General features: G+C 42.5%; 23 protein-coding genes and 2 long non-coding RNA genes across 37 annotated transcripts in view; 16 read left to right on the forward strand and 9 right to left on the reverse strand.

Moving 5' to 3' along the window:
- Nucleotides 1–2341: 2341 nt before the first annotated feature.
- On the forward strand, nt 2342–4174 carry ptgfr (prostaglandin F receptor (FP)). Its single transcript, XM_062452763.1, has 2 exons — nt 2342–3133; nt 3449–4174. The coding sequence occupies exons 1-2, from the start codon at nt 2342–2344 to the stop codon at nt 3761–3763; spliced, it is 1107 nt and encodes a 368-aa protein (XP_062308747.1). The 3' UTR covers nt 3764–4174.
- Nucleotides 4175–4706: 532 nt separating this feature from the next.
- Nucleotides 4707–7208, forward strand: btf3l4 (basic transcription factor 3-like 4). Its single transcript, XM_062452747.1, has 6 exons — nt 4707–4830; nt 5470–5531; nt 5940–6053; nt 6323–6524; nt 6689–6748; nt 6839–7208. The coding sequence occupies exons 2-6, from the start codon at nt 5478–5480 to the stop codon at nt 6883–6885; spliced, it is 477 nt and encodes a 158-aa protein (XP_062308731.1). The 5' UTR covers nt 4707–4830; nt 5470–5477; the 3' UTR covers nt 6886–7208.
- Nucleotides 7209–7519: 311 nt separating this feature from the next.
- Nucleotides 7520–14760, forward strand: zfyve9b (zinc finger, FYVE domain containing 9b). The gene is made up of 16 exons (XM_062452772.1): nt 7520–7682; nt 8722–9545; nt 9658–9757; nt 9850–10055; nt 10440–10563; nt 10867–10989; nt 11139–11294; nt 11423–11647; nt 11855–11937; nt 12029–12133; nt 12253–12403; nt 12742–12822; nt 13101–13263; nt 13381–13486; nt 13585–13761; nt 13899–14760. The coding sequence occupies exons 1-16, from the start codon at nt 7619–7621 to the stop codon at nt 14058–14060; spliced, it is 2850 nt and encodes a 949-aa protein (XP_062308756.1). The 5' UTR covers nt 7520–7618; the 3' UTR covers nt 14061–14760.
- Nucleotides 14761–17278: 2518 nt separating this feature from the next.
- Nucleotides 17279–19042, reverse strand: LOC134012779 (elongation of very long chain fatty acids protein 1-like). Its single transcript, XM_062452355.1, has 6 exons — nt 18756–19042; nt 18533–18625; nt 18336–18407; nt 18137–18242; nt 17849–17985; nt 17279–17664 (listed from the first exon to the last, which is right to left on the reverse strand). The coding sequence occupies exons 1-6, from the start codon at nt 18936–18938 to the stop codon at nt 17368–17370; spliced, it is 888 nt and encodes a 295-aa protein (XP_062308339.1). The 5' UTR covers nt 18939–19042; the 3' UTR covers nt 17279–17367.
- Nucleotides 19043–25445: 6403 nt separating this feature from the next.
- Nucleotides 25446–42092, reverse strand: LOC134012778 (elongation of very long chain fatty acids protein 1-like). Of its 3 annotated transcripts, none has more exons than XM_062452352.1 (9): nt 41935–42092; nt 35351–35453; nt 27924–28021; nt 27526–27716; nt 27290–27370; nt 27073–27129; nt 26879–26984; nt 26577–26713; nt 25446–26313 (listed from the first exon to the last, which is right to left on the reverse strand). In XM_062452352.1, the coding sequence occupies exons 3-9, from the start codon at nt 27982–27984 to the stop codon at nt 25975–25977; spliced, it is 972 nt and encodes a 323-aa protein (XP_062308336.1). In that variant the 5' UTR covers nt 27985–28021; nt 35351–35453; nt 41935–42092; the 3' UTR covers nt 25446–25974. The 3 variants fall into 3 exon arrangements, with proteins under 3 accessions (XP_062308336.1, XP_062308337.1, XP_062308338.1); XM_062452353.1 differs by having other exon boundaries at nt 35351–35456; nt 41935–42091; XM_062452354.1 differs by lacking the exon at nt 35351–35453.
- Nucleotides 42093–44036: 1944 nt separating this feature from the next.
- mob3c (MOB kinase activator 3C) lies at nt 44037–52928 on the forward strand. Of its 3 annotated transcripts, XM_062452404.1 has the most exons (5): nt 44049–44349; nt 45305–45433; nt 50268–50872; nt 51542–51744; nt 52442–52928. In XM_062452404.1, the coding sequence occupies exons 3-5, from the start codon at nt 50455–50457 to the stop codon at nt 52469–52471; spliced, it is 651 nt and encodes a 216-aa protein (XP_062308388.1). In that variant the 5' UTR covers nt 44049–44349; nt 45305–45433; nt 50268–50454; the 3' UTR covers nt 52472–52928. The 3 variants fall into 3 exon arrangements, with proteins under 3 accessions (XP_062308389.1, XP_062308388.1, XP_062308387.1); XM_062452403.1 differs by lacking the exon at nt 45305–45433; XM_062452405.1 differs by lacking the exons at nt 45305–45433; nt 52442–52928 and having other exon boundaries at nt 44037–44349; nt 50268–50868; nt 51542–51729.
- Nucleotides 52929–52998: 70 nt separating this feature from the next.
- mknk1 (MAPK interacting serine/threonine kinase 1) lies at nt 52999–61391 on the forward strand. The gene is made up of 14 exons (XM_062452402.1): nt 52999–53195; nt 53800–53862; nt 54449–54542; nt 54689–54787; nt 57602–57699; nt 57807–57886; nt 58011–58084; nt 58182–58286; nt 58388–58443; nt 58659–58754; nt 58992–59186; nt 59456–59620; nt 59714–59757; nt 59972–61391. The coding sequence occupies exons 1-14, from the start codon at nt 53145–53147 to the stop codon at nt 60189–60191; spliced, it is 1440 nt and encodes a 479-aa protein (XP_062308386.1). The 5' UTR covers nt 52999–53144; the 3' UTR covers nt 60192–61391.
- Nucleotides 61392–62892: 1501 nt separating this feature from the next.
- LOC134012909 (transmembrane protein 275-like) lies at nt 62893–65321 on the forward strand. Of its 3 annotated transcripts, none has more exons than XM_062452583.1 (2): nt 62893–63021; nt 63532–65321. In XM_062452583.1, exon 2 carries the CDS (start codon nt 63615–63617, stop codon nt 64170–64172), a length of 558 nt encoding a protein of 185 aa, XP_062308567.1. In that variant the 5' UTR covers nt 62893–63021; nt 63532–63614; the 3' UTR covers nt 64173–65321. The 3 variants fall into 3 exon arrangements, with proteins under 3 accessions (XP_062308567.1, XP_062308568.1, XP_062308569.1); XM_062452584.1 differs by having other exon boundaries at nt 62895–63021; nt 63553–65321; XM_062452585.1 differs by having other exon boundaries at nt 62905–63021; nt 63596–65321.
- A 31655-nt stretch (nt 65322–96976) lies between these two features.
- LOC134012880 (diencephalon/mesencephalon homeobox protein 1-A-like) lies at nt 96977–103273 on the forward strand. Its single transcript, XM_062452547.1, has 5 exons — nt 96977–97191; nt 99427–99592; nt 99801–99979; nt 100170–100587; nt 100737–103273. The coding sequence occupies exons 2-5, from the start codon at nt 99439–99441 to the stop codon at nt 101156–101158; spliced, it is 1173 nt and encodes a 390-aa protein (XP_062308531.1). The 5' UTR covers nt 96977–97191; nt 99427–99438; the 3' UTR covers nt 101159–103273.
- A 4390-nt stretch (nt 103274–107663) lies between these two features.
- Nucleotides 107664–122828, reverse strand: faah (fatty acid amide hydrolase). Its single transcript, XM_062452609.1, has 15 exons — nt 122524–122828; nt 115233–115346; nt 114722–114862; nt 114458–114591; nt 114064–114270; nt 113098–113138; nt 112868–112992; nt 111751–111876; nt 110789–110886; nt 110505–110604; nt 110270–110313; nt 109812–109851; nt 109530–109638; nt 109127–109272; nt 107664–108603 (listed from the first exon to the last, which is right to left on the reverse strand). The coding sequence occupies exons 1-15, from the start codon at nt 122707–122709 to the stop codon at nt 108484–108486; spliced, it is 1731 nt and encodes a 576-aa protein (XP_062308593.1). The 5' UTR covers nt 122710–122828; the 3' UTR covers nt 107664–108483.
- A 1782-nt stretch (nt 122829–124610) lies between these two features.
- LOC134013142 (cytochrome b-c1 complex subunit 6, mitochondrial) lies at nt 124611–128546 on the reverse strand. The gene is made up of 4 exons (XM_062452934.1): nt 128387–128546; nt 127932–127973; nt 127539–127700; nt 124611–124814 (listed from the first exon to the last, which is right to left on the reverse strand). Exons 1-4 carry the CDS (start codon nt 128429–128431, stop codon nt 124782–124784), a joined length of 282 nt encoding a protein of 93 aa, XP_062308918.1. The 5' UTR covers nt 128432–128546; the 3' UTR covers nt 124611–124781.
- A 612-nt stretch (nt 128547–129158) lies between these two features.
- uck2a (uridine-cytidine kinase 2a) lies at nt 129159–135238 on the forward strand. Its single transcript, XM_062452932.1, has 7 exons — nt 129159–129568; nt 132383–132542; nt 133003–133099; nt 133241–133383; nt 133476–133573; nt 133681–133729; nt 134200–135238. The coding sequence occupies exons 1-7, from the start codon at nt 129464–129466 to the stop codon at nt 134334–134336; spliced, it is 789 nt and encodes a 262-aa protein (XP_062308916.1). The 5' UTR covers nt 129159–129463; the 3' UTR covers nt 134337–135238.
- A 1039-nt stretch (nt 135239–136277) lies between these two features.
- magoh (mago homolog, exon junction complex subunit) lies at nt 136278–137922 on the forward strand. The gene is made up of 5 exons (XM_062452933.1): nt 136278–136493; nt 136992–137050; nt 137271–137381; nt 137532–137614; nt 137716–137922. The coding sequence occupies exons 1-5, from the start codon at nt 136403–136405 to the stop codon at nt 137813–137815; spliced, it is 444 nt and encodes a 147-aa protein (XP_062308917.1). The 5' UTR covers nt 136278–136402; the 3' UTR covers nt 137816–137922.
- Nucleotides 137923–138201: 279 nt separating this feature from the next.
- On the reverse strand, nt 138202–141792 carry cpt2 (carnitine palmitoyltransferase 2). The gene is made up of 6 exons (XM_062452931.1): nt 141626–141792; nt 141277–141500; nt 140925–141005; nt 140727–140833; nt 139196–140500; nt 138202–139054 (listed from the first exon to the last, which is right to left on the reverse strand). The coding sequence occupies exons 2-6, from the start codon at nt 141459–141461 to the stop codon at nt 138726–138728; spliced, it is 2007 nt and encodes a 668-aa protein (XP_062308915.1). The 5' UTR covers nt 141462–141500; nt 141626–141792; the 3' UTR covers nt 138202–138725.
- Nucleotides 141793–143187: 1395 nt separating this feature from the next.
- scp2b (sterol carrier protein 2b) lies at nt 143188–147054 on the forward strand. Of its 2 annotated transcripts, none has more exons than XM_062452710.1 (5): nt 143188–143347; nt 143727–143826; nt 144176–144308; nt 144553–144632; nt 146281–147054. In XM_062452710.1, exons 1-5 carry the CDS (start codon nt 143325–143327, stop codon nt 146374–146376), a joined length of 432 nt encoding a protein of 143 aa, XP_062308694.1. In that variant the 5' UTR covers nt 143188–143324; the 3' UTR covers nt 146377–147054. The 2 variants fall into 2 exon arrangements, with proteins under 2 accessions (XP_062308694.1, XP_062308695.1); XM_062452711.1 differs by having other exon boundaries at nt 144179–144308.
- A 3168-nt stretch (nt 147055–150222) lies between these two features.
- podn (podocan) lies at nt 150223–168505 on the forward strand. Its single transcript, XM_062452514.1, has 12 exons — nt 150223–150382; nt 151454–151565; nt 151730–152056; nt 152409–152502; nt 153017–153081; nt 154190–154299; nt 154497–154653; nt 154751–154866; nt 155206–155419; nt 155512–155955; nt 156255–156403; nt 167733–168505. The coding sequence occupies exons 3-12, from the start codon at nt 151772–151774 to the stop codon at nt 167896–167898; spliced, it is 1800 nt and encodes a 599-aa protein (XP_062308498.1). The 5' UTR covers nt 150223–150382; nt 151454–151565; nt 151730–151771; the 3' UTR covers nt 167899–168505.
- Nucleotides 168506–169739: 1234 nt separating this feature from the next.
- Nucleotides 169740–199304, reverse strand: slc1a7b (solute carrier family 1 member 7b). Its single transcript, XM_062452515.1, has 11 exons — nt 199051–199304; nt 189314–189393; nt 180826–181041; nt 177825–177867; nt 177489–177714; nt 177285–177384; nt 176949–177182; nt 176111–176305; nt 174634–174768; nt 173988–174087; nt 169740–171987 (listed from the first exon to the last, which is right to left on the reverse strand). The coding sequence occupies exons 1-11, from the start codon at nt 199189–199191 to the stop codon at nt 171721–171723; spliced, it is 1737 nt and encodes a 578-aa protein (XP_062308499.1). The 5' UTR covers nt 199192–199304; the 3' UTR covers nt 169740–171720.
- An 8299-nt stretch (nt 199305–207603) lies between these two features.
- LOC134012966 (protein shisa-like-2A) lies at nt 207604–210363 on the forward strand. Its single transcript, XM_062452658.1, has 3 exons — nt 207604–207906; nt 208522–208658; nt 209465–210363. Exons 1-3 carry the CDS (start codon nt 207725–207727, stop codon nt 209647–209649), a joined length of 504 nt encoding a protein of 167 aa, XP_062308642.1. The 5' UTR covers nt 207604–207724; the 3' UTR covers nt 209650–210363.
- A 4190-nt stretch (nt 210364–214553) lies between these two features.
- gpx7 (glutathione peroxidase 7) lies at nt 214554–217980 on the reverse strand. Of its 3 annotated transcripts, XM_062452198.1 has the most exons (4): nt 217690–217980; nt 217263–217327; nt 215220–215481; nt 214554–214906 (listed from the first exon to the last, which is right to left on the reverse strand). In XM_062452198.1, the coding sequence occupies exons 1-4, from the start codon at nt 217694–217696 to the stop codon at nt 214743–214745; spliced, it is 498 nt and encodes a 165-aa protein (XP_062308182.1). In that variant the 5' UTR covers nt 217697–217980; the 3' UTR covers nt 214554–214742. The 3 variants fall into 3 exon arrangements, with proteins under 3 accessions (XP_062308182.1, XP_062308181.1, XP_062308180.1); XM_062452197.1 differs by having other exon boundaries at nt 217263–217977; XM_062452196.1 differs by lacking the exons at nt 217263–217327; nt 217690–217980 and adding an exon at nt 216653–217013.
- On the forward strand, nt 217262–230273 carry tut4 (terminal uridylyl transferase 4). Of its 3 annotated transcripts, XM_062452192.1 has the most exons (30): nt 217262–217411; nt 218221–218752; nt 218885–219039; nt 219252–219368; nt 219501–219678; nt 220145–220233; nt 220497–220548; nt 220819–220888; nt 221101–221227; nt 221330–221449; nt 221558–221734; nt 222096–222270; nt 222434–223008; nt 223186–223336; nt 223850–223936; nt 224015–224118; nt 224237–224294; nt 224421–224524; nt 224972–225061; nt 225205–225318; nt 225437–225514; nt 225822–225999; nt 226106–226153; nt 226526–226608; nt 226741–226856; nt 226970–227121; nt 228018–228115; nt 228310–228856; nt 229417–229587; nt 229738–230273. In XM_062452192.1, the coding sequence occupies exons 2-30, from the start codon at nt 218314–218316 to the stop codon at nt 229824–229826; spliced, it is 4542 nt and encodes a 1513-aa protein (XP_062308176.1). In that variant the 5' UTR covers nt 217262–217411; nt 218221–218313; the 3' UTR covers nt 229827–230273. The 3 variants fall into 3 exon arrangements, with proteins under 3 accessions (XP_062308176.1, XP_062308177.1, XP_062308178.1); XM_062452193.1 differs by lacking the exon at nt 229738–230273 and having other exon boundaries at nt 228310–228447; nt 229417–229581; XM_062452194.1 differs by lacking the exons at nt 228018–228115; nt 228310–228856; nt 229417–229587; nt 229738–230273 and adding an exon at nt 227626–227805 and having other exon boundaries at nt 226970–227166.
- Nucleotides 230274–230589: 316 nt separating this feature from the next.
- On the forward strand, nt 230590–234210 carry LOC134012661 (cytochrome P450 2J2-like). Its single transcript, XM_062452195.1, has 9 exons — nt 230590–230803; nt 230960–231119; nt 231323–231475; nt 231635–231801; nt 231898–232071; nt 232212–232353; nt 232511–232698; nt 232783–232924; nt 233612–234210. The coding sequence occupies exons 1-9, from the start codon at nt 230612–230614 to the stop codon at nt 233800–233802; spliced, it is 1509 nt and encodes a 502-aa protein (XP_062308179.1). The 5' UTR covers nt 230590–230611; the 3' UTR covers nt 233803–234210.
- On the reverse strand, nt 234182–235685 carry LOC134012664 (uncharacterized). The gene is made up of 2 exons (XR_009928628.1): nt 234951–235685; nt 234182–234828 (listed from the first exon to the last, which is right to left on the reverse strand). It is a non-coding gene; the product is annotated as an uncharacterized LOC134012664 (long non-coding RNA).
- Nucleotides 235686–264744: 29059 nt separating this feature from the next.
- LOC134012807 (cytochrome P450 2J4-like) lies at nt 264745–268309 on the reverse strand. Its single transcript, XM_062452407.1, has 9 exons — nt 267815–268309; nt 267554–267713; nt 267297–267446; nt 266929–267089; nt 266402–266578; nt 266128–266269; nt 265719–265906; nt 265478–265619; nt 264745–265266 (listed from the first exon to the last, which is right to left on the reverse strand). The coding sequence occupies exons 1-9, from the start codon at nt 268013–268015 to the stop codon at nt 265085–265087; spliced, it is 1503 nt and encodes a 500-aa protein (XP_062308391.1). The 5' UTR covers nt 268016–268309; the 3' UTR covers nt 264745–265084.
- Nucleotides 268310–275531: 7222 nt separating this feature from the next.
- Nucleotides 275532–276451, forward strand: LOC134013084 (uncharacterized). Its single transcript, XR_009928674.1, has 3 exons — nt 275532–275709; nt 275810–275932; nt 276035–276451. It is a non-coding gene; the product is annotated as an uncharacterized LOC134013084 (long non-coding RNA).
- Nucleotides 276452–277588: 1137 nt separating this feature from the next.
- The window catches only part of gptl (glutamic--pyruvic transaminase-like), a 3637-nt gene continuing 651 nt past the window's right edge, over nt 277589–280574 (forward strand). The window contains exons 1-9 of one of the 2 annotated variants that reach the window (XM_062452563.1): nt 277589–277753; nt 277960–278049; nt 278251–278359; nt 278777–278910; nt 279047–279290; nt 279435–279514; nt 279746–279882; nt 280146–280320; nt 280525–280574. The exon at nt 280525–280574 is cut by the window's right edge and continues 106 nt beyond it. In XM_062452563.1, the coding sequence (XP_062308547.1) occupies nt 277667–277753; nt 277960–278049; nt 278251–278359; nt 278777–278910; nt 279047–279290; nt 279435–279514; nt 279746–279882; nt 280146–280320; nt 280525–280574 (1106 nt within the window). In that variant the 5' untranslated portion in view covers nt 277589–277666. The remainder of the gene's footprint in view (nt 277754–277959; nt 278050–278250; nt 278360–278776; nt 278911–279046; nt 279291–279434; nt 279515–279745; nt 279883–280145; nt 280321–280524) is intronic. The other variant, XM_062452562.1, reaches the window with a different exon arrangement.

A 280574-nucleotide genomic window follows, 5' to 3' on the forward strand; every position in this document is an offset into this window, starting at 1 on the left:
GGATCTCATTACCGTGAACCTCATAATCTATCCAGGTGTAATGTCACTTTACTGTGGTGTTTTGTAAAGTCTCTGCTGGGAAAGGAGCCTAATTGGCTCGCACCATCGCACAAGTAGTGCTACATGAGGCTATGAGGTTTACTTTTGCAGCCCAGTAATGACTGTCAGGAAAAACTGTCTGGAATGCTTTCTATGATTGTAGTAGTAAGCCTTTCTATGGACTGCTGGGTGTCTTCATAAGACGTTTTTGCATCAAATGCCATGTTCTCAGTGTACTCATGTACTCGTGTAATTGTATTAGTGACTTTGTTGTTTTGTGAAATCTCTTCCCCGTAGTCCAACTCTTGAAACTTCCTGTAAAAATGCCAGACAAAGCAGTCACTGCTGACCATACCATCACTATAGAAACAGGGATCTGTGTACAATCAAGAGCCCTTGAGTGCTTTAAATCAAACCGTTCAGCCAGAGACATGATAACAGCCCAAACAACCTTGTTGGTTTGAATTTGTAGCCTTCCTATCCAGGCATCTTTGTATGAATGAATCGAACATTTGAGATAAGAATGATGAAAAGTTAACAGAGGTGAGAAAAAGAAAACAATGAAAGTGTTGTAGTAAAAAGGGGGGAATTAGGCAGTCATATGCGTTACTGTTATAATACTGCTAGTTTATAATGCTAAATCAAATAATGTTAGAATAACAAAGCAAATTCTACAGAGAGCTTAAATATGAATTATGTATCGCTATTAGAGGAATTAGCAGTTTAGTCCAATGGTCCTCTGTTAATTTTATGATTTACATGCATGTTAGCTAAGGGAAATAACCACGAGAGGACATCCTTGTTGTTGCCTACTGCTTCATAATGGCTATAGGTTTATCTCAAAAGTAAAATTAATCCCTGAGTGAGTGTGAAATGTGAAATTATGAATGTATTCATGAAAATACATTCCCACATGGTATTACTAAACAAGAACGACAAGTTATCAGTTAGTGTCAGAGTTTTAAAACCCTCCAAATACACACATAAACAAGTCGGGGCAATCTCATTCAAACGAATGACTCAGTGACTGAAGTTTTTTATTTATTTGACCATCATGCTCAGGGGAAGAAAAGAAAAATGGTGGTTGACTTCAGGATGGAGAAGACACAACTGATTCAATTGTTAAAGAAGGGAGTGGATGTCGAGGTGGTTCAGTCAAATGTCTGGGAATTCACATAGACAACAGACTGGAATGGACTGGTAACATCCCAAATGTGTACAAGAAGGGTCAGAGTTGACCTTATTTCCTGAGGAGGTCTTTGAAGTTTGCCGGGCCAGGCTAAATATGTTCTACCAGTTGGTTGTGGCAGGTGTTATCTTCCATACGGCTGTCTACATAAATATATATTTATGAGAAATATATTTATTATGCTAGATTAGTTTATTATATTATTATTTTGTTATGCACCGTACATCCGTACATATCAAGGTATATATAGTCTATTAAAAGAGCGTTATTACCATCGTAAAAGGTTTTTGGAAAAGTTGGCAGCCCTGTACTTAATGATTTGGTTAGGCGCTATTCGTCGAGTGCTCCCTTCTCCTCACACCGCCATCACCTAATCTTGACAGAAGGATCAGAGACAGCCTGTTCAGTCTCTGGGAAGCCGAGTGCTCATATAACAGGTTAATTTCAAAATAGGTAGGCTACTTTGTGTGCATCATTTGACGGAATCAATGCCAGGTTCTAAAGGGAGACATAGAGCTCGAACAAATACAGGACGATGTTCGTGTTTTTCTCTCATGTGCAGTAAATAGCGTGAACGACTGAAATGGAACAGTTCGAGATTACTTAACTTTGCTCTCAGAAAATACATTTAATGAACTTTGCTTTCAGGGACAGAAGTTCAAGAGCTGAAGACCAGAGGTGAGGGGTAGACTGATAGTGTTTTATTTATTATTTACATTTTTTTGCTTTGTGAAGATAGCCTATTTACAATATACTGAATAGGTCAAGTTTATAACGTTAATTCTTAAAATGAAAGTGATTTAGGAAGGATGTGCAGAGATAGGGCAATCTAGACTTGTTACTCAATATTTACTTAAATATTTTATACTTACTGTAAGTTAATGTTTTTTTGTGTGTGTTTCTTTTATTTTATTTTACCAAAAAGTCATTATAAATTAAAATGGCAAAATCAATGTTTGTTTTTAAACTTTTCTATAGAGGACTATCTTCTCCATGTATTCGCCACCGTTTTACGAGGCAATATATCAATTTTATTTCATGTCTACCTTTTTACATTCAATTCTTGTAAGTCTGCAATGTTTTTCTGTCATAAGATTGGATCAAGCCTTGACAATGTCAACTAATGGGAGTGCAGAGACTAGCATGTCAGAAGTCAATGTCATCAACATCACCTGCAGTCAGATTGAGCTGTCCATTACCTCCTCTGCCATCTCCATGACTGTGGGTATCTTCTCCAATACCCTGGCACTGGTCATCCTGGTCAAAGCCTACCACCGTTTCCACCTAAAGTCCAAGACATCTTTCCTGTTATTTGCTAGTGGCCTGGTGGTCACAGATATCCTAGGCCATCTAATTAATGGCTCCCTGGTTCTCTATGTTTACAGCTCCCACAAGAGGTGGGAAACATTTGACCAACACCACATCCTATGCAGCCTTTTTGGGGCAAGTATGGTGTTCTTTGGCTTAAGTCCCCTCCTCTTTGGCAGTGTCATGGCGGTGGATCGCTGTCTCGGAGTTACCAGGCCTCTGTGTCACTCCACAGCCCTGGTGGCCCATGACATGAAGAGGCTACTTGGGTTCACTTGGCTCCTGGCTGCCTTTGTTGCCCTACTGCCGATTCTGCTGTGGAGACCCTACCAGGTACAGCGCTCCCAGAGCTGGTGCTTCTTCTACCTGGAGGGTCCTCGTGATTGGCTCGATGTGTTGCCGCCACTGCTGTTCTCCCTGCTGGGCCTGTTCTCATTGGTGGTGTCCATCGTGTGCAACACACTGACAAGCTGCACCCTGTTGCAGTCCAGGCTGTGGCAGGAGCATCACTGCAAAGTCCCTTCTCACCACTTTGAGATGGTCTACCAGCTCCTAGCCATCATGCTGGTGTCCTGTGTCTGCTGGGGCCCTTTATTGGTAAGGATCTTTTTTCTGGAAGGCTCTTGGAGCCTTATCTGTGGCGCAGTATTTCTGTTAGGAATTTAACTGTATTCCATGGTGAGTCTGCTGCCCGATTTTGGCCTTTTAGGTTGGTGATTTTCAATGAGAGCTGTTGATACCTTTTTAAGATTGAATTACATGAGTATCCTGTGAATGTGTACTGGTACTCTTAACCTCAAAATCAAGTATGCCATGTGAATACACCACATTGATTTTTAGAAATTATTTGGAAAATTATTTATTTAAAATAAGAATTTCATGTCACACAATCTTTGTCACATTCATCCCCAGGTTAATGTGATCTTCTTGAGCACAGCAGCCAGGAATGACCAAGCTTACTCTCGCCTGTTGTTGGTGGTTCGCATGGCCACCTGGAACCAGATCCTGGACCCCTGGGTCTACATCCTGCTGCGGAAAGCCGTTCTAAAAAAGCTCTTCCGGCTGCTCGACAACTGCTGTGGCTCAAGATCCTCTCCTGCCCTCCACCAATTTAAGTGTAAAGGTTCTGAAGAACCCAGCACCTCCTTCGTCAGTAGGCCTCACTCCTATTGTCTGGACAGTTTAGCACTGCCAGACACTAGGATCAAACATGGGACCTCATCTTAAGCCAGGGAGGCATCTAAACTGAGAGACTTTTCCCTGAATCTTGAATGTGGTGACGTGGAAGGTATTTGAAGGGTGTAGTATCCTATGGAAAAGACATCAGAAGAACATTATTTTAATTGTGGGATATGAAACAGCTTCATCACTGTGAGTCAAAAAGATACTGGACTTTCATCAGGATGTCCATGGTTTTGCAAGGTCAAATAAGTTGGTTATGGACCATACTTTCAGACTGACATGTTTGCTTATTTTTACTTTTTTTCATAAAGTAAAAACACCCCTGACTGTTCAGTGTTGTCTTGACTTGGATTCTTAGCAGTTTTGACTTATTAACTGTAGTGTAGTCAGAACTAACAATATTTTCTCTGGATTACCTCACAAGTTCAAACTACTGTATGGCAAAAAAAGATTTTCAGGATGCCTATTAATTTGTGTACCAGGATGGCTATTAATTTGTGTGACCAATTAAATGAATAAATCTGCATGTGTTATTCTGGTCACATTAATAGTTTTGTCATTGCGGAATTGTAGACTTTCAATATGGCAGTTATGCCATTTTAACCCTGCAAGGAAATTGGTTATTGACATATTTTGGAACCTAATGAATCTCATGACCGTTTCTGATTTCAGTTGTGCCTTGCAGATGGTAGACCAGTATATAAGTACAAGTATATTGTAAAAAAAAAAAAAATCCTGTGTCGGTGGTGGATTACAGTCGTAAGTATAACCAATATCTTCAGATGGTAAAACATGATGACATGCATGCAAGTCAAACCTGTATTTTTAATTTCAAAATGTTTACCTTTGCCATAAAATACAATAAAACATGTGAAACAAATGCCCAGTAGCATTTTGTTCCTCTCAGGGCCTCAATTCAAATAAATTACTAGCTTGTGTTTATGTTAAACCATTGGACCTTTCACTCCTGCACAGTAGATCTAAGTGAGGAGTAGTTGATATCTTGTTCATACCACCGAAGAAGAAATCAGCCATATGGTAATTGACGTCATTACATCCTCATATCCTCCATCTTTCGCTGCCGCATGCTCCTCTAGAAATCTGTGGATCAGGTATTGTAGATTTACATTTAGATACGAATTTAAATAGCATGTTTGATGCATTTGGAAGGATCAACATTTTCTGACCAGCATACATATTTTATATGTAAAGCCGGGCTGACTCTTGTTTTTATTCATTTTATTTTTTTAGGAGGCCCACTGTGTTGTCATTTTGATAGCTAGGCTAGCTAGCTATAGAGCTAGCTAGATGAGTTGAAGACAGCAGCTGCAAGCTGACCATAATTTCTGTCTTTTGTATCTGGCCTGCCCAGTTGGGAATCTGGGGCAGTTGACTGTTTTGCGTCAGCGCTTTAGCATGCTTCTCTGGGCAAAGTTACTGTCTTGATAGTGTATCTAACGGTAATTTACTAGCATTTCACTGAAGGGCAGGGCCATTTCCTGTTTAGTATGCTATATTAAAAGTTGTCTTTATAGCGTGTGATGGCAGAGCTCTTTAGTTAGGCACAATAGTCGATAAACGAGTTTGCTAGCTGGCTATCTTGGCTAGTTAGCAAGCTAGGTAGAGCTAGCTATGTAACCAGATAATGTCAAGCAGTAAGGCAGCCCTTCTCTAGCACGACCTGCTAACATATACTTCCCTGCCTGATCCCCATTCTTTGCTATCCTGTTCTTTCCTTCTGTCACTCGCAGATCTAAACATGAATCAAGAAAAACTAGCAAAACTCCAAGCCCAGGTCCGAATAGGAGGAAAGGTATGTTGAACAGTTGTTTTTATTGAAGAAGGGAAGACAAAACCGATCAAATCTCGTTGGTCTGATTACTGTACTTTTGCTACATTATAGCCATCAAGACTCCTACAGTATGACATTATTGTCAAAAGTCTTAACAGTACATGTAACTGAATATGTATTGTGGTCATGATTTGTGTTAAAGGAATGATGTACACAATTACTTGATTCTGTAGCTTGACATTAGTTTCATAAAGGCATTGCCATAACCATCAGTTCTCTCCCACTGACACCCATTAACAAACATGAATATGGGCTTGTCATAACAAGACTTTTGATGGACAAGACTTAAGTTCTAAAAGACTGAGTGTTTCAATGTTGAGCAATGCATGGACTGTGTCAACCTTCCCTTTACTCTGGGCAATCTGTCAGGGCTCAGCACGCAGAAAGAAGAAGGTTGTACACAGAACAGCAACAGCGGATGACAAAAAATTGCAGAGTTCTCTAAAGAAACTAGCTGTCAACAACATCGCTGGAATTGAGGAGGTAAGTCAGCAGTTACCACAATGCAAATTTTGCTCATGACTTTGTAACGTCCATAATAGACTCATTAAATAACTACTTAATGATGAAACGTTTACATAAATAACAACTAAGGGGATGGGGTTACAATTTGTTTATAAATGGATAGACGTTACTACCCCCCTGTACACTTTCACGAATGATAATCTTGATTGTTATAATGATGACATTTTACGAGGATTGCACATGTGAAACGCCGTACCCACTGAGCCTAACCCAGCCCCGCTCATCAGGTGAACATGATCAAAGATGACGGCACAGTGATCCACTTCAACAACCCCAAAGTGCAAGCGTCCCTTTCAGCCAACACCTTCGCCATCACTGGGCACGCGGAGACCAAGCAACTCACAGAAATGCTCCCCGGCATCCTCAGCCAGCTGGGAGCCGACAGCCTCACCAGTTTGCGCAAACTGGCAGAGCAGTTCCCCCGTCAAGGTGGGTGAGGTGTCTGGCCAGTTAGATTATACACACAGCGTGTAGGGGTTTGAGATCGTATAGAACCGCATTATGAATGTGTTTGTCTTGTCTTGTTTGCTTTCATATCAAATGAGTATTGTTATGTTTCTATGGTCTAATGATTTTTATCTAATCTATTGAAGTGCTTGACAACAAAGCTCCTAAAGCAGAAGATATTGAAGAAGAAGATGATGACGTTCCAGGTATGGATGAATGATTTAAACTTTAAATATTAGATAAGTATTTTTTATTTCACTTCAGCCTATAAAATTAGCCCATCTTTCTCTTTCAAGATCTCGTGGAGAATTTCGACGAAGCGTCAAAGAACGAGGCTAACTGATAATCCCCACCCGCAAGACTCAAGATACAAAGCTCGGAACTGCATTGAAGACGGCAATCTCTTCCGGTGTTTTAACTCTAGCTACAAAGACATAAATTCAAACACTATGCCCAGAGACTTTTGTATTTTCAAAATGGCCCAAGGATGTCCTTATCAGACTGGCTTGTGCATTTAAAACAAACACAAAAATAAACTCCCACGTCGGTCAACGGTTAATGAATTCCAACAGATTGTCAACATTGATCAGGGTTAAATGGTCATTAAAGCTAGTCTTAAGAAATTTGTTTTTTGTTAATGAAACAAAATAAAGCGGATAAACATTTTCTACATAGTGCTGTGGTCATTCAGTGATGGATTGTAGACTTCTTGTTGCCTGCCACCTACATATTAAGATTACAGTAATAATAACCATGCCACCCAGTTTCTGAATAGACTTTCAATATTTATAACATGTCCTCATACAGCCTCAAGTGATATGGTCTATATTTAAAATTTTGTGAAATAGAATACCGACATGGAATCCAGTGGGTGGAGTTATTGTTGTGGGCATGTTATAACAGATTTATGCAGCCTGTGCTTTCGGAGGAACGAAACGTTTACGCACACAGAGTTTATCCAAAGAACTGCAGTGAGGCAGGAGGTGGGGGGATAGAAGTGAGTAGAGGGAGGGAAAACATACCTCTTCAGTGAGCAAGGCAGTGCTTGGCTGTTTTTGCTCCACCAATGCTAAAAAATGCTGAAGTTCTTCACTACACGGGACGATGAGAATGAAAGCCTTTTAGGAGCACTGACAGAGGGTAAGATTTTATTTCGTTTGATTTGAAATGTTTGTGTATCTTTTGAGGCTCACTAAATTATGAAGATAATACGAACTGTTGTGTTTTTCTCATTGAAAAAATAGCTGATAATGCCTTTTAAAGCCTCCCATTCACTCGCATCAGAAACATGCGTGAAATGCGTCTACCAACATTAGTAAAATAACATGAAATTCACGGGCAATATGAATTGCTGTGCATATTATGCAGCTTGGAATAATGAAGCAGGATGGGGAGCAAATGTCGCATTGCCGTGGTAGATGGTCGCGAGCGGATTAAACATTTGCACGTGTACTGTATGCGTCACTGTCCCGGCAAGCAAGCGCGTAGTCAGCTGTATAGGTTGAGCCCCGTTGCCATTTATGCGCTGTCGAAGCCTGTTAACTAACCATTTGGCATGGTTAAGCAAGGCCGGTTTATTACAATGAAGCTGCAATGCAGTTTCATCCCGAATCCACGCCGTCGAAGGCTTGAATGAGTTGCTGCAGTAGCCATTGTTACCCCCCATGCCTATCATTTCTCGTAATTAATCTAATGTGTTTTTGTTATTCATTCCATGATTTAAATATTAGGCTAAACGTGCCAATAAAAACGACATGCACGTAGTCAGTAGTTGGCTTCTGACTCATGAATGTTGTCTTATTCAGAATAAAAACACCTCTGGTAAACTCTTGATTATTATAGGTATAACATTCAGCATGACATGAATATAATATCCAGCGTGAAACGATATGAACTCTTCTCGTTTCTCTCTATAGTTGACTGTTGCTACTCAAAATCACTCTGTTCTTCCATATAAGCTTGCTTTCCCAAGGCAGTGGCACGTCTGTTGATCAAGATGCAGCCTACCTTTCGCATTAGATGAATTCCCTTTTATCATATAATTGTAGCTACACTTTCGGAACACAATGTGTCTCCGCCTCTCAATACTTTCTGTGCGTATTAGAGCCTTGAGAGTCAATAACACGAATATTGTCAGTGTGAGGTTAGGGTATCTTATATTCCAATGTTCTCTGAATAGATGAAGGGGACAGCCCATCACTCATGGATGCCAAACATCACTGGCTGAGCAGACCCTGTCTCCTGATGCTTAAAGATGGGGACATGACCAAACCGGGACACATCAGATCAGAGGCTCCAACCAAAGCCCTTTCAGATGGTGTCCTGAGTCCAGGAGGGGCGAGGGATGAGAATCCACTGTATGGTGTTGAAACCTTGCGCGCTGTGAAGGAGAGTCCAACCTCCCACCTGGAGAGCCAGTCTCAGAAGCTTATGAGACAGCTGGAGGAAGGAACTTGCACTGTGACTACCATCTCCACCTGGGGGGCAAGGCAGTTTGAGGAGGCCTCCACCCCTCTAGTGCTGAGCCCCTCCAGGGCTTCCTGGTCAGAAGCGGAGGTGGAGGAGAGTAAGCCACAGACCGCTCCCTCTAAGGAGGAGTCTGTGATTGAAGAGAAGGAGCTGGAGGAGAGTGGACAGGACCAAACCTGTACTGACAAGGAACTAGAGGAAAAAGAGAGCGACTGTGGTGACCCTCAGAGCCAATCCAAAGCTAACCCGACACCCTGCACAAATGAACACGAAGAAGCAAACAAAAACACAGCCCAATACAACAGTGAAGGAGGAGCTGAAGGGGATTCCACACTGTCCCCGGTGTCTCCATTAGTAGATCCGGACAATGAGCTACTGCCAGGACCCGTCGGTATTTTATCCAGGGAGAGAGGCTTGGTTCTGGGGGACATTGCTCCCGTGTGGATCCCAGACGCCCAGGCACTGGTCTGTATGAAATGTGAGGTCAGATTTACCTTCACTAAGAGGAGGCATCACTGTCGTGCCTGTGGGAAGGTAAGGGACTTCAAAGGCTCCTGCTATACTTTACAAAAGAAAGCTCCTTCCTAAACTATATGAGGTGCGAATAATACTTGTATCTTGCGAATCTGTGTGTATCGGCCCATAGGTGTTCTGTTCAGTGTGTTCCAACCTGAAGTTCAGACTCACACACCTGGATGGGAAGGAGGGCCGTGTGTGCCGTTCCTGCCACTCAACACTTGTGAAGAGTGAGCATCTTAAACAATCCAGTGTCTTGTATACAGCCTTCTCTCAACATCATGGACATACACACTTATTCGAAACCTCTGCTTTTCCATAGGCACCCCTCCAAGGGGTAAGAGAAGGGTTTGGTTTGCCGACGAGATCTTGCCGTGTAAGCAGTCCGAGTCTGCCCCCACTACACCAATCAGAGGGCCGACTTTCTCCCCGTTGATGGGAAGAGCCATGGCAACACCAGTCATGAGCCCTACTTGCTCACCACAGACCAGGAGGAGGGGCCAAGCACCCCAGGAATCCGTGATCAATGTGGGTCATCCTTAACCCTTGTGTTATCTTCGGGTCGTTCTGACCCATCAGTCATTGTGACCCACCGTCGTATTGCGACAACTTTACCGCATACAAAAACAAAGTGAAGCATTTTCTTTTAACCGTTGGGCTGTCTCAGACCCCCCACATTGCGAAGGTTAAAAGAAAATTATTTTTATTTGTTTTTGTATTGGGTAAAATTGGGTAAACACAACGATGGTTCGTTATGAACCTTTGGGTCATGTGACCCGAAGGCAGCACGAGGGTTAAATCAACACATTTGATTAATACTGCACATCGTCAGTAATACAGTACGTTTGTGAGATATCTGAACATATTGCTCTGTAAGACAGCATTAGCTCTAACTTTCTCCTCCCCCCAAAGGAGGTGTGTGGTCCTTATGGCTGGAGCACTGCAGCCCTGGTGAACAGTCACATCAGCAGTTCCGCCAACCTGATCCCCCTGGATGGTCTGCCTCCAATCCTTACCTCCACTGGAGTCAAAGGAGGTAGGATTCATCGGGCACTGACACTTGGCCGAAAACTGTCACTCAGGATGCTAATTCTAGTCCTCAAAAAATAGAAATAATGTCTGCTCCCAGTTGGAATCTCTTGTCACTGTAGGCTTTGTGGTGGTACAATGATCAAACAAACAGTTTTATAAATATACAATATGTGGAGTTACCTTTCTCATTCATTCTTGCAAAGCTACCTGCTTGTAAATGACTTCTTAGCAACACATTTTAGTCTATGTTGTATTGGAGTCACCTAGCCCATTGGCCTCGGCCCACTGTCTCTGTTGTTGTCTTCAGACTACACCGTGGAGGAGAGACCGTCTGAGATGTTGCTGATTCAGGAGCTGGAAAGTGGCAGGCTCAAGCCTCTGGTCTTTGTCCTCAATGCTAACCTGCTAGCTATGGTCAAGCTTGTCAACTGTATGTACATTCCTTACCTGGCCATGACTGATCTGTGTATTTCAGTTATTGCACAAATATCCATCAGAGCAGATAGAACATTGCTGTGCACTGTTCAAAAACATCCTTTGCTTGCCATATGTTTACACATCTTCAATATGCCTCTGCAGACGTTAACAGGAAGTGCTGGTGCGTGACTTCGAAAGGCATGCACGCTGTGGGCCAGGTGGAGGTAGTTGTGCTGTTGCAGTGTGTTCCTGAGGAGAAGAGCTTCCCCAGGGACATTTTTAGCCACTTACTACAGCTCTATACGGACGCTCTCACAGGTTGGACTTGGTGTTCTGTAGTTTTACTGCTGTTTCTTAAATTATCTTGCAAATTGAGGTTCACCCATCTTGTTCTTTATACTTGTACTTTCTCCTCATTTCCTTATCTTCCCGTTTCCTCTCTGCAGGCAAGGTGCTAAGCAACTTGGGCCTGTCCTTGTTCAGCAGCAGTTTTCTGGGCAGTGAGGAGCATGCAGGCTTCTTGTATGTGCGCTCCACACTCCAGTCCCTGCAGGGTCTCCCCTTACCAAGCCAGCCTTATCTCTTTGGCCTACTGGTTCACAGAGCAGAGGTGGCCTGGGCGAAGGCTTTCCCCCTACGGCTCATGTTGCGGCTGGGAGCCGAGTATCGCTGTGAGTCATAGACTGTGTGTGTGTACTTGTGCGTTTTACGTATTTGGTGTATATTCTCAGTTCAAAGCCAGTGTCACTCTGTCTCTCGCCTCTCTCTCTTACTCTCCTGCTCTTTATTTCTTTCTCTTTTCTCTTTTTTTGTGTGTGTGTGTGTACATCATATGGCTTCCCCAGTCACACAGACCTTTTTGTCTCCTTCTTTTTCAGTTTATCCATGTCCTCTTTACAGTGTGCGCTTTAGAAAGGCTTTGTTTGGACAGACCGGGCACACAATCATGAAACTGCTGGTGGTGAGTGATATTCCTGTGATTACACTGTTCAAAAGGGGTTCATCAACACCAATCAGTAGATAAACACGTATTTTCATCTAATTAATTTCAGGACTTTAGGAATTACAGGTACACTCTACCTGTGGTGCCCGGACTAACTGTGGATCTGGAAGCCCAGAGAACATGCATTACAATCCCCACTAATGGCTATAGCGAGGTACAGAGTGAACAGGATATCCTATCTCAGCAACACTGACATTAGTGGTTTTCATCAATCATGTCTGTCTTTTACTCTATCTTTCCCTCACACTCTGTCTTCTCTCTCGTCTTAAATAGCTGATGAAGGTGTTGAATAAATCCAATGAGCATGTTCTGGCAATGGGGGCTTGCTTCAATGAGGCAGCAGACTCCCACCTAATCTGCGTACAGGGGGAAGATGGCCAGTATCAGACCCAGGCCATCAGCATCCACAATCAACCTCGCAAAGGTGAGCAGTGACCCGGATGCCTCTTGGAATCCCTCTACGTAGTGTAAAATTGTGAATGGGAACTTGAAATTCCTTCCCTGCCTTTAATCAAAGCGGGCGAGAGACAAAAGGAGAGACTGTACAGAGACGTGCTGTTGCCTGATCAAGATTGATGTGAAAAACTGATCTTGACTTGTCGACTATAAATATTTCTTTATCAAAGGTTAGAGTGATCAGTTTTACCGGTAGAGGTCATTGTCTGTTTGTTGTGGGTTAAATGCCTATTTGATACAAGTGGATAAATTATGTATTTTGTATGGCTGTGAGCAGTTGTTGTGCTTGTTCTGTTTGTGTTTCAGTTACTGGCTCCTGCTTTTTTGTGTTTAGTAGTGCACTAAAAGCATCATCAGGATACCTCGCTAAGTCCAGCATTGTGGAAGGTAGGAAGTCCCATTCAAAGCTTGCAACCATAAAAATGGGCAAGTGACTTTATATGAAATTATTTGTGTGTAGAAGACAACATGTGTTCTACACAACTAGTTTATGTAGTTCAGAAGAAGCACTCTTCAGAACTCGTCATTTAGAGCGTGTATCAATGTCTGTATGTGTGTGGGTCTATGTGCACTCTTTGTGCAGGTGTGTGTTTGTGCATCTGAGTGTGTATGTCTTTGTTTTCTGTGTGTGTGTGTTTTTCCTGTATTGCTGTCCCTCTCCCCAGATGGACTCATGGTGCAAATAACCGTGGAGACCATGGCGGAGCTTCGACGGTCGCTACGGGAGATGAAAGACTTCACCATTACGTGCGGACGGCTTGACCAATCAGAAAGCCAAGAGCTGGTCCAAGTTCAATGGCTGCAAGAGAAAAGCACTTTAAACAAGGGGTGAGAATGTACAGAGTACCTTATCTCACTTTACCCTTTTTTTAAACATTTCCCACTCTTCTGCAGACTCGACCAGACATTATTTTATATGTGTGTGTGTGTGTGTCTGTCTTGTAGCATTATCAGTCCTATTGATGGTAAATCAATGGAGTCCATCTGCAGTATGAAGATGTTCCAACGGTCAGAATATAAGGCCAATGGAAAGGTCATCCGCTGGACAGAGGTGGGCTTAGAGTGCCTGTAGCTTTGTATTTTGTGCTTCAAAGAATTGTAGTCTTATAAGTATAAAGTGTTTTTTCTTTCTGTGTGTGTGTTATACAGGTGTTTTTCCTCCAGAAAAAGGATCATCCTAAAGGTGTGACCGATACTGCCGATCACAATCGCCTAACAGAGAGGCTGGCGCGGGCATTCTGCCTGGCACTGTGCCCATACCTCAAACTGTTGAAGGAGGACGGCATGGCAAAGCTAGGGCTACGTATCACACTAGACTCCCAGCAGGTGAGAACTCCGTAACATTCAGATTGTGTTTGGCAGATTGTTCTGTTTATGCGATTGTATTATACTTAACTGTATTAAACTTAACTTTAACATTTGCTCTTTGTGTGATTACTTTGAACACTTGATCTATGTTGCAGGTTGGTTTCCTGGCTGGCAGTAATGGGCTTCCTCTTCCAGCTCAATACCTCAGTGCCCTGGACAGTGTGCTTGTCCCCGTCATCCACAGCAGGGGGCGCAAAAGGGGTGATGGACCCATGGTGATGGAGCTCATATTCTACATTCTGGAAAATGTTTCTTAGGAAGGTCACATACAAATAAAAATAGGCACCAACACAAACGCACCCACACACTCACCTCATCGCTCCATTCCCTCACTATACCTCCTCCTTCTGCACTGTCATGAGTTGAGAAGAGTTGCAAAATAATACTGGGACAATATAGGTCTACTGTATGTTCATCTTACATTGAGTCTGTGGTAGGATGAGTGGCCTGAGTCACCAAAAGCTGTTCTATCTGGTCACCCTTTCCTGACCCTTACATTGCAGACTGACACTGGTATCAGACACCCAAACCACACAAAAGGGGCATCAAATCAGGGTACAAGCGTGGTCTAATTCATTTCATGGCTTGATATCAGTCCATGTCTATATATTTTCAATACAAATACCCATATTTTGAGAATGCCTTTAAACATGGGGGCTGGATTCAGACCCATGACTTTGAAGCAATGAGAAAAGAGAATGACTTGAAAGTAATAAATCTATAGATGTTTAGCTATTTGATGCAAACTGAATGAATGCCTAAAGAATGTTTTCATGTCTGGATGTATTATAATTCTTATTGAATGCCTCTGAGATGCATTATTGTCAACATGGAATTGATTAATAAACATTATATTAACATTATCTAATCAAACAATTTTTGTATGATATTTCTCTTTTTACCTTTGTATTAACATCAAGGCTTTCATCTGGATGTTTTGATTGTGTTGATTTTACAGACAGAAAAGTAGTGTAGTGTTACACATGGAATGTATTTCAGAGAGAACGGTTGCTCGTTCTTCTACCTAAAATGTAGGAAAGGTACGTTTTGTTAACCTAGCCATTTTAGCTCACGTTTGAAATTATTCAAACCAAAATATATATACAATGGTATGAGTAATGAGTAAATCATGTAAATTGTGGCTACGTACCTGGCTAATACAACTTTTTGTATGAATCAAAACTATGTAGTATTCATGTTTTACTTATGATAAGTAATTGTAGAATTGCTTAGTGATGTATGGAGTACTTGTTACTGACTTGCAATGCAACTCTGACCTTGCCCAACCCTGAGCCCCTCTTCCAATGAGGCTGGTGGGCTGATCCAGCCCTCTATGTGCTTGGTGTGAGGGTCATCCAAAGCATCTCCTCAAACAAAGGAGAATGAGCCCTTTGTTTACTTCCTACATGGTTGACATACTTGAGATGGTGGTGACAACACTGCAAGATAGGGGGGTCTAAGCAGCCATTCATATCCAGTTTCCAGAGTACAGCTCACTGGCTTTGAGACCTGACTCCAGCTAATAGTTAGCCAGCCTTTAACCCTCGTGCTGCCTTCGGGTCACATGACCCAAAGGTTCATAACGAACCATCGTTGTGTTTACCCAATTTTACCCAATACAAAAACAAATTAAAATAATTTTCTTTTAACCTTTGCAATGTGGGGGGTCTGAGACAGCCCAACGGTTAAAAGAAAATGCTTCACTTTGTCTTTGTATGCGGTAAATCTGTCGCAATACGACGGTGGGTCACAATGACTGATGGGTCAGAATGACCCGAAGATAACACAAGGGTTAAACAGGCCCGGGTTACCCCTCTACTCAAAAAACCCTCCCTTCACCCTGCCGTCCTCCAGAACTACAGACCAGTATCACTGCTACCCTTCTTTTCAAAAACAATTGAATGTGCTGTATCTAATCAACTGTCTAACTTTCTCTCTCAGAACAACCTACTAGACCCCAACCAACCATCAGGCTTCAAGACTGGCCACTCCACAGAAACTACCCTCCTGTCAGTCACTACTGCCCTCCAGTCTGCCAGAGCTGCTTCAAGTTCATCCGTCATCATTCTGCTGGACCTATCTGCAGCATTTGACATGGTCAACCCCCAGATCCTGCTCGCTAGACTTTCTGAGATGGGCATCTCTGGCACTGCACTTCAGTGGATCTCATCCTACCTGTCGGTGAGATCCTACCAGGTCTCCTGGGGAGGTTAAGTGTCAGGACAACACCAGCTTTCCACTGGTGTCCCACAGGGCTCTGTCCTTGGACCCCTCCTCTTCTCCCTGTACACCACCTCACTTGAACCGATCATCGCCTCACATGGCTTCTCCTACCACTGCTACGCTGACGACACGCAGCTGTACCTGTCGTTCCCCCCAACTGATCCGGGGATCTCAGCTAGAATCGAGGCCTGCCTCACAGACATCTCCGCCTGGATGACCAAGCACCACCTCCAGCTGAACCTCGCCAAGACAGAACTTCTCATCTTCCCGGCCAAACCCTCCATCTCCCACAATCTCTCAATCACCCTGGGATCTGCGACGTTGACCCCTTCATCCTCTGCCAGGAACCTCGGGATTACCATGGATGACAAGCTCACCCTCACGGCCCACATTGCTGCAGTCTCCCGGTCGTGTAGATTCAGCCCGCCTGATCTTCCACCTTCAATAAAAGGCTAAAGACGCACTTGTTCTGGGAGTACAATGGTACTTTAACCCTTGTGTTATCTTCGGGTCATTCTGACCCATCAGTCATTGTGACCCACCGTTGTATTGCGACAACTTTACCGCATACAAAAACAAAGTGAAGCATTTTCTTTTAACCATTGGGCTGTCTCAGACCCCCCACATAATATATGGTTGTTTTATCACAGCTAAGTGGATGTCGATCCTTTGCAAACACCACTTAACTGTTATATAATACCACAGTCTGTGATCTGTTGGCTAAGAATACTGTGCGTCTGAAACAATAATCATGTAGAAATACACACATACTTTATGAATTAAGCACAACTTCACAGGGACATAAAATTGAAATAAGTGCATTTAATTTAACAAAGAAAAACTGAATTTCTTTAACATACCATTCTTTTATTATTCCCCCCCCCAAGATAAAACTATTTACTAAAAGGCATTTGCAAGTTTTATAATAGAAACTACAGTGTCATTTATCCACAGGGGGTTTAGGATGAATGCAGGTGCCAGCCAGGAGATAAATAAGGAAAACGGTGTGTGTGTGTTTGTATGTCTGCTCATATGTTTATAACTGAGGTACTTTTAAACCATGTAGTCCTGTGCAACATCTGTGATGTTGCATTACATGTTTCGAAACGTCTTTCATAATTAATTTTCACAAAACTGAATTATGGCCAACAAAATGTGTCCCCCCTACTGTGGAAGTCATTGACCATGTAATTTCCCCATGTTTTTTTATGCGTCATACATTTCATGGGAAAAGAAAAAAACGAAACTGTGGAATCCTTGGTAGCTTGGAGCAGGTTTCTGATATTCCTACATCATATGTGTTATTTCCGAGAACTCCTATGACTTTTTCATTTTACCCATCTACGCAATACCATTTTTGTTACTTGTGATGTGGGAGGTATCACTGCTGGTGTCATTCTTTGCGTGCTTGCTATTGCTGGCTACAGTAGATCCATTGGTTTTGTCATTGTGACTTTTAGTGTGCAACCTTTGCAGCCGTTTTCCTTTAATGTAGGCCTGGATCCAGAAGTTGGTGAACAGAACAAAGAAGAAGGTACCGTACATCCAAATGAGGAAGATTAAAAAAGGGACCTGGTATCCACAGTTGTCTATTAAGTAAAACTGGCTTTTGTGAAGATCCACTATGACAAACTGAACCTGTTGGATGGGAATGGATGCAGAGGTTAGTAAAAACGCACACATAAACACACACACATACGTGATATGAGCAGAGCCTTTTTTTTTTATTGATGGCAGGTAAGATTACACAATGAATGTGATTAGAGCAAATATCAAAGGCCTTTATGGAGGGCATATAGAACCAAGAAACAAATAATCCTACCAGCTGGATGGCAGTCATGTACTTCTTCCACCAGAGGAACTTCTGGAAGCGTGGTCCAGCAGCTGACAGACCATAGTAGAAGTACATGATGACGTGGACAACAGAATTCACCATGCCATGGAAGGAGCCCATTCCCCCTGGGGTAAACATTCACATAGAAGAAAGGTTAAGGCTGAGGGGTGACAAGGGAGTTCCTGGTCACTCACTGCAAACATGCCTTGGCAAAATATTTACTGAATACCAAATAAGTGATTTATGACTTTTAAGAGTTTGATATAGTGAACTCACCAGGAGCATAGCTGATACCCCACCAAGTGGTCCAGGGCATTATAGTGTGGCGGAAGATGTGCAAGAAGGTGACCTGGCTATGCTTCTTCCTCAGCACAAAGATTACCTTCACCAAGGAGAGAACGGTTCATACCCAACAGTTAGAAAGATTCAAAGCAACTACAAAGATTCAAAGAATTGGCAGGATTTGTTGCCTTACTGTGTCCATGAGCTCAATTAGTTTGGCTAAAAAGTCGCTCGAACCATCTAGTGAAAAAGGAAATAACATTATCTGTGTTGGTCTCTCATAAAAAGATAATATACTTTGGATATCGTTAATTGTATTAACCAGTCAAATAAACTATTTGAAAAAAAGAGTAGGTGAGAAGAAGAATCCCATTGTTTGTGACCAGGGACTCTGTGACTTACTCTTAGTCCTTGAGGACTGTCAGAATAATCACATGGGTCACATCTCCAAGTGTATGTGGTGGCCCAGCCAGACATTAGAAACTAAAGGACAAAAGGACAAACTCAGTCCATAAGTCTAGACAACATGCTCAAACCCTGTAGAGATGCCCTGGTATAATGAATCCAATCAGAATTCTAAATTAGAATCCTTCTCAGTGTCCTAGTATCCCACCTCATAGACGGTTAAGGCAGACAACCCCACTAGGGAGAAGTTGTAGATGACCATGACCTCCTTGAGTTGGAAAGGCTTGCTATTGGCCATGAGTCGCGGCCCAGCAAACAGCACAATGAACAGGTAGCTCAGCAATATGGCCGACATGTACACTGGACTCTGCATCATTGGATAAGCCTTCATTCGCGGGTCTAGTAAAGAAACTTTTGAATTATTAACCTCACAAATATAATGCTTCTGCTTAAAGAATGCACATTTACTGTATGTTGCATATACAGCAAGTAGGCAATTACAGTATCTAGTATAAATATTAAACACTCACCAGTTCTTGCCATGAGATTGAGATGATGTACTGCAACATTTTAAATTGCTTCCCCTTCTAGGTGCTGAAAAAACTCCTGTGGAGGAACACATTAATTAGTAAATGGCGATGCTGATGCAGTAACATCCACATATAGTAACTGACAAAGCTCTATCAAAAGCAACTAACAACTTTACTCTGGCTTGAGACTGCAAGACCACAGGTACATCTGCTCTGTGTTTATAGCAGGTGCCTGAAGTATGAACTCAAGAGAACTCATACATGTGAGAGGGTGTCCGCCTCTGAGGCCTCTAATTCAACAATAATGTTGCGTAATAATTAATCTGGTGTACTCTGTGGTCTCATATGTTGGGTTTGGGTCTCCAGGAATTTGGTCTTGGTTGAGATTCTACCTCTGGTCACCCAATGGGTACAGCAGTCAAGGCCATGTCTGCTTATCAATGATCCAATATTTGCCGAGGTGACCCCACCTCGGCAAATCCAAGCATGCTTTGAATTGGCTCCAAGTTGCTCGTCAGAAGTGGCCTGATACTGGAGCGAGGTCCAACAGTGTACTTCATCTCACAGACCAGAAGCAGCACTAGCCTCAGTTTGGTACTACAAAGAAGAGTAGCTAAGCCAACACAGGCCCAAAGCAAGAAACACTAACTCCTCCTCTCCCTGTTGTTCACAAATGACCTTAACAGAGCAAGGAGATCAATCCAAGAGTGAAAAAAGGTAAGTTGATCCTTGTGTGATCTCTGTGATCCGAGTCAGGTTTCACAGAATGTTCAGGGTAAAGTTCGCAGTTTAGCCGAGATGTTACTGGCCCCAACTGCAGAGGTCAAGCAATATACTCCTGTAGAAACAGGAGAAATTATGAAATGGAAACAGAGTCAGCGTGGCTTCTTACAATGACTGCTCACACATTATTCATTTAACACTCGCAAAATATGGTATTGTCAATATCCTCCTTTATCCATTTATATCAGTACTTCCAATAATTAAATGTAGGTTGCAGGGTCATAGCCAGAATCCAACATTTTGGGTGTCCCATATTAAAATGAGGGAGCCACTGAGGGGACCAAACATTATATATATATATATATATATATATGTACTTTTTTGGGTCATTTTGTAAAATACTTTTGTACTTTACAACATGGGGGGGGGGCTAAATATATATAAATGTATACAATTCCATAATTTAGTATTGTAAGCTTGGAGGGGAGGACATGTAAATGAGCGGGCCTAGCACAGACCCCCCCCCCCCCCTACATATATATGTATTCTACCTTATTTGCTATTTCAATGCGTGTAGTAGCAACGTTTCAGTAACCCTGCACTAACTCGTTCAGTTCAATAAGGGACATTCACATTTCCAAAATAACATTTTGGCAATTATAACCAAAACCCATTAACTGTAAAACTGGTTTCTTCTGACTAACAGACCTGTCGCAAATCTTGAAATGCATGACAATACAAAACCATTTACAGTTTTTCTCGATTGCTAACACACAAAAATGGTAAGTGTAAGACATCCTCACAAAACCATTTTGCCAATTCCCAGCAGAAAGACCCCAGTCTTTAAACACAATTGACCCTTTTTGACACATTACTCAAGTTCATTCACACTTTTTTGCAAAAGTCTAAACACACCTCTCACTTTAAGACATAATCGTCACCATTATGTCATTTAGAATACACTGCCGTTTGATAAGTATACTCAAACCAGCACAATTTAAACACCCTTAACAACCAATTATCCATGTGTAAGCACTACAGTAACAAGCAAAAATATTCAACAAGCAATCAGGGGTTTGGAATGAATACAAAGGTAAGCTTATCTGTACTTTGAAATCATGGATGCAAATATCAGAGGAAGAGGCAGAATTGTCAGAATGAGAGGAGGTGGACAAGGGAGAGGAAGAGGCAGAGGAAGAGGAAGGAGAACAACAATCTCAAATGAGATCCGTGCCACACTATGTACACTGAGACATTGTTCCAGTAGAGTACGTACAAGTACATGAATATGTTGAACCAACAAGACCAGTACTGCACACTGCTGAAAATATTTCCTGTATTTTTCCACATTGTCTATGTAAAGGTTGCATTTTGTCAAAGCTACATGTAGCTACATTTTACTGTACTGTAAAAGAGCACAAGAGGACAGGTGAAAACTACTATTCTGTACTGTCCAGAATAGTAGTTTTCACCTGTCGAAATGTCCAAATTACTGTTGCAACAGTATATCTGCTGAGGTTGGGCTGAACTCTCTGTCCAGCCTCTCTCAATGTTGCCCCATGGTTCACAACATGGTCAACCAATGTTCAATGTTGTTTGAATTTCATTAGATACTGTAAATTTGTCCCTATTCTTCCACGGCCACCAGGTCTAACTCTCCCTACCTTCCTCCACGGCCCCCCCTCTCATCCTACCTCTCCCTCTTCCTCTACCTGCAACATTGCCTTCCATTTTTGATGTGGACAGGTACACTGACCGTTTGCTTTTTTATAGTGCTTACACCTGATTGGTATGTTTACAGTTCAGCACTTTAGTGCTTGTACACCTGACGCCCGTGTTTGATCCATCTGTTCACATGTGGCATTTTACAAGGCAGTGTCTAAAAAAGGCAATGAAGTGACATAATCTTACATTTCTGTGTCTAATGTAGAAAAGTGTGTTTAGTGACTTGCAAAACACTGTGTATAGTATTTTGCAAATAGTGTGAGGATGAGAATGTGCTTATAGTTGTGCAGGTCTGGCCTTCTGTTGTGCTCCTTGAGTGTCAGATTTCACTAACTGTGTGTTATTTGACATTTTTGTGTCTAAGCAATTAGAAAAAACGTTTAAATTTTGCACTACAGTGCGTAACTGGTTCAAACAGAGTCCAATTTTATGAACCATGTGCCTGGCATACAGTGACAGAATTGGGTTTTTATAAATGATTGTATAGTTTTGAACAAAGTGTTTCATTTAGCAAAAGATCGGAGGTGTTCTGCTACTTGTGTGTCTGGTTGTGTAAAACGTGTGTAGTGTTTTGACAAAGTGAGACCTGTTTTCAAAATTGTGCTTAAGCAATCGGAAAAAACTGTAATATGGTTTTGACTAGTGTTTGATTTTGGGTCAAAAGTCAAGGGTTTGGCCAAACAGTGTAAGTATGAAAATGTGTGTTTAGAGTTTGGAGAAAACAGAGTACACATTCAAGAAATGTGTCTTAGCAATTGAGAAAAACTGTAATCTCAATACTTATATCATTCTGTCACAACATTTTCGTAAAGAGAACAAGAGATAAATAAAAATAAAAAATATAATATACATCATCAAAACATCTAAGTGTACAAACCACCTTGCCAGGCAGGAAGAATTATATGAATTATTGATAGAGCACAGTGCCCGAGATGCAGTTGGTGAGTAAGATGTTGGTGACACGCACAGATTTATGGCAATATAGATAGATATATGTGCAGTGCCCGTGATGCAGCTGGTGATAACAGTTCTTCTCAGTGGCTTTGGTACCTACATTTCTCAGATTAAATCACTTATGCACATCATGAAAGCAATTTATCATTCTTTAAAAAAAATTGCCAATGCTCTGGTACATACATGGAAATAATTATGTAGCCTACAATTATCAGATTTTTCCTATATTATCAATTGCTTATAACATGTTGATCAAAATGTATTATATTGGTTCTCTGTTAAATTGTCGTACCTTCACAAACATTTAGACATGTAGATCATTATATATGTCATTACATGCACAATGGTTGAGCCAGTTGTTTACTAGCCAAAAGCTAGTCATTTATATGATGGCGTATTAGGGCCATTGTACATTGTAATTTAGCAGACGCTCTAACGGTGCGTTTACACTGCAGCGACGCGATGCGAGCGACAACATGTTTTCCATTCATTTTCAATGGAGCCAGGCGAATCGCTTGCGTGGTGCATTGTGGGTAGCGACGCGACCGAGTTGAGATTTTCTCAACTTTATGCAAATGAGGAGCGATTTTCGCTAGCGATGGCCAATGGCAGTGTTTTCTTGTTTCTCGTAACGTAGCAACCATGGTAAACATTTCTAGCTTTCAGTTTTTAAGATGGAGGAGAAACTAGTCGCCTGTGTGGATGCATATCCAGTCCTGTACGATACGTCTCTGTATTTGTACAAAGACATTAATAAAAAGAATGAGGCCAGGCGCAGGTTTGCCGACGTTGTCGGTGCTCCTGGTGTTTTTTTTGTACTTTGTACTCTCGAACAAAGTTACGTTCCAGGGAGTTCCAGCCGGGCTACTGTACTACTATAAACCCGGCTGGAACTCCCTGGTCGTATCGACAGATTAGCAGAGACTTTGAGTACTATAATAAAACGTTTTTACACATGTCAACGTGTATGTCTATTAAACAGTTTTGTATTTTGTATACAAGTTGTATTTTGATCGATGTTGCGAGTACGTAAACCCAAGTCTGCACACTTGGCCATGACAACCACAACAGTGACTTTAGAGAACTACAATTCTACATTAATCTGTTTGATACGCCCCCGCGCGTGGTGAACTGTGGGAAGGCGAGCGATGGCAAGCGATTCGCGTCGCTGCAGTGTAAACGCACTGTTATCCAGATCGACTTACAGTAAGTACAGGGACATTCCCCCCGAGGCAAGTAGGGTGAAGTGTCTTGCCCGAGGACACAACGCCATTTTTCACGGCCAAGAATCGAACCGGCAACCTTCTGATTACTAGCCCGATTCCCTAACCGCTCAGCCATCTGACCCCCTATTGTAGGTTAAAAAAAGGAGCCTTGCTATGTACTATGCCTGCAGTAATGGATGACCTTATCAAATTACACTTTTCTATCGGATTTAGTTATAAGGAAATACTCGTGATTTTAGGCAAAAATTACTTGTGATTTTAGGCAAAAAAGAATTGGGCCTATTCAGAAGGAAACAACATAGGACTACTGATTTGGATGAGTATAGATTTTGTGCAAATTTGTGATCTTATGATCTGGGAAAATATCTGTCATTTTCTCGCAAATTTTTAAGGGGGGGATCTTCGAGGTTATGGGGGGTGAGCCCTGGAGCCTCATTGTATGTAGATCGGTCCTTGATCAAATCACACACAGACACACACAGATTCCTTGCATTATAGCAAGCTTGTCGCCTTATCACACACACCTCATCACTCCATTCCCTCACAGAAGAGTTGCAAAATAATACTGGGGCAAAGTCACCCTTTCCTGACCCTTACATTTAAGACTGGCACTGGTATCAGACACCCAAACCACACAAAAGGGGTATCACATCAGAGTAGCAGGATCTGATTCATTTAATTGCATAATACAATTATTTTGAAAATTAATTTCAAAATATGAGCTGGATTCAGACCCATGAAGCAATGAGAGAGAAGAGAAAAACAGAGACTTGAAATCTTGAGTCTATAGATGAACTATTTGATGCAAATTGAATGAATGCGTAAAGACTGTTTTAATGTCTGGATGTATTCTACCTCTTATTTAATGCTTCTAAGATGCATTATTAGTCTGCCATTTTTCTCCTGGTTTTAAGCTTCAATAGCAAAATTGTGAAGGTGACATTTTGGCACAGCACATTGATATGGTCATTTATGCAAATGACAAAAATGTATTTTGGGTGTGGAATGTGTTATTCTAACACATATATGAACCAAAACAATTAATACTAGATAAGTAGTATTAGTAGTATTGATAGTTCATTGTTTACTTACAATAAGTAATTGTAGAATTGTTTATTGATGTATTATATAGAGTACTTGTTACTGACTTGCAATGCGACTCAGTGACCTGGCCCAACCCTGAGCCCCTCTTCCAATGAGGCTGGTGGGCTGATCCAGCCCTCTAGGCGCTTGGTGTGAGGGTCGTCCAAAGCATCTCCTCAAACAAAGGAGAATGAGCCCTTTGTTTACCTCCTACATGGTTGACATACTTGAGATGGTGGTGACAACACTGCAAGAGAGGGGGGTCTAAACAGCCATTCATATCCAGTTTCCAGAGTATAGCTTGAGACAAGACTCAATTCTCTCTATTCAGCCAATATAGTTAGACGCAGAAACTTTTCTGTCCTGTTTGCCTATGTGTTTTTTTGCATGATTTGGAGTTCATCACTGTACTTAAAGACCAGTTTCAGTGATGTATTTCTTGCTTCAAGCATTTGTTCCATGGTTCAAGTATAATAACTTAATTCACATAACACTGCACACTCAGAACAAAACATTTTGTGAATACGAATATCACAATGGATCTCAGAGATTACAGTTGCCATACAATCATATTATTGTAGTGTACACTGTATGAAGCAACAATCATGTAGTAATGCACACTTGAATATCTTTAAGCACAGGTTCACAAGGACAACATACTTTAAATTTAATTTATTGCATTTAATTTAACAAAGATAAAGTAACAAACATTTTGAAACTCTAAAGCTTTCCATTAGTTTTTTTCTCATGATAAACTATTTACAAAGGAATATTCAAGTTTGGTGATAGAAACTGTACAGTGTCATCTATCCACAGGGGGTTCAGGAGGAATGCGAGTGCCAAAACTCTGTGTGTGTTTGTATGTGTGTATCACTGCGGTGCTTTAAACCATGCGGTCCTGGGCAACATCTGTGATGTTACATTAGGTCATTACATGTTTTTTTTATTAATTAAACATGTTCCATAATTAGTTGTCTGAGTTTGAAATGAAACAGGAAACTGAACAAAACAAAATATTGGCCCCCAACTGTGGAAATCATTGACCATGTAATTTCCCCATGTTTTTTATGCATCATACATCAAAAAACAATAGGAAAAAAAATAACCCAAACTTTCTTTGGAATCCTTGGTAGCTTAGTGCAGGTTTCTGATATTCTTACATCCTGTTTGTTATTTTCCAGAAATCCTATGCCTTTTTCATTTTACCTATCAGAGTACTACCATTCTCGTGATGAGTGACTCCATTGCTTGTGCCGTGGGAGGTACCATTGCTGGTGCCATTCTCTGCGTGCTTGCCATTGCTGGCCACAGTAGATCCATTGGTCTTGCCATTGTGACTTTGCTTGCTGTTCAGCTTTGGCAGACGTTTGCCTTTAATGTAGGCCTGGTACCAGAAGTTGGAGAACAGAACAAAGAAGAAGGTGCCGTACACCCAAATGAGGTGGATGAACAAAGGGACCTGGTAGTCACAGCTCTCCATAAAGTAATACTGCGTGACATGGAGGGAAACTAGGACAAACTGAACCTGTTGGATAGGAATGGATCCAAAGATTAGTAAACACACACATGGACACACACACACACACACACATACCTGATATGTAAATCAAAAGCTCCATATCTTGAATCCAAAGCAAATTTTGACTGAATTTAACAAAGAGCTGTTATTTTAAATTTCTGACAGATAGGATTATACAATGAATTGCCATAAGAACAGATATCAAAGGCCTTTATGGAGGACCTAAAGAAACAAGAAACAAATAGCAAACAGACACAGAAAAATCCTACCAGCTGGATGGCAGTCATGTACTTCTTCCACCAGAGGAACTTCTGGAAGCGTGGTCCAGCAGCTGACAGACCATAGTAAAAGTACATGATGACGTGTACAACAGAATTCACCATGGCATGGAAGGAGCCCATTCCCCCTGGGGTAAACATTCACATAGAAGAAAGGTTAAGGCTAAACAGTGATAAGGGTGTTCCTGGTCATTCATTGCAAACATCACATGGCAAATTATTTACTGAATACCAAATAAGTAAGTGATTCATGACCTTTAAGAGTTTGATATGGAGAACTATTGTGGACTCACCAGGAGCATAGCTGACACCCCACCACCAGGTCCAAGGCATGAAGGAATGGTGGAAGATGTGCAGGAAGGTGATCTGACCATGCTTTTTCCTCAGCACAAAGAAGACCTAAACCAAGGAGAGAACAGTTCATATCCAACAACTAGAAATATCTAATTATATTCTAACTATTCAACCTGAAAATCTGTTGCCTTACTGTGTCCATGAGTTCGATGAGTTTGGAGAAGAAGAACAGCCAAGCCACTCGGACCATCTAGTGAAAGAAGAAATAGTATTATCTGTGTTGGTCTCTCATTAAAAGATAATATACTTTGGATATCATTAATGGTATTAAAGGTCAAAAACACTATTTTGAAAAAAGAGTAGGTGAGAAGTGGAATGCCCTTGTGTGTGACCAGGGACTCTTGACTTACTCTTAGTCCTTGAGGGCTGTCAGAATAATCGCATGGGTCACATCTCCAAGTGTATGTGGTGGCCCAGCCAGACATCAGAAACTGAAGTACAAAAGGACAAACTCAGTACACACGTCTAGACAGACATGCTCCAACCCTGCAGAGATGCCCTGGAATAATGAATCAAATTTGATCTGCATTCTCCATCCAATTTGTCCTTCTAAATTTGAATCCTTTAAAGCGTCCTAGTATCCCACCTCATAAACAATAAAGACAGACAATGCCACAAGGGAGAAGTTGTAGATGATCATGGCCTCCTTGAGTTGGAAAGGCTTGCGATTGGCCATGAGGCGCGGCCCAGCAAACAGCACAAAGAACAGGTAGCTCAGCAATATGGCCGACATGTACACTGGATTCTGCATCATTGGATAAACCTTCAATCGCGGGTCTATGAAAGAAACAACCATGTAGAGACAGATATGACATGCCGTCGTGTAAATAAGATAAATAACATAAGGCCATTTAGATTGTTTAATAAAAGAGCAAGCTATAGCTGTTTTATAGGAAAGGTAACCTTAAATGACTTATTTTGTGATCTTGCGCCATTTTCTAATATAATGGTAGGGGAAACACTGTATGAATATTGAACACTCACCAGTTCCTGCCATGACGTAGTCGTATACCTCCATGATTTGAGAACCTATGTCCTGCAACATTTTGACTGGCTTCCCCTTCTATGTTCTGCTAAAAAACCTGTGGAGGAACACATTCATTAGTCAATGGTGAATGCTGATACAGTGTCCTCAATTTATATTAACTGACAAAGCTCTATCAACTGCAACTACTTTAATCTGGTTTGAGACTGTATTTATAGCAGGTGCCTGAAGTTTGAACTCAGACATGTGAGAAAGTGTTTGCTATTAAGGCCCCTCATTCAACAGTAACATGATGTAATGTTGAGTAATAAACCGAGATTAAGTCTTAATCTCACTCAGTCTCATGTGGTGTCTTATTGTTGGGTTTGTGTCTCCAGGGGTTGGGTCTGTCTCTGGTAACCAAAAGGGCACAGCAGTCAAAGCCATGGCTGCTTATCACTGATCCAATAAACCTCACCCCAGAAATCCCAGAATGCAATCAACCAGATCCAAGTTGCTCATCAGATGTGTCCTGGTGCTGGAGCGAGGTCCAACAGCGTACCTCGTCCCACAGACCAGAAGCAGCACTCCCCTCAGTTTGGTACTACAAATGATGGTACCAAAGCCAACACAGGCCCAGAGCAAAACACACTAACTCCTCCTTTTCTAGCTCTACCCAAATGACCCTGACAGAGCAAAGAGACCAATCCAAGATTGAAACAAAGGGAAGTTAATCTACGTCTGAACTATTTGTCTCCAGTCAGGTTTAACAGTATGTGGCTGGGTGTAGACATTCCTGACAGTAGACATGTTTTTACTGGAAAGGAACACTGTACTCTGGGGATGAACGTGGATATAGAATTGTGTGGTAGTGTGTCTAAGTGTGGTACCTGTCTTGACCAAATCCTGTATCAATTATTTCAACTTCAAACAGTACTAAAGCTGCAATTTTGGGGGACAAATTATGAAACATAGTGTCCATGAGTACACGCTACAGGGTTTCCCGCAGAAAAGGTGTTAGTTAAGGTGGTGGGGGGTGGTTTGCCATCCAACCGGGGGGCGTTCTGCAGAAAAGGGAGACTGGCATTGGTCACAATTTGGAATGGAAGGGAGAAACAGGATAACGGCGGATATGTCCTTTTTTTTTTTCAACGTAGTTAAGGCGGCAGGCGTGTGTTGCTTAGGTGGCCGCCTTAACTGAAAAGTGCTGCGGGAAACCCTGCACTATAGAGCAAGGTAAACAGATTATAAAAGCTACTATCTACTGTGTTAGAGGTTTCCCATCCCTAAGAGTACATTGCCACCAACCCTAAGCCAACACCATTGAAAGGTAATAATACAGTGGAATGTGTCAGAGGAGTAAAGGCAATTGGGACAAATAAAATGGTCACTTGGCTCAGTATGTAGAAAGCACAGTTAAGGAAACCACTAATCATGGATAAGACAATAGTCAAACCAAGCTCCAAAACGTCTAACAGTAGCTACATACAGCCCAGAAGTTGGTTTGGGCACCTAAATGCGATCAAATGAAAGCTACAACTAAATACTAGAAGTCTAGGTGGCATGCAAAGTCTTCAGGGATGTTGTTGAGACTTGTTGACTGGGAGACAGTACCCTCACCTCTTATGTGCTAGAGACTGGAGTTGCTGGACAAAGTCTTTGATAGATGTTTCTCATTTAGTTATTTAGCAGACGCTCTTATCCAGAGCTCTTCTTATACCTCATTGTGTGACATCCTGTTGCATTTGTACTCATGTATGTGAAGTTAAGGCCGATTTATACTACTCCGTTTTCACGGACACGGACACAGGGAACACTCTCTCCGATGTGGAACGCCCTCTCCGAGCCCCTCAGAGAGCTCTACGTGCACCTCCTGATTTTCCTGACTATCCGTCCGTCATTTTACGGATACCCCTTGGCTGTGATTGGTCCGTATTAAGAACCGCTTGCATCAGGGGCGGGGGCAGGGTTGCCATGACCAACAAGACGAACAGAATCCTTTGACCGGCATTGCTGTAAGTTTTTACAATTCATATTTCAGCTAAACAGTACATGTAAATCAGCATCTGAATTCAAATGTGACGAGAAATGGGCAGTGTAGTTGCTGAAAATGTGCTTATTTTATTGATGAAACGGCTAATTTGTCAATTTGCTCAGACTTTTCGATAACCTAGCTAGAATCGCAGTGCAGCGCCACCTACTCTTCTGGCGGTGAATTGTTTTCAGCACCCACAGCCTTCGGAGTACTATAAATTCAACGAATCCGTCCGACTCCGTCCGTCTGTTTGTCCGTAATGGAGTCGGAGTAGTATAATTCGGCCTAAGATGTGTTCTGATTGGCTTACAGAAGATGGTTGTGTTTAAAGGGGAAGGTGGACAATTTCTCTAGTTTCTCTTTTTCTGTCACCAATAGTAATGGTAGAGTAGGTAATATTTAAAACCTTTTGCCTTGAAATTGATTTAATTAATTTGCAATTTTATAAATATCACTTTCATTTCGCTTTATTACCATTCTTGCTCAAATGTAATCCAAAGTCAAATAACTGCAATCCCAACACATTTGGCTCACCCTGATTGTGAATGTTGTCTAGTTAGATTGCTATCCAAGCTGTCCAATGTGAAAGTGTTCCAGGGTAAATAGTGAGCATTATTCCTCATCTTCAATTCTCAACGCTAGCCGGTGCTACAGTATCATTGTTCTCGTATCGTATCAAGTGCGGCCTATATTCCAGTGCAGCTTATACTTCGTGCCCCAGCTGTCCGGTAGTCTCCAGCTGTGTAGACCTACTGATAACATTAGTGACATCAACTGCCAAACATTAGTGACATCAACTGCCAAACTGAAGTTGACACTGCTGATGCAGCTACTGTAGATAGCTAGCTAGCTCTACTACCAGAACCAGTGATGCCGGTAACGTGTTACTCTAATCTGACCACTTTTTTTCAGTAACGAGTAATCTAACGCGTTACTATTTCCAAACCAGTAATCAGATTAAAGTTACTTGTCCAATTCACTGTGCGTTACTATTTTGTCATTAATAGTAATATATACTTGATTTCTTCTTGCATCTCTGGGAGTGGCAGCAACTAAATTCATGTTTTTTCTTAAAGTAATGGTTCGCAAATGATCTCAGATTTACTGTACTCATGGCGTTTTTTATGGTTTGTTTTTTTTCCCCCCCAAGTAGGCCTACTACTTGAGTCGTTTTTCTAAATGCGTTCTTAGGTCAACATTTCAAAAGAAACTCTTGTCTATAAATCAACATGAACATCAACAAAATGTCAGGAGATACATTGTACATTGTTGTTGTGTACATTACTGTTAAAAATGCAATTCTAATACTTTAATAGTTACTTTTAAAATCAAGTAATCTGTAAAGTAACTAAATTACTTTTTAAAGGAGTAATCAGTAATCAGATTATTTTCAAAGTAACTGTGGCAACACTGACCAGAACACACACACAGCTAGCTAGCTAACTCCTATGTTCCCCAAGACTCAATGGTTGTTTTTGACACATTCCCCTCTTTAAGTCAATAACAGGAAATTAGATATAGTATAACCTAGATGAAGATATGTATACTATGCAGGGCTTGAAATTAACCTTTTTATTTGGTGGCACTGGTGCTCCCTCCAAAACTTTTAAAAGTTAGGAGCACCCGCAAACATTTAGGAGCACCCACCGAATATTACAGCACCACAACTACAATTTTCATGTTATTGATTTATTTTTTGCGCGCTAGTTAGCTCCTTGTCACGTGACAACGGTGCGCATTGACAAGGAGTAACTGATGGCTAATATTAACCAATCTAAAATCTGCATTAAAAGTTTAGAACGTAAAGATGAAGTTTAATTGGTTATGTAACGTTGGATAGAACGGTGGACCAGTCACTGCATCAGCTCACAGTAGGCACATGTGTAGTAGGCTAATTAGCGAGGTTGCACCATAACGATTAGGCCTATTTGCACATGTACAAATGCTCCCAAATTGATATAGCGGTAGCACAGACACAATCTCGGGAGCATATGCAACCAAAATGGTCGCAATTTCAAGCCCTGCTATATGTGAAATAAATACTGTAGCAGTGGTGGCAGTATTTAAAATGTGTGGCGATTAGACCTACCACCATGTTTAACTCCTCTAAATTCCATCCATTGATTTTAATGGGCCAAATTTTACCATAAAAACTTGAATATTTCATAAACCATACAAAGGATCATAAAACAATAGCAACACAATTGGCAATAAGACAAAGTTTTACACCTTGCTTGTCTACATAGTGCACAACTGGGAGAGGTGTAATTGTGGCTTTATTTTGGGTTAGACTAGCAGAGGGGTTATTGTGAATCAAATGCATCTAAAAAAACAAAGCCAAGAAGAAGTTAAGAGAAAGACAGGGGCATGGAGAAAGCATCCTCAGTCTTATCAGTCCTCAGATGATGTGTAAAATGGAGACAAAGCAATGGTCTAACTTCACTTTTCAAAGCAAAGCTATTTGAATTCAGAATTGAATGGAAAAAATATATATATTGGATCACACCATGACCCAAAGTAAATATCTACCAACACAAACAGAGATAACCCAATGGAACCATCGTTAAACCTTAATTTAGAGATAGCCAAGTCAAACATGCACAGAAAGATACAGGTTTTTTCCACACATAATTTCTCAGAGTGAGAACAGAAAGATCAAATAAGACAACCCAAAAGTCATGGTTAAAGCATCAAAAACGCACAATGATTTTATAATTTTATAAGATACACCTGGTCGAACTGATCCATAGACAATATACAGTTTTTGTGCACTGATAGGAACAAGGAGTCAAGACATTTATGGCCTCCCGCCAGTTATTTGCATAGCCTAATGAGTGCAAGGGGCATTTCCCAACAATGGCAACCTTTCCCCTAAATAAAGAAGTTCAAACAATAAATAATTCTTCAGAGCAATAGTATGAATTCAGAAGGCTCTAACCAATGCACTTGATTGCATTGTATTGCCCTGAATTCTTGTTTAGTTTTGGCCAAAAGTAGGGTAAGATCCAAAGTTAGTGTTGTTAGATGGGTCTAGGACGAGGCCGCATACTACATGGGCTGAGGCCTTACAGCAGCAGCCACAGGTATTTGCTGCATGTCTTTCCCTCTATTTCTCCCTTGCCATTCCCCTCTCTCTCCAATACTGTCCTAGGTATGAAACATTCTGAAGGTTTTGCAAAATACAATGAAATTGTAAAGTACTGCCAAATATTGTCAATCTCCAGTGATTTCTTAAATAACACCATTGGTCTACCTTCAGTATCTGTGTAAGACACTTCCTTTGCAAAAGCTTCCTTTTTGCCTTAAGAAATATCAGCCTATAAAAGTGGACCCTCAGGCTTCTTTTGATTTTGGTCACATGATCTTAGAGATTGGGACATTCCTCTACCTGTTGAGATGACTTTCAGTTCGGTGACCTCGAGTGGCACATATAACAACAGGAGGGGGTATCAAGTTCAGCTGCCATTGTTTCGATTCCATGTGTGATTGTGCAGACATTGCTGAGCAAATGCGAGTCGATACCCACAAACTTGTGTGTGCTAACAGACCCGACCTATCAAAATGGGTGGAATCTGTGAACAAAATTCAAAAAGTTGTTTTGTAATATTTATTTTAACATATATGAATGTATTTACATTGTAATTATTAATAATTCATCCTGAATGTAAGTGTAACATCAGAGAAGGTCAACGTAAACCCAAGCGAGGTAATTCGTAAGAGGGAAAGTTCTGAGGGTTCTTTAAGAGGACACTTTGATGCATGTCAGCATTTTGGGGGCACGTACATTTTTTGATTGTACTTATGGGACAAATAAGTTGTATTCTAAACTTAAGGTTATGCAAACTACATTTGTAAACTGAAAATGTACTTTGTCAAGGTCTTAATTGTGCACATAGAAGTTGCTTGTAGGGAAACGGTAGGTAGTGTGTGTGTGTCTCTGTCTGTGTCAGGAGGCTAGTCTTGTGACTAAGATAAGCCTAACCAGGGGAAGGAAAACACTGTATTGCACATCCTGTCATCCTCATCCCAATGCACCAGGGAAAGGGAGACCAGAGAGGAGAAAAAGAAAGCCAGGGACAGAGAACAGCTATCTGATGGAAGTCTCAGCTGCGTGATGAAACTAACTTATGTTAAACATCAAGGGAAAAAAAACCCTCTCTGGTTGTAATTATGGAAACGGTGGTCAAACTCAAAACAACCACAACTAAAAATAGAGTATGGAAAACAACATGGATGCCATCTCATTCAAACCCAACAAAATCATCCAACATGACTTAAAAGTATACATTCTAGGATAATGATTGTTTGTCATTGCATAAATTGTCTTCACACAAATAATCCATATTACCACAGTACTCAAGTTTGAGCTACGTAAACTATAATAAATGGCACACTTCCACAGAATTATCTTAAAAATATGTCAACTTATGAGTAAAATTCTGTCACAACATTTGGAAAGTCACTGGCAAGACAATCAGAGGAATTTCCTTATTGTGTTGTGACTACTAAGTCAGCAATAGTTGTTCGCGGGTAGACCCAGGAAGATGCCTCCTCTCATCATGTTGAGAATGTCACAATGTCCATAAACTGCTCTCCCTCAAATGTGTTCAAATGAAATAATATAGTGCAACTTGAGTAGTCATCTACTCAATCAATGAAGCCATCATTCGTTCATGTACATACAGTATTTCACAATACAGTTTCAAACTGTGCAGGAAAGGACTGAAAAGTTAACTCCCTACCCTTTGCCCTTCCCCCGCCCCATCGAAGCAACAGGCCACCCATGTGATCAACTACAGTATCTCTATTCATCCGCATCCTCCCTGTAAACGCTCCAGAAACTGAAAACCCTTTAGTATGTAAGATTGTGGGTCCGTTTGGTCTTGGGGAATTTGAATTTGGGTTCTTTCACCTATTTCTCAAGAAACCTCTAACAATCTTCTTGGCCACCCCCATGCACTAAACCAAAACACACCAGACACCATGATGACAAAGTCGCTCTATGAACCCTCCCAGGGTAAGGTTTCACAGAGGAAAGGGTGGGGAACATCTAAGAAGCGTTTGTTACGGAAGTCCTGTCAATGAATCATTGAATAAAAAAAGTGTGCCCTCGCTCACAAGGCTGGAGTTAATGATGAACGAACACGCGAGAGAAAAAGAAAAAAAAAAAACTGCCAAGATCCTACGAGACAAAGACAGACTGTCAAGCATCCATTTTTACCTGATAGTCTGCAGGGAACTTCCCCCTCCCTCTTACTTCCCAACATAAATATTGAGAACAGGACTAATTATATCCCTGTATCCACCAAGGGACAAACCAAGAAGATTAGAACCGCTAGCTCAACAAGTAGCAGGATGTGGCAGGGGGTGAGTTTCCTGAGAACTTGAGTTAGGTACAGTAGACTGACTTACCTTTCTGTCTCAGTTGCAGTTCTTCTTTCTTGTCAGCGCACGCCAATGGCTGCCAACCTCAATGCCAACTCCTTGTTCACAGCAGGGCAGAGCTCTGTGTAGCCTGCTAGGGGAACAGGCCAGGAAGGCAGCGGAGACAGAAGGAGAGAGAGATAGAGGAAGACAGAGGGAGTGAGAGAGAAAACTGACTGTGTGACTGGTACTGGTGCTCTCCAAGGCCCCTCCCTCCCTGACTCACACAGCGGATGAATAACTCGAGGGGGAGGGGGGGGGGGGGCGGTAGTGAGGGAGACAGGAAGACAGAAGCAGGGAGAGAGTAGTATGTGTCTGAGCATGCAAGAGTGCAAGTAGGTTGAATGCTTGTGAGAGAGAACTGGCTTCCTATTTCAAACTATTAGGTGTGGGTAAAATTGAGGAAGTGCTTGGTGACTTGTTGGTTTGTAAACCCTGCACTCGTCACACAGAAGGGAGTTGCTCCTGCTGCTCCACCAGGGTACATACACCAGACCACAGCATTGACCCTGTACATTTTCTCCGGGGGCTGGTCGATGATATTATTCATCCAGGCACCGGGCAAGAAATCAGTGGCGACACTGTTATCATGAAGGGGGACATTGTTAGGCCACCATTGTAAGGCCAACCGTCTCTCTACCAAGCCAACACCCATAAAGCAAAGCTAACATCTATTTATCCTCCTTCTGGATACAGACAATCCATGTCAATACAAGATAATATGCATGGAAATGGCCATCTAACACTGACAAAAACATCTGCAGAACACAAAAAATTAAGTGTCATCAAGTGACAAAACACTTCCCCAGGAAACTACCGCATTTGGAACAGCTGAAAAAGTCGATGGCAGTTGGTGTGATGCATGGTATCATTTACATATCATGTTATTGTTTACTTAAGGCTGGTTTGTTAAATGTAATAGCTGGTGGCAGCAGGACAATGAGTCCTGAGTAATACCTTATACTAATACCACTCTAGGTGCTGTTGTGCAAGTACATGCCCAAAATAGTTCATTCAGCCTTTTCTTTTTTGCATTTCCAACCCACAAAAAAAAAAAAACTCTTTAATTAAGGTGAGTGGAGTGACGTTTCATTGTTTACGTGTTTCTTATGTTTTGCCATTATTTCGGACCTAATAAGGGCCGGTTTTACCGGTTTCCACAGTATAGTCCAGGGGACAAGGGTGGAGAGGAGTGTGTGTGTTTATGGCAGGCAGTTCTCTCACTCTCCATCTCTCTCCAGCAGTACCAAAACATGCCTCCTGAAAATAGATCATGTTTATGCTGCCAGCTTTATATACATTTTTTAAGTAATCCCCAGGTGTGACAGCATTTTTCCTTCTCACAAACATCAAAAGCACAGGAGTCAAAGTGAGTACGGAAGGATGAGTCTGTTGAAGGGAACAATGCAGTGTAAATACATCTCCCCTCACTGAAACCAAGGAGAAAACTATTTGGCACTTCAAACTATTTGGCACTTTTGCAGATCAAACGTGATGTACAGTACAGGAGGGGGGATTTTAACATGCAACCTCTTGATATGCAGTCAAATGCTCTATCACTGACCGATCTTACCAAACCCTATATGATACAAGAATGGTTGAATAAAAAACGAAGTCAACCCTGGGACTGTCAACCACATGTACTGTCAACCAAGTTACAGTAATCATCAACACTGTTACTTTTTCAGGGTTGACAAATACTGTACAAATACTGTACATGTAAATGCATTACACAATCGGTCAACCCTGTTACTTGTAAATATTGTATTGAAATTCCTACAAGGTGACTCAAATTTGCCAAGTTTGGAACTTCATTGAATGAATGGCAGTCAAGGGGGCATTCAGGAGGTTAAGAAAAGTATGCAGTGAAAATATACTTAAGTGGTTTAACATGGCAGAACACAGCATCCTGTAAATCAGCATGGAATCCTTAACATGTAAAAAAAGCACGCTACTAGGAGGCTCAACATCTCAGAGGCTTTAGAAAAACACATTTTAAAAGTATGCAAGGTAAGCATGCCACATACTGAGATGTGATTGCTTCCAGCGTTTCCTGGTGACTGGAGCACGGAACTATCTGTTGTATGCCCTGGCCCTTGTCCTCCAGCGTGCTTCTGTGTCAGGGTGTGGGTGCTAATGGATACACAAGCACAGCACGCACATGTCTGTGGAAATCTTTACACGCATATGACACCAAAGTGTGAAGACTCGGACCAGAGCCTCCCAGTCTTTTTATCCATTCAATAGAACAGCCTGTAAATCAACTCTGGCCTCTCCAGTTCCAGCTCTCTTTCAGGGGTTTTTGCCTTCCATATCAGAATGGGAAAATTATTAGCTCAATTATTCATATTGGATGATTGACTTGGCCGGACAAAAAATGACCACTTATTGGCCATCAAAAAATGGTTACTCGGGCAATAGTAAGTTTGGAGGTGTTGTATTTGGTTTTGTCTGAGAAGATAAAATATTTCTGTTCACTTCAGCCTTTGATTTGTTGTTGCATCAGCAGTGATGTCATCCATAAAGAGAAGTGTGTCCATTACACAGGTAATGCTATGCAGCATAGCATGTGCACTTTTTTCTCAATCTCTACTTCCATAAAACTGTGTTCCAGATCTCCCAGGCTTTTGTAACCTATAAACTACCTTCATAATGTTTTTCCAAGTTTAATAGTGATTTGCATTGCACTGTGCAAAGTGAGGTTTGTCACTGTGTTTATCTAGACTTGGATAAATATATGCCTACAACCTGGAAGGTTTTCATCCCAACAGGAAGTATCCTTCGGTAATCCAACATAGGGGTCTTCCTTGGCCTACTGGTCATTTTTCATAGTTAAGCTCTGCAGTCTTTCCTGTTAATAGTAAACCACAATGTTTATTTAGGCATGCCCATGAGTTTTGCAATGTTGCTGATTGATTATTTCAATTTTCATGCCTGCCAAATTGTTTTACATTGACAACAGACTCCAAAGACAAATGCAAAACCTAAACTCACAACTAGACAGCGACAATGAAAATGCCCTAACATTTTAGCAAACTATTTGCACTTTATCCTCAGTCATTGGCCGCAATTGCTTAGGAAGTTGGTAAGACCGGCTTCACCATGTGGGTAGAATAATAGCATAATTGAGCAACCAATCAGGAGCACAACAATACGAATGAGAGTTGTGTGAAAAGAAGAGCAAAACTATACAGAGATTAAGACAACCTGAATTCACTCGGTTGAGATGGAAGTTCACCTACTCAAAAATAAAAAAGGTTTGGAGAGACACCCAGCATGGATTATTACGTCGAGAACAGCGTGCAGGGATTTAGCAGTGGCTGTCAGTGCATCCTAGTCTGGGGTCTCAAGTGTGCCTAAACAATGCAAGCCAGGTTCATTGACCTTATACAGAGGTTAGGGGGATAGAGGCAGGAGGTTGAGTCCCTCAGGTATGTACTGTATATGTTGGAGCCAAAAGCAACCCTTTTTTATGTTAGCGTTTACAGCACCCTCTACAGGTCTGCAGAGTAATGTCCCCAGAGAGGGGGATGAATAGAGGGGTCAGGTGTGGCTGATTGGAGGCAGCTTCTACTCAACTTTATACTTACTATAGCCTTTATCTTATCATTTATGTAAAGATTGATTTAACTTATTCCTATGTCCTTTTTTTATATGCAAACCCCATGGCTGAAATAAACCTAATATTATATTCACCTTCTACTTCTGGACAATCTTTTTTGGTTACATTTACATTACATTTAGTCATTTAGCAGACGCTCTTATCCAGAGCGACTTACAGAAAGTACAGGGACATTCCCCCGAGGCAAGTAGGGTGAAGTGCCTTGCCCAAGGACACAATGTCATTTAGCACGGCCAGGAATCGAACCGGCAACCTTCTGATTAATAGCCCGATTCCCTACCTGCTCAGCCATCTGACCCCTGGTTGCTGCATGGCAAGGATAGCAAGTAAAGGAACACGTACTCTTTGTCATTAAAGTGTGACAGAAGCTCAATACACTTCAAATAAAGTAACGTGCCACGGTCTCCAGCCACAGTGTCCAGCCAGCAAGGCCAGAGTCCCGTGGTACTGCAATCACTTCTGATGTGTTTGCTGGGGGAAGGCGATGCCATCATTAAAATTGTTTTATTGCTTTATCTTAATAATTTTGGGACATTATTTGCCTACATGCTGTTCTGCTAATGACATTTGGGGGTTCACTCACCAAGTATTTTGGCTAACGTCCCCATTTGCCCATGCTGTAGGTACAATGTCCAGGTCGTTTGCCACCGGTTCACTTCTCTCTCTCTGTCACTCCTTTGTAATATCCAAGTGGATTTTATTACGCATGGTAAAAGTGTGCAGATCACAACATTCCACAAAAAGAAGTTAGTGTATTGAAGTGCTCCCCATTTGGAAAGGCATTTTCATGCCCCAAATAGTCTTAATATTACAACTTGAGACGCTGACAGCAATAACTGAATGTATATTGTCTTAGAAGGGGGCTTAGTACATTATGGAGTTATGAGCCAAGTCTTTAATGGATAATCCCTGTCTCCTATGAGCGACCCATCCAGAGCTTCACTCTGGTTAGTTTCAAATGTTGCTATATAAAAGAATCCTCTGCTGAGCCTGAGTATAACAATAGACGAACCTCTCGGATCGCGAATCGCCTGAACAATTATGCAATGGAAGCCCTTGCAATTTACATGGATGGCATACCGTTCTATAAATTAATGTGTTTGATTGAAATGTTGAACTTTCTTCAAACTTTGGTTTTGGAAATAGTGTAAGAAATTGCTAATGAAGAAGACATTTTGGAGGAGCAGCACTGCTCTAATCCATCAATCTTTCTCCTCCTGCCCCACCCATGACTTGTAAAGTCTACTCCTTGGCAGACTTTGCAGAACGCACCAGAGGTAGCCTGAAAAAAAAATCTAATGCCCGGAACATGACCTATTTGACAGTTGCGTTACCCAAGGGCGGGATCACAATTTCAGGCATTGCATCATGTCAAATCTAAAGTGCTGAATACAGAACAAAAATTAAAAATATATATTGACTGTGGAGTCACACCACAACTCAAAGACATAGCATGTATGAGGTTTTTTTATAGACAAAAACTATTATTCACAATCCAAGCAAGCCAGCAAAACTTACAAGCAACTCGTTTCAGAACTGGTTTTAGCATCATGGGATAAGAATTTGTACAAACATCGCCCACTCTGCTTATTGAACTAAACAAACCATTTCCAGGAAACCCCTGGCATAGGCACATTCTCACAGTATATTTCCAAGAAATAAAATATGAAATAAAATACAAAAATTCTAAACAACTTCTAAATCAGCACTCGAATGTGGTGGGTCTAGCCTAAAACAACCAATGTGCTTATGCCTGACTGCACATTGGGGTGTTCTGGAGTACAGCTCTGACCTTTAGGAGCAGACAGACTACACAGGGCTGTCTGCATTCATCTTTACAGTAACACTCAACACTGGTCTCACTCTCTCCCAAACCTTTCAATATGGACTCCAAATCGAGAACTTTCCACCGAAATATGCAGTCGATTCTAACTTTGTTTTCCCAGGAATTTCTCCTGCATATCACGGGAGAATTTATAACACATGTCAGCTGATGTTTTAAGAGTTGCCTTGTCCATTCTCGATGGCTCTGCACTATCCTGCTGCTGGGTATGCCAGCAGATAAGGAAAACCCAAATGTAGTGACTCAAATTAAGCTAACGTCTAAGCTTTCCTGGGTGACAGGGCACAGAGTTAATGGATTGCCTGTCTCAGTGTTTCCCCTACCATTATATTAGAGGGGTACCCCGCCCCCCCAACAGCACTCCCCGCCCCCCCTGGAAGGTCAAGTTAATTTTGCAAAAAACATTTTACATTTTTAATATAGTGCCAGATCACAAAATAAGTCATTTAAGGTTACCTTTCCTATAAAACAGGTCTATAGCTGTTAGCCCCCCCCAGCCCGCCGACGATCTTAAGGCATTTATAATCAAACTAGCATCCATTCAAATGAAAATAAAGATATATTCAGTTAAAAGGAACCTCATTATGGATAGGCAATGGGAGAGGCGCCAAAGGCCCTGACTGAGGGCAGGTAGACCTGGATTGTCAGAATAGGGTATTGTTGGAAGGTCTTTGCAGCAGCCTTCTACACACTTCCCTCTACCTTGCAATGGACACCCAAACTAGCAAGAGTGCGAATTTCAGTACCAACACAAAAACAAATATACTGTAATATTTCAAAAGACTATCCACTTGTTCATTAAAAAAAACAAAAAAACAATAACGGTACGAGAACAATTGATGACAGTAACTTCTAGCGTCCGTGGGCAGAGCTTAAGTTGGTACTAATTGTGGGAGAACTCTGAGGTGCCAAATCAAGTTCAAGTGAAATAATAGTGCAGTATTCATGCATGTTTTGATCGACACTTTCAAACAAGCCCGTCTTAACTCCGTACCTACCGTTGATCACGCAAACTAAAAGCACGGCTTCAATCTTGTGCGCTCACTATAAAAAAAGGGCACAATGTCCCATCACTATAAATTTAGTAAATAGTCCACGTTTACCCACCTGTATCAAAACGTTTAAATGGAGAATGGTTCAAACGTGAACCTTTCCGTGCCTCTGTGTTCCTTTTCTCCAACCATGTGTTTTGCTGGCTCCTCCTGGTGAACCTGGATGATGGCGGTTAGGAAAAGGTGGAGTTGTCTTTCGGGGAAGAGCCTAACATTACGCAGCAGACATCCCAAGACTCCCGGAAGTTCCGGGAGTCTCCCGCATTTCAATAGCGGCTCCGTGACGCCCGCAAATGCTATACAATCTCCCGGAAATTGGGGATTTTGTATTTAGAGCGAGCGAGAGACTGTCCAATGGTAATTTCTGTAAGAGAAAGGTGCATATCGCGCGACCGCTCCGACTTGCCAAGCGCGACCACTACCAACTACGCCAAAGAAAAGCTAGCTCTTCTTTGACGCGGGTGGCCTCGAGGAAACTCACGGTTCTCACTCCGTTACATTGGCTTTGGGACATGTTCCAATCCTAACACAAAAACATGCAGAATAGGATAGATTGCTCTCTTTCCCTGTCCCTGACCAAGACATAGGCATGACCACTTGGAATTGGTCCCCTGGCGCAACTGAAAAGGGCGCCCACTGCTCATGGATGTGGAAAATGCAGATATTGAACTTCTTCATTGGACAATGTGGACAAAGTGTGTGTCATGCTCATAATCAGAAGGTTGCCAGTTCGATTCCCGGTCGTGCCAGATGACGTTGTGTCCTTGGGCAAGGCACTTCACCCTACTTGCCTCGGGGGAATGTCCTTGTACTTACTGTAAGTCGCTCTGGATAAGAGCGTCTGCTAAATGACTAAATGTAAATGTATTGACGTATTAGTGCCTTTTAGTTAGTACTTTTTATTAGTACTTTGAGGTATGAGTACGATTATTGACCGTGTTCATGTATCACTGAGTGTTTAAGGAAGCCCTTAAATGAACATTCATGAAAAATTCTCAGCCAAAACTGAGATTGGGATGTGTAGTTACCCTTTTAACGTTGAAGGGATAAAGGAATAAAGAAAACTAAGTTTGGTGTAGTAAGAATGTCTGTCCAGCAGATGGCATAACATTGGTAGATTCAAACCAGCCCTGAACCATTTTACTTCAGTTTGCACAATCAAGATCCCCCAAAGGGAATAGTGTAATGAGTATTATTATTACACATGGTGCCATTCTATTGTTGCTGCTTTAGGACACTAACGTTCATGAGAAGTTCTCATGGCTGTTAACCACACTCTTTTTCCAATGTTTTTTGTTAGTTTGTTTCATCTATTTTGGTTGTTTAATTAGCATTACTATGTACGTATTCCGGAGGTACTCATGTACTTTGAATGGTGCTTAAAACCTTATCTGTATTTATTTATTTAACTATAATAGAGGCGGTCCCATACCGGCGCACACGTTCCTGGGAATCTGTGGCCTGCTTTTGCCCCACCAGACTCCCTGTTTATCATCCTCCAGCCAGGGTCAGCACTGCTTTATCTCAAAGGTACAGATGGGATTTACTGCTATAATGTCAACTGGATGTCAGCTAACAGTCCAGGGTCAGTAGCCATAGAGAAGAATAGACAATATATTGACATAAACGTTATCCACATGGATGTTGGAGAACGAACAAGGACGTCCCTCATCACTGCAATAGATTCCATCTAATGTTTTATACCATGAATAATTTGATTAGTTGCATGCTGTTGTTTGTTTTCTGGAATTCAAAATGCTATATTGCCCTCACTTTTTGTTGGTTCAAAGTGATTCAATTTGCCATGTTTGTTGTGGAAATGCTATAATTAGCCTCACAATAGTTGGGCTGTACTCTTAAGATAAGTAACAAACCAAGGGGAAGACGTTGACAATTAGCCAGGGTTTTTTACAGTAACCAGTGTCTGTTCCTGCAATGGCTTTTTATGTGTAATATAAGGGGTTGTTCTGCTTAACACCATCCCAATGTCTACAATGCCTTGTTAATGAGGCAGTCGACACCCTTTCTTATAAAGAAAATTAGAGAAAAAGGAGTGGTAGTAAGGATCTGGGGGGAAATGTTCCCGCCCCTAGAGGAACCTCCTCTGTAGAATTATAGGTCCTTCAAGTACACACCCACCCACCGACATGCACATAGACAGTTACAGATAGACACACAGAGACTAGAGGGGCCTACCAGACAAAGTCAGGATATGACATCATTTACAGGAAGAGAAGCCAAACAACTTTTTTCCTTAACTTTTTGAGCCTATGCAGTGTTGGTTGGTGAAGTTGGAGCCTTTACGTCTGTCTGACTGGGAGGGAGCTTACAGAGGAACTAAGTGAACAGATCTGCTTTTATTGTAAACTTCAAGGATTTTAAAGTCAAGGGCAGCAAAAGAGAGATTCTCTTTGGCGTTCCCACAACTTTCCACAGAATTCCAAGCCCTCCACTCTGGGATCCTAGCCAGGTAATGGTGAATAAAACTATTTTCTTACTTTGTTGCACATTTCTGGTGCTGTTTTCTTTGTATAAGTACATTTTTTCCCCTCCTCCTCTTTTGTGTAGGATGCTTAAAGAGCTATTGTTACTCCCCAGTGAGGAAATTCCATAGTATGAAAGTATGCATGCTATGTAAAAAAAATACAAAAGTATGCTTTCCAGTTGGCCATGCCAGTGCGTGATCAGACATGCTTCAGATTGACATTGTGGGGACATGAAGTAGTGGGGACATGAGTCTAGTCATGAAAGGAAAAGTAATTTTGCCACATATGTGAGTTTTGCAAATGACCTCTGGATTTTGTAACACAGCAACATCAGATTTGACTGCTTAGTTTTCCTAAGATCTTGCTTTACATTAAGATTTTTTAAGTCACTCACCCACAACCCACGACACACACACATACATCCCAGCACTCGCAAACACAAACATACACAACCCTCCAGAGGTGAAAACTAGGATAAAACTGCTTATCCAATGTCTACGTCTCTTCACATCGGAACAGAAATCTGAAGGGTTTAACCACACATGCTTCAGAGAAACAAGTCCAGGAAGAGTTGAGAGTAGTTGGTTGAAATGGGACATGTGACACAAATGCGGATATACAGCAGTCTCACATCACCACCACCACTGAGAGTAACTTGGAAGTGATGGCAGCCGCAGTTTCCGATCCAGAAATTGCAGTGCCTCATTCTCTAGCTACTGTTTGTGTGGTAGGGCTATGTGTGACTGAGAATTTGTAGTTGTAACTCTTACAGAGCTTTAGAGACCCAGCTCCCTTCCCCATTTATCCCTTGAAGTTGTTCAACCTTTCCCACTGGTCTAGTCATATTTGAAACCATACTAAATAACCTTTCAGTTATAATAATTAGGCCTATACCCTTAAACATTTTCAGATTAGTGTTGATTTGCTTTTGTTTTTCAGAAGCCAGAAATGCACTTGTATGTTTGTGTGGAACATTTATTACTCAAGAGAGAATGTCAAACCCATTCCAAGGGTTTAAATCCCTAATTAAATTCAGGACGCTGCAATGATATTCGCTTTATCTAGCAGGTGGCTAATCGCTAATGTCATTTATCCACTGTGTTCCCTGTGTCAATCACATAAACAATAAAAGCCTGCACCTTGGTCCATGAGGGCTGATGTTATGGTTACTCTTATGCTCGGCCACAGTTAATATTGTATCTCTGTAATAATGATAGGAATCTGTGTGTGTGTGTGTGTGTGTACAAATTAGAATGGGTTTAGTTTCCCACGATCATCTTAAGAACCGGACACTCTGCAAAGTTCATATTCAGCATATGTCCTCTTTATAATCTAACGGAGTGCAGTGCCACAATTGACATGTTTGGATAAGCATTTCGATTTCCATTTACCAGAATCCTCTTAACTGATTGGCTAATGAACCGTGTGCCTGCTTCAGTTGGACACAGTCAATCCAGTGTTGCCTATTTACTTTGTCTAGATTTCGCAACTATTCACTTCCCTAGCGACAAATCTGCATTTTCCGTTACTTTGTCAATCTGTTTTTGTTGTTGAGCAGCAGCAAAATAACTGTAGGCTAGGCTAATTGTAGTAGGAAAACCCTAATGCTGTGTTCACACCGAAAGCAAAGCTAATTTTTCTCACTGCAAGATTACATGTAAAGTCAATGCAAATTCACGCTGGGCGAAATTCACAAGATGCTGTGTCGCAAAAGTTTATTAATGTTGAGATACTGACATTTAAGAAGAAATGGAAGCCAGGATTGTTGTATCTGTCTGTGGGCATCCTCTGCTATACGACACAACTTCATGTTTTTTTTATATAATAGGCCTAGTGGTAATTTCAGACATGGTTGACGAGGGGGAAAAAAAACGGTGAGCTCGTGAAGAGAAAGGCGAATCAACGCACGAGTAACGCTAAGTGAAAATATATCCTACTTGCCGCACGAAAAATTAGCTTTGCTTTCGGTTGGGAAACACTTCCGTGTTGTCAAATAAAACAGTGTGGCCAATTTAGCGACATGTCGCTAGATTTAATGACCTTCCTTTGCCACAAAAATGATCGTATCCAGTAGCAACCTTTCTACTTTGGCAATCTACGTTTTCGCGAGCGACAGCAAAATGACTGGTAACCAGTGGGGAACTGTCAGGGCCTAATATATTCGAAAAATATATATTTTTAAAGTAATCTGTTCTCATTATTTATTAATTTGTTCATAATTTGACAATGTAAAGACAATGTTTCTGAAATAAACCCTTAAATCCTGCCTATTCAGTTTGTGTTGGAATGTGAAGAGTTAAATGAAAAAATCCCCTTTTGTCACCCTATCAGAATTTTTTGCTGCATCTGTTGTTGGGAGCAAAATGCTAATAAACTAGCTAACGTAACGTTAGCTTGTTCGTTCACTTCACGATGGAAGCCGCGAGTAACGTTCCCGCTAGTGTGCAGGACATTGTTTCACATTTGTTACATGCGCTGTTTTCAATGTAAACTTTTAATGAGAATTTTGAGTTAATCGGCAAAGGAAGACCTACACCAGAACTTAATTTTGTGCAGAACACCAAAGCTCATCAAAGGTAGGCTATGTTATTACTAATTACTGCCAAAACATTCTGAAGCCCTATAATCTTATACTAATAATTATCAATTGGAGTATTAATGGAAAAAAAGAAAAAGATACTTGAGAAAGAAGCAGACAGAAGGGTTGCATTATGCATTTGAAGGTTATACTGTCAAACTGACTGAAGAACGAAATAACGACGTGAAAAAATGAAGATAGCGTGGCTCATTGGCTGGTCAATTCCCATGATGCAAGCCGGTAAATAGTGTTAAAATTTGCTGATAAGTTTGCCGTTTGTTCAAAATACAAATGTAACTTTATGAATTTCGTTTTTTAAATGTGTCTGCTTAGAACGTAGTGTTTTGTTGCGTGGTCATTGTTGTGGTGGTTTACCATTGTAACCATGAGTTAAATTACTGTTACGTTTCATAAGAAGAGCTGGATTCAAAGATCGTCATCGCTGGCTTTGTAAATAGCTTCTTTCAGCTAAGGAACTGCAGTGTGTCTTTGCAAGGGCCCCGTTCACGCCAAGTGACTTATAATCTGAGGCATTTGAGGGGCTACTAAACATTATAATATATAAGTAGGTAATAGTAAGATTTAATTCATTAAGTTTACTTCTTGAAGTACTTACATTAATTGAAAGTGCACTTAAAATTATTTTAAAGTATACTTTGAGGCTCTTTAGGAAGTATACTTGATGAACTGAAAGAGCACTACACAGGCTACTTTAGAGTATTCCAAAGTATACTTTGAAGTACTTCAGGAAGTATACTTGATGAATGAAAGTGCACTACACAGGCTACTTTACAGTATTCAAAAGTAAACCTTGAAATACACTATAAGTGTACTTTAAAGTGTACTAAGTGACCTAAAAAGTGGGCCAATTCAGTTCACTTAGTACAAAAATAGTATATAAATAAGTACAAAAATTGTATATAAATAAGTACACTGCTAGTATACTTTAAGTAACATGATAATAGTATACTTTTTATACTAAGTATACTTACAAAATACATGTGAAGTATACTTCTTTTTTGTAAGGGGACTTACAGTAAGTGCAGGGACATTCCCCTGAGGCAAGTAGGGTGAAGTGCCTTGCCCAAGGACACAACGTAATTTTGTACGGCATGGAATCGAACCGGCAACCTTCTGATTACTAGCCCGATTCCCTAAGGTCAGGGAAGCCTTCCGTTTCACTCGTAAAGGTCGTAAAAATAACTGGCAGCATTATATGGATCACTAATGTTTAATCGATCAAGATTTGCTTCATAGCTGCCTATGTTTTTTGAATGCGCAGTGAACTCGGACAGGTTGAAATCCGTGCTGGAGCCACTACCAGAGCCTGTTTCTCTGCCATTACTTTCCTGCCAAAATGGCGACGTAAACAGTAAAATCACGTGATGTCCGGAGCTCTATATGTTATAGTGTTGTGCAGAATGACCAGTCAATCTGGAGGCTATGCACAACAGTGCCGCAAGGGCTGGCTCAAATCAGAATCAGAATTAGGTTTATTCGCCATGTATGTTATACAAACACGGAATTTACTGTGGCAGTGAGGTGCAAAACCTTAAACATATACGTATCTTAAATTAAGTAAAAGTACAAAAGTTTAACTATTTCTAAGAACTAAACAATCTAAGAATAAAACAATTTAAATATAAAATAAAATATCAACATAGTGTGGTCAGACTATGGTCAACATAGTGCAATCAGATACTGAGATAAGGTGGCTTATGCATACTTTAATTGTCATTAGATGAACTTATAATAGTTAAATGAATGAATGTCAGTGTGAGTCCTTGGCCTTGTTGAAGAGGCCAGTAGCAGATGGAAAGAAACTGTTCTTATGGCGCAAGGTTTTGGTCCTGATGGACCGCAGCCTTCTGCCGGAGGGGAGTAGCTGAAACAGGGAGTGGCCAGGGTGGGAGGGGTCGGCCACAATCTTCCTCGCTTGCCTCAGGGTCCTTGAGGTGTGCAGGTCCTCGAGGGAAGGCAGATTGCAGCCGATCCCCTTCTCAGCAGTGCGGATGATACGCTGCAGTCTGCTCTTGTCCTTGGCAGTGGCAGCAGTGTACCAGATGGTGATGGAAGAGGTGAGGATGGACTCAATGATGGCTGTGTAGAAGTGCACCATCATTGTCTTTGGCAGGTTGAATTTCTTCAGCTGCCGTAGGAAGTACATCCTGTGTTGTGCTTTTTTGGTGAGGGAGCTGATGTTCAGTTCCCACTTGAGGTCCTGGGAGATGATGGTGCCCAGGAAGCGGAAGGACTCCACAGTGTTGACTGGGGAGTCGCACAGGGTGATGGGGGTGAGTGGGGCTGTATTCTTCCTGAAGTCCACAACCATCTCCACTGTTTTAAGAGCAAGAAATAGTGCGAAGTGACCAACACAATTTCATGTAGGCCGAATGCTGTGTGCGCGCTGTATCGTATTTTTTCGGACGAGTAATTGGGGTCAGAGGGCCAAGGTTTAAGAGTCACGGTTTGCTACTGCATGTAACATATGTAATAATATGCAATATAATAACATGCAACAAAGGTAGACGCAATATATGACGTCATCACGTAATCTAGCAACTTGTAGCGACATTTCAAAGGGCCAATAGCAACTTCTGGTGAGATTATTGCGTCACTAAAAGAATGTTGCACCCAATGGCGTTGAAAAAAGGCCAAAAGTGTGATTGTGAAAAATAATTATTGAGATAGTAAGCTCACAGACAAAAGGCGCAAGCATACAAATATTTTCCTCGCTTTTAAAAATCTGGTTTTGAAGATACAATTCTAGGCCTATATTCCGCGTTTACATCCACTTTTACCCTTGCAAATCTTTTTTTTACCTAATTTACCTGCATACATTAGGCCCTGCTCAGATAATTTACACCAACCTGACCATGGTTGTTGGAAATAGTGCTGGGTCTTAGAGTAGCTCACTGTGTGATCTAGGAGGCATTTAAATTCTGCTTCTGGACTTCTGAGAGTCTCCCAGTCACTCAATTCCCTTTAAATGTTTCTGCTAATCTGATTTCACAAATTCATCACATTATGTCTATTTTCAGGACCAGATGGCCGTGGTGTCTAACATAACACACTGAGCTAGATATGCAGTATGAAATCTCATTCACTTCCATAGTTTGTTTTGTCTTCTTTTGGTTGGTCCACTTTTCTCAGCAGATGTGTTTATTTGCCTTTGTAAATGAAAATCGCAGTGTTCTTACTTTTCAGTTATGGTTTCCAGATCCAGTGGTATTGCCTGAATCTGACATGTTGATCAATTGGGCACAGAGTGGATATGAATAAACAAAGCATCTGACCTGTTCTGAATTTTTGTTGTTGTTTCAGAGTCGTTCCTTTTTGGGATCCATTGTCACTAAAAAGTTCAACTTAAAAAGTTGAACTTGATCAAATTAGGCAATGAGAACAGACTAATTTAATTGCAGGAACCACATGAATGCTCACAGAGAACACACACACCCTTAAACCATACACTATAAAGATTCCTCAACTTCAAGTCCACGATTAAGACACTATGGCTTTGTGTCTCGGACAAGTGTTTAGTAAAGATAAAACGTTCAGGCCTCGGAAGAGGTTTGAACCCGGAACCCAGCGCTTTGAGCTGTACAAGAAAGCCCAGGCGTCTCTTAAGTCGGGTCTGGACTTGAGGAAGGTGGTTCAGCTACCGGAGGGGGAGAGCATCAACGACTGGATTGCCGTGCACGTAGTAGACTTCTTCAACCGCATCAACCTGATCTACGGTACAGTCAGCGAGTTCTGCACAGAGCGCACCTGCCCTATCATGTCCGGGGGTCTTCGTTACGAGTATCGGTGGCAGGATGGGGGCGAATATAAGAAGCCCACCAAGCTTCCAGCTCTGAAGTACATGAACCTGCTTATGGACTGGATTGAGACACTAATCAACAATGAGGACATCTTCCCCACCAGAGTAGGTGTGTGACTGAACATCCCTTACTGAACCTTTTGGTGGAATAGATGTGTTACGAATGATTGTTGGCTATTATTCATTGACTATTCATGAACAGTAGATTTAAGAATATAAATAGTGTCTGTTGTGTGAATACATGACCTTGTCTACAGTAGATGAAACTCTTCACTTTGTCGGACTGAAAAGCATAGACAGTCAAGTATTGCACTCATGCTCGTGAAGTGGATGCCAGAGTCTGCAGCTTAATGTAGACACATCATGTGAACACAAAGCCGCCAATCCTGTTCCATGCTTGCCAACAATGTCTTTTTAATTGATAGTCCATTGGTTCAAATAGAGGTTAATGAAACAATGCGAGTGGCATTTAGATGAGATTGAAAGAGGGGCCTTGTTTATATTATATAATCCGGTGCCAGGGACTTTGGGACCCATGAAGAGATATTAAACTCTCCTCCCTAAAATACATTGATCAATCATGGCCATGTTAGCCTTATTCATTAGCACTTTTCCGTAACTATTTTCCACTATGTTAAGTCACCCCTGTCCCTCGTCAAAGAATCATGATAAACACCTAAGGACATTTCATTCAATGCCATGAGAACAATATGTTTTGCCCCAACAGGTCCCTTCTTCGTTTACCAATCTCTGATGGTTCCCTCCTATTCTGTTGTAGGTGTTCCTTTTCCCAAGAACTTTCAGCAGGTGTGCACGAAGATCCTGAGCCGTCTCTTCCGGGTCTTTGTGCACGTATACATTCACCATTTTGACAGCATCTGCAGCATGGGGGCCGAAGCCCACATCAACACCTGCTACAAACACTATTATTACTTCATCTCTGAGTTTAGCCTCATTGAGCACTCAGAGCTAGAGCCACTGGTAAGAGAGGGGGGTTGAAGGGTTGAAGGACGGTACAGTTAAAGGGTTGACAAAGAAGAAAATTCAGAGGATGACAGGCAATGTGGCATGGGTGTGGAGATGATAAGAAAACAGATTGTGTGTGTGTGTGTTGGGGTGGGAGGTCAAAAGGTAAAAGCAGGGCTGAGGTGGAGAAAAGGAGGATGAAAGGTCCATGTTTAGTCAGTATAAAAAGAAGGGAGCATTTTTTGGAAGGAGAGGAAGAAGATACAAGATTATTGTATCACTATTACATACTATAATACGTCCACTATAACACGATTATAACAGCGTCTCCATTTGGGCAGAGCACTCCTCATTTTGGGTGACCAAAATAGTCTATTTAATATTGTGTATGCTCAAGATTTATGCAATGTCCCTAATAAATGTAGCCTACTATGTTTTCCTTATTCAAGACTTAATTTACCTGCGTAATGTATATGAAACGGGTAAAATTATATACATACTTGTGTGTTTCTTATGTTGCCACAAATTTACAACAGTCTCCAAAAGCCTATAAGCAATGCTGGACATCCAGCTTTCTAATGCATTCCCTAACAACACAAATGAAACACCTGCTTACTGAAACATTTAGTAGCTGTTGGGCCAATTATAGTGTGTCTGTTTCTTGCTGATGTCATGCTGATGTCTATATTTGTTGTGTCTTTTGTCCCATCAGAGAGCAATGACAGAGAAGATCTGCAACTAAACATATTGGACAATGGCGTTTTCATCGTTTTAGCATTCCTGAGCCCTTCAACAGAGCAATATCTTCAATAACAACACTCAAACCAAAGAACAATTTTTTTACTTGAGTGTTTTTTGGTGTGAAGTGGATGCCCTTTTGTGCAGTACTGCATTGTTCACAAACTGTAAATGTTTAAGTGAGTGGTATAAGCTGAAGTACTGTCCGAATCTTTATTTGGTGCTATTTAAAAACATGACTAACTCTTGCTTTTGTTTTTTTGCTTTAATTATTTCCAGATTGTACTTTTATTTTGTTTGTCAAGTTTACAGTTTTGCGATTGATAATTCCAATGACTTCTTTTAGCATGGGATGAAAAGTGTTTTTGTCGTTTGAGTTTCATAATAACCAGAAAGTGTTTCGTATCTTGGCATACTTCTTTTAGACAGTGACCCAAATAAAACTTTCCTGGGAATGAAAGGACAAAAATGCTTTCATCGTCATTCGAAAGAAATGCCAGTCACATGAAGCAGGGAGGAGCAGACAAGAGGAACCAGATGACGTGTTTTTTTCTCATCCAACCATAGTTAGAGGATGTGCCACGGGGGGACTGGAATGGGACCTTTATTTTCCCACGAAATCCGCGTCACACTACCAACATTGTCGGTTGTACTGCTAGCTACCGTCTTAACATCAGATGGTGGATGCTCTAAGAGAGGATTTCGGCCGGTTTGGAAACAGATGTCAGGTTAGAAAAATATTTTGTCATTGGTATTAGCTGGCGTTGGGATTTTATCTTGCTTGTAAGATGTTAGAGCGTTACATTCGAATCTCTTGAGGCTAGATTCAACTTTAGCTTCTTAGCTAGCTAGTTACTGTGTAGGGAGTAGATAGGCTAGGCTAACGTTAGCTAACTGATGATCACAGACCAGTGCTGTTGTGACATCTACTAAAACGTAGCTGTATAGCAAGATCGTTTCAGCAGATGGACTTTATGTCATAGTGGAATGGAGTAAAGCTTGCTATCTGGCCTGTCATACTTAGGTGTTAATCAATCCAGCTTGTGATCAAACTGTAGCTAGAGACACTTCGTGGTTATGAGTGTGTGAATCCCTTAAGGTATGAAAACAATCACGGACAGAAACCCAGTTATGAACATTTCCATTACTGGACTGCCTAGCTTACTGGCGTCAGAAAATCTAGTCAAGGATTTATTCTCCCCTTTGGTAAACTGATCGATCTAAAGTAGTAAAGTACATCTAACTACTCATCCTGGCTATTTATCATGTTGTCACATTTTTCATTATGTATGGTCATTGTCTTGATTACTAACCACGTAATTCTTTTTATAGTTGGCAGATATGGTGAGAACCAGCACCATGGCTGAGCTGCAAGCCTTCCAGCACTCTCTCAAGGTAACTCAGTACTAACTTAAAATAACTAGGCCACTCTAAAAAGACAAACAAATGTTGTGCTTTTCAGTAAAATAATGTAACATTACAATGTGTTGGCCCTTTTTTTGTAAATCCTGAGCATTGTTTGGATTTAGTTTTCCTTGTCTGAAAAAGATTCATGTGTTGCATTACTTCGGAGCTTTCAGGTGTTGCGGGAAATCCAGGGTCAGATAAGTTTCATGTTGAGTTTCCCGTATGCGATTGCGTATCAGGCCCCAGTTTTGGAAAAGTGCCAAAAGAGAAGAGAACCACATTTTACACCACATAACGTGTGTGGTGGTAGTTTCTGAAATGCCCTTTCTGGAACTCCTTTATATCTGAACAACGCTCTATCAGTGGCTTAGTTAACTGGAGAGTGTGAGAAAATTTCAGACAGTGCTGTTAGTCTAGGCTAAACTATGTTGAATTATGAACAAAAAGGGACAACATCATCATCCTTCTTGTACTTTCTCTCTCTTTCTACCCCACAATCCTTGGTTTCATTCGCACTTTCTTTCCCTCTCCCTCTCCCTACTCTCTCTTCTATTTCTCTCCATCTGTGTGACAGGCGGCAGGCCCAGCGGGGGAAAGTTGTGGTGGAATTCAGCAGAGCAGGGCAGAAACCGAGGACAGGCCTCAGCGCCTCTCTCAAAACTCTACAGGTATTGCAACATGAGTCAGCCCAAGCCTGTAGACATACCCAACTAAAATTAACCCTGGGCTTCGGTTCCATCGAACATGCTGGTCGGAGAATGATTGCGGCCCACAGGCTAAACAAGGCACGGTGTGTGTGCGTGTGTTTAAACAGAGATGGAGGTCAGTCTGCCTCTGAGCATCCCTGATGCAGCCAAGCGGAAGAAGAAAAGGAGGACAAGAGCAACTGACAGCTTTACAGGAAACTTTGCAGGTGAGGTCACACAAATGTTATTTGCTGTAAACACTTTGTGTTTGATCGTGGCTTTGGATAAAAGCATCTGTTAAGGGAGTAGAATGTAATTAGATTTGGGGTTGGGTACCGAAACCCCCCCCCTACGCAACCGGATTAGAACCAAATTCTGATTCCTCATTTCGGTTCCACTTAATGTGTTGAGTGAAATATTTTCCCTCTGTTGCTCCGAAACCGACGTAAAAATATCACACTTTAGTAGTCTACCGTTAGCTAGCTACCTTAAATGTAGGCTACTTTTAAAATGCCATATTTTCCCTCTGGGCTCACCAAAACGGACGTAAAAGCATATTAACTAGTGATGTATCGTTTGTGAACGATTCGTCGAATCATTAGTATGACTCGGGAGTAACGAGTAGTCTCAGAGAGCAATTCGTTCATTTTCTCGTGGCCGAGAGAAAAAAAAAGTTACAATAACAAAACCTATAATTCACGTCTTACTAAACCTAGTCACGCGAAAGTGAATGAGGTAAACAAATACTTTCTGTTTCCTCTTCTGAGCCTATGCAGGTCACATGAAAAATTATCCAAAGACTCGTACCCGAAGACCCAGTCAAGGCGCTGCAAATTAAGAAAACACATGCAAATAGACAAAACACAAGCAAATTAAGAAAACATCTTCATGAATTTGACAACACATGCGCATCATTCAGCAAACGCGCTGCAAATACACACAACACAACCAAATACATAAACGCACTGCAAATACATAAATGCGTTGCAAAAACGAAAGCACGCAAACCAAAAACGCTGCAAATACATAAACGCGTTGCAAAAACGAAAGCACACAAACCAAAAACGCTGCATCCAGTTTTCACAACGGAAGTTGACCAGGCCTCTAGGGGGAGCGTTAAGTGGAACAGCTTGATTTTCGGCCCCACGGAGCGAAAGAGAGAGAGCATATGAGAAGTTTTCTTAATTTGCAGCGCGTTTGCACATGTCAGCCACCGTAGTTAATTGACCGAGGTGAAGTTAGTTTCATATTCGACATTCGGAAGACGCTACTTTGCAGCGTTGCGTTAGGGACCGAGTGAAACTACCCATACAATTTTGAAAAATTATGACTTTTATAATATTTTTATGAATATAAAACCTCAAACAGACACCAGAGTATTCTAACAATGTCTGGTATACTTCCACAGCCTTTGTTTTCAATGAAGTTTCAAATAAAATGATAGAAAATCACTAATCTTTGAAAATAGCTTAATCATTGCAAATCTTAACTTTTTTTTTAATTGTGCCAAAAAATCTGAAATATACACCAGATTATTCTAATAATATCTGGCCTACTTCCACACCCTTTACCTTTTCAATTAAGTTTCGAATAAAATGATTAGAAATCGCTAATCTCTGAAAAATGCATGAAATCTTCGCTAGTCTTAACAACTTTTTCAAAATTGTACTGAAAAATCTCACATATACACCAGGTTATTCTAATAAAGTCTGGCCTACTTCCACAACCTTTCAATTTTCAATAAAGTTTTTAACAAAACTCAAATAAATTGCTCATCTCTGAAAATAGTATTAAATCCACGCTAAGCTTTTTCAAAATTGTGTGCCTGTTTGTGCATATTCTTAAGATTTTTTGCACTGTGAATTTGCACTGTCAGTTCTGTTTTTGAATAAAGGGTTGGAAATTAATGCTTTTTTGTTTTTTTATCCGATTCATCGATTAATCGAAAAAAGAATCAACAGATTAATCGATTATTTACATTTACATTTAGTCATTTAGCAGACGCTCTTATCCAGAGAGACTTACAGTAAGTACAGGGACATTCTCCCCGAGGCAAGTAGGGTGAAGTGCCTTGCCCAAGGACACAACGTCATTTGGCACGGCCGGGAATCGAACCAACAACCTTCTGATTAATAGCCTAACCGCTCAGCCATCTGACCCCACGTGATTATTAAAATAATCGTTAGTTGCAGCCCTAATTCGTTCATCTGCCGGGTACAAGTCTTTGGATAATTTTTTACGTGACCTGCATAGGCTCAGAAGAAGAAACAGAAAGGATTTGTTTACCTCGTTCGCTTTTGCGTGACAAGGTTTAGTAAGACGTGAATTATATTTGTTCACAAGTAATAATTACAGGTTTTGTTATTTTAACTTTTTTGTACTTTACTTACAGTTCAGTGCAGTGTAATTGTTTGCCCCGATAATTAAATGGTAGTGTGAAATGACCATTTCAAATCATACAAACTGTCATGATGCATTATTTTAATGTAGGAATTTCTTTTAAAAGTATGGTAAAAGCCCCCCCCCCCCCCCGTTGAAATGAACCAATGACTCGAAAAATGATTCGTTCATTTTACTGAACGCAATTCAAAGAACCGAATCAGTAAAATGATCCGAACTTCCCATCTCTAATATTAACCATTCACTGCACGTGATCGCTAGTAAACATATTAGACTTGCTCTGCTAGTCTATTGTTAGCTAGCTAGCTTTTAGTGCATTCAAAAGGCCTAAAGCGAAATGAAAGAAATGAAAAACCTATACTATAGGTTTATATATTTAAGTACTTTTAAATGTTAATATATTATGTTTAAATAATTTTAAATAAAATAAAAACCTCTATAAAAGAGCCTTTCTTTGATGTCGTTTTTCAAGAATCCGTTTAGGAATCGGAATCGTTTTTAAAAGTACCGATTCAGCATCAGAATCGTAAAAATCCAAACAATACCCAACCCTAGTTAGAATTGGATTTGTACACACTTGGGGTGTTCAATTAGCATTGTTTTCGTTAAACATACCAATTATTTTTATTCATCTTCTCCAGATCTGTACAAACTTACGGACGAGATGTTGGGCCAGGGTGCATATGCCAAAGTCCAGGGATGCATAAGTCTTCAGAATGGACAGGAATTTGCTGTGAAGGCAAGTCGGGAATGTGTGTGTATTGAATTCACTATGTGCACATTCCTTGTTAGTGACATGCATTCACAGTCACAGCTACATCGTATATCTGTTTTGTCTCTGCTCAGATCATAGAAAAGATCGCAGGACACAGTCGCAGCCGAGTGTTCAGAGAGGTGGAGACGCTCTACCAGTGCCAAGGAAACAGGTATGCTCCATTTCCTCTTCCTGTTTGTTTTGAGTGACTTATGAGAAATATGAGAATGAATAAAATGGGATATACACATTGGAAGAATGCAAATAACAGGTGTTACACATTGTACATTTGGCAGGAACATTTTGGAATTGATACAGTTCTTTGAGGATGATTCGTGCTTTTACTTGGTGTTTGAGAAGTTGAGAGGAGGTACGGACCCAACATTTCCATGTGATTTCTGTCATGTCCTCTCTGTGTTTTGTGTTGTCAGGTTGACTCTCAGAGTCTTTGTTTTTGATGTCCTCAGGCTCAATTTTGACCCATATCCAGAACCGCAAGCACTTTGACGAGCTGGAGGCCAGTAGAGTGGTGAGGGATATCGGCCAAGCTCTCAACTTCCTCCATACCAAGGGTAGGTTCCTAATCCCAGCCAAGAAGCTGCCTCTTGGTGCTTGCACAGAATAAGAGTGACGGTAAATTTAGGTTTCATTGTGCTCATGTGCTTTTCCACAGGCATTGCTCATAGAGACCTTAAACCAGAGAATATCCTATGTGAATACACTGACCAGGTGAAACTATTTCATATTCATTCATTTTTTAAATGATTTGTTTTTAGATGTTGAGTAATAAACTAGTAAGAGCTATACATAGCATGTATATACAAACACACACACACACATATTACACATATATATATATGTTATATTGCATACTGGATATTTTTATTAGTATACATTTGTAGAATATCATTGATTGATTAAATTCCTGTTATCTCCATCTGCAGGTGTCTCCTGTCAAGATCTGTGACTTTGATTTAGGAAGTGGAGTAAAGCTCAGTAGTGCCTATACCCCCATTACAACTCCGGAGCTTACCACACCGGTATATACACCTTGTACCTGAGTCTAAACCCAGAACCAAATCATTGTAGAATTAAAAAAAAAAAAATAATTAAGGAAAAGAAAATATGTTTTTTCTTTCATCTGAATCACAATCTATTTGTCTCTGGTACTTGGAGTGGAAAACCACATGAGTGGTAGTTTCAAGAGCACCAAATGTGACATGGTTGGTTTTGTGTTTTTTGTGTCTTGTCTGTGCATCCGGGCCGTGGTTTTGCAGTGCGGCTCGGTAGAGTACATGGCCCCTGAGGTGGTGGAGGTGTTCACGGACGAGGCGTCCTTCTACGACAAGCGCTGCGACCTGTGGAGCCTGGGGGTCATCCTCTACATACTGCTGAGCGGCAGCCCTCCATTCACGGGCCACTGTGGAAGCGACTGTGGCTGGGACCGGGGAGAGAAATGCCGCTCTTGCCAGGTACCACTGTCACACCAGCCATCCAGCCCTCCTCCACAGCCCCCCTCTCCCCCTCCCCCTCCCACCTACCATTGACTCCCCTGCTACTGTGCTAATTTCACGCAGGTATGAATGGTGCCTCCGTTGCCCCTTAAATCCCTTTAAACTTCGAATTGTAACTCTTTATTCCTTTTGTAAATGCAAAGTTTCTAAACCGTGCTAGCTTACGATGCATGTATCCAGTCTTGCTGTGTACTATGAATATTGATGCCTCCTGTTGCTCTGTGCAGAGCCACCTTTTTGAGAGCATCCAGGAGGGGAAGTACGAGTTCCCCGAGCGTGACTGGGCCCACATCTCTCAGGGAGCCAAAGACCTTATTTCCAAGCTGCTGGTCAGAGACGCCACGCTCCGTCTCAGCGCCGCCCAAGTCCTTAAGCACCCTTGGGTACAGGGGGTGAGTGTCACCATGAAGGCTAATGGCTACTTATGGAACGTTGCTTCTCTGTACTCTAATTTTTTGCTTAACCTCTGCTCTGTTTCTTCTCAGAACGCACCAGAGAGAGGCCTCCCAACCCCGCATGTTCTGCAAAGGTACTTCCCGACTTCACAAACAGGACGTCATCGCATCATGCACTGACGGTGCATTTGCGGTTGACTAAGAACATCTTTGAGGGATTTAGAATGAGGAAATGCACACAGATAAAACAGATAAAAATATGTCTTTCTGACCCTTTCTCTCTCTGACTCTTTGACTCTCTTTCTCTGACACTCTCTTTTTGACTCTCTGATTTGTCTCTCTCACCAGGAACAGCAGCACCAAAGAACTGACTCAGTTTGCCGCAGACGCCATCGCCTTCAACCGGCAGCTGTCACAGCATGACGAGGAGCAGGAGGACGCCGGTGCCATCGTCTGCTCCATGAGGCTGTCCCCCCCCTCCAACTCCAGACTGGCACGGAGGCGGGCACAGTCTAACGCCATGCGCACCCCAGACTTCCTGCCCGCCACGGAGAGCCTCACCTCGTGATTGGCTCTGTGGGGGATGATTCCAGGGCCAGCACTTCTGCTGCTACGAGTTTTGAGTGCTGAGTTCCCTGATCTCCCTTCCCCCCTTCTTCCTCTTGCTTTATCTCTGTGGGTGTTCCAGAATATCTCCATAAGACAGACGAGTGCTCAGAGACGGTTGCCAAGGGCATCTTAGGATGGACAGACACTGTCTAAGGTGGCTGATAGTTGCCTTTATCAGTGCAGCTAGTTTCACAGGTTGTAGCCCTTTTGTTAGAGCTGCTGTCAAGGCCAGTAATCATCATATCACGGAAGCAGGGAAACAAAGGGAAAACGTTTTATGAATTATTATTATTATTTATTTTATTTTTTTGACTACGCCATCAGATTCCCATCATATGGACGGTCACCTTTTGATTCTAGCTACACATTTTTAAAGTAGGTCAATTATTCTAGATACAAGTTAAAGTAGGTCAGTTATACTTTAATATAAGTATATTTTAGTATTTTATAGTACATAGCTTTGCTGTCTTAGTGTATTCCATTTAAATTTGAATCTTACTGTATTATCTTGCTATTGTGCTAATAGCCCCTAGTACAATTAGATTCATAATCAAGTGTTTATGGGGAGATTATAATTTTGTATTTCTTTTATATATATTCTTTTTAAACCAGCTACCTGGAGCACTTAGGTACTTTAAACAAAAAAATATTGCTTATACTATGATTAGTATGGGATGATTCTAGATTAATGACATTGAGAAATATTGAAAAACATTACCTCAATTACTAATTTGCATGTATTGTATATTTGGCCAATTTGTCCAAATTATATAATCATTGAATGACCTTCCATTGTAAGGTTTTTGTAACAGCCTGTATCTCCATTTATGGACTTAACATATCAATTAACAACATATTCTTGGAATAAGTTTGTATGCTTTTAAATTGTGAAAGATGGTTTTACATTTTCTGGTTTTCTATTTTATTTATTTTTGTCCATCTTTTTAGATGGGAATGATTGGAAAGAGTGTACCTTGGTCGTTGGGTCAAGGAAGTATTTTTCTGTATAGATTATTTTATTATGTTGTATGTGCCAAACACAACAGATCTCGTGCCTGTGACATTCATTATACAGTTATTGTTATGTATTGAAAACCTAGTTACTGAAGTTTAAACATTCTTTGAAATTGCTATGTTTTTATTAAAAGATTTCTCCATGCCAGGTTGACTTTTTGATTCCTCAGAGAGCTTGTCCTATATTAATGGGGACTCTGATTGAAGTCTGAGCTATTATTTCCCTCATCCTATTAAGTTCACGTATTATCCCTAGTAATGTAAACGGCATGTACCCGGATTTCACCCAGTTGCCATGGACACTCCATCCCTATAGCAACTAAGAGCCTTCGCAAACGGGCAGGAATCGACTAAGGACTGCCGTGGAAATGAGTGCACACATTAGGAACCAGTCAGTGTCTATGTTAAAGCTTTCTCCCTCCCATTATGAAGATCAGTGAAGTTGTTTGTTTTACATCAACTTAAATGAGCTGGGTGGAGCAACAGTAACTGCTGGCAAGCAATTATGTAGAATACCTTAAGATATCCATTTAGATAAAGCTTTGCATGCCGGGGATTTTTTGCACAGGCACAATGTCCTTATTAAGTGATTTATACTGCTGCCAAACCTAGGTATTTACATTTAAGTGTCTGCTATATAAATGTAATGGACTGCATTCCCAATAAAATATATGGAGCTACATATATAAAAATGTCTGAAAGTCTTGTTTTCTATCCTTGCTTTGCTCACAAGTGTGATGTAACAGAAGTTCCAGAAGAACAGGACTAATGTCGCTCTACACTGTATCTTCACTCCAAGGTCGGATATAAGTGGTGCTATAAGGGACAGAAGTCCGAGTGGAAGTAATGACTGAATGGGTGGGTTTATTTTTGTCTTGTCATTCACCAATTCCTTAACGTGAAGGGTGAATAGTGAGGGGGTTGTCAGTTGAGCAGATTTCTGGAGTGATTCACATAGGCCTACCCACACAGTGATTAGACTGAATGTATGGCCTACACAGACACTTTTCATCGTGTCCTTGGAAAGGCTATGAGGAAATAATTTGAGAGCACATCACAATACGCTCTGTTCATCTCACCTTAGGTTAACAATAGTAGACCTACACTATTGGTTCTTGAGTTGCTTTTATAAAAAAAAAGTATCTTTTGATATCAATAGACTATATAATTACGTAGGCTATTCATGATTTGCAATGCGTTTCCTTATATAGCTGGGTCAGCCATCTTGGAGTCAGAGGGAGTTGGGCTAGTAATCTGAAGGTTGCCAGTTCGATTCCCGGTCATGCCAACTGACGTTGTGTCCTTGGGCAAGGCACTTCACCCTACTTGCCTCGGGGGAATGTCCCTGTACTTACTGTAAGTCGCTCTGGATAAGAGCGTCTGCTAAATGACTAAATGTAAATATATAGCCCAAACAGAAAGGTCATGGCCTAGGAGTTACACCATTATAGGAAATAATTTATATTTGTGAAATAATAATCATTAAAAACTGTTGTTTCTAGTGGCTTAATCACCATTAACATGTTCAATGGGTGGCGAAAACATCCCTTAATAGGTTTACATTTTTCCCATTGATCAATTTCACTCACGACACACCTGTCCAAAAGCACGAGTTGCGCCCCTAACGGTTTATTGTAGCCATTGTGGTCATCTTTCAGTCGTATTTCACCTGCTGTACGGAGTACGCAGAGTCATGTGAAGTCCATAGCTAGAAGAAGAAGAAAAGAACGGGACAATGTTGCAATAAGAAAAATAAGGCAATGGAACTCGGCAATGTAGGTAAACTAACTTGTAAATATGTTTAGGATGCTTGATAATGTAAAGATAATGTAAAGCGAGCTTATATGAGTCTTTTACTCCGAAGACTAAGGTAAAATCACGTTTGAAAAAGGGGTTGTATCTTAATAGACGTCGTAGCATACAGATATATAGTTCGCGAACGGAAAAAATCATGAATAGTTGTAATGTGTAGAAAAATCCTTTGAATTACATAACTTTTTATTTCTGTCGTTCAAATTATTCTTTATTTGTTTTTGTTTTACCGATGGTTTGAGATTTTGTTGCGCATCGACAGTAGCCTATCTGCTTAAACTATGGGTGTACGATTTTCTTGTGGGGGTGAAAAGTTAGTGATAGAGTATCAGTTTTCTTTATTATATTTCTCATAATCTTACAATAAAGATTGCATTTTAAATAGCACATTGATTTAAAGTGGTAGTCAAAACAACACCACAGCTTGATCGAACATCTCCCAGTAGCCTAACCTCTGTCCCTGTCTCTCTCAGAACCTTTACTTCCACATGAAGACTGTCCATTCTTGTCACTGTTTCACTGACACCTGTTAAACAGTTCCTACCGACCTGGAAAGATGGTGGCCACGGACAAGAGTTCCTGGACCACAGGACCAAAACAGACCACTAAGAAGCGAGCCTTGCGGCCTCAAAGTCTGCCTTCTCCAGCCCTCTGCTGTGCCTGTGGTCTGTGCATCATGCTGGCGGGGATCAACATCACCCTGGTGGGGGCGTTTGCCTTCGAAACCTTTATGCCCACCAGGAACCCCCCCATCGTCATCGGACCCATGCTCCTGCTGGTGGCGCTATCTTTCTTCGCGGCGTGCTGCGTGTGCAGCCGACGGCCCCCAGCCCATCCCTCCCGCAAGGACAAGGGGGCCGAGAGCTGGGGGCTGATGCGGATGGCGGGCGGCGCTGCCTTCGAGATGGAGACGAGCGAGCACACGCTGCAGGATACCACCGCCGTTCAGCTCAGCCCCACCAACTCCCCGAGCTCCTCTCACAAATCCGGCTCCACCCAGGGGGACGGCGATGGCCCGGCTCCCCGGCTCCACGACGACAGGCCTGGCTCAGGGTCCCGCGGACTGCCGAACGCAAAGACCTGTGACAGCGGTGCCAACGCAGAAAACGTATAGTCCTTACCCAACCGAGCATGGACGCGCTGTTGTCGGTTCGGGGGAAACAGTTAGGAAGCTGTTGTGAATAGGTGTTCTTCTGGGACCTTTAAAGCATCTGTTCATCAGTGTTGGTCATGTACAACCATACAGACTTGTTTGTGGGCTCTCCCAAGCTGGAACCACCTGAATCACCATTAGCTTCCTGTGTACCAAGCGCCCAGTTCTGGGAATTCTGGCATCGATGGCTTACTGTTGGTCTGGATGGTGATGGGCCAGGTGTGAAGGTGTCATGTCTGTGGTTTAGAACATCCAATGGAAGAGCTCATCAAAAAGGACCATGGTCTTAGACCATAACTAAGCATATAAGTTAGAAGTGGAAAAATCACAAACTACTGTGTGTGAATTTGAAATTCATGGTGCATATTATTTATAGTTTTCAGTGTAAAAAAATGCTTTTCTTGTACTTGTGTACAACGTATTGCTCGACTGTTGTAATATTATTGGGATGTTGTTAGTAGTAGATTATTAAACAGCGGGACACCAGATACCTTAAACAAAGTGCCTGTGTCACACACATTGTTGATCCCTGATCAATTAAAATGTCCATTGTTTACTGGTTTACAGTGCACAGTATGGGAATGGATTGTGCTGTTAGTGGATGACTATCTGAAATGACTACTTGGAAAAATAAGTTATCAAATAAGCGACGGCAGGCCTTTCTGTGATGTGTTGTTGTATACAATGTGCAGTGTTTCTGATTCACACTGTTTTGAACTAAGCTCTGCTTTACAAACATGTATTTTGGTGCATGCAGTGTCATATTTAATGAGACCTTTTGCCCATCTTCTTTGCTTTGTACATGATTAGGAGAATATTAAGGCTGTTCTTACTTGAATGGGAAATCTGCGTTGGGGTCTCTCAAACGGTTGCAATGTTCGTTGTGTCATGTGCATTGTGTACAGTATGAAGCCTTGATCATTGGTATATTAATGTGGATCATGCTTTTCTTGTAAGTTGCAATGAGGGAATACTGCGAAAGGAAGTTATTCATTGTCACCTGACTATACATAATGCTAAAACCAAGTCGATACAAGATATACGTTTGTTGTTGTTTAGATGAACAGAAGTTAGGTTACTCTATGTGATGCTGTCACTAAAATAATAAAGTCAAAGGAATGTATAAAGGTATCTCTCCTACTGTTCTGTACTTGGAAAATAATTAAACATCTGCCATCCTTCTGTTACATCATGCACAGTCCATACTTCTAAAGGGCCTTTGGTGTGCGGTAAGTGGGACCTAGACACAAACCCACAATGGACAGCGCTCACACACATATTGTGCAGGAAAGGACAGACAGGATGCCAGGATAATGAGTTCTTATCAGAGAGGAGCCAGTGCAGCCAGTGCAAACAGCTCCTTCCCCAGTACGCGCCCCATCACTTGGCATCTGACCCAACTGCGCTGGGAAGTCGACAGCAGTGTTTGCTCATCATTACACATCTGCCATCCGCAAACACAGCTATCTGCACAGCTTGAGATCACCACTGAAGAGACAGCCAGGAGCAGAGATGCTCGAAACTGTCACAAAATGGCTGGTATCTCAATTACATTGGCCAGGCCTTGCATCAGACTGCGTTAGACATCGAGCACCACAGGATGATTGAGGTTTCTCAGGGATGAAGGAATATTCAAGTTAGGTCTTATAAACCCATTTGAGCACGGTGCTAGAACTTTATTGTCCATAAACTGCAAACCAAAACTAATTATCCATTGCAATCACAGTTAATGATCCACCAAGACAGAGCATAACATTATTTGGTCCCCCATCCATTTTCTACCTACTCCACTGTAGAGCAGTGATTTGTGGATTTAATAATGCTGACACTGAGACAAAAGACAAAAACACATTAAATATTGTCAGAGATGAATGAGGGTTGAAAATGTTTGTCCATTAGAATCCTCAAAGACCTCGGATATGTTCCATTTGTGATTGTGACTAAAGCAAATTCTTCTTTGAAATTAAACAGAGCTCACTGAAAATGTATCCAGATTAATCCATTATATCTTGTCCATGTCGGCTTAAAATAATTTAGGGTAAATCTCGGATACCAGAGATATACTTACATATTAATGTTTTTAACCAATAAAAACAGACCTTATTTTATTGTAAAGGACATTACTATATCCACCTACAAAGCCATTAATGTGAGACAAATGTCTAGGTATGGCTATTCTAAATACATTCTGAATTTGGTTAGGTTGTCTTTTGGGGAATTGGATGTTTCCCAATACCATATCTCCATCTAGAGGAATTTGGGGGAAAGAGCAAAAACAACGATTTTGAAAAGAGTTTAGGTTTGTCATTAATAATTTTCACACAAGTTCTGCTGTATATAAAAAGTAACCTTTTATAGACAATCAGACATACAATCAATACAAACTATACTCTGTAAATGTTGGAGTATCATCTTCAGTCACAAGAGGGTGTTATAAACCAGTCACAACTGTGACTGCATTAAATGCATGTTTGCTTTGTCTCCAGACGCCGTCGATGTCTCATGCTGTCATGTGTTTTGCCTGCAATAATATATAATGCCAGGAGGAGTCACCAAACCCTTGTAAGTGCAGTTAAAATAACTTGAAATAAGAGCATGTGCTTTTTCTTGTTTACTTTTTAGGCCATGAAATTACTAACATTTGTAAAATTATTATATTTCAGTTATTGACGTAGAAATACAGTTTTGGTTCTTGGTCCTGTCTAGCCATGAAACAAAAAAGTTGTGCTTGTCATATTGGGAAGAATTTACAAGAATATACTTTTTTGAAAGTGCACAGTTCACAAATCACAGTTGATGCTTAGATACTGTTGTACATTTTGTACATTTTATATTTTCAAAATTTTATATTTAAAACTCTTATATGTTTACCGTATGCACCTTCCTGCCATAGTAAATTCCTTGTTTGTGCAAACTAACTTGGCGAATAAAGCTGATTCTGATTGATGCCTTTTATTCTCTGTATTTTGGAACAGAGTGTCCTGACCACAACTCAGATAGCCTTTTGTGAAGTTGAAGTGTTTTCTTAGATTTTTACAAATAGCAAAATGACACATTTAGTATCTCTGGAATCCCTGTGTTCTCAACATATTTAAATAATCACATAGGCCTAGGCTACAGCATGTAAGGCAATCAAAACAGTGACAATTTTTGTTTGAGTTCTTGTACAAGAGGACTTAATTACAATAGGGCCATACGTGACTTGTCCTTGGGCACTCGCAGTGTTCTGCTCAAGATGAGAATGCATCCTCCTGTGGCCCCCGAACGTGCATAACCTACCTGGAGCCAACGAAAAACACATTTCCCAAGGGAAATAATGGCCAGGTACAAGATGATTCCAGAAAGGTAGAACAATACCAAGGTTAACACAATGTCTTTGACGGTCTTTGAACATAACTATTCTGCAGGTGAGTGGATAGTCGTGTTCGTCATAGCCTTAAGACCGGGTTGATATCACTCCGTGATATAATCTCATTATGTTTTTAACTTCATGTAGTAGATTTGCCAGATGACTAATACCAAATAGACAAAATGCCATATGAATACATTTTCTTTAAATTAAAATAAGTGAATGAACGCAAACCATTTTGTATTTAAAAGTTTTCCTGTATGCACTGTAACTCTGCAGTGGCTTATCCCAGATGACTGAGTGGTCTGTGCTGACTCTGCTATTGTAATACAAATGATATCTCTGTCCTGTCTGAATAATCCTCATCTATTTCTAGAGAAAGACTGCATTAAGATTGTATGGGGGGTGGATATTTCCATCTGATGATAAATGCATAAATGTCCACCAAAGCTGAATCCGACATCAAATTCTAATGGCCTGATTGCTCTATTCATTTCTCGCCTCATTCTCTACTAGCCCTGCCCCCTTCTCCTTTAATACTGAGCTGGTCATATTTTGTCTCAGATTAGTATTGATGCTGGCTGACAGTTGCCTCTGCTCAAGGTATTTAGGAGACATAATTCATTCATGGATCTGGAAGTGCTCTCATTTGTCATCCCCATTTTGTGCAGACTATGTCCTCTGTGCCTGAATCCTCTGGGTGGTGTGTGTGTGTGTGCGTGTGTGCATGCATGTATGCGTGTGTGTGTGTCAGGGGAGGGAAGGGGCAGGGCAGTTTCACTGGCTGATGTATTAGCTGGCATATGCAAGCAATGAATTATCACGGAGGTAAAGGAGTCAATTATCCACTCCTAACAGACGGTCGAGGCCTGTGTGGCCTAAGGGGGCCTTTCCCGATTTTTCCAAATGATTTCACAGAGAAGTGTGCAGGGGTACCTAGAGACGGTCCTAGAGGGACAGGAGACAGCGGACACACACAGTCTCTCTCAGACACACATACTCGCACACATGCACGAGCACACACACACAGACTCACGTTTGGCTCTTGGATACCTGCTAAGCTAACCAGTGTTTCGATCAGTTCGGGTACCATACATTTCTTACACACCTTCTTGGCGACTGATTTGGCTGAGCTGGAAGAGCCAAGCCACGACTGGCAGCCATTTTGCCACGTCCCAATTCTCTCCCCTGCCTTCCCTCAGAATTGAAACGAGCCGCTGACTGACTGCGCGGCTCGGACTAATAGAGTGGATGCAGAAAATGGAATATCCAACACAAGTCCCCCCTACCCCACTCCTCCACGTCCCCAGTCATTTTGCCTTGACACATTTTCAGAGATTGAGCGTTCTATCCTGTTTTTGATGAGGCCGGGCCGGCCAGGCGGCAGGGATGCCTGAGAGCAGGAAGGACCCCACAGATGTGCAACGGCGAGCAGCCAGGGTCCAGAGGAGCCTCCGGTGACTGACGGGGCTGACACTTAGGGAAATGAGGTCATTAGACAGCATTATGAGGGAGCTGATAGCTCTGTAATGGGTTTTAATGCTGGAATTTAACCGAGAGCCCCATCGGGGACGTGCTCGATATATAGGCAGACAGGTGGGTCCCCCCCCCCCCCCCCCCCCCGCACCACACACAATAGAGTCCCAACTCTCTTGGGCTCTGAGGGGAATGTGTTGGGGTGATTGGAGGGAAGAGAGGAGAGATAGAGGAGGAATCAGGCTCTAAAAATAAGGCACGGCAGCTCTGAACTGATCCTGTGCAACACAAGGAGAAAATGAAGTTTTCTGACCTGATTTTAATGGATCCTTCACACCACACCTGCCCTTCACAATGGTATTGTACAGGCCCTTGAAGAGGTTTTTGCCCTCGTTTGTTTTGGATGATGCATTGAAGCCATAAAGAGGTGATTAGCCAAAGTCCTCAGGATTTAGAGAACAATACTATCTGCACCATCCAGATGATTGTCTCCGGTTTGTTGTAAATAGTTTTCCTTTCATATGGTTCTGTTGGCTTGCTATCTAATTCTCTGAAACAAAAGATACATTTCCATCCTTTTAGAGGCAACAATTTAAAGATTTGTCATTTTACATACACACACCCTGAGCCAAGCTGCCCATAGACTTAAGATCTCAAGTCAGGAAGAAAAAAAAGGAACTATCTAAATTTAGCCCATAACGATAAACTCTTAAGTTATAAGGCATAGGCTAATACGTAAGGGAGTTAAAAACCAGTGGGATAGTTTAGGGGAGATTAGGAGACATATTAAAGAGTCTCGCAAAGCTCCGTCAAAGCTGCACGCGTGTTTGCGGAGCATCGGCAGATGCTTAAAAAAGAAAAAAAGAAACAGGAGAGGCTCAAAGAGCTTTGTCCGGCTGGTGAGTGACAGACTATGACCCTGTAGCGCCTCCAAAGCCTCGTGGCCGTCTCTGGCTGTGCCACAAAAACAAATGGGCCACTTTATGGCTCTCCTGAACCTGGTCAGTCCTGGTCAGAAGGAAGATTTAGAGGGTGCATTAACACAGCCTGGCGGAGGGCAGGAAACTCACAAGGGGGGGGGGGGGTAGATGGATGAAGCAGAGGGGTGAATAATGATGGTTTTCACAGCTCCTTTCTGATTGGGTGACATGGATCATGTCCAAAGGGTCTCCCTGAGAGTTCTGAGGCGGGGGGAGGGGGGGGGGGGTTGTGAAAGGGAGCCATGTTCCTCGGTTGGTTTTCCACTAGTGCACGTGAGGAAGGCTAACAATACTCAGCTCAGTCATGAAGCTACATCTAATGTCCTAACTCTCACACCTCTGGGCATCCATTTCAGACCACTCTAGAGAAAACACACAGCCATGCACGTCACCGTTGCACTGGTGGGCTATGTGATGACCAGTAACTGCTGCAGAGGGTGTGCATGTGTTTGTGTGTATGCTGTATAGTATACAGTTCACACACATTATTTTGTAGAAGTATAGGAATGTTAGAGAACATTCATATACCATATAAACAGTATATATATATTTGAATAATTCCCAACAAAGCAAACGCCAACTTCAAGCACAACAATGGTGGACTACATTGTTTCTTTACAAGTGTTGCTCTTGGCTTTGCAAGCCTATGATGATTTTAAAACTGCTCGTTGCAATTGCTGTGGATACTCATCAAGAAAAAGATCATTACCAAAAACTTTTTCCCTAAAGGTGATTAACTAACACCTTAATGCTCTTTTAAAAATTGACGTTGCACGTGTACGTGGAATGGTACTAGACCAGTTGAGAGTTGGTGCCGCTCTGGAACCAGTTTTCCTGGCCAGGAGCCGTTTCTGTTCCTGTCAAAACACAAAGAACTGGGTTGAGATATCGGCACCAGCTCCGAACAAGCCCTCAAACTGCCTTGGCGGAAAAAGTAGTACGATTGCCTTCATACACACATCTAAGTCACTAAATCTTTTCTTCTTCCTCTTCACTAGTATGCATAAAGGCTCTATTCAGAACCGGGCAAGAATGGGGGTGAGACACCGTCCATCCTCCTGCTGGAGGTGTGCATGATTGCCGCGGAGGGTTTAAGTGACAGGTAAATTGCAGGTTAAGTGGAGAACACAGCCTTTTAACAGGAGGCTTCAGGCTGCTGTAAATCCTCCTTAGTCTCTAATCTGAATACAAAAGGCTGGGGTGCGGGGAGGGGGATTAAATCTGACCCCTCAATGCGCTGTTTGTTCCAGAGGAGAGCCTGCTCTAGCGAGGAGAAAAGGCCCGGTTTACCTTTCCCTTTGTTTGAAGCAGCAACGTAAAAAAAAAAGAAGAAGAAGAAAAAACACAAAGAAAAACAACAGCGTCCACAATGAGGCCTGTTCACTCGCAAATTTTCTCAGGACAAAAGCAAAGCCTGGAGTCGTCGGCTGAGCCCCACGGCAGGCCCTGACGAAGAAACGAGAACCAACCCAGGCACTGGCAGACAGTCGGCATTCCAAGAGCAGTGGACTGTTTATTTGAGGATGAAACGCCATAACGTGCCACTATTATCACCAACCGCGGAGGAAGGGAAACAAATCCTTTATTTATTCTGCGATAAATAGAAAGAGGAGAAGAGGAGAAGAGGGAGATGGGTCGGGGTGAGGCAAAAAAAAGCGGCAGGGGCTCGAAGAGAGAGAAAAAGGCGCTTTGGTTTGTCAACGTTTTAGAGGCTTAGAGTCAAACCTATCCGGGCTCAGGAGAGAGGAGTCTGGGTGTTAGGCAGGCAGAATGACTCTTGATAGAAGGAGTTTGCGGCTCAAGTCGAGAGGAATCGTCTTGGCTCCCGGATGAGGGGAGGACTAATTGATTCTCTGAAGTTTCCTGTCGTAGAGCCCGATTACAGGTGTGACCGGATTAAAAAAAGGAGAGAAAAAACAAGGGATCTGGAGGAGGAAGGCTAGAAATCAAAGAAGAAGATGATGAGTGGCTGCCACGGCAGGATCAGCATCACAAACACCCATTTGTGTGTGCGTGTATGGAACGTGCCTGTGTGTGTGTGTGTGTGTGTGTGTGTGGCTGTGCACATGCATGTTCTTACCTATTTGAACTCTTCGTCATGCAGTTTGCTCAGTTGGGTGTGCACGCTGAACAGCCCTCACAAGGTCACATTGCAAACCCTCCCGTGTCTGTGCAGCCTACCCGAACAGAACGTCGCACGGTGACGCTACTGCCATCACTCACTCCTGGTTACAGCACCTCAAAGCCAACGGCATGTGTCCAGCCTGCCTATAACATGCAGGGGGAAGATTGAGCACCACTGCACAAGGGAGACATAGAGACCGACTTGAGGCAAGACAGAAGAGGAAAAGCAGGCTCGGGGAGAAGGAGAGTTAGGGTTCATATCCAGACCTAAGCTGTCACGCGCGCAGCTGTAATGGCTTGTTTAGTGGTAAAGTCCAATCTGGGCTCCATGGAGAGACATTATTCAGGGGGTATCGATTGGGCCCCTCGGCCACTGTGGCCTGGGCCCCTGTCCCTGATCCTGTTCAGTAATAAGCGTACTCGTGTCAAGGTGGTAATTATCATTGATCTGGAGCTGTTGTGACAGGACAGGGCTGGCTACGTTATGATGCATGCCCGGCATGGGACTACTGCGTTAAACAAGGTGGCAGCAGGCTGGTACTTTAATACCAAGCAGCAGCTCTGCCTCTGAGGGCACAGCCACACCCTCCCTGCTAAGAGAGGTGCAAATCTGAAATCAATCGATTATGCCAGGAGCCAACGGAGGCGACGGCAAAAAAAAGCGTGAGGAAAAAAAAGGGACTGGAGATGGAAGATCTTAGCTACCTAGTCACGGCAGGAAATGACATCGTACGACATTTGACCCAATTACCAGGAGTGTTAGGCATTCGCTAGCCTTATCTGTTCCTCTCTAGTAGCACACTCCACCAGCACACCTGCTGGGTCCCACTTTCCTCATGATTGGCTCTTACCCTTCCCAACTTCCCAGTCCTACCAACTACCAACACCAGCCTACAGACACACACAGGCTAGCTCACACACGCATGCATGTGCACGCACACACATACTTGGTTAGGCACAGAGATTTATAACCGTGGATCTGGTTCTGTGTGGTCACCTGCGGCAGAGAAACAAACTTTCCGTACAGATATGGGAGTACCACAGTCATAACAACAATTAACACCACATAAGAATTAAAATGATTTAATCTGACAACGGTTCTTCAGTATCCTATTGGCTCTGTTTTGTTGAGCCTGACAGTTAATACTACAACCATAACCTTTTCTCTATGGTGGTAAGAAATTGAAAGGAGTAGAGAGGGAGAGAAAGATAAGTATGGTGGGGGGTTTGAGGCAGGCAATCAGTTTTCTTTTTGTACCCGTCGGAGCAGGACTGGTGTCACCTGCAGTCCAAACCCCATTTCCTCTGATTAAGTCCTCCCAAAATATTCCATTTGTCAGTGTCACAGCCTCAAAGCGCCGCCATGGCGACCAGTCAGCCGTGTCTGTTGACTATGTCACTCTCCAATTTACATTGGACGGTGACAACATCATCATGTCCCTAATGTCCCTGTGCCTCTCTCTCTCTCTTTCTCTCTCTCTCTCTCTCTCTCTCTCTCTCTCTCTCTCTCTCTCTCTCTCTCTCTCTCTCTCTCTCTCTCTCTCTCTCTCTCTCTCTCTCTCTCTCTCTCTCTCTCTCTCTCTGGTTCTTTTTTTCTCTCTTGCTCTCTTTCTCCCTTTTCCTCTTTTCAAAACATATACAGCACTCGATTGTATTTGTGTGTCGATTCTTGTGTGTCAATGTAAAAAAAAAACAACACAAAAAACAAAGGCTGTAATGCTAAAATCCTTTTCTATTCACACTCAATGACAACTATCCCCAATCAAAATTGGGTTGCAATTGTATTTGATTGTTGTTTTAGAAAGTTGTTTCCTCTATCTATTATGAGTGTGTATGTGAATGAGCAGTGTGTGAGTTTGGCACTCGTCTCTCTGGTCTAACCCCATTAGCACCCAATGCGTTTTCAGGAGAAGAGCCGGCATGGTTCAGAGAGGATGGAAATTTCAATCTGCCCTTTATCATTTTCCCTATCATTACTCCAAACAAGACCATTTCCTATTTTCCCCCATTTTAAGTCCCAAGAGAAAAGGGAAGAGGGGTGAAGAGAAAAAGTGTGTGTTCAAAGAGAGAGAGGAAGGGAGAGAGAGAGAGAGAGAGAGAGAGAGAGAGAGAGAGTGAGCAAGAGAGAGAGAGAGAGAGAGAGAGAGAGAGAGAGAGAGAGAGAGAGAGAGAGAGAGAGAGAGAGAGAGAGAGAGAGGAGGAAAAAGAGAGATAGAATGAGAAAGAGAGAACGAGAGAAGGAAAAAGAGAGAGACAGAAGTAAAAAGAGAGCGAGAGAGAAAGAGAGAGAGAGGAAGAAAGAAAGAAAAAGAAGGGCACCCCTCTCTCGGCTTGCTCAACTTTCCAAATGTGTCGCTGGAAAGGGAGCAGAGATGGGCTGTTTAGATATTATTAGGAGTCCATTATGATACGGCATCCCATCCCTCTCTTTTTCTCCGTCCTGTCTCCCTCCCCTCATTCTCCTGACAGGTAGCGGGTACGCTAGCCTTGATGACCAGACTCAATCACCTGTGACAGTTTTGATTTGATGTCAGTCTTCGGGGTCGCTCTATTTGTTTGAGCAGTTAAGAGGTAATTGTGTGACATTGGCGGGGGAAGATGTGCTTCGGCGACGCACTCGCTGAACCGGGGTTGGGGTGGGGGAGTGAAAGGGGGGGACGAGGCGAGGTGTGGCGCAGGAGTGTGGCGGTAACAAATGAGGGTTATTTCCCCACTCCCCCCCCCCCATCCACAACATTCCCAGGCTGTGTGGTGGGTGAAAGGTGTGTATAGGCAAGGGGCGTGTGTGTGTGTGTGTGTGAGGGGGGGAGGGGGGACGGACGATGAGCCCTTCTACCCTGAGGGAACTGAACTGTGAGATGCTCATTCAGGAGTGTCAGCTCCCCTCTTTATCATCACTTTCACTCGTTTTGAACGGCATTGTTTTTTCTGTGTGTGTGTGTGTGTGTCTGTGCTCGCCTGCACGTGTCAAAAACGATGTTTTTGAAACAGTTGTTGGCTTCCAAGGTCTCTTATTAAGTTACAGTAGAACGTCTTTGCAACAAATTCAAACAAATCTAAGTCAAAGAATCATTAGCAAAGTCTGTCAAAACAACCTGGAAATAATCAACAAATAATCTTAAGCAACAAAGTCTCAAACCTCACTCAGGATCTTAGCAGTGAATCTAATAAGAGTGACCTGCACGGTGAGACCAACTCCTTCCATAAGATAGGGATTCCCGGGCCCTCAGCTCTCTCTGGCTTGAAATGTGAGAAGTAATCTACAATCCTCCTTTTCTCATGTAGAAAAAGCCAAAGGAATCATGGCTGAAGAGTGCAAATCTGTGAGCTATAGCTTTACTCCCCCCTCTCCTTCTCTGCTAAGCACTCAAGCCACAACCCTGTTCTTCTGTCAGGAAGTAGGAGGAAAGTAGGAGGAAATAGGAAGTATTGGGTTGGGGAGGGGGGGGGGAGTAGAGGAGAAGTAGAACATGTAGACAAATCTGAATAAGGGCAAACAGGGCAACAAAAATAAGGACAAATGGCTCTGATGGCTCTGTAGGTTGCATTCTTGACAGTGGCCACTATGCTGCGCTGTGCCTCTCTAGGCGCGTCTGGGTGCCAAGAGAGAGGCTTTCTCCCTGTGTACGTTGGACTCATCCATTTGTTTGTTATCTCAATCCAGGATTTGGAGAGATACAAAGCTGATTAAACAACAAAAGCATATGGGAAGATAAAGGACACTTAGGTAATGGGTTTAGGCAGCCTCTTTAGCACGCTAAACGCATCCCCTTTCTCTCTGCTCTAAATGCGTTTGTTATTCTTCTCCATGAGACTCAGTGATCCAAAAGGAAAAAATAAGAAAAAGAAAGGAAGGGGGGAAAAACTATAATACTGGAAAAAGAGGGGGCATAGAAAGTAGATTTGGGTAACAATCTGGGGCTGTAAGTCTAAGAAACAAGTGCAGTAAAGTGCAGCCGGATGCAGTAAAGTGCTTCTGCGCGTGCAGCAAACTCCCAGGATGCTGTTGGTTTGCTTGTGCTGCATTATATGTGCTGGTCAGCTGCTAGAACAGTGCAAAATGTGGAGTTTGTGGGCCCATGGGGGTTCCCTACCCTTACTGTAAGAATGTGTGTGTATGTGTGTTGATTTGTTTAACTATTCTTGTGAGGACCAGAAATCTCTTGAAGAATAGTAAACTAAAGAAAAATATGAAGATTTCCTTAGGGTTAAGTTTAGAATTTGTGTCAGGGTTAGAAATACATTAAGGGTTGGTGATTGCTTTAGAGTTAGGGTTTGGCTTTAAGTTTAAGTTTAGGATTAAGGTCCAGGTTAGTTTTTCGGTGAAGGTTAAGGTTTGGTTAAGATTAGGGTTAGGGAAAACTAGATTTTGTTTGGGAAAGAGTCCTCACAAGAGTAGTACAACAAATGTGTGTGTGTGTGTGTCTGTTTTAACGTATCTGGGTCTCCCTGTGCCTGTGTCTATTTGTGGGTGTTTCTTTCTGTGAGAATATGTGTGTGTGTGTGCATCTATTTCTCTGTATGCCAGTGTCTATGTATGATTTTAGAAAGAGACTGTGAGTCTGTGCTAAAGGTATATGTATAAAAAACACTTGTCTACTGTTTGCCCTCAAATGCAAAGCGTTGAACAGAGTAAATTGATGCAAATCATTTGTTTTGGGATTTAATTTTGGATGGTACATACAGTAATTTCCTTGTCTCTTGAACTCAATTATTGAATTCATTCAATATATTTCCCAGTGCATAGATATGTGAGAACAGACTCTTTGTGTGTAAGTTCAGTGGCATGTAAACCAGTACAGAGACAGGCGTTGCCACTTCTGGTGAACATCACTTAAAGCAATCCTAAAGCTTAGCAGTCTCTCTTTGATAATAGCATCCCACGGAGGTCAATGAGCAATGAAGTAGGGCGGAGGGAAAAAACATATTTACCCTCCTCCTACTACTTCCCCTCACGAATGGAAGCCATGAGAAAGGTGCTTACTTAGGCGAGATAAAGAGCGAGATGAGACACAGCGGACGTGGATTAGAGAAGCGAGGCGATCGCGGCCAGAGGAGGCAGGGGAGACAAGGGTGGTGGTGGTGGAGGGTGGTGGTGGGTGTGTGCAGAGAGTGAGTGAGACAGAGAGAGAGAGAGAGAGAGAGAGAGAGAGAGAGAGAGAGAGAGAGAGAGAGAGAGAGAGAGAGAGAGAGAGAGAGAGAGAGAGAGAAAGAGAGAGAGAGAGAGAGAGAGGGGAGGGGGGGGGGCGGCAGCGGAGTTGGTGTCTGGGCTGGTTGGATATGGGGGGAATATTAATCTGGTTTTAGTGTGAGCAGGACCCCACAAACGGCTCAAGCAAACAGAGCTTAGACGAGGCCAAGCCTTGGAGAAAGTCCTAAATCTTCACATTAGCTCCCCGCGTTTCTTCTGCTGAACCCGTAAGCTCTTTTTCTAAAGGGCAGCACAAACAAACCGCAACCCCCCCCACCCACCCTCCCGACACAACCCCCTTGCCAGTCCTGCGCCTCCCTTCTCTCTCTCACACGCCACACTTGAAATCAAGACAGCTTTCAGAATCCAGATTGCTGGGAATTTATAAATCCAGGGGCCCAAGTGTATAAGGGAAGATTAGAAGGGTCCCATCCTTGAGGAGTCAGGGTGCCACCTGATTGTGTTCCCCTTTCTCTGCTCTGCCCTACTTCTCTGTTGGTGAAGAAAGAGAGCAAAGAGACAAGAGGCGTCCTGATGGCTCAAGAGGCTCAAGCCTCCCCAAGGAGGCAGGCCATTTAAAGCGAACGGCTTTTTACCTGTCCAAAAAAGAGAAACATCCGCAAATATAACCGCGTTCGTTCAGCAGATGCTTTGCTCTGAAGCGACATAGAAGACGACGACGACGACTGGGGGCGGACCTGCGATCTCTTGATCTGCAGTCAAGATCTTCAGACAAGTGCTCTGACCACTCAACTATAACCCCCCCACTCCCTTAACCCCCCCCCTTCAATAAACATTTGTCAGCTGTCAGAGATGCAACTGTAAACTCAATAAGAAAGTAACTATATTTCAACTATCTGTCTGTATGTGGAAGTGTAACTGTCTTGACGGGTGGCACTCAAGAAGCGAGGAGAAGTTCTATCTGAGCGGCTTGTGAGCCTAAAGAGGGTATCAGTCTGTCCCGTGGGTGGAGAGGGGAGCTGGCGGGGGCAGGGGGAAAGCGGCTGAACCTCATCCCGTCACCTGCAGCTCCCTGGCGGGAAGGCAAGCAGGAAAAGCTCTGGTCTGGCTGAGTTTCATTAACCTGACTGCATGTGCCAAAGCTCCAGTATTAGAGCTAATCAAACAGGCACCGTCACACACACCGCAGTCCTGTGGGTCACCCAGGGACTCCTGTGGAGGAGCCCACTGCTCTACCAGCGCTGGAGTCCTACACACACACATCCAGACATACATACACGCACACAAACACACCCACACTGCACATGCACAAACTCTTACACACTACCAGACTCCCGTTCTGCAAAACCAATTGGAAGTCTATTTTTGTTGGAGTTCAACTTACCTCGAGTAGACCATCAGCCATTTGATGTCTGGGAAGTGTGTCCAATACTTTAAGTCACAAGGTTCAATATTACTCAGAGAAGAAGTCATTTAAACATCAAATGGAACACTAAAGGTTTATTTTTCCTTATGGTCCATATTGATATAAAAAATGGTAAAGTCCTTTTTAATTCAAAATGTAAATTTCATGGTCAATGAAGTACATTTATTAGCGTAAAATCTATTCCAGCATCATTCCAGTAGCTGATAAAAAAATGGAATGTTTTGAGCTAAAATAATTTGATGTGGGCTGCGTTGCTGCACACACTTTGCGCAGACCTCCAATTTTGATATTTTGACTTTCATACAATAGCAAGAAGTTAAAATCACTGGATTTCATTTGCCTAGTACCCAACAGGGATAGTTTATAATATTAACAAAGAGTGGGGTAAAAAGAAGCTGTCTCATTGAACATAAAATGTAAATGGGGTGTAGTAAATTGGGGTTTTAGATATGTTGAGTATAAGGAATTGGTTGTATTTAAGCTGCGTGCAAGTCCCCCACTGGCAGTATTATCCTCCCAATGCAACTGTCAAACAACAGAACATGTCGCAAAACGTACCTTTATCAAAGGGGCCTTGGAAATATTAGGATATTTCTCAGAATGAAAACTACGGAATGGATCCATCTCATTATTTTCTCGTCTCAAAAAAGCCCTCTTAATATGATGTTTTTCTGTGCATATTACATAACCATGACACTCTATGGTTAAACATGGAGGGTTCACACGCACAAACACACACATACACGCACATCCTCAAGCACGCCGTGTGACAGGTTGGTCCCATGGCCTTCAGATGAGGCCCTTGGGGCGATTCGGAGGGTAACCAGGTGTCTACCCAGACGCCCACTCTTTGGAACAGGCCTCATCAGAGCAACGCCCCGAACAGATCAATCTTCCTCTGACACTTCATTTAGACTGCATTAATGTGGAATTAGGGCCCATTATGGCTATTGGCAGGCCCTGGCAGTCCCATGGCCCAGTTATCCTAGCCTCCCAGGAGAGACAGCCTCTGAATGGACCAGATAAGGCTTTTCCAGCCCTGCTACAAAGCTGAATAAGTGATTAGATTTTTTTTTCTTTCTCATTCAACCCAGTCATCAGTATTGCTAATCAACTGAAGGAATGCGTAAGGGTTTTTTCATCCCCTCTGCCTTAGTCGTCTTAGACTGAAAGGAGATAATCAGAGCCATTTGAAGTGCAGGTATCAGCTTTATTGACTGGTTGGGTCTAGGCTAGCAGTATAGCAGCATAGTTGATAAATCTGCCTTTTGAATGGACACCTAATTATCAAATTTCAAAAGTGTAAACGACTAGGGTAGACTGTATGAGTTCATCATGATCAGTCTATGCACTGCCTCTTTTCCTTGTCAATAATATCTGGTGTAAGGTGTAGAGCAAGACCGCGGCCCTCAAGGCTCGATGTCAGAACTCATGGCATGGTGTGTTCATGTGTGTGTGTGTGCTTGTGTTTGTGTGCAAGTGACAATAATGGAGGCCCATAGTGAAGGTTTGAGCAGTTGTCCTTAAGTTGTGCTCATACATCAAATTTGGAGCCCATGCTTCACTGACAGTAAAGACAGACACACACTAGGCAATTAACACATATGCACACACACACAAATCCTGTACACTAACAATTATGTTAAAAATGTGTTTTCTCTCACTTAGACAAAACACGTTTGATACACTGTATCATTTCAACAATTGCATGTGTTGCAAATATATGGAGTCATTTCTGTCCACTCCTTCTGAACAAAAATATTCCCATCATTAACAGCAGATTTGTTTCTTAAGCTTTTCAGACTTCAATATGAGCAGTGAATCAGGTCTCGGTTAGGAATTGTCTATGATGACCAAGGAGAGGTAAATCACTGGATAGGCGTCAGGTCAGCTTCTCTCCCTCCCTCCCCAAACACACACACACACACACTCACACACCAGGCTGGCCCCCCATCACCCCCTACTGTCTCAGGGGAGTTCACGCCGAGGGTCCCCTCTGCGCCTCTCTCACTGACCAGGCAGCTGAGAGGCACACAGATACCCCCTTAAGGAGCTTTACTCGCTCTGGAGGAAACTTAATCTCCTTTTTTAACGCCATCCCAAGGCTCCTAGCGGGCCCTGAATAGAGCAGGGGGAGGAGCCGGCTGCGGAGTATCTGGGCGCCCACATGGCAGCCCAGCCCAAATCTGAATATCTGAGCCACGGTGGAGCTGTGAGACGCCGCTCCAGCGCCAGCACAGGAATTAGCCCTCCGACAGGCCGCGCTAAATCTCTCCTCCAGCCCCCCCCCCCCCCCCCCCTTGTCACCACCACTCCCCTCCCTGCACCTTCTCCTACTTCTCTTTCTACAGTAGGCTAACCACACTCCCTACCGCATGCTGCAGCACCACGCCACCTCGCCTCCCCGGCTCTGCACGTGTTTTCTGGGCTGAGGCCTGAGAGAGAGGGGGAGAGACGAAGAAAGAGAGGAGTGAGAGAGAAAGAGAGAGAGATATATAGAGAGAGAGAGACAGAGAGAGATAAAGAAAGAGAGAGAGGTGGCAGTGGAACGGGAGAGGGAGAAGGTGGTTGGACTTTGGAAACTGATCTCAAAAAAGCTTGATAAAGCTTAAAGAGTGTATATTGTCATATGCCTCATTTGAAGACATTGTTATGAAACCATTGGATGTGGGATGGATAAAACGAGATGCACAATCTATTCCTTGTGTCTGGACATTCACACTGGGCCAGACACACAGGGGAAAGGAAAAGAAGCCCCCCGCCTATTTTTCTGATCCCTCTCCCTCTGTTTCCCTCTGGGTGAAAAGGTTCCAGAGGGGGTAAATATTAACACTGACGGACTTGTGTGAAAATCTCTGAGCTGTTTTATTCGAAAGGAGGTGTGACCGATTACCAAAGAGGGTCGGATTCCTCAGGGGCAAAAGGTAGCGGCTCTGTTCACCCAAACACTTTGGGACCAGCACTCTGACATGCTCCTTTAGCACCCTGTCAGTCGACTATTTCCAAAGCAAACACAGTCAAGGCTTTCTCTCCACAAGTCAGGCACCAGCTCATAAAGTCCCTGAAAAGGACTTAGAGTGGTGAAGAGCCACAAGAAAACAAGATGTGGGCAAACCAAACAGACCCCTACAAAGCCCTGGACATGGTGTCTTTAGTCAACTTACGCTCTCTTACAGAATATGCTCCCAGCCAAAATGGGGAATTTCAACAACATTTTATCTTCACAGGTCTAAACATAGAACCGAGTGGTTTTCATGGTTAAAATGACATTTTTTGGTAAAAGCTGGTTCTAGATGTCAGACATGAATAGAGAAACAGTGTAATGTAGATTTGAAATGAACGTGGTATCCAAGCCACTATGACGCAATGTGAATGCTTACTACCTTCTTTCCCCCTGGAGTGATAAAAATGGCCCTCAAATTTTAATTATTGTCTAAAAAATTACAAGAGGTTATGTTATCTCATCCCATCATCAAAGTGTCATCTCTAGAAGTCTTAGCTCATTGTACCCACCCTCCACGGTGTGGGTGATGGCGAAATGTATTTATTGGGCATTGCTTTCAAAAAGCCAAACAAGACCCTTGGTGATGTGGTGATCTTGGTATGTGTGTGCGTGTATCAGTGTGTGTGTGTGTGCATATGTGCGAGCATGTGCATATTGATGAGTTTCAAAGAAACTGATGAGCAGAGCATAGTGTTGAGTGTGTCGAGAAGCTGAGAACAGCATCTGGTCCCAGACTGGGGGCCCAGTGGAGGAGGCATTTCCAGTGGAGGTGTGAGATTCTGGCACAGCCGCGATAATACAGTCCACACACTGGCTTAAGAGACACAGGAAGTATATGAGGAATTCAAAAGCAAAACAATTACTTCTGCAGCAGATAAGAGGTATTTGGCAAATGAGCAAGTCATAGATGTAGCATAAGAATAACAGCGCACGGTTATTACTATTCCTTTCAACCTTCTACAATACACCCCCCAATATTTGTGAGAACAGTGTCATGTCCTCGTTTATGCCTCTGGTTTTATGTGATATAGTGCAGTTTCATGACTGTATAAAACTGGCCTTGCTCCAGATTCTGTCCTGTGACATCAAAACCCACTCAACAAAGTGATAAGGTGTCTTCAGTGGCTATACCCTGAGTCAAGACTTTGGAATTAACACCTCACCTCCAAGAGGGAAAGATCAATAGAGAGCCAGGGGGAGATCATTTAGGCCGGGGTGTGGAGCGCTCTGACGATCAAAGACTGGAGGTGTATGCAGGGGGGAGTCTGGGTGAAAACTATTTCACAGACTGATCTAACATGCCCCTCGACCGTGGAGCTGTGACCTCTCTCTTCATAGAGCATGTCAACTGTGAAAGGACATTTACAAAGTAGGCTTTTATTAGGTCACATAATCTGCTGAAATCCCGATGAAATGTGCCGCCTGTGTAAAATCGGGTCTCATTGATTTATTATATGGTTTAAATAAAAACAAGTGAGCTTTGTTTATTGGTGAAGTTTGAACTTGCAGAGGAAAAAGGATAAGAATATATTTCTCTGCCCACTACTTACAAGCTGAATTTCACACACAATGTTACAGTACAAAACATCCGGATGAAAACAGGCTGTACATCAAATTAAGTGAAAACAAAAAACAACAATAGGGGGAGCAAGTGATTGTTTGAGTAGGCTACTGTAATAAAGGCATGATAGGGCATGATATATGGCAGCTAACAGTCACAGAGGAAGTACAGAATACTGTGTAAACTGACTTTTGATTCTGATCCCAAAGTAAACTTCTAGAACCTTGGAGGTGGTGGCAGGTGATTTTAGAAGCTAATTAGCTTAGCTGATCAAACACAGATTTGTGCTACAGTACGCCAAATTCTCTTCACAACAAATGTTCCTAACAGAACTTTATGGTGGAGAGTTCAATGATTTTTGTACATAGTGGAGAATGTAATGATTTTTACATCATTTGGAAACTGAGGTAAATCTCTAATGAAGACATTTATGCATCTTATCAGACCATAGAAAAAAAGTATTAAAAATATTTAACATTAAGTTCAAGTAAACGCATTTATAAAAAAGACCAGCTTATGCTATTACTAAAATGCAGATACTTCGCGTGTGCATTGCCTTGTGCATTTTCTCAACCACACCAGCCACTGTAGCAAACATTGATGAGAGTTTGCGAGCTAAAATACGAAAATTGGATTTTGCACTGCCAAGACCTGTATTTTTAGGTGCAGATAAGTCTTGTGTTAAATTGTAACATAGCTGAATGTAACTATGTAACTAGAATAAAAACGTTCATTTTTGTATGTATAGCCCATAGTTGAAAGCACTTCCAAGTTGAATCCCTGAAGCCTGGAAGCATTTAGGCCAATTTGAATAGAATGGATTGATATAACCAATTCAACACAGTTACATATGCACATTTGGGATGGCCAGGTGTATATACTGAACTAGGCTCTACATTCTAACTCATCAAGTAAATAATGGTCATGCCAGTTTTATAATATCTAACATGAGGGAAATAATTCATTTATAATAAATTCAATTTATTATTATAAATACAGCATTGGCTGCATTAGCAGCCATGATGACATCGAGTCCTGATGCCGTTGAGACCTGATTTGAGAAGAGAAATCAAGAGAAAAACTAGAGTTACACTTCTGTGGACATTTTGAAGTCGCAGCAGCTGGGGCAATTGATTTAAATAGGCTATATCCCCTCCTAACCTCCTAACAAAATGACTTAAGTGTTTACTTTTAAAAGGGGTCACTGCACACACGACAAACTCCATGCCACCAGAGCAATTAAACCATGACAATAGTAGGCATTGTTGCTAACGCACACTGGTTTGTGACGTCATACGCTAGCTGTGGCTAACTAGCTAACAAGCTCCTGTTAGATGGAAGGTTGGGCTATATGCAAACATTATGAAAATTTGTGAAAAACTGTATTTCCATTAGGGCATAGCAATACACTGCTGAGTTGTAGTGTTTTGTTTTGAGCAGATATCAGAGTTGACAACCGTTTTGGGTCTGTTTCATTGGTTATTTCTGTTAGGAATTAACAGTTTTCCTAATGGATAGGATGCATTTATTTGTAACTGCTGGGGGTTATGGGGTAGGCATGTGGCAAACAGATTATACAAATTATTTTACAAGGACTTCTAATGAGTGGATTCTAAGGAGGATAATGAAAGGTCATTCAGAAGAAACTTAATTGAAATAGAGCCAAATAGATTATCCATGTATTCATCATAGAGTAATCATCTTAATTGTGATTCAATTTAGAGTGGTATGTATGTGAAAGTAAGCTATTTTATATGTGCTCATACATATCATGTGTGTGTGTGTGTGTGTGTCTATTTGCGTATGTGTGTGTTGGGCATGCAGGACCATCGTTTAAATAAGCCTGATGGGCTCTCTCAAATACATTTGGGTCTGAGCCCCAAGAAGACTTAGATACACTTGTCATATAATCAAAAGTGAAATACAAAGTACTGTATGGTGAAAAGGCCGGGGACTTTATTTCAGGGGAAATAAAGTCCCCGGCCTCCCCCCCCCCCCCCCCCCTTTTTTTATTCTCGCCGGTTGCTTTCATGTCATTTAGATGAGTGGTTAATAAGGAAGAGCGTTAAGAGGATTATGATCCGGTTGGGCCATGCCGGGAAGGAGGTGATGTTTCTGAGGAGGAGTGTGGGGGACGTATTTTGCTGGGCTGGCCTGAGCGGGTGTGGAGATAGGGTGTAGGGGGGCCAGGGGGTGGGGAGGGTTGTCTGGTACAATACTGGGCAGGGGCATCCTCCTCACTGTCAAGACTCATTTAGTCAGAACTAAGCACTCCAAATAGGCCTGAGCTCATAAGGAAATATCTTATTCTAGGCCAAGGGAGATTTTCCCTAAAGACCCTTTATCTCTTCCCCCTCCTTGCTTTGCGTTAATGAAGACCCCAAAAAGTTGGCCAATCTGAGCTAGTTCAGTTATTGGGAGGCATAGAGGGCTGGCAAGCCAGTGGAGTAGTTCTCTGTCAAGTGTTGGGGTTTGAGGCTAGGATTGGCAGGGGGCACCGGTACAAAATCTTTGGGCTCCAAATCTCAGCCCTGGCCTGTGAAGATTTCAGGGTGCCTGACGGTAAAATCCAAAGTCAGAGCTTAAGAAAAATGGCTCCCGTAAAACTTAGCTTTGTTACACTTTATAGGTGTGCCAGTGTGATTTGCACAGTAGTGTAGAAAGTAGAAAGTAAGATATCTTTGACTAGCGTTGGATTGAGGCACTTACAGGTATAGGCTTCACCTGCGAAAATCCTCCTCTTGATGTATTTTAACAAGTAACTCAGAGGTTGGACAGAGCGTGATTCTGCAGCTTGTAGAGAGGAAAGGGTTAAGTTAAAGGGAACTAACTTCTTCAGTCTGGAGACAGCTACCAACAGGGACACATATTCCAACCGCATCTGGTTTGTAGCCATTGGCTGGCATCCCTCAATGTATTAAAACCTCCTTGCCTTCGATGGCTTCTCCAGCGAGGAGGCTCTTTGCGAGAGCCCATTTTCCGCAATCTGCGTGGATCAGCCCAGCTAGCTCACGCTTCGCATTCCTTGCTCCGCCAAGAAGACAACAAGCCTCCTACCCACCCCTTCCAACCTCCGTACCCCACCCCTTCCAACCTCAGTACCCCACCCCTCAACCCAAGGCGCCTGGCATTCGCCTTCTTAAACGCATCTTTAATTCAGCAACTTTGAAGTGGCACTCCGGCAAAGCACTCAATCAATTATAAATTAAATAATCTCCTTATGATATTAGAGATTTTTTATGTCTAAGAAATACTGTGAGATTAGGGATCCCAAATCAGTTTTAGCGGTATCTAAAGTGACAGCAGGAGAATCATTGGAAGGAGCGGGTAGAAACTTAAAATGATTATGTAGATCTGTGTCACCGCCGAATGTTTCTGCAAATCCCTGCAGGATCTACCGCAACGAAGGAAACAGATTATTCCTGGCCTTATTTAAAGGGCTGGAGTTCTTAAGTGGCTTTTCGGAAGGAAACATTCATATATATTTATACATATATTTACTGTTAGGACTACTACTCCTTCCCAAGCCTTCTGTACCCCTCACTCCAACATTTAACCCCTAGGGCAGAGTGTATTGACATGGCCTACACATGGGCATCTATTGTGAAGTGTAAAACTGGCACTAATGAATAATTAATGACGAACTGAATGAAGAGATCCCAAACTATTAGTGGTGTAGAAGCAGGCTCCTGTTTCCGGGTGAGGATGCTGCTATTGGCTACACAGATAAGATGGGAGACCCTAACTGATCTTGAATGGGAAAATGTGAGAGGCTGTCTTCAGAACCTGGTGCCAGAGTGGCATGGAAGGACGACTTTGCCCACAAACAGCTCAGGTGAGACCAGTCTCCGTTGAATTTATCCTTCAGCACCATTACTCAACAGTAGTAGAAATTATAGCCCGGTGCACATTTCACATATCACGCTGAGGTTCATTCATCTTTGATTACACCTCTCAGATGATATAAATTAGCCCTATCCACTATGTAGGGTTGATGGATGGCAGGGAAGGATATGAAGCAAACTGATCAATATCATGGATCCAACTCTGTGTTTCAGGGCCACAGGCCCTTGGTGAAAACACATTTCTCACACAGGCACCGAGCCCACAAAAAAAAGAGCAGTGTGACAATTCAACAATGCGAGCAGTCAATTCTACAAAGCATAAAATCTCACAAGTGCATCTTCTCTTCTTCCTCTACGACTATAAGATTCAACTACTCAACTATTCCCCTCCCTCGTCCAGTCCTTTCACACCTGCATGGATCACCAACATGCCAAATAGATTTTATGAATGGGCTACCAGATCCACTTAACCTGTTCTGATATAAAGCAGACATCTTCTGATGAAATATATATTTTTGCCATTTTCATGCGTTAATGGACAGATAAGAACGACAGGAAAGGCAGGGAGTAAGAGAAACAGGGCATGCAGCAAAAGGCCCGGGCCGGATTTGAACCCAGCCGTAGCAACCATGGGAGATGATAGGATGCACAACGTGTCTTTGCCTGTTTGTGACGTACATTAAGCTTTTCACCGGGCAGCATGTTTTTCACAGTATGGTATCGTTACCACTAGCTTCAGCTGAGGGAGTTGTGTTTTCAGTGTATTGTCATAAATCACTCAAGTCTTTGATTCACTGTATCTTTGAGGGGGTTTTCTCCCCTGAACTCCCTGGATATCTATAGACTGCTTGCTTTTACCAACCAAGGAAGTTCTATCCATGGTCTTTTTATTCTAAGCTCAGCTGAAGACTTGAGAACAGAAATCAATGGAAGGCTAAGAGGTTCCAGGTTTCAGGGGACTTAAGGGGTCACAATGGTCTCTGTGTAAACAAGCCACGGGGAGGTTTTGCAAGAGGATGAATAGGCTAAAGCAGAGATATATCATGGTCGAAAACCATTGATTGTGTGCAGATCAAAATGAGGTCAAATTCAATCATAGACGCAAATACATGTTAAAAAATAAATAAATATAGATATCTTTGGGGCAAATTAAAAGTGCACAACTCATCACTGTCCTTATTTATTTTTTTACAGATCCTACTTTACTTCCACAGTAAACAAGACCTGTGAGTAGACAGAGGTACTGTGGGAGCGTTAGAGATTAACATCATCATGTTTTGGTCATTATCACCACTTCTAGTGACCTCTCCAGGCTTGTTAAACAGTCTGGGTTTGTTGATTGATGATGAAAAGAGAACATGGACCCACAATCTCTCATGGGAGAATGACAGAATGTGTGTGTGAGTGTGCGTGTCTGTATGTGTCTATGAGTGTGTTGGTTTCCCTGATGACCCTGCCAGCTGGCCCCTTTAAATATGACACACACAGGCTAGATAAAGAGTACCACAGGGGGTTGTCAATACATTATTCATATGCATACAAAGATGCACACACACAGACACACACACACACACACACAAACACTCACGCACACACATCTAGCTCTTTATCATAACAGTCAGTGACAGGAAAGAGAAGCCATATCCCAATATCCCAATAGATGTCCTGCTCTTTTTCTGCCCTGTCATCAGATTCTCTAACTCTCACAGGAGAGTTACCTCTTAATTCATATTCATAAGATTTCTGATCTGTGCCCTAAAGGCTCTTCTACAGGGGTCCAGGAAAGCCCCAGTTGGCTTGCCCACAGACCAAAATACCCACAAATCATGACAAGCTCCTGCAATGTACACATGCAGTGAATACATTCAGATGTGCCAAAAGAAAACACTGAATAAGCATTATTCAGACATCATATGGAGGAAAAACACTCCCCAAGACCCCCAAATTCCTCGACATATTTATCCTTTTATGCAAAACATGAATTTGCAAGATTCCTCCCTGCTGTTTTGTATGCCTTTCCTATCTAGACCATCCACAATGTCTCAACCCTGTGGGGAGCTAATTGATCATTAAGGACAGATAAGTAAACACAGATATCCATCACCGGAGCCGGGCCCTTTGGGCTCTCACTGGTCCCCTGCTGTGTGTGTGTGTGTGTGAGTGTGTGTGTGTGTGTGTTGGAAGGATAATCCAAAGAGAGGACAGCGGCACTCAACCTCGATCTGACGTGCCAGCTTGTCTCTTTACATGGCCAGTTGGGCCCAGCAAGAGTCCTTTTCAGTCTGAAGTGTGTGTGTGGTGTGTGTGAGTGTTTGTGTCTGTTTTAGTGCATGTGTATGTGTGTGTGTGTGAGTGTTTGTGTCTGTTTTAGTGCATGTGTGTGTGTGCGTGTGTGTGTGAGAGAGAGAGTATGTGTGTGCATGCATGAAGGCAAAGAAAAAAGTGAAAAGGAGAACAATTTTGACATTTTGCTGGCCCCCTAATGATCTGATCTGTAGTCAGGTATTATACACTGTAAACTGTAAGTACTATTTATTCCCAGCATCATGCTGTGATACACACATACACTTGAACTAGTTCTTATAATTAACTTTTTACCCAAACATTACATTAAGTGTCCTCTTTTCCTTGTTTTACATGTCTCTGTTTTACTTGATCCATGTGAGCAGGTATCCAGGTTAACTGCCCAGCCAAGGACTCCCTGTGGAGAACCTGCTGCCCCCAGGCCATCTCATACAGTAATTTCTTAAGCACTATTTCCACACTGGCTTGTCAGCTCTACAGAGGCCTTCAGAGCGCTGTAATTAGAGCCAAATGGCTGGGAGCAGAGCTGCTTAACCGCAAGTAGCCTGTTAAAATACTATACCCACCGCATTGCACCATCGTGCCCTCTTCAAGGACAGGATGTTCTCAGTACCCCTCATCAAAATCCTGGAACCACCGACTCGAGGTTTCAGATACTCCGGCGCTGTCAAAAGATTAGGTCTGCATTGCGTTGGAATTGTGCCACAGCACTTCCACTTGTGCTCATTTCACTTCAACAAATAGTATACCTCCTGTACCCTAAAGTGCTTCTGTGGGGTACAACATATACAACTAATGAGTCCTTATGATGCGATGTGATGAGGACAGCTCTGTAGAGTGCAAGGTGTTTACTCTCGTTGTGGCTGGTCTTTCAGGTTCTCTACTGTGTGTTTAGGGTTTTGTCTGACGTCTCCTATGGAAGCGGTCAGTCAGCGGGTTACGGCTGGATGCGACTCGACTCTGCATGCCAGGCCCTCTAAAGCTTTTTAAAAGGGCCTTTTGTAGAACAAGGCATAAAACCCAGATTAGGATACAACAATAAAACAATCCCTTGTGTTCATTCTATAATACATCATAAAGCAAAGCTTATGGGGGAAGAGTGCTTGAATAAACAGCTACCAAGTGCTCTGGACGTCCTGGTCAGTGGAAGGATCATACTATTCTAAGAGTGCTTAAAGTCAAAGCCCACACGGATGAGAGAAGAGATAAGGAGAATGTGAACAATTCTCACCTTTGTATGTGTTTCTGTTTGTTTCTGTGTATGTGTGCACACCTGTGCATGTGTTAAAAAAAAGTTCCACATATGTATATAGAAAAAAAATAAGTTCTGAGGTAGGCAGATGATCTGTTCTATTCCCAAAGACTTGGGTTTACAGAGGTGTAAGGATTGAATCTGCTATTTGGCTGTAGTTATCCCAAAGAGCAGATCCGAAAAGCACTCAGGGTGAAAATGGAGGAGAGAAACTAGACTTAAGCTCAACAGATGAGCTTCAATTCGCTAAATGTCTGGACCCAGATGACCTGCTGCTGTTTTAAAGAATTGCTGATCAGATTTAACAACAAAAGACAGATGTTGATGGGATAGAGGTAGCTGGTGAAGAGGGTTAATCTCACAGGCACAGCTTCACACAATTGAGACCATTTCTTTAATTGAGAAAAGACTTAGAGCTGTCTGTAAGTGCTCCCATATCTGATAAAACCGCACGAGAGAATAAACTTTCCCTTTGAAATGTGCTCTAGTCTGCACAGTAACGTTGATACCACCACAGTGGATTAATGTTGGTTGGAGAGCAGCTTAAAGTACATAGGAAGACCATACCATATTGTTCTCTGGATCTGAGCAAATAATACACGCGATAATCATAGACGTCAACAGCCAAGGTATTGGGAATCGATAACATCACCCAGCTTCCATACACAGGTCAGGTTCGTTCTAAACCTCCTTAACCATGTGTTAATGTGAGCTCATAATTCTCTCCTCAACCTGACACTCCCTCAGTGTTTGCTGGTGGTCCCCCCACCACACACACACACACACACACACACACACACACACACACACACACACCCGACCCTACCTTTCCTTCTCTTCTCTGTGGGGGATTGGGGACTCCGGGGCACTGCAGTCTGTCCTGTCCCTCTCTCCACTGGATGGTAGTTGATAAAAAAGGAAAGAAAACATGTGACATAGCTTTAATTGTAATGCTCCCGCGTGCTAAATATATTTATGTTTTCATGAGCAACTCCAGCATCTTCCAGCAATTCCGAATTCTGTCTTTTGGCATGTAGAATAGTTTAATTATCCCCAGATAAATCCATTGGTAATTTGTCAGGCTGTACCAGTCTTTTCTCCCTGCTCCCACTCCCATGAATCCCCCCTTCCCACCCAGACCCAGTTATAAGCCCCTGTAATGAATCACTAATCATCTAGTCCCTGATGAGCTTCCCCGGTCCATTATCCCCTAATTACCCCACACAAGAGGCCATGCCATGGACCAATAGGGGGCAGTCTGGAGAACATAGTCCTCAGACAGTTGAGGGAGCTTCAATCAACTACATCTTTGCTACTGTTTTAAAGTATCTATGACTGGAGGATAAGGTTAAGTGCAGGATAGTTGCCTTTTTTCTATACTCCATTTTTTTTCTTCTAGTGGTGATTCATTTTTCTTTCAGCCATCCACTTACACTTCTTCATCAGTCTAATGTCACTGAAACAGAAGAGCCCTCTGGCAGAACCAGTATATACACAGGGGCCAGAAAGAACCAGCTTGTCCTCAATCTCTGCCTGTCGTTCAAATGAACCAAATGGTCCTCCAGTGAAGCATTTGGGCCGTGGCGGGAAAATTGAGTCTCTAACTCACATAGTCATTTTCGCGGACGCCGCAGTTGGGATTCAGAGCGAATCGCTGCAGAGCAAAGATAGAAATTGGAATTGGCAGCTGACATGAAAAGGGGTCAAGGGATTTGTCCCCTGCACACACAGAGTATGTGTTAAAGACGGGTACCTCTGGTTTACAAGGGGGTCTATTAAAACAATGGCATTAGAAAGGTGCCATTGTAGTCTCAGTCTCTGCCAGTCAAGATTACTTAAGACTATTTTTGGGGGGGGGAGTTTGTTGATGTTGCTATATTTTCTGGGACCAACACCGTCTTTGTGAGGTCCATTGTAGTATCAAATGGATTCCATGCTCCTACCATGGGATTGATTGAGAATAATAGCTTTATGGATTAATCTAAACTGTGTGTCTGTGTGTGTGTTCCAATAGCCTCTTGTCTCAGTTTGCTTCTGACACAAAAATACCTTTCTGCAATTGGTAGACCACTATCAACTAAATCCTGTAGATACATTTCTGTGTTAATCTTTTGAAAAGTAAACACATGTTCTGTTTACAAACTATTAATAATGTTACGACTTTCTAGGCAAAGTGCATAATTTCAGTCCATCTTTAATAGGATTGGGGTGCTTAGAGGTTGAAAAAAACCTTTGTGGTCCTTTTGGAGTCTTGGTGTCCGTTTTTTGTGACTGTTGAGGTGAAAGCCTGTCAGAAATGGTTAGCTTCTCCAGTGAAACTACTTCTTTGCATCTTAGCTCCAGGTCTTGCCCTGTGTCTGCACAATTTCTTTCTATCCTCTTGTTTCTCTCCTTTTGTTTAGATAAAGCGAGGGATTAGGATAGATTTGCCCCCATAAAATACTGGTTTGATGGGCTTTTATCCCACCATGTTGCTAAAGCTGTGTAGCCCTTGGATTAGGCCTCTACAATAGCAGCCCTTGTGCTAGGCCGAAGCCTGAGGGCCACAACCAAAGACAGGCTTGCAGAATGAGGGAGGAAACAAACCTGCCAACTTCGATATGTCAAGTTTGCAAGAGGAACTGTTCAGATGACCTGCTTTAGATCTGTACGACATGGAATGGTGTTGTGTTTTAAATTCCAGACACCCCCTACCTGTTTAAATAAATTATTAGGTTATAGGTTCATGACAATTCTTTGACTCTCCGTCTTTCACTGTATATTTCAGCCTTATACGGCCTTTCAAGGTGATTGTAGATTTTTACGATCCCACTACTTATACTTTCTAGTTACCAGACTGGTTGTAAGAAATATGTTACATCCCCTATAGGTAGAAATACCCCCAAATGAGCAGTTATATGTCTGGGGAAATAATAAATCTGATTTGAACAGACTTGGGGCACACTTCACTGCATTTCTCACCATTACATTGCTCCAGGTCTTGACTTTAAAGAATGAAGACTATCCGTGGTTTCAAAAAGTCTGTCTATGCTGTTTGCAAAACAAAGCAACACACACTTGTGTGTGTGTATGTGTGTGTGTGACACTGAGTGTCTATGTGTGTGTGTGTGTGTGTGGGGGGGGGTTACAGTACAGTGTTGTACATAGTTTACATGTAACTGCACGGCAACAACATTATTATAACAATGAGGACATAATGCAGTAAGTTGCTGATGTTCAGCAGTATAGGTCTGTTATACAATTGGAAAAAATTGAAGTGGTACCCAAGTCTAAATCAATACTATCATCGAGTTCCCCCTGGAGAGACACTTCTCCCCCTTTATGTTGCAGACCATGTTTCACTGTAAAAACTTATAACGCAGAGAATTGTGTCTATTTATTTTAGATATTTCAACTACAGTTTCAGCTGTACAGGTCAAATTACAATGCTGTTACTTCAAATATTGCTGTACATGATTCACATATCTTGTCCAAAGAATGCTCTTGGCAAGTTGCAACTATCCTAACACAAGTTCCTGTAACACTCAAGTACATACAAAAGAAACTGAAATTTCACACAAATAAGATAGCTTTTCCTCCACTGAGCATAAGTTAAGCTGTTGGATGGAGGAATGATGTATTCATGAAGTTCTGAAAATCAAATAATTATGGTTAATGGGCTCTGAAACCTTCGACTTCTCATTGGATCCTGTAAAAGTACCCTTCTTAGACTAAAACATTGAGTAAATTATTGAATGCTAAAATAACAAATGATCAGTCGGTTTAAACATGAATAAATGTAACAGAATGGAATTATTTCGCCGAAGTTTGTTATGCATGGATAATGGACTGCCTAAGTAGGCTTGTGGGTAGATAAAGTTTTATATCCTCAAAGCAGGCAAGCGTACGTCATTTCTAGGAGATGATTGAGAGCAAAGACGATTCACATCTAGAAGCTTTAACATGATAAAGTATGAATGCAGTGGAATTGGGGTATGGAGAACAATAAGGGCACGAGCTAAATCCATGGAAATCTGAGATGAATTTGAAAAATAAGAGCTTGGAAAGTGAAGGCTAAGATGATAATGATGAGATCTAGAGATGGGAGAAAGAGGGAATGGAAGAAGGAGACAGCGAGCGGGAAAGAGAGTGCGGGAGAGAGCCGGTGGCAGCACAGTGGCCTAATATCACTCTAATAGCAGTCTCTCTTGACACTTGCTTAAACCCTTCAGACGCGCTGGACATTAGACCGCATTAGGTTCTGTAGAAAGCTGATTTAAGGAAGAACAGCTGAGAGGAATTCCTTCTCGCTTTAATTGCTTTAGAGACGGTTCCCACAAAGAAACACTGGCCAGATTTACCTCCCGTTTAAGTTCTTACTTCCATCGGTTCACAAGTTAATCCGATTTCTGTTCCAGGCCCAAATACTCAGTGATATATTGTGCAGACAAAAGACAGAGAAAGGTTGGTTTGGGGGGGAAAAGTATCCAGGCCTCTCAATGCTCAATTATCAAATTAAGCGTTTGATATTAGGCCTTTTAGTTTATGTAGCATAGCCTATAATTAATAACAATACGGCAAATAGCCTATTAAAAATCATCGGCGTTGCGGGCTATAGCCAATCATTAGCCTATATTTGTGTCTATTTCTTTGTATTAGCCTATTGTTATTTTATAAGTTTGTTTGATGACTGCTTTTTCTTAGTTTTACGAATCAAGAATCGCTAATAGGACCACGAGAAAGCCCATGAAAGCATTGCACTTGTTGCTGCTATTAGGTCATTTTGAAGTTCTTTGAAGCTAACCAACCCTTAACTTTCTCAATTTTACTCGCACTTGGCTTGTTCATCTAAATTCAAACTGTTTGGTGAGCAGTAACCTAACCATAACGATATCTACATTTCTTTATTCACTAACATCATTACATAATACAAGTGTCGGTTTCACAATTTCAATTGGCCTAATCTCCTTATCCCAATTAAGTGGCACGTTTCACATAGGCTATATAAACTATCACTTTTTATCCGTCAGTTAGAATTGGACTTATCATGGAAAATACTTGCATTTACTCGGATAAGTCCACACATTGAAATCGAATTTCCTATAGGTATATTTGATGACAGCATATTTCAGTCCATGTCTTCAATAAACTGTGGTTGGGGCGTGTGAGAGTGCACGCTCTTTTCACATGGCGCTTTTTTCTGAAGTGTCAACTTCTGCGGATGAAAATGGCCAAAGATCAAATTGAGTTTAGGATTTCATCCTAACCGCCCCCCTCTCACTCTTGGAGAAATTCAACAAAATATGCAAGCTTTACATTAAAAGGCTACTTTTCGCTGCCCCTAATTCCAGCCTAAACGGGTTTTCTCCGGGAGAAGAAATCTTTTCAAAAAACCTTGAAGAAGAGAGGGGCATTATTGTTTTAATCCTCTTACCAGCAGTCATTTTAAGACAGTTTTTGGAGGCTGAAATGGCGTCTTGTCTCTTCAATCCTAACCCAAATCCTTTGGGGCCGGGAGAGTTACTAAAGGCAGTAGCCTGCATCTCACGGCCGCAGAATCCCCCAAATAGTCCGACAAAAGTCGAAAAGCAAATAAAATCAATGAATGGGTAATTCTAAACGTGTAGCATTTCAACCTCAAAGTCATTCCAATCAAACCTTTATTGTGGCAATTATTCAATAACTGGCCGTGATTTGTCATGCAGCCCTTGAACTATAAAGTTTACAAACACACTACATTTAAAGACAATGAACATTGTTTTCCCTAAAGTATTTCAAATTATTTTAAAAGTTGCATAAGTATATTGGAGACACTAATATGATAATACAGTTGACCTACACAACGCATTAAAAAAAATACAAACTAAGAACTATAATAAAAGCATATAATTGCAGCCAATAAATAGTCTATTGATAATGACAACCCTTAATCACAACAGTTGTTTATCCACTACGAGCTAATTATAGCCAAATCTATAATAATTATGATTATTAGGCTTTTAGATGTATCCTTAAAGCTTAATATAAAAATAAACATGGGCATAGCAGAAGTGTTGCCTTATGTGATGCTTCATTACATTTAGTTATATTCATCTGACTTAATAAAGTTATTCATAAGATAATTGATGGTACAAAACAATGAGAAAGTATACGCTATAGATACAGCTAATGATCTAAATCAGGGGCGAGGAAGGCTGAAGTAGAGAGCGATTTGATTGGCACAGGAGAAGACTATTTGAAATCATGCTTCATGACCTCACCAGGCGCTCTTTAAAGCCCTTCCTCGTGCGCGAGCCCGATAGATGGCAGATCTGTGAATTCTCATACACTTATCAAGACCACAGGACACACACACACAGAGAGGGACCTAAGCGAAGGAAACGGACTACTCATCGAAGAGCGAGAATTCGTAGAGTTTGGACATTTAATATGGAATGTAGAAATGAAGAAATAACGCAACAAAACTAAGACATTTTTATAGCAGTGGACCAGTATCGGCTACACTTAAAAGCTTGAGCGGCGTGAGAGGTAAGAACTTTCATAGGATGGAAACATGGTGTGCAGAGTAGGCTGAACCGGAAAAAAAGTATTTGCTTTTAAATAGACATTTCAAAGTTAAAATAGACATTTCAAAGTTAAAATGAAAATAAAAAGTCCGTGCTTCATTAGACGAATAATTGTTTGTGCTGCTTTGGACTCTAGCTGTGCTAAAAGTAGTCTTAATAATTCGGTTCGAATTACGCGCAGCCGCGTTGTTTTCAATAATCTAGAGCATCATCACATATAACAACCTCCTATAGTTGAACTGATTCTGATTTCAATTTCAATTAGCCTACAAATGTGTCCGCTATCCATTATGCTGCAGGGGCAGGGGTGCCCGGGACTTTGACAACATTAGTATAATGGATACACGTTCCTTAGCATGACAATGGGTCTGACTTTATCCACAACAAGCGAGTGTTGACAAATAATCTGTCATGTTCTAAAGCAACATAAACAAGCAGCATTTTTACAATTAATATACACTTTCTAACTTTCTCGCTGTCTATGTTGCTCTCTCTCCCTCTCTCTCTATCTCTCTCTATCTCTCTCAGGCACACATCGACACACATACAAAAAACACACACACACGGACTACACTGCCCTATCTTTTACGTGTCAAGACTGATGATGAATTAATATATTTGCCGTTGAAACCTATTTGCACCTACATTACACAGGGACCCAACTGGGGATCCCCATGAATATTTCACAGCAGATTTATCATACATCTTTGCCACTGCTAGCCCCCGGCAATTGAACTGAGACCCGCTACAGATTGAGGGAAACGGTTCCCATTCAACGACTCGGCCAGCAGTGTAAATATTTTGCACCTGCTATCCAGGATGATACAGTGGTTACCGACATTCATATCTTACAAAATTCGTTTGGAAATCAGACAATGTCTGATCTGTGTTTAGAGAAGCAGTATACTGCAATTTTACTGTTTATGTAGGCCTATGCCTTCAGTCCCATTACAACCTTCAGGCAATTTTATGCTTAATTTAAAGATACCACTGTTTGATCATGTTGCATGATCAAAATGAACAAAATTACAGTAACATAGCATGCTGTTCATAATGATACAAATAGGCCTAGATATAATTAGATATGTAGGCCTACGTTAAATGTAGGCTATTTGTATTTTTCCTTTCTTTTACTCTTGGGCAGGGCTACCTAATCTAGTTGCCGTAGCCTAAATGTGATCGAGCCTAAATGTGGTCAAACGTGATTTTTCACTCAGGCCTAAGGTTATGTAGGCTATTTAAAGTAGACGCAGATTTTACTCTCACTCTTAGGGCCTAAATGATTTGTAAAAAATAGAATAAAGCTACAGGCCAAAGACCTAGCTTTTTACAGCGTTTCTGTTAACTCTACAAAGTAACTTAGCCTTCCATTTTATACAAATAACCGATATCAAGCCCTCGCGTTAACTGAAATAACTTTTAGGCATAGGCCTACACAACATTTTGAGATTCAGATGAAAAATAGGCTTAACTATAGGCTGTTTTGTTCAGATAGGACTGCGCATTCTTAGTCTTAAATTGGCTAGGCTATAGTGTTTTAGACCTAATCATAACGTTTTTGTCATTTTAAAGTTATCAGGCTTTAGCCTAATAAAGCACATTATTTCTTATTTTAATTGGGCTCATTTGAATTTAGTCCATTGTTAATCACCAAATAAGGCAACCCTTATAATTACCAAACCAATAGCCTACCCTAACGGACAAATAACCTCTAATGTAGGACTACAGGGCCCAATGCACTGGAAGCGTGTAGGCTATTCTGTGGGACCAAATATTAAAATATAAGTTCAAGTTGAACCTATTTCAAGTGGGCTACCAACATCAGTATCAACGTTAGGGTTGAGATAACGCGTGAACTAATTATTTCATAAGGACCAGCGCCTGGAGGGAGTTCAACAACCCCCAGGGATTTGGTGGTTAAATAGCCTTTCGGCGGCTCCACTGAGATATGCTGTTTTTAAGATCATTGATTCATGTCATATGTTTTTTTTTAAATGCTTACTTTACACAGGTAGCCTATTATATTTTCACCTGTTGCATCCGTGAGTGTATTTATTTAGCTAGTCTTTATGAATGTATATGCCTAATGTTATAATCAATTGCCATGGTTTTAGTAGTAGCCTACAATTAAAAATAAGCAGAAATGTATTCTATTATATAAATAGTAACAAACACCTTTTGCCCTCTTTTTTTGTAGGGAGAGTTCGTCATGCAGCACTATGGAGTGAACGGGTACTCGCTCCACGCAATGAATTCCCTGAGCGCCATGTACAACCTTCACCAGCAGGCGGCGCAGCAGGCCCAGCACGCACCCGACTACAGGCCGTCAGTGCATGCGCTCACTCTAGCGGAGAGACTTGCTGGTAAGAACTGGTTGCACATTTATTGTAGTTTTTTTAATGTTGTTGTTGCAAAAATATTTTTCAGTAGCCATATGATGGATCAATGATCATATCCTCTTGTAGGAAATAGGTTTTGAAATGTGATTTGGATTAATTAATTCGACTCCGGGACCTGTGCCTCAATTAAATCGGCCATGTTTCTTTTTTCTCAACGGCTGCACATTTCAAGACATTATCCTCGAGGCCCGGTATGGCTCCCAGCACCGAAAGCAGCGGCGCAGTCGTACGGCATTCACTGCCCAACAGCTAGAGGCCCTAGAGAAAACCTTCCAGAAGACCCACTACCCTGACGTGGTGATGCGTGAGCGCCTGGCGATGTGCACCAACCTGCCCGAGGCCCGTGTGCAGGTGAGAAACTCCTTAGGGCGATGTACAAAATAGTTTGAAAGATACTAGAGTACAACAAAGTTTATATTTCAGTTAACTTTTTCCAAATTGCTCTGTGGTCTCCTCTGTGGGCCTCAATCGAACCTATTTTCAGGTAATATGCAGCAAAAAATATTTGTTAAAATAAAGGTACATTTGATCTCTTGCAAAGGTGTGGTTCAAGAACCGACGAGCCAAGTTCCGCAAGAAGCAACGCAGCCTGCAGAAGGAGCAGCTGCAGAAGCAGAAGGAGGCTACAAATGACGGCTCCCAGGAGGAGGGCAAGACAGAGACGCCGGCGGCTACACCGGCGGTCCCCGAAGCCCGCGTCCCGTCTCCCCCCTCCTCTTCCTCCCTGTCTGACGCCGAGCGGCTGGCCGCGCAACCCCAGCCCGGGGAGATGAGCGTGGAGGTGAACGTCACCTCCCCGGAGCCCTCGGACAGCGAGTCCGCCGTCGAGGACAACGGCGAGCGGGAGGAGGAGCTGAGGGAGGAGACCAGGCCGGACATGAGGGAGGAGTCGCAGGCGGAGGCGGGGCACCAGCCAGGAAATGGCTCCCCGTCCTGCAAACGCCTCAGCCCTACACCAGGTGAGAGCTCCCTTTCAATAACGGGGAACAACATTTCCAAAAAGAAATAAAGAAAAACTCTGCTTTACCTTTAAAAAGTATTAAAAAAAACCATAAAGTTTGTGTACTTTCAGTTGACATGGTTAAAAAAACCTTTATCTTTGTGCCAGACTCTCCACTAGGCTCCCCCACCCTCCCTTCCTCCAGTGGCGTGAGCAGCAGTGGCCTGACCCAGAGTAACTCCTACGCCTCCTCCCCTCTCAGCCTCTTCCGCCTGCAGGAGCAGTTCCGCCAGCACATGGCCGCCACCAACAACTTGGTCCACTACCCCTCCTTCGACATGGGCACCCCAACACCCCCACTGCCCTACCTTGGCATGAACGTCAACATGCCGCCCCCCCTTGGCTCCCTCCCCTGCCAGTCTTACTACCAGTCCCTGACCCAGGCCCAGCAGGTGTGGAACAGCCCCTTGCTTCAGCCACCAGGCAGTTTGCCAGGCAGCCTCAACAGCAAGACTACAAGCATTGAGAATCTGCGGATGAGGGCCAAGCAGCATGCAGCCTCCCTGGGCCTGGACACGCTACCCAACTGAGTAGCGTAACACGCTACCCCCCCACCCCCCCCCCCCCACCCCCCGGACTGCTGGCCCAACCAGCAAGAAGTGACCCCCCCCTGCACCACAACTGACCTCATAACTACAAGGACATGAACTCAGCACTGGGACTCTATGGACATACTACAATATACTATGATATGGAAAATAATTGATGCTGTAACAGATATCAGCTTGGGAATGTTGACTTTGAATAGTTATCAGAATACTGTAAACAGGACACTGCACCCTCCTGGTTTAGATGCATATGTCAACACATGCTTTCCCACCGTCATTTACCCGTGTTTGGTGGATACCCCTCAGACCTGAATATCATCAGAAATAGCACTAGAGGCGACAAGCTTTGCATGCATCCTGAAAGAAGGATTACAGCTGAACAAACATGAAAACAAAAAGACAGGTGAAGGATGACCCTGGCCACATCAGTCACTTGCAGGTCCGATTCGGTCTCAAGACCCACAATGCACTATAACGATGCCTTGTTGCTTTGTATCTTTGCTGTCCCACCTGCAAGAATCCATTCAGTGTTGTAAATATCCCCCTGTGTTTGTTCCCATATGCCTGGTTAGTGAGTGAATCCATGTCTCCTTTAATGTTAAGGATTTAGAAGGAATCAACCTATTTTCAAACTGTTACATCGTGGCTTTATGCAAAAGGACAGTGGAATGTTCCAATCCCTGTGGGGGGAAAAAGAGAATTAAAGAATATTCCATGGAACCCTGATGAGCCTACATGAAGATGTTGAAAACAAACCTGGTTATTGTTATCTTCGCTTAGAATCCAGACTCTTCTGACTCCTATATTGGCATACCCAAATCTTACCGAAACAACAGCATAGGAGTTTGGTACAGCATACATAAAAATGGCACCCTGGCTAAAGCAAAATGTACTTCATCAATGTAGATCCCAGACATGTATTTCTCAATTGTTTACTTAAATGTGAGTAATTTATCTGTTTAAATGCAAGGGAATAAACCACAAATATAAAGTAGACCGAATGCTTTATTTTATAATATCATAGAATGATTATTGTAATGCACGGGGGGGAAATGCAGTGTCAGATTCAATAGCCAATAGTTGGACAGCCTTACAAGTCTTGAAGATCTCTGAGGGGCGAGGATGATCAGTGGTTTGCTACCAGGTGAACCGGATCAGGTCAGAGGGCTGATTGGCTCCTGAATTGGGACAAATCCAACCACACCCCTACTGTGTGAGATCGCCACTACAGCAGCAAATCTGGCCTACCGCAAGAACGGACACACACTCACCACACTCCATATTCATATTGTATGTGCACACACACTCTTCCAGCCTCCTTATTTAGGTTGAGAGGCAACTGTAGGAATTAAATTAAATTATAATATGTAAACTTTTGGTAATTTAATTACAACTATTTAACTTTTTATAATACTCAAATAACAGCAAGGCCATCTTACGAAAGAAACAATGTAATGATTATTGTTATCACATTGTATGCCATGTAACAGTTGAGTCGACCCATGCACAGACACGAACACATACTCTCTCTCTCTCTCTCTCTCTCTCTCTCTCTCTCTCTCTCTCTCTCTCTCTCTCTCTCTCTCTCTCTCTCTCTCTCTATCTCTATCTCTCTCTCTCTCTCTCTCTATCTCTCTCTCTCTCTCTCTCTCTCTCTCTCTCTCTCTCGCTCTCACACACACACACACACACACACACACACACACCACAAGCCCTGCCACTTGTTCACCCAATGCAGAGTAACTAATCCTAAATGAAATGACTGAAGAACAGTGTCAAGCTCTAAAGAGTCCCCAATCCCCCTCCACTCCCCCTTTCCCCCTGTCAGCCAAGGTTTGGCTCCACCGAAACAGAATGCTTTGCCATAAGAAGATTACCTTTGGTTGGGATATTGATGGATTAAGTAAGAATAGAATAAGATGAAATAGAACTGAAAGGGTTCCTAGAGTCAGCAAATTTCAGACACCTGTTTTTATCCCCTCTCTACCTCTAACTGTTCTCCACAACCCAGAAGAGCAGGATCCTTATCCTGCTTCAACTGGGAGATTGCAACTTAGAACACGTAATTATAATAACAACTTTCCTAAAATGTAAAAAAAAAAAAAAAAAAAACTTTGGATGTTGTAAATAAATGTTCAAGCCTGCTCATGCTGTCATAGGTTTCCACATTGTGTGTATGTTTGTGTCAGAGTGTGTATGAATTTGGGAGTATGTGTGTGAATCTGGTAGTGTATGCCTGTGTACGTGTGTGTGCGTGTGTGTGTGTGTGTGTGTGTGTGGATGGTGCTAAGCCGCTGAAGGTTTCCAGGAGCTCTTTGATGTGTATCTGGGCAATGCGCTATTAGAGGGATTTTCCTAGTTGACAGCTTGGAGAATGTGTGGAGGAATTGCGATGCCAGCAGGCTAAAAGAATGCTGGAAACAGGATTAGGATCATATTCTGGCAGCGCCTGTCACTTCATCAATGGGCTAAGGTTTCCTCAGTGACAGCCCTCCTTCTCTGCCCCGGCTAAAACCTTTAGTGGGACCATAAAGGGGGTGAAAACAATGATTGAATAGTGTGCTATGATTTCTGTGCTGGGCTTGCTTGGGGGCCATTGTGTTGGGAGGTCTGAGGGGTGGTGGTGGTGGTGTGGGGGGAGGGGGTCGATACGGAGGGAGGGGCGGGGGTATAGGGTGAGACAGAAGAGGTTGGGGGACAGTGGGGTGAGTGGAGTGGGGGGGTGGGTGGGTGGGTGCTGGCCTGGGTGAATGACTGTTCTTTCTGGGAAGTTTACACCCAAATCCTGTTGGCTTTGCATGGAGAGGCTACGGGGAGAGAAGCATGGTGTTCCCCTAAGCGAAGACAACAGCCACCTAAGAAGCAGGTGGAGAAGGAGGAGGAATAGAACAGTGCCCTGTGATTGCCATGTCTGTAAGTGGATTGTGGTTTCCCTGTATATCATTTCCCCCGTAGTGATGGGGTTAGGCAGCGTTTGTCTCCACTGTCGGGGGAAGCCCCTTTGCCACCGCACTGCAGCTAAAGCCAAGCATGTCCGTCATTTCCATCATGTGACGCTGGTACAGGCCTCAGTGGTTGTGAGACACTATTGGTGCCGTTATAAAAGTTGAAAGCACAAGTAGCAAGCAGTACAGTAGATAAAATGCTTCTAACGTTTTCCAGTCTTTGGTATTGTGATAAAAAAAAGAAGTCTCTTTTCAATGACAATGTAGGTCTTGCCTTTTTCTCCCAACTCTCCTAACAGCATTTTCCTGGGCTGTTCGAAGCTGTTTCTCTCACCAGGGTCTAGGGTGGTCTCATCCAACAGTACTGGTAATGAGTAAGGCATGTGCTGAACCTGCTACCTCCAGTATGGAGCAGCGAACTCCATAGAGAGAGAGAGAGAGAGAGAGAGAGAGAGAGAGAGAGAGAGAGAGAGAGAGAGAGAGAGAGAGAGAGAGAGAGAGATAGCTCCCCTTCTCCAGCAACACAGCTAACTCCACAGTCTGCTCACCCATGTGAAACAATACTTTCACAATGCAGCAAGAGTTGGCGACAAGTTATATAATTCCAGGAATTACAGGCCAGCATGCAAATGTGAAATCCCCGTCTCTTTCTCCAGAGAAGTGGATGAGACAGGACTATATCTGCAGGCTTCACTCTGGCTCCTCAGCTTTGTGCGGCGGAGACGCTCTCCTTTCTCCCCCTGACTCGGGTGATAATCCTGACACGCACTGTCTGCAATTTTTACTGTACGTGTTTAAGCGCATTTGCAGTGCATTTATCTCTCCAATGTAAACCAATTTGGCTATAAGGGCTGTGGGCCAAGCAAGCCCTCGGAGGGAAGAAAGGGGAAAAAACTCAAACCTAGCAGATGTGTATGGAGGGAAGATGGTGAGGTGGTCTGAGGGGGGTGGGTTGGGGGGGTGGGGGGGTGGCATTGATGAACGCCTGAAAGTAGCAGCAAAGAGAAGCGGAACCATCCGGAAAATAGAGCGTCCCTTGTCCGGAGGGTAAGCTTTTCAAATTTAGGATAGGGGGCCCTTAAAGCGGCTCGAACCTGGATCACGGAATTGTTGAGTCACAGAATCTGAGCAAATCATTGGAAGCTCCCAACTAATCCTGTCATAGAGAGATTGGTAGGCATACATTACAGATCCCGGCCCCATATAAAAAGCCTGGTGCCTGCTGCATTGACAGGCTTCCTGTTTGATACCGCCTGTACACCTGTATCAGCTGTCTGCTAATCTCCCATTGCCTTCCTCCTACTCCACAGAATGCTAGCTTTCTCATCGGGCAGTAATGGCTGGTGAAATGGACCAAAGTCCCTAAAAGCTGTCAATCTTCTTCCCTCTCATGTCTCCTAGAAGTATCTCTTTGGTTGCAGAGGCAGAACTCATCACTTTTATTACGTGAAGGCAGGGGTCCCGCTGTGATAGACATTACTATCTTCAATCCTACTGCATTGTAAAGACTATAGGGCTCCCTGGCCCCTGAAATGGCACATTAAGACAGAATCATCCTAGTTTAGTTGGGGCGATATCGACTTTTATTTGTTTGCACCCAAGCAGGGTGTAGATATGTTGGGATGGCTTTTGAAGTACCCGACCTTATAGCCTGAGGTTCCTGTAAATGAGGTGTTTGCTGCTCTTACCAATGAGACGTTTCAAGAGATGAGGGACCTGCCAGCATTCTTAGATGTTCCATGCCGCAGACATCTTGGAGATGATTTGTTGAGCCTGCCCCCAACATCCACACTGACTTCCTCTTTCCCAGTCTTTTTTTCATCTCAATCGTTCTCAAACTCTTTTCGTAACACAAAAACTTGTGTTAAGGTCATCCTTAGGGCATATATAAAAGTTATTTACCAAGATATACACTCTGGGCTCAGAGATGGGGTACAACCTCTTACATACAGCATTGTATTTAATGTACAGTATGTGAAATGCACCACAGACAGTAATAACTGTTGCACTAATATTTTGCAATAACTAGTTTAATCGGTGGAAATGGGTGCATGTGTTTAAGTCACTGCCAATGTACGCTGGAAAAACCACGGTGATTTGCAAACAATATCAAGTTTCTCAGAAGACCAGGGTTTCCTCGTTACTTCTTAATGCTTAATGCTCCCTGACTGAGTGGCACAGCCGGAGCCAGTCTCCTCTCTCCATGTGCCTCGGATAATGCTAATAACGACCTCTCAATTTAAACTCTACTCCTCGCCTAATGTGTCCTCCTCACTCCAACACCCAGGTCCATATCTCCATTCAATAATGGAAGAGCGAAGATGGCATGGGAGGTCGTAATGGGAAAACAAAACACATTGTCCCTAATGGCCTCCTATCCCGGGAGAGTTCAAAAAAAATTAAATTTATGTAAAACCAAATGAAACACATATTTACAATACTTGAGGGTGAACACACGATGATGCAGACATGGTGCGGTGGCCTTGCCGATGGAAGCGCTATGTGTCATTAGGTCTCTCTATCACAGTCTGCTGTAATGGAGCCACCACAGTCATCACTCAAAAGTGCATCAGAATTGATCTCCACTCATACAGTATATGGCACAGAGGTGGAACAGAGAGAAAGGGGGCCAAAGGCAACATAGGAAGGGAAGACCTGGATCATCTGAAGGTCGAGCAACCTTTTATTTAACAAAATTATCAACAGTTTAAAGTTTCGGATAAAGTATGAATATACTTTTCCTACAGTATTTTAATACCAGACACACACATACATATGCCTTCATCTCCGGTAAGTACTACAGGATAAGTGTGGAAGATGAAAGTGCATAAGAGCATATTAAACACACATTTCCAGTGGGATTACAAGAGACTACATGTAAGAGAAGTGAAGACGGAGAAATCGTGAGGGAAGCCACAGAAATGAGTGAAATGAAATATTGCAGGTAGAGGTCAACAGTCAAAGGTGTGAACTTGAGAAAGCACAGTACCACGAGCCCACAGAAAAGATCGAAAAGCTGTATGCAAACAGGGAACCATTGTTAAGATACCATCATAGGTTACCATTATACCCATCTGATACCTCATGCATGAAGGGGTGTGTACGTGCGTGTGTGTGTGTGTGGGGGGGGGGGTGCAACAGAGCCAGACTACATCTTCATTTTCAGGCTTGTGTCTGACACGAGGTGCTAGGTACCTCTTAGCCAAATAAAATAACTAATACAATTCCTCCTCATGTTGTACCCTCACCTGTACGTTACTTCGGCTGAGGAATAACTAGCGACAGTGATATAGTGAAGATGGAATGGTAGTTTCCATTGGGCTGGGTTATTCAAATGTTCACCCTACTAATGAACATCTCTGGCAAAGACTTATGGGAGGACATTTAAAGTGCCCATTCCATTCTATAATGTAATATGTACGCTACAATACATATTCCTCATGTATCAATAAATGTATGTTTAGAATGCCATGGCTATGGTTGTAACACTCCATAGACACAGGGAGAAATGTTTTGCGTCTAAATGACATGCACACAAAAGATTTCGATATCAATGTCTTTATTTCAAATAAAATCAAATGTGCATAGATTTCACGTACAACAATTCAATTTTTGTGATTTTTATGTGACAGTGAACTGCATTTAGCTCTGCAAGAATGAACACTATTAAAATACATATCATTTGCAGATTCTTCCAAGTCAAGGTATAATTTGTAGTTTGGAGACTTGATTTAAAATACGCAATTAGATACATTGTATATAAAAGTAAAAGCAAATACGGTTAGATACCTAACCCTAACCCTAACCTTGGTACTTCCAGTAACATATTTCTGATGTGAGTTTTTCAATTAGTGTAGTTAGATGTAAGTCATCTCTAAATGTACTAATTTAAAACAATGATTTAAGATTAAGCAATATAAAATGATCAATTGTTCAAAAGTATTTTTTTGTTGACTAAGTTTTATTGTCTCAGCTCCACTTTCCAATACAATAAGTTAGTAAATGCATTATTAAAACAAGTGTAATACAAAATTTAATTTGAACCTTAAATAAATTGTATCAATATGGTTCATGTCCAAAAATATGGTTATTGTTATTTTATCAATCAAAATACATATACACAGCAGCAATTTACTAAAAAAAATACATTCAACTACTTTCTATTGATTTCAAGTCTCCCTTTACTTGATTTACATTTATATTTCTTGAAACTTGATTTACAGTGTGTTTCGAATGATATTCAAACGGATAGTGAATAGTGCTTTTGACTGCTTTAGGCTTTTCCTCTTTCCTTTATCCTCTGGAGCAACTTCATAAGCCTAGAGTGGAATTGTACTCAAGGCGCCTTCCTTCTCTCCCTCCTCACTTGTTCTCCTTGACCAGTCGCTCCACCTCCTTCATGAGCCGTAGGCAGAGTTCATCCTGCCAGGGCAGAGCCACACACTGTACGGCCACAGGCAGGCCCTCAGCGCCGGTCACTGCCTGCAGACACACGCAAATAGAGTTCACACACAAACAAGCCTCTAGTGTGTTGAGTAGGCCACTGCCTCCCTCTACTGGTCACATTTAGATTCACACACAAACTTTCACTGGGAACTAATCTCGGAACCCAGTCGTTTAGATTGAGGCTATGGGAAAACTAAGCAAGGTAAACTTAGCAACCTTTATTCAACCAGGCATTAAGAACAAATTCTTATTTACAATATATGCAAATATAGGAGTCAGATGGCTGAGCGGTTAGGGAATCGGGCTAGTAAACTGAAGGTTGTTGGTTCGATTCCCGGCCGTGTCAAATGACGTTGTGTCCTTGGGCAAGGCACTTCACCCTACTTGCCTCGGGGAGAATGTCCCTGTACTTACTGTAAGTCGCTCTGGATAAGAGCGTCTGCTAAATGACTAAATGTAAATGTAAATATCAGCCTGGCCAGTGGCAATAGTCACCTGGGGTGAAAGGCTGCAAAATAAAACCTGTAAAACAAGGATGTTTTGAAAGATAAAACCAGACCTTTACAAATTGTTTGTCCCAAGGATCACCAAAGTGCCCCTTGTAGCATTTGAGCTCCTGTTCATCCTCAGCAGTGACTGTAGACACAGGAACAGTCCCAGCTGGGAAATTGATCAGATTGTAGATAATAGTGTACGATGTTGCACCTGAAAGGGTGACAGAGAAAGAAAATGATTGATTTGTCCAAACATACCCACATGACTATTTCAGCATCAGTTCGCTACACATTGGCACAATGACCAAAGGATTTATGCTAAGGCAAATGGTTTGAAGTACACAATTAAACAATTCCCTTTGGACTAAGTCATTTTGTAACTCCTGGATAGCGTCCTATCTCAGGTAATGAAAAGTCCCCTGTTAACACTGTGCACTACGCAGCAAAGGGAGGAATGAAATACCGTACATGTGAGCTTCCCACAGTTGAAAAAGTTGAAGGCCGGTCCTAGCATTGGGCAGAGCAACACGTCCATCTCACACTTCCTCCACTCAGCTATAATTTCCTGGGTGTAGTCCTTTGTGACAGACAATGAACTGCATTACCCAAAGCACTACATCTCAATGTCCAAATGTTACAAGTGTAGCACAGAGCCCTTTGCCAACTTGACGTGAAGTTAATGGTTAGTGGTCAAAGGCTCACAGAGATTACAACAGTATGCTACTAAGGTTTATACTGATTAATATTTACCTCTATAGCCGCCTGAGTTTTCCACATGTCCTGTACAGAGCTGTTACAAGGAGTGGCAACAGTCATTTATGATGGTTACTTCTTGTATACACACTGGCACATGACAACAAAGGCGCTGCAAGGAGAGCTACTGAGCAGATAGCAGTTTGTTGCTTATTCTTATTTCAATTAGTGAGGCTGACACCATAAAAACATTGAACTTGTGTGTTACGCTGTATGTCTATCGTAATACCTATGGTGAAAAGGCAAATAAAGAGAAACTAAACTTGTTAGTCCACATTGCATTGTGTGTGGTCGAGGTTGTCAATGTTGCAAGATGGGAGGGAGGGGGTAGGGCAGTCTAAATGAGGGTTTAGGTTAGTTCAGGTGCAGTTCAATGAGCGTATGTGAAGCCCTATTTGACATGTGCTCATGTTTGTAAAAAGGGATAAACAAAATACATTTGATTTGATTCTCACCTAACACCACAAGTGGCTCCCAAAGAGTCAGCTACTCGAGGAAACTAGGGGAGAATGCAAAGCTTTTTACTTGCGGAAATGTCCAAACTCGCAGATAAATAATCTGCATAGGCACTGGAAATGAATATCATATGTGGAAAACACTTCAAAACCAATTAATTATAATCAAATGTTGCTAAAGCCAGAGACGCCTGAATCACCATCTTTGTACCCGGTGTAAGAAGTGAGCACCTACCAGAGGTTTCAGGAGAACAGAGAGGATCTTTTTCACAGTGTGGGGTAGATTGTATGTGACAGTCTGTGGTCTCAAACAAGGGTCTACTGGACCACCCTTCCTAAAATAACACAAAACACAGGTCATTAGAAGAACACTTGACAACCATTTCCAGTTTTACGTTCTCGTATAACGTTCTACTTTTGTAGAAAAGTGTTGTTGGCAAACACTGTTGTCGTGATTCTGTTTGGTTGTTCAGTCAGAATCATTTTTAATAATCTCCCTGGGGAATTTGACCTACTCACAAGTGGCTTAGCAGGGTGTTGGCTCCGTCTCCAAGGATACCTTTGATAACAAGCTCATGCATGGCATAGCTCAACCTGGGAACACTGAAAGGCACCAACTACACACACATTGTGTGTGAGAGAGAGGAAGAGAGAGAGAGAGAGAGAGAGAGAGAGAGAGAGAGAGAGAGAGAGTGAGAGACCGCAAAGAAGACAAATATTAACATTAATGATCTTTGCTCTATTGAATTGATAGTTAGAAAGATATGTATTAAAGTAACCCACTTTATGGGTAAAGACCCATGAAGTGGGTGCATACAATGTGTGTGTGTGTGTGTGTGTGTGTAGTACAGCAGAGACATTAGACCAAGGGTGAGGTGGATGAGTCAAGTGCTCAGCTCATCTGGTTGTTTTTCATTATTTCAAAATATTATTAAATATTTTGAATATTATAATATTTTTTTGCAGTTGTGCAAAAACCCATTTGGCCTGTTGGCCCAAATGGCAGTTGCCTGTAAGCGCTTGTATTACAATGGAGAAAGAAGAAGCCTGGGCCTGTTAAAGTTTATAAGTAAGACTATCTTGCACAAAATGTAACCTATAGGTCCCTTGATCCAAGAAAAGCACATACCCTAACAGACAGAAGGACAATGTATCACATACTATATACAAGTTTATGGTGATTTAGGAAACACTGCCAAGTCCTATGAACATTAAACTACCTTTGATAAGTTAAGGCATGCCTAACTGAGGATTGACTTGGTGCCATAAACTGGTGTGAGATACAACAGTGATTACTGTGTGGATTAGTGATAAGATTAACAGTTGAATCTTAAAATGCCAGTCTTGAAAAAGGTCAGGAGTAACAAACATTTACTTCAAAGTCCAATTCAAACATACAACTTGTTGCTGTATGTTAACCCTGCATTAAGCAGTGGCATGGAGACTGTAGACTCGAGTGGCAGGGTTGTGGTGAGACGTACCGTGTGGCCAGCTCTCTCTAACAGGGCCTTGGTCTCCCTCAGGCCTCGTTTCATGCTAGGAGATGGCATTTGGTAGCCATCGCTTTCAAAGTAACCAATCTTCAGGGGCTTGGAAGATGTGTACACCTGAAACAAGATGTGAGTCAGGTGGCTGAGTGTTTAGAGAAGCGGGCTAGTAATCTGAAGGTTGCCAGTTCGATTCCCGGCTGTGCAAAATGACATTGTGTCCTTGGGCAAGGCACTTCACCCTACTTGCCTCAGGGGAGAATGTCCCTGTACTTACTGTAAGTCACTCTGGATAAGAGCGTCTGCTAAATGACTAAATGTAAATAAGCATTTCATTACATGCGTTATGTTATCATGCTTCTTTCTTTAAATTTTCTTTTCTTTCTGACTTTCAAAAGAAAATATGATGCTAGGTTTTTTCTATTGTCTTGTAGTATCTTCTCTCTCTGCACTTAGGGTCTCGATTATAAACTATGACTGGAGTGAAACCATATCTGACAGACATATCTAGTCAGATAGGCAGCAGTAAGGTGTTTGCTTTGAGGAGTGTAAAACTGCATCTGTTGGACAACTTAGAAGACCTGAAGTCAACCCAGGTCTTGCCAATCTAGCAATCGCCCGATCACGTAAAAGGGATGGTGTTTGCACCATATGACCAATCATAAACATGGTCATGCCCTTTTAATGGCGTTTCGCTAGAAGAGTTTGTTGGAAGCTGAAAATCATTATCATTGCAAGTCCAATTAAAATACTTGCAAGGATGCATGTTTATGTTCTAGAGGATGTGTCAGATTTCCTTACTCAAATCAGTCAGCCCTTCAATTACTAGAATTTTGGAAAGCCATTACAATCAGGGTAATACAGAGGTTTTAAAACAACAAAAAAGACACTACATTATTTCCCTGGAGAAAGGTGTATAGTTGAACTCACATTTTGATTGAATTTTGGAATGGTATTCAAATTTCACTTTTTGACTAACCTTTTTGAACGTCCCTGAAGTTGGAGTGTTCCTGAATGTGTTTTTCAGCCCATCTAACCCATATAACATTATTTGTGGTATATTGCATTGAATGACGGTAAGCAACCCATATAAAAACCATTAGGAGCACACCTTCTGGTTAAATGGGATGGGTGGCACAGTGGGGTCCAGTTTGAACAAGTGATCACACAGCAGAGCCTGCATACATAGAGCCAGGCTGTCAACATCTCGCGCCATAGGCCCGGTGGAAGACAACACTACGGACAGGTACAACACAATACACTGTTAGTTCATCACAATGCCCTGAAGCACTAAACAGCTAAATGACTGGTCAATGGGGTTTGAGTCTCATATCACCTTACCTGCCTTCTGGCCTTTGCTGCAGGAGGTAACACCTTGACCACTGCAAAGACATTAGATAATATCTAAGCCAAAGATGAACCAAGGAGCGGCCTATACTACGAATCAAGTTCAGCATACCCAGGATATCTTTTCATTAGCTGGCTAAATCAACCTGGGTTTTCCCAATCTAACTATGAGCGTCAATTGAAAGAGGTGGTGTTTGCACCATATGACCAATCTCAAACATGGACAAGTCGACCAGAGCTGCATATTTTACACAAAATGAGCAAACTATAATATTAAACAAATAAGAATAATTTATCAATATAACCCAGGCTCAAACCAACACAGTTGCTGCTGGCAAAGGCAGGAAGGAAAGCTGGCAAAGATTTCTGACTGTGTGACTGCTTAAGTTTAGCTCATCGATATCACTGTCCCATCATTAAGGCACGAGTAGGTCTGACAATAATTACAATAGTGTATTCCATTACATTTATGAGTTGCTTAGATACGTTATTATGGTGTGTAAGACAATACAATTTTAGCCTTATTCTTTCATCTGCATGGTAGTGTTAAAAAGTCTTGGGAGAAAATAAAGATACGGGTAAGTATAGTCTACTGGCAAATCTTTTAAGGACAAGTACAAGGCTTTAGTGCTTTAATCAGTTTCTGTTTTAGGATGATATCGGTATACAAAGATACTCATCAGAGAAAGCCAATGGGTTTAGTCTGTTTCTATAAACTCTTGCCTTCCTACAAGACACTCTTACTATTCGCACAAAAAAGGTTTACTGTATCTTCTAGGAATGGTGATGACCTCACAAAATCAAACCCTGCTTGGTAGTACAAACACATGTACAATCAATCACATGTCCAACACAACTCCAGTTGTGAGTCTAAAGGTCATACAAGGCAGGAGATTATGTAATCATGTCTTGTGAATGTAACCCTTTGGAACCTGACTCCGTCATAACAGACATACTCACCTCAGCCTATTTGTTGTGGGCTTGAAACCACAGATGCCACAGAAGGATGATGGGATACGGATGCTGCCCCCAATGTCAGTGCCCAAGCCCAGTAGAGAGCCTCCACCTCCAATCAGAGCCCCCTCACCCCCGGAGGAACCACCCGAAGTCTTCAGAGAATTGTGCGGGTTCACAGTCTGCCCAAAAATGGGATTGCTGCAGTCATAACTGGATACGAAGGAGAGGAGAAAGGACTGGGGTCATATAAGTTCTAAGTAAGGCCGAGATGTTCTTATGATGGTTAAAATACAAGATGCCGTGTTCTACAAGTACATGGTAATCATTTATAATTAGTCTGTTATTCCTTTGCTGAGCGTTTAAGATTATTTGGCAGGAAAAAAGATTTGAGTATTACTTTAGAAGGCCTTGGGGAATATTGGTTTTGGCAAAGGGAATGGCTCCCTGTGTCTTCAGAACCTTCACTAACACACCGTCCTCTGGAACAGGTTGGTCCAATTTACAGAGCACACCACATGAGGAGTCATGACCCTGTATACACAGAAAAATATAAACTTATTAGGTTGACCTTCTTCCCTAGGTTATGAGGATATCTTCTTGAAACCACCACAGCTTCCATAGGGAAGGAAACACCATGTCAACTTGGTCTAAATGTAGGTACCTTGAATCCCAAATTGTCTTTGATGCTGATGGGGACACCATAAAGAAGACCTTCCTTGCAGCACCCAATATTTTTGAGCTGGTCAAAACTTTCCAGTAGAATCTCAGTGCAACAGTTGAGCCTCTTATTCACCTCCAAGGTCTGTTTGGAAAGTGTAAAGTGAATTATCAGCTGGCTCTCCTCACCCACTCTCCTCACCCAATGTGGTAGGAGGGGGATGGGGGTAACTTTTGAATTGTGTCAGCACATGTTAGTCAGTTTAGGCTAATTAAAAGAGTACAGTTTGCACAGGCCACATTTATCTATAAGTCAGTAAGTCACCCTGAACTGTGTTTCTACTCTGGTAACACTATGTTACGCACAATTCTGATAAGTAATTAATTTTAGAAAAGAAGTTTGATCATTTCAAAAACATGTTGGTTAGTCAATTATTGAGTTCTCATTAAATCGCTCTGGATAAGAGCGTCTGCTAAATGACTAAATGTAAATTGCTGATATGGGTATAGCCTACCTTTTCCATGTAGGAGTGGAACACAGTTTCAGGACTGAGAGAGCCATCTTTTAGTTTCTTGATTAACTCAGCCAGGGGTAAGGAAAGGATATGAGAAGTATCTGTGACAGAGTGCTGCAAAAATAAATAGGATATAGGATTTTCTATGACATTGACTGTAAATTAAGTGTTCACACACCCTTTCAAACATTTTACAATTTTCTACTTTATTTAACACACATATTGTACATACAATACCCCATACTGTAGGGCTGTCCCCGACTAAGATTTTGTTTGCTCGACCAAGATTCGACTGAACACTTCTGAAAATCGACAAATCTAAATTTGAAACTTAAAAAAATCTCACAATGTTTTTCATCAAAACATTTTGTGTGATGTTTTACATCACTGTTTTAAGACATAATCTGAAACAAATACATACGCAAGAAGGGTGATTGACAACTAGACAAACATAAAGGTACAAACATTTTCCCGATTTCTATGCCATTTTGCCTAAAGGATTAATAACACAAACTGCAGACAAAGTATGGTAAAGTTTGTAGTTAGGCTAACAGCTACAATTGTGCTCGTGCCAAAAAAAATAAAAAAACGCAGATTAACGAAAGGGAAAACAATAAAACCTTTTTTTAAATTATAATATATTTAGAGTTGCTTTATTAGTGTTAAATAATATAATCTACAATTTCTGTAAAACATTTCTTTAATTCAGCAATGGTGACACAAGCGGGATTCAGATCTCACACTGCCATACGGCTGCTCAACTAAAAAAAATCTAGCCGACCAAGAGCATATCGACCAAACAATCGACCAATCGACTGCCCTACCATACTGACAAAGTAAAAATTTAATTGTTGCATTTTTGTCACCCCAATAGATATAGTACAGTGCACATGATGCAGCTGGTGATGACAGACAGCTCTTCTAAGTGGCTTTGGTACCTATATTTCTCAGATCACAATTGAAATTCTCTGTAATCTCTGAAGTACTTGTTCAACCTCCACATAATCTATCCTAGTCATTTATGCACACCATAAAAGCAATTTCTCATTATTTTAAACACTTTGCCAATGTACATTCATGCAAATGATTATGTAGCCTTCATTTGTATACTGTTTCCTACGTTATAAATTGTTATGTTGATCAAAATGTATAAGGATATTTTGGTTCTCTGTTAAATCTGTTTTACCACCACAAACATCAAAGACATTTAGTTCATAACAGAAGTCATTACATGCACAATGGTTGAGCCAGTTGTCATAATTCCCATAGTTCCCTTTGGAACTTATTTTGGTTGTTCACAATATGTGCTTCATGTTTTGGCTACCCGCAATGTTTTTGGGGCTATCTTGTTGTTATTATCAGTGACCTATGCACTTTGTAAAGCTCTCTCTTGGAAGTCGCTTTGGATAAAAGCGTCTGCTAAATGAATAAATGTAAATGGAATTGTAGGCCTAATTGGCTATGTTTGCATTAGCGTTTGTATTTTTTCCTTTGTGCTATGCAATGCTGTAAAATATTATTGTATTTTCTGTATAGCATTCGCATAAATAAGACACAACAACTGACCGAGGAGAACATTGCTCCTGTCGTATGCCCGTTTGTGGATCGCTATATCCATGCCTCAAGAAAGAGGAGCCTAAAGTGGTAGGAATACTGTCCATATTAGAACCAGAATCAGCTTTATTGACCAAGTAAGTTTACACAAACAAGGAATTTACTGTGGCAGGAAGGTGCACACGATAAACATATAAGAATCTGAAAATGTACAACAAACTATATATTTCTAAACAATACTATAAAGTGTAAAATATAAAATAAGATATAAAATAAGATCAGTGAACAACATTCACTGATCTACTGAAAGTATCCATTTATATTGTTGTTTTGTTAGCTAGACAGCGTTTCATCCACAAAGAAACCCCTTTGAAATTAGCTGATTCAATGTTATGCCAGCAGTCAGCTCAGCACGGCTACATTTTTCTTAGTTATCTAGCCAGTATTTCATCAGTAAAATTGCCTTGGATTTTCTGTGTCACACTGACAAATGATATTGTTCTTGTCTTATGCCTGTTTTCGACTCTCTATATCCACATTGTTTCGTCTCGGGAAAAGAAGATCCATTACGGAACTGGCAACGAAGATTTTTTTGAGAAATGTCTAAATGCTTATCCAAACAACGTCAAATGCGGAACTGCACTCCCCTGGATTATAAAATGGACACTTGCGAAATATTAACTTTGCAGAGTGCCCGGTTCTTGAGATAATTGTGGGAAACTCGTTGCCCTAAAATCCCTTTCAAAAAAATACACAGACAGACACACAGAGATGTTTTTAGCCAAAAGGGGAGAGAAGGGTTAAGAGGGTTGTGACTGTTCCCTGCTGGGTTGGTTTTTGGGTGAGTTGAGCCAATGTCAAAACAATATGTATTATTCATTTATTGTTAAATAACTGTATTAATAAATAATAAATAGATGTAAATTGTTATCCAGTGAAATGTGTGATTTAGCAGGGGTTTTGACCAGTGGCACCCCCAGAATTTCATAGGGGTGGCCAGATGGGGCCACAAAAAATCTTGGGGTGGCACACCAACATCAAAAGCCATAACTGAATTTCAGGAATTGTATCATGCTGTTGTTGACAGGTTATTGTTAACATTCGGGGCTTAGCCCAAACCTAACATAGGACCTTGAGTAGGCTTTATTTGACCTCAGCTAGGGACATCAAAGAAAGCGAGTGTTAATTAATCTCTGTTAGTGTTACAACAGCTTCCAATGTTCCATAAACTTGTTTGACACCCTCATTTGCCAAGCGCACCAAACGTGGTTAGAGTGAGCCTTGTATACCTTTAAAATGTCACTAACTTCATGTTCATTAACATCAAATATATGAACTTGTTACAATTAACATAACATAAATGAAGCCAATCCCTTCAATTCACAGACTGCATAAGACGGATATTACAAACCAAAGGAAAACTCAAGTAGCCTAGCACTCAAAACAATTACATCTTTCACACAGTGTACTCCCCCAGTATCTTGTTATTGCTTGTATGTTATGTATGTTGTCACATTTTTACACTTTTCTCAATAAACATTTGAGTTATTTACCTGTAGAAACAGGAAAACATAAAGAGACTGAGAAGACGTGTCTGTTCTCTCACAGCTTCACCATTAGTGATGGGTTGTTCGCAAAATATATATATTTTTTGAATGAATCGTTTAAGTGAAGAAAATAAACGCAATCCTTCCCCAAAAAGATTTGTTTGTTTGAGTCTCTGCCTAAGTTATGCTTTTGGCGAATTGAAGGAACTAAAAGAAAGTAGGTAGCAGTTTAGAACTGTTTCCGCAAGTTCTTCAGGTTCATTAAGTTCCTTTCAATTATTCGTTTGCAAACAAGAGAATGACCGGATGTTATTTGCGAACAAGAATCACTGGGTACACTCAAAAGGTTTGGGGCTGCAGTCCCGGCCAAAATGGCTGGCGACACTGCTGATGGAGATACAGTGGATACATGTTTTTACAGACACACCTGGCCCAACAACCAAGGCTCTGTATCCGTGTCACATTCTCATTAGGGGCCAGAGATGGGAAGTAACCAAGTACTTTTTTCTGGTATCGGTACTTTACTTCACTATTTATTTTTCAGGCTTTTTACTTTCACCCCTTACATTTTTCACCCAAATATCTGTACTTTCTACTTCTTACATTTTCAAATCAGGCTTGTTACTTTTTTACTAGTTTTAATCTGTATTTGGTGGCATGATAAATATAATTTATTGTCATTGCATGCGTGCCTTTTTTCATTCACGCACAACAAACGTAAGCTATACGAAGCTACCATGGAGCAAGGCATAAGAAAACAAGAATGCTTAACGTTATGGATGAAACAGAGGGAGTTGGCAATGTCGACATGACTAAGAATAGAGACACTGCTGATAACACATGGCCATATGTGAGGGGGATGTTGGAAACTGTTGGCGTCAAAAAGGATTCCTGGCGAATGCGCTGCGTAGTGTCTTCTTGTATTAATGTATTATGTGAGGTTAGGGTTGCCAACTGTCCTGTATTAGCCGGATGTCCCTTATATTGGCCCTAATTAATTTGTCCCCATACGTGACTTCCCTTGTCCCGTTTATTGACTGCTATGATATAACCACTGACTGACAGGCCACAACAGCAGCAGCAGCGGTGCTGATCAAGACACTTGAAAATGACCAGACACCTGTCATCATCCAATCACAGCCTCCCCTCACGTGCATCAGTAGGCTATAGGAGGCTGGGCAGAAAACAGAGCAAGTATTCACTATTTGGGACATGCAGAGTGTGGCAACACGTGTGTTGTTGTTTGCAGAAATAGGACATTGGGGGAATAAGATTACCTCACTTCCATGTGGCCTGTGGCAGGGAGAACACAGGCTGTTGCACAGACATCTGATAAAGGCAAGAAACTTCTAAAGAAGTTTCCCCAGTTGGCCTAGCAGCAGCCTTCATGTTCTCACAGAAACAAAATTGGTCAGGTGTTCGGTTTATGTGTTCGGACATGGCTGCTGGTAGGTAGAGAGAGCACGTTTTAGCTTCCTACTCCTCGGCTTCCCTCTCCCCTGGTAGTATTTCCGACCTCTCTTATCGTGGTCCTGGTCAAGTGGCCACACCTGGGGAGCTCGTTGTCGGCTAACAGGGGAACGAGGCAGCAGACTGGGTGCTGAAACCCTGGCCGGCCACATCCCCTATGGTACCTTTTGAGAGCTAACGTTTCAATATATGTATTGACAGTTGTTTGACACGGACGATAATCAGCGAATCACAAGAGAGGAGTTCTCCTCTCTGCTGGACTCAGCTTTTGGTGTCTGTGACCTCAACGTCTCCAAGCTCTTTAAGGAGATCGACGCAGACTGCTATGGCTACATCACCTATGGTTAGTATAGGCAGGGTTTACTGCTTTTTGGAATGCAATGAGTTACTGGGTCATTTGAGTATCCCTACGCAGATCTATATGCACCTCATTTGGAACAAAAACAAATTGTCAGTGTATCATTTAATCCCTGGGAACAACCAGGAAGACAGCACGTCTGACAAGGACGATTGACATTGAGACTTGAATGCATCTTGCTGCGATGACCCAATGCACTGTACATGGAAGTAGGGCTGCACGATTATGGCCAAAATGATCATCAGGATTATTTTGATCAATATTGAGATCACAATTAATTATCACAATATTTTGTTGATTTTAACCAAAACAAATGTTATTGTCACATAGGCTAATTATAACTGCTTTCACATTCATATTGTGCTACATTCCTGCTCATTTACAAATATGTGCATAAAAATAAAATAGGTCCTCTTATTCAACAAAATTCAGTGCATCTCCTTAAAGAATAAATAAAAAGAAATAAAGAAAACAATAAAGAAAATATAGCAAAACTTCAACAGGACACTATTTTCCTTTTTACATAAATGGAAAATAGCGTAAATATATTTTAGGAAGCAAAAAAAAACAACAACAAAAAATACTTTGATACTATGAACGGAATGACGCATTTTAAATATCGCTCGATCACGCGAATTTGATCGTGGGAAGCCAAAAATCGTGATCGTGATTACAATTCGATTAAAGGCCATATGGCAGGTTTATTTTTCCAACAAATTTGCGCTATTTGCTTGTTGGTAATAAACATTTAATTATGCAGCCCTACATGGAAGCACAATAGGATGCACAGACTCATTACTTAGAGAAGTGAAACCTGTATCAACACTACATAGGGAATACCTCTTATGAAATAGAATGTAGTTGGCTTGCCTTCTGAAATTCAGTGAAAAACACTTTGGGATATAGGCTACTATTATCATCTTTTAGTGACTTATAAAGATTCATACCAGCCATTGGCCACGTTACTGCACTGAAAGAGTTAAATCATGGACATAAAAGTGCACTTTTTTATGTTAGACATTATTTTAAAAGGAAAGAGAGATTTGCAAGCACTCGCTTCTGTGGAATGATTTTAGGAAGTTAAGTGTGGTGAACTGAGCAGGGGAAAAAATTCTCACCCCCTGCATGTTGAGTTAAGGCATCCAATCATTGTAACTATTGTGTTTTTTTTTTATTGCCAAACCTTGTGAGGTCTTTATAACTGTTTGGCAGTCTGTGTAATCAAATATTTAACAGAGATCATCCTTCTTGGAAACTGTAAAAGAAGCAACACTAAATCTACAGTAGCTACTGTACATCTGAAAAAGAGCATGCATGCTGCGCTAGGCCTATAGCCTACTACTAGCAGTAGGCTATAGTAAATCAGTAGTAGGTGCGACAATTCTCCAAATCAGGGGCGAATTTAGGTTCCCACTTTTGGGGGGGCTAAGCCCACGATAAAACATATTATGTTTCCTGTGACCCAGCAAAACTAGGGGGGTCTGGGGGCATGTTCCCCCAGAATACATTTTTGAAAATATACTTTTAAATAGTGTCCTCTAGTGGGTTTTAGGAAGAGAAATTAACACATTTAGATTTAAAATGTAAATCTTTTTTTTTATTATTAAAACAATTTGGGGGGGCTAATGAAACTTTTGGGGGGGCTCCAGCCCCCAAATAGGGGTAGATACGCCCATGCTCCAAATAGCTATCATTATGACAAATGGCTTAAAACAATACACAAAACCATATCGCACTGCTGCGGCAAGCGACCTTTTGTTCCGTATTTCATACTAGTGACAAAGTTGGCAACCTTATATAAAGTCAATTTACCAGCGTGACATTAAAACAGGCAGTAATGGCTACTTTTTACTTATGTCAGAGCCCATAGGCTACTTCTTTACTTTGACTTGAGTGAAAAGGTGTAGGCTAGTCAGTACTTCAATTTTTGCTAGAGTATTTTAAACATATCGGTATTTTTACTTAAGTGAAAAGGATGTGTGTACTTTCCCATCTCTGTTACGGGCTGAAGGTCAGCTCCGGTAGTAACTGGGATCAGCGTGGTTGTGAATGACATTCAATTGACCACCACATTAAATCTACGATGAACAAATGCAGCACAGTCGCTATTTTGTTCTACGTCAAACGTCATCATGCAAACATAATGATACAGCAGCACAAAACATGTTATGGCAATACTTGCTGCGTCAAGGTTGTGATCGTCATTTGAATATGCTTTAAATTTCAGCTAAGCTTTTCACAAACCATAATTGACCACATAAAACAGCAGTATATATGGTATCGAATTGGTTTCAACATATGGCAGAACACAGTATGGGACTACTCTATGGCTGCTAGCTAGCTGCTATATAATTTGCATTACCGAATCTTTGAACTGACGGACTGCATACGCTGCCCGTTGTATCGTCGCATCTCTTCTGGTTCTTGCTTTCTGAATTTTCTTCTTTATTTGCTGATGCCGGTACCATTTAAACAAAATGACCATGGCACTTGCTCCACATGTTGTAGCAGTCAGAATCGCTGTCCAGCTCGTCTCCACACTTTCCATATTGCCATAGAGCTAGAGATAGCTCTAGCGTAGCCTATACTTTTCTAACGACGTGGCGAGTCCTCAGCTGCAGACAGTAGGCCTAGTGTAGCAGACCACTAGTTTTATGTTAACGCTAGGGGTGTACACAGTATAGTTACATAGTAACTATATAGTCTAGCCATAACTTGATTCGACAAGAGTGAATGCTCCAAACTCAACTAGACGTATACAAGGAAAGAAACACGAGCCGCTAAAGTAGGCCGTATTCTAGGGTTTGACTGCAGCTTTTTTTTTACATTTTCACTGAACTGCACCATAAATGTGTAGCCTATGGTGTGACAAAAAATGAAATAAGAAAAAGTAGTAAATAATATACAAATAGCATGAGAGATTTATCTTCAGTGTTACACACTTGTTGTCATATAGGCCTACTGGTATTTATTTAATGCAAAATTATGAATAGCCTAACATAATCCCACCATAGCTTTTTTACGATAAATTCAAGTCAAACTTTGCTGTCATCCTTACAAAACCGTTTAAACTTATACCAAGTTAAGATGAGTAATGATTTTATCTCATATAATGCAACACTCAAGTTTTCTTTTATATTCTAAGATAAAACGCCTTTTTTGTGTGTCACACAATAAGACATACATTCTTATTGCATTAAAGAGTTAGAGTTAATACGTAAAGAATATTTAATTTTAATCAACAATACAGTCATGTATACCATGTTTTTACAAAACATTTCACAGTGGAAAACACTTTTCACCAACAAAATGAACTTTGATCATCAAAAATGTTTCCTTAATGTTACTAATGTGTCTATTTGGGATTTAAAATAATATTAAGTATTTAATCAAACCTTATTTATTTAAAATGCTTCTTAGAGACATTGTCCTCTTGTGTGACGTCTTGTCCTGCGGTGTGACTGTCTCGCCAGGGGGACGTTTCAGTCTTTTGTGTCAGTTAATGATCATGCTATTCCTAACTAACCTGTCATGAGCAGCTAGCAAGAGACATTTGCACACATTTCCATAATTGTGTTTTAATACAGGTTTTTACAAAAAAATATATACTTTAGGGGGTCACACCCAAGGACAACAAAACTTAACACTTTCAATGGTCTCAAAAAAGTTTCACATTTGATCAATTCTGAGATCAAAACTTTTAACATGAAGATGTCAGGGGCTTCACAAGGTTTTTCAGTAAGATGACCTTGAATAGGATCCTTCAACTAAATAAAGTGGTCGGAGGAATTGCCCATTTTAAAACTAGGATATGGCATCACACCGTAGGTCATGCTTTTCAGTGGCAAATTGTATCAAGTTCCAAAACTTACACTTAGTCATTTAGCAGACGCTCTTAACCAGAGCGACTTACAGTAAGTACAGGGACATTTCCTCGAGGCACGTAGGGTGAAGTGCCTTGCCCAAGGACACAACTTCATTTTGCATGGCCGGGAATAGAACTGGCAACCTTCAGATTACTAGCCAGATTCCCTAACCACTCAGCCACCTGACTCCCTACCTGAATATGTGGATGAAGAAAATTATTGCCATTTACTAAAATAGACACTTGTGAAATTATGCCTGGAGTATTTATTGACATTTGTATACTTTTCTTTTAAAATTATTTAAAATATATATTGCATCATGCTTGAGACAGTCATGGCATGACTCCAATGTCATTGGAGATTTGGCAACAACAACAAAATCTAAAACTAATAGCAATGCAGTTTTTACTGATTATACTCATTTGTATCTGGTGTGAAAGTGAAAATGCCATGTCACTTCAACAATTCCTATCAAGAAGGAGGCCTTATTTAACACACAAGAAAAATATAACTAGCCATATTTGACAATCCTAACTGTTGACGTTGACATTTGATAAAATAAAGTTGACCAATCAAATTAAAATTTGACATTGAATATACAATTTATTCACATGAACAGATACAGTGTACTTAAGATACAGCACAGATCCTTACAGGGACCTGTTAAAACCATGTTCTTGACACAGAAGTAATATAACTATACATCTGAAGGGGATCCTCCAACAGGCTGGGACCTGAAGGACGGTTCCGGACATCACTTCACAGAATGGAAAACTTTGTGTGCCACCTAGAGGACAAAATTGAAGATGAGATATAATTAAAACAGGTATAATTGTACATTAAGAGGCACATTTCTCCATAACAAAGACAAAAGTAGCCTGAATGTCTATCCTTGAATTGCTCCCCTGAGCTCACTAACATTCTCTGGATGATTTATGGACTAAACATCAGCACACCTACATACAATTCAGGGTGGTTTACAAAGGAACAGCATCCATCACTCAACATTGATTGAACATCCATTAACACCATCCCTCAGCTGAAATGTACAGCAAAGGCCTGTGTCTCATCTCAGATCAACTACTATGTGTTCTGGGAATCTGATGTTGATGCTTTGACAGGTGTTTATGATGTCACCAACTTGTCTTCTGGATAGCTAGTAAGAAGCCACCATATTGTTTTGACCTGTCTAATCTACTTGAATCTCCACAAATGCTTTCAGATTACAGCCCAGAGAAGGCAGGGCTCTAGAGTGGCAGGGCTCACAATGCGACCAAAATGTGTACGGGTGCGACTAAATTTTTTCCTAGGTCGCACCGGTGCATCTAACCTCCTCGCATCCGCTGTCTCTCCACAAACGAAGCGTTTGTTATCCTAAAACGGAACTGACACTCATGGTTGGATCATATCGTGGTCTAAACCAATCAGAGACAGAGATGGGGCGGGTCTTTGCCTCTGATTGGCTGTGGTCCAGATATTCCTGTAGCTCCGTGCTGTGTGATTGAAATTACGACCTAAGCACCAGAGTCAGTTTAGCAGACCTGGGCATTGCATAACCGGCCACAGGCTGTCTCAATCCGGCCAGCGTGAGGTAAATCAAAAATTTAAATATATTAAATAATAAATGTGTTGAGCGGTAGTAAATATGTAGTCCTGAAAGACTACAGTGATCAAGCGATTTACATATGTGCGCTTGCCCAACCTCACCGACAGGAGAGTTAGCTGTTGGTTAGCCCTCGAAAATGAAAAACTTTGCCACTGATTAACTTTTAACAAGACATGGACTTCTAAGTATCTGTTTACTGAGGTTAAAGTGAAAGCTGTGAAGAAAAAAAACTAACGCGGACATAATAAGAACTTGACTGATTCAGTGGGCGCGGGCTGATGGTTTGCTAGTTGAACTGCAGACCCTGATCATTACCGGTCAGCTGTCCTTCGCATATCCACCTCAGACATTCAGACAGATTTCGATGCACTTGTTCAAGCCCACTGGATTTCTCTCACAGAACAAAATGAACTGAAAAAACGTATTGCTTTTTGTATAAAGTTGATCAATTCCACATCTTTAACATACTGCAAAACAACTTTTCAGTGTTTGTGAAGATTAACTGGTAACAAATCAAATGAAACACTGTTGTTGTTGTTTATACTGTTTATTACTTCTATAATCTTTCCTATTTGACCTACACCAACATCTAAAATATGTATATAAATATTTACAGAATATCCTTATTCTTCTGATAACCAGTAGCAGCTAATCAAAATATATACTTTACTGCTTTTTACAATGGGAGAAAATGAATAGTGAGCAAATTGATGAGGCCCTCCAACACATTTCAGGTTTCTCATGTGGCCCCTTGTAAAAATGAATTGCGGACCCCTGAGTTACGAAGCTGGGCCATGGAGCTAACCCATGGAGCTAGGATTTTGATGCTAGGGAGAGTGTGGCAAGATGATTTAGCCAAGGCCATAGGGCAAGAAGGCCAAATACAGGTGTTGGCCATCTGAAGGGTATGCGACAGCAAGGTGGGACCCGCTATAAGACTTTGAGCCATGAAATGTTAGGTCTCAGTTCAGGGAAGCACTTTTAAACAGTAGCACTTTCTATTTTGAAATGTTTTATTTTGCTTAAAATGTTTTAGTTTGGTAGCTCAGTGAAGCACTTAAAATATTTTTTTTTATATATACAGTATGATTGTGCTTCAAATAAAAAATATATTTACCTACACCTTATTCTTGTTTAAGATCATTTACATAATATATATGAATGTATATGGAGCGTGATAAAAAGGTGACCTTGAAATTGTGGCGACGCAAGGAAAAATTTGGGTGCACCTAAATTTTGTGCTGGTGCACCTAAATAAAAAAGTTAGGCGCACCAGTGCAACCAAGGCAACAAGTTAGTCTGGAGCCCTGGAAGGGGTTTATTTGGGTCAGGACTTTAATTTCACACTATCTCCTGTGGAAATCCAACTACAGCCTCATTCCATAATTATTACAAATATCAAAGCAATTGAAAGCAGATAATGTACTGGATTTGTTAGTCAATGCAAGAGTCAGTTTAAAGCTTCTAATATATCACTAGATATATTTTAGTAGGCTAAACTTATTATTATTATTATTTTATCTATTCAGCATTCCACTGACCACTACCACTCCACTCTTCAGCCCTACCAATCATATTGTACAGTAAGTGTACTATTGCAATGTTTTAATGGTACATTTATCTACCAAAAATGACATGACACAAATGCATATCCATAACCACAATTACATGAATAAAGACTGCTGGTTGAAATGCTGACATGTCATGCAATATGTTCAGGGAAACAATGGCATCAATGGATTAATGTGGGGAGGTTTCACATCGATTGGACACACAGTGCTGTGCCAGTTTGACAGCTCAACAAGCAGACTTGTTTTCCTTTATAGGAGTCTTTCCCTGCCACCTCCAGTCCGATTGCCATCTCTCAGAGTATATGTCAGAAGTAAAAAAGTAATAATTACGCACACAGTGGTCGCGGGCATGAAGGAAGTCAAAGAGCTCCTCGGTGCAGTCCTCATCGGTCTCAGACCTTGAGCCAACCCTATTCTCACATGCTTCCAGTCTCTCCCGATTGTGGACGCAGTGCTCCGACTGTTCACACTTCTGCCTTACAGTTTCCAGTGGATCCTTGAATGAAAGTCAAAAGTGACAGAGCTAGTGACAAGCCTACTAACAATAAACAAACAAGCTACTGGTACAACGTAGTATTTACAGTCCCAAAATTGGTCAGCTTGAAGCCTTCTCAGAATCAGAATAAGCTTTATTTGACAAGTTAGTTAGCACAAACAAGGAATTTACTATGGCAGGAAGGTGCATATGGTAAATGTAAATGTACAACATTATCTAAAACATTCTTACCACCATGTCCTCTTCGTCCTCTTCCTCCTCCTCCTCTTCTTCCTATAAAACAGCACAGACATACCATATGTCTTATTCTTTTTAACAACAGTACTGTAATTAGCTCTAGCTATCCAGCTACTTAGCCTACTAGTTTCAGTACTTGTCAGTGTTATCACTTATCAGTGCATCTGTACATCAAACCGAAGGTTGCAAATTCAGTACTGTACAATACTACCTATTACAATACTTTTAATACTGCATAACCTTTTCATGACATCCCAAGTTCTTCACATCCATGTCGTAAGCAAGCTAGCAAATGTTTGCTGTAGAAGACATTTAGCTACATCGCGTCCATGTCATTTGTCAACCAAATGCTCTCTAGCAATCTATGCTAACAACAGCAGCAGTAGAGCACACTCGCTAGCGCGCATTAGCTTCTCTATGCTGAGCATGAATGAAAATGAATATTTTACCTCATCGGGTTCCCCGTTTAAGATCATTTTCTCCTCGAAAACCATGATCCTGATAATCGTGTCCTAGTGTGACCCGCTGTCAAATCTGAAGAATTCGAAGTTGGAGGACGCACCAGGTCACGCACCGGAATGTGATCCTACTTCTGTCCTCTGCTCTAATGTTTACTAGATAACTGCAAACGCTACTGCCACCCCAAGGACCGGAGATGTAAAGTAATTGAAACTGAGCCTCAAGGGTAGACTCAGAGAATGTCTAATATGGGTTATCTGTCAGACCCCTTGGGTTGGGTTCTGGTGATGGACAAAAATAATTACTCTGCATTATTATCAGACTTAGGAGGCTAGATTATTTTTTTATCTATCCTGTGTTATCCTTTCAATAAAACCATAAATGTATTGATTTCCTAGTGTGAGAGACTGATTAAAATAAATTATTATAATTAAAATATTAATTTAATGTATTCATTTGTTTATGTAGGCATATTCATCTACCAGGACACACAATACTTTTTGAAAAACTTTACTGACTAAAATACAATTTCAAAAACATTATACAGTAAGGACATACTTAGGTTGCAACCAACAGGACTATATAATTTATATTAAAGTAAAAACCGAGAAGAACACATGCTTTTGCCATTTTTGTGAAGGCCTACCTACGATGAAATAACTGACGGAACTGCAGCGCTCTAGCCGCCTTTCTAACATTGTAGAGGAGACGTAGATTAGTTTCCGGTACGCATATAGAAACTGATCCCCGAATGATCCATACGATGAGACATGAAAAAGAATAGCCTATAAGAATGGAAAGAAAATAGGCTACAGCCTATGCGTTTTCTTAACATTTGTCTACACGTCGGCCTATACACAGCTACAATTTGACCATATCTTTAAACCCTTTACTCAAAACATTCTTAAATGTAAAACGATATTCAAGTAGTTTATCTATAATTGACGTTCACGATGTAGGCCTCACTGTCTAGTCGAACAGCAAATAATAAGCACCGCTGTTGGTAGGAGGCGGAGCGCAATTTGAGTAAAACCACCCACGAGCGTCCAAATGCTTTTAGTGCAAGCATGGCAGGCGACATTGAGACAAGGCTGGACAGCCACGCCGAAAACGAGAATGTCAACTGGCATCCTTTTCTGATCGGGGTTGCCGGAGGGACTGCCAGCGGCAAGGTTGGCATTTAACACGTTTGGGCGATTTCATATTCTTTTGTCTTTCCCCCCTCCTTTTCAAATTCTCTGTCACAGTGATTGATTGGATGTATGTGGAAAATAACTTGATATTCTGTTAACAGATCATGATTAGTTTAATGAGAATTACTTTACTAAATATTCATAGTTTACGACCACCCAAATCTCATAATGGGCCTATTTGGCTTTTATCCCCCTGCACATCTTTTACTTCAATTAATGTTAAGGTAAACGGGGACCACACAGAAACGGGCTTAGCCAAATCCGACTCTGCCTTCTTCAATCCAGATCCAGAAAATGTAATAAATAGATAGAGATCCATAAACAGTAATTATCCTTCTCGTCGTCCACCACGCGTGTCTGGAGCAGCTGATTGATTCACAGTGATGAAAAACAGCTGACCGCCATAATACATAAGAACGGGGTCAGTGGCACACTTACCTCATAACGGAGCGACGTGCATGCTCCCACATATCGTTGCGGTAGCAAAACACAAGGATGCTGCGCCTGGCTGCTGCTGCTGCATCTTGGCATTCGTTTCAGAGCCTCATAACGAGTCGTTTATGTAAACTATCGCGTATGACCCCATACTCTATTTTAAGTGTAAAATAACGTAACAATTGGAATACTTAAATAATGTATATTTTTACATGAGAAGAGTTTTCACGTTGACAACATATTTGTCATGTTAGGAATATGTGGGTAACCCCACAAATCTACAATCAGCCTGCAAGTTAAATTTCCTGTTACTGTCCTTTCCCAGAAGAGAGTAACTGAAATATGCACCTGTTCAGTCAATTATGGGGAAAAAACATCTACTCTGCATGTGTCTCTTGTGGGCATCTCTACAAGTCTGCCTGTGTGGTTTTGTGCATGCTTATTTTTCTAATGGCTGTATGTCATCAGGAAGGCACTTCTTGCTCAAGATTATAGGCTACAAGTATTGTAAGGGATGCCATACACTTCAGCTAGTGCGCAGCATGGAAAGCTTGTGTTTGGATAGTAACATACGCAGCTGTTCCTAGTGTGGAAGAAATCAAATAATTTACCATTATGTATCCATGTATTTGTTCATCCAAGTTTTCACAGTGTTCTTGTAATCCACTTAATGGTAACTGGCGCCACATGAGTTCCTGTATACTGTGGTGGAAGTTATTCAGAGAATCAATCATTAAACTGGTTAAATGCCCTTCAAACTCATATTTATTAAACAGAACAACCATTACACCAACATGACCATCTTTTGATACACAAACACATAAGACCATAACATCTGGCCATGAATCAGGTGGGATCAGAAGTCACACGCTCAAACAGCTTACAAGTTCTGATGCCAAACTGAAGAAGTCTCTTGTTTTACCCCATTGCTGTGAAAGTACCAAGTCAATGAAGTCAGTTGCCAAGTACAAGTTCGAGACTAAATCTAAGTATTTATTACAGATCTGTAAGGTGCAGGTGTCTGATACACTCAAGCATCTCAGATGACTGGACAATGAATACAGGAATGAAGGGCAGTTAAATAGGATCACAATATGGGAGGTTTTACTCTCACAAGAAATGTCAGGGGGGTGACAATCAACATAGACTTTGTAAGCACAGACAGAAAACGCTGCATTCATGGCTCTAGATAGCTTTTGTTTAGTCTTTAGATAGTTCATAGAAATGGCCATGACGTTCCTTCTATTTTCCTCGTTGCATGGCATTATAAACTTTGGTGACATTGTGACCTCGGACCTACACTAGTGTCCCAGACATTTCCTAGTCTCATCTTACAAATAACTAATTTATGGCTATGCAGGCATAAGCAAGCTTTAGCAAACAGCATAATGACAGTTTATCCATGATACACGCAACACTATTCATATATAGGCATATTTCTCTCATGACCAAGGGTGATGTTCTCGTGAGCTAATATAGCAGGGTATACTGTCGATCAAACATTGTTTATTATAATCAGAATATTCAAAATTGTATAAAAGTAATATAGTAATCATTATTTGTAATCGTTATTATTGTTAACTGATTAGTGGTTAATGACAGACCTCTTCACAACCTATCTTTAGCTTCAACATTTAAAGGTGTGCCTTGGAATTTGTCAAGCATCCTCCCCACTGGACACACTCTTTAAAGCAATGGCCACAGACAACTAATAACTTCAGGTGACCTAATGGCATATATGAAATAATTCAATCACAATACTCAGTATCTACATCTGTGTTGCTATTCATCTTCCCTCTCTCTCTCTCTCTCTCTCTCTCTCTCTCTCTCTCTCTCTCTCTCTCTCTCTCTCTCTCTCTCTCTCTCCACATGAGCTCTATAACTTCTATGCCTCAGAGATAAAAATACATTACTTCTTTCTAGTTCTGGTCATTATTGTTAGTTGTTTTCTCTCCTCTCTGCTGACTGATAATTAGTGTATACATTCCAGAACTACAAGTGATGCTATTTAACTATGTCTTAACATCTCAGGATAAAACTATATAGCTCTTCATTACAACTACTTTTCACTGTGTGTCATCTTTGCCAAATTTAAGTTCTTCTATCGGAAAGACTGCAAAGAGCACCTGCTGTTGTTGTTTTTCAACACTGGGGTTACAGACTGTTGTTTAAACTACAGTATTATAGGATCATGGCAGTTGTCATCTGTCTTCTAAATCCCACGGGTCAACAAAAATATATTTGGGGATTTGCTGTTTTTTATGATTATGTTTAACAAAAGCTCATTTGATTTAATCAGTTTCATCTTTAGGAACACAATTACAGGTATTTTCTTGTTTTTCTTCATTCCCTGATTAGTCTTCAGTCTGCAGTAAGATCATGGAGCTGCTTGGTCAGAACAAGATTGACCATCACCAACGCCAGGTGGCCATTCTCAGTCAAGACAGTTTCTACAAGGTATTGATGCCAGAGCAGAAATCCAAGGCTCTCAAGGGCCAGTTCAACTTTGACCACCCAGGTAAGTACTCAGTCACTCACTCATTCACTCAGTCACTCAGCCAGCCCCCCTACACACAGACATGCACACAAACACGGACACACATGGACACAGACACACACACGGACACACACACACACGGACACAAAGACACACACACACACAGGGACACACACACAAAGACACACTCTCACCCCCACACACATTCTCACTCTTTCTTTTCTTCCTCTCCAACACTCTGTCTTTCAGTAGCTTGGTGTCTTTGTCACTTCAGCAGCCGGCTGTCTCTGTTTCTCACATTGCGTGTGGGGGCTGGCTGCACAATCTGGCAGCACAGCAGAGCATGTCAAACAAGTAGAGCACACAGCCTGTCCACCTGTGGTTAACATACTAGATTATATCTTTATCCTATGGACTGGCAAAGACTGACAGTAATCAAATGGCTATGGTTTTGACCATGATTTCCTTTTATCCTCACTAGATGCGTTTGATAACGAGCTTATTGTCAGGACCCTATGGGGCATCATAGAGGGCAAAACGGTGCAGATCCCTGTGTATGACTTTGTCACCCATTCCAGGTGAGTGCAAAGCTAGCATGGTTATTAGGAATGAGCAATAAAAATGGCCGACCGTTTTGGAAAGGGAGAATAACTGGATTGGAGACTAGCCTGTTTCTATGGTAGCAGCATTGAATGCTTTGTCCTACCGATTTGTCACAGGAAAGAGGAGACGGTGACGGTGTACCCTGCAGACGTGGTGCTGTTCGAGGGAATCCTAATGTTCTACTCCCAGGAGATCCGGGATCTCTTCCATATGAAGCTGTTTGTGGATACGGATGCAGACACGCGGCTCTCACGCAGAGGTAAACCACTCAGTGTATTTGTGTGTGCACAGACATTGTATGAAGGCAGACGTTATTGTTATAGTGACAGCCCCTCCCCCTATATTCACCAGTGCTCCGTGACATCAGTGAACGAGGAAGGGACCTGGAGCAAGTCCTGGCGCAATACATAACTTTTGTCAAGCCTGCCTTTGAGGAGTTCTGCTTGCCAGTCAGTAGTACCTAGAAATACGAATTACACTTCAATTTATTTGTTTGCCTTTCTTTCGTCAATTTTGATTTATTTGAAATGTGTATTTTTCCACATTTTTTGTTTAGACAAAGAAGTATGCTGATGTTATCATTCCGAGAGGAGCTGATAATCTGGGTGAGTCATGGTACTTTGCTTATGTTCAAATGGTTGCGAGACTGACGACAACAACGATTTGTAAAAGGGCTCATGACACTAAATGAATGTCTTTGTTTTCCAGCTTTTCTTTATTCTTCCTCTTATCTTTTTGAGGCCTGACTGAGCATTGTTGGCTTGTTCTACAGTTTTGACCTACACATGGCAGAGAACTAGATATACATATTCTCAAGACAAAATACTGTCTTTGTTTTGGAATCACAAGGTCAATGTCAGATACCTCCTAAAAAAACAAGGTCCAAGGCTAATTTTCACAATTTAATGGACTACTCAGAAGTAATCACTGCTCATGTTAGGGGCTTTCATATGACATCCAAAACCAATCGTCCAAAAATGCAGAATCAAAAATTGTGAATCTGTTGTCTTTTGTTCATACTGTAACTGTACTGTTTTTTGATGTCCACTATGCTCTCCCATGTGTTTGATTGCAGTTGCCATAAATCTTATAGTTCAGCACATCCAAGACATTCTAAATGGAGGTTTGACCAAGCGGCAGAATGGTTGCCTCAATGGGCACAGTACACCTAGAAAACGGCAGGCGTCTGAGTCCAGCAGTCGGCCACACTGACTTCATTGCCTCTCTCGTAGTGCCAGGGACAACTGGATGGATGGATGAATGGAGGGAAGTGCTTTTCTGTACATACTAACTTTCCACACCTTGTCCAGAAACAACTGAATATTTCTCCTTATTCCATAAGGCCTATTCCTTGATACTTTGCATATTTTTACTGAAGAAAGAAATGCAGGGTGTTAGGAGTAGGATTTATTCCTTGTTTTGAAACTTTGAAACTATGTCAAAGTTGTGAATCTGAGTAGTTAGCTATTTTCTTTGGATGTCTGCTCACTATTTTGTTTGTTGTCAGAATAGAGGAACAGGGTGAATTGTGAGTGTTGTTTTTTCTAAGAGTTCAACTTTAAGCAACTATCAGTTTTAGTCAAAGGTGTGTGCTGTTTGTGGGAAAGTAACAAATGTGATCCTTTTAGTATTTCCCATCAACAGCAGCTGAGAATATATACACTCGGAGTGATTGCCGATAAATAATGGCTTGTTAATTTTGCAGAACCTCTTGTATTCTGTATTATAAGCCTTGAATGCAGGGTAGTGCTGTTGTGGCATGTTCTTATTTATGCATTTTCTCAGGCCTTATTCAGGTTAACTGCCTTGCTGACAAATCCTAGAAACAATGCAACTTTGCGTTTTACACGGATATAAACTAAACTACTTGACTTTATGAATCAAAGCAGTTTGGTTTTGATCCTAATGTATTAATGGTGCCGATGTTGCTCTTGAAGAGTTTGTACAATCTCTCTATGTGCTGCCACTACACAGTTTGTTCTAAATGTTATAATTTGTCCAGCTACACCAACACTGAAAAACGTTCATCCATTTTGTTGAACAATCCTTGTGCCGAGTGGTGTTTTTTCTAGGGACAACCCCACCAAAGAATAAATAAGTCCTATCACATTGAAGTTCTCTCCTTGAAACCTCAGGTTTTTATAAGTGATGTGAACTGAACATTTATGCATTTAAATTCTGCTACTTATCTATTGATTCACAAAATTGGATTAATTGATCATCTGAAATGTTTGTAATATGTCCTACCTGTAGATTACCACTCCTTTGCAAAGGATAACTTCATGTTCACAATTCTACCTTTGTTCACATTTTTCTGTGTGAGCAAAAGACCCCTGAATTGTGTATAAACACACTTTAATGTTACTGATATCAGTTTATCTGTGCATAAATCCACCGACATGCCTTTTAAATATTTAAAAACATGGCTTGCTTACATGGGAATAAAAAGCTAGCTGCAAACTTGTTAGTCAATATAATGAACCATGTAATGCTGCATGGACTGTTATAGCTTCTATACCTTCAAATCTCCCACAGGATTTAACACTGTGAAAAAGTGAATTTATAGGTTAAAGATGAAGCAGTAAAATAATAAAATGAGCACAAAAACACAGCCAATGCAACGTGTATCATTGTCAACATCTATCATTTATTGGATTATTTTGAGTCTATAATTGTATCAAACACATTTTGTCTGATCTTTTTTTGCTCTCCATATGTGCAGATACTATTCTGATAATGCATGAGTTATTTATTTTAGTTTCAAATAATTACAAATGAATTTTTAGGTTAATTACATGGTTCCAATTAATTAAAGGTTGTGACAAGAAGTTTCTGTGTGTTCTTGACATTGGCAGACCAGTCTGCAGTCAAAACAACTGACAAAACTGCAGGCGTTTTATTACTTGGCTGTTAATGATGTAGGTTATGATAGCTACTAGTATAGTGAAAAATGTAATATATATGTGATCTGATCTTCTTATTGGGTAATTTGTAGCAATTCTTTTAGCTAAATGTACCAGCAAAAATTTAGAAATGCATTATTTTTAATTATAATATTTTCACAGATTTCGAAATACTACGGTAAGTCCGCTGTTTGGAACTACGTCATTTTCTTGCGACAACAAACATGAGATCACAAAGAAGCGCCCGGGCGCAGGCGCAGTGTTCATGTGAGGCGGTAGACCAGCGAGGTTAGCTTTTGATCACAGCACAAGGGCTGCAGAGTTACGGTGTACTTCCTTTGGTTTGATCCGGCAAACACTTTAGGCGATTTGATTATGTCAACGAGTGACTTTTATTTGAGATACTATGTTGGGCATAAGGGCAAATTTGGCCACGAGTTTCTGGAATTTGAGTTCAGACCCGACGGTAAGTTTGTCTAGGCGGCAATTTCATTGAGCAAGCTAACTAGCTACTAGCAATGTAGCTGCTACCACCACGACTCTGTGCTAGCTAGCTATTTTTTGGGGGGGATGGCTGGCTAGCAAGCTAACTGTTACGTGTTATATGCGTTAGCTTCCTAATTGCTAACTAACTTTTGCAGAAATTCAAGCTAGCTAGCTACACAGCCGATAGTTATTTATCCGCGTGCTAGTTATCTAGTATGTGTTAACTATTTAGTAACTTTATTTTGTCGAGGAACGCGCTTTTTTGTCTTGTCTAGCTTAACCAAGGAAGCTTGCTAATACCAGTAGAGTTCCATTATACGCTTGCTGGTTAGCTGTTATTCACAGTAGTACTTGACCCACTAAGTAGCTAGTAAATAAGCTAACTAGCTAATAACCATATAGGCGAATGGACTTGAGCTAAATACCGCTGTTACTGTAGCTGTTTTTACTATAGAGCTCATGACTTAATTTATTGCAGGCAAGTTGAGGTACGCCAACAACAGTAACTACAAAAACGACGTGATGATCAGAAAAGAGGTTTGTGTCTGAATGGAGGAAGCGGGGGCGGCTTCAATAACAATCACATCGATCATTAATCATTACACGAACATTTGCATTAAGAACTCCTTACAATTAATTATTTAATTTCTGCAAGTGTAGTACTAAATTGTTCAAATGTATACATCAAACCTACAATCAAATATCGAATTTTACAGTACCTACTCACAGCATGCCTTATGTACTACTTTCCTCTCAGGCCTATGTACATAAAAGTGTTATGGAAGAGCTAAAGAGGATCATTGACGACAGCGAGATCACTAAGGAAGACGATGCACTGTGGCCGCCTCCTGATAGAGTTGGCAGACAGGTTTGTCAGATTTTCTTTAAACTAAGGAGCCCATGTATTGCTGTTTTACCCAGGTATTTGGCCAAGTTCAATGCATGGAGGATACCAGGTGAGCTTAATGCCATTTGATTGAAAACTGAAATAAAGAACCTTTGATCTTCACCCAACCAGGAGCTTGAGATTGTCATTGGGGATGAGCACATTTCTTTCACAACTTCAAAGATTGGCTCCTTGATCGATGTCAACCAGTCCAAGTAAGTAAAATGCATTGATGGTTGTAAGATATGGGCACAGCTAGAATAATGAGGTCCCTGTCAAGTTGTTCTCGCTTCTAAAAATAACACTTGTTTTGCAGGGATCCAGAAGGCCTCAGGGTGTTTTACTACCTGGTGCAAGATCTGAAATGTCTCGTCTTCAGTCTGATCGGCCTACACTTCAAAATCAAGCCCATTTAAGATGATAATAATCTCGTTGGAATTGTTTTAGTTACGAGTTCGAGCCTGTATGACGTTTTGTATATTACTTTTGATTGTTTTTTATTTTAAATAAATGATTGAGAAAACATTTCAGGCACTGAATTTTATCAGGTGGACAGTTGAAGAAATGGATCATACCCTAGTATTGACACTGATATATCCCACCATGGACACATGGAGCTTTATTTAAAAAGTCAGTTGAAGTTTTGTCAAGAGTTTTCATACAAACATTCATATTGTTTGCCTGTGTGCAACTGCTTTAGATTCATGATTCATAAAAATGCCCATCATTAGCAAAGATCTGAGGTTATATTATGAAAAAAGGCAGTGATCCTTAATGTAACAAATTGTGGCAAGCCATTAAGCAGAATTGACTTCAAGTAAACATTTATTCATTTGACTCAATAAGGCATGTACATACACAGCTTCATTAAAGGTTATGAATGGCATTATAAATGCCAATTCTATTAGCAAAAAAATGCAATGAATCACTCATATGGTTTCTCCAACTTGACATTCATAGTGAATATTGTTTAGAACACTGCCCTGCTTAATTCACATGCACTGCAAAAGTGGCGTACTGAATATTAAACTGCTACATTAACCTTTGATGACCCAATTATATAGTTTGCTGTGATGTCATTTAACAACACTTCTCTCAACCCACACTATTGTATTAGCCCTTAACCTGGACAAAGTGCACTTAGTGTTTTTTAACCTATTCCTTTCAGACAGATAAGGTCACCTAGTCTGCAGGTATGGTTGTACCACCTGAGCAGTGATGGTCTGAAGATCAGTAGTCGAGAAACACAGCCTTAAAATTCACCTAATTGTATTACAGAACTCCATAATTTCCCTGCATTAGTGATCTCTGTATGAAACCCTTTCCTTAGCTGAGAGGCTTTCCTTCCAGAACAGTAAAGATGTCCTCAAGTGACTTGTGGACACACTGCAGGAACTCATGTACGTTACGGTCTGGATAGCTGGACACGTTGCAGCCGATCCAGTCGTCATGGACACCGTAGCCTACCCCAAAACCGTCAGGCACCACAGGGGCAAAGCCTCCCAAGCTAACTGCAGGGCTGGTAAGGGTGCTGGTGGACAGGATGTTGTGATTAATAGCTGCATATGCCGGGTCCTGGTACAGGGCATGTAGTGGCTGGCCCTTTGAGTTGGCCAGATACTTCATTGCGAACAGGTGCCGGTCAAACCCTTGGCCTGGTGGAGAAAAAAACAGGTGCAGGAAGAATAATTAAAATGAGGATGTTCTAACATGTATGGGATTTAACCCTGCCCTCGCCATATCAAATATGAAACCCGTTTCACTTTGCCCATTTTGTGAAACTGCTGTGCACTAACCCATGGCCGCCTCTTTGGTGAGCTGCCCGTGATATTTCGAGCATTCGGAGAGCAGTCCCTGCAGTTCGTCCACACTGTGCTTCCCTGGCTGACGTACAAAGGCGTGAGCACAGCGCAGTGTGTGGACCGTGGCGGGCCGGATGGTCTCTGTGCGGCCATGACGGAACGCCGCGGTGCTGCAAGACTCGTAGGAAGCTACGGTTTGCCCGTACTGCCTCAGAAAGCCCATCTGGAACGCCAGCTGAGCGATGGCGTCCGGACTCAGTTTCTTCTTCTTCAGCTGCTCCTTCCCGCCCTTCTTGAACTCCATGGCGTCGATGGTGAGCTTTGACACGGCCGAATCGAAGTTCTCCTTGGCCTTCGCGATCCCAGTCTCCAGCTCGCCGTCGAGGTTGAACTGGAGGCGGCGCACGGCAGAAGCGGAGTCCACCACCGCTGCTGAGGAGCCGGGATGGACCAGAGGCCTCTCCGTGGAGTCCTTGAAGATCTCGTTCTGGAAGCGGAGCACGGCCACGCCGTCGCCCCAGGAGTGCTCGAAGTTGATGGCCGCCTGTCCATCTTTGGCGAGGATTATGCTGAACGACTTGTCGAACCAGCGGTTAGAGCCGTCCCCGTGCAGCATGTTGTGGGAGATGTGAATGTGGTCTCGCATGTTCTCGTCCTCCAAGCACAGACAGAATAAGGCACTGTCGACACTACCGATCGCCTCTCCATTTCCGGCAGCCAGGAGCTTCTCTCTCAGTCCGGCCCATATGTCCCGGTTCTCGCTGGTCAGGAAGCCCAGAGGATAGGCGGGGGCTGGAGTTTGGTCAGACAGGATGTATTTCAAGTGGGACTGGATCTGCGCAGGCTCCACCGGGTTCCCGTTAGGATCTACCACATCGAACACATACATGTGGCCTTTCCTAATCACCAGTAGGTGGCGCCCTTTAGGCTCTGTGAAGAGCTCGTCCCGTCCCTTCTTGGGGATACGGGTGGAGTTGAATAGGCGGAAATACTGGGACATATCCAGGGGGTAGGCGTTCACCATGTAGGCCCCGTACCATGACAGGGAGGAGGGGACCCAGCGAATGAACTTTTTAAAGCTGACCGTGTCACTCTTGGCTGGGTTCAGATGGAATACCTCTGGCTCCAGGTAGCCAGCACGGAGGGTCTTCATAAACCGTACAGCCGAGCAGACCATGTTCGTGCCTCGCACTAGCTGGTCATTGTACTCCGTCTTGGGGTCGAGGTTGAAGGACATGAAGGGATTAAAGTTCAGGACTACAGAGTCCCTTGCGGACAGGTACATGTCAAACCATGGGGCTGAAATGAAATGAACGAATGAATTTATTTTCAATTTGGTTGTCAAATCATCCTAAAATTCCCATATTTTCTATTCGTTTTCATTTTCGTAGAGCTACACTTTTTACACACACTGTTTACAATCCTTTGCAAAATCTGAAAAGACCACATACGCAGACATTTTGGAACAAAACACTACGATACACAAAATAATTTGATTTCACTGCGTTTTGGATCCATAGCTAACCTGAGATGTAGCTTGTGTGCTTGTTCTGCTTGTCCTGAGCCACCAGCTCCTCGTGAAGTTGGTTCCCAACACCACTTTGGAAGTCCCTTACCAACTTCTCCGTTTTACTGAAGACATAAAAAGCATTTTGAGTGGTGAATGTGTCCTCATGATTGATGAATGTTTTGTTTGTAGATTTTTTTTTTGTTGCATGCTCACCTGAACTGGTCATCATCAAGGAGAGGTCTCTGAGCTGCCAAATATCTCTTGACTGTATCTTCCAGTTTTGGAATTGGTAGCCTATAGAAACAATGGATTAATAGCATACTGTATGTGAAACACCGTCCTCTGTTGGCCATGTGTCAACGTTCAATATCCCTTTGCCCTTTCACCTACATTCCTTTTCCAGTGACAAGGACCCTTTCTACTAAATAAATCAAATATTTGGATAGCTAAATGCTTGATAGGTAATCAGCATGGGAAATAAATACGAAATAATAAATACATTGTATCTTTAGCCTATATTGTTGTATTGCTGGATACTAGAAACGGATACTTGCTGTACGCTTACCTGGGTAAACTCTTCTGATAATGCATAGACGGCACAATACTTTTGTGCAGGTACTCAGAAGTAGATCCATCTTTGCTGCTGTAACGTCTTTTATCAATGGGTAACGTTGTAGCAGTCCTCAGAGGCTTTAGACTCCCATATTTTCTGAGAGAGGCACTGAACTGCAGCGAGAGCAAATTCGCCATGGTTGTACAGGTCAAATCCTAGCTGGAAGTCAAGGTGTTCTGCCAACGAGAAGGCTTTAAAAAGTATTATCACAGTTTACAAGATCACGCTAGTTTGCTAACAGCAAGCAATGTATAGTTTAATTTGAGAGCTAGCCAGTGAACAAATTAGCTGATTATCTTGCCATTTGCACACAAAACTGGCGTCCCTTGTAATAAAATGTTGACTGAGACTGACCACAAAAGCAAGTAAGATATTTCATAGAAGCCTGTTATTACAGACTAAAACAAGCCCTGAATGAGAAGCTGCTCTTTTAGCTAATGTTCCAGGAAGAATATCTCCAAGACAGAAAGTCACGTGACATGCTGGTCCGTCGGTGTTTTCAACATTTTTATAAAGCAGACATTTACCAGGTTCCTGGTGACATTGCCATATACACTTAAAATTCCGTTGTTTTAATCCTCGTCATTAAAAAAAACATAATCGACCTGTCTTACAACCCGTTGACATATATTTGAGTTTTTAAATGTAAGACTTGCCAACAGAGAGCAGCATCGGCTTAAACAGTTTATGTTTGGACTGAAAAGCAGAGGACTCGGCCCCTTACGACCAGACTGACACACTCACAGCAGCACAACATTGGCTGACTTCCCGGCTATTCAGTCCGCCTATCGGCTCTGTTGGGTGAGAGAGTAATCAAGCTAGCTCGAGTTTGATGCTTGGCCTTAAATCCTCCCCATCCACTAACCCTTGTCATCACCAGCTACAGCATCCTCCCCCTTCACCAGCACTGCTCTATAAATGCTGCACGGGCTGGGAGTTAAGAAGGTGACAGTTCACTGCCTCCATTATGACATTTTCAGCTGTTTGTCTTCATTCAGACGACCTATATGGGTTGTTCACAGAGTAATATGCCTGCATCCCTATTGCCCTCAGGCACTATACCCCAATTCCTTCATCCAGTTTGTTGGTTTTATGAAACCCAAAAACTTTCATTAAAACCATGTAAGCTGCATCAAATATAATCAAAATGTATTTGTATAGCCCATTCATAATGTCACAGAGGGCTTCCCATGCACCCATATAGAACTGCCCCTCAGTAAACCTAAACCCTCAAGGAAGACACTAGGAAAACTCATTGAGAATAAATGGAAGAAACCAAGGGGCAATTCGGCGAGGGATCCCAGCTCCTCCAGAAACAGTTGACAAATGACAGAGGTGCAGACCATAGGCTAAAAAAAGTCAGCATCAATGGGTGTTTGAAATTCAAACTCAGATATTCCGAGTTCCAACTGCTCTGAGTTGGCGCGTCTCAGTTTAAACATAAAACTTTTAGTTTATTTCTACTTTAAAGTCGTTTATGAATTAACTAAGGTCAAAGATGGCTATGCTTTTAAATATGACCAGACTTGAAACACAATCCCGACGAGCACACAGCACCAGTTCACCTATGATTAGGCTAAATTGTCTATAACACTTTTGCTGCAGAGGCCTATAGACTTCTTTCTCGTGAATTCAAAAAATATAATAGCCTCCAATTAAAATAGGAAGACTCGAAATCGCATTTTGGTCTATTGAAGGTGATTTCTAAGACCACAGCTCATCCTAGTTAACAATGACATTTTTATTTGGATCCATACAAGAAATAACAGACGTTAAATTAATGATTGCTTTTAATAATTGGGCAGAGCCATAGAAAAAGCTACCGTTCGGAAACGTCATGCTGAGGCTGAACGGATTCGATTCGTTCATCGACACGTATGGTCTGTCAAACGTCACGAACTAGGAAGTACTTTTCGTAATCATTTCACAGCAGAAAATCATAACATATGTGCACGCTCCACCTTCGTCTGTAGAGTATTGTTACCTCAAATTTAAACAAAATGCGAGATCCACAGGCTGTAAGGTGAGGTTAACAAATGTGTAGATTTTATGATGTATTCTCTAGTTTGACTTGCATTGTTCATATCATTCAATGGTCCAAAAAGGAAGAAACCGGTGTCCATTGCAACAGCGACGATATAAAGCCTTTTAAATAATCAAATTATCAGACCTGTTCGAAACGGTATACATCAAACTAGCAAGTAGCTACCAAATTAATGAACTAAAGTGAATGTCATGCAATGATGTTACCAAATTGGTGGTGTAGGTTACTCATACCACGCATTCAGCTAGTTACAAAGTACAGAGATCTACAAATTGTGGATCAAAATAACTTTCTAAAATTAGTTTATGATATAACACAAGTTGATGTGGTTGTTGCCATTGTTTGTATCTTTCCCCAGCCACAAGATAATCCAGGCTGTTTACACTAGCTCGAGCAGTGGCCTGGAAGGCTTCAAGGCTAATGCCGTGTTCCAGGAGATAAACAAAAAGCTTCAGGAGGTGATGTCATTATAATGAAAATAATACAGGCATTCAATTTACTAAAGGATTCTTTACCGAGGTCCTTTAATATCAGTATATTATGTTTATTCATGATTTTTCAGTCACTTTAGGAAGTTATTTAGATCAGTTAACATCTAAAACACATATTTGAACTTTCAGATTCAATCTGATAAAATGTGCTCCTACACATTCAGTCCATACAAGTAGCTGTCCCATCAGATTACAGATGTAGATATAGATGCATATCTTGACTCTCGTGGTCCAGTGGAGTGCATTTACAGACAGTCATCCAAAGAAATATCCCTAATATACTAATTAAGATTCCTTTTGTCTATGGTTTTACAAGCAGGATGGGGAGCAGTTTGTGAAAAAGATCGGAGGAGTTTTCGCTTTCAAGGTGAAGGGTGGACCAAATGGGGAGGAGGCTGTGTGGTTTGTTGATGTGAAAAATGGCAAAGGCTGTGTCCACAATGACACAGGTGAGAACTACAAATGTAGTTACCAGTATGTGCTTACAACTCAACAATGGATATTGGAAAGGCCACATTTACATAAAAATTGAAACAGTTAACCATCTTGTGACAAAAATACACAATTTGCTTCTTGTCGTCTGTTATGTATCATTTTCTATGTCCTTGTAAAATGAAAATACTAAATTATGGACCTTAACTGATTAAAACAGAATTATGAGCTGCCGTTTTCGTTGTTTCCTCCCTCACTCAGCAAAAAAAGCAGACTGCACAATTGCAATGTCAGATGCTGATCTGTTGGCTCTGATGACGGGGAAGATGAACCCACAAACAGTGAGTATTTAGCCTTGGTGTGTCTCTTTATTTCGTCCTTGTAGAATCTTTGTCTGACAGTTCTATGTGTTTGCTGTGTTACATTCTTGATCAAGTATTTTCACTGACTGTTCACTACAGTTTTTATGTTGCCCCTGTATTTATGTGTAAGCAAGATCAGTGTTTCCCCTAGGTTTACAGCTAGGGGAAACACATTTCTGACATGCCGTCGTGTTATTAAGATAAATAACATTAGGCCATTTAGTTTGTTTAATAAAAGAGCAAGCTATAGACCTGTTTTATAGGAAAGGTAACCTTACATTTACATTTAGTCATTTAGCAGACGCTCTTATCCAGAGCGACTTACAGTAAGTACAGGGACATTCCCCCGAGGCAAGTAGGGTGAAGTGCCTTGCCCAAGGACACAACGTCGGTTTGCACGGCCGGGAATCGAACTGGCAACCTTCGGATTACTAGCCCGATTCCCTCACCGCTCAGCCACCTGACTACCTTAAATGACTTATTTTGTGATCTGGCACTATAAAAAAAAAAAACATTAATTATTATTATTTTATTTACTTGACCTTCCAGGGAGGGCGGGGGGTTCCATTGGGGGGGCGGGGCGCCCCCTTAATATAATGGTAGGGGAAACACTGAAGATACTACTCTCCTAAGTAGAGAAGGGGGAATTACTCCCCAGAATTAGTTATCAAAGTGAAATATATTTACACTTAAGGGCCACTCCAATATTGTAATATTTAGCTGTTGCTTTTCACTCACTGGAAGTGTAGTAGAAGGAACCAGATCTTTCGAGACTATTCCAGTGCCTTTGCAGAATTTATGCTGGCTTCAGCTGCATCACAATATACATTTGAATCTTATCAGACTAACATCCAAATTAGTTAATTTGAGCATTCCTACTATTAGCCTCATGATAGCCGGTTGGCGTAAACAGGCTAACTGTAATGTTTGGGCCGACAGTCCTTTTTGTTAGTTAAGAGGTGTATTCCGTCCTCCGTGGCCCCCCTCAGTATTTCTTATTAGTAGTCTGAGGTAAAAATATTTGTGCCAAATTGTGGAGATGAATAGAAGAGGTGCTCACTGTTGAAAACAACAAGTGGGAGAATTGGATGCATTTTTGCCATTCATTCTAGCTTCACGGCCTAATGTAGCACTTCACCTCCTTTTGACATCCATTGTTAAAAAAGTATTACATCAATCTAACTCGAGGAGCAGTGAACTTTCTGAATGAGGCTTCATTTCAGAAAATTCTACTGAACACATTTCTTTCCCAGAATGCAGTAGAGCAGTGTATCATCGGTGGAGTGTTTTGGCCATAGAAGATACTTTTTTTTTTTTCTTCATTTGGTTGAACTATTTCCAATGTTTTTCCACATACGCTTATTTGTTCCAACACGGTGTTCCTTGCTCTGTGTCCTGCCTTCCCATAAGCCCTTGTTGCTGTCGCAGCTGCCCCACTTTCCCTGAGTCTAGTTAATCTCTTTTGTTTTTAACTCTACACCAGCCACACATAGGCCTACTTCAGTCTGGATCAGATATTGTGTCCATGCATATGTTGAACGCGTGGATCATTTTGGATTACACAGACGTTTAGAAAAGAAGATTGTGTATGTTTAAACACCCAACAAAATTGTTTTTCTCTTTGCAGGCTTTTTTCCAGGGGAAGTTGAAGATCACAGGGAACATGGGTATGGCCATGAAGCTCCAGAGCCTGCAACTGCAGCCAGGCAAAGCCAAGCTGTGAAGGAGCAGTAGTGGAAAATGGGCAAAGCTTGACTCCAGGCATTGATTTAGGATTAACGTTATACATCTCAGATCTAGCCTAAGTAGTTCAATAACAACCGTTGTCCAGACCAGTGCCTAAGGGTAACATCCACCTACTGAATGCAGTAGGTGGTTGTTTGTTCAACCATCCTTGTTTGTTCTACCTTGTTGATAGGAGAAAACAAGCCCTGTCTGTCGGGGAAAGGAGTATGGATGGACAGAAACACAGTTTTTCCTCCCAACGACTATTTTCTGACAGTGTTAGTTGAGACCTTGTAGAGGTGGGCACTCTGATTTTCATGTTTATGAACCAATCATCTTTCTAACACAATTATGTCGTCCAATACCTCCCTCTTTCGTTGAGCTACTCTGCAAACATTCTTTGCTAATGGAAATATCCCTCCCCAAAAGCTGTATAAATCTGGTCAAAGTTGTGTGGAGTAGTTTTTCACTTTCTGTCTGTGAGTCAAGTGCCTCTCATCTTTTGTGTGTTGTTGCATAAGGACTGTATCACCTTTAGACACGTTTGTATTGCATACTCTTGATAATGGGACTTAATGGATAACTGGATGTGGGTCACTGTGACTCCAATATCTGCCATGTCAGTCTTTTGTAAACAAAACGTGACTTGTTACTGAATAAACAGTATTTTCTCCTGCTGTATCTCAATGAGCGATGACTCTAAAAGAGAGTGACCACTCTCTATGTTCTCTTGTCTCTTAACAGGTACAGAAGGCTATCCCCTTGCTGTCACCTTTCTTGTTGATACTCTAGTATCCACTAGGTCACAAATATAATAATATAATAATTCCAACATGAAAATCCAAACAGAGAGCATAACACGAGTAGTCAAAGATGTGCTGGCACCTGTTGTCCCCTCAACAATGCTCTCATTCATCCTGCTCCCTCGTCCCCTGGCTAAGGTTATCTATTAAAAACTGGACTACAACAACACCGATATGTTGCGCTGACCTCATTTTCCGGGCTAAATATCTTGACATTTATGATGCTGTTATGATAGTTGATTTATGTCTAATGTTGAGGACGAGGGAACATTGACCACATTGTCCACACCTGACCTGCAGATTTGTTTGTGGGAATGTTGGTGGCGTGTTCACAGGAAATGGAGGTCTGTCAGGATGAGCGTGCGTTTCCTTCCAGAGTCCAGGGTGCTTGGTTGCAGCTCTGGTGAAGGCACGACAGACTCTCCTTGATTCAGTATACTGTAACAAAGAATTCCATAATAAATGAAAACAGCATATTTTAATGTTTCCAATATGTTGGAGCCTGTGTTAATAGTAGTTGTAGGAACACAAAATGTTCCCATTGTGGGCATATCTTTATTACATTATTTGCATCTTTCCAGTAAGCTTTCACACTGCCACGCTGTAGTTTTTCCTTTGTAAATGGCAAGCTAGTAAGTGTATGGCTAAAACACAAATCTGTTAACGAGCTTTGACCCAGATTCCACTGCAAGGCTGGCTGGCCTCCTATTCTCCTCTGGCTCCAACTCTGGAGACTAAAGCTTTTCAAGACTCACAACTTGTACTGCCTAGAAGTTGTGTTCATAGCATGTGTTCAATTTGGGTGGAAAATGCTGTTTTATTTGTCATGACAAGGCTTTTTGAAAATATCTCCATTTGTAACTCTGCACAACCCTAGATGTGTACCTTATTGTACTATTTTGATTATAATTCCAAAAAGCCATGCAGTCCAAACATTAAGTACTCAAACTATTTATATCCAGATGGAAAGGCATACATGACTAATTTATTCACAGTTACTGCAATTTACAGAAATAATCATTTGATGTAGTAATTGCTTGTAATATTATTTGTGCCCACACACATGCATTAATGTTATGCAAATGTACAAAATCTTTTGAATTTGAATGGCAAGTTGTATAAGTTGGAGTGGTTTTAATGATCAGTGGATTGTGTACAGAAGAAAAACTATTGTGGGAGTGGAGTAACAGTGGGGGTGGGGGAGTGTTGTCCATTTACTTGATTAGTCAGTAAACATTGTTACATTTTTATCTTATTTTTCTGGTATTCAGTATTGTTATTTCACATGTGCAACCCAAACATAACAACTGTGGCTGTTCATGAATTTGGCTTGTTACACACAAACGAGGGGCCTCCCTTCGTCCCAGAATGGGTGTAAATGTCTTTTGTAATTTACTCAAACCCCAGGTGATTTAATTTCTTGCCAAAAACCTTCCAAGTCAGAAGAATTTGCACGCTCTAAACTATATGACTTTGTAGTACACATGCACAACTGTATTTTGAGGAGATTTGTGAGAATTGTGACTACTAAATATGTGTGCTTAAAGCTATATTTACATTTCAATACTTTTATTTGTTTTTTCATCCCAAAGATTAGTCCATTAGTCATCCCAGGGTAACTCAAGAGAGCAGTGCACCATAGACGGACATGCAATTTTGGTCACGCAGACAACTACAAAGAGCAGTAGATATTTTTGTCTGTGTCTTGAATTCTAAAATAGAAGTATTCATAACTCATCAGCTCAGACACTGCAGCCCAGCAGACAGATGTGTTTCGATTCCCCTTCATGATCCTCCAATCCCCCTCTGTCGTACACAGGAGACTGCACTTCATCCACAAATCTTACATGAGTTTCTCTTCATTTTCTACCCATAGTGGTTGTTTGTGGAAATACTTCTATCTGTATTTTTGATATGATGTCTAATCAGGAAATACAAATAACAGCGCCAGTATGTAGACATGAAATACTGGCAATGGCACAGGAATTTGATTTAATCAAGCAGAGCACAGGGAGTACTTACCAGTTCACTGGAGTAATTTGCTTGAGTGTTATTGCTAGTCTTCAGCGGGCCAGTGAGGTGGTGATGAATAAACAATTTGCAATTCAAAGGAAGGATGTTTTGTGCTCGAGAAAATGTTTAGACTGTCATACTGTTTGAAATGATTACTTATAACTACGACTGTGGTCCAATTTAAAGGGAATTGATCCTACTCAAGTTCATTACTTGACAAAACAACAGTGAGTGCGATGTGGTCTCCAATGTGGTCTCCAGGCAAACAGACTCTGACAGCTGAGAACATCTAATATGCTGAAAGGGGAATTAATTTAATCTGCAAGACCAAGACATTTGCTCAAAGCAGTTGTGCAAACAAAACATCTGATGGGATGTATATAGAGAATGACCTTCAGAAATATGTTAGCCATTGGATCATATCCTGTCACCCCTTTTTGGCAAGCTTGGATATCCTGTCTCTTCAATATTCCTGAAATCTCATCATGTCTTTTCAAGATCAACAGAGATATCATCCCTAATAACCTAATCTACATTTTAGCTGAAGCTTAGATGCTTAGCTTTTGTGAAGCAAGCATGGAGCTGCATTAAAAACTTCTGCATGGAATGAACTTTCTGGTACTGAGTTACCAGTGATAAATTAAATATTATCCACAGTTGATGCAAAATGGAGTTATGAAGAACATATTTGGGTTTTTGATTCAAACATGTCAAACAAGCAGTTGTATTTCCAATCTTGGCTGGTGGTTACTGACATTCCTTGTAGATGGTTAAAAGCAGATTCCATGTAATGTAATTTGTTTTATTTCTCGAAAGCATACTTAATTTAAGATTTTTGTTACAAATCAGTATATCTCCACTTTAGGACTGAAAAACCTGTCGCAAATAAAGAGAAGGGGGAAAAAAACTGAAGAATTTGGGCTTTTGGCTCTCTTTCAGAATACGGTTTCCCTCACTCCCTTTCCTCTCTCTCTCACTTCTGTCTTCCCTGCTATTTCTCTCTCTCCCTTCTCTACTCTGTCACTTTCTTTTTTGGAACTTTCCCTCCCTCACTCCCACTTTCCCTCACATCTGGAGGGTATCTGGAGTGGTGGTGACTTGTCTCTCCTTCTCCCTTCCGATGGGATTATGTATGGTTGGACTGGACTTAACACTGCTCTGCCTCTCAGAAAAAATTGATCACAAAGGGTAAAGAATATTATATCGATATTTGTGAAAACAATTCAAACTTTCTATTTTTCATGTGATTGGTGCTTTTATGATGTTCTTAGATAATACTGAAATGGAATAGTACTTTCAATGTCAGAATCAGTGCTCCAATACTCTCAAATGTTCTGTGCTGTTGGTGAGCTTGCCACTTTACTTGAATAGTATCTTAGAAGTAAGTTGTGGGAGCTGTGAAGGAGCACAGCTGGACTGCTATTGCTGTGGATGAGCATACATGATGGTGCATACATAATGGATATCTTTACTCAAGTAAATCATGATTGGAATTGGTCAAACATTTCTTGATGATTACATTGCTGTGGAGTGATGGTGAATTGAAGATTTGAGCATGAGAGTATGGCTTTTTGACTGTGCTGTACTGCTTTTTGTGTGTTTATCAATTTGAGGGTGTTGTACTTCGCTGCACAGATGTGTGTGTTTGTTTGGGTTCCTTCTTGGGAAACACACATTTGTCCTATTCATTTTGTGTGTGTGTGGGGGTCTAGATTGCCTTTTGGTCAATGTTGAGAGGAGAGCTGAGAAGAGCATTAAATTGCTTTGAGAGAAAGGTGGATTTTAATGGTCAGCCAGCCGAGTGCCTGTTTGGATTATGTCCATCAGCACTGGAGAAGATGACTAAAGAGCTTTTCCCTGTCCTTACCAAAACATTGTTATAAAGTAACCTTTTGACTGATTCACCGGCTGGTATGCAACGTAATCATGTCCATTAGACCTCATGGTCCAAGCTTGATTTGGGAACTTGTAGATCGAGGACCAGAACATAGTCAGTTCAGGTCACATTCATTTCTATAGCACATTTTAAAACAACCAGATGTAACCAAAGGGCTGCACAATAATTAAAAGGTAAAGCATTCAAATGTTAAAAATAACACAGCACAACACTATTCTTATGTGGAGTGGAAGAACATTCCAGAGCTGTGGGTCCCTAACTGAGAAAACAACTGATACTGGTGATGATGCCATGACACCATACCGTAATGAGAATGATCTCTTACTGATTTACATTTCTATTGGGCACTTCGGTCTTCGCAGGTGGTGAGGGCACTGGGAGGAAAGCAGGGCAGTGGAGATCCTGGCACAGCAGGGAACTCTCAACTTGTCTTTGTCCATCTGCATAGGATCAGAGACCAAGCGTCCAGAAGATGTGAGTTCTTACTGGTCCTGTTGTGTTTACTTCCTATCTCAACAGCCATTAGTTATACACCATATTTATTCCGTTTTGTGAAAGGTTTTTTTAGAAAGAAAGGTTTTTACTGAATGGTTTTTAATGAATCCATTACTTGCGCTCTTTTTCCATGCTTCTTTCAGTATTGAGCATTTGTGGCTCAGCTGGAGTTCCAGCCAAGTGCCATGTCGTTCCCCAGACTTTCTCTCCTGCGGGCCCTGGGTGTGCTGCTCCTAACCTGGGCGCTGGTGCAATGCCAGGCCCCTCTGGAGCCAGAAGAACAGGAAGAGGAAGAGGAGGAGGAGGAAGAGCTCACTGAGGAGACGGCTACTGTTAGGGCCAAGATGGAGTCTCTGGTCTGTCCTCCAGAGTGCAGCTGCACAGAAGAGGGGGCAGTGGATTGTGCTGGGGTCGACCTCACTGAGTTCCCCAGCGAGCTGTCAGAAAACACTCGCCATCTTTCCCTCCAGGTAGACCTATGCAAACCTCCCATTTCTAACCGATCCCACTTTTAGTCAATACAAAAGGGATACACTGTCAATTGAGTTCAATAAATTCGATTCATTTAGTTGATGCTTTTATCCAAAGGGACATACAAAAAGTGTGTAACAGTCGAGCCAGGTTGGAAGTGCCTAGCTCTAACAGGCACTATCAGATATCCCTTTTGTCAGTACATTGGAAAAACAACTGCTCTGACAGTGGCTTTGACTGTTTGAGTAAACTCAATTTTCCAGATCCTCGAGTAAAATGGAAAAGCCTTAATTGATGATGACGATTGTGAACAAGTGTGCTGTTTTAAAGGTGTTTATTTTCTGCTTCCAGAACAATCGTATCGAGGAGATAACCATTGAGCATCTCTCCTCTCTGCACCACCTGGAGACGCTCAACTTACAGAACAACCGCCTCACCACGCACGGTGAGAAAGAAAAATATATCCATATCTCCCTGTTGCTTTGGCAACATTTGTTTTCTCATGCTCGCTCAATTGGATAAAATGTAGTTGATAAAGAGAGAGAAACAAAGAAAGAAAAGAAGGCCCTAACACCGCAATATACTGCAGACACAGAGTATCTGAAAGTTTTCTCTTTGAAGTGAACACTGTTTCTGGGCCCCTGCAGTGTTAGACAACTCCTGATTTGGAGCCATCTAGCTGCACAGTGGTGGGCTATTTAATAATCTGAGACTAGACGTCTCTTGATCCACTCGGTTTCTTTTTTAATTACAAAGATTAATTTCCCATGCTCCTCATCTAGTCACTGATACTTGCAGGACAGTTTACTTAATTAAAACGAAATCAGTCCCTTTTTTTCGTCTTGTGATTATAAAACATATGCTTCTTTTAGTTTTATATTTGAAAGCTGACTTCTACGAGTAAAATTTTTCCACTTTTTTATTAAAATATGTTAAGGTTACGCATACAATCTTTTCAGGCCTTGAAGATGAAGGGTTTGAAGTTCTAAGTCAGCTGACTTACTTATACTTGGCAAATAACAAGGTGAGTCACACACAAAACTTTCCAGATGAGAATGATCATTGTCCTTGCTTCTGTAAAACCTTTTTCTTCTTTTGTTTTCTATCTACAGTGACAATGTATAAACCTTTAGCAGTCCTTGCAACATAACATTTCCGTTTTAGTTCCGTCTTAATTAATAAATGTTTGGATGCCTTGCACATTTCTCTTTGTGTAGTGACAAGAAGTCTATTCAATTCAATTGTATTCTGTCCTGATGTGCCCACTGTGTGCCAGTCTTTTATGTCTGTGGCATTGGGGAGACGTGAATTCAGCGATCTCTATTCTCTTCCTTACACAGTGTGTGCCAGCTTATGCTTGTAATCACTTCCAGTGTGTTAGTGCCAGCTGGTCAGATTTAACATGTTTCTGGCGCACAGGCCTTTTTGGAGAGTTACTGAGTAACTGTCTGTACTTGTGTGTGCATGTGTATTTGTGTACGTGTGTGCATGTGAGTGTGTGTGTGCGTCGTGTACATGTTTGTTTGTGTTTCTCTGTGTGTGTGTGTGTGTGTGCGTGTTAGAGAGTGAACAGAAGAGGGAAGGACAGAGAGGGAGGTAGGACGGACAGATTTATCAGTGACTTAACAGGGATGAATAGGCAAGGGAGCTACAGAAAGAATGGGGATTTTTAAGTGCTCACTAAGCCTCAAAGACACCCATGTTGCTTTAATCCATAAACCATGTTTGAAAAAGAGAGCTCACTAAACCCGGACGAACACTGAAGTTTAATCTCACCACGAGCTCTTCCTCCTATTTCTATATTCAGTTTGCACAATACATGGTGTGTTCAAAAGGAGTGACTTAGATGGGCTTGGACAACCCGGTTTTGGGATGAAAGAGCAACGTAACCTGCCATATGTCAAGAGTGTAACTCCCTCTCAGAGAATGCGGTGGAAACATTTCTGAAATGAAATGAACGTTTCCCATTCGATTTGGTGATTTTTCGTCTGTGTTCTAAATCTCAATTAAAAACGGCAATATACTTCATCAGAGTTTGGCATAGATACCGGCCAATTACCTTTGTAGCAGTGGCAGGTAAAAAAAAAATAATGGTAAACTTAACGTTTTCCCTGTTTTGTTTTTACTTGTAGCTCAGCTCAGCACCAAAACATCTTCCTACTTCCTTGATCAGCGCAGATTTTGCTGCTAATCAACTGACAAAGATATATCCATATACATTTGGCCAGAAACCAAGACTGAAGTAGGTTGTTTTTCTGTATGTGCATTTTTGTGCATGTCTGTGTGTGTGTGAACGTTGGGGCTGCCCATGCAGGTGCATGAATTCTGGAAATCTCATCTTAAATGGCTTCATGTGCAAAGATAAAACAAAAGAACGCTAATCACACATTTCTTATTTCTGTTCCTCAACCCCTGATCCCTGTCCAAACCTCTCTACAGGTCTGTCTATCTCCATAACAACAAGCTGACGGATGCAGGTCTGCCAGAACACATGTTCAATAGTTCCGACGGCCTGGAGATCCTCATTATGTCCAGCAACTTCCTGCGTTACGTACCCCGGAACCTGCCATCTGCCCTCCATCGCTTTCATCTGAAGGTGCAGAGCAGTCTGATATCAAAAGTTCAGATCAATCTATGACTCATCTTTTTTTTTTTATGTTTAAATGTTTTACCTCATGGTCTTTTGTGTACAGAGTAACAAACTGGAGAAAATTCCACCCGGGGCTTTTGACAACCTGTCCCACCTCAGAGAGCTATATTTACAGGACAACCTTTTGAGCAACGACGGTATGGACAATGAGACTTTCAGGTAGGGAAGGACATCAGGCCATGTCAGCCCTCCTCACAGGATGATGCTGATCTGGGCAAGGTTGCCTTTATGTAACTTTATAAAAACACTTCTAGGTTTGCAACCGAAATTACAGTTTATTTTCGATTCTGATGATAGAACACATTTAGCATATAAAACCACCACAGAACATCCACAATTAGTCATTGGGAGAGAGTCTGAATTTTCTCTATAAGAGTATTCTTCTATCCTTCCTGGGTAAACAACTGGGTGGAGGTGGAAATGACGATATCAGGGGGAAAGAGGAGAAAAGATAATTTATTGATGAAAGGAAGACTTCTTCTTTCCTTCCTCTTCTAGTCAGCTGAGCAGCCTGGAGTGCCTGGACCTGTCAAACAACAACCTGAGTGTCGTCCCCAAGGGCCTACCCCGCAGTTTGGTGTTGCTCCACCTGGAGAAGAACTCCATCCACAGCATCCCCAGGGACACGCTCAGCCCCATCCGGAACCTAGAGTACCTCCTGCTCCACAACAACAAACTCCGGTCACGCTCCATAGACCCGGCCGCCTTCCACGTACAGTAACTTGCCTCTCTCCTTCACTCACCGTGTTAAACAGCCTTGTGCCATCGCTGAGTCTTAGTTTATCGAATCTATGTGCATTGCAGGGCCTGAAGAAACTCCACACCCTCCACATGTACAATAACCTGCTGGAGCGCGTTCCCCGAGGCCTGCCCCGACGGGCCAAGACCCTCATGTTGCTCCACAACAGCATCTCGGAGATCGGCCGCAACGACCTGATTGCGCTGTACACCCTGACGGAGCTCAACCTCAGCTACAACCGTCTGACCAGCTCAAAGGTGCACCGCGAGGCCTTCAGGAAGCTACGCCTGCTGGAGACCCTGGACCTGTCCGGGAACGGGCTCCAGGCGCTGCCCGTGGGCATGCCGCGCAGCCTCCACGTCCTCCGGGTCAAGGACAACCAGCTGACCTCCATACCGGAAGGGGCGCTGACCAGCATGCCCAAGCTGAGGGAGATCAACCTCAGCAACAACGAGCTGAAGCTCAACTCCATCTACCAGGGAGCCTGGCTGGAGCTGAGTGCACTGAAGGTGAGAGTGGAAATGGGGGAGGGTGAGAGAGAGGGTAGGAGACAGGAAGGGAGGGAGAAAGGGTGAGAGAGAGAGAGCGAGAGAGAGAGAGAGAGAGGGAGAGGATGACCTGTGACCTTCCGGTAATATTTTAGCGGAGAGAAAGCTGAGGGGATTATTTTTCAACACTAGCAGCATACAAAGCAACTCTCTGATCCTCACAGCAGCTTCTTCTTCTCAGAACACTTTGTTTGATGGACTGTGTACAGAACCATTGGGGAGGACATTTTTCCGTTTGATAAAGCTGTCTGTTCTTGCAGATACTGGACCTGTCGAGTAACCAGCTTTCTCACATCCCCTCGGACCTGCCTGAGTCTTTAGAGTACCTTCACCTGCAGAGTAACCGCATAAGCAACATACCCGTCACAGCTTTCGAAGGCACGCCCAACATCAAAGCCATCTTCCTACGGTGAGAAGAAAGAATAAATGAGAGAAACCCCCCAAGCTGAGAGATAGACATCACAGATGTCCAGTATGCAGACACTAAAACGAGTCAGGTGGCTGAGCGGTGAGGGAATCGGGTAATCCGAAGGTTGCCAGTTCGATTCCCGGTCATGCCAACTGACGTTGTGTCCTTGGGCAAGGCACTTCACCTTACTTGCCTCGGGGGAATGTCCCTGTACTTACTGTAAGTCGCTCTGGATAAGAGCGTCTGCTAAATGACTAAATGTAAATGTAAAACACACTCACGAAGCCAACATACATTTGACAGACAAAGTGGCAATAACTACAGCTTGTTATTATAACATTAAATTGGCTTCTACTGAACTCCTGATATTTTTCATTCACTTTGGGCGGTTTGCTAGAATTTTCTCATTTCAAAATGAGATATTGGCTCTGTCTATAGCTCGATTCACTACTCTATTCATCCCCAGAGAATATATGTAAGGAAGTCCTTTTCATTCATGCCAGCTGTATGACATATCGCTTGTCCAGTGGGTCCTTGTTCATACACACAGCTTTTATGTATGTTTGGTTGATAGTTTTCTCAGCCTTATGTAAGTATATATTTTTTCCATTTGGCCCACACACTTGGTTCAGGAGAGTATTATGTAACATGCAAAGGAGAGAAAGGAAAGATGATGCAGCCGTTTTGCCAGCTTTGTGAGGAAAACAGAAAACACAGTTTCAGCCCTGCAAACTGTCCATCTGTTTCTTTTTCCTGAAATATCTCTGAACTCTCCAAAGTGCTGTCTCCACAGGGTCATATGAAGATTGTAGACAAGGTACTTGTTGGGATTTTAACCCTGTGAATGCTGGATAATGTGTATTAGCCGTTTCAGGGCTCCTATCAGAGAGCACGAGTGACCAGGTGGAGTTCAACTTTTTACTCAGTGATAAGATGGTTCACTATAGGCAGTCACAAGCTGTACATTGGATAAATGAATGTACGTTGGATAAATGAATGAAGTTTCTGAAATAAACCCAAAAATGTGCATTGATGTCACAGCAGTTATAACTGTTATTATCGGATAATAACATATTAATAGGTATGATATTAAACAGTAGGTTATTAATCACTTATTAACAAATACGTAAATAAAGTGTACAATTATCACACTGTGCAAGTAAAATAAACATCCTCTCTAGCACAGTAACAATTAGAGCCCCAACAAACTATCACACGCTAGCTAGGAACATGTGTGATGTACAGTGGAAAGTTAGCAAGCTAGAAAATACAGATTAACTCGCAGTTTCGCATTGCTGGATAAAACGCCTAACATTCAGTACTCGTTGCTGGCTGAAACAACTCAGGAATAGCTTGATCTGCTGCAACAATAGCTAAACATAAAGAGTACAAACTTACACCGTCTCTGACTTCTGTACAGGCAACCGCCGTAATGAAAAGAAAACACAAGGCGTTCTCGTGGAACTTACGTCATTACCTTACGTCACTAATTTAAGGCCGATATAGACAAGTTTACGCGCCAAATCCCAGGGGGCCGCCATAACTCTACACAAATGCATTTAATTTCCGCCGGAAGTGGTTTGCAAAGCGTCTGCCGGTGTAAACACAGCGATGTTGATGCTAGCTTGGGATCACGGTTCTACTACTTTGACATACTTGTCGTTTGACATTTACTACTGGATAAGTTGCCAACGTCGTCGCCATACTTTTAAGCACATTTTAGAGTAGATTTAGTTATAAAGCTTTTGCCAGTCCATCATTTTGTAGCTTTTAACATGGAGCAAAGGCAATGTCAGAAGATGACTTTAGTCGGTGATTCATTAGAACATTTGTTGTCTAGCTCTTCAATCTCTCAGCAAAATGTAGGCTAATTATTTGGCTAAAGGATGCCACATGTATCAGACAGAAGTTGTTCTATAAATTCGTAGCCCAACATTAAAAACATTTATAGTCGGTTGACTGATCACGTTGTTGTACCCAGTCAAAGGAATAAACACACGAACATCATGAACATTCAATGGTCTTGCCAGTTATCCTGGCAAAACATGTAGCATAATGTTCTTTATTTATTGCCAGGACACGGTCCAAGTAGCCTAGGTATACATATATAACATTGAAAGCTAATTCGTTTGGAATTTCTAGGCTATTGATGTTACATGTTGATGTTCAGCCTATTCAATTTAACAACTTCAGAAGGACAAGACAGGCAGTACACTGTTATCCTTATTTAAGTGGCTTGTCACTGCCTGAAGTGCCTACTTATCTATCTATTCTTCCTATGAACCCGGTTATGACTGCTTTAAACAAGCACCGGTTGGCTACACACCTCATGCCGGGCTTTTACAGATGTGTGTATTGGCACTTTGAAAGGTTTGAATTATTATATCCACATATCAATGTATAATTATTAAATCCACTGCAACAATAGGACAAAGGAACACCAACAAAATGTGAATAGCCTACAAACAATAAGCATACTACTGTAGTATAACTGTAACAGGCTAGAGGCGATTCTAGGTTTTAAAACTGGTGGTCGTAGCACTCTATCTAACCACTCGTTCAGGTGCTTTCTCGAGTGTTTGCAACCAACTACCGCACACGTCGTTCCCGAACCACTTTTCTTCATGTTGTAAATTGTATATCCTCTTTGTCACTGCGATATCAGTGCTTTGTCGGCACAACGGAGCTAGCTAGCAAAACAAACCCAACCCGCCAGAACGGAAGTGAATTGCATCGAAGGGAGGAGTTTAGGAAGTAGAGCGGAAACGGCTCATAAACTTGTCTATATGCTTCTCCGTTTTCCAAAAAAACGGACACATGGGAACGCCCTCCTCTACGGGGAACGCCCCCTCTCCGAGCTCTCCGAGAGCCCTCGGAGAGCCCCGGAGACCTCGACGTGCACCTCCTGAATTTTCTAACTATCTGTCGTAATTTAGGATAGTTACGGATACCCCCTTGGCTGTGATTGGTCAGTATTAAGAACCGCTTGCGTCAGGGGCGGGGTTGCCGTGATAAACAGGACAAACAGAATCCTTTGACCGCCATTGCTGTAAGTTTTTACAATTCATATTTCAGCTAAACAGTACATGTAAATCAGCATCTGAATTAAAATGTGACGAGAAATGGTCAGTGTAGTTGCTGAAAATGTGCGTATTTTATTGATGAAACGGCTAATTTGTAAATTTCCTCCGACTTCTCGATAACCTAGGTAAATAAACACTCGACGACGACTTACAAAAAACCATTGCGCCACTTACTCTTCTGGCAGTGAATTGTTTTCAGCATCCACAGCCTACGGAGAACCATAAACGCAGTCTATCCGTCCATATCCGTCCGTATCCGTAAGCCCGCCCATCCGTAAACAGAGTCGGAGAAGCATATTGCGGCCTTTAGCCGTAACCACACACACTGCAACCTACACAGTCTCCGTAGTGTGAGGAATTCACAACAGCCGCCCCCACATTTGAGTAGAAAATGTACAATCAAGGGAATTTCTCAAGGTCCTGGGTGTCATCCTTGAGAGCGGGGAGCTGGATCAGACGTGCGACTGGTCTTGTATAGAATTTACCCTTGACTAGTACCTCTGCTGATCTGATACATCCGTCTTGACTTGTCACAGTCTTTATTACCCTACCAATGGGCCACTGAGCTCTGGGGAACTGTGGATCCACTATCAGGATGATGGAGTCCACGCTCATGTTTCCTAGAGATTTCTGCCACTTCTGTCGAGTTTGGAGAGTGGCCAGGTAATTCCTTGTGAAATGGACCCAGAATTGATCCGCAAGGTTCTAGCTGTGGCGCCACGTCCGCCTTCCCATGACAGCTGGGGCGTAAACAGCTTGAGGTAAAGATGTATCCCGCCGCCCCATGAGGAGGATGTTTGGAGTGATGGGGCCGGGATCGGCAACATCTGCTCAGGCGTAGCCTAGCGGTTTAGAGTTCAGAATTCCTTGTTCCTCAACTAAAACCGTGTACAATACGTCTTCGGAGACAACCTGGCTCCCGACTGCCACCTGCAGGGCATTTTTTATCGAACGAACCTCCCTCTCCCACACACCACCGAAGTGGGGTTCTCCCGGCGGGTTAAACTTGAAGAGGATTTAGTATTCTGCAAACTGCGGTTTTGGTTGTGGCTCCAGAGCCTCAAAGGCTACCTGAAGTTCCCAATTTGCCCCACGGAAGTTTGTGCCACAGTCCGATAATATCTCCTTTGGTCAACCTCTTCTGGCAATGAATCTACGTAAGGCGAGCAGGAAGGCATCCGAGTCCATTGAGTTCAATGTGGACGGCGCGAGTGGTGAGACATTTAAAAAGGACACCCCAGCACTTCTCGTTCCTCCTGCCAATCTTGACCAAGTACGGCCCAAAGCCTTTTATTCAACACCTCTTGAGTCTGAGGGGTTCCGGTGGTAAATATGCCATCTGCGGGACTTTAGACTGGGCTCTCCATGGCTGACAGGCTGGACAGGTGAGCTGGTGGTGCTTGATAGCCTGACGTACTCGCAGAATCCAATACTGCCTCCGGAGCTATGCATACACTCGCTCCACTCCTGGGTGTAACAGCCGTTCATCAAACTCCTTAATGAGGAGCTTCGTGGGTTGGGTGACGTGGATCCAGTACAATAGGATGGATCTCTTCCAAGTTGGCCTTCTGTAGTCTCCCTCCGACCCAAACAATCCTGAGTGTAGGATCCCACTCAGGAAGGCAAGATAGCCGAATGTGGGAGGACACAGGTTCCTGCGCCTGGAGAACAACAACCTCTTCAGGGAAAGTTGGGCTTGGCACTCTCTTAGCAGTAAAGACTCTGCATCTTAATGAACAATCGGCTGTCCGGAGTTCATAGTCAGTAATGCCGGTAAAGTAACGAGTAATCTAACGCGTTACTATTTCCAAACCAGTAATCAGATTTAAGTTACTTATCCAAGTCCCTGTGCGTTACTATTTTGTCATTAATAGTAAAATATACATTTGATTTCTTCTTGCGTCTCTGGGAGTTAAGCCTATGCGACAATTAAGTCACGTTTTCAGCATGAGGGTCACGTCACGTGTATATATACATAGACCTACCACTCAGCGACACAAACAACAATGTAGCAGGAGAGAGAGAGATGCGCATTTTCGAGTTGGAAATACAATCACTATTTTGAGTATTTGTCAGCTAAAGATGGAAATATCAAGGTTCGTTGTACACTCTGTGCTGGTGGCGACAAAGTGCTATCAAGCTACAAAAACACGACGTCAAATTTGAAGAAACATTTGGAGTCGCAGCACTGCACAGTCAAACTTATAGAGACGGCTGTCAATAGGTGCGTTCAACTTCATGCAGCACCGGCGGCGCTGCATGAAGTCGAATGCACCTATTTTTATGTTGAGGCGGCGGGGTCGTTGTCGGCAGCTGTTGAATGTAACTAATAAAGTAACTTGTAATCTAACTTAGTTACTTTTAAAATCAAGTAACTTGTAAAGTAACTAAGTTACTTTTAAAATCAAGTAACTGTAACGTAACTAAGTTACTTTTTCAAAGTAACTGTGGCAACACCGGTCATACTCCAGATTTGCACCATAATCAGGAGCAGGTAAGTAGCAGTGCGAAATGGATATTGTACTGAGGTGCCCTAGCTCAGACTCTCAGGCGCTCCCAGGCGCATTTCGGAGATCCAGAGGCAAGTCAGGATCATCCCTCTTCTCTTTGACCATAGCTGCTGAATGAACACCTTAGCCCATGTGGTAAATGGCACCATAAACCCCAGAGGATCATACTGACTGGCTAAAACCTGTCAGACCTTTCTCATTGTCAGTGCTGAAAGCTCCATGGGCCGGTGATGATAACTAAGAGTGTCTTCTGCACAGTTCCACCTGAGGCCTAGAGCAGGTTCCAGTGTGTCGGTTCTGTTCTGAACTAGCCATTGGTCTGTAACGACTGACCTTGCCTCTGTAGGTAGATGAGCTACTACCTCTGTTCGGTTACTGGTCGACTGCCGTAGCTCAAACCCTCCCTCTGCCAGTAGGCTGCGTAGTTGGTCCACTCGATCCTTGGCGGCAGGTATGTTGGGAAGGCTCTCGAGGCAGTTGTCCACGTAGAAGCCACTGACGGTGTCCTGGTAGTGACGAGCGTGCATCTGCAAAGCGAAAATGGCACAGCATGCCATTCATACACATCAGGTGGGTCCTCGCTACGCAGGTCTCTCCAGACGAATCTGAAAAGGGATTTATCCTCAGGCCGCAGACGGACCTGTTGAAACATTCCCCCGGATATCCCCACTGATAGCAACCTTGTGCTGTCGGAATTGCAGGAAGATTCCTAGCAGGGATGGGTCCAAGGTGGGCCCCGGCAGCAGTTGCTCATTTAGCGACATTCCCTGGTATTGGAATGAGCAGTTGAAGACCCGTCTTGGTTTGGTGTTGTGGTGGACCAAGTGAAGAGGATGGTACCAAGACTCTTCTGATTGATTTACCTCCTCAGACTGTAGCTTAGTCACGTATCCTGCTTGGGCAAGCTTGGCAATCTCTGCTGAATAGACAGCTCTGGGTCTTTCTTGAGTCTTTTCTGTGCTCCTCAAGTTAGCTGTGACCGACTGGATGGAACCTTTCAGCTTGGGTGCACCTGACATGCGTGGAAGAGGAGTAACATAACGTTGAACTCCACCGACGTCGACCCGCTGAGTTCTGTCCTCAAGAAGACGTATAGCCTCCTGATCCTCTCTGAAGCGGGTAACCACCTTCTCGCTTCGATAAGGGAGGACATCAAGCTGCCATAATCTCTCGACGTTTCGGACTGGCTACAGAAAGGCAGAGGTACTGAGGCTCCGAGGTTTGGTTTGGGTCAAACCCCTCAGCAACTTGTAGAGCCCACCCGAGGGCGGTGTGGATGGTTATGGGGCCGCCTTTGGCCCCTTGGGGCACCGGCTCAATGGCAGTGATAAGTTGAACGTGATCTGACCCTATTAGCACTAGAGGTTGTGCATTGTGGAAGGGGTGAAGTGGAATCTTCCGCAGATGAGCGTGCCGTCTCTGGAGACTCTGGACTGGGTAGTTCTGCTCCACCAAGTCCAGGCCTGAAGCGGTGAAGGCTCCCTGGACCTTATAGCGCTTCCCTGGATTATCTTTGGGGGAAATCTCAAAGGTAACCCTGGATCCACTGAGGTGAGTAATGTCAGGTCGTACAGTACGGAGGGCAAGGCTCTCCCGCACGCCAGGTAACTGGAGCTGCTGTACAGCAGTTGGTAGGATCATGGTCCGCTGAGCCCCGTCATCCAGAACTGCAAAGGTTTCCATTGATATGGAGTTGTTATGTCGTAGGACTGGCACGACTTTCAGAAGCACTCGGCCTGACGGGATGGAGGGTGTCAGATAGATCCGACTGTCAGAGGTGCCAGATGGAGGGTTGATTGACCCATGTTGGGCCACACCATGGAGGACTTGAAGATGAATGCCACCACCGTCACTGCAGGGTTTCTTGAGGTTGCATGTCTCAGGTGGATGGGAACAAGCACATTTCCAGCAGCGCTTCCCTCCAGTTATCCATCCGATCAGTTCCTTTGTAGGTTGCTCTTTAATGCTGTTGCAGCGAGTAATATAGTGCTCATTGCTGTTACAAAAAAGACAGTGCACCTTGAATGGCTTCTTGGGTTTAGACTGCATAGGGAATCCGGATACCTTGGGCTTTACTGGTTTTGCACCATGGTAGATGGTCGCACTTTGATTCCTGGTCTTGGCTGGAGCATTCTCCCTATAATTTCTTGGGGGCTTCTCTTGTTGGTAGCGTTGTAGTAACCCGCTGGACAGCCGCTGCTGTTGGGCCTTGGAATGGAGCCATCCAGCAAAGTCCTGCAGATTGCAGGGGTTCAGGCTTGCAGAGTTGAGCTTCCCCTGTATCTGTAGGGAGTCAATAAATCCATCCTGGAGATATTTCGGTAGCTTGATGAGTAGACGTCTACGTGTGAGCAGCAGTTAAGCTCGATACCTTGGGGTCCCTCAAGTGAAAGCAGCATGCTGACTAGGAGGTGAACCTGTAGTGAGAAGCTCTGGAAGCTACGGACATCGTTCGCTTTCACCTCAGGTGATGTAAGGATCGCCGCTATTTCACTCTGAGCTAGCTGGTGTGGTTGGCCATACTGCAGCTGTAGAGCCTGCATAGAGGCTGAGTACGGGTATGGATGGTGGCGGCAAGACTGACCTATTATCTGAGCCTCTGGGAGTTTAAGATGTTCCAGCAGTACATGGTACTTGTATTTCTCTGTCAGTCCCAGGTGGGGTTTGAGGAGGTTATCCAACGCCAGTTTCAGATTGGTGAATTTCTCGCTGTCGGATGAGAAATCTGGAAGAGTGGGTTTCGGTGCACCATACAATGAGGGAGGTGGCGTGCCAAAGCCAGTCGGAGCTACAGTCTGGGCTCAGAGCAGCTGAGAAGGGACCACTGGCACTGAGCCATGCACTAGTGGAGCAGAGGTAAGGGTTTGATGCAATGAGGTTAACGGATATGTAGGAGGATAGTGGGCGGGAATGTAGGCCGCTGAAACAGGGCCGGCCTGTTGTCGCGGCTGCGGTTGTAGCACAGTCTGACAGCCTTGAGGCAGGTTAGCCTGCAGACATAAAGGATCTGAAACAGGTAACTGCCGTTGCACTGGAGACGGGGCAGACTGGTCAGGCAGCATAGGGATAGGACGGTTTAGTGGGCTGTGGCGGTACAGGTCCTGGACTGGCGGGGTGCTGCTGCTTGACGGGTAGCGGAGTTATTGTGCCAGAGGAGATTGGTGAAAAGAGGGAGCCCCCCTGGTGCTGGATGAATGGGTCGGAATCCAATATTACAGAATGAAGGGATGGAGGACTGTGTGTTTGACCTTCCGGTTTGACCACCTCCATTCTTCTGCCTCTTCACCTGGAACCTGATGTATCGTCTTTGTCCTAACCACTGGCTCCAGGGATTTCTCATGGGCGGCCTGCCTCTCACTCTGTGTCTCTGTATGGGACAGGTTTGTCTGCCCAGGTGAGGGTGAATAGACTGGATTTATGTTGTGACGAGTCACTGTGGGAGGTGGGGTTGGTGAGTGTTCTGCGCTCTTCATGTTTGGAGGAGTCTCACCTACTTCTTCCTCTCTTAAGTTTGATGTAATACGCTCCATGAAGTCCTGGCGTCAACGCTGTCGTACCTCATACTTCGCTAGTTTGCTGGTAAGTTGAGCGATTTCAGCAGCCTCTTGCCTTTCCTTCCCGGAGAGGGACTCAACTAGGTTCCTTAATGAATCCATACTCAGAAAATCTGCAGCTTGGGATTTGTGTGTGGCTGTGTACCTACTCAGGTTGGAGGTTATTTCTGCCTGGCTACCATTCGCTGCTGCTCCTTTCTGCCCCTCTGGCTCTCTCTCGGGATGGTGGGAGGAAAGGGCGGTCGGTGGTGGCTGTCAAGGACATAATCTTCCAAATACTTGGGGGTGTGATATTGCCTGGATGGTCTCTTCCTGGGATCGGGTTGGGAGAGCAGTGATGATTCTTCCTCTGATGACATCTTCTGAAGTAGCCAATATATCCGTCTCGAAAAACGTTGGGATTTTAACCCTGTGAATGCTGGATAATGTGTATTAGCCACTTCAGGGCTCCTATCAGAGAGCACCAGTCACCAGGTGGAGTTCAAACTTTTTACTCTGTGATAAGATGGTGCACTATAGGCAGTCACAAGCTGTACATTGTTGGATAAATGAATTAAGTTTCTGAAATAAACCCAAAAAGGTAAATTAATGTCACAGCTGTTATAACTATTATTATCGGATATTAAACAGTAGGTTATTAATCCCTTATTATCAAATACGGAAATTGTACAATTATCACACTGTGCAAGTGAAATAAACATCCTCTCTAGCACAGTAACGATTAGCGCCACAACAAACGTATCACACGTTAGCTAGGAACATGTGTGATGTAGCTACAGTGGAAAGTTAGCAAGCTAGCAAATAGATTAACTTGCAGCTTCGCATCGCCGGGTAAAACGGCTAACATTCAGTACTCGTTGCAGGCTGAAACAAGTCAGGAATAGCTTGATCTGCGCACAAACAATAGCTAAACATAAAGTGTACAAACTTACATCGTCTCTGACTTCTGTACAGGCAACCATATACCGTAATCAACAAAAGAAAACACAAGGCGTTCATTAGCATACGTCACTAACTTAGCCATAACCACACACACACTGCAACCTACACAGTCTCCGTAGTGTAAGAAATTCACAACAGTACTGTTTACTTGTGTTTGCTGAGAACCCCACGAGAAGGAATCGCCTGGTGACTTTTTAGGAACACATCTGGGATATCCCTCCTTTTTTATTGTGTGTGGTCTCTTGGTTATTTTACTGGTACAAGATTAAGTCAGTAATTGGGTTTGCAACTTGATTAATTGAATTCTGTTTTGTAACAGCCCCAATGTCACATCCAATTATGCTAATTGTCTTTGCTGGGGAAGGAACGATTTGAACAACAGTCCATAGTGGTTTTGGGCCAGTTTGTGGCAAACCACTGAAGGGACTTAAGGCCTTGTGTGGCAGGGTTGGTCTTTTGGGTTGGTCAGCCTGACCCCATGCTGTCAGTTTATCGGTTGTATTTACAGGCCCTGACCCTGTCCAGGCTGTCAAACTTTTCATGCTGCGCTTAGCAGCTGCTGCCACATCATTTGGAAATGTTGTTTTTCGACCAAATCCCTCCACAGCTGGGAGCATGTAGCTTGAGCCAATTTAGAGCATCTGGAATGCTTGCTTCATTGGGGGGAGGGGGGATTTGTGTGTGTTTGCATGGGGTGTGGGTGTGTGTGCGTGTCTGTGCTGTGTTCGTTTGTGTGTGACTGTTACTGCCCGTTTGTGTGACCAACTGTCATTGATTGATCATGGGAAGTGTGTGAGTGTGAATCAGTTAATCGCAGCAAGCATAATTATTTAGTTTAACCCCCATAATCTAAAGTAAAAGTAATTTGTTACATCTCCATGATGAAATGAAGGACCATAAGGGTCAATAGTTTCACACGAACATGACCAACAGATTGGCCATATTGATCTTTTCACAGAGAAAGAGTGGACTTGTGGATAGACTTAAGACACTATGATTTCATCCATCAAAAACACTGCCCTGTTGATGGCTGTGTTCTCACTGGAAAATAAAAACCCCGATTTCATGTGTGATGGTGTGATTTAAGATGCTGTGGTGGACTGATACATTTAACATATTGATAAGTTAGTTGATGCTTTTATAGAAAATTACAACAAATGTGTTGAGTAAATGAACCAGCTGTGATGTGGTCCCTGACAAACAGTTGACCTTTGGAACCTCTGGTCTTGTCTCTTCTCAGGTCCAATCGTCTGTCAGTGAACTCAGTGAAGGAAAGCTCTTTCTCCCACCTAACCAACCTGCAGGTTCTGGACTTGGGCCCGTCCAGCACTGAACGCTCCTTTGGACATGAGGAAGAGGTGGAGGAAGAGGCGGAAATGGAGGAGGAGATTGAGGAGGAGACTTAAAGCTGAATTCTGTTAGAAAAGGATGGAGAAAACGGAGGTGGTGGTGAATGGCATGTGTATATCTTTCTGGTGCAGGATACCAGATTAATTGTTGTTTCAGACTTTGCTTTTCAGTGCAATGACCTGCTACTGCATATAATATTCCTCCTCTTTCTGTCAGGTTTAAGGAAATTTTCGTTTGATTAAAAACGATGCACTCTGTGTTAATGTCTGTAAGTAAACAGTCAACATGTCAGCGATCACCATGGTTTGCATCTAAATCAGTTCTTTCAAAGTTTGACACAATCAAAATGTGTTTATATTCTGACTCAATTTCATTTGAGTGTGTGATGTGATTATTACCATTGCTATGCCATTATGCTACTGTACTTGAAGCCATTAGGATAGTCATATAGTGTGTACCTGTTTAGTTTAGCCTATTTTGAATTTTTTCCTTATGTCTTGTTTTACAAAATTTAAGATTGCAAATATTTTCTAAAATACTTTTACCCTACATTTTCACAGAAATTATTTTATACTCCTCTCATTTTTATAAATACCATGGATGTCTATGTATTAGTCTGCATAAATTGTCAAGGCTTTCTGCAATAAATTATTTATAAAAGTATTGCGCAATCAAAATCCTTCACACAAACTGAGGTTCATTTGGTGTACTGAAACATTTACATTTAGTCATTTAGCAGACGCTCTTATCCAGAGCGACTTACAGTAAGTACAGGGACATTCCCCCGAGGCAAATAGGGTGAAGTGCCTTGCCCAAGGACACAACGTCAGTTTGCATGACCGGGAATCGAACTGGCAACCTTCGGATTACTAGCCCGATTCCCTCACCGCTCAGCCATCTGACTCCCAGTCAGAAACAGTCACCAAGTAACATTAAACTAGTTTTTTTTATTCATGAATGCAGTGTTAGATTTAATCTTACAAAACATTTAGCAAATTCTGCAGATGGTCAGAAGAGGGGTAGGAAGAATAGAAGTATCAATTTTATTCCCAGTGAGTCATTTTCAAACCACAGATATTCAAGTACTCCATCTGTTGATTAAAAAAATAATCTCGGGGGGGCTCCCTGATGGCACACCAGATAAGAGCGCATACCATGTAGGCTGAGGCCTTAATGTAGCAGCCTGGGTTCAAACCTAGCCTGTGTCCTTTGCTGTATGTTTTCCCTTCCACTCTCTCTTCCCCGTCTTTCCTGTCACACTTGTAATTGTCCAAGGAAGCATGAAAATGCCCAAAATAAACATAGCTGCAATTAGGAGGCCAGGCATGTCAACTGACGCAAAAAAACAAATTCTCAGAACAGAGTTCTGAGTATGTATAGCAATGGTGTGAATCCATCAAAGATTTGCTGAGATACTAACCAATTTCCTGTTTGGCGGCTCTGCTGTCAATTCCGATTGGCTGTACCGGACAAACGCTTTCAAAAAACCCTGTGATAAATTTTGTGAGACTTGGTCTGAGAAGATCGGACAAACTTTGTAGGAGGAATAGTGAAAAAACTGTTTTTTCATGAATTCCAAATGGCAGCCGCATCAATTCGGCTGGTATTGTGTCAGAAATGGGATCTCCCAATATTTATCATGTGAGAAAGGAATCACTTAAATAAGGCAAACAAATCAACAGTTGTTGGCCAAATCGCATTTTTGCTTCTGCGGCCCTTCCAGTGGTCACATGACACCAAAAATGTTTTCACATCCTCAGAAGAGGGTTCCGAGTCAAGGTACCAAGTTTGGTCATATCTCAGCAACCAACACCCAACTTCCTGTTTGGTTGCTTAGCTGCCGATTTTGATTGGCTGTACCGGACAAAAGGTTTTGACGTGAGGCGTGTTACAAAGAATGACTGTGCCAAATTTCACAACTTTTTACCATATGGTTTTTGGGGCTGCCATAGACTCCAATGGGAGGAGAAGAAGATGCGTAATAATAAAAAGAACAGGTAGAAACACAATTGGTAGCTTTGCAGCTTCGCTGCTTGCCCCCCAATAATAATAATAAAAGGTAGAAACACAATAGGTGGCTTCGCAGCTTCGCTGCTTGGCCCCCAAATATCTTGAAAAGAAAAAAACTCAGAAGATTGCCATTACATTACGGACCTATGTTTTCTTGATATTTTATCCACAGGGAACTGATATTTATCTTCAAAAATTGCCAAGGATAACATTTTATGTATGATATTTTCCTTCCTACTCTGGCCCATCAATGCTACTGTTACAATAGACAAATCTAAAGGAAAGTTGTGAGAAATCAGAAGAAGGATGGTAGAATAGGGGTTAACATGTTGAAGAAACTATAACTCACAAATGATGTTCAGTTACTGCTTATTAAAAAGGTGTACATAATTTGCCTTTTCATCATAAGCAGCACCACATGAGGTAATTTGTTACGCTTGAGAGAGGTCTTGTGAAGGACAGCCTAAATCGTTCATGTACTGAAGTGGCAAAAATACATGGGAGAAAAATCCCCATCTTGCTAAGATCAAATGTGTAACTGAAAATGAAATACTTGGAGCTTAACCAATCCAAGACCCTCAGAATGTGTTACAGTCCAGTTTTAATGCTAATGCTTGTCAAAAACAGGTCATTTGTTCCATAAAATTTTCAGTTCCTTGAACAGACACACTAATGAAGCATTTAACATAAACATAAATCTATTCAATGGATCTGCCTTCATGTCAACCAAGATACAAAGCGAGATAAATAGCAGGCAGCCTAGCTATGAACTGCATTCATATTACACAACATGAACGTTATAGTCTATACATTTCTTTTTAAATCTTCAAAATAGAAAAAATAAATACTTATGCAATGTCAGTTTAGACACACACAGGGATACCTTTCCCCCTGTAAAAAAAAGTAAGCTCTTGTATGATACGCAGGCTGCATCTTAACTGGTTTACTGGGATGTGATTTTCGATTGTCTTCGGATCCTCTTCCTTTGAAGACATCAGCCTAACACCACTAGCTTTGTTAAGGCAGAATAAATATCCAGGATGAGGGCAGGTTTCTTACAGATCAAACAATGTCTCAAGTCGGACATCTTGGTTTTTCTCTCTGCCCTGTTCTGGTGTATGACACATGCAGTGGCCTGTTAGCCATACATAAAGCCACAAGCTGAATGTACATGGACAATATGCACTATCAGACATGTTGCACAAGAAAGTATATAAAATGTAAATACCAAAGACAAATCTACCTTAAAACAATATAAATACAAATATGTATAGGTCTGAGGAACGCTGTATGTTTGTGTGTGTGGGAAGGAATGAGCGACTGTGAGTGTGTATATGCGTGTCCTTGCGTGTGTTTGTACCTGGAAGTTCATGCAGTTATGTCCTTTCAAAAACCTCCTACCGGTGTTAATGATAGTTTGTAACGGTGTTGCTTAGAACTTGCTTAGCATTTTGGAGACAAAGTATGTCAACTAAAGTCTTTGTGCCTGTCTTTGGCCCCTGAAAATCTGTTGATATAGCACTTAATGTGTCCTGTCAATGACTCTCAAGTCTTCACCAGCAATCATTGCCAGGCTGAAGGGCAGCCCACAATCCCCACCCCTACACTTTATTTGGCCACTATCCAAACAAGCCTAGAAGGAAGCCTTGCCACCTATTATACCAAACACACACACTTACAAAACAGCATAAAAAAAAGCATTTGACCAATCATTCAAACATCTACGACCATAAATAAGATGATATCCATCCAATCTTCTTCATCCAGGTCCTTTTCTGGTGTGAGGTTGTCATCCCTTGTTCTGGTGAGCCTGAACTGACGCTTGGTCCTGCTGGGGAAGCAGTGATACTGCAGCGACGATGACAGGGCTATACATTGGTCTCCAGGCCATTCATGTCTATGGCACAGTGTTCCTTGTCTTTCTTCAGCTGCCTGGGTGGCACCGGGGGCTTTTTCCTCTCTGGAGGGGGTGGGGGCCGCACACCCTCCTCGAGCTGCATGAGTCGGGCCACGTCTGGGGGTATGTGCTCAAGCTTGGCCCCCGGAGGAGGAGGCTGGTAGCTGCCGTTGTTGTTCTGACAGTTCATCAGCTGCTGGATGTTGATCATGGGCTTGGTCTCACAGATCAGGGGTACCTGGGAGAGAGGAGGGGCAGGGATGTGGAGAGATATAGAGATGTAATGTAATACGGTTTTTCTCAATTGCTTTGGCTCAATTCTCCAATGAGACTTATTTTAAGTTCAAATCTCTGAACAAATAGTTTCTTGTTGTGGCACGTGTGTGCAAAAGAGTAAGTACAATTGTCTACGATATGTAAGTTCCCTTATACCATGGTCACTTGCCAATGTTTTTTTTTTACAAACGTTAATTTATGTTTTCATGCGTTAATCTAACGTTTTTCAACGTTAGATTTCAACTCTGATATCTAACTAGTCCAACTCTGATATCTCTAGTCCGCTCAGCTCATATAACCCATAGGCCCTACCGGCTTTCCTTTGGCGGGGAGCCATTAGCCAGAAAGCTAGAGCTAACGTTAGGCTAGCAAGATTCAAAAGCAATAACATTGTGTACGGTTGACAAACAATAAATATAATTTGACAGTATGTTTGACAAGAAGATTATCTAGCTGGCCAGCTATGTCATTGTCCCCAAATCAATATCAAGATTTTCACAAACAAAGTAGCCTCTCGGCCATATAGACTAGGCTACCACAGCCTGTATAGCGAGTTGAATAGATGTGAGATGATCGCGTCAAAGTTGGCATATTCTCCAAACAGTAAATACAATTTGACACTATGTTTAACATCAAGACTGACCAGCTACCCAGGCATTTCATTGTCCCCAAATCGATATCAAGGATTTCCTGAACAAAATAATTGGCCATGTGTAGCCCAGTGGAGAAAATCTGCTATCAATTTTTACGTTTAGTCATTTAGCAGACGCTCTTATCCAGAGCGACACAGTAAGTACAGGGACATTCCCCCGAGGCAAGTAGGGTGAAGTGCCTTGCACAAGGACACAACGTCAGTTAGCACGGCCGGGAATCGAACCTGCGACCTTCTGATTACTAGCCTGATTCTCTAACCGCTCAGCCACCTGACACCAATTTTGGGGGGGACAATTATATGACATTTTCTCAAGAGCAATTCCTGAGGGGGACACCAAAATTACTGCTGTAACACATAGCCTACATTGTAATATGTTAAATGTATATTATTAATATTATTGACATTTTATGTTTATAGTGATTTATTGGGGGGGACAAATCATATTTTTCCCAGGATGCGGGGGGTCGTGTCCACCCTGTAAATGGAACAGTGTATTAATATTATGAAATTGCGGTTATTTGACTCTATGGGTTAAATCAGAGCGAGAGTGGTCAAAGTAAAGTTCAATGTAATAGATATTTAATAACATTGCAAATTAATTTAATCCATTACAAGGAAAAAAATTATACAAAATGAAGGTTTTTACTCTTACCTACTATACCTTGATTATTGTAAATCGGAGAGAGACAAATAAAAGGTGAGCAAGGAAAAGGAGTAGAAAAAGCCAGAGCTGAGAAAAGCCCTCAGGAGATCAAGAATCTAGAGAGCAATGCTTCACAAGTCCCTTTATACCCAACTATTATCTGTAGAACAACCAATGAGACCACATCTGGACCCTAACTTATCAACGTATGACTACAAATGACACAGTAAGTCACACAATGAGGTGTGAGACCCGTCAAGCAAAAGACTATGTCCAGCAACTCCAGTCTTTAGCATATGACTTTAGCATCCTTACACACATTTAAAAAAGAAAAGGGAATATTATTTTTAGCTCTGAAGGTAGCATTGAGGTTCAGCGTTCGAGTCCTCCTTCCAAAGATATCATATGTCAGGGAGTCAGGTGGCTGAGCGGTTAGAGAATCGGGTTAGTAATCAGAAGGTCGCTGGTTTAATTCCCGGCCGTGCCAAATGACGTTGTGTCCTTGGGAAGGCACTTCACCCTACTTGCCTTGGGGGAATGTCCCTGTACTTACTGTAAGTCGCTCTGGATAAGAGTGTCGACTAAATGTAATGTATATGTAATTACTGTACTAATCAAGGGAATCAGGGTGGAATGCGCTGTGTACTTGGTACTTGCTACTCACCCCATCTCCTTCTTTAATGAAGTCCTTTCTGCAAATGTGTGCCATTATACCAGTGGCCAAAGCATCCCCCATCACATTCACCATGGTCCGGAATCTATCTCTGGGAACAGAATAGAGATAGTTGTAGATCTCCTCAGACTATGGAGGAGTTATAACTGTCACAAAGAACACATGTTCAAGAATTGGGACTTAGGAAACGGGATAAACAAGGGATTTCTTATCTGTTAATGTATTATACTGAGTTATTTATTCAGAAATGTGTCCTTCCTGTAAACTATAATGTGTTCTGTTGAAAGTCAAGGGTCTATGATGTAGAATCATCCTGACATAATAATGAACCCCAGTTGGCTGTATGTTTTTAGTTTTTCCCTTTCTACTGTAAATTCTGTCCTCTGACCTTCATGATACAGAGAGACTTTACTAGTTCCCCTGTGTGTCTGAACTGGTCATTTTTATGTTGAGGTGTTTGTTACTGTAAATTCTCTCTCTGATCAGCTGGCTGTCTGATACTTATAAACCCAGAAACTAAACTGATGGTAACATAGTTCTATGCGTAAAACTCATCCATAATAGTCTGAAAAAGGATGATGGTCGATCCCAGATAAGGAATATTTTCGGTAGTAGAGAAGAGCAACATATTACTTACAACGCCCAGTCCACTGCAATAATGAGAGTGATATCATCAGTTGGCAAGCCGACTGATGTTAGTACTATCACCATGGTGACTAGTCCAGCTTGTGGGATGCCTGCTGCACCAATGCTGGCAGCTGTGGCAGTGATACTGCATTGGGGAAACAAAAGGACCATATATACATTTAGAATAGTTGAAAATCATCCAATCTCTGCATCAGGGCATGACACAGATTCATAATCAATTGTTCTCGATGCTAGCTTGTAGGGTTCCTGAATTTGTGTGTACATTGTACATTTGGCGAATGATGATTTAATGACGGAGAGGGAACACTCCTACAACAGATTTTGATAATTCTTATGATGAATGCCCACAGGGACAGAAACACATCTCGATTTGAAAATAAAGTGCGTATTCTGAAGCTCCACCCAGCTTTTAGCTTTGTCCAAAATAGAAAACTGTTCCATCAACTAAGCCACAGTCCCTGTGCAGGGGATTGGAGGCCAAATAGCACTGAAACACTCCAAGGACAAATTAAAGGCACTACAGGCCTTTTGCAATCAGAGCATTTCAAGCTCTATTTTCCCCCGGTCTGTCTGTCTGTCAATTTTATTTTTTAACATACAATTCAATTTAAATGTTTGTTGATAATCACCTCACCCCTTTCAACCCACAAGCCCCTCCCCAATCCCTCCTCTAACGTCAGCCCCCCTCCCCCACAGACCATCTGTTGACGACTATACGTAGAACATCATCCTCTACCGGGGACGAGTGCGTCTCACCGCCATCCCTCCTCCGACCCTCGTTCCCCCTCAGCCATATGTGCCGCAGATCGAGCAGTGCTGGTGTCTCGCAGATGCAAGAGGTCTGGCTGCCAATGCGATCATGGAAGGACTTTGAATGGAGGAATCAAACGTTTCTCCACAGAATCCCACGGGGCCTGTGTAACACCAGAGCCTCGTGCTGGGGGCTCTGTGCAGAGCATTTGAAGGGCAGAAGTTGAAGGGCGAGGGGGGTCTCGCAGATGGAACGTTGCTGTATACTATACCGTCGTAGGAGAAATAACATCGGGGGATGGGGGGGCGGCGGGGCCCGAGCTACATTTGTGGCGTGACAGGGAGATTGCATTTTATCCAGGTCACATGGCTCTCTTAACAGAGAGATTAGTTGGGCAGTTTCAGGCTCACACTGCTTAATGGCATTAAAGAGGAAATGAGGTAAGAAACATGACATGGGCAAACAAGGCGTTTTTTGGTGAAGGGAAACAGACATGTTTTGCGTCTTTATTGAGCTTACGGGGAACCCCAACATGACAGCTTACATCATCTTTCATGTTATCCATGTTTTGTGTTATGTTGTACACAGGCATTGACTACATTGGACCTTTCATGATATCCAATGCTGTGGGGATCTGTAACCTTGAAGTGACCTGGCCTTGAGGCTAGGTTTGACATTAAATAAACAAATGAATGAACAAAAACAATTCCGGCACCTGATGGTGATGATCTGGCCAAAGTCCAATTCGTAGTTGTTGACCTGGGCGATGAAGATGGCCGCCACCGCCTCGTACAGGGCGGTGCCGTCCATGTTGATGGTGGCACCCACAGGGAGCACAAAGCGGATGATGCGCCTGTCAATGTGGTTGTTTTCAAGGAGGCACTTGAAGGTAATAGGCAGAGTGGCAGAGCTGGAAAAGGGGACATACAAAAGCGAAACAAAACATTCAATATATCTGAAACGTTGTGTCTAATGAAAGAGAATGATCGTTGGCACCATGTACAAGCGGCTTTGATTCATAATTTTACTCCGCAAGTAAACAACTACATGCGTGTACTGATATGATGCGACAATGCATGTCGACAAGGGCATGTCAACACACGTGCGCATTGAAACAGAACCCCTCACACAAAACACGCACGTACACACGCAGCTGCATATTTTTCCCGATACTCCCGTTTCCTCCAGCACACACCAGATGTTTTCTGATCTCTTCACCTTCCTCTGTGTCTGACAAGATTTTTCCAATGAAGTGAAACACAATGTGTGGAATCTGATCTTTTCGTTTGAAACCAAAACGAAGTATGATTACATAACCTTTAAAAAACGAAAGGTTACTTCGGATCAACCCCACAATAATAAACGTAGGCTGTTGATAGGTAATGTGCCCAACCCTTACAAGGACACGTGTGATACAAATACCTTGCCTAACTAAACCCTTTCAGGACTATGGCCTTACATGACATGCTGCATAACCATACCATCCCTTCATTGGAAATGAACAAGAGTTTGAAAGTCATTTAAAGGATGCTGTCTTAATCACGCTTGTTCACCTGGAGGAGGTCGCCAGGGCAATGAGTAGCGCCTGAAGGATTCCTCTTATGTACACAATGGGACTCTTCTTGGTGATGAAGAAGTACATGGCTGGTAAGATGAATAGGCCGTGGAGAATCAGGCCAAACACCACGGTGACAGCGTAAAAGCCCAGCTTCTTCCCCATGGCTGAGGGATCACTCATCTCTAAGATCTTGCCGGCCACAAGGAACACAATACCAAATGGAAAGTACCTGGAAATGAAGAGCACAGACTCACGTGTTCTGTAAAAAGAAACTCTTGCCATAACCCCTGATACACATTACATTTGTGCCGTGGCGCAATCCCAAAATTACCATATAACGATGGCGACAATTTTCAGGACAGCTTCGTTCAAGCTCTGGCAGAAGTTTACCAATGCACTACCATTGGGACCCATCCTTCCCAGCATGATTCCTGTAAAAATACAAGGGACTCTTGAACATCTGATGCGCACACAAAGAACAGATCAAGTGTTTTTCCTTTTAATAGACAAACACATTAATTTATTGTATTTTTACCCATGGTGGCTGAGAAGATGACAATCCCAAGGACGTTCATTCCATCGCTGTTTCCTGGTTTTGTGCGGATCAACACGTCTGGGGGCGGGGTCAGGTCGAGGGCAAAGTTCTGAATGTCTGTTCCATTGTCGTCCTGGATACCGTAGATGAGTGCTCGGCGAGTGGTGGACTCTGATTGGCTCACAGTAGGCTTGGGTTTCAGAATGGATATACTACTCGTCCGATACTGCTCATAGGGAAATAGAACATCATAGCATGAAGACACTGTAAGAAAGAAAAACGCTAAACCAAAATAGCTGAAATAATGCATGAGATTTGTAATTATAAGGTGCTCACCTGTTGAAATGTAGCTTGAACCAAGTTGGATGGAAACATATTTCTGCAGAGTGCAGAAATACATGATGAACATCATATAATAAATTGATAATGCAAACTGTTTATATATAAGATACACTGAAGTACTCTGTCTGTCTATAGATGAACAGTAAGTAAATACATCCACAGTATAATTCAGTATATCCACTCTCCAAGTTTAAAGCTATACATATTAGTAATCAAGAAAAACATTCACGATAACGTTCTGTTGAAGGGAATGCTGTAAAATGTTGCTTACAGTAAAGCATTCTAACAGGACTGCATTCTTCAATATTTCCATTGTGTGTAATACAGTAACATATTCTTAAATACTAACCTTGAATGCCGACAATCTACAAATAATCAATACCAAACCAACTATTTTCTTTATCTTCTCAAAGTGAAATGAATGCACAATGTACAGTATGTTTAGGTTAGGTCACTGCATTGCTTGTGAGCTAGGTATTCAATTTATTTAGTTCAGTATGAGTGAGATTTTCACTTCTGGAACTATCACTGCTTGCTTTGCTCAGACTAAGTGGCCAGTCGCACATAATGTATAGTATAACAGATATAACAAAAACTAAATTGAAATTATTTGTACAACCGCAAGCTGTAAGTATGATTTTGTCACTAACAGTTATTAGCAATGCTAACGTATCCTGTATCTAGCATAGGTAGAATGTGTGATGATTTAGTTTATTGGCAATGGGGCTAACGTTATTTCATTTTCCTGACTGTGTTTCATTCGAATACATAAGCTGTTTTGTCATGTAAATCTACAATTCACGATGCATGTTTGGCTATGTTGCGTCTTTGCTTTGCAGCTTCGCTTGTTGTAAACCAATCAATCAGCGCGCAGCTCATCTAAATATTCATGAGCATACCATAAAAGGGAGAAAACCTCTCGTTTCATTCTAGGGCTATTTCACAGGTTGCATTAGGGTGCATAGAACAGCACCCGGGCCATTTTCAGCCCAATCAATGTACATACCCTATTTCGGAGACCTTAAGGAACAGTGTGAAATACCCTATAAAATCAGTCAATGACCACTTTAAGATTTTTTTTAAATAATTCTAACAATCTATCCTTGATCAATATGGACTGTCAATTACACAATGAAATACCAAAAGCCAGAACTTTTTTTTATCACTATTGAACATCCGGAAGCAATAACACGTTTGTTATTTATTTCACACACAACATGGTTCTATAATAAAAGAACAAGAGTACAACAGTAACTGTTCACTCAGAGCTGGAGGGAATTATATCAGAGGTTCCAGCTGCTATGATGTCAACAAAGACTGCAGTGAGCCATATCTATTAGGCAGGAGTACCACCCAAATGGAAATGAACCATACATCTGGATCTTTACCAATCCGTCCATAGTCCAACATCAAAACATTTACATAGTCTGTTGCTTCCTCTGTTCAGCGTATAATGTTTGGCAGTAAAGGCATTCAATTTATGCAAGCACAAAGAATGACTGAAATGAAATGAGGAGCAAAACCAAATAGACACCAGTATAGACTCCAGAATGAGTCACAAGATGAGCATGTTATGCTTACGTAACAAATTTCAAATGTTTTTACCATTTATACTGTATGGAAACATTTGGTTTTACATTTATAAATGATTGAAATAAGAATGAATAATATTATATTATATACAGAATATTAATAATATAACATTGAATATAGCATAATTGTAATGATCTTTTAAATAAAAATGTAATTTAAATATTCAGGTTTTTGTACATCTGTGCATGGACTTTTCAATTCTATATTTTATAACATGATTCAGATGTAAGCTAAATATATGTTATGCAGAAATGTTTTATTTGGGTTTGACCAAAGCAAAAGCAAAGATGTTGGAAGTCCTATTACAGTAAAACCTCTTGGACAAACATAGCTATTTCTTCTTGTGAATTAATAATCGAGTACCAAGAGCTTTGGATTTTCTTCTGGTCCTTTCAACTATCACAGTTGGCTTTTCTTCTCAAGTTCTCTGAATCACTAAACTCATTACTCAGTGGTCGCTGGATCTCAATGGTTTAGATTTTGATAACATTTGGCCATAATGGAGTTGTACTCTGAGCTGCATGCTTGTTTGACAGCTGGACAAAATGCTACCATAGATCGGCTATATTCTCAGCAAAAACACAATCCATACAGAAAGTAGAAAAGCAATGTAGGTGTGCTTTGCTTTTAACCTGAACGCTCAAATATATTCCAGTTCTATCAAGGAGATGAGCATTCAGGAAATCAGCTTGGAATTCTCCACCTGCTGCAATTTTACAAATATTCTCAAGTCTACATTTCAATCAAAGATGAAATATCTTCAAGACCTAGGAGGTCCTGTCTTATGAATAGCTCATTATATTTTCTGAAAGGATCATTAGGACAAAACATTTCTCCTGGAGATTTCAAGAAGATTCCATTCCTCTCATAGCATCCGAAACACATTCTTCCTATAATAAGCTCAGACAGACAGCAGCTCTGGGAAAGGAATCCCACTTTTTTTCTTATTCCTCGTTCCTCACTCCTTCTCTCTTTACATAATCTTCTCGGGCAATCAACACCGTCATACAACCTTTAACCCCTCAAGTGTGCTATCAAGAATCTGCTTCACTGCGTTGATAATTAATTGGACGATATTGATTCCAAATGTATTATGTATAATGTGTATTTTGAGCCCAGTAATCACTTGAGCTTAACTGCCCATTAAATTATGTAGCCTATATAAATGTGGGCTGGTAACCCCCACTAACAAACGTTTCAATGTTGATATTTTTGATGTGTTGTGTGTTGTAAATAGCCAAGCTCTAGTCAGCACTGCACATATCATGTCACGGCTGAATCATTTAGGTGGCTTGTCACAGAGAGGAGGCATAATAACCTCACTGGGGGTGGATGCATGGTACTCGAGTGCGTCATGCTGTGAAAGGAAAAGTGGGAGAGAGCACGTGTGTCGTCCTCTCACCGGATGAGGTCTAGCAGCGCGTCGGCGGAGCTCATGATGGGTTTGCTGCTGTCCTCCGAGTCTTCTTTCTGGGCTGCTCCCCCAGGGTGTATAATGGACACCATGATGATCCCCACCACCACCGCCACAAAAGTGGTCCACAGGTAGTAGGACACTGTAATCAGACCCAATCGACTGGAACACTTGGCATCTAGGGCGGCCAGCCCCGACATCAAACTGAGGGAGGAAGGGAGAAGCAGTGATTAAGGTTGACTTTCACCGAAACACTGGGTTAATATTTACTCTACAGACAACAACTGGTACAATACTCTCAACGAACCCTAACCAGTTGGTAAATATCAGCAAAACTGTAGTTGACTAAGAATTTCTTAATGGTATGACCATTTACAAATGGTCTATAGGGGACTCAAAATTAAACATAACCAACTATTATTTCATGTTTCACTCCTGCAGTGTTTCCTAACCCAGCAACAAAGGAAACTGTGGTCCACTTCAAAGAAACAAGTACACTATAATGCCTAGGTCTTCTACTCTAGTTAATGGCTGCCCATCTCCACGTCTCCTAAGTATTAGGGGGATTGGCAACATCTGTGTCTTGTTAATTGATTTATTATGTATTTCCCTGTTTCTGTGTGTCCTGTGCAAAGTCTTGTTCTTTTGTAGTTCAGTCTGCTCTTAAGTAAATACTCTAGAGTTTATGCCAAACCGTGTCTCGATCTTAGCCTGTCTTTACAACCCTTTCTTAGGATCGCCCGTCTTTCCCAGTCTGCCTGTAAATACCGACCATTGCCTGTATCTCAGCCAACGCTATTGGATTTTCTGTACTGCCCTATCAGCCTGTGAAACCACCTCTGCCTGTTCCTGCTCACTCTGTTTCTGAATACAACTCTGCTGTTGAATCCAACCCTGTCCTAGTCCGTAATAAACGGAGAACTAGAATAATTTGTAGTTGTAGTCCTAGATTATCAAGTTAAAGTATATTTTTTGAGAAGCAAATGATACAGTCGAAATACACGTTTTGACATTTACCACTCACTTGAAATGTGAAATATGAAACTGAACTTGGCAGGACACACTTGTCCTATACACAGAGGGCCTACACACTGAATTACAGTTAGGTCCATAAATATTTGGACATTGACACAATTTTCATCATTTTGGCTCTGTATACCACCACAATGGATTTGAAATGAAACAATCAAGATGTGCTTTAAGTGCAGACTTTCAGCTTTAATTTCAGGGTATTTACATCCAAATCAGGTGAACGGTGTAGGAATTACAACACATTTTATATGTGGCCCCCCCCTTTTTAAGGGACCAAAAATAATTGGACAAACTAACATAATCATAAATCTAATTGTCACTTTTAATACTTGGTTGCAAATCCTTTGCAGTCAATGACAGCCTGAAGTCTGGAACCCATAGACATCACCAGACGCTGGGTTTCATCCCTGGTGATGCTCTGCCAGGCCTCTACTGCAACTGTCTTCAGTTCCTGCTTGTTCTTGGGGCATTTTCCCTTCAGTTTTGTCTTTAGCAAGTGAAATGCATGCTCAATTGGATTTAGGTCAGGTGATTGACTTGGCCATTGCAGAACATTCCACTTCTTTGCCTTAAAAAACTCTTTGGTTGCTTTCGCAGTATGCTTCGGGTCATTGTCCATCTGCACTGTGAAGCGCCGTCCTATGAGTTCTGAAGCATTTGGCTGAATCTGAGCAGATAATATTGCCAGAAACACTTCAGAATTCATCCTACTGCTTTTGTCAGCAGTCACATTATCGATAAATACAAGGGAACCTGTTCCATTGGCAGCCATACATGCCCACGCCATAACACTACCTCCACCATGCTTCACTGATGAGGTGGTATGCTTTGGATCATGAGCAGTTCCTTCCCTTCGCCATACTCTTCTCTTCCCATCATTCTTGTACAAGTTGATCTTGGTCTCATCTGTCCATAGGATGTTGTTCCAGAACTGTACAGGCTCTTTTAGATGTTTTTTGGCAAACTCTAATCTGGTCTTCCAGTTTTTGAGACTCACCAATGGTTTACATCTTGTGGTGAACCCTCTGTATTTACTCTGGTGAAGTCTTCTCTTAATTTTTGACTTTGACACAGATACGCCTACCTCCTGGAGAGTGTTCTTGATCTGGCCAACTGTTGTGAAGGGGTTTTTCTTCACCAGGGAAAGAATTCTTCTGTCATCCACCACAGTTGTTTTCCGTGGTCTTCCGGGTCTTTTGGTGTTGCTGAGCTCACCAGTGCGTTCTTTCTTTTTAAGAATGTACCAAACAGTTGATTGAGCCACACCTAATGTTTTTGCTATCTCTCTGATAGGTTTGTTTTGATTTTTCAGCCTAACGATGGCTTGCTTCACTGATGGTGACAGCTCTTTGGACTTCATATTGAGAGTTGACAGCAACAGATTCCAAACACAAATACCATACTTGAAATGAACTTTAGACCTTTTATCTGCTCCTTGTCAATGAAATAACGAACTCCCATGAGGGAATAACATACACCTGGCCATGGAACAGCTGAGCAGCCAATTGTCCAATTACTTTTGGTCCCTTAAAAAGGGGGGGGGGCACATATAAAATGTATTGTAATTCCTACACCGTTCACCTGATTTGGATGTAAATACCCTGAAATTAAAGCTGAAAGTCTGCACTTAAAGCACATCTTGATTGTTTCATTTCAAATCCATTGTGGTGGTATACAGAGCCAAAATGATGAAAATTGTGTCAATGTCCAAATATTTATGGACCTAACTGTATGTGGCAAAAGATTTAAACGTTACTTCAGTATTACAACCATGTATCATGTTGGCTTGTGGGACCAGCTCATCAGCTGTGTGTCAGCTGTATGTTCTGAATGTACTTTAAAGCTCTAATCCTGTACCACTCTCATTCAGGACCAGCAGGCAAACAGTGATGCCCAGTGACTGACAGACACACACGTACATGCGCCCTCTGCACACACCCACACCCACACCCCCACACACACACACAAGCACATAACAACAACTACTGAGCAGATGCTCTGTCAGAAGCTTTACTATAGCAGTTGCAGGCCAGTCTGGACATTGGTTATTTTTTATTCAAGCTTTAGTATCTCTGTATGGCATAGCTGTGGATCTTATAAGAGGGGTTCAGCACACAAGCATTGTGTCTGTGTACTTTGCACATGTATGTGTACTCTATGTACAACATGTCTGTGTGTGTGTGTGTGTGTGTGTGTGTGTGTAGCTGTGTGTTTATATTACTGTCAGCAAGGCTGTTCTATTCCCAATCCACAATGCTCAAAATGCTACTTTCCTATATGTGGAAGGCAAAGAGAACGCAAGTGTCATAGCAAGGACTAAACCACCATCCTTCCTCATAGAAAACAAAACATCTAACCAGAAAGAACTGACCGACTAGACAATATTTTGGATCAACAGAGCTGTAAATCAAACAGGCGTTGTTTCAAGCAACTACTGTAAATGTTGAATGTAGTGTCATACGGTCATTTTTCTATCAGGTTATGGACAGTTGAGCATTGAAAACTTAAAAAAGCTGAGTTGTCGAACGAAGTCGTGATTTGTCTACCAGAATTTCCAACAATTGACTGAAAAGCAGTGGACACATGAAAACGTGTTTGCGGTTGAATAGTTTTCATTCAATCACTCTTTGAAGGTATTTTCTGTAGCATTGAAATGAATGGTCCGTGCGTATCAAGGCCACAAATTGAATTTGATCTAGCCTGGGCGTGGAAAGCATCATGGCTAAAATAAAAGACCCAAAACTCATAATACTGTGGTGCCTCTCTCCCACTCTTTCTCTCTCACTCACACATGTCCACGGTTGTTTACACATGTTCTTTACATATTACTGTTAATTTCATGTCAACATTTTTTATCTAATAAAGTCAAATCTAAAGTTGAATCAAATTATTAGTCTAATAAAATTGCATTTACATGTACACACAAAAAGACTACGATTATCATTCATTATTTCACTCAGGACTATCAATTAGTTAGCATGTATGAAGGGAGATGGCATTATGTGACTGCATCATTCACACACATGCATATAAACGCACACATTAGTGTGGGGTGGCTCAAGGGAGTTTTGAGGCTCTTGTTTGTGTAGATTTGACCTCTGCTTGGCTTCTGAACATTTTAATAACAACTGTCCGTTTCAAATTAAGAAACATTAGCAATTTGTTTTTTCTATACATATGCTTTCCAGACCTGAGGGGTATTCCAGAAACCAGGTTTAACAAACTGTCACCCTACCCTGAACTCTGATTTGAGTTACCCTAAAATGGGAGACAATTGCTGGCCGAGTCAATGCACACATTTGAATGCAGTAGCCAGTCCATACAATAAACATTTAACCACACTGTTCGTTAATATTACAGGTGAAAAAGTGGTGGAATGCATGGAATTGAATAAAATATCATGTTCCCGCAGGTGCAAAGCGCACTTGGCAGCAGCTTAACATTTAATATTAAAACATACTACTAACAGTTAAGGCATATTTTGCTTTGGCTTATAATTTTGTGATTGTAGCTCAGTCACCTTGGTTTTTATTATATTTGACATGATACAAAGTAAATATCAATCAGTGCCTATTTCAACTTTAATGGCAGTAACCATTAAAAGAATCATCACAATTCATCACAGGAGGATGATGATTATGGTAATGAAGAGACGTTGACTGCTGCCGCAGAGATGGATGCAGAGAACTTTTACATTTACATGTATTCATTTAGCAGACGCTTTTATCCAAAGCGACTTCCAAGAGATAGCTTTAAAAAAGTGCACAGGTCAATGATCATAAACAACGATATAGCCCCAAAAACATTGTGGGTAGCCAAAACATGAAGCATACATTGTGAAAAGCAAATAAGTGCCAATGGGGAGAAACACAAGAGCATGTAGTTAAACAAGATACAACTAGAGAGGGTACAATTTCTGGGGAAATTGTAGGGTATGCTTGCTTGCGTCGGTTGCACAGGGGTCCGTTTTTGAATGACATTTTTACAACTGATATTTCTGTATATTTTATATAAAAATGCATACTTATTATTTATAAAGATTACATAGATTTAAAAGCATTTTTTTTGCTGCTCATTTACAACTGAAAATACGAGTGAAGTGTAGAATGAAATAGATGTCTTCTCATTTCCCCTGCAAGAGGCTGCCTCATCGTTGAATCAAAACGAATACATTTGTCAGACCGGTGTAAAAATTGACCTAATCTCTATGACTTAAACGTCATTTTAAGTTTTTCCCTTCTCGTGATATTTTCAGGCATAGCCTACTCATTGCATTCATTCATTAATAAAGAACCCCCTTTGAAGATTATTCTACGACGTTACCCGGCAGTAGAAGATGGAATCGCGATTCAAACAGTACCATCTGCTAACTGAAAATATGCCCCCCAAAACGTAAATAAGCTTGACATTTATTTAGTGGAAAATCGCTCATTCATAAAAAGCTCACTGGTAGCGATCATTGTCAGTAACAACGCAAAATGCGATATATCCCTGTGTGGAAAAGCTGCCCCGGTAAATTGTACTACTACGGTACAGTACTAGACTACTGCTGTGTTCGTCTTGGTAGCGATTGTTGGTTGAATTGGATTTAACGTTCCGTTGTACGGTTTAGGCTGAAATTAATTATTTTCATGAACAGATTGACAACGTTTAGGCTGTGGCAATGAAGTTCAGGTTAGTAGTTAGATAGACTTTTGATTTAAGTAAGGGGAGTGCCGAACATGTTCTGTCGCCGTTTGACTTCCTAAACAGCTGTGTAGATGTTTTTGTAGTGTCTCGCGTAGGCTACAGCGTTGCAGTGAGCTACAGTACACTGGTTTGAAACCACAGGTAATGGTAATTTCACCAACAAATCGTTTACTAATGTCAGAATAAATCCTACAACAAATGTATATGTGAGGAATGTTTATTTTAACGATTGAAAACAGATAACGCTACATCATAGACCACTGTAGTATGTGTTGCCCGGGCAACACAGGCTAATGTCATGATGCTAATACTTCAGTGAAATAGTAGACTACTGTTTCCGAAAGTAGATGTACTTCCTTAATAATATCAGCTTATATTGTACATTACACATCACAATTGTGTGTCATATCACAAAGTAAAATGAGTAAATAGTTATCACCCTGGCCTCTTCGCTTGTGGCGTTTCTGCAGCTGCCTTGCAGTAAAGCTATAGTTAGCCTAGCTATCCCCCAAGTTAACAGATGCGAAACGAATGTTCTGCCAAAGGTAGTCACGCGTGTTTTCGTGACGTTAGTGACGTAGTGACGTTAGTAACGTCAGTGACTGTGGCTAGCAAATTATCCACCGTTAGCTTCACTTTCGCCACAAAAACGTAACTTGAGCCTAAACCATGCAACGGAACGTAAATCCCAATAGAAGCAACTCAATCGCTACCAAGACGAAACTTTTGACACCTAGGTTGTCTATGTAGGCCAAATATTGACTGAGTTTTAGGGGGGCAAAGAGAATAATAATAATATATATGTGAGAGAACAAAGGTTGTGCTCTCGCCGAAGGCTTGAGCACACCCAATAATAATATATGTGAGAGAACAAAGGTTGTGCCCTTGCCGAAGGCAAAGCACACCCAATTAAACAACATGAGAAGCCTATGAGCCAGTCGATCTATGTTCCTACCCTCACCTATGGTCACGAACTGTGGGTAGTGACCGAAAGAACGAGATCGCGAATACAAGCGGCCGAAATGAGTTTTCTCCGCAGGGTGTCCGGGCTCTCCCTTAGAGATAGGGTGAGAAGCTCGGTCATCCGGGAGGGGCTCAGAGTAGAACCGCTGCTCCTCCGCGTCGAGAGGGGCCAGTTGAGGTGGCTCGGGCATCTGATAAGGATGCCTCCTGGACGCCTCCCTGGTGAGGTGTTCTGGGCACGTCCCACTGGGAAGAGGCCCCGGGGAAGATCCAGGACACGCTGGAGGGACTATGTCTCTCGGCTGGCCTGGGAACGCCTCGGGGTCCCCCAGGAAGAGCTGGAAGTGGCCGGGGAGAGGGAAGTCTGGGCCTCCCTGCTTAGGTTGCTGCCCCCGCGACCCGACCCCCGGATAAGCGGAGGATGATGGATGGATGGATGGATGGATGGATGGAGAAGCCTATGTATGGTAGCTACTGGTTTTCTCTCCCCATTTAGGCTTACTTTTATTTACAGTCTTGTGTGGAATTGTCAGTTTGAAATGTACACTGAAATTATGAGAATAATTAATAGAAAAATGATTTGATCTGATCCTGTTGAACAGAGCATGGATGGGCATTATCAGGAGGGGAAGGGGGGGGGGGGTCCATCAGCCTGCATAGCTGCACACAGTGAGATGTTCAATTAATGGCAGGTGAATTCTGCATTTAGAACTGTGGAATTTAATGTCATCTAATGTATTCCCAGTTACCAGTAAAGGAGTTGTACAAACTGCATCTCATGAAGCAAGTGCAAAAAACTGACCAAGATATGGTGTATTAGGGCAAAAGCTTAGGAAGGCTGATCTTGAAATTGAATCTTGATCTTTTTTGATCAATTGCAATGATTTGTCTTTATTTCTGTGCCAAAAAGCATTTAGTCAGTTCTCAGTGCACGTCCACGGTGTGTAACATTAGTGATGTAAGGGCTGAGAATGTTGCAAACAGAAATTATGGAGTGTGACGGAAAACGGTAATGTTCACTTAGGTATTCATCAGGGAATTAAAGCATGTCTAATCGTGGACTTATAATCCTCTCCTGACATAAGGCTAAGCGAATGAAATTTTGTTCCAGATCGGTCAGCTGAACCAGGAAAGGACACCCCATGTCTGCCAACTGTATCAGGCTCAGAAAGTGGGAGGGGATAGGTAGAAATGCAGAGTTTGTTATGAAAAACCTACCAGGGAGCAGGTTAGGTTCATAGAGTCAGTTACCATGGACACCGAACCATAGTTTGCTTAACCTCTCTTTCTGGAACGGAAAACCCAGAGTTTGCCTCATCTCAGGGTTACCCAACTCAGGGTTTTCACTGGTCAGACCTTCCTGTTCAGTAGACAAATCTGTAATCTGAGCAGCTACTGGAAACTATTTTGGTCATTCAGTTCTCTTATTTTGTTTAAAGGACAGTATTGGACAGGTCAAAACTAATAATAAAGCATTTGTTTCAGATTATTATTAATCTCAATAATTTAAATTCAGACAGACGGATAACGAAAGGTTTTTCAGCAGACATCTAATGCCACAATCACAAGAATATTACACACGTCTTCACCTCTGACAATATCAAGACAACTGTAAAATACATGACTTTACATATGCTGCCATGCCATAATACGCAGAATAAACATCCACCAAGCAAGAAAAAAATATTTTAAGATCTCAGTTTTCAACCTTGACTGTGGACAGACTTATCATTTAGTGGAACGCATTAAGAGTTGCATTTGAGGGGCATTTGACAAGAAATATTGAATCTACCTGGACACGACAAGAGGAAGAATCAGCATCTTCAACATCCTCATCAGCAGCTCACCGGGAAACTGGAAATATTTCACTTCCTGTAGGTAGGAAAAAAAATTATCGTTTTAGATAACAGTGCTTACAATATCCTGCAATTCAAGATGGCAATTGTGACACCACAGTATCATGGAAATATACGGAGCTCCAAAGTGTGCTTTTAACTTCACACACTTTGAGTCAGTGTGCTGTATAATGAGCAGGAACACCCTTAGATTGTAGGCATGCACCTTGTCACCTGCTGTTTTGTTTTTTTCAGACAGACAACGGACCACACATTTTGGTTTGAAGCCTAGATTATATGAATGAGTTTTTGAATTTCTTTATGATCATGCTATCCACTCCATGTGGGTGCATTTCCATTGTGTTTAAATTACATGGGAGTAGCATTCACAGCGCTCAAAAGGTAAAGCAGGAATGAAAAGAAGACATGCATGTCTTTGTATATTATGAGGGTGATAAGTATGGTACATATGAAACCATGTAAACAGTTGAAATTATGATGAGTGAGCTAAACCGTTGCTTGCCTCATCAACAGTAGTTAGATGTGCTGATTTAAATAATCTCTTTGAAGGAATACCTCTCAGATGAATAAACCCCTGCCACCTCCCTGATTTTCTGCTGTTTACAGGGTAAACTATTTTCTGGGAGATGGAGTGTCTACGTTTTCACAAGTGAAGGTAACAACTAAGGTGATAAGCAGGCTGGATAAGCAGCAAGTCCATTTAGTATTAATAAAATCTATTTTTTTGATGTTGGATGTTTATCTACCAAACTCTTCTATAGGAAGTTGTGCCCTCTCAAATTCAGTCAGCATATTGTGTTACTTCTCAACTACCAAGATAAACTTTATGGCCAAAAGACAGTGGACACCTGAGCATCACACTTTTATGAGCTTGTTGGGCTCCAAACCATTCCAAAACCATGGACACAGTACATTTATTCATTTTAGCAGACGCTTTTATCCAAAGTACTGTTACATGAAGTTGGCGCCCCCTTTGCAGCTACGACAACTGCTTCTCTTCTGGGAAGGCTGTCCACAAGATTTTGGAGGCTGTCTGGGGCAATTTGTTAGCCTGGTCCTAACCAGACTCTCGTACATTTCATTTGTACAGAGAGTCTGGGATCGCTCCATTGACAAACGTTAACTTCCTTGAAGGTGGGTACTCTGTTGAAGTTTAAAACTATTGGATCTGCAATAACCAATCGCTAGCGTTCGCCTTAGCCAACTCCTTTACCACTAGCTAGCTGGAAAATCTAACTTTTCCCGAACCCCATGGGGAGGAGGGCCACAATATCATGACCACCAACAAAACTCAGCAAAGATTATTCTTGCTCCGGCTCTAACTTCTAGATATTCAGCAGCGTTGCCACAACAGACCGAATAGCTATACAAAGCCCAGACCTAGTACAGAAGCAAAATGAAAATTTAACGGAAGTACGTAGGTGGGCAGAGCCAGGCTAGCAATTTGTACCCATTCATTGGGAATTATAGGATGGACACTAATGATGGGTTGTTACTGTAAGTCAGGGATGGATATGTGTAGCCAATCAAGTAAATTATCAAGCCAATTAACTAAATTAGCTGTTTTTCATGGTTTTTGGGCAATAAACTTTAGCTCTACTGGACATGTTATGTAATGTAATGCTAAACAATAAAATGTCATTCTAAAAATGTCAATTCTAACATCTGCAAGCCAGGTCCAATCACCCAACAACAGTGACCAACCTCCAATGCTCTTGGCTGAATGGAAGCAGATCTTCCATCAATGTTCCAATGTTTATTTAAAAACCTTCCCAGAAAAGTCAAGACAGTTACAGACACAAAAGTGGGAACCCAATCCATATTAATGGTGAGAGGTTGAACAACCAGGTGTCCAAATACTGAGTGGTGTCCACATATTGTCTGTGAAAAGTATGTTTAATGGAACTGTGATCCACTTGATATCCATTATAATTTAGAAAGCACAGTCTTTGCAGAGCAGTTATTTTTAGATTGCTTTCATACACATTGGAAATGTGAAGCGCATTTCATTGATGAGCAAATCATATCAAACAAAACATGACCCCATTTGGTCTCAAGTAATACAGTAAATTCACATCCAAAACTTGTCACGGCCACAGCCGTGCCCCCCCCAGTTTCAGTTTTTTGTCCTGCCCTAGTGTTTCCCTGTCATTGTCTTCACCTGTCTCGTAGTGTATTTAGGTTTCTGTTTTGTGTCCAGTCTTTGTCTTGTCCTTACCATACCTGTCCGTGTGAGTACCCTATCTGTTCCCGTTTTTGAGAAAATAAAACCCTTGTTTCTGCCATGCCTGCCGACTCCCCTGCGTTTGGGTCCAACCCCACCTCACGTCGTGACAGAAGGACAAGACCACAAATGGACCCAGCAGAGAGTTCCCTGAACCCTTTCCTAGGGACCCGACTTGCCCTTGGTGGACCCCGAAGCCTGCAGCGGAGGGCCCACCCAAAGTCTGGGTTCCTACCCCGGCTCCAGCCCCAGCCTGAACCCCGACTCCAGCCTCGGTCCTGCCCTGGGCCCCTGCCTCGATCCTGCCCTGCGCCCCTGTCTCGTCCTGAGGTTGTGCTGCCCTGCGCCCGGACGAACAAGGTTGTGCCGCCCAGCACCCAGACCACCGAGGCTGTTCCTGCCGGGGAGTCTTGGCCGCCTGCCGCCGGTACCCAGCCCCGTTCCTGCCCTGTACTCCAGCCTCGGTCCTGCCCTGGGCCCCTGCCTCGATCCTGCCTTGTGCCCCTGCCTCATTCTGAGGTTGTGCCGCCCTGCGCCCGGACGAACAAGGTTGCGCCTCCCAGCACCCAGACCACCGAGGCTGTTCCTCGTTCTTGCCCTGTGCCCCAGCCTCGTTCCTGCCCTGTACCCCAGCCTCGTTCTTGCCCTGTGCCCCGGCCTCGGTCCTGCCCTGTACCCCGGCCTCGTTCTTGCCCTGTGCCCTAGCCTCGTTCCTGCCCTGTGCCCCAGCCTCGTTCCTGCCCTGTGCCCCAGCCTCGTTCTTGCCCTGTGCCCCAGCCTCGTTCTTGCCCTGTGCCCCAGCCTCGTTCTTGCCCTGTGCCCCAGCCTCGGTCCTGCCCTGTGCCCCTGCCTCGGTCCTGCCCTGTGCCCCTGCCTCGGTCCTGCCCTGTGCCCCGGCCGCCTCCTCCTCCGCCCGATGACTCCTGGCCGCCGCCTCCTCCGCCCGAGGACTCCTGGCCGCCGCCGCCTCCTCCGCCCGAGGACTCCTGGCCGCCGCCGCCTCCTCCGCCCGAGGACTCCTGGTCCCCTCCTCCGCCCGAGGACTCCTGGCCGCAGCCTGCCACCGTGCCTGCGCTCCCAGGTGCCCCCTCGTCCGCGCTCCCAGGCGCCCCCTCGTCCGCGCTCCCAGGCGCCCCCTCGTCCGCGCTCCCAGGCGCCCCCTCGTCCGCGCTCCCAGGCGCCCCCTCGTCCGCGCTCCCAGGCGCCTCCTGTCCCCTGTGCCCGTGCCCGTCCTGCCCCCGGGTGGTTCCCTGGACCTGCTCCGGCCTCCGGGCCGCCGGCCTTCTGCCCTGCCTCCGGGTCGACCCCCGAACCTGCCCCGACCCTCTGCCCAGCCTCCGGGCTGGCCCCCGGACCTTCCCCGGCCCTCTGCCCTGCCTCCGGGCCGACCCCCGGACCTGCCCCGGACCTCTGCCCTGCCTCCGGGCCGACCTCCGGACCTGCCCCGACCCTCTGCCCTGCCTCCGGGTCGATCCCCGGACCTGCCTCTGCCCTGCCTCCGGGCCGACCTCCGGACCTGCTCCGGCCTTGTGGGACGTCTGGTGACGTCCCTTGAGAGGGGGGTACTGTCACGACGTGAGGTGGGGTTGGACCCAAACGCAGGGGAGTCGGCAGGCATGGCAGAAACAAGGGTTTTATTCTCAAAACTGGGAACAGATAGGGTACTCACACGGACAGGTATGGTAAGGACAAGACAAAGACTGGACACAAAACAGAAACCTAAATACACAGAACCAAACGACACACAGGTGGACACAATAACGCTAACGAGAACAGATGAAGACAATGACAGGGAAACACTAGGGCAGGGCAAAAAACTGAAACCGGGGGGGGCACGGCTGTGGCCGTGACAAAACTGTAATTCTCTTAAGTCTTACTGTGTGAAAAACATCTTTTTTGTTCAGTTGGCAATCAGAGACCTTGTGTGGAGACGTTGCATTGCAATCGAATTCATCCATTGTGATGCTGATGAAAACATGTGGCCTTGTTCTAAGACAAGAACAAAAGAGTGAATGGAGTGTATACTGCATTCTGTTTGCCTTATTTGATGTACTGTAGCTTGGTGTTTTTTGTTGTTGTATTCTTAGTAAACGAGCGCATGAAATTACCCTATGACAAAGACAAAATGAAAAAAGTATTTTGTCTCTGGATGTTAAAGCTTTTGAGTGGTATTATTTCTGCTTTAGTCCTATTTTGACAAAAGGTTTTATGAAGAAAGACAATACAGCACAGGGTGTAACATATCTAATTTGCTGTTGTTTATAAATGTTACATAAATTGTACGTTTTGATGAAGGTAGTTGATTATGTCATGTTCTTTTGAGCCTCTGCTCTGGTTTGGGCTGTGTGCTGACTGTTTTGAAAAGGTTTTCAAAATGCTCGGAATGTGCTTCCAATGTGCCAGCTAAATATAAATGTTTTTGATTATTCTGTAGCCACGCTGCATGAAATATTTGACCATATCTGACTTCTTTTGGTGCACTAGCAAAGCAGCATTCCACATCAGACTCTGAATGATTCTACGCTGAGACAGACAGAGACCAGGGGAAGAACTCATAACAAGGAACTTAAAATACTTCTTGTGACAGCTAAAGGAAGTGATGGAAGTCAAGCACGAATCCTTTTTAGTAATTACTGTTGCTCTTGCAGCACACCCTGGATGGAACATCTCCATTAAACCCCCCAGGTCTCTACATCCCTAAGTTGGCCTCGATCCAGATCACAACACTCCAGTGTCCAACCAGACCCACCACTAGACCCCGGCCATCACCCACTCCCTCACTCTATCAGAGTAGACTTGGTAGTTTGCCAAAACTTTGAAAAAGCTTCTTTCCCTTAAGCTATCACTTTGGTGGCACAGTGGTTGGAATCTGCCACGGGAGTCGATGGGCAATAATCCCTCTCTGAGCTCAGGGCTCTAGCCGTCGTCTGAGTACTTGTCAACAGAGTTAGATCACGGGAGACCGATGTAGGTACAGAGACAAACATAGGAAAACAGAGCGAGAAATAGAGAGAAAAATTGGAATGAGTGAGAGAGAGAGAGAGAGAGAGAGAGAGAGAGAGAGAGAGAGAGAGAGAGAGAGAGAGAGAGAGAGAGAGAGAGAGAGAGAGAGAGAGAGAGAGAGAGAGAGAGAGAGAGAGAGAGAGAGAGAGAGAGAGAGAGAGAGAGAGAGAGAGAGAGAGAGAGAGAGAGAGAGAGAGAGAGAGAGAGAAATTAAGAGGATGAGAGAGAAAGAGAAAAGGAGACAGCAGTAGCGAAAAAAGTAAGGTGTATGTGGAGATGGGTTGGGAGAGATGCCTGAAGTGTGCCTACTTGTGAGCTGTAGGAGGTTTGAAAGCTTTTAGTCAAATCATTCAATCAATTCCAAAGAATAATTATAAAAATAGAAAGTTATAAAATCTTACTGATCTTTTTTCCTAATCCTGGACTGGTTTGGCAGACATTACTGGGAACATGTTTGGCCTCTGAAAACATGTTGTGGCTGATTATATTTTGAGACTAGTGGCAAATGTTGCACCCATCCAGTTGGATGTTTTGTGCATTTGCACTCATCTTTAAAAAAAAAATTGCCTGACAAATTGTCCTTGACATGAGGACATAATTGGGATCTGGCTGATTGTGTAACTATCTGCTGGTTCTCTCCGTACTACCTTAGATTTATACAGACTTGCTTCACTACAGATGTACAGATGTAAACTATGGAAAATTATTACAGGAGAGGCCTTGACGTTTAAAAGGCCTTTTTAGTTGCCTTGTGTGCATATGACTTGTGTTTAAAATGTCAGGGCATTTTCGAAGAAATAAGCAAAGAAAACAGATGTGTATGAGAGAGACAGGGATGACAGGAGAAGGGAGTACAGCAATTTATCTTTAGTAAATGTTTGATGTATGTTTACAGTAAGTAAAAAAAAAATACTGTATGAAGAACAAGAGAGAAAACCAATAAATGGATGGAATTCTACAAAAAGAATGCACAAAAAAAATTTGAGTGTACTATAATTTAAGATGAATGAAATGTTCTAATTGTCAAATGTTCATGTTACTTATATAATTCTGGTTTAAACATTTAAATTGGATAAAAAGTGTTTCAATAGAAATGTGTACATATGGAACCTTTACATTTGGGCTTAAACCAATTTAATCGGGAAGACGAAATGTAATGAGCAATCCAAAAGATGTAGATCTTAAAACTGAGTGCTTGTGACGCTGACAATGAAGAATAAGATAAGAAAAAAAGAGACGGTGATTTGAACAGATGAGGGCTGGGTAAGACAGGTCCAGTGGATTAAAAAGTGGGGGATGAAGGGAGAACAAAATTTAAGGGAATATCGCTGAAATGGACCCCCAAAATGGAAAATGAGAATAACGATATGGGAGAGATGGTGTTGCTTGTAAAGATTGGAAGTCCACGGAAGAGATAGAGGAATATACTATGGGAAAGCGAGGGGCTGGTACATGATAATGTCAGCTAAAGAGCTTTTCTGTACGGCATTAAGCAGTGAGAGCTTAGTACGCTGTGTAAGAGCAGGATCAGCACTTGCGTACGTCCAGCGTATGTGTGTTTGCATGTTCTGGAGTGTGTATTTGAGTGTGTGTGTGCATGTGTGTGTAAAAGTGTATGGTCTGTGTGTGTGTGTCCATGTATGTGTGTTTGCGTGAGTGTGTGTGTGTGTGTGTGTGTGTGTGTGTGTGTGGCATGAGCAGCAACTACAGTCATTGCCAAAAGACTAGTCGAGAGAGCAGCCATGGTGCAGCTTTTAACAGCCAAGTGTGACACAACACAGCCAGAATCACACTGGACTAAATCTCTGGCCCCTATCACTGTATTCGCACAAGTCCTCAATGAGAGTTGGATGTAACAATAATGGTAGTTTTATTAGGCCTAAAATCTGTTTGATGTTATTGCCTCAATAACTCACTTGGTTCATTAACATGTGTTGTGGGTGGAGGAGTACAGTAATTGTACATTGGTCTGAGCTCTTGAGATCTTTATTAAGTTGCCTACAACCCAACACCATTGTATTGGACAATGCAATGACACAATAACTTGATATTTGCTGCAGCTTTTACACTGCACTGTCAGTAAGTAGGTTATCTGTATGTTCAGGCAGTTGCAGTTGTCTTTGTGTTTGTAAAAGTGTTAGAGTTTGAGTGTTTGTAAAGTTAGAGTTTTGGTGGTCATTTTAAGTCCTTTCTTTGGAGGCATTTCAAAAACCTTAATATACATGCTACGTTTGTACTATAATATCTTGTTTTTTACGTTTTGCCAAAACAACAGCTATTCAAATCAGGAGCCTTCCTTTGGGTGAATAAGTCATGTTTCACACTGGAATGTTAAACAATTCTGTATTTTTCCCAGCTAGCACCTGTCTCAATCTGCAGAATCTTATTTCAAGGTTTTCTTTGTGTGTGTGCAAATGCTTTTTGTCATAGGCTACTTTAAATTGTTTTCTTAAACAGTTACAGTAATCTTTGGTGTTGCAATGGTTTCTCCAAGGATTTGTCCTTGCATTAAATTTGATAAACAATACATGATTATCTATCTTGCTAAATTAGCTAGCAACTGTATTAGTAGGAACTACACCACTGCCTCAAAGCCAACAAGGCCTAAGGGCTAACCGATGGCAAGAAGCTAATAGGGAAAAAAAAGATTTAGCTAAAGACAAATCAGACAAAAGCAGAACATGTAATTCTGTAATAGTTATCTTTTCATGTAAATAATCTAGTGGGAATTGACAGCTAGGAGGTCATTAATAGAGTAGGCTTGCACTGTGCAGCCATGGCTTCAAATCTTTAATCACTGTTCCATGGGTTCTGTCATTAGAATCCAATGGTTAGCCAATTACTTAGTCTATGAAGGGTCAGTTAAAATTATGTGAAAATGTATAAACAGTCAAACACTGAGTAACTTTCAAACTGATGTACTGGTAAACTACATTACCTGGTACCTGAATAAGCCTTCAATAGCACTGCGCAAAAATAGAGATAGCCATATTGCTTGAGCTACATATTTTGAGGGACATTCTAAATTCTACCCAATCAATGTTTAAAGGTTTAATTTGCATAAACAATGTGCTGCAAATGTGCTGCAAAAGCCAAAGGGCTTTGTGATGGGTTGTGAGAAGGCGGAAACATTAACAATTGCTTTGGGGGATTTTGAATGGGAGTCTATACAGACTATGGATAATAATGACTTTGAATATACAATGCCATAATGAAATCCTGTCACAGATTTTTCTGCCTCATTTGGAGGAACTCTTTGCTGTAATTAATGAATCAATATTTTTAAGTAAAGATAGGACTATTTAAGGAAACTTGCTCTGCATTAGAAGTCTAAATTTGAGCCCACTGTAGGCTTTAGTAATGTACTGCTCAGGTGGCATGGGCACTGTACACCTTTGCAATATTTTTGCCAGTACTTGGATACGGGTATCATTACTGGCACACCTGGGTCAGCAGTGAGTTGTTGTAATACACATGAGAAAATGTATTTTTTCATCTCTGACCAAGAGAGAGTGGGAGAAGCTTCAAGGACAAAAGAGAATGCTGTTGTTGGTCAGAGACTAATGTGGGCTTCTGTTGCAAGTATTTCTGCAACACATCTTTTGTTCATTGATGTCTGTCGTTTTTATTTTAGCTGAACTGAATGACACTACCCTCAATAGTTTAATAATAATTAATCCAATTCAGAAAAGGGTATGTGTTGGTGACTTTTAAATTAGTACAAATAACATTTTCGATTTCTTAGGTGAGGCATTCTTCTCGTCACAATGTGACAATGTTTGGTCACCTAAGTGAGGGTCACTTATAATTTGTCACGCTTTATTGCCTCCCCCTTCCTTTCCACCCCACAGCTCTACTACAAAAATGATTAAAGCTCTTTCTAATTTGACTGAAAACAAGAAGGACTCCAGTTTCTCTTTAATGTGCCGAGAAGCACTCCTGTTCAATGTACAATTACTGAAAGCATTTGTTTGATTGGATGGTAATCCTCCATTGTCAAAGAAAAGGCCCTGTTGGCTATTTTTAGTCCTTTCTGAGAATTTGCTGTAGGTTTAGTCACATAGAAATAATGTTAAAGAAAACTAAATATCACTCGAGTAAAGCCACTTATGTCCTTTCATAGACCAAACTACAGTATTATATATCTCCAAACTGCTGAAAACATTGAATGTTTGAACACTCTTTCTGAGGAGAAGGGGTATGGAATTGTAATAATTCATACATCCAAAATCCATGATAGACCTGTTCACGAAGAACACATTACAGATGACTGATGTTGGAAAAAAGGTGGTGACACTTTGTGTGACCAGCATGAGAGTGTCAGCATGAGATGTCATGGCAGAGTGTGTACAGGTGACAGCTTTGGCTGGACGTGTTTACAGGGACGGCTATGAGAGCAGGCAGGTCGAGGGTCACAGGTGTTCTGGAACGGGGTGGGAGACTGACCTGCTCTGTAAGGCGCTTGGTCCGGAGGAAGAAGCCCAGCAGGCACCCTATGACCACAGCCAGCACTGACAGGATGAGGAGTCCGTTCTGTTTGCACACGTTCTTCACCCTCAACCACACCGCATCCAGAGCCACGGCCATGACGAAATCCCCTGTCCTCTCCCGATCACCAACCCATACGTTTACAGCCCAAATCCAGGCGGGAAGGTTGAGGATGACCAGTATGATAGAAAGAGAGAGAGAGAGAGAGAGAGAGAGAGAGAGAGAGAGAGAGAGAGAGAGAGAGAGAGAGAGAGAGAAGACGCGGAACAACCTGCACGGACGAGAGGCAACAGGAGGATCTCTTTTTGGCGCTCCACGTTTGAAGCACTTTCGGACTGAACCGTCCCTCCTCTTGCTCTCTCCGCGTGGTGATGTGCTCTGAACTAAGAAGATCATGACACTTTCCAGGCATGCCCTCCCTCCGTGCTCCACCCTGCTGAGGCCCAGCCCTCTCCCCTGCGTGGTCCCTGTTCTCCAGCCAGCCACCAGGAGGCTGTGACAGCTGTCAGTATTGTCCTTGGGGTTAACATCCCCAATCCAGTTAGAGTGGCACTATATTAAAGGGGGCTGAGACTGGATTAAATATCCATGAACAATATTACACAAAGGTTACCCACAATTTGAGAAAAGGCATGTTAATACTGGCTGCCTTATTGTCTTGGAAAATACGGAGGATAAGGAAGTTTGACTCTAATGTTGTCAGTTTTGGGTCACAGTTTATAATCTGCTCAAGTGTAGGCAATCCAATTTAAAATCCTCTTGAAATAGAAACATGCAAGTAAATAGTCATATTCAGAAATACATTTATCTTCTGAATTGCGTTTCTGAATCTTGTCAACTTAGTATGATATAGGATATAATCTCATCCAAATACTGTATGCGGTCGAAACAAAGATTCTTCTTTAAGTGGAGAAAAAAGGCATTTTATTTGAATAGCGTTAATAGTATGTATAGTACAGCCACAAAGCTTCTTTCCAACCACACTTCATGATATGCATAAGCAGTGCGTATAGGCTTTGAAGATCATAACTATTCCATGAAGTCAATTGTAGTTTTATATGATTGAGATGATTAAAGCTCAATAGGGATTGGCAGAAATCCAGCTGCTTGGACAGTTGGAGTAATTCACTGTTTCAACTGGAAGTTGTCTCAATTTTCAATTTGTCATGTTAGAGTTGGACTGCAAATGTGAGTTTTTGTATCTGGCTGAAAGGATTCATCACTACCCCAGGACTCATTGTGGACAGCTATGCGTATGTTAACCAACCACCAACTAGGCATTCCCAAAGGCTTCTCAAAGATAGACACATTATTCAAGATAAGCTTCAAAATGATTTTGCATGTATTTTTTTGCGCAGAGGAGCTTTAATCTTTTACTGACCCAAAACTTGCGATTCAGGTCACTTTGTCCTCCAACGGCTGTTGCCATAACTAGACTCCGTCTGTGTCAGTCAGGGAGAGGTGACACCAATTCTCATTGTCTCCTGTTTTTTCTTCTGCCACAGTTCAACCCTCTACTCTATCTTGCACAGGACAAGAACACGCTTTAATTGAAACAATGTTTGGCGTAATTAAAATCATGATTCATGCTTTCAGCAGAATAAGCATCATCCTTTGGGACAGGCCTTATTGAGATGAGGAAATGCAATTAGAGAAAATGGAATGGATCAAATTGGTTTTTAGATAACTCATCCAGAACTGACAGAGCCATGGGGTTTCTTCTTTTTTCTTCTTTTTTTTTTACGTCAGAGGCAAAATCAGCATCGGGAAACATTTAATTTGCGATGGATAGGGACACAGAGAGAGAGAGAGAGAGTATGAGATGGAGAGAGTGATGATAGAGAGGGATGAGAGGAGGGGAGAGATTACAGTCTGGCATTTAATTGTTTCCTGTAAATAGAGATATACAATGTAGAATAGAAGAAGCATGAAAATCACTTCGAGGCATGTGCCCCCAGAATAATCCTATGAGCATGCAAACTGCAATGTAGGCTGACTTTACAATTCCAATCCTACATGAAGTCACACACAACCCAGGACCACAGTGCATCCTCCATGTAATATGCGATATTTCAAACAAAATGATGAATGGAACAAAGTGCCTCAGTCAGATGCCATGCATGCCTGAATATGTTGCATGTGTGTGGTCGTGTGTGTTTGAGCTTGTGCTGAAATCACATGGGATCCCCAGACTCCATGGTCACTAATCCCTCTCTTTTGCCAATATTTCCTCTCTATCTGGTTTCATCAGGCTGGGATTACACTGGATTAGAAAACCTTCCAGAAGATGACATGCATTCATTCATTAACAATATTAATGGCTGCTTCATATGCATCTCTCCCAGAATGCATCCACAATATAAAACCATGCATAAGCATACAGTTAATGATAATTATAGTTATTTTAGATTTTTTCTGATAGGTATGCACTTTACTGGATGTGTCTCTCACTTGTAATTTGATTATGTAATCTGGTGTGGTGGGAGAATAGCTGGTTGTCATCGGGATGTGAAAGGTTCGAAGGTTTTAGCTTAGCGACCTTAGCCTGCCCTTCACCTTTGTGCTGCAGACAATCCATAAACTGTAAAGCCATGGGATGTCTACAACATACATAACTGTCCTCGGGATGTACAACGACTAACTGTTCATCCGGATATGTTTTGAGACAAATAATTTAATTAAGGCTTTAAAGAGTTCTTTAGGTTATGGTTTTTCTGTATCGTATAGTATCCGATGTTTGGATGATTAGATCACAATTTATTTAATTTAAGTTCTAAATTACAGTTCCTATACACTATACGATACAAGTTTGTGAGTGATGCTACCAATGACTTATTTGCCACTTGAGGGAACAGAGGTCGATGAAATACCTGCTTTCAGTTCCCGAGCCAACAAAAAGGAGGGGCAATAAGACAGAGTAATAATAGAAGATAATCCACAATCTTCACTCAGCGATATTGGTGCTGGCGCTTTTATTTTTCACAGCACAGTGAGGAAAGGGGCTATTTCCAATCTGATCTGAACTGCTACTCACATAATTAGCCCCATATGGATCCTCTTTCTTGTATTTGACCTCTGGCTGCTTTTTCACCACCTGCCGGTGAAACTGGTGATGCTTTAGAACAAAACGGTAAAGGTAAAGGTTCTGGGCAATCACTTCTTTGCGAATTAAGTTAACGCCATGACAGTTTGTAATGGAAAACAGGGTTGCTGTGGAACTTTATAAAATGCTAAGTGGAAGCTTTGTAAAGTCTACTGGATGAACAGAAAAACAAGGTTTAGATGACAACATATGTAGAAAAAGGGGTAGATCCTTATGTTGTACTAATCATGTATAAATTGTGGGGATTTTTTTTTTACTAGAGTCCAACGTCTTGGATTTGGTTTTAGGTTTGTCATCTGATCTGCTGAGGATTGAGTTGCACACAGTTTAGCTACATACACAGTCAAGCGCTCTGGTTCAGGCGGGAGACTCCGAGGGGAGATGCGTCAGTTGGCAATGTCACTGCCATATTACGCTCATCCAAGCCAGGGGAGGTTCTAGACCATGCCAACTGGGGGGCCAAACTGGGATCCATTGTACTATCAGAGGCCACAAGTCCCCCCTCCCCAGATCTGCCCCTAATCCAATCATCCTTACCAACGTTAACAGGGCAGTGTATATAACACCAGAAACTCTGATTGACGCTAAATTCTTTGTTCAGCCTCCAACCATCGGTTCTGTCTTTTCTAATCTGTCAGGGGAACCGTGGGTATCAAAAAACTCTGCCAGTAATGTCGTGATGGATTATCAGTTGGGTGTATCCTCGACTATAATGACGCCAGTGGCAGTCTGTAATAAAGGCCTGCTATATTGACACGGAAGGTCAGGATTAGTGTTATTGTCCGGTATTGTGAAATACAGACACCAAAGGCTATCTTCTGTGTCGAAGAGTGACATCAGGTTCTTCCCAAGCAGCAATATAGCACGCCTTTAGACTGAGATTAGGCTCCTTTATTTGACAGATACCTGTTGCAAAGCAGAACCACACAGCCAAGAGAAGTTTCTACACTCAATAAATGAGACCCAGTCCTCTGTCCTACTGCCAGACGAGCTGAGTGCCTTCTATGCTCGCTTTGAGAGGGACAGTGACCCCCCCTGCAGTGGACCTACCTGAAGGCCAAGCCAGTGGTGTGCCTACACTAACTGTAGCTGAGGTGAAGCACTGCTTCAAAAAGATAAACCCTCGCAAGGCACCTGGCCCAGACGGCATATCAGGTAGGGCCCTCAGGGGCTGTGCTGACCAGCTAGCAGGGGTCTTCAGTGACATCTTCAGAATCAGAATTCGGTTTATTCGCCATGTATGTTATACAAACACAGAATTTACTGTGGCAGGGAGGTGCAAAACACTAAACATCTACAGATCTTAAATTAAGTAAAAGTACAAAAGTTTAACTATTTCTAAGAACTAAACAATCTAAGAATACAACAATTTAAATATAAAATAAAATATATATAAAAATAAGAATAATGAGCAGCGTGAATGGTCAACATAGTGCAATCGGAGTGGTCCTGCTTCGAGAGGACCACCATTGTCCCTGTGCCCAAGAACACCAAGGTCACCTGCATGAATGACTATCGCTCATTAGCACTGACCTCTGTCATTATGAAGGGCTTCGAGCGGCTAGTCAAATCATTCATATGCTCCTCGCTGCCTCCCACCCTGGACCCTATGCAGTTTGCATAGCAGTCCAACAGGTCTACAGACGATGCCATCGCCCTGACAATGCACACCGCTATCTCCCACCTGGACAAAGGGAATACATATGTGAGGATACTGTTCATTGACTACAGCTCAGAATTCAACACCATCATCCCCTCCAGACTGATCTCCAAACTTGTGGACCTGGGACTAAGCGCCTCCCTCTGCAAGTGGATCCTCAACTTCCTGACGGGGAGGCCACAGGTGGTGCCAATCAGGGGCGGTTTTAGGCACGGGCGGACCGGGCAGTTGCCCGGGGCGGCATTTTTTCATGTCACGTGGGGGGCGCACGAGCATAAAATAAATAAATAAAAATCTCTGCGCCGCGAAGCGGTTTTCTCTTTTCTATCATTTCACTGTGTGGGTAATTGGCAAATTGGCGCCCCCTTCAGGCAGCTGCAGGCACCCCTCACCTGACAGACAGCTCACCTGACTGGGTCTCCCAAATGGAACGGACAAGGAGGGGGGGGGGTCCACTGTATAGTGCAATACTCTAAATTAGTGGGCTAAAGTCAGTTGCACCTCGACTTTCTTCCAAATAACGCACATTTCATTCATAATATTATAAATATAGGCCTAAAGTTCCTGCACATTTTTGTTTTTTTTAATTGTGTGAAATGGCTAATAAAAATATGTAACACAAAACGATTGTGGTCACCAAGGTGAATTGGTCTTGACTTCTGAAGAAGAGGAGAAACGAGAAAGAGATAAAGGTATGCAAATATGTCTCTGTATGATTATTACGGTATCCATGTCATGAATGAAGGGCTAATGTTAATTGGTGGGTATAGGCTAACTCTTACGTTTGTTAGCCTTTTTGCTATGATGCTTGCTATGCAACAACAATATTTCGGTTTTAACTCAACAAACACGAGATAACATTTCACCATAATAGTGTGCTTTGCAACAAAACTGTTACAAGTTCAGTTATTATTTATTTTCATTATTTAGGTTAGGCCCTGTAATTAGCCAAGGAATTTTCAAATCTGTAGGTAGTTTCAAAGACGAACATTTGCTATTTGCTACAACTATATTTCGTGAGAAAATATAGTTTAACGTCATAACTAAAAGTGTTCCTCCCTAAAAGTTATATTAATATAGCATGTAATAACAGACATTTAGCGTGTAAGGGCATGTTTATGTAACCCTCCTATTATGTTTGGTGTCAATTAGCTGTTTTAGCTGTATAGAACATAATGGTCTTACCATAACAGCCTTTTGATTTCAATGGGGGGGGGGGGGGGGCGGGGGGGCGCGAAGGGCGTCTCGCCCTGGGTGTAATTCAATGTAGAACCGCCACTGGTGCCAATTGGTGACCGCACCTCATCCACACTGATCACCAACACAGGCACCCCCCAGGGCTGTGTGCTCAGCCCTCTCCTGTTCTCCTTGTTCACGCACGACTGTGCGGCAACGCACAGTTCCAACCTCCTTGTTACAGTTTTTCTCGATTGCTAACACACAAAAATGGTATGTGTAAGCCATCCCCACAAAACCATTTTGCCAAATCCAAGCATAAAGACCATGTACCCCAATCTTTAAACACAATTTACAATTTTTGACACATTTCTCAGGTTTATTCACACTTCTTTGCAAAAGTCTAAACACACCTCTTACTTTAAGACACAATTATCACCATTATGTCATTCAGAAAACACTGCCATTTGATAAGTAAACCCAAAACAGCGCAATTCAAACTCCCTTAACAACCAATTATCCATGTGTAAGCACTAACAAGCAAATATACTCAACAAGCAATCAGGGGTTTGGAATGAATACAAAGGTAAGCTCATCTGTACTTTGAAATCATGGACGCAAATATCAGAAGAAAAGGAAGAATTGTCCAAATGAGAGGAGGTGGACAAGGGAGAGGAAGAGGCAGAGGAAGAGGAAGAAGAACAACAATCTCAAATGAGATCCATGCCACACTATGACAGAAATCCCTATGACAGAACAACCTTCTCCAAGCCATGGAAGAAGCTTGTGGGGACATTGCTCTTGAGTCTTGTCAGGGATGGCTCAGGCATTCAGGGGCATTTTCCCTGCTGTTTGGCTAGAGAAAACATTGCCTGTGATGTTGAGGAAAATCTTTGGCCTGACCCTGGTCAGAGATAGGATGCTGACCCACAATGAACAGTACTGTACTCAAGCTCTGTTACCCAGGTAAAAATTATTTGTTTATTTCCTTGTTTTCTTAGCCTTTGTTCCCCAAATTACAATTTACAGCAATACATTTGTGTTGTTGACTAACAGTACTACTATTTGTATACTGTGACCACTACAGTAACGAGCTCAAAATGCAATTGCTGTATAATGTAAATAGAAAATAAACAGGCTGTAAGAAGGACAATTGCAGTAATTGTGAGTTTTATGATTTACATCATGTCAAACTCATGAGGTGGAACATATCTAGAATTCAGGGACACGTTATAGTCAATGGTTCTTGAAAACCTTTTTATAATAGTGTTTTCAATTCCTCCCAGCAGTGTCTAAAGGGTATTCAGAAGGTTGAATTTATTTGAGGGCTTTGTGTGTATTTTGAATGCAAAGTTAGGTTTATACGACAGATAATATGGTTTTGACTACAGTGTTTGATTTTGGGTCAAAAGTCAAGGGTTTGGCCAAAACAGTGTAAGTATGAAGATGTGTGTATAGAGTTTGGAGAAAACACAGTACACATTCAAGAAATGTGTCTTAGCAATTGAGAAAAACTGTAAGTTTGCTGACGACACAACCATTGTGGGCCTCATCTCTGGCAGTGATGAGTCAGCCTACACAGAGGAGGTTGATACCCTGACATCATGGTGTCAGGACAATAACCTTTCTCTCAACGTCAGTAAGACCAAGGAGATGATTGTGGACTATAGGAGGTGGCTGGAGGAGGAGCATGCACCCCTACACATCAACGGATCCGAAGTGGAAAAGGTCAGCTGCTTCAGGCTCCTAGGGGTGAACATCAGCAATGATCTCACCTGGTCTGCTCACACGGACAAGGTGGTCAAAGCGGCCCAGAAACGGAAAAATTCAGGGACACGTTATAGTCAATGGTTCTTGAAAACCTTTTTATAATAGTGCTTTCAATTCCTCCCAGCAGTGTCTAAAGGGTATTCACAACGTTGAATTTATTTGAGGGCTTTGTGTGTATTTTGAATGCAAAGTTAGGTTTATACGACAGATAATATGGTTTTGACTACAGTGTTTGATTTTGGGTCAAAAGTCAAGGGTTTGGCCAAAACAGTGTAAGTATGAAGATGTGTGTTTAGAGTTTGGAGAAAACACAGTACACATTCAAGAAATGTGTCTTAGCAATTGAGAAAAACTGTAAAATGATTGATTTAATTGATGGGTTATAAATGTTGCCTTTACGTAAAAGATGGTTCGCACTACTTTGCTACAAAGTTTGAATAAGCAGAAAGGGAAAGAGTGGGGCGAGAGAGCGAGCGAGCCAGCGAGCGAGCGAGCCAGAGAGAGAGAGAGAAACAGAGAGAGAGAGAGAGAGAGAGAGAGACAGACAGACAGACAGACAGACAGACAGACGACAGACAGACAGACAGACAGACAGACAGAGAGAGAGAGAGAGAGAGAGAGAGAGAGAGAGAGAGAGAGAGAGAGAGAGAGAGAGAGAGAGAGACAATTAAGAGGATGACATTGAGATGAGATTCACATTGAAAGAAACTGCTCAGAAACTAGTCAGCTCCAGTGGTAGGGATGTCTGGCGGGGAAAGTGAAAGCTCACAGACCACTGACAAGAACTTGCGTTATTGTTCGACTGAAAAAGTTTAGATCACTTCGAAATGGAATCTCACGCGTTAAGACTTTATCTAGTATGATCATCTCACCACCCTGAACATTTACTGACAATTTACTCCACGCGTGGGTTTCGAGTAAAGATGAGCGCAGACTGCAAGAGCTACTACAATGCAGAGAAAGTGTTTGTGGATGGATTCACGTGCCCCAAATCGGACAGTGACGCCCGGTCAATTTTTTGTTGCGGTTTTAACGATGTGAAATATTGCTGCGATGACCCCAACAGTTTTTTCCCTTATGAGTATGGATACATGTGGTGGCTGAGGTAAGATTTACAGGAGGTGCGGCGCTAATGATGATCTCGCGAATCATATGGAAGCTTCAAGTTTTCTAAAGAGTAGCCTACAATCCTGTGCTTATAGCCTACCTGTTGCATCTCGGGGATAATATAGCCTGTAGCCAGCTAGCGTTCTCGGAAAACTTGGTTTTTAACGTTGGATGATCCAACATCAAATCAGCAGCATCAGGCTATCCAACCTAAACATGTCCAGTCTATTTTAGACAATTTTGGAGTTATTTTGAAGAATTTCTTTACTCAATTGAGTCATATTCACATAATAAAAGAGGAACCATCAGAATTCAATTGGATAAGCTTAAACTACCTGGATTTCCTGAGATATTCTCCAAGGAGAAGCTATAGCTTCCTTCTCCAACAGAATGAGTCTGTCAGCATAGTGATCTCTTCAAAATGCATAATGTAAATAGCCTAACAAAGAGGAAATGTAGCCTATGTTAAGTTTTAACATCGTTTTCAGAAAGTTCTAAACAGCTAAATGGTTGTGCCATTTTATTGTAATTACATAGTCGTACTGACAGAGAGCATTGGTTTCATTGTTTTTGAGAGTGTGCTGATGAACTGACCTGTCTCATTTCACTGCAGTCTGGGAGCTCTCGTGGGTCTCTCCATAGCAGCTGCGGTTCTGCTAGCCTTCATCATCACCATCTGTGTGCTCTGCTATTTGTTCATTGCCACCAAACCCAGAGGTTTGGACAATGGGCTCCCTCTTCAATCTCTAGGTCAGTACAATGCAATATATTTATGATAGGTATGGACATAATACTGCCCTCTGGCATTATATGATTTATCCAGTTCTAGATTTAACAATATAAGTACGTTTATTTTTCTGTTGTGCACCTTAAAAAGTCAGTAGTTTCAGTCAGTAAATATGACAAAGTAATGTGAATAGGTGACCAAATAAGTCCCTCAAAGTTTGTGGTAGAACTTCATTCTATTAAACAGTTTCAGTGAAACATGCATTTGAAGACGAGGTAGAGAGATAAAATAGATTGAAATATTGTGAGAAATATAGCCTCCTTTCTTTTTTCTTGGGTAACCATGACAGCCAAATTGGCACTTCACACTCCACACTATGGACTAGAACTAAATTGGCCCATTATTGTTGAATAGTAGTGGTTCAGATTTTGTTGATATTGCTGCTGTAGAGTTCTTGCCTTGTTGTCATGCTCCACCGTCTACTATGCCAGTCAACCCTTTGCTCATGTGATTTAAATCTGACTATGTTACAGTCAGGGAGCAAAGATCCAGTTTTTTTTTCTAGAGAAAAATGTTTCTTGTGATCTATATCCTTTCATGTTTTGGGCCAGAAAATCACAAGGAATCCTGTTTGCAAAGAAGAATAGGTTCTCATTTCCATAACAATGTCAATTATCCTTTGTGTCAAACTGGTCAGACAATCCCCTGTGCAATTACAGTAACTTGTGTGACAGTACATGGAAACAATTATTTTCTTTTCACCACATTTCATGGGTTTCATTCAATCGTTGAGAAGAGGCAAATGTCAAAAGAGGGCTTTGTGTTCCAGGTAATGAGCCAAGCCCACAGCAGGGACCGAGCCAATGTGTTGCCCCCACTGGTCCACAAGGGCTTCGGAAGCATTTCCTGAGGGGCAAGTTAGACTGTGACAATCAACCTCCTGACCCAGATCGCCTCTTTCAGAGGTGCTTCATGGCTACTGTCACGACAATCAACGTGGAAGGTCCTTCATAGACTGGCAGAGGCACCTCAAACCAGTATTACAGTTATTTATGCACTGTAGAAACATTCTCTTTCCTTCTATTTAACTCTTTTCCGCTTTGGTTGGAATTGGCTTTTTTTTTCTTCTCTTTCTTCCTTTTACAGTTCGGTCACTATAAATGATCTACTCCTTTCTTTATTGAATTTTAAACCTGCATTAAGCACAGGAAATGGAAAGAGAGGGGGATGGAAGCTGATCATCAACTGAAAGTGTAAACATCTTGAAGAAATAAGCTTATATTATATGTATATATCAATATTTAGTTTTCAAGAAGCAGAATTGGTGATTAATTGGTGTTCAGTCAGCTAAGGAATGACATCACTATCAAACTGTAACAGCATATCCCATTCTGTTTCTTTACAAGCTTTTTGAAACCATTTAGTACATACAACCACAACTTTTAAAATGTTATAATATCACAAATCTTTTGGTAAAAGATTTGCTACTGTCAATTCATCACTATAATTATGACACATAACATTGACATTTGGCGACTTCTCTGTACAAAAAACACCACCATAATTTAAAATTTTCGATAATGTCAAGGCAAGAAAGCTGCAGAAGCAAATGCATTACAGTAACACACACATCTACTACAACAGTGTCAGAGGAGTGTGTTAGGATTATTGGTCTTTTATATAGACCGCTTTGTCAGGCATGAAGCTAATGCATCTGCAGTTTCTAGGTAATACTGCAGCATACATACAATATTGTACCTCATAGTGTACTGTCACATACAGCCGAAGCTTTACCTGGTTACCATCCAGTTGCTGCAGCTCATACCTCTTATCTGTCTCCCTCTTTTTTGACATTAAGCAAATATTATAAAAACATAATAATAATCATTACTTTTTATAAATAAATAAATATATACACGTGTGTGTATATATTATTTATGTGTGTGTGTGTGTATACAAGAGGAGAAATGAAAATGCTCTGTTTTCAGTAGCGTAGTTTAATCATGACAGACCCAGGTGCAAGAAAAGGTAGGGGGTCCACCATCCATTACCTTTTTACCTTAAAAAGGGTATACTGTTGTTGGTAACGCCGAATGTTCATATTACTAAGTATAGCAACCCTTTTATGTTGATACATTTTACAGTAGGTACAGTAGCCAATTGTTGCTTAGAAAAAAAGTAAACTAACTTGACCCAGAATGCCTTTCATTACCTCAACATCGAACAATTGAATACAATTATTTATTTAACAAATTCTTTTGATTTATTGTCTTAAAACAAACTTAAATATCATGCTTATGGAAATAACAAAATGTTGGTGAAACCATCAGTGGGATCATTTGCTATGAACACTTCTATAAATTAAGATTGATCCACAACTACTATTTGAATAAGCAAATTACTTACTTTGGGGATTTGGCATGATTATTACCAAATGTAATGCACTCACTGATGAAGGAATACTTGTACCTGATAAAATATCCAAGCACAGACCCTTGGTATCCATATCGACTGAGCCTCTCAAGTTTTCCTGAAAGGTTTGTGGAATTTGTAAACTATGATAACTTCATTATGCTGATATGACGACGTAAATAAAAAGCTGTTTACATAAACAAATGTATTTTTTTCTTTGGGTACTGTAGGGGGTTAAATAATGGCCAAACAACCAAAACGAATTCCCCTATGGTTTAAAGGAAGATGGGAAACTGAACAGTGTATTAGCATGAACCAAATTATGCCAATATCAATGGAATTACAGTTATTTGACTATGGGTTAAATCAGAGCAAGAATGGTCAAAGTAAGGTTAAATGAAATATACATTTAATAACATTGCAAATGAATGAAATAAATTACAAGGCAAACATGTTACAAAATGAAAGTTAACTCTTATCTACGCTACCATGATTATTGTAAATCAGAGAGACAGCAAGAGGTGAGCAAGGAGAATGAGTACAACGACAAGCCAGAGCTGATGAGAAGGTCTCAGGAGAATCCACAGAACAATGCTTCACAATTCCCTTTATACCCAAGAACAACCAATCAGACCACTTCTAGACCCTTCCTTATCAACATATGACTAGCAATGGTACAGTAAGTTACTGTCACAGTCACAGCCGTGCCGCCCTGTTGTTTTTGGTTTTGCCCTGTCCTAGTGTTTCCCTGTCATTGTCTTCACCTGTGTCTAGTTCTCGTCATTGTGTCCACCTGTGTCGTTTGGTTTGACAATGCCTCGCATCTCTCCTGGGTTTGGGTTCTACCCCACTTCTCACCGTGACAGAATGACAAAACCTAAAAAGGACCCAGCAGAGAGTTCCCCGAACCCTATCATAGGGACCCGCCTTGCCTTCGGTGGACCCCGAAGCCTGCAGCGGAAGGCCTACCCCAAGACCGGGCTTCTACCCCGGCTCCAGCGCCAGCCCGAACCCTGACTCCAGCCTCGGTCCTGCCCTGGGCCGCTGCCTCGGTCCTGCCCTGGGCCCCTGTCTCGGTCATGCCCTGTGCCCCAGCCTCGTTCCTGCCCTGTGCCCCAGCCTCGGTCCTGCCCTGTGCCCCAGCCTCGTTCCTTCCCTGTGCCCCTGCCTCCTCCGCCCGAGGACTCCTGGCCGCCGCCTTTGCCCGCGCTCCTATGCGCCCCTGTGCCCGTGCTCCCATGCGCCCCCATGCCCGCGCTCCCAGGCACCCCTTCGTCCGCGCCCCCTCGTCCGCGCTCCCAGGCGCCCCCTCGTCTGCGCTCCCAGGCGCCCCCTCGTCCGCGCTCCCAGGCGCCCCCTCGTCCGCGCTTCCAGGCGCCTCCTCGTCCACGCTCCCAGGCGCCCCCTCGTCCGCGCTCCCAGGCGCCGCCTCGTCCGCGCTCCCAGGCGCCCGAGCTCCGGCCCCCAGGCCGTCCCCCAGACCTGCCCCGACCCTCTGCCCTGCCTCCGGGCCGCCCCCCGGACCTGCCCCGACCCTCTGCCCTGCCTCCGGGCCGCCCCCCAGACCTGCCCCGACACTCTGCCCTGCCTCCGGGTCCTCCCCCGGACCTGCTCTGACCCCCTGCCCTGCCTTGTGGGATGTCGGGTGACGTCCCTTGACAGAGGGGTACTGTCACGGTCACAGCCGTGCCCCCCTGTTGTCTTTGGTTTTGCCCTGTCCTGGTGTTTCCCTGTCATTGTCTTCACCTGTGTCTAGTTCCCGTTAGCGTCATTGTGTCGTTTGGTTCTGTGTATTTAGGTTTGTTTTGTGTCCAGTCTTTGTCTTGTCATTACTACCTGTGCCGTGTGAGTACCCTGTCTGTTCCCTGTTTTGAGATTAAAACCCTTTGTTTCTACAATGCCTCGCATCTCTCCTGCGTTTGGGTCCTACCCCACCTCTCACCATGACAGTTACACAATGAGGTGTGAGAGCCATCAAGTAGAGACCCTGTCCAGCAACTCCAAATTTTAGCATATGAGAGGTGGGGGCAGGATGACACCCGGCCTTACAGTACAGGGAGAGTCATCATTCTGTTCATGAGCAAAACACGATTATTTTACAATAGAGGTATTTTCAGCAAAAAACATTGGTGTACTTTGCACAATCATGAAATACATTTTAAGTCACATTATTCACATACTATGAATTATGAATGAGCTTAATTACTTTTTGTAGGAAATGACACAAAAGCAGATAGATCCTTGTGGGAAGGAGATCAGGACAGGTTGAGAAGTGTTGAGGTAAAGCATTTCTTTCATTTAACCTTTATTTAACCAGGCAGAATCATTAAGAACAAAATTCTTATTTACAAAGGTGGCCTGGCAAAAAGCAGAAGCTTTTTGAGGGAGAGGGGAAGGGGGTTAAGGACGAAAAATCAGGTTAAAAAGCACAACGGCACACAATCATAAAGACAAACCATGGGGATGAATAGGACAACAAATACTGAGGGGAAGGGTTACAAGGTGAGAGAGCATTTGCAGAAATCCTTGAGGATGAGTGAAATGGTTCCTTTGAAGGCAGGGATAGGGATGAATGTGTCCAGTTTGAGATGTTTTTGCAGAGCATTCCAGTCAGAGGCGGCAGCGGGCTGAAATGATGCCAGACCAGACCACACAGATTACATCAAGTGATCTTTAAAAAACACTTTACATCCAGGTACTTGTAATAAGCATTAGTTATTAGGCAATAATGTCTTAGTAAGTTAGTAATTAACACACACCTTATTAGCAACTAATAATTGTATAATTTAATGACAACCCTTACCCTTACTGAATTTATTAACATTATATGTTATTTTATTATTTGTTATTAACACTTAGCAATCTTAATAACACATATTAACAGCATCTTAAAAGGGTTCCATGACCTATTAAATGCATTGTTGGTAAATTTAACTACACTAGCAATTTTGGCTTGAGTTTGAAGTATCCAACCCACATACCACCCCATCCCTTCAAAGCCACTCCCCTAAAAAACATTAGCATGCTGCCTGACTGTGGTGCGCAGGTAGAGAGTTAGACAGGCAATTAGCCCGTCCAATCATTGCATTCGGAATCCACATTGCCCTATTTGTATGACATGCATACAAATATATAAATGTTCTTTCTCTCTAATTTCTGTTAGCATTATTTTCCAGAACCTTGACTGCAAAAAAGACAAGCTAAGATGTAAAACTTTCACAACCACTTCTGCTTGGACAATTGGAAATATTAAAGAAAAAAATCCTCTACTTTGAGGAGTTTGTTGTACACAGACCATTTTCAGTGTATGAAGGACATTTCCACACAAGCATAACATTCCCCTCAAATACGAATTGCAGAGGACTAATTTGTAATCTAAAATGCCAGTCGGACAAAGATTCCCCATTACATGTCAACAGAACTTTTTTATGGAGAAAGATTGATCGTTACTAATGCACAATTATGCTGAAACTATTAAATAAACATTTTTACCATGACAAAGTAAATTCAAGATAGTGGTGACACTCATATTTTAATAAGAATAACAAACAAACACCTTCACCAACAAAAAGAACAACAAAACACATAAATGATAGTTGTGTTTGTGGCGCCTGATGGCATTCAAACTATCACTAAACATGTGATGGTTACATACAGTAAACCACAAACCCTATTTTGGCATTTTAAGTCTTGTGTTAAAGTTCTTCTTTCTTATTTAAGATGATCCGGCGTATCATTTCCGTGATTTTGGGTCTGATTTCTTTGACAGGAACACTTGGCCCCCATGCATCAACTACCTTTCCATTTACATCAATGAGATACTTCCAGAAATTCCAGTCAGGTTCCTTCCCAGTTGCCTCTGAAAGCATAAAATAAATAAATAAAACATCTAATAAGTCCTAAAGTATGGCTGTACACATACTGTTTGAAAAACAAGTGACATTTCACAATGTTTATGCAATCTTTCAGTTTAACAAGGGCTTTCTCCACTACATAACCTGTTGGTCCTCACTCCAATTATCTAAACCACCCACATCATGTGCATTCCAGAGAGAAACCACAAACACTGGTGTTAATTAAGTCCTTAAGCACTGGTGCTATCATTCATTAAAAGACCTCTAGTGCACTGTTGGTAGCTACTTTTTTTCACCACCTGTTGCCAGTATACACACCTGCAAGGTACTTATAGATGTTGTTAGCCCCGGTTCCAACCACAGCAATTTTGCTAAAAAGTGGAAAGGAGACATCATAGACACGACGCACAAAGCTGTCAATCTCCTTGTCACTACCAGGCTCCTGCTGACCAAACTGGTTGCAGGGGAAGGCCATCACGTTGAAGTGGTACGGCCCTAAGTCCCGCTGCAGCTGCTGTAGGTCTCTGTAATGCTCCTCTGTGAAACCACACTCACTGGCTACATTCACCACTAGGGACACCTGTATGGAAAACACAAGGAAAATACTGTAGAATCGCCATAATGATAATGGTTATATGGCTATTGACCAGGCATGTTTTGGTTGTAATAGTTATATGGTTTTCACAACCAAAACATGCCTGGTATGTTGGTCCTATGCGAGGACAAAAAATGCAGGTCCGGATTCAATTAAAGTCTGGCTTGGCAAAAAAGCCAAAGGAAATTGTTGTGTTAAAACAATTTATTGCAGATTGATTGCTGCCTGGGGGAAATGAAGGGTTTGACTGACAGGTTTCCAACTGACTGTACCCTACATCAAAAAGGCTCTAATGGTATCTCAGGTGCACTTACAACTCCAAGTTTTTACATGTTCACCAATAAACATTTGAAGATGAATACCCTTCATTTAATGTGTTATTTGAATGGAATATTCATGTGAATTTCAAGAGAAGCATTCATCTTTAAATGGGGCTTAGAGTGATATGTGCGAGTACTAAGGACAAGGCACTTTCAGCTCCAAGGTTATCAATAGGGTTTCTATAAATAATATGCCAACAAGCACCCAAAATTAGGCTACAATCGGAGAAATGTTGAAAGAGTTTGAGGAAAAACGTGCTGATCTCAAAACATTTATGTAACGTATTAATTTTGCTAGCGCTGAAATACCTACGTTTGTTGCTCTTGTAGTCTAATGTTGTCATCTAGTGTCAACATAAAGTCATCACAATTGGTGATCCACGGCATTCACAGAAAACAGTGAAATAGCTGAATCTAAAAAGCACCACTTCAATTGGAAACTAGAATTCTAATCGCATAATGACCCCGACGTTTTTCTTCACTGAATCGTCAACAATCAAACAGGCTAGTCTTAGAAACGCACAGGCTACATTTAAAATTTGTGTTAGCTACTATTCGTAAATTGGGGCTAAAGTACAATCATTGAACTGATAATGTTCTATGTGCTTCGTGATTTTCCTGATTTAAAGCTGACTGTACTTGCGCTCGGGGGTTGCCACGTAGACTGATGATGGCTACAATGAATGGGTTAGACTAACTTCAGAAAAATGCAAGATAATTTACCATGACAAAAGATGGTTATGAAATCCATAAAAATAATGCATGCACATTGAAAATTGTGCAGTAACGCAGCAGGGTTTAGATCCAGGTAAATTTTCTGTGTGAGCTTGACTTACCGAACCCCTGTATTTGTCCAGAGACACTAATCTTCCTCTGCTATTAACTACCTTGAAAGTGTAAAAATCTCTTTGTTTACCATCGATAAGATTGCAGAAACACATACATAATGTTAGCGCTCCGAAAAGCATTTTTACAAGACTATGCTTACTACTATGTCTATGTTTAATGTATCAGATTAAAGAGTGAACAAACTGTGGACTAAACTGCAACAGTAGAATGGGATTTGTCTGGTCACGGAATCCAATGACTGGACCAAGAAAAGTTTCGTTGGGAGGGCGGAGTTACATAACTCCATCCTAACTACACTCAAGATCAGTGTGTGCAGCAAAACGAATGAAAAATGCTAACAACAACTTTGAACGCAAATTAACCAACACATGCAACACAAAATAGCTAATCTTCTTCATTATATTATATCTTTATAAGAGCCGTCAGGTTCTGTAAGACAACATTGAATAGGCTATATGAATATAAATACATATAGGCTATTCATTTTCTGTGATGTGCAATTAATAAGTTAGTTGTGACACTTATTCGCAGAACTCTTGTGGTAGAAGAACATTTCAGACTTGGGTTCCCTTGGGTTCCACAGTCTGCACAACGCACATCATCAAGCTTCCCACAATGCAGCGAGTGTAACATGGCGTCCGTGGCTGCTGTTTTGGTCAGGCCTGTGTGGATGTGAAAAACAAAGCGCTGAGAAGGAAGATGGAGAACAACTAGTGACATAGTTAGCACTAAGTCTGCACACAAAAGTAAGACAACACATGCTTCTTTGTATTCAGTTTGCTTGTGAGGCAATTATCTTCGCGTTTGAGCATGTATGATATCTTGCTCTGTCAAATCAACAATGATTTCCAAGTCAACTAGCTGGCTGCGCTAGCTTGCTAGCTAGCTTACGTTAGCACCAATGCTATCCAACTGGCCTAGCCAGTTTACTATCTGGCGATACTTTGATACATGTTATATTTGTTTAACAAGCTAGTGTGGTGGTGCTATCGCCTTTTGCACGGGTACTGTTTCGAGTACACACCGATCATGGTGTCAACAAGCGTGTGAAGGTCGTGCTATGAGATGCAGTGTTTTGTTATCTCACACTGTTTGGTTCTTGTTTGTTTTGAGTGAACTTCTAGCTCGCCATCAAGTACTCGTACTGAAGTCGTATATAACTAAGTATGTAACTTCGATCTAAGTGGCTAGTTTGTTAATAGTTTTGTATCTGCAATATGTTGTAGTTGTAATTGCGAGCCTCGTTCCATACATCAACAACTTCAGCTGAAAGTCAGTCAATAGTTCGTGCTCGGGAAATTCTATCCAGCCGGTTTTGTGGGATGGGCATGCCTTCCTTTTCGAACCGTAGGCTATTAGTTTCATTTCCATCAGTTTCGGAATTGGTGTGGTTTAAAGTATGTATGAAAAGGTTTGTATGAACTGTTGTTGGCATTACATTTGCAAATTAGTATTTCCCATCAGCTTGTGGGATCCTGATCCGGCAAGGTAAACTTTTTTTATTCATGTAGCCAGTCATGATAATGACCAACAATGTCAAATTTCCCCTTTGCAGGTTTTCATTTATCTTGATCTCTACCAACCGGGTCACACTATCATCTGAGGCATTTCTTCATTCTGGGGCATAAAGAGAGGGAGGCAGGGAGGCATGGAAGAGTCCAAAAGCCCACTGAAATCAGTTAAGACCTCGCGCAACGAGGCAAGAGGAGTCAAAGCTCCATCCACCAAGTCCCTGAAAGAGGTTCCAGCTCAGAAAGAGGGCACCAGGACAGCCAGCCAAAGCAAAGCAAACGTCATCGCAAAGGATGGTCATAAAGAAGCGGGCAGTCATGGGCTCGGGAAGGCCCCCATAGACGGCCCCCAGGACCAGGGACGAGGGAAGCCCCGCAGACTGACTGGGAGAACCAGCTCTGGAGAGAGGGGGAAAGGGAAAGCGGGAGGGCAGCAACTGGCAGGGCAGGTTCCTCACTCCAGGGCTTTGCCGGCCCCAGACAGTGGACCTACTGTGGTGCCTAAAGCTATAGAGGAAGGCCCCGCCGAGGAGACCAAGCCATCAAAGGCAGCCCAAGTGAAAGAGAAGCCAATCGGTGTGTCTTTAGACTTATAATGTGACAGTCGATTTGAGCTTTTGTGCTGCCCACTTGTCATTTTACAACGATTCACTCTGAGGCTGTATCTTATTGGAATGTCGGCCTGTATATATATTCGGTTGTTTGCAGGCGAGAATGCTGGAGTGCTTGTGGGCTTGCCTGTCCAGGAGGGCAGGGCGGCTGGATCAGGGATGGAGGGCAGCGCTGGGATTACTGACCAACAGCTTGGCCTCAAACAGGCAGAGGAGCGCCTGTACAGGGACTACATTCACAGACTGGTGAAGGTAAGGATTGGGCGTTCCCATGTCAAGCTACACGTAACTGCGTAGTTCTAGTCGCTTGTGCTTCCAAGCACAAGCGAGGGAGGAGATCGTTTGGGAGGGCCGTAATGGAGCTTATGTTGTCTTCTCATTTGCCTATCCAAAGTTTAGGGTTGGACGTTATCAACAGCTCCTCGGTCCTGATTGGCTTATTTTTCTCATTTTGTTCTTCACAGCAGTCTCCTGAGTACCCTAACTTCCAATACGTATGCAAACTGTGTTCAGTGCACATTGAGAACATACAAGGGGCCCACAAACACATAAAGGAGAAGAGACACAAGAGGAACATTATGGTATTACGGAACGTTTCGTTGCATTTCTTCGACTTATTTTCGTCTCACTCAGGTGTACAATTCCATAACCGGTAAGATTCTCAAACCCTTGTTTAAGAGGGAATGTGCTGTCGTATCGCTCTGCTGTTTTAGGAGAAGCAGGAGGAGAATGAGTTGCGTGCACTGCCTCCACCTTCCTCTGCCCAGCTGAGAGCGGTGGATGCTGCCATCTTGGAAACCGCCAGCCAGCATGGCATCTCCGAAGAGGACTTCGAGGTCCGTCAAGCTGTGGTCACCAGGATGGAAGAGACCATCAAGCTACACCTAGCAGGTAACTGTTAGTGTAAAGGCGGTCTGTCATGGACCTCTAGACCACCGTCAGTCATTGCACAAAAATGTAAATATTTCAAAAGTTATGACTTAAATGTGTAGATATACACCTAGTTCAAAACGTTCAGCGTTTATAAATCCTTTGTTTTTTGTGGTATGCAGGGTAATGTTGTTTTTCTCATTTTGACAATTAGCGAAAAAGGGGTCTGTTGTCGGCCATTCACTGTCCAACGAGAGTAGCCTACGAAACATCAGGTTGACGCTGCATAATACATATGCATATAGTCTTTGGTGTGACGGCGTGTTTAGATATGTAAATATAGAACGTTGTAGAATTTGAATGGTTTCGTGTGTGTAGACCTAGAATCTTCACATTATCCCATACCTCGTCAGCCTAGTTTAGCGGTAACGAGAAGTACGACGTGTGTGGCGCTGTGACGTTAATGCGCTTATGTCTTCCTTCCCAGCCTGCTCCCTCCGTCTCTATGGCTCCTGCCTTACCCGATTTGCCTTCAAAACGAGTGACATCAACATTGACGTCACCTACCCCCCCACCGTAAGTGTCTCCCACTTTCTCTGGGCCTTGTAACAGCCGTGTAACAACGCGAGGAAGACGGCGGAGGATAAGCTTGTCCTTATCACCTATTGTTCTACACAGCGATGACCTTGAATAGGTCGCAACTGGTTTTGGGAGTGAAATTATAAAAATGATAGCGAGAAGCACTGGTCAGGATAGGTTGAAATTGGACATTAAAAGAAGTAACAACAATATCAGCAGTTATGTCTTTTAAATGCCCTCTGCTCTCTCTGTTTCCTTAGATGACACAGCCAGATGTATTGATACAAGTACTGGAAATCCTGAAGAACAGTGGTTAGTTGGACCTTGAGTGGCATCCTTTGTTGAGGCTGTAACATTAGCATGAGGACTATAGTGAGACTCAATGAGCTCTTTAAGCCCCACTCTGTAGAGCTACATTCATTGTTTAAACCAGAGTGTTAATGTTAACCTGTTTGACACTTTATCCACTTGTAAAACATAATTTCACAAATATACAGCGCAGACCATAAACACTTATGAGGAGTGTATACCATAAACGACACTAACGAGAATATTTTCTTGTTTGGTTTTATGTTTTTACAGCTCAACTTTCTGAGGTTGAGTCTGACTTTCACGCCAAAGTTCCTGTGATATTCTGCAGAGATATCAATAGGTAAGTTATCCTGACAGCACGTGTCCAACTTTTTTTTCGACAACATAATTCCGGGATGCCAAGCACACACCATCTGTCTTTCTAAAACCCAGAGACCCAGCTGAGCTTCCAGTACGACCCAGCTCTCATTAAGCTTGATTTTTCGTTTTGATACAAAGTATCCCACTGTTCAGGGTCATCTTCTAAGTGGTCTTGTCCTCTGTCTTATCCAGCGGGCTTATGTGCAAGGTGAGTGCCGGGAACGACGTTGCCTGCCTCACCACCAACCACCTAGCTGCACTGGCGAAACTGGAACCGAGACTCATTCCCCTGGTCCTGGCCTTCCGCTACTGGGCAAGGGTGAGGCTGGAGGAGAAATGAGTGGAGATCCCTTGTTGCATCTTGGTCTAGACCAGGAGTCCCCCTGACAGCATGTCATAAAAATCCGTTCTTCTTCTGTAGTTGTGCCACATTGACTGCCAAGCGGAAGGAGGGATACCGTCCTACTCCTTCTCCCTCATGGTCATCTTCTTCCTCCAGCAGAGGAGAACACCTATCCTCCCAGTTTACCTGGGTTACTGGGTAAGCTACACCGGTACTAACCAGTGCCAAAGTGGGCCGCCTTTTTGCGGTAGTTGATTGAACCGAACAAAAGGAGGAGCCACCTAACTTTTTGTTGTGGTCGTTAAGATTGAAGGCTTCGACTTGAAGACCGTGGATGAGTATCATCTGACTGGAGTGGAGATGGACATATTCGTGGGATGGGCGCACAGACAGCCCAGCGCCAACGAGGGACGAGGTGACGGCAGGGGCGAGGCGAAGGCGAAGCCAGAGCCCAAACCTCATGCTGGGCACACAGAGGGAATGGTAACCCTCAATGCTAAATCGAATCCATTTATAGCTGTCGCTCTCAACCCTGGTCCTTAGGGGTCCGTCCGTCCTGCATGTTTTAGATGTTTCCTTCTTTCAACACACCTGATACAAATGAATAAGTTGTTAGAAGCCTGATAATGACCCATTCATTTGAATCAGGTGTGTTGGACCTGGGACACATCTAAAACATGCAGGGCAGGGGGTCCCTGACGACCACCGATTTACAGGAACACCAACTCAGCAAACAGCTTGGGTCAAATAACCCTCCTTCAAAAAAAAACCACATTTTAATGGAGCTCTCTCTGGTCTTGACACGGTCTGCTCTTATGCTGTCTCCCCCCCCCCCCCCCCCCAGACTCGTCTGACCCTCGACCTCGGGAAGGGCGTGTCTCTGGGCCAGTTGTGGCTCGAGATGCTTCGCTTCTACACGCTGGAGTTCGCCCTGGAGGAGCACATCATCAGCATCCGCCTCCGAGAGCTCCTCTCCAGGGAGGGGAAGAACTGGCCCCGCCGCCGGCTCGCCATCGAAGGTGAGGGGGGGGGGGGGGGGGGGGGGACCACGTCGCAAACTGTCTGATCCTTTTAAACCTTCTCCGGGAGGGGGATACACGTCCAGCTTCGCCTTGACATTCCGGCTGAGTTCTATCGATGTCACCGATCCATTTTTTTTCTCTTCTTCTTTTCTCTCTCCAGATCCATTTGCCCTGAAAAGGAACGTCGCCCGAAGTCTGAACAGTCAGATGGTCTTCGAGTACATCCAAGAGCGCTTCCGCACCGCATACAAATACTTCGCCTGTCCGCAGGGCAGGGCCACCGGGGGGTGCCGCAGTGCCAGGAAGACTTCCAGACTCCACCCGAACAAGTGCGAAGGCGAGGGGAAGGAAGTGCCGTCGACGGAAGCCAGAGAGAGCGACGGAAAACACGCCGCCAACGCCGAGAGCCCGGACGCGAACGAGGAGGGCGAAAGCGAGGAAGACGGCGGTTCGGATCCGTGTCCGGGGACGGAAGCAAGGGAGTTGGCCCGCAGTGTCCGGGACCTGGCCATCAGCGAGGGCGGCAGCTCCGCGGGAGGGGCCCCTGCCGACCGCGATGCCCAGGAGGCCCATGCCGTCCTTAGGGTTTCCTCTCCCGGTGCCTGCCCACCCTCCGCTCCCAACGGCCTGTCTGACAGCGATGAGGAGGAGGAGATGCGACGGGACATGCTGACCCCTGTTGCTCCGGAGGATCTGCACTATATCTTTGACCAAATGATTTTCACAGGGGGAAAGGTAAAGCATACTCCCACATGATTTACACTCCTCTCTCCCCCCCCCCCCTCCCCCCAACAAATAGAAGAAAATATAGTCGTATGAAAGTAAAAGTAGAAACAAAGAACGAAGCTACTGCACAGTTGCGGTTGTCTTTCAAGGTGGTTGAATCACGAGCACGCCTCCGTTTCCCCTCAGCCTCCCACTGTCGTGTGCAGCATTTGCAAACGAGACGGCCACCTGAAGGACGAGTGTCCTGAGGACTTCAAGAAGATCGAACTGAAGCCCCTGCCCCCCATGAGCGATCGCTTCCGCGACATCCTCGATGGCCTCTGCCGACTCTGCTACCGTTAGTCCCCCCCTAAAGCGCAACACCACGATCACATTTGTAACATGATTATACGTTTTCGTAAAGGCAGGATAGGCAACATTTGTGGACTTTGCAATTTTAGCTAGAGTTCAAAAGGATTCAAACCTAAATATCCCACCCCCTCCCTTAAAAGCCACACACATGCCTGACTACTGTCCGGAGGTAGGTAGGTAGACAGACGAGTAGCTCGTCCAATCGTTGCATTCAAACTGAATGCTGTCCAATCATTAGTGCCGGTCTGACCTTAATAATTGGTTGTGTTTATTACAGTTCTGCAACGCCCATAGATATTGGTTTTATTTAATTTGACTGTCAAGCCTTTCGATTTAATGGTTGCTATCAGGATATTACGTTTTTTTGTGCAAATATGACTAAATTGCTTTTCAACATTTTGTTGGTTAAATGGCTTTAAAAATTGACATCCGTAGATGGAAAAAAGCAAGTGAGACTTGACCTAACGCCATGTTTGTCTTTGATCCGTTGTGCTTGTAGATGAGCTGTCCCCTTCTCTCGGAGAGCAGCAGAAGAGAGAGCAGATCCTGGTCAGTCTGGAGAGGTTCATACGTAAGGAGTACAACGGTAGGTGGCCCTTCGTGGCGTTTAGGTTCCGCGCTGGTTCCGCGTCGAGTTGACAGAAAATGCTCTCGTCCCTCCCAGACAAAGCCCAGCTGTGTTTGTTCGGCTCGTCCAAGAACGGCTTTGGCTTCCGCGACAGCGACCTCGACATCTGCATGACCCTGGAGGGCCACGACACAGCAGAGGTATGAAGTGTGTGTTCAACATCACATGAATCATCATGGATCTTGGGGGGGGGGGGGGGGTCTTTCTGCTACCTCCCGCTTTTTCCAGAATCTCATGTCCGTTCCCTGTACCCAACAGTTGCTAAACTGCAAAGAGATCATCGAAGGACTCGCCAAGGTGCTAAAAAAACACACGGGTAAGCGACAACTCTGGATCAGTCACGTCTGCGATGCTACCTTCATATCTCCGCCAAAAAGCACGGTTTAATCCAAACTTTTTTCGTGCCACTCACTCCTGCTCATGCTTTTTTCGCCTGTCCCAGGACTTCGGAACATCCTGCCTATCACAACAGCTAAAGTGCCTATTGTGAAGTTTGAACACAGGCAAAGTGGCCTGGAGGGAGACATCAGCCTTTACAACACCCTGGTAAGGAACCTCTGTAGACTGTCTCTGAGTAGAGTTTAACTTTATTGATGCCCAGAAGGAGAAATGCACTGTTAACTGTCACAAAATCAATTATATAAAGAAACAGGATAATTATTCAAGTTGATAAACAGCTGTCCTAGTTGGCATGCCGAGTAGTTGTAATACATGATGATGGTGCAAATTGGTGTAAAGTGTTCATAAATAAGGCTGACATGTAAAGTATCCATAAGCAAGCCTTACATGTAAAGCGTCTGTAAGTAAGCCAGGCATGTAAGTAAGCCTAACATGTAAAGGGTCCGTACGTAAGCCTAACATGTAAAGGCTCCATAAGCAAGCTTGTATGTCTAGACTAGAGCATTCTTTCACCTGGACACCGGCTTCCTCTGTAGCTAGCTCCGGCACATCACACTCTTGACAAGCTCCTCCCCCCCCCCCCCCCCCCTCTAGGCTCAGCACAACACCAGGATGCTAGCGACCTACGCCGCTATCGACCCCCGCGTGCAGTACCTGGGCTACACCATGAAAGTCTTCGCCAAGGTAGGGGCGGCGAAGCGTTTTTCACACCCCGACCGGGCGGGGCCCCTCGTTTTTTGAGGAACCAATCCGACGTGGTGTCTCCTCACACCGTCTAACCCCCCCTCCCCGGGTGCGTCCCCCCCCCGTCCCCCCCCCCCGCGCAGCGCTGCGACATTGGCGACGCGTCCAGGGGCAGTCTGTCGTCCTACGCCTACATCCTCATGGTGCTCTACTTCCTGCAGCAGAGGCACCCCCCGGTCATCCCCGTTCTACAGGAGGTACACGACGCATCCACACCCCCCCCCTGCCCACCGTCTCAACTTTTAGGAGCGTCTCACGAGTCTATACAACATGGATGTTTTTGGTCGCCCCCCCCCCTCTCTCTCTCTCTCTCAGATCTTCGACGGTCAGAGCGTCCCTCAGAGGATGGTGGACGGCTGGAACGCCTTCTTCTTCAACGACATCGACGAGCTGGTGAGTCGCTGGGCTCACCAGCTCGGCGACTCCCCCCCCCTTCTCTCTCTCTCTCTCCTCCCTTCACCCGCCTCTCTCTCCTCTACTCCTCTCACTCTCTCCTCCCTTCAACCCCCTCTCTCTCCTCAATTCACTCCCCCTCTCTGTCTCTCCTCCCTCCCCCCCTTCCTCACTTGTCCATTCACCTCTCTCTCTCCTCTACTCCTCTCACTCTCTCTCCACCCTTCCTCCCTCGTCCCTTCACCTCTCTCTCTCTCTCCCATTTACTCCTCTCACTCTCTCTCTCCCTCCCTCCCTCCCTGGGTAGCGGCGGCGGCTGTCGGAGCCCAGTCAGAACGGGGAGTCGGTGGGCGAGCTGTGGCTGGGCCTGCTGCGCTTCTACACAGAGGAGTTTGACTTCAAGGAGCACGTGATCAGCATCCGCCAGAGGAAGCGCCTCACCACCTTTGAGAAGCAGTGGACCTCCAAGTGCATCGCCATCGAAGGTGTTTACTCAACGACGTTTTTCCCCACGTTATCGTTACGATTTCAAAACGAACATAATAGTAATAATAATACGGATCCCTCGCTTCACTGTGGTTGTCCCTTCAGATCCCTTTGACTTGAATCATAATCTCGGTGCTGGAGTTTCGCGCAAAAGTAAGTGAACATGACATTTACATTTAGTCCTTTAGCAGACGCTCTTATCCAGAGCGACTTACAGTAAGTACAGGGACATTCCCCTGAGGCAAGTAGGGTGAAGTGCCTTGCCCAAGGACACAACGTCATTTGGCACGGCCGGGAATCAAACCGGCCACCTTCTGATTGCTAGCGCGATTCCCTAACCGCTCAGCCACCTGACTCCCATGACAGAGTAATCTACTCTAAGACCAGAAAAGCAGGAGTGTGAATCAACCAAGGAAGTTTATTTACAATCAAACAGTCTTAGCCTTATTGCTAGATGGATCCATTCAGGGAAGGGTTTGTTTCAGTCATCGTGGCTTAACCCCCACCCTCTGTCTCCCCGCACAGTGACCAACTTCATCATGAAGGCCTTCATAAATGGGAGGAAGTTGTTCGGAACACCCTTCTACCCTCAACACGGCATGGAGGCGGTGGGTTGCACACTATGCACCCACACACATGCACACCGGTTCTCCTAGTGTCATGCGAGTAAACGGGTGGTAATTCTAGAGCCGTTCTCCCTGTGTCTGACCCCATGTTCCTGGGTTCCTTCTCCGTTGCAGGACTACTTCTTCGACTCCAAGGTGCTAACGGACGGGGAACTGGCGCCCAACGACCGCTGCTGCCGGATCTGTGGCAAGATCGGCCACTACATGAAGGACTGCCCCAAGAGACGCAGGTACGTATCCTTCCGATTGGACGCTTGGAACCGCGTCCCTGACGCGTGCCGTCAGCGGAGCGGATGAGCCGTGGCTAACTTCTGCGTGTTTGCGTGCGTGCAACGTGTCTCAGGATGAAGAAAAAGGAGAACGAGAAGGAGGAGGATGCGATGAAGGACGACGAGCCCCGAGAGAGGCGCTGCTTCCAGTGTGGGGACATGGGCCACGTTCGGAGGGACTGCCCAGAGTACCGCCAGCTCAGACAGAGGGCTGCCGGCGGGCCGGGTAAACACACACACACCACACACACACAAACGCTCACTGCCTGGAGTACTGTCAGCTCCGTCAAAGGGCTGCCGGCGTGCCGGGAATTTTCCTTGCCCAACAGTTGAACACGTTAACAATCAATAATCGATTAATCATTAAGGACTAGTATATTAAATGCACATATTTTCTCAGTTTAAGTTGTATTTAAACAACAATATAGGCACATTAAGTACGAGAAACATTCATTCACAAAGCACAAACAATTTAAACAAACAGCCCGTGATCGCTAGCTACTATTATTAGTGATACTGTAGCTAGCTAAAGTTAGTGCTAGCTAGTATCCTACTATATTCTGCCCTGTTTGTCACTGCCTGACTGAGCGAGCAGAAAGTGCTTTGCTGTACTCTTGCTGTTGTTTATTTGGTTGGCATGACTTTGCGAGTGATTGACGTCCTTTCACGGTTCCAGTTGCTCATCCTCTCAAGTGGAGAGAACGGGAAACCATTTGTTTGAGTTCCGTAGAGCGCACAGCTCCGCAGTCGTCCAGTCGCAACTTCATGACATTTCATACAATTCTGAAGCAGTGGCGGTAATGATGAATATAGCGGAAACACGCGGGCGCAATTACTGCCATTTCTCGATTAACAATGGAGACGGCAAATGTTATTGGGCAATGCATTTTTATCCGGTAAAAATGTTAACGGCAATTCATCGCTTAATGATTAATCATGAACACCCCTATCACACACACACAAACACACGCATACTCACAAACACACCCGTTCAGAACAAACCCATTTTTTTGGAACAGCCGTCTGTAGGACGACTCATTTTAGGGACGGTCTGGCTCGACAGTACACAGTCCAGTAGGGGGCAGTAGTGACTCAAGAGTTTTGCTTTCCTGGCTCCCACAGTTCCCCACATGATGCGGGCCATGGTGAGCTCCCAGTCCATCCCCATCCCCCAGACCACCCCAGACCGTCCTGGGCGAACCAGACAGCCTTCTGAGTGTGTGAGTACACATATCCTCGAACCTAGTCCCCAGGCTAGACCAAGGGTACTACACTGGTACTGTGCATCTTTAATTCCGCAGTCACCGTTATGCTTGGAAGTTCAGTTAATTACAAGATGAGCCATTTTTGTGGCATAATAAATTGACTTTTTCCTCCCCCTAATTCTCTCCTTCCGACACTCTCCTCTTTCCAGTCCGACAGCCGCCAGACTCCGCCCTACTCTCCCCAGTCGACCCCGTTTTCTCAGAGCTCCTCGCAGGCCTCCAGCTCCCCTCAGTCCGCCCAGAGCAAGACCTCCACCGTGGGCCCCCCCAAGCAGCCCCACGCCCAGGTCCCTCTGTCCCTCTTCAGCTTCCCCCCCGCACACCCCAGCCAGTATCCCCACAGCGCTCTCACCGCCCTGGGCCTACTCCCGTCCCACCAGTCCCAGCCTCACCACCCGGTCCCACACCCTTCCACCTCCTGGCCCATCCACGGCCCCGTCATCCAGACCTCCAGCCCTAATGCCCCCTCCCCTCCCGGCCTTAAATTCCCCCTGCGGCCAGCTTCGGGGAATGGGAACGGGAATGGGGCCTCTGGCGCGGTTGGCAGCCCCTTGAATCTCAACGATCCCAGCATTATCTTCGCCCAGCCGGCGGGGAGGCAGCTAGGCCTGGGAGGGCCGGGACGGGAAGGGCACTGGCACAACCACCTGGCACAGCCGGGGGTGCTGGTGGGCAACGGCACTGTGGGCAAGTCAGGTACTCACTGGGTGAACACTGGGGGGGCACTTGTTCTCTTGTCTTGATCCATCTTTCTGTCGTGCTTGGTTGGATTCAGCTGTCGAATGTTGCTAGCGTTGAAATATTTGTAACTGCCAGAGTCAGTGGATTTGAGGGTGAGAAGAGCTTTAGTGGTTTCCTAAAGGTAGGCGTTTCCATGTATTCATTCGGCGGACGCTTTTATCCAAGGCGAAGCACAAATGGATCATAAAGTGCAGCAGATGATGAAAGTCTACAAGTTTGAGATTCCATTTTCCTCTTGTTCAAGGAGTTTTCAGTAAGTGTGCGTGTGCGTGTGTGTGTGTGTGCATTATCAGTGTTTGTAATGTGCCAAGGTAAGAATCACCCACGGTTTGTGTCTGGTGTCGAGGAGAATCGGTGCACTAAAAGCATTGGTAGTACACGGTGGCACTGCTCACTAAATGGGATCACCACATTTCGTCAACTTGTGAAATTGTCAAAACTGTTATTTATTGCAGACGAGAATAGCCTGCTGTAGTTCACGTATTTAAGCTGTCCTTCTCTCCTTTGCTCTGCAGAGCCAGGCTACCAGACCCAGTTCGGGGGTGTGACCCAGGGCTCTCGGTCCTGGGAGCACGGCAACACAGCCCACTACTCCCTGTCGCCGTCCTGGCCTTATCGCATGCCCCAGAATTTCCTCCAGCAGGGCAATGGGGGCTTCCAGCCAGGCAAGCCCTTCATGGGCCAAGGTGAGAGACCAGCGATACCCACCAACACTCCTCTCTGTCACGTTTGTAAATTGCAGTGCCACTTCGATGTTTTTGATCCATCATCATTGTCATTTCTCTCGTGAAAGCCTGGGGTTACGTATGACCATGTTGTCTCGCTTTCCTCTTTAGGTTCTGTGGTTCACCCAAATCAGCATTTTCCTCTGCTACCCCATGGCAGACACCACGTCAACCTGAACTACATTCAACAGAAAAAATGAATTGTGGCGTCGTTGTTTATGGATTAAGACGTATGGTTCCCGATGTAACAAAACAATGTTGTCTAACTTTTAATCATTTGGTCACAGGACTTTTTAAAATGAAATGTTTTTCATTTTTTGTACAGTTTTTAGTTTTTTTGTCGAATTACATTGATTTGTGATACAAATGTCAAATATTTTAATACCCCCATTTTTGAGGGGGTCCAAAAAGTGTTTTTATTTTATGTGTAAAGTAAGGAGGTAAAATGTATACCTTTATTTTTATTAGTTGTATTCATACTTTGCTTGCTGAAAAATGAAGGCTTTGAATAGACATTTGTTTTAAAAACGATCTAACATGCCACCCCTAATTATGTAGTGCCAAAAAGTTATAGTATGCAAAAGAAGAAGAAAAAAAATGACAAAATAGAAAACCCCCTAAAAATAAAATAAAGAAAAGCAACAACTTCTGTGGCTCCTTGTTTTTTGGTGTGAAATTAATAGATCCTTTCTAATGTCAAAGGGGATTGTTTATGCTGACAGGAATTTTGTGTACCTTTTTATGGTGTTATGTTCGTGCAGTAAGCCTTCCCTTCCCAAAATTGAATATAAACGTACTAAGCACTTTCTTCCTGCAAAAGAAGGTCCTGTCACCGAATTTTATTTGTAAAACAAAGCTTCTCAAACTGCACAATGAAAGCTCTTTCACTTTCCATGCTCCTCCCAGTTTGAGTTAGGTGGAGGGAATTGTACACATTCTGGATTCTACGGTGCATCTAGACAATCTTCTCAAACGGCGCACCAGCATGGAGTTAGGAGTACTGCTGAGCTGGAGTTCTGTTGGGCCCACTCTGTTGTTTGGTCTGGTGTTCCTGATCTTCTATGAGCTACACAGATATTTCTCTTTACTGAACAAATTTCCTCCTGGACCCAAACCATGGCTGCTTCTGGGGAATCTGCCTGAGACTTTGAAGGACCCCTTAAAAGTATTTATGGATGTGAGTTTGACAGTGTTTGACACATTCTCTAGTTATATTGGAAGTAGTCTAGTAATAAATAAAATAATCTTCTTTGGTTGGCCTTCCCAGATGCCTTATTTATTGAGGTCATTGTTGTGGCATTTTTGGATATAACTTGATTATCTTGATTGGTAGTTGGGGATTTATGGAGAGATAAGCACCTTATACATGGGCAGGAGCCCAGCTATAGTGTTGAACAAGCTGCAGATAGCCAAGGAGGCTTTGGTCCATAACGCAGCAGCATTCTCAGGAAGACCATCTCTACCAGTTCTGGACTGGATCACCAATGGGAATGGTCAGTTAAAACAGCAATGTTTCCTATTGCCATAAAACAGCCAATTTTGATTTCTGGTATTAGATTTACATGAATTAGTCCTATAAGATTCAGCCATTTTTCTATTATTAATTAATTATTGTAAATAAATGTATATTCCTCCTGGATGGATGTCAGTAAGGGGCCTACGGTTACCTGACATTCCTTTAACCCTACCTCACAAGGGATTGTGGGGGCTACTTATGGGCATTCCTGGAAGCAACAGAGGAAGTTTGCATCAGTCACTCTGAAGAACTTTGGTCTGGGGAAGAAATCTCTGGAGGAGCGAATCGTTGAAGAAGCTCACTTTCTCATAGAGCATCTAAACAAAGAAGGAGGTATGAAAAGCAAACTATTTCCAGCAGTGGGTTTCAACTTGCCCGGCTGTGACTCATAATTTGTTCCTGACTGCAGGACAATAGGGCACATGATGATCATGCTATTTTGACAAACATAGGCTGCCACTGTCAAAGACCAATGCTGTTGCTGTTTGTCAGGGAACGAGAATCCAGTTGACCCACAACAAGTCTTTCAGAACGCCATCTCCAACATTATCTGCTCCATTGTCTTCGGGGATCGCTTTGAGTACACAGACAAGCACTTCAACGACCTCCTGGATGTCATCAAATCAAACTTGTACCTGACAGGATCTGCTGTTGGCCTGGTATGAGCTTACCACACTTCTATACATCTGTTTACGCACAAGGAGATAACAGTATACTGTCTCTAGATATTCTTATCTTATTTCATTTCCCACCAGATCTTCAACCAGATCCCATTCATCAAACATTTTCCAGGCCCCCAGCAGATGATCAAAAAACAGGCTGATGAGCTGACGGGTTTCATTAGGGACAAAGTCATGGAACACCGCAAGACCTTGGACCGAAATGATCTCAGAGACTTCATAGATGCATACATAGTGGAGCAGGAGAGAGTAAGTGACCGGTGCGCGTGTGTCCAAAAAACCCTGGACCCATCTTTTTCACTGTTGTTTTCCAATGAGGTCGATATGTGTGGTGATGTCATAGCTTCATTTCTCCCCACGGTTATTTCTTCTTTTTCTCTGTTGAGCAGCAGGAGATGAGTCCAGACTCAACATTCTTTGAGGAAAACATGGTGCTAACCGTGGCTGATCTGTTCTTGGCTGGGACGGACACTACCTCCACGACCCTCAGATGGGCATTGATCTACATGATGGAGCACCCCGAAATTCAAGGTATTTTGAGGGCTTGGTCCAGGCTGTTGCGTCCATCCCAGTCATTCTCCTTAGACACTGTGCGATTCATTCTGTCCTGTGTGTTTGGGGGAAAACAATGACCAGATAATCTGCTTTCACAAAATATAGTTTCCATTTTTCCCCAATTCGCTATCAGAGCGATGCCATGAGGAGATTATCAGCGTGCTAGGTTTCAACCGCAGTCCCTCCATGGACAACAGAGAAGACCTTCCCTATGTTTATGCTACCATCCACGAGGTCCAGAGAATGGCCAACATTGCTCCTATGGGGCTGCCCCACCAGACCACCCAGGCCACCCAGCTGAGAGGTTACCACATACCTAAAGTGAGGGGTGATGAGCTGCACAATTCGTTCCAGTTTTCTTTCCACTCTCCATCGCTGCGTTGAAAGTGATTTTTCTTCCGCCAGGGAACGGACATCCTTCTTAACCTGACTTCGATCTTGACGGACAAAGACCAGTGGAAATACCCGGACACGTTTAACCCTGAGAACTTTCTGGATGAGAAGGGCCAGTTCTACAAACATGAGGCCTTCATTGTCTTCTCGCTAGGTGAGGCTTCAGACTCTAGCCAAAGATTATTTATGGGTGTGCAGATGATTACATAGAGCTGAAAATTATACATGTTAATATATATTTTAAAATAATGGCTGTAATGTGTATGTGCCATTTTAGGGGTCAGTGTTTCCTTAGTCTTAACTTGTGATAAGATGAGTTTGCCGTGAAATAGGACTTCTCTCTTTCTAAGGTCAAAAGGTCGCTTGGTGAACTTCACATAGTTCGATATGTAAAACTTGAGGCCTCTACAATGTTATCATGCATGCCCTTAGAAGGATAGAAACATGATTATCTCATGCTGTCCATTAGAAGGAGTGTTCTACAGTCACTGTCTATGTGCCATGTCCAGTCCAGCGCATATATGGCCTTCTGTAACCTCTTGCCTCACTCATTAAAACCACGATCCACTAGGAAGGAATGGCTTAATGATCTGAGTTTGCATTAATAAACATCTGGTTGAACATCATCACAACCTACTACGGCCTATTTACAGTTTTGATTTATCTCTTAACTTCATTCTCAACTTGGTGTTGTTGACGTCGCACTGCTTTGCTTTATCTTGGCCAGGCTGCCGTTGTAAATGAGAACTTGTTCACAACTGGCCAACCTGGTTAAATAAAGGTCAAATAAATAAATAATAAAACAAATAAATAAACAACACCTTGCGCTCCTTCTCTGCAGGCCTCCGGGTATGTCTTGGGGAGCAGTTGGCCAGGATGGAGATCTTTGTGTTCTTCACCTCGCTCCTCCAGCGCCTGCGCTTCTCCTGGCCCCCTAACACCCCGCCTCCAGATTTAGAAGGAACCATCGGAGTGGTCCGATGTCCCAACCCATATACCATGCTGTGCCACAGCCGAGCCATCACACACTGAAGGAATGTGTCAACACGGTGTTGTGATCGGGGTTAATGATATGTCGGTGTGCTTCTTGAGATTTCTTTGTTAATGTTGTTTTGTACGTGTACCAGGACTAATGTACAATAAATATAATTCCTCACAGTTTGTCATGATACTCTATCTGTAGCTATTGTTTTATTTTGCCACGCTGTCCTCCACGTTGCACTCCTTACAACCAAGGTGTTTTAGAATGACATGGCATTTTTGATGTTTTGATTAAAGTGGGTGTGATGACCTTTCAGCCAGTGGTATTCTATGGGAAAGATGACTGGGTTAAATGTGTTTAGTGCCACTGAGGTGCACTGTGTATTATAGTGCAATACTAAATAAAAGATTACCACCTTGGAACCTGACACCATGACAAAAGATTTTAATCCCTGAAGTGCCCCTTGAGACAAACAGGTTTTTGCATAACAATCCCAAAATATTGTAAGCATTATGCTTCGCTATCAAATGTAAATACAAATGATTAAAAAACAAAAACATAATGTCCTTTCTATTATTTGAATTATAATGTCAAATGTGTTTTCATAAAACAGCTTTCCATGATAAATAAAAATAGATTAAAAACAGGATCGTGTTGTGTCCCCTTGGTCCCTGTTTGCAATGAGCCTGAGTTAAGGGAGATTATGCGTAGTTTTCAATATATTTCAATATATAGTTTTCAATATTTCTGAATTGTGTCTGGTCCCATTTTGCACAACTGCAGCTTCTGTGGAGACTATGTCTCCTTTCCGTCTGTGTTTTGTCTAGAGGCTGGGAGGACGAGTGTCTGGACACCAATGCCTTGTAGTCTCACCACATCAGTTAAAGAGCCCAGAAGCTGTCTGGTGGAGGGGTAGGAATTCAGGACCAAAGGGTTGACAAGGTCAGGGCAACCCAGTCTCACCTGAGGCAGAGTTAACCCCTCAGGATGCTGCTTCATGAGGGCAAAGAGGCGGTTCCTAAGCTTGGTCTGTTGATCATTCTGGGCAAGGAGGCCTGCTGTAGTTTTTGCAGGAGCTGTAAATGACACATTTAATTTACGCCATAATTATGATTTTTTTTTCTTCTATGGTCATTGTACCAAATACAGCCAAATACAATGAAAGGTTACTCGAGTCGATATAAAATAATCGCCATACCTCTGTTAAAACGTGTTTGTAGGGCGTCTGCATAGGACTTGGTTGTCTGCCGTCGGTACTCTGTTTCAGCCATCTCACAGTTATCCTAAGTGATCTTCACACTAGATTTCCAATCAATGCCAATAATGTGTGGAGTGTAGTTGCAGTAGTAGCCTATGTATTGGGCGTTTCTATTCACAGTAAAGTTATTGTTCTGTTTTGGATTCAGTTTTGCAGAATTGAAACTCGGCTAGGCTGTAAACCCTACTTCCTTGTGTGTAGTGGCTGTAAACCCTACTTCCTTGTGTGTAGTAGAGTATTGCAAGGGTGACCAGACGTCCTCTTTTACCCGGACATTTGATCCTCTTTTCGAGACCTAAAAAATGCGTCCGGCAGGGATTCCAAAATCGCCCGGGATTTTGCTTCGTCGGATATATCTGTTTCTTTCACAAACTAGTTATTACAAGCTTTGAAAAGGGTATCTCTCTTACGTTCCACCTTCTTGCGCGAACTCTGACTGTAGAGAGAACTGTCATTGGTCGACCGCCTTCTCAGTGTTGGCAGATGCACGATAATTATCCTCTAAATACGATCATTTTGAGCCTTTGGTACGATACTTTTCCGTACTTTCGCCATTTCCAATCTGGCAACACTGAACACCTTGCCCGCCTCCACTAGTTGCATTGTTTACAACAGCACATGGCATTGGCAGCATTCACATGGTCATGGTGCGGCATGCAATACTACCACCCCCACCCCCCTACAATTAATGGACGAGGAGCAGGCATACTGGGATGATAGTTGTCTCGAGTTATACAGAAAAAGCCAAACAGAAAACATCACCAAAACTTTGATAGGTATGAAAATCTCACGCCAAACTTTTGACAAAACTTGAGAGCCCTCTGATTCTGCAATAACGCGAGACCTTGAATGTAACAAGCTGTTACAGTTCTACAAGGGCCGTTTATTAGTTAACAAAGCGATAACAGATTATTTTGATTATTTCATAATTAGCTACTCTGCCAACACAAAAATAGTTCCGCAAAACATTATGGTGAAACTGGTTAGTCAATGGAGGAAGGCGGGACGTTATAACAAGAGGTAGATCTTATGTCTTCCCCTGCCATCTTGAATCTAGTCAACTTGCAATGTAGGCTAATGTATGTTTTTTGGGGGACAGGCACGAGTTGGACTATCTAGAGATGCTCTGCAGAATGGACAAAGAACACCGTAAAGACCAGGATGAAATGATTCAGCAGTTCCTAGATACTGGTAGGAAGTTTTAAGGTTACTGAAACAGGACACCATGAAGTAGCCCACTGTGAGATTTTGGAGGAGAAATACATGTGAGAAACAGACAAAGAAGCTGCAGATATAGACCAGTTGCTTCTGAAGGAAATGTATCTTGGCATACACATCATACACCAGGAGCAAACAAACCTAGACACTGAGCCAAGTGAGTAGACCTGGGACTAGGCTCAGGCCTGCAGTTGGAGTTTGGGTATGGAGTTTTGTATTTACATTGAGTCATTCAATAATGTAGTTGAATTAAGGAAAGTATTTCTCAATACTCATGTAGAGGAAACTGCCATTACACTCCTTAAGCCATGAGAAAGTGCCAATTTTGTCTGTCAATGGGGCCTGCATTACAACTATTGAAATCAAGATAAGACATTCTCATGCTAAGAATGACAAATCAAATATGAAGAGTCAAGCACACACAAGCACTGCACACACACACACACACACACACACACACACACACACACACACACACACACACACACACACACACACACACTTTCCAACAGCACTGCTTGTAAATTATAGCTGCTTCAGGTACTGCAGAGCTGAGTCCAAGTGAACCTTTCTCTGGCTCTTTGCTCCACAAGTTACCTCATTAATTCTCAATGAACTTAGGTTCAAGTCCAGAATGAGGTTGTAGTTTTGAAGAAGACGCTTAGCTATGTCCTTGTCCATGTACCCTAAAATAGCAGATAGAGGTTTTAATTCACACAGTTGTAAACAGATTATTTCTTTACTATTAGGGACAGACTGAAAGGCCATATCTATACTTTACCAGTATTGTTTGGGTCACTCAAGTGCATAGCTCTTTCCAACCTTTGGAACCTTTGTAGCCATGTTTTTGTTTCTGCATCGTTGACAGAATCCAGGCTACACACTGAAACTGAATCCCTGTGGACTGGTGATAAATGTGACACGTGCCCAGCCTCTGACTGTGAATGGAAAGAATATTACAGATACATCAACGAGAGCATAAAACAAAACAAAAAAGCACAGAGTGATAAATGAACGCGATTGAGACATTCATTGCCACGTGTCATTATTGACTCCATTAAACAAACGTTTGTTTTTGTTAGACCAGAGAATAAACTAGAAAGTTTGCTCGATTTACCTGGCTGCACTCTTGTAGCTCCTGAGGGAACATGACCCGTCCTATAAACCGAAGAACGCCTTGGTAATGTACCTATGAGAAAAAAGTATTAAAGCGATACAACTTATATCTAACTGTATGCATTTTCTTGTTTTTACCATGAGCTTGCTGTCAACTTAGACACCATGACTGATTATGCAGACTTTTTAAATAACCTTTCAGAGAGCTCTCTTCTCTCTCTTTGGTTGACTGTACCTTGTCTGGGTTGTGAACATCAGAGAAGGCTTTTAGAAGCAGGTGAAACGAAGGCAATTTTAGTGGAACTTCCTTATTGAGAAATACATCAATGATCTGAGATTGTTTCAGGGTCCCACGGAGGGAGGAGTCAAGAGCAACGAGTTTGTCCTCGATTCCTCTCAGGGATGAGGCGGGCCAATCACACAGCTCCTCACGGATGGCCAGACACAACCAGTCTTCTTCTTGACCCCCCTCGGACAGGTCTCCCTGCGACATTGCAGACAAACCCTCAGGCATTCTATCCTTTTTTATCCCTACTGCTATTGATATTTTAATTGACATTTTAAGATACATGTAATTTCATAGGTCTCCTACAACAGTTGTATAACAGTTTAATAGGTCTCATACAAACATAAAAAGTTGTTTTGTTTATCTTAGTTTTGTTTTGTATAGTTTGACAATTAAGACCATTAAGACAATCTAAATACAATTTTCAACCCTATGGGGATGGACCGTAATTTCTTTTATTGAATTGAATCCTTAGCATAGTGTTTAACGGGAACATGGCAGGCACAATATATTTCAGTATAGTTTATCTGAAAGGAACAGGATAACATCTTCCTTGTTATAGACTCGCCTGCACTGTGATGTCCGCAACTCCTGCCGTTGCTTTAGAATCTGTCCTCTCAAGATGATTCCCCTGGTGAATGTATGAGAAGGTTCTGTCACCAGATGGCGCTGTGAAACACAGTCTGTTGCGGACCTTGAGGAAAAAGTACTGCTTCGTAAAAAATCTTTTTAAATGAATCTGCTAATATTTACTCACATCATCCCTCATAGGCACATATACAGTTAGGTCCATAAATATTTGGACATTGACACAATTTTCATCATTTTGGCTCTGTATACCACCACAATGGATTTGAAATGAAACAATCAAGATGTGCTTTAAGTGCAGACTTTCAGCTTTAATTTCAGGGTATTTACATCCAAATCAGGTGAACGGTGTAGGAATTACAATACATTTTATATGTGCCCCCCCCCCCCCTTTTTAAGGGACCAAAAGTAATTGGACAATTGGCTGCTCAGCTGTTCCATGGCCAGGTGTATGTTATTCCCTCATGGGAGTTCGTTATTTCATTGACAAGGAGCAGATAAAAGGTCTAGAGTTCATTTCAAGTATGGTATTTGTGTTTGGAATCTGTTGCTGTCAACTCTCAATATGAAGTCCAAAGAGCTGTCACCATCAGTGAAGCAAGCCATCGTTAGGCTGAAAAATCAAAACAAACCTATCAGAGAGATAGCAAAAACATTAGGTGTGGCTCAATCAACTGTTTGGTACATTCTTAAAAAGAAAGAACGCACTGGTGAGCTCAGCAACACCAAAAGACCCGGAAGACCACGGAAAACAACTGTGGTGGATGACAGAAGAATTCTTTCCCTGGTGAAGAAAAACCCCTTCACAACAGTTGGCCAGATCAAGAACACTCTCCAGGAGGTAGGCGTATCTGTGTCAAAGTCAAAAATTAAGAGAAGACTTCACCAGAGTAAATACAGAGGGTTCACCACAAGATGTAAACCATTGGTGAGTCTCAAAAACAGGAAGACAAGATTAGAGTTTGCCAAAAAACATCTAAAAGAGCCTGTACAGTTCTGGAACAACATCCTATGGACAGATGAGACCAAGATCAACTTGTACCAGAATGATGGGAAGAGAAGAGTATGGAGAAGGGAAGGAACTGCTCATGATCCAAAGCATACCACCTCATCAGTGAAGCATGGTGGAGGTAGTGTTATGGCGTGGGCATGTATGGCTGCCAATGGAACTGGTTCCCTTGTATTTATCGATGATGTGACTGCTGACAAAAGCAGTAGGATGAATTCTGAAGTGTTTCTGGCAATATTATCTGCTCAGATTCAGCCAAATGCTTCAGAACTCATAGGACGGCGCTTCACAGTGCAGATGGACAATGACCCGAAGCATACTGCGAAAGCAACCAAAGAGTTTTTTAAGGCAAAGAAGTGGAATGTTCTGCAATGGCCAAGTCAATCACCTGACCTAAATCCAATTGAGCATGCATTTCACTTGCTAAAGACAAAACTGAAGGGAAAATGCCCCAAGAACAAGCAGGAACTGAAGACAGTTGCAGTAGAGGCCTGGCAGAGCATCACCAGGGACGAAACCCAGCGTCTGGTGATGTCTATGGGTTCCAGACTTCAGGCTGTCATTGACTGCAAAGGATTTGCAACCAAGTATTACAAGTGACAATTAGATTTATGATTATGTTAGTTTGTCCAATTATTTTTGGTTCCTTAAAAAGGGGGGGGCCACATATAAAATGTGTTGTAATTCCTACACCGTTCACCTGATTTGGATGTAAATACCCTGAAATTAAAGCTGAAAGTCTGCACTTAAAGCACATCTTGATTGTTTCATTTCAAATCCATTGTGGCGGTATACAGAGCCAAAATTATGAAAATTGTGTCAATGTCCAAATATTTATGGACCTAACTGTATAGCAGCCTCAAACTACATTATGGGAAATGGGAAATGAGCTGAGAAAATGTATATCTTTTGGGTTCTTTTACCATGTCAAGTGCACCATGAGGTACTATGCCCAGTTTAGCCTGAAATCCTGGTAGTCTAGAGTGTGGCTGGGGAGTCTGTTGGACTGGGCCCTCTTTCATCCTCTCATCCACAACATCTGGCCCTGAATCCTGGATTTGGTCCTCTCTCTGCCTGCATAGTAAATAGACACACCAGGGATTGCAAGATTCCTACAATAATAAGCAGTGTACAGATGGCTCGAGAACAGAATTGTGTTGAGACAGAAGGGTGCCTGGTTTTGAAAACGCTTTCTGACACAGCAGAGTCATTACTGATCCCAGCGAACATACTTTTCTGGCTCCTCGATGAAATACTTGACCTGCTTGCTGCCTACGATCTTGACAACAAGTCTGGGGATTTCATTTGTTCCAGAGCTATTTCTAAGAGCCATGCTACAGGTGATGTGACAAAGAATCCCTGGAGAAAGGGTATAGAGAAAAGAAAAGAGCGATACACTGTTAAAGCCTTTTCATCCTTCAAAAGATTGGTTCCAAGGGAATAAAAAAATGATTCTCAGAAAATCATTGAGTTACCATCATACTATAACAGTTCTAAATGACAGGTTAACGAATAACCTCCTTAACATAACAATGTGAATGTCTTTTCACAGATTCAACCATTTACCACAAACCTCATCATCATAATAGCAAATGATTGCCATAAATCTTGAGAAGATTACTCACACGTGCGCTCAGTCCCCAACCTGAAGGGACATGGTCCTTCTTGTACATATCATGAACTGACAAAGACAACCAGGTTACTTGATCGTAACCAGGTGAGTCCTCTGTTCTCACAACTGCCAGGGTGAAGGTGATGTCTGGGTAATAGTCTGGCGTCAAGAACACTCCTGTGTGTTCGCTTTCTGCACCATGGTTACCACCCTCACCGCACCCCTGAGCTGAAACCTAGGCCCAAAGCTGGGCAGAGGCCAGGGAGTTATTTAAGCATACAGAACAGTAATGATTTATGGCTGTGTGTATTTATTGAGTCTTCCTGCATCCGTGCAAAAAGCTAAAACCCGCAGGGCAAAGCTATGGGGTGCAAGGGGAACAATTTGGACATTAAGTTAGACGAACAGAACAGAGCGGAAGAGCCAGTATTAAGATTCATTGCAAATTGCGAATGCCAGCTAATTTATGGTCTAGTGGGGAATAGCAGGAATTACTGCTGATGGAAACAATCCAAACACCACGTTTGAGTCAGTGACTATCTGGAATGGGAGTGGGACAGATTTGGATTTGGCTGTTTAAAATGAATACTTCAAAATGTCGATATTTGCAGAAGCTGAGTGAATGAGTTGACCAGATTCTGAACCGCTGTCCGAAGGTTTTAGGGCCTGTAATTCAACCAGGGAATTATCTATTTGAGTCAGCTCTGTTCACCAACTTTAAATTAATTAAAATATTAATTGGAATGGGTTCCTAATTAAATGTCTATTTGCGATAAGGAAATACCTCCTGATAACAGGCCTGAGCAAAGATAAACTAGACGGTCTCATTACATTAATTACTCCATACCTAAAGGACATACCTCAAAATCATTTAGGCTCTGTAACCAAGGAACACCGACCAGACCATTTCGAAGTAGGAGTTTTCCATTTGCACAAATGTTGGGAAGTAGCTGCTTTGTTTAGACTACAAGTAAGCTCTCTGAGCCTATACGGTGTACCACAGCCAACCATCCCACTTTGGTGTCCCTTGGCTGGATTTGCCGGAATAAAGTACTTAAACGGTCCTAATGACTGTGGAAATGACTGCTCATTCTTCGGTGCATTGTCAGTCTCCACGTGCCCCCAGTCCGCCTTTAAACGCCCTAATGCGGCTGAAGTGTGAAAGTCAAAGGGATGCGTCTTAATCGGGAGCGATCAAACGAGCAGTTGCAAAAAGGCTGGCGGACGTGTGCGTCGCAGGAGGACAGGCAAGGCTGACCGGACCCTGGCTGTTTGGGACAATCCTCAAAGGCACATCTGGAGACATGCTGAAACGACCCACCTACCCCAGGATAAGGGCTGCTGTGCACGTTTGAAGTGTTGTGTGGCTGTTGACGGCCATGATGTTGCATTCCGATATGCACCGCACCACATAGTACACCACGTACAACATATACAGCAGCAAGAATTGCTTTTCTTTTGAATGAGAAAACGTGAAAGCAAATGGCGAACTAAATATCGTGTACAGCTCAAATCAAGACCATTTTAATGTTGACTAAATGGCAGTAAGCAGATACTTGACACTACCAGCTTAATTCTGATTTAGGAATGACGTGGCTATTTCACTCAGTGTGGATCACAACGAGTATGAGAGGAGGCTGCAACAGATGAAACTTCGAAAGTGAAGCATTGAAGCCGAAAGTGGAATTCAAGTTGGAAATGTATGGAAACAAAATGTATTCTTCCTAATTATTAAGGTATGTAGTATGCAAAAATGTATATAACATCGCATGTGAAATCGAGAAAACCCACTCAAATTCTCCAAACATCTCAGCACACACAGGCACACACACACACAAGCCTACAATCAGTCTGTCTGCCTTTTCTTTTGTCCCCTGCATTGCTGTGATCCATTCTACTCAAAGCCTGTGCTTTGATTCTACTTGCCTCATTTATGCGTCTGACTGAAGGGATGAGTGGGCCCGGCTCTTAATTGATTAGAAGCCCAATTTAACAGTGAACATGGCAGTCTGGTGTGGAGGAGAGGGCGACAGGATCCGGCGACTTCTGAGTGAGTCATTCTTCTACCCAGGGTCTGAATCCGGTTGACCTTGGACCGATAATGACTATCTGGGCTATCTAAACATGCACCCGAAAGCCAGCTCTATCCCTCAGTCAAGATAAAACCGACAAGTTGCACAAGATGGAAACTACAAAAAATGCCCGATTTTTCTTTTGGTGTGTGTGTGTGTGCATCTAATATCTATCCAATAGAAAGGACCCAAAAAACGAGAGATGAATGTACAAGTGATTTATTGATATCTTAATGGGTTATCTTTATGTCGTTAACCTTCAATGGTGTGGGAATGACGCATTGGATTAAACAGTGGGTCTGAACATGGCAGGTGCTACATCTCCTGACTGGCTATGAGGAGCAACACATTGATCAAAGAGTCACACCCAGGATCTCCTGCACTACCTACTGAGCTCTGGGCTATCCATCACCGGCCCCTCCCCTGGCCCAGAGGGCGTTGTCATTTAACATTTTTATAAATGCCTTCTGCTCAATATACTCGGCCGAGAAATATGGCACGTTTCAAAAAGTTGCCCCTTATTCCGAGGTGTCTGTAGGAACCTACGCTACAGAAAGATGAAAATCTTAAAGATGTTATCATCTTGTATTGTGTTTTAAGCGAGCCTTTGGTGTATGAAGGCATGAGACAGAGGAAACTGATTTTGGCGTCAAAGTATTTGTTGAGATGTTTATCTGCACAAAAATAGATTTCCCCTCTAGCCCATATTTATATAGAATTTTTGAAAATGCAGTATATACATATGCATACATGGAACATGCAGTATATACACACACTACACACTCACCGTAGAAGGAGAATTCTATGATTACTTTACATAGATGAACAAAAACAATGGGGTGGACTGGACACCTTGGTGCTTAAGTAGACTATTTGAATCACGGTGTTGGTTGTTGGATTTCCTCTGAGGGAGCCCAAAATGACTGATGGTAGTGTCATTATTCACAGAACATTTTGTGTAACCTTGGCAAAAGGCAGCTATCATCCATTTACAATCTCAGCCCCCGATAGCAAAGCTTTCTGTGGAACTGATAAACTTACTGAAGCATGCAGCCACCATTTTGTTGAAGGTCACCTGAACGATTTCTCAAGACCATTTTATACAAAAAACAATCATAAACCCGAATTATTGCGCTGTATACAAATGCAAGCTTGTACAAAGCCCAGTTTTCTTCACAACAGCACAACATTTGCACCATGGATTGACTGTGCACTCTTCAAGTGGAAGTGCCCCGAAAAAGAAATACAAAACAGTGTGCGAGGGACAGTATGTCTACTTTGGCAGTACTTTGGCTGCTGCGTGGCTATGCTTCTCTATTAAGGGGATGTCAGAAACGATGGGAGAGAATCCGCCCTTCAGGGAGCCCTGGCGCATGAGGTCGGACAGGGCTCGGCTCTCCACCACTCCGCACGCTGGCCCCGTGTTAAAATGTAAATTGCTTTTCCTTGACCCCTCCACAGTGGACAGGGGAGGGCCTGTAGTGTTCAAAGGGACTTGCTTTTGGCTCTAAGACGGCACACTCTGGAGCCCTGAGGCTGAGACGAAGAGAGACAGGCTACCAGATAAGACCCTCCAGAAGAGAGCCATGGCCAAAAATAAACACTCCTTTTTTATCTCCCTGGAATGATATGGTTACAGTGAGCCCCCCCAAAAAATGGTGCTTCTTATTAGACTCATCATCAATTTCCCTGCATGGCTCATTCAGAGGGACTGAAAAGCTTATGTGCCAGGCCACCCCGGTTCTGACTGGGATGGTAAAGTAAACCCTGGAGAAATGCTGGACAATCTCCCCATTCCGCTGACAGCCTGAACACAGTGGACACAAGCAGTTTGTTCAAGATGTCCAAGCTGTTTGGGAGGGGGGGTGCGGTCACCCGCTAAGGGCCACCACAGGGTCTGCAGCACCGCGGGGCATTCAAGTAGAAGTGGGGATGAGGGGGGCGTTTCATACTCTGGGATTCGGAGACTTTCAATGTGCGGTGCCCTCCACACATTATGAAAAGAGCGAATATTGCTTTACTTAGTGGCAACAGAGTAGCTTGCCACCATGCCAGTTGTGGGTTAAGTGGGAAGGAGACTATGTGCTCTTCAATAAACCACAGGTCATGTAGCTATGCCTCTATGTATCTATCTTTTATTACTCTTACCAAAACAACTCGAGCCACAGGGCTCGCTCCTGCCTTATGAAGTCCTCTCGCATAAAATGGATGCAAATCCAATTCCACAATAAAAGTGCTGCCATAACATGGCAGGGCTTGGCAATTCGCTGAATCCAAAGGATGGCTCTTTCTCATCACACAAGGAGAGAGTTGGGGCGATAAGCTCGGCTTCAGCTCTGGAACTGACAATCAGAAGTCACAGGAGACTTGTGGTCTGCTCTCTTTCCTCCTTGTTTGGCCTGTCTGTCTAGCTGGATCGGCTCAGGAGACAGGCTAGTATAATAGACGTAAGCCTCAGGAGAGCTCCTGGGAACTCCACAACAAAGATTGCCTCAGACATATTAGTGTGAGCGAGAATGGCATCGAGGGGTTATTCGAGAGGAAGAAAAAGACTGGATCAATTGAAAGTCACGATATTTCATTGCCTTCTCTTTTACGCATCGAGTGTTCCATCAACGTCCAAAAACAAATCCATTGGGTTGGAATGTTGAGATTTGGTGCGAGATGAATGGTATCGCATACACCAGATAACCAGTCTGCCAACCGTACTGGATACATTACTGTCATCCTGGTGCTTGTCCCTGAGAGGAGGATTTTAATTGTGGTGAAGATTCATTGGAGCCGTGCCATCACTCAAGGCCTTGATTAATTTGTGCTCACTCTGTGAGCTTCCTCTATTAGCCTAAAGGAAGAGCTCTGTCTCCACACAATGTTATTTATTTACTGACAGAACGCTTGGCAGGCCCCCCTACTTGCAAACATGAGACAAATGGTTGCCGTGTGTGCCCTGTATATCCGGAATAGCCCACAGCAAACTGACCGATCTGCCATGAGACCTCGCCGTTCTGTCGGAGGGGGGGCGCGGGAATGAGGTTGATAAGGACGTCTCCCTTTTTACCGGGAGACAGCGCCGTCACTTTGCCAACGAGGGAGCCTCAAACAGGTCTTCACCACATGCGGCGCAGGAATATTTTTGAATATTAATTGCACACTTAGTATGCTGTTGTCATATGGCTTTTATTAGTATTCCATCAACTCAATGAGCCGTGAAAGGGCCAGATGCCTTGTCCCTATCTATCCCATATATATTACCTTTTGTCAGTTAGTTAGTGCATCCAGCGTCAGTCCACTCATCCATTCAGTGATCTGGTGTCTCGTATTTATTAATCGGATTGATGAATTTAAATGTGAATTAATATACTCCAGAGGGATCCGTTAATGAGATGCCTGTTGGTTACTTGCCACAGTCTTCTGAGATATTTTTGGGAAATTTGTGGTCTACCTTTTCTATCTCCTCCTCTTTCTCTCTCGCCCACACACACACACACACACACACACACACACACACACACACACACACACACACACACACACACACACACACACACACACACACACACACAAACACTCTCTTTCTCACACACACTTTTCAGATGAGCAGACATCCTGAAAATGCTGTTTCTGGTCACTGTGAATGCTGCTAGCCATTGTTGTTTTTAATAATGTGTATTTTAGACCATCATCAGCCTAGAAATAGACACACACACACGGTCTCGCTGGCAGTCAGCAAATCACAGTACAGGGGCTTCTGTTAGCTCATCTTTCCTGATGAGCTAATGATGTGTCAGGGTCACAGGGGCTAGCCACACTCTGACTCCTCCTAAATACCACTGCCAAAGGGGAAGTCATTCTCAATTCAACTGGGTTCTGAATGTGTTGGGATGTAAGAGAACAGAATGGACTACGGTGAACATGAAAACATCCAATTGGGTTTCATCGTCACAGTTTGGTCAGTTTGCCTTGCATGTTACGAACACCAAGCCTACATACACCAGAACTGACAGTGAGCAGTATGTCACTAGCTTGGGTGGGATGCCCTGATCTGATATTTCACCCTCTTATTTAGCACTGCAAATCTATATGGTGCCAGTTTGTGACTGGGAACATTGGTCATGTGGCAAATACTTGCAGTAACATTGACTGGAGCGAGAAAGACATGCACATTTCAATGTGTTAAATTGAACACCAGAAGTAGTAATCTTATAAGACTGGACCTATACAAACACTCAACTAATAAAATGAATACGCTTTGTGTTCAATTAACACTGGCTGTGAGAAGTCACAAATGATTTAGTCGACTCTAAGCATTCAACTGTGGGTCTCAAAGCACATAATGTCGTTATCCATGTTAAAGAGCCATACTTACATTTAGTCATTTAGCAGACGCTCTTATCCAGACTGACTTACAGTAAGTACAGGGACATTCTCCCCGAGGCAAGTAGGGTGAAGTGCCTTGCCCAAGGACACAACGTCAATTGGCACGGCCGGGAATGAAAACAACAACCTTCTGATTAATAGCCCGACTCCCTAACCACTCAGCCATCTGACTCCCTTGAACTTGGAACACAGTAAAGTGTAAAAATCGTGTGTTTAAAGAGTTTAAACTAAATATAATAAAATATTAGATTTATTCTTATTTTTATATATATTTTATTTTATATTTAAATTGTTGTATTCTTAGATTGTTTAGTTCTTAGAAATAGTTAAACTTTTGTACTTTTACTTAATTTAAGATTCCTATATGTTAAGTGTTTTGCACCTCCTTGCCACAGTAAATTCTGTGTTTGTATAACATACATGGCGAATAAACCGAATTCTGATTCTGATTCTAAAAGTGTTTTTACTGTTTGCATACCTTTTCCTGCTAGGGGAAGAACCATTGGAGCGTGGCAATTGTGTGTACAGTCTCTTCATAGCCACACACCCACACACTTTCTCTTGTTCATTAGTGTTTAGATTGGAATCTGGGCTGTCTGAGTTGTGGCATGGCGTGTGTACTCTGTCACCTATGCGGGATAGAGAGGGAAATTGAAACCACTCGCTCCGGACAAGACAACATTTTAAAGCCTTGTCGGAGAAAGATAGGGCCCCACGGCCCATCCAATCCCTGATGGCAGACTCCATCACTTATGATATCCTCCATCCCTCCCTCCGTCGCTCTACCTTCAAAACAAAGAGAGATACAGGGAGGAGATAATGTGGCGGTCCAGCCTCTGGGAGAGAGGAGATTGTGTCATTTCCTGGTTGTTTTCCTTTCTCTTTGGAAAGTTCACACACTGACGTGTTTCCCAAAAGTCTCCAAAGATGGACACTGTGAGATCCGGTCCATTTTAAGAGTGGAAAATCAAACATTTGAAGGTGGAAGAGATGTTTCACTTTGCATAACGGTTAACGTTTAACGGTTAACGTTTCAAAGATGTGAATGCTACATTGTAATATGCTTGAGTTGTTTGAGTGGGAAACATCTCCCTTGCCCACTTAGCCTGGAACTAAGTACCTGCCCCAAATACAGGTACTTAGTTCCAGTACCTGTATTGTTTAACAACTTCTAATGGGGTTCCCCTTCCAATGTTGTGTGTGCTTCTAACTAGGTAGCGATGTGGAAAGGGACCAGCCAATAAAGACAGACCGCAAAGTATGGCTTTACGCTCTCTGATTTGCCTCTTAGGGCATCTAATCTTACAGGGGGAGAGACAGAGTAATAGAAAGGGAGAGAGACAGGAAGAGAGAGAGAGTTACAGAGACAAGCAAAACAATCTCATCTGAAAATTGTTTATGCTCCTGATTAATAGCAGAGATCACTGACATTGCCATTTTCAGGCTACCAATTGGCTATTTCCATCAGTGTCACTGTAATAAAATCGAATGAGCGTGATAGCTGTGAGTAAATCCACATTATTGGATATCATTTGTCATTGTTATGACATCCCATTCTGTCCACCAGCTCTTTCAACCCATCTCGTTATCTAAAAGAAAGTTAGGCAGTACCTCTGACAGAAAATGACACAATTCAGCACAGAGGACAACACACACACACACATACACACTTTCTTTCTCTCTCTCTCTCTCTCTCTCTCTCTCTCTCTCTCTCTCTCTCTCTCTCTCTCTCTCTCTCTCTCTCTCTCTCTCTCTCTCTCTCTCTCTCTCTCTCTCTCTCTGTCTCTCTCTCTCTCTCTCTCTCTCTCTCTCTCTCTCTGTCTCTCTCTCTCTCTCTCTCTCTCTCTCTCTCTCTCTCTCTCTCTCTCTCTCTCTCTCTCTCTCTCTCTCTCTCTTACAGGAAGCTGTAATAAACAAATACTTCCCGCCACCAGACATTGATTAATTGTATCATTACAAAGAAGAAATTAGATTCACATTTTTTGAAAAAAAGGATCATTCAATACATCCCACATCCATACTCCCTTCCCCTATCAAATGATACAATAATGAGTCACATCTTTACCCTAACCACATACTTCATAGTTCATCTCACCTCATAAGGGTTTTTCTCATTTCAACCCTCATTACCTCAAATGACATTTAATTAATAACAGCACTCCCTGCCTGTGTTTATTTACTGAGGGTCAGGTTAACTCCTTGGGAAATGAAAGAGTTACCTGTGACCTTGTTGATATCTCAATCGACGTAGGCACAGTACAGTGCTCGAGCGGCGTCTCTCCTCTGCTTGGACTAATGATTGCCTGAGCGGGCCAGACACTGCTGGGAGAGAGAGAGAGAGGGGGGAAGTCTCCCTGTGGTGACGAGAACGAATCGTGGAGGCCTCGTCGGCGCAAGCCCGGCTCACCCTGTCCTCCCTTGTGATAATTCAATCCCGCAAAGAAGAGAATGTGCCACCGTGACACACGAGGTGAGCTGAGAAAATGTCCTTTTGCCTGGAGGGGAGGAATCGGATAAACAAATGTGTTTCATCATGGTGGCGGTGGTGGTGGAGGGGGGTGGTCTAGGATGGCCGTTCAAAACAATTCCATTTGTCGAAGCTCTCTTTATCACGCCTGTGATGGAAGGGTAGGAGACAGAACATACCAGAAGGCAAAATGAATCTTCTATCCGGCTACAAGCGAGCAAAGGGGGGGGACATATCTGGAATGTGATTATATAGAAAATAGGACCATGTTTTCGATTTGTTCCCCAGATTTCCATTCCCAAACATTCCAGAGTAAATCTTCCTACGGATTGTAAGGACGGTGGAAACCTAGCTGGACCGATATTTGATTGAGTTCTTTTTTTCTCATTTCCTATGCATCAATGCTATTGGCGCTAGAGCTAAGAGCTTCTTAGGAGCGTTCTAAGAACGCTCTAGAACGCTCTTAGAACGCTCCTAAGAAGCTCTTGGCGTTAAGAGCTTCTTAACGAATCTGGGAAACCCGGCCATTGTCAGTTCGATTTGACTGAAGTTATGAACATTATTTGTATTTATTGGTGGATTACCCTGTCGCTCTAGGTGCCAATCCATGAATATGATCTACCTTCCACTACAAACAGGGGTTGCATTGTTTAGGGCTTCTTGTCAAAATAAATTCTCCTCTTAAAGTTGACCGAGAGAAGAACTGATTGAGTGTTAAATGATTCATGACTTAAAGAAACAGAATGACTGGGCTGAGACCCGTCCAAGACAGGTACCCTTGGAGTGGGTGCTCAGGAGAGAGTGCAAGGGGAATGCATTAATGTGGTATTGATCATAGTGGCATTACTATCTGCAGAGGCGGCCACAAAAGGTCACAGTCGCTCACTCTGACTTTACCTTGTACATGTCCATCTCACCCATGCCGAGAGAGAGAGAGAGAGAGAGAGAGAGAGAGAGAGAGAGAGAGAGAGAGAGAGACAGACAGACAGACAGATAGATAGATAGAGAGTGAGACAAATGTGAGAGAGAGAGGCATGAACATAAACAAAACAATGAGCCTCAATGATCAGATTGCGGACATGCACTCTAAAACAAGAACTGCACACAACCATAATCAGTTTTACAAGATAAATAGAGAGAGACACACAGACAGAGAGAGACAGAGAGAGACAGAGATAGACAGAGAGAGAGAGAGAGGGAGAGAGAGAGAGAGAGAGAGAGAGAGAGAGAGAGAGAGAGAGAGAGAGAGAGGCATGAACATAAACAAAACAACGAGACTCAATGAACAGAATGCGGACATGCACTCTAAAACAAGTACTTCACACAACCATAATCTGATTTTAAGATACAGAGAGCGAGTTTCCACAACTGACCTGAGTCATGGTTTGACTTTATATGGAAAAATAAAGAGCAAAGTCACTCTGCTGCAGTCACGCTCTCTCTTTCTTTACGTACTGCGGCTGAGCCAGAAGAAATCATGGACTGTGAAAACGATCATAAAAGTGCTTGGTTTGATGATCATGAAGAGCACATTAATCTTGTCAAGCGCTGTAGAGAGAGAGAGAGAGAAAAAGAGAGACAGAGAGAGAGAGAGACAGAGAGAGAGAGACAGAGAGAGAGAGAGACTCAACAATAAAGGAGGACACAGATTGTCTTTAATCAATCAAAATGTATTTGTATAGCCCTTTTTACACGCAAGCATGTCACAGAGGGCTTCTTTATGGTGTCCATAGGGACACCCTTTCACAGTTCATATGTGACCTCATAAACGACCACAGCCGGCTTTTCAGATTCTGCCGGGTTTGTCGTAGAGGAGGGCAGGAAACAATCCTGACACCACCCACGTCCTCTCCCACTGTCATATTCTGGAGTCACGACATCTGCATTCAAACAAAGTCTGTTTGGAAAATGCTTGCAGCTGGCTGGAAAATGTAACTTTATGAGGATTCTAGGGTTTAGGTAATCTATTAAGCTGTGATCGATGAATCAGAATCAGAATTCGGTTTATTCGCCATGTATGTTATACAAACACGGAATTTACTGTGGCAGGGAGGTGCAAAACACTAAACATATACGAATCTTAAGAGTACAAAGGTTTAACGATTTCTAAGAACGAAACCATCTAAGAATACAACAATTTAAATAATGCTAGTATTTTCTGGAGAAAGTTTCACTTTTTTGTTGTTGTGCGGTGCCCTTTCTGATGGTCGGCCGTTTGGAGACCATAGCACGCAATAAACAGGATGTGTGGTGGGGAGGGGATTCGGAGAAGGCAAGCTGTGAATTGGTTGGAACCCATAACTCACTATTGTCCTTGATGCCCTTCAGTTTTATCATGGAACACGCTGGCAGGAAACACAAAGATGTGATGAAGGTGGTCACCACTGCCGGCTTTCTTACATGACTAGAATGTGTGAGCTAAAACAAAACAAAAACGTTTCATTTTCATTTCAGCACATTCTTCATTTCCTATACAATCTCCAGTTATCATTAGCATCGTTTTGGCTAGCTAAGGAAGCTCACAGGCAGACTTGCCACAGACCTTGTCCCAACACACCAGCAGATACGACCCAAGTGTCTCATTGACATCTAATGCTAATTATCTTTACCACTCTGGTAAAAACCCAAGCGGGGCTTCATCCTTTCAAAGAGACTGTCAAGCAACATGGATGGGCTCCATTAAGGTTGAATTAAAAACACACTCCTGCCTTGTGTCTGCTCAAAGGGGACAGCCCCATCTGAGCGTTGGAGGGCTCAATTTGTCTTTGATCCCGCTCAAGTAGAAACATCGGGGCGTGTTCACGCAATGCTGGTGTCTTGCCACATTCCGGTGGAGTTTCTGAAACATACTGAACAGTGCTTAAAACATGGAATTCATGTCCTCTATAAAAGACTGCTAATAATGGTTTGGAATTGCAACCACGGACATGTTTGACTTTCTTCTTGGCTTTTAGCGGTGGTGGGGAAATGACAGGGTGGGCAGGGGTCAGGTTGCAAGGGGTGAGAAGAGGACAGGGTGGTGACCTGTGCCAACTGTCAACTGCATCCTCTTCCGGAAGCCCACCTGGCACAGTGATAATGGCTGCCATCCCCAGGGCACAGGCGCACGGGTCACGATCCCCAAAAATTTCAACACAACATTCCAGCTGGCTAAGTTTTTAGTTTGCTTGCTCTGGTGTTCTGTGCAGACTCTAAAGGGGAATCGACAACTTCTCTGGTCTTTGAGACCAGCGATTTGCCTCAAAGACCAGACAAGTCTGCACGTGACACCAGAGCTTTCAAGCTAAAAGCTTAGCTAGAACGTTATGTTTAAATGGTGATAGTTTTTGTTTCGGGACCTTTGCAAGAAGCTTGTAATTGTGGAGGCCCGACGGAGGAATAGCTGTCAGCGTTTTAATCCCTGAGCAGGGTCAAAAATGGCGGTCTCAGCACATCTCACCAAACTCTTGTCAGCTCTGCCATCATAACATGTTCAGTTAGCGACAAACAATCCCCAGTCCTCATAGCAAAGTAAAAGCATGACTCACTCTAAATTCAGGCATCCTCCTTTTCTCTTTGATATAGATTATTGTACACTAGCGTGGGTTGAAATGTCCCCATTTAGAAATTATTCTTCTTTGAATAGGGATATCTGATCTGATGTGCTTAATGAACGAGGATTGGTGTGTGCTCATTGGTAAAGAGGATAATGATAGCGAGCGATTAATAAAAAAAACGAAACTGCCTGTGGACCAAAGCCACTTCCAGATCCTTATCAGTTTAGGTCTGCAATCTGCTGCCGCACTGATCAGCATGCTAATTCTTAACCTATTCATACTTCATTTTAGAACCTACCGGACTAAAAGTCATCACTCTTTTACAGAGAGAAAGGGTTGATATGAGCTGTGCACCATCCCCATTCCAAGTTGTCTTTAGGCGGTGTGTACAGGTGATGTATGTAACTACCGCATGAAACGGACAAACAGGTGCTTATCAGTGACAGGTCACTGCCACTAGAACTTTGTCCCTCAATTATTTGTGTGGCTGGTAAGGAGTGTAAAGTACAGCGTGCACTCTTTATGAGTCTTATAAATATGGCACGGTAGTTGCGTCCAACCTTCACATACCCAACCAGAATCTCCAATCATACTCGACCGCCACCCACATACACCCCCCATCCCCCAACACACGCACGCACACACCTTGGCATTCACAGTAGACTTGATGGAAGGACAGGCAACTCAATTACCACAAACTTTAGGAGACCTCACCAAGTCTGACGCCCTATTTATGGCTTTCAATTTCCATACTAAGTGAGGCAGGCCCAGGTACAACTCATTTTCCCCAGATTAGTGCTTATCCAGTATTTCTTGTTAACGGCATGTGTAACCTTTTCTGTGGTTGGTAGCTTCAGGAAAGTGGGGAGTTTAAGCAGCACACCTCCCTCTGTCTCCATCACACACATTGTAGGTTTTCCTAACGTAAACAAAACAAAACCGTTAACTATCGGTAACAATTTCCTATTTTCACATTTCCATGCCAAGCTTAGCTTGGCAAAATATTCTGTTTTCCATGTGAGGTAAAGGTGCCCCAACCCCATGCACACTCAATGATGGAGAACAGGTTGTCAACATATGGCGATAAATTGCTGAATTATGAATGAGTCTTATCATTATAACCAACAAGTCTTAGGTCAATTGTTTAGGCCATTGCTCATAGTTTTTTTTGGTTGGGGGAGGCAGTGTGTGTATGTGTGTGTGCATTATGTGTGTGTGATCTAAAGCAGAGATAGAGAGGGATTAACAAATTTGATAGAGGACTTCATGGAGGGATGACTGTATCAGGTCAATTTAATTTCCTTGGTCAGAAATCAATAAGACTGGGTATCTTATTGACTTTCAAACTCCAGGGGAAATACTGAACAGTGGTAGGAGGATAACCAAACCCAGTCACAGACTATATCTTTTAAATCTGGGAGTCAGGTGGCTGAGCGGTTAGAGAATCGGGCTAGTAATCATAAGGTTGCTGGTTCGATTCCTGGCCGTGTAAAATGACGTTGTGTCCTTGGGCAAGGCACTTCACCCTACTTGCCTCGGGGGGAATGTCCCTGTACTTACTGTAAGTCGCTCTGGATAAGAGCGTCTACTAAATGTAAATCTGATGTTAATTAAACAAATAAACCAATTGTGACAAATAAATCACCAATCCAATTTAAACTGCTGCTCCAGATAAAAGTGCCTGTATCACACAATTAAGGATGACTCAAAGTCCTTTGAGTGACTCAAAGAACATGTAGACTGTCAACAACATTCTCACAATGTCTGTGATATTTCCCAAAGATTCCATTTGTCTCTTTGACAAATGTTACAAAAGATGTCCAAGCCCATCCAGATGGCACCTAGTAGCACATTCCACCATCAGAACCTCAAACCAGAACAGAGATCCACATTCTCAATTCAAAACCTAATAGATGCAGGTTTGAAATGCACACAACTCTAAAACAAAAGCAGGGGGCAGACTTTTAGTGGATGGACTCAGTCAGTGTCGCCAGGCAGATTTCATTTGCCATTTAATCCATGTGCTATCGGTGCTGGAGCCTTTCCCCAGTACGATTCGTCTGGTGATCTGTAGCTGGGCTGACGTGAACAGAACAAACAGCAAGAACGGCTCCTAAGTGCTCCGGCGGCAGTTCTGTGAGGCTTAATGCGTCATGACGTTCGTACACTCACACACCTGGTTTGAAATGAGACTATGGGATTAAAACGGAGATAAGGAGGCAGTCAGATAAAGACGCGAACAAGATGGTTTCACGTATCACACAGACTTCTGCAGTTGAATTCTGCAGTTGCTCAGAACGGAATCGTTCAAAGTGGTCTCCACTGTCGATGAGCAGCTACTACATCGTGGATGGTGTGGGAGGATGGGATGGTCTATATACAATGCCACTGATTGCAATTAGACTGAAAAACCACCCTTGACTCACAGGAAAAGAAGAAGCCTCCTTTGGACAGAAGCCTTTAGGCCCGTTCCACTGTTTTCAACCCTGAATGCATCCGTGAAATCTTCACAGTTTCAAAAATGAAAAATTATACAATAATAAATTAATACATTTATCATAATAATTTCACAGTGTATCTGGAAATGTGAATTAGCAAAATTCCATTCGGTCACTGGTTTCAGTGTTTGGATTTCTAGGTCAGACATGAGGAAGGTGAGGGTTTAGATAAAGATCGAAGGGTCTGTATTGAAATTAAATCCACTCCCTGGGACTGAGCTCACGTAAGGACTATACAGGATTAAGATCAGACATGAAAGAAAGGATTCTGACCACTATGGTTTTAAGGAGAGAAAATGACTATCCATCCAGCCAGCAAATGAGAGAAGTGAAAAGAGCTGTGACACCAGAGAGCTTAAGCAGATCGGAAAAAGGGAAAGACAGAATGATAGAATAAGGGAATGGATGAGTAGAGAGGTGGAATCAGGCATTTGTCTGGCCCGGGGTCATATCTGATTAAAGTACATGAGCCCAGAAGGGAGGGATCATTTTCATCAGGCAGTCAGATGAGCCACATAGACAGGGACTCTTTATTATTCAGCAGGACCCGATTGAGAGCTAGTGTCCCTTGCTGCCATCTGAATCCTGGCTGATTAGCTGGGATGGTGGTCATGCTCTCTCTCTCTACCCCACCCCCCTCTCTCTCTCTCTCTCTCTCTCTCACTCATTTACAAATCCTCTCTCGCTCGCTCTCTCTCTCTCTCTCTCTCACTCATTCATACACCCTCTCTCCCTCTTGCTTTCTCTGTAACCACTCGCCTCTGCAAATCCCTCTCGTTCACTAGTACTCATTCAAAATCATGCCTGAATGGTTACGCTCAATCGAGTCAATCAGATTCTTCCCAGTGTGCGACCATCGTTATTTATTGGCGCACCCTGTTCAGTTGGATCGCCAAGTGAACAAGGTTGTCGTGCAGCAGTCATGAGCAGGAGCACTTCTGCCATTGAACGCAGTCACGCACGTTTGGGATACAGTGGATCTCAGCGTGAAGGGTTGATTCTATCTTATCGTCATCATACACCCGAACCAGCTGTAACTCGGAGGGAAGGGATGCCTTGGGGGGCAAATGATCCCACTTTTCAAGGGATTTAAAGTTCTGCATAAATGACTCTCTGATAAGTGGCTCATCGACAAAAACAACTGTCTTTTTGAAACTGTAAATACCTTCAGTACTAAGTATGATAAGGAACGAAAGGCCTTCCAGTCTAAAATGGTAATAGATGATGATGAGAACCACAATTAGTGGAACTTCTACTGGACCGGCCCAGCACCCCCTCCACCATGTGCAATTTGACGTAAACACAAACAACCTGAACCTACATGTATTAGAAGTATCAGCAGTATGGGAATTTATATCGGCAGTAAAATAGCAAACACTTTAAGGGCTAAGGATTTGGGTTACGTTTACGCGAACAACTGTGTGATTTAGTTAAATGCAATGAAACACTGACTAGGAAATGTGCATTCAGCTGCCGAACAAGCTCCACCCATCTATGACGTTTAAACTTCTAAACAAGCCTGGTTCCTAAATGAGACTGATCTCTCAATGTCTAAGGGGATTTAATTAAAAATCACATTCTGCTTAGAGTCCCAACTAAAAAGTGTGTATGAATCAGAATCAGAAGATAAATCTTTCATTAGAGGACTGTATAGGTACAGGGCGAATAGTCACTGTCTGTGTGTCTCGCTCAGACATCTTAAAAGTTTGTTCACCTCGGAACATCGGTTGTTGAACTCCTTTGGCCATTTTGGAAGCTCTATTGAGGGCTATGATGTCACACTGAATGACTCATTCTTTTCTGTCCTGCGCAATGATTTATTTAGGGGTCAGCGACTCCAATACATTTTGCCAGAGCCACTCTTTGAAACCACTGATGTGATCTTAATTGAGTCTAGTCATCTTCCCAGAAAGGAGAGGGAATGGGGTATGAGGCCCCACAAAGCCACAGAGGTAGACTAAACATCACGAAAGATAATTGACGCGCCAAAGATGGCCGCTGTGGCCAACGGCTCGATGACCTGCGCCGCAAAAGGAAATGAAAGAAAGAGGGGATATGTTGACGGTAGGACGTCGCTCGTCACCGGTTGGGTGGCGTCTCCGGTTCAAGCCTCCAACATCAATTCAACATGCCCTTTCCGTGGAGAAGAGTATGCGGACTCAAGAGCGGAGGCTCTTGAGTTACAATGCTTGGAGCAGGGATTGGTTGAGAATAAAAGAAAATCTTATAGACCTGCAGGTAGCTTCCATCCCCAATGCTTCCTTCAACTCAGCATGTAGAACTCAGGCACTGTGAAGGGGACATGCACTGGAGGACAACACCAATTCAGACTCCACACCATCACCTTAAGTGTACAAGGGTATGAATGTAAATTGTGTTTGAGGTGTAGAAAGTGTTGCTTCCAACCGTGACCTGTGGTAGTTTATGCACACAGGCAAATGCAAAGGTATATAAACAAAATTATGTTAAATGAACATGTTAAATCTAATGGGTGTTAATGTCTTCATATGTTTATTTAGTATTTTGCTTGGTTTTCACCCTAGAATGGTTGTAAATATACAAATGCAAATGCATTTTAGTTATAGATAGAGTTTATTTAAAGCCATTTCTTTTTTCTAATCATTTGTTTTTCTTATCTGATAGACAGGATAATTTATTGCTAGGAAGTCTTTAGCAAGTCAAATAGAGTTTCCTCAAGCTGTGATTTGTATCTTGTAATTTTAAACGTGTTACAAAAACTTCATCTGTGGGTCTAATGGGACAGCAAGTGTGTGTGTGTATGCGTGCGTTTCAGCGCACATGCGTTGGGGGCATGTCCCGCTTTAATCAGTAGGCTACGTCTAACCACCCTCCACTTCTGGTCTAAGGATATCTAATCTCATGACGTTATTTTGGTGTATTAGGTTTTGTTGGTTTATTTGTCTAGTGACTGTACCTAACAAGAGCACGGCAAGATGCTAATCACAGACTTGTATTGTAAAATGTAATAACGTGTAATATCGTCCTGCAACAACAAAAAGTATATTTAGGCTACATTAACATATCTGCAGAGTTACCCGAACAGCCATATCCATATCCAACCCATATCCATATGGCCTAGATAAAATAATCTATTATCCACACAAGATTTATTACACAATCAAACCTGAAGACTGGCATGCGTCTCCGTCTGTATTTCAGCACTGGACAGCGCTCAATATCGAGTCACTTCATACACTCACACACACACACGCCCGCGCACACACACACACAAAACTACATCAGAGAAACCCACGAAACCGTAACTGGGGAGCGCACAGCTCGTCGTGATTTACCTTAACCGGACCACCGTGAGCAGCCGAACGGCGAAGCCATGCTGTCGTTACTTTTTCAGGTTCCAGTTTCTTTCGTGCAATTATGCTAATCCAAATCATTTGACGCGCGAAACCGAGAACTGTGCGGTCACAGCGTAGCCCAACATCGACTACTTTGAAATGCTCTCGCATACAAATTTCACAAGTGTTTGAGGTCGTGAAAAAAATGCAAAGGACATTTTGAGATGGTTTTTTTTTCCAGGTTGAAGGACACGATGACATCGCATCCTTGCCAATCAATCGAAATAGTTTACCGTCCATCATGGATTACTCCTAGGCATTGAAGACATATTAATCCCGAGATTTTTTACTAAAATCATGTAGTCGATTTATCTAAGTAGCCTACATGTTATTACACAAGTGATTCATTTTAGGTAAGTCAATAAATTGGCACTTGGTTTGAAAACTTTACCCTGACGGGTCTTTTCCGTCAATATTTCGAATTTCAGGCTGTCGGGATGCAGCAGTCTTGACTGATTCCATCAAATCGATGATTTTCAGTCGTGATAGCGGATGTAGCCGACTCTCTGGTGCCCCTCGTCTAAGGAAACCTGTTGGATTTACCAAAATAATTACCTGCACTCAACCTTTATGAAGGACAATGATAAGTTTGGAGATTTCATTTTTTTTATGGCCACTGTCACTTTTCTGAATAGGCTTTCACGGCGGTGACAGTAAATCGCTCGTTTTTACAGCATTACTCATCCTTGCTGGGATAGTATTAAGGAATCATGTTTTTATGCAACATCAGTGCAATTAAGGACTGGAGCTATTTCCTCTCTCAAATATTGCCGCTTGTGAACAGAACGACGGGTTTGGTCCACAAGGGAATAGACAAAGCAGAGGCTGTGACCACGACCATGGTGACCGCTTTAGAGCCAGACTTGAGCGGCATGAGCGCAAGTAACCCCCCGATTAATTCAAATCATACTTCCGGCATGGAGCATGTTTTTCAATATTCTTACTCCGAAAGCGACCTTCTGTACACAGACTACAGGACTCCTGCCCGGGACTCTATACCCCTTCCCAAAGCCGTACTGTACTTGGTCATGGCAGCTCTGGTGGTGGTGGCAGTGGCTTACGCTATAGTTGGCCACCTGGTCAAGGATCTGGTTCATGACCTAATTGGTATGTGTCACATTTTGTGCTCAAAATGTGTGTGGATGTGTGTCAGAGAGTGAGAGAGAGCTTAACAGGGAGAGAAAGACAGAGGGGGGACAGAGAAATTGTGTGTGTGTGTGTGTGTGTTTCTCTGTGTCAAGCACATGATGTTAGCATGAGCATCTGTGTCAGGGATTGTTATGGATGTAAAGTTTTGGCTCATTGCCTCACACCAGCAGTAAGTTTAGCTGACACATACACGGCCTGTATTCTCATGTCTGTTAATCTGGCCGAATATGTACGTCTCTTAATGTGACCAAATATGTGCATTCTGCATGTAGGCTACAACTATATTTCCTTAAATGGTATACAATACGCCACATATCGTAATTGTCTTAACATTTAACAAGAGCATGACAGCTCCCACACTGAGGAATTTGACCTTGGTGCAAAACAGAGATAAAGGCAGAGTTATCTGACACTGATGAATTGTTCAGAATAATATTCTGACTGTAGAAAGATACTGTAATCTTTGTGGATGCAGAAGTGTGTGTTTGCGTTTGTTTTTTATATCTCTGTGATTGTGTTTGTATTTGCGGGACTACGTGTGTGTTTCTGTTGATTTATGGATTTGGAATTCATTGTCAGCTGCCAGGTGTTCAGGAGTCACAACAAATACAATAGGAAAAAACACAACCGGACAAACAATTAAATGAAACCAAATAAGTAGTTAAAACAATAGTGAAGCCATAAATGTATAACTGTCAAAATACTGCAAGCGAAAAGAAAAATGAAAGTCATGAATCAGAGGATGGAACATTTGTTCCTCATTTTGGCACCAGTTTTTTGGTGTATGTATGTGTGTGTGTGTTCAGCACTATGACAGGGCCTGAGAATAATTTCCCCTCTGAATTCCCCATCTCTACATACAGCAATGAATATGTTATGGTACCAATGTAGACCCATCTGGCCAAGCCAATGCCAATCTACAAGTTTGGTATTGACAGAAGACAAATATTTACTGTAATCATTGAATAGGTAGGAATGAGAAAAACAACTGTTTATTCTGGAATGTGCCTGTTCCTACAGTCTAGCTTTACACCAGGTGGAGGTCAGGCTTAGTGAACCAGCTAGTAGATGCCATACCGAAACATCCTTCCCCAGCACTCAACCAGCCCCAGAGATTTACCCTGACCAACTCACCTGCTGGAAGCGGCCCCTGCCTGTGTTTGCTAACCCGCTTCCCCCACACATATCCCTCAACACTCCCCTGCTCTCTCTGCACTGGATGTTTTGGTTTCCTGGCCGTGTTCCTGAGGTGTAAATGTGCAGGCTGTTGTGCCCGCAGAGGGCGTGTCCTTCCTCCCCAGGGTGTCATAGAGAGCCTCTTGGCCCCTGGTTCTAGTGTGACGCTGCCACACCCTTAACAGGATGTGACACGGGAAGGGTCAGACACGAGGAATCCGAGGAATTTATTTGTTGGATTTTCATCCCACATCGCAGACAAAGGTAGAACTGAAATTGATTTATACATGAAGGATATGCAATATCCAATTTTGCATGGATAAAATATCGGTTGTTTCTTTCAATAAAATGTGTCTGGTGTTTCTATGTACTCAAGTCTTTGCATTCATGCAATACATTTTTTGTCACCGGTTTAAGTCACGACGCATAGACCCACGGACGAACATCGTGGGTGTGTGTGTGTGTGTGTCACTGTGTCGGAGGACCCAATTTCACCATGGACTCATCCTTCTGCTTTCCCTTCACACTGCCTGTCTGCCTTAATTCCACTTCCCTATCTAACAGTGATTGATGTCTCCCAATCGAAATCGCTCTCCCACACGCGATAGGATAGGTTCGTGGCAGGCATCTACCCAGAAACAATTTGATGCAGTTTTGCCTCCAATGGAATTATGAATGCTAAACCCTATCATTACTGGAATTAAGTTCCAGCGTGTTTTTTTGCTCTCTGACACACATTTAAGGTTTTATCCCCTATGTTCACCTTTACTGTCTGACTCGATCTACCTCTGTTGTCTGTCGCTGTCCACGTGCTAGACATCAGCATGCTGTAGACACACACCCTCTATCCTACCGTTGGGGTCATTGTCTCAGTACAGTGACAACAGACTTTATGAGGCGTCTCAGTCACAACTGTAAAAAAAAACGACCTGGAATGACACCGATTTAACTGTAACATATTTAAAACCTTTTTTTTTTTTCCCTCAGTCAGTATAGTTTGCATTGCACATAATGAATACAAAGTTGCATGCATCCATAATGTGCCAAAGTGTCACAATTGTTTGTGTTTCTTAATGTATTCATTATAGCTTGAGGCCTGGGAATGGTAATATTTGCCTGAATTTATTTAGAGGTGCCACACAAGGGCATTGATAAATGCTTCTCGTGGATGTGCATCCGTGTTGAATGGCCGAATGCAAGTGTCATTCATTTCTGTCTCTTTATAGAGTGGGTGTTTGGATCTCGTCGCGCGACCAACAGAAGCAAGAGTGACATCAACTGTATAACGAACAGCACGAACGAGATGAATGAGATGAGTGAAAGGCCACGAATGGTGGAAATGAACTACATTACCCATAACCCCAGTAATTATCTGGGCGCATCCAAGCCAGAAGATCTGGTCGTCAACATAGATGAGACGTTACAACTGCCTCTGGATACACACAGTGGGACTTAAACCAATGTTTCACTTTTTAATGTTTCCCTGAGAGAATTAAAGCTGGCTTGTCTTTCCATTGACAAGTGGAGCAGTCTTGTCTACTGAAAACCAAACATATTTACACTGTTCATCACTCAACAGTGTCGTGTTTGGCTTGGCATCATGTTGGCTATTTTTATGGTCACAAATGCTGAGGTGGAGCACTTGCAAGGAGGAATCGGTGAGCGGTAAAACTGGAATCATCACTGTGCGGGGGATCAGGAAATCTTCGGAGAGAACAGTCGAAAGAGAGATCTTGAATGACTTTCCTTGGGCCTTTTTTTCCTCTGTAGCCATCTAATGTGACTGTATACATTGCACTTGTGACCTTGTGTGACCCACTGTAAACCCCAGTTACCTTCCCTGTTCACGTACAGTATGCATTCACTCTTTAATGTACAGTGCTGTAGTTTAAGTACAGTGACTATCAAATCAGCTTTCTCCTATTTAATCTGTTCAATCCTTATTATGCGGTTTGCCAGGTGAGGGGAAAAAATTGGGGAACAGGTTGGATGTCCATCAATTAGTGTTTTTTTCTCCCATACCAGTGTAATACATTGACACCAACTAATTTACTATATCGCCACACGAGTACGAGAAGCATCACACACATTTATTGATTAACTGTTATTCTTAATGTATATAGTGATGCTGTTATTACAACAGTGATAACAAACAGCATACATTGAAATGTCATTTCCTTGTAATTTAGTGATTGTTTCAGAACTACATGTTTGATTACAGAAATCAGAAGTCTCTTTATTCCATTTGTGTCAGACCAGACACATTGAGCCCAAATTCAGTGGGATCGCAAAGTAAATACTGAGTTCTAATTGTGATGGCGATGACTTCATTAATTATCCTGGGTTTAAAAGCAAAGTTGTGTGCCACCCAATATTTTATCTGCAGCATCACAATTTCTTTGGATAAGCATAAAAAAAGAGAAAAAAACTGGAACATTTTATCCTGTGGCATTCTCTGTGAATGGTTTTAATCTTAAGATTTAGTCCTAGTTTTTGATATTAAATGTAATGTAAGTGGAAAATGTTCCTCTGTTAATCTGTTTTACCTCTCTCTATCAAGGGCTATGTGCAGCTGCTGTTGAGTGTGGGTTTGTACTGACTGTAGCATCCAAGGTAATAACAAAGGGATTTCTGTAACGTTATATTTATTTTCTACTCACATGTATACATTATCCCACCACGCCATAACTAAGTGCCCCGACCCCAAACCAGAATAACCTCTTTCTCAAGCAAATGTATATTCACATATGCTATCTTTGGCAAAGAGTTTGCTCAGAAACTTGTCTGCAATAAATGTCACTGAAGAGAAGTTGCTTGCCTGAAGCTTTTTTTATGTACTTCAAAGTTGTTCCCTGGACTGGGTACAACATCTGGGGCCAAGTCATAACTGTTACAATTTCCATGAGAGTGCCATCTTAGTGAGTTCCTACCCACAAAACCATACAGACAGGGTGAGGAATCAGGTCCCAATGACCACCTCACCTCAGAAGATTGTGGGTGTCTCTTTGCCAATCCTATTTCTGTTTGCTTCCTCATTCTAATGATTGTAGCGATATCATGTAATAAGTACAAGTTTTTGAAAAATCCAGAAAAGAGGGTCATCCTTCTCTTATTGGCTGTCAGACATGTTATGTGTTTGTTGGGTGAATCTATGGTATTTCATTTGAAAACAGGCACATGGTAACAGCCGTCCTAAAGAGTGATAGGTTAATCAAGAATACGGTGACCTTCACATTTTATAAGAACAACAATAGTGTCGTTTTTGTCAACTTTATTTAACATGTTGCAGTTACACTTACAGTCAAATGAGATATGCTCTTGTAAAACACCATATTGACTGTGCTCACGAAACAATCAGTTTCATAGTTTATTTCTACCCTAGAACAAGATTATGATGACAGACCATTCATATCACTCTGTGTGATCTATTCATTATGTTTAAGCCTTGCGCTCCCTGTACCACAGCAATACAAATAGCAACACATTCACCCCATCATCCGACAACAACAATACCCTCCGAATGCTAAGTGCACGAAACTGCCATTTTGTATCTCCCTGCTCAGCCTGCCAGGGGACTGTCGTTTTGAAGGTGAGACTTAGTTGCAGCGCGAGGCAGCGCACAGCCGGTAGGGCATGGGCCCATGTGTGATACCTATCTGATATTCCAAGCTTGGTGTGGTGCCGGGAGGAGCGGAGAAGGTGAACTCCTGGAGGAGGGAGGTGAAGAAGAGGAAAAGCTCCATCCTTGCCAGCTGTTCCCCGGGACACACTCTCTTACCTGGGATGGAGGTCCCAAAGACAGAGCAAGAATTCACAAACCAGCGCTCCAAAGAAGGCCAAATAATGTCTAAGATGTTCACGAAAGACATAAATGCACTGGGATGTCAAGGATGCTGAATAGAGAAGTGTATGATGTCTGGCATAGGTATTCTCTGTGCATTAAGTGCAAGCTGTGGTCAGACTGTATCAAGGAGATACTGTTGATTTACCTGCAGAAAATGGGAGGAAGGCGTCTCTTCGTCTGAATTTGCCGTCCTTGTCCAGGAAGTGTCCCGGGTTGAACGTATTCGGGGTCGCCCACTCGCTTTCGTCGAACAGGACAGATGTGAGAGTACCCGCCACCAAGGTGCCCTTAGGACAAAATCACAAAACGCTGAGTCACTGAATATTTCAGTCATGAGGCCTCATTGGTCCAAATGTCCTGTCACAGGACCATCCCAGATGTCTGACCTTTGGGATGGTGTATCCACCCAGCTGAGTGTCCTTGGTGGCCATGCGAGATACATTGAGGGGGATGATATTTCCTATTCTCTGGATCTCGTGGATGACTGCATCCGTGTAGGGCATGTTGTCCCTGTCTGCAACGGAGACTGGGCGTGACGAGCCAACCACAGCGGCGATCTCTCTCTGGACCTTTTCTACAGAGGGATACGGAATGACAGGATGGGATGTAAACTCAAGCAATACAGAAACGGGGCCCTAATGTGATGCATGCACGCCTTTCAAGGACGCACACACACACACTGATATCATCCTTAAACACAGACACACACAAACACATACACACACAGATATAATAAATAACAGTATCGTAAGAGGCAATCGGGGGGGGGGGGGGGGTAGTCACTTGAACACATACCTTGAATGTCTGGGTATTTGATCATATAGAGCAGTCCCCAGTACAAAGTAGTGGAGGTGGTCTCTGTCCCAGCCACAAACAGATCCAGAGTGCAATAAATCAAATTTTCCAAGTCGAACCCAGACTCTGAGTCATCCTTGAACTTTGAAAAAAAAAGAGGACATTTTGATATATTATGAAACGTATAATATCAAGGTGAACAATTCGAAACGTGTGCACTCGGATCCATGTAAAGAGAACTAATCAAGGTATTAAAACGAACTCAATAAAACACCTTCTCAATCTCCTTCACGAAACAGTCGATGAAGTCCCTGGGAGAGGACGGGTCGTAGCCCTCACTGTGCTCCTCAATCTTCGTCTTTATGAAGGCGATGACCTTCTTCCAGTGGGCAAAGATCTTCTGGTGTGGTCCAGGGACTCGTCTCATGATGGCAGGAAACAGGTTGTACAGCTGCAGACATTCAACCTTGTGTGAGTTCTTTAATACGAGAGATGTTCACCTCGCTTTGTACCTGAGATCAATTTCGTTACTTTGCAATGTGGCTAGGAAATACAAACTGTTCCTTGACTCCACCGACATAATGTAAGATGATGATTATATAACATACAGCAAGTCAATACAGCAAGTCAAGGATCAGAGGTCTGATCCTTGACTTGCTGTATGTTATATAATCACCCATTGTACATTTATTTGGATGAAAGCATCTGCTAAATGAATGAAACGGAAACAATACATTTGATAAACACACCTAAGATTTAAAGCAAATACATTTAAAAGTTTAAGAGATTAAATGGTTCTACCAGAGCCCATATGGATCCTTCCAACTGAATTGCCTCATTGATGATCTTCAGGAGGGTTTGGAACTCCCTGTCACTGTACTCAAACCGGTCCCCAAACACCAGGCAGCAAATCACGTTTGAGACAGCGTTGTTCATTAGGAACTGGGGGTTAAATGGTTTACCTTAAGGAAACAAACAAACAAAACTGGAATTCATAATACAGAAATTGCATTGTTGAAACCTTTAAAAATCCACCCATCAATGTGATATGTGTATTACTACTATAACTAAAACATTAATATCATTTTCAAGGTCATATTCAAAGTTGATAAGTAATGAAGTTTCAAGGCAACAGAGTAAACACATATTGCACCCATTATTCCAGATACCTTTTTCACCCATGATTGCCTCATTCAAACATTGGCATTCGGTTTGAATGGAAGGCTCCAAGGTCTTTTTGCCCAGTCCAAAGTTCCTCAGAGTGGAGAGGGCAAACCTCCTCTGTTGTTTCCACTTATTTCCATTAGACAAGACAATACCTGACGATGATATCACAGAGTCATCTCTACGTAACAAAGCAGATGTCAAACTGTATGATTCCCTTCACAAGATGTTGACCTGACCACATCTGTGTAATTACACTTACCTCGGTTTCCAATAATATCATCAAATAAGGGTATTGACGGCCGGTCTGCAAAGTTTTCACCATTTTGAACCAAGGCCTCTTTCACAAGCTTATGTCCGTTCACAATGACCCATGGTTGTCCTACACGGAGGCTGAAAATCTTTCCATATTTCTTGGAGAACTGACAATAAAATCAATAAATATCATGACATGACTGCCATCCTGGAATAATGTTTTAGTAAAGGTTATATATATATATATATGATAAACCATTAGGTATACCTCATCAAATTGAAGGTGAAGTCTTGAAGAATCAAGACGATGTAAGTCTCCAATGAAAGGCAGGTAAAAAGGTCCAGGGGGAAAATTCTTTGGAGCTTTGTTTTTGATTACGTTTGTAAGCAAAAGGAAAATGCATATAAAAACTAAAATACTTGGAATGTCCAGCCATTCTGTAAGTGTTGAGCTCAGAGACATCTTCATTCAGCTCTAAGAACGGACTGGTTGAAAAGGACTCTATTGGGTTATGTCAGCAGGTTTCTGAACTACTATGTGTTGTATTATTGCATAAGTCTTCTTTCTGTCAGGTCATGTTTCACCACGTGACTAGGCGTGTGCTGTGTACTTCTAGTCCATAGATCATGCTTCAATTCACAGCCTTTCTCCTATTGTGGTGTTTACTTACTAGCCCCACTTCACTACTGCCTCACTGTTTCCTCTCAAGGCACAGGAAACATAATAATAAACCTAAAATAAATAATGTTTTTAATTAAAATATATATTTTTGTGCGTCCATGTGTATCTGTTTTTTTTGTGTACAGTTTGAGAAAAGAACAATCTCTTTGGTAGCATTGTGTCACAAGTTTGCTTATCATTTTGTATAGCCACTCTGTGTTGCCTCCAGGCCCGTATTACATCTTTTTTTTGAGAATTTGCTGATTTTGCTGCTGAATTTGTGACGTATACTGATAATTTTCAAATTATGGGTGACTTCAACATTCATGTGGATGACCCAACAGATCCATTAAGCAAGGCCGTCACTGCTATCCCTGATTTCCCCCACAATCCTACACTATCAGACCACTGTCTGGTTACATTCAAAATGGAACTATGCCAGAGCCCTGAAGGCTTTCAGAAAATTGTTAGTAGCCGTTGCATAATCTCAAACAAAGCCCTGGAACTGGCTAATATACTACCAGGAGAACTTGAAGCAAGATATGAAAATGGCTCCATGGTATTCAGCGGAAACCCGCACTCTCAAAATGTTCACTAGAAAACTGGAACCTAATTAGCAGACCACTAAACTTTCCATTTGGCTTGGAAGGATAGCCTTTACTCACAAGTAAAAGCAAGCCCTCACCAGGACCAGATCAGAAATCTTATCTAAGTTGATTAGAGAGAACCAGCAAAACACTGCTATGCAGATGACTCCCAGCTATGCGTGTCCCTAAACCCGGTCGACCGACCACACGCTCCTTAAACACGTGTCTCTGTGATAAGAACATGGATGACAGCAAATTTCCTACTTCTCAACTTGGATAAAACAGAGGTGCAAATTCTTTTACCTAAAAAACACAGGAAGAATCTGTCCAATCTCACCCTGGACCTCAATGCCATCAAAGTCTCCAAAAGCTTGGCAGCTTGACAAAAATCTAGGAGTCACAATGGACCCTGACCTCTCATTCGAATACCATATTAATAACATGACCAAAACTGATTTTTTCCATCTACGTAACATTGGTAAAATAATTAATTTCCTCTCAAAGGATGACGCTGAAAGATTTATACATGCATTTGTTACATCCTGATTGGACTGCAATGTATTATTCTCTGGCCTTCCAAGTACCTACATCAAAAATGTGCAACTGGTGTAAAATGCCAATGCAAGACTACTGACCCAGGGGTCTCATTTATAAAACTGTGCGTAGGATTCTTACTAAAAGTGTACGTACGCCCAAAAGCCTAAAATGGCGTCCGCAAAAAAAAAAAGAAATCCGATTTATAAAACCGTGCGTAAGCACACCTGTAAGCAATGTTCCCTTTATATATCACAGATTACCCACAAGTGTGCGTACGTGAATCTGCATTTAACCCCGCCCTGAACACGCCCATTTTTAACCATAAAAGGTAAATGCAAAGCACCTTATGAATGCTAATCCAGTATATTAATGACCCTGGCATGCGATTGTTCTTCACGGTGAATCATGGCGCATGACAACTTCTCAGACACTGTTAACCTATTGGTGGAGGCCCGAAAACCACATTATTTGGTGGCCGTTGGATCACCAATCAAAAAAAAAACAGTGCGAGTGGCTTCAACTGTGCCAGTGATACCGCAATTCGAGATACAATTTGAAAACAAAGGTGTTTTGTTATGGACAAGTAGTCTATTGAAGGACTGATAACGAGGACGTAGAGTGTAGCGATTGCGCGGGATCTTAACGACTGTATTTCCAGTTTTTGACATATGATGATATATGCACAGTATTAAAGAAATATACTGTATTTAGTTATACAATGTGTTCTGCAGTTATCTAAAGGTAGGATATGTGATGTTATCCTGTATTCGATGCAGTCGGGCTCGGGCATCTCCCCCTCCTACATCCCGTAGTGGACAATCTGATGGTGAGACATACAGCGCTGAATTTTGATTTAAAATTTGAGTTGGATTGTACAAGGTGTTTATGGAACAATTATCAGTCAGTACAAGCGCAAATTACACTGCTGGATTTAATCTTCATGATAATTATGAAATCGAGTGAAAAAAGCGTGTGTAAGGAAAACAAAATATATAAATATTACGAGTAATGTTCTTCCCACATTCACTTTCTGCAGTCTGACTACAGTACGGTCATCTGCGTTGCCAATTCCAACTGCTTCCAAAATGTGCGTAGGCCTACGGGAGGGTCAGAGTTTGCGTGGAGGACCGCACATTCTCCCGTCAAGTTAGTTTTTTATAAATCACAACCTTTGCGTGGAAAGTGGCGTACGCACATTTTAAGCCCCGTTTTGTGCGTACGCAAGCTTTATAAATGAGACCCCAGAACCAGAAAATACGACCTTATGATATCCACTCTCTCCTTCCTTCACTGGCTCCCAAGCCGGAGCTGAAGTCCTACTCCTAACCTACAAATCTCTCCATGGATTAGCACTGCCTTACCTCTCTGGTATCCTTGCACCCTATCACCCAATAAGGACACTATGATCCCAAGATGCCGGCTATCTGGTGGTTCCCAAAATCAACAAAAATCGTCTGGGGGCAGGGCGTTCTCATATAGACCCCTTCTCTGGAACAAACTCCCTGTTTCAATATGAAACAGACTGATACTGTTTCGAAATTCAAAGCTAGATTAAAAACATTTCTGTTTAGTGAATTGTACAGCTGCTAAAGTTTGTGTGTGTGCTTGTATGTTTAGTTTGAAACTTTATTACAAACAAAGCAAATCAGAAGTGTGTTGGTCTGAATTTACAAATAGAGTAAACCTGAACCTGTTTGTTACTTCTGTTGCAAATTGGAGTCAACGGAGGACAGGGCATTGTTATTTAGAGTTTCTCTGGAACAGATTTCCGGTTCCAATCTAGGGGCGCTGGCGCTATCTTGGTGTCTAGGGCTACATCAAATAGCCTTTTTTGTCTGCTAAACTGCTGCACTAGTTCACACTTGACCAGTGGGGACCTCACCCTTACTGTTATTGTAACTGTTAGTTGCTCTTTTGCATTCTCTGATCCTGCTCTCTTCTCTGTCCTCCACCCACACCTCCCCTGTGGTGTGGGGGGGTTGAGCTGTTAAAATCTGCCTGGTCACCGGTCTGCCAACGTTGGACCTAGCCGCCAAGTTGACATCGGTCTCCTTTGACGGACCTGGTTCCTTCCCTTCCTGTCCATCCATCTACCTGGCTGTCCTTGATGCTGCGCTGATCACACGCCCCCAGCGCTGTGGCTTCCACGGCTGAAACTGACATTCGCCACTTTGGATTTGGATTTCTGTGTTCAAACACCCATTGGTGCTTTTCTTGATGCCTGTGTTCTGCACCTCTCTTTCACCGACCATCTCTGGAGGAGGGGATCCCTCACTGAATTGCTCCTCCCAAGGTTTTTCCATTTAGTCTCAAATTCGTTTTTCTGGGAGTTTTTCCCTGTCTTCCTTAGGTTGGTTGAGGGGGAGTTCTATGGGCGTATGTAAAGCCCTCTGTGACATTGCTTGTAAAAAGGGTTATACAAATACATTTGATCTGATTTGATTCATAAATCTGGCCAAGACAGCTTTTTTCCTCTCTCTGCATGTTTGAGAAGGAGAGGAAGAAGGAAGGTGTATAGCACCATCTGCTGGCCAATAGTTCTCCCGCCAGGATATGGGTCAGAAATGGACCTTACTGTGTTGTGAAATGCTGGTGACGATGCTGTTTATGAAGGATTTCATTTAAAACTGTAACTGGTGTTCCAGCAAATCAATTTCAAGATTGTATGGGATAATGTTGTCCAAACAACCGAAACGAATTGCCCTATGGTTTGAAGGAAGACGGGAAACTGAACAGTGTATTAACATTAACCAAATAATGAAAGTGGAAATACCAATGGAATTATAGTTATTTGATTATATGGGTTAAATCAGAGCAAGAATGCTCAAAGTAAGGTTAAATAAAATAAACATTTAATAACATTGCAAATGAATGAAATCTATTACAAGGCAAACATGTTACAAAATGAAGTTTATCTCTTATCTACTCTACCATGATTATTGTAAACCAGAGATAGAAAGCAGGAGGGGAGGAAGGAGGAGTAGGACAAGCCAGAGCTGAGGAGAAGGCCTCAGGAGATCAAGAATCCCCAAATGCTTCACAATTCCCTTTATACCCAAGAACAGCCAATCACACCACAATCTTGACCCTTACTTATCAACATATGACTAGCAATGCTACAGTACATTTAGTCATTTAGCAGACGCTCTTATCCAGAGCGACTTACAGTAAGTACAGGGACATTGCCCCCGAGGCAAGTAGGGTGCAGTGCCTTGCCCAAGGACACAACGTCATTTGACACGGCCGGGAATCGAACTGGCAACCTTCTAATTACTAGCCCGCTTCCCTAACCGCTCAGCCACTGTTATGGAAAAATTCTAGTGGCACTGTGTAGATTTGAATAGTCAAGAGATGGCGGTTACAATAAATTTATTTTGCTTGTACAAATCAAGATTTAACAAAGTACTTTGTGATCAGTCATAACGAAGGAGGTGCTAGCCACAGGTCGTTCGCCAGAGTGATACAGAACAACCCTAAAACCCTGCCTTATATAAACTTTAGATCAAATGGTATTCTATAAGGTCAATCCATCAATGTAACCAAGTCTATGATTGGCTAACTCAATTCAGGGACAGTTTGAAACAATACATCTCTGTACCATTTGTCCCACAGTCCTTTGATCTGGCATCTCTCCCCAAATCAGTAGATACTAAAGCCACAGAAGTTGATCAGTCAAATGGTCAACTGTCCTTTGTGTGGGCAACTTCAAACAAGTATTTTAATCAACACTACCCATGCTACAGGAAGGGTCAGAGCATCTTGATCAGTTAACAATACAATTGAATCCACATTGTCTCCAGACCAGCTGTCTCATCTTCCCCAGGTGTCATAAACTGCAAATGGCATCTCTACCAAATGGAGTTGACTCTTCTTAATCAACTTTAGACTTCCGTTAAAACACATTCCTCATATATGAAACACACACATTATAACTGTATTCCAAAATTTCCACGACAGCCACCTGACTCCCTGACTACAGTAAGTTACACAATGAGGTGTGAGAGCCATCAAGTTGAGACTCCGTCCAGTAACTCCATGTTTTAGCATATGAGAGGTGGGGGCAGGTTGACACCCAGCCTTACAAGATCAGACTTTATTCTTCTGCCCTAAGTACACCATCTCTTGGTCAATTTTTGGCACTTGCTTCATGAGATGCAGTTTGTACAACTCCTTTACTGGTAACTGGGAATACATGAGATTACATTAAATTCCACAGTTCCACAGAATTTGCCTGCCATTAAATGAACATCTCACTGTGTACAGCATCCATGCTCGGTTCAACAGGATCCGAATGTGCAAATCGTTTTCTATTCATTATTTCTATCATTTCAGTGTAACTGAAAATTCCACACAAGCCTGTAAATAAAAGTAGGCTACATGGGGAGAGAACTACCAGTAGCTACCATACATAGGCATCTCTGCATCCATCTCTGTGGCAGCAGTCAACATCTCTTCATCATCACAATCATCATCCTGTGATGAAAATCATTCTGTTGGGGGTTTCTGCTACTACAAGTTGAAATAGGCACCAACTGATATTTACTTTGTATCAGGTCAAATATGAATAAAACCAAGGTGACAGGGTAGGCTACAATCACAAGCTTATAGGCCTAAGGAAAATATGCCTTACCTGTTCATAGTATGTTTTTATATTTAATATAGCATTTAACATGCAATTTTATTAAGTCCACCACTATTTCACCTGTAATATTAACGGACAGTGTGGTTAAATGTTCAATGTATAGACTGGCTACTGCATTCAAATGTATGCATTGACTCGGCCAGCAATTATCTCCCATACCAATTGTCTCTACGCTGCTACAGCCGTGTTGCTTTTTTGCGGAATATGTGCTCAGATTTACCATATTACGTAACACATATTAACCCTTCTATCTGAAGTGTGGTGAAATAAAACGTTTTTTGTCGCCGGGTGCCATGGTGGATCCTAGTATTGGAGCGCCATTGATGTTGGCTTTTAATTGTTCTCATACCCGCGCTTAACTCAGAGTGGACGTACTTCGAGTTGATACAACTAATTCATATCAGCTTTTCTGGAACCGAAAAGTCGTGGTTTCCCATTTTAGATTAAATCAACTCGGAGTTCAGGGTTAGGTTCACAGTTTGTTGAACCCGCTTTCTGGAATACCCCCCTGGTCAGATTCAGCTGTTTTTGATGTTGGGTGTTTTGTACCTTCTCATTTATTTCTTAGTCATGTGTGGGAGTCCTTGACCTTCCTTATTATCCGGCTAAATGCCATGGTGCTGTCGACATCAGTGCCAGGTGTTTGACTAAGTGATAAGATGCAGGAGTTAGTACATTAATCTCTGGCTCACCATCATTGACCTTGACTAATGATTTGATGTGACGCACACCTACAGAAGCACTGTAATGTAATGTTGACGCACTCACATACACACACAACCATCATCGGCCATCCGACCAACTGAACAAGTCACCAAAGCAGTGAATTGAAGTCTTTAGTCCACAGTTGGACGACCGCTCTTCTGATCAGCAAGATGAATCTCATTGTAGCTTTCTCAATCACTTTCACCCTGGTCAGCACAGGTAACAAAGTTTTTTTTGTTTATGTTTATGAGACAATTGTGAAAAAGAAAGGTGCCATTCTCATGCACGTAGACATGCTGACTTCAGTCCTCTAGAGAAAAAGCTGAAGTAACAAAGACAGAACCTTCTGGATTGATGACATTTGCTAAGGTCTGTGTCCTTGTTTTTTCACAGTGGACATGCTACAGTGTTTCTCATGTGAGGGTGAAAGATGTACAAAATTCAAGTTGATGGAGTGTGCTGAAGGGAATGTGTGCTCAACCGTCACATATTTTCAGGAACCCCCAAGTAGGTCAATGGGCAATATGTCTGAAAACAACTTCCACGTTTTTCGTCATGTTGGGAGAGACATGAGTATTTAATGTTCTTTGTGTGTCAATTTCTCTCCTTAAGTAAATCCTGGTGTTCCTATCATGCAGTGGCGAAAATCTGCTATCAATTTTTTGAGGGACAGTTATATGACATTTTCTCAAGAGCAATTCCTGAGGGGGACACCAAAATTACTGCTGTACCACATAGCCTACATTGTAATATGTTAAATGTATATTATTAATATTATTGAAATGTCCTTATGTTTACAGAGATTTATTGGAGGGACAAATCACATTTTTCCCAGGATGGGGGGGTTCCCCCCGGGATTTCTGCCTATACTAACATGGTGTTAAAGGGTTGTCGAGATCATGTCAACGATTCCAGAGCTTGTCCCATACTAGACAACATATACAACATCTCACTAAACATTGGTTACGTCCGTGCTGCTATGACTTCTCTGTGCTGCAACACCACAGGATGTAATAACAAAACCCTTTCTGGTAAGAATATATAAATATATATATTTTTTAAATTACTTCTCGGTCAAGGAAGTAGCATTGACTTTAGTATGAGGTTCTATAAGTGTAACCTGCTTTCCAGTCCCCAGTGAAAAACCAAACGGACTACACTGCTTCACCTGTAAAAGTGAGAACGACACTGTGTGCAACCAAAAAGTTATGGAATGTGTTGGCATTGAAGACCGCTGCTTCATCCAAACCCAGGGTGAGTTCAAATGTAGTTGCACTGAATTCAATGCTTGCCTGCCTATCCTTGGTCAAGTCAGACATTGCCCAGCAACGTTCTAGAATGTTCTTTATCTCACAGGCATAAATTCCACTCTCCGGGGATGTGTGTCCAGAAATTACTGTGACAGACTATCTGGCAACTCTACCTGTTGTGAAAAATGTCGGTGCAACAGAGCTAGTGGTATGGGGGGCCTGTCTCTCTCACTCCTGCTGGCTCTTCCAGTCATACTACTGCTGTTCTAGAAGACTTCCTCAAGTCAGACAAGCCACAAGATTGCAAAAGAGTGACAGAGTTAGGGTTGGGTACATGACAACACCAGACATATTTCATATATCTAGTTTCTTTTTTCTTTCTACTAGGTGTTCGTAAAACACTGTGCAGTTATTGTGCACCTGTCTTATTTTATCCGTTTTTATAAATCAGTTTGATGGACTATGTATCATGATTACATTAGCTGACTGTGGTTTGTAACTTTTTGACAAAATATGAATGTAAATATGATGATTGTTTTGTTTCTGTCACAGCCACAGCCGTGCCCCCCTGGTTTGGCTTTGCCCTGCCCTAGTGTTTCCCTGTGTCTGTCATTGTCTTCACCTGTGTCTCGTTCAGTGGTTTCAGTTCTCGTTAGTCTCATTGTGTCCACCGGTGTCTTGATTGGTTCTGTGTGTTTAGGTTCCTGTTTTGTGTCCAGTCTTTGTCTTGTCCTTACCCTTTTTACTGTGAGTACCCTGTCTGTTTCCCGTTTTTGAAAATAAACCCCTTTGTTCGACACAACGCCTCGCTACTCTCCCGCGTTTGGGTCCTACCCCACCACACACCGTGACGGTTTCATATGTCTTTCTGTGAAATCTAAATTAAACATATTTGCTTCCAAAGTTATTGTGTGGTGTCTGATTTTGTGTATATATGAGCAACATGTTTAATTGAAATTAACAATGTTCTAACTGGTAACATAAGTGCTATTTAGTGGAACAAATGGCTAGTTTACAAGAAGCTGTCCTCAATGTTTGTGTGCGTTTGGATAATTTCCTAAATTTCGACAGTATATAGAGGACTAAAGCAATTTTCTTGTTGCAATAGTTTCAATAATTTTCTGGTAAAAATATGGGGGGTAAAACATTTTTATGAATACTAAGATAATTCTGATATAATATATTTTTCGCAAAGTATTTTTCCTAAGCAGTAGCTTAGGAAAAATAAGCAGTAGTTTTGCAACAAAAAAAAAAAGCAGTTTCCTAAGCAGTAGCTTTGACTTTCATTCTATCTATAACTATATTGGTTGCACAGTACTGTACCTGGCCATTCACCAGGATTCGGGGAATGATTAACTGCAAGACATTACATACTTTTTAACAAAACCATTTTTAACTCTTTTTCATCTTTTAAGAAACTCTGGCTACCCACGTGGTGCTGTCTTTTAAAATATTTTAACCTGAGGGTAAACTGTAATTCTCAGATAAACAACAGCTCTTGAAGATTAAACCATTACGTGACTCAGCTCTCCGTCATTTTCAAGAGTCATTTTCAGACTAACTCCCTCTGTTAGGTGGTCAGCACCTCACTTTTCATCACTCATTTTCAGCGCTTACACATTACTGCTACCTGACTGGATAAAGTCATCGGATTAGGTAGGGGTAGGGCTTGGTTGGGGATTTTTGATGTTCATGTCCCCGTAGTATCAGTCAGTCAATCAGTCAGCCAGCCACCAGGATGAGTTCCCTTCAGGAGGTGACATCCAGGATGGGGGTGACCAGAGTGTCACCCCAGGAGGCTCTGCAGAAGTGGGCCACACAGAAGGTAAATCATTCAGACACACAACTGGCTGTAGTCTAATGATTGTTTCAGTGATTAAAAGTACATATATTGTTTGAATTCAACATCGTTAATCAGTGAAAACGAACCGCTCACTTTCGAGTGGTGATTGACTTTTATGTTGAGGTTCTCTAATGTTGAACATACAAACAAACATGTGGTCCACCTGCCTAAGTCTGTACTTTCTGCAGGTAGAACGAAAATCATTCCAAAAAGTGATCGATGTCAGCTCGGAGGACTCCCATAAGGCAGGGATGAAACCTTTCTCTTTTGTTCGACAGGTAGAGTATCATTCTGTCGGTCTCTCCATCCATTCGTCTGTTTGTCTAGCTATTTGTCCATCTGTCTTTCTCTCCATCTCTCAAACTCTAGATGGGATGCGTGTGCATTTGAGAGTACTACTGTGTGTGTCTGTGCTGTATTACATGTGTATGTGCTGTGTGTATTACATGTGTATGTGCTGTGTGTGTGTCATGACCCAGGTCTTGGCTGGGTGTCTGTACCCAGAGCTCCTGCATGGCGACAGTCTTCCTCAAGACGCCAGGAAGAGAGTCCGGGACTTGCTGCGGGGCTGTGATGGAGGCAGCGTGGGTGAGTTGAAAGACTCATTGTTGAAACACCCCGAAACACTCATCCCAGCCCCTTGCGTCACCCTCCAACCAATCTCTCCCTGTTAATGTGAAGTCCAGGGACAGACCTTTGATTCTTTGCGCCCGAAGCGATGGGGAAGGCTGTACTTTAAAGCGGATGGGTTTCCATGACATGCAATCTTTGCACATCCCATAAGCTTTGTATCAACATGATTCGTGAAACAATTGTGAAAGAGAAAGTTTGACGCTCCGCTCCTACACAATTCAGACCCTTCCCGTCAGACTTCAGATTTATTCCGATTTGTGAAATTGCCAGGAAGAATGCTGACAACACGAGCAGTGAACCACACTTCACGGCTGCAGAACATTCCGTATGTCCCGAAAATATTAGTTTTCAATCTGTCTTCTTCGTTGGCAGGTTCTTATTCCGACTCCGCCGGCCTACTTCACGTCCAGCGCAGCGTCGCAGAGTTCATCACCCGTCGAGACGCTGGCGTGCCTTCACACTCCCAGAACATCTTCATCTCTGCTGGCTCTCAGCAAGCCCTGATGGTGAGACCAAGCAGAGATGTATCTCAGTGAAAGCCCAACGCCTTGAGACAGTTACACGTGCAGTCATTTAGACTCATTTTGCTCATGAGAACCTTGAAGGAACAGCTCATCATCCGTCGATTCATCCGCTCGGCAGGTGGTCCTCAAGCTTCTGGCCAGGGGGGAGGGGGTGTCCCAGACAGGTGTTTTAGCCCCCCAGCCCTGGCCCCACACTCTTCCCATGGTGCTGGATGTGGCGGGGGTCTGCCTGGTGCCCTACCCCCTCCATGAAGAACAGGGCTGGGCCCTGGAGGTGGATCAGCTTCACTGTGTACTCCAACATGCTAGGGGGCGCTGTCACCCCAGAGCAATTTACATCAGCAACCCAGGCAATCCAACAGGTAGGCTACTGTGATATTCTAAATCCATGTCAATTTGTTTTCAACAGAGTACCGTCTTTCATATGATGATGAGGCTGGCTATGACTCTATCTACTGTATTTCCTGTTGACCTACATTGTCCAGTTATTTGCTTTAATACCGTAGGTCATGTGCAGAGCAGACAATCAATAGAGGAAGTGATTAAATTTGCTGCTGAAGAAAAACTTTTCCTATTGGTTGACGAGGTAAATGACAATTTCCGAATTGACCCAAATGCACCATTTGGAGCCAGCTTGCATTACTTGCAGTACAAGTTTGCTTTGTGTTCCTTCGCAGTGTCACTGTGTCACACAGTCATGCATGACTCATCACCCCAGTTGCATGCCCCTCTGGACGTTCAACCCCCCTGACTCCCTCACACCCTTTCTTCCTCAACCCCGCCACCCCCACCACTCTGTCCTCTCTATGCCCTATAGGTTTACCAGGACAGTGTGTATGGGAAGGGCAGAGATTTTGTGTCCTATAAGAGGGTTCTGTTTGAGATGGGCAGACAGTACTCCAAGACGGTCCAGATGGCCTCCTTCCACTCCTTGTCCAAAAGCCTCCTGGGAGAGTGAGTTGGCCGGCCTGCAGTAACCCATTTGTAGGCCATACATTAAACAGTGTCCAGTGTTTGGACTCTGGGAAATGATTAACTAATGGTGATAATATTTTCAAACAGTTCCTTTCAATGGAATACATAGTATACATAGAATACAATGGAATACCTTGCCTCAGGGAGAATGTCCCTGTACTTGCTGCAAGTCGCTCTGGATAAGAGCGTCTGCTAAATGTAAATGTAATGTTTGTGTCTTTGTGGTTTCTCCCTGTGTGTAGGTGTGGACTGCGAGCAGGCTACATGGAGCTGGTTAACGTGGACCCAGATGTGATGCTGTTTGCTGAGACACTATTCTGTTGTAGCATCTGCGCCCCGGTTACAGGACAGCTGGCTCTGGAGGTTATGGTCCACCCCCCTGAGCCTGGCGAGCTCTCCTACGGAACGTACAAACAGGTGACGTTGTCACACGCTTGGCAGTTACACCACAAGAAAACATCAATATGAAAGTGTCAAATTGACTTGAAACTGAACTGAACTTGAGTAACACAACTTTGGCTTGTTGCTTTTGTTTATTCATGTTTAATATAAAATGTTCAGACTAAACCTAGAAGTAACTCATGACTGAAAAGACTGATTGAACTCTTGTTTTCCACCAAGGAGGTTCTCTCCAATCGGAACACTCTGGCCCAGAATGCTCAACGGGCTTG

Source organism: Osmerus eperlanus, chromosome 26, assembly GCF_963692335.1.
Source record: "Osmerus eperlanus chromosome 26, fOsmEpe2.1, whole genome shotgun sequence".
NCBI lineage: Eukaryota > Metazoa > Chordata > Actinopteri > Osmeriformes > Osmeridae > Osmerus > Osmerus eperlanus.

What these genes read in the sequence shown, in the direction of transcription:
- LOC134012880 (XM_062452547.1), top strand. Translation starts at nt 99,439, where the DNA reads ATGCAGCACTATGGAGTGAACGGGTACTCGCTCCACGCAATGAATTCC. An exon ending in TGCCCGAGGCCCGTGTGCAG is followed by an intron (nt 99,980 to 100,169) that starts GTGAGAAACTCC and finishes TCTCTTGCAAAG; the next exon opens with GTGTGGTTCAAGAACCGACG. An exon ending in ACGCCTCAGCCCTACACCAG is followed by an intron (nt 100,588 to 100,736) that starts GTGAGAGCTCCC and finishes TCTTTGTGCCAG; the next exon opens with ACTCTCCACTAGGCTCCCCC.
- uck2a (XM_062452932.1), top strand. Translation starts at nt 129,464, where the DNA reads ATGGCAGGCGACATTGAGACAAGGCTGGACAGCCACGCCGAAAACGAG. An exon ending in GAGGGACTGCCAGCGGCAAG is followed by an intron (nt 129,569 to 132,382) that starts GTTGGCATTTAA and finishes TTCCCTGATTAG; the next exon opens with TCTTCAGTCTGCAGTAAGAT. An exon ending in GACTTTGTCACCCATTCCAG is followed by an intron (nt 133,100 to 133,240) that starts GTGAGTGCAAAG and finishes GATTTGTCACAG; the next exon opens with GAAAGAGGAGACGGTGACGG.
- scp2b (XM_062452710.1), top strand. Translation starts at nt 143,325, where the DNA reads ATGCGAGATCCACAGGCTGTAAG. An exon ending in CGAGATCCACAGGCTGTAAG is followed by an intron (nt 143,348 to 143,726) that starts GTGAGGTTAACA and finishes ATCTTTCCCCAG; the next exon opens with CCACAAGATAATCCAGGCTG. An exon ending in GGAAGATGAACCCACAAACA is followed by an intron (nt 144,633 to 146,280) that starts GTGAGTATTTAG and finishes TTCTCTTTGCAG; the next exon opens with GCTTTTTTCCAGGGGAAGTT.
- LOC134012807 (XM_062452407.1), bottom strand. Translation starts at nt 268,015, where the DNA reads ATGAAGATGTCTCTGAGCTCAACACTTACAGAATGGCTGGACATTCCA. An exon ending in AAGGATCCATATGGGCTCTG is followed by an intron (nt 266,579 to 266,928) that starts GTAGAACCATTT and finishes GAATGTCTGCAG; the next exon opens with CTGTACAACCTGTTTCCTGC. An exon ending in CTTCCTCCCATTTTCTGCAG is followed by an intron (nt 265,267 to 265,477) that starts GTAAATCAACAG and finishes CCTCCATCCCAG; the next exon opens with GTAAGAGAGTGTGTCCCGGG.
- gpx7 (XM_062452196.1), bottom strand. Translation starts at nt 216,784, where the DNA reads ATGCTTTTCGGAGCGCTAACATTATGTATGTGTTTCTGCAATCTTATC. An exon ending in TGGACAAATACAGGGGTTCG is followed by an intron (nt 215,482 to 216,652) that starts GTAAGTCAAGCT and finishes TTTTCCATACAG; the next exon opens with GTGTCCCTAGTGGTGAATGT. An exon ending in CATCTATAAGTACCTTGCAG is followed by an intron (nt 214,907 to 215,219) that starts GTGTGTATACTG and finishes TTATGCTTTCAG; the next exon opens with AGGCAACTGGGAAGGAACCT.
- mob3c (XM_062452404.1), top strand. Translation starts at nt 50,455, where the DNA reads ATGGCTTTGTGTCTCGGACAAGTGTTTAGTAAAGATAAAACGTTCAGG. An exon ending in CATCTTCCCCACCAGAGTAG is followed by an intron (nt 50,873 to 51,541) that starts GTGTGTGACTGA and finishes ATTCTGTTGTAG; the next exon opens with GTGTTCCTTTTCCCAAGAAC. An exon ending in ACTCAGAGCTAGAGCCACTG is followed by an intron (nt 51,745 to 52,441) that starts GTAAGAGAGGGG and finishes TTGTCCCATCAG; the next exon opens with AGAGCAATGACAGAGAAGAT.
- podn (XM_062452514.1), top strand. Translation starts at nt 151,772, where the DNA reads ATGTCGTTCCCCAGACTTTCTCTCCTGCGGGCCCTGGGTGTGCTGCTC. An exon ending in GGCCAGAAACCAAGACTGAA is followed by an intron (nt 154,300 to 154,496) that starts GTAGGTTGTTTT and finishes ACCTCTCTACAG; the next exon opens with GTCTGTCTATCTCCATAACA. An exon ending in TAGACCCGGCCGCCTTCCAC is followed by an intron (nt 155,420 to 155,511) that starts GTACAGTAACTT and finishes TGTGCATTGCAG; the next exon opens with GGCCTGAAGAAACTCCACAC.
- ptgfr (XM_062452763.1), top strand. Translation starts at nt 2,342, where the DNA reads ATGTCAACTAATGGGAGTGCAGAGACTAGCATGTCAGAAGTCAATGTC. An exon ending in TCTGCTGGGGCCCTTTATTG is followed by an intron (nt 3,134 to 3,448) that starts GTAAGGATCTTT and finishes ATTCATCCCCAG; the next exon opens with GTTAATGTGATCTTCTTGAG.
- LOC134013142 (XM_062452934.1), bottom strand. Translation starts at nt 128,431, where the DNA reads ATGGTTTTCGAGGAGAAAATGATCTTAAACGGGGAACCCGATGAG. An exon ending in TAAACGGGGAACCCGATGAG is followed by an intron (nt 127,974 to 128,386) that starts GTAAAATATTCA and finishes GCTGTTTTATAG; the next exon opens with GAAGAAGAGGAGGAGGAGGA. An exon ending in AGGACGAAGAGGACATGGTG is followed by an intron (nt 127,701 to 127,931) that starts GTAAGAATGTTT and finishes CTTTCATTCAAG; the next exon opens with GATCCACTGGAAACTGTAAG.
- mknk1 (XM_062452402.1), top strand. Translation starts at nt 53,145, where the DNA reads ATGGTGGATGCTCTAAGAGAGGATTTCGGCCGGTTTGGAAACAGATGT. An exon ending in CAACTTCCTCCATACCAAGG is followed by an intron (nt 58,287 to 58,387) that starts GTAGGTTCCTAA and finishes GCTTTTCCACAG; the next exon opens with GCATTGCTCATAGAGACCTT. An exon ending in ACCCCGCATGTTCTGCAAAG is followed by an intron (nt 59,758 to 59,971) that starts GTACTTCCCGAC and finishes CTCTCTCACCAG; the next exon opens with GAACAGCAGCACCAAAGAAC.
- LOC134012778 (XM_062452354.1), bottom strand. Translation starts at nt 27,984, where the DNA reads ATGTTGCAGGACATAGGTTCTCAAATCATGGAGGTATACGACTACGTC. An exon ending in CTGTCTTTATTGTTTATGAG is followed by an intron (nt 27,371 to 27,525) that starts GTGGGATACTAG and finishes TTTGTACTTCAG; the next exon opens with TTTCTGATGTCTGGCTGGGC. An exon ending in GGGTGTCAGCTATGCTCCTG is followed by an intron (nt 26,714 to 26,878) that starts GTGAGTCCACAA and finishes TGTTTACCCCAG; the next exon opens with GGGGAATGGGCTCCTTCCAT.
- zfyve9b (XM_062452772.1), top strand. Translation starts at nt 7,619, where the DNA reads ATGCTGAAGTTCTTCACTACACGGGACGATGAGAATGAAAGCCTTTTA. An exon ending in CTCCACTGGAGTCAAAGGAG is followed by an intron (nt 10,564 to 10,866) that starts GTAGGATTCATC and finishes TGTTGTCTTCAG; the next exon opens with ACTACACCGTGGAGGAGAGA. An exon ending in TAAGTCCAGCATTGTGGAAG is followed by an intron (nt 12,823 to 13,100) that starts GTAGGAAGTCCC and finishes CCCTCTCCCCAG; the next exon opens with ATGGACTCATGGTGCAAATA.
- LOC134012909 (XM_062452583.1), top strand. Translation starts at nt 63,615, where the DNA reads ATGGTGGCCACGGACAAGAGTTCCTGGACCACAGGACCAAAACAGACC.
- LOC134012966 (XM_062452658.1), top strand. Translation starts at nt 207,725, where the DNA reads ATGAGCGCAGACTGCAAGAGCTACTACAATGCAGAGAAAGTGTTTGTG. An exon ending in GGATACATGTGGTGGCTGAG is followed by an intron (nt 207,907 to 208,521) that starts GTAAGATTTACA and finishes ATTTCACTGCAG; the next exon opens with TCTGGGAGCTCTCGTGGGTC. An exon ending in GCTCCCTCTTCAATCTCTAG is followed by an intron (nt 208,659 to 209,464) that starts GTCAGTACAATG and finishes TTTGTGTTCCAG; the next exon opens with GTAATGAGCCAAGCCCACAG.
- faah (XM_062452609.1), bottom strand. Translation starts at nt 122,709, where the DNA reads ATGGAAAGTGTGGAGACGAGCTGGACAGCGATTCTGACTGCTACAACA. An exon ending in TCCGTCAGTTCAAAGATTCG is followed by an intron (nt 115,347 to 122,523) that starts GTAATGCAAATT and finishes TTATTTTTGCAG; the next exon opens with CACTCTGTCACAGATACTTC. An exon ending in CTGTTCTCCTGAAACCTCTG is followed by an intron (nt 110,314 to 110,504) that starts GTAGGTGCTCAC and finishes ATTCTCCCCTAG; the next exon opens with TTTCCTCGAGTAGCTGACTC.
- LOC134012661 (XM_062452195.1), top strand. Translation starts at nt 230,612, where the DNA reads ATGGAGTTAGGAGTACTGCTGAGCTGGAGTTCTGTTGGGCCCACTCTG. An exon ending in CAGGATCTGCTGTTGGCCTG is followed by an intron (nt 231,802 to 231,897) that starts GTATGAGCTTAC and finishes ATTTCCCACCAG; the next exon opens with ATCTTCAACCAGATCCCATT. An exon ending in GAGGTTACCACATACCTAAA is followed by an intron (nt 232,699 to 232,782) that starts GTGAGGGGTGAT and finishes TTCTTCCGCCAG; the next exon opens with GGAACGGACATCCTTCTTAA.
- tut4 (XM_062452192.1), top strand. Translation starts at nt 218,314, where the DNA reads ATGGAAGAGTCCAAAAGCCCACTGAAATCAGTTAAGACCTCGCGCAAC. An exon ending in GGTGCTAAAAAAACACACGG is followed by an intron (nt 224,295 to 224,420) that starts GTAAGCGACAAC and finishes CGCCTGTCCCAG; the next exon opens with GACTTCGGAACATCCTGCCT. An exon ending in TCAGCCTTTACAACACCCTG is followed by an intron (nt 224,525 to 224,971) that starts GTAAGGAACCTC and finishes CCCCCCCTCTAG; the next exon opens with GCTCAGCACAACACCAGGAT.
- btf3l4 (XM_062452747.1), top strand. Translation starts at nt 5,478, where the DNA reads ATGAATCAAGAAAAACTAGCAAAACTCCAAGCCCAGGTCCGAATAGGA. An exon ending in AGGTCCGAATAGGAGGAAAG is followed by an intron (nt 5,532 to 5,939) that starts GTATGTTGAACA and finishes GCAATCTGTCAG; the next exon opens with GGCTCAGCACGCAGAAAGAA. An exon ending in AGAGCAGTTCCCCCGTCAAG is followed by an intron (nt 6,525 to 6,688) that starts GTGGGTGAGGTG and finishes AATCTATTGAAG; the next exon opens with TGCTTGACAACAAAGCTCCT.
- slc1a7b (XM_062452515.1), bottom strand. Translation starts at nt 199,191, where the DNA reads ATGGCCGTGGCTCTGGATGCGGTGTGGTTGAGGGTGAAGAACGTGTGC. An exon ending in CATCTTCTCAGCCACCATGG is followed by an intron (nt 177,385 to 177,488) that starts GTAAAAATACAA and finishes GTATTTTTACAG; the next exon opens with GAATCATGCTGGGAAGGATG. An exon ending in ATTGTCGCCATCGTTATATG is followed by an intron (nt 177,183 to 177,284) that starts GTAATTTTGGGA and finishes CTTCATTTCCAG; the next exon opens with GTACTTTCCATTTGGTATTG.
- cpt2 (XM_062452931.1), bottom strand. Translation starts at nt 141,461, where the DNA reads ATGGCGAATTTGCTCTCGCTGCAGTTCAGTGCCTCTCTCAGAAAATAT. An exon ending in GCACACAAGCTACATCTCAG is followed by an intron (nt 140,501 to 140,726) that starts GTTAGCTATGGA and finishes ATTTCATTTCAG; the next exon opens with CCCCATGGTTTGACATGTAC. An exon ending in CACCAAAGAGGCGGCCATGG is followed by an intron (nt 139,055 to 139,195) that starts GTTAGTGCACAG and finishes TTTCTCCACCAG; the next exon opens with GCCAAGGGTTTGACCGGCAC.
- LOC134012779 (XM_062452355.1), bottom strand. Translation starts at nt 18,938, where the DNA reads ATGAAGGCTTATCCAATGATGCAGAGTCCAGTGTACATGTCGGCCATA. An exon ending in CTGCCTTAACCGTCTATGAG is followed by an intron (nt 18,626 to 18,755) that starts GTGGGATACTAG and finishes TTTGTCCTTTAG; the next exon opens with TTTCTAATGTCTGGCTGGGC. An exon ending in TAATTGAGCTCATGGACACA is followed by an intron (nt 18,243 to 18,335) that starts GTAAGGCAACAA and finishes TCCTTGGTGAAG; the next exon opens with GTAATCTTTGTGCTGAGGAA.
- magoh (XM_062452933.1), top strand. Translation starts at nt 136,403, where the DNA reads ATGTCAACGAGTGACTTTTATTTGAGATACTATGTTGGGCATAAGGGC. An exon ending in ATTTGAGTTCAGACCCGACG is followed by an intron (nt 136,494 to 136,991) that starts GTAAGTTTGTCT and finishes AATTTATTGCAG; the next exon opens with GCAAGTTGAGGTACGCCAAC. An exon ending in CTGATAGAGTTGGCAGACAG is followed by an intron (nt 137,382 to 137,531) that starts GTTTGTCAGATT and finishes TCACCCAACCAG; the next exon opens with GAGCTTGAGATTGTCATTGG.